Raw genomic sequence first — 288358 nt, forward strand, 5'->3', positions numbered from 1 at the left:
AGCTCTCAAAGAAATAGGGCTGGATTCTCTGAATATGTTTTTCACAACAGATCCCTCTGGCAGTTTTATGATTTTGCACAGCTTGTAGAGAGAGACTGGACTAGCTGGATATTTCCTGGTTTCATTAGCATAGCCCAGCCCACTTCCAACACACGCCCAGAACTACCTCATTAACCATTGGGATTGCAGCCAAAAACATAAGACTACAGTGAATATAAGGGGAATTACTGGCGAGAGAGCTGTAGACCAACTTAACACTGAACCCATTACTATTTCAAGACCAGAAAAAAATATTACATGAACAGGAACTACTTCTCCTTCAGATAAGAATTCAAGGTTTTAATCTACAGTTTTTAAATCTAGAATAATTAGCTGTATCATAAAAAGACAGCTGCATATATTGAAGTGCTTCTGTTAATCTCTCTCTCTCTTTTTCATTTACTTATTTTCTGGGCAGCTTTGACATTGTAAACCACAGACGAATTGGAGCTTGGCATTGAAAGGAGGTGTTCTGCAATGATTTTTTTTCTTGTTTAGAGAAGTTTACTTCTACAAGAAGAAATCTGAAAAATGACAGGAGCAAAGAGGAAAAAGAAAAGCATGCTTTGGAGCAAGATGCATACCCCCCAGTGTGAAGACATTATACAGTGGTGTAGAAGGCGACTGCCCATTTTGGATTGGGCACCACATTACAATCTGAAAGAAAACTTGCTTCCAGACACTGTGTCTGGGATAATGTTGGCAGTTCAACAGGTGACCCAAGGTAATGTATTGCATTTGAGTTTCCTGTATTATGCAGAGTAGATGTCACTTTGCTTCCTTGGAATGATAGTATGACCTAGAATAAACAATTTAGCTAAATAAATGGATATTAGCTGTGGGGAAACAAGCATATTGGATATCTTTGGAGAAGAGTTTTCCTAATTGTCTTTTTTCCTCTGTATTTTGATAACTATTAAGCATTGAATAAACTTTTGAATGACATTACATTTTTTCACTGTTAAAATTCACACTGTTTTAGAGTGAAAGATTAGTAATTATGGGAGAATGAGTTTTTATAACATGATCTTATTGATATGGTTTCCTACTTTCACTGAATCAAGCTATAAAATACTCCTGGCTTGAACACAATCGTTTTGGAACCTAATTAGCAGCACACAATTACCTGTTGTAGCCTTGAGAGTTGCTATAAACAAGGAACAAAGCTTTCTGTACATAAAGGAGGCTCTTTGCCAAGACTGGTATTTGCAAAGAGAATCCTGTGTGTCCTGAGAGCTTATGTTTTACTGTGTATGCTGATTTACTTCTGTATTACATTACCTACTACATCTATTTCTCAGTAAGAAATTTAAACTGGTGAGAAGTCTGATTTTAACTTTCCCCAAAACAGACTAAATGATATTCTGGATTTAGATAGGTGTTTCTACTGGTGAAAGCTACCGACCTAGTGTGCATGCGTGTGTATTTGTTTGCCTTACAGATATATCCATTGCAGTTCTTGGCTAATTCAAATAATTTCTACCTGTAGCAAGGAAAGGAACTAATTTCTGAACCTTGAGAATTTAGAGCAGTTTCCTTGGCATAGACACTGCAGGCTTATATTTCCTTGCAGTTTCACTACCTCCTTGGCTTTAACTATTATTTACACTGTTAAATTATAAGCACTCTTTTAATTAAATTATTCTGTAGCTGGAACAAACTGGTTTGTGTATTTGTGTTTTTAGTATGATTAGGAACATCTGCACTAGTGACTTTAAGATCCATAATACTGTCATACTTTATGGGATTCCATTTTACTGAATAGTCTTATATTTTTAATGACCATTTTGCCAATAGAAATGCATAGTAATCTTTCAGAAAAATGCAAAGTAAATAACAGCTTTGGGCATTTTTGGACTTGCTTTTATTCAGTTTTAAATTCCAAATGAAACACTACCAATGTACTTTGAAAACTTAGGTGATGATTTTTTTTTAACCAGATAGTTTCAGCATGTTATAAATTTATTTTGCTTTAATTTAATGTAAAATGGAAGAGAATTATGTTTTTAATAATAATTTCACCTTTTTGCCTTTGGAAAATATCGAGTTAATAAGGCAATGTGAGGATAAGATAAAGTTATCTATGGTGTATCATTAGCGATATTATTTATGTATAAGTTTCAGTAGTTAATTATATGGCTTTTATTTGGGTGTAGATTTTGAGGGATTTTGTTTTCTGAGTCATGTATTTCACTGGTTATGAAGGGACACATTGGCCAGCCCCAAGACTGATGAGAAGCACAACACATACTCAGCCCTTGTGTCTTGGGAAGTTATGAATCTGGCTGCTGATTCTCTTGGAAGGCTACCAGTGAATGGATAAGGCTACACTACAAAAACTTAAATGTTTTTGTTTGTGAAATTTAAGACTAATTATTTTTAAAATGCCTATTCTTTTAAAAACAATTTTCTCAAACTTTTTCATGCTCATCTACTATGTACAGAGAGTTAAAAAGTGAAATGCCATAAGCTACTATTTGTTGTAAGAGGCAATGCCCTAAACCCTTACATATATTATCTCCCCCTATCCTAACAGAATCCCAAGACACAGCAGTCTCCTCTCCATTTTCCACAGGAGAAAATGGAGGGTTAGAAGAGTTAGAAATTTTCCCTGGATGTCATACCTGATAAGTAGTGGAGTCAGGACTTGATTCCAAAGCCAACACTCTTAACATTTTCACTTTATAGTCTACACTGCCAAAATAACAAGACTAAATAATAAGACTTTTCATAACACCAATGTTATTAGTAATAGAAGACATTTCCTAGGAAAGGTGTGACTATCCTTCCCTTCAAGTTACTTTTGCATTCAGGTTTCATCCCTGCAGTTTTTAGGTTCAAAGGCAAAGTGACAAGAAAAATAACTAGAGTGGGATACAGAGTAAGGAAGGCATTTAGATATCATTACCTCTTGTTTGTCTGAATACAATATTGGCAATTATTATCGGCTCGATTTTCTAAGGAAAATTAGAAGAAATAGGAATAATTTTTGTTCTTGCATCATAACGCAAACAATAGGATCAAGCACCTTTTTTTAGCTTTACCCATTTTTGAAGCAGCTTTTCAGTTACTCAGCATAGCTGAATTATATAAAATTGTCCAATTTAATGTTTCTTGACCTACAAAGATAGAATGTTTATGTTTCAATCTAGTAGTTGTTTTTTGTTCTTCTTTCTCAAGGAGTACATTTAAATTAAGGATAATGGAAATTCATTTGAGTGTTTTCTATATGTCAAATACCAAGAAGCTGTTTTAAATTATTTTAATAAAGTAAATCTTTACTTTATTAAAGATTTCCTAATTGTTAAATATAGATGCTTTTCTATTATCAGTAGCATTTTCTGTGTTGACTACAGTCTTTCTGAAATCCCTTATTCTCTTGGTTTTTAGACACCACTCTTGTTTTTCTCCTGCTACCTGTCTGTCCTTCTCTTCTTATGATTCTCTGCAGATTTTTTGCCTCCCACCAAACATTGGTGTCCTGGAGATTCAAACCCTGGCCTTCTCTAAAAGCATAAAAGATGCTAATCACCCCCTCCATGCTAATGAAACTTTCTTCTCAACTTGAGATCTACATATTTATTTATTAATTTTTAAAAACCAGCCAGATTATCATTAAAATGTGATGTATACACTGCAAGACTACCTTTTCCAGCTTTCTTTGAGGTTAGGTGTTGTCCTGTGATTATATTTTGGCCAAGGGAAAATGAGCAGAAGTATACTTCTTCCAGTCCTAGCCCGTAAAAGTCACTTATGATCCTCACGTCCCCTATATGCTGGCAGGTATTAGTGCCCAAGGCAAATTTGGAAGCTATGTATTGGAGGTAACATTGACTCTATCAGCAGCCTTGGTTCCTGAGTGACCTTGGAGATCCACATATTTAAGTATGCTAACCTAGAATGTTCTAAATGTACTTCAAACGCTGTGTCTTCTAAAACAAACTGAATGAAACCTCCTTTTGAACCAGAACTATAATAATAACAACAGTAATTTTTAGGCACAGATGCAAGCAGTATTGTAAGAACACTTGACATATGTGCAAAACTGAAGCTGGGAGAGGACAAACAACTTGCCTAAAGTCACACAGCAAATGAGTGGAAGAGGTAGGATTTGAACTCAGGTAATCTGGCTCCTGAGACTATGCCCTCACCTTTATACTAGATTTCTTCTCTTAGAAAGTCCTGCACATCATTCTCAACTCTTTCCTCTCTTTTGCCACCCTGCCCACTAGCATACGATCAGCTGCCAGGTTCTTTTGTTTCTATCCCCTATCATTTTAACCAAGTAGTCTTGTTTCATGGGCCCTGCAGCCACTGTAATTCTGTCTGAACTATTGAAGTCATCATTTTGTGGGTCTTCATTCCTTACTCTGTCTCCGCCTGTAGGCCATATTCCATACTGCATCCAGAATAATCACAAAAATCTGAATGCATCGATCCTGTTCAGAATTGTTTAATGAACCTATATTTTCTCTAGAGTAAAAGTCCATTTCTTCAGCATGTCCTATTAGATCCTTAATAATCTGGGCCTCTTGATACAAAGCTCTACTCAAAGAGATTTCTCCTCTAAGAATCCCTCCCAATCTCCTGGGAAGATGTTTTTTTCCCTCTTACTCCCTTTGTACTTTTTACATATCTCTTTGATAGGCCTTAACATATTGTATTATAATATCTTGCTACAACTCTTTCCACACTAGTCTGTAAGCTCTGGAAACAAGACAATGTCTTAATCTATATATTCTTACCAGCTTGTGTATTGCTTGGCACATAAATGTTTGTTGGAAGAATTAAAACATTCTAGAAGTCACCAATTGTTCCATTGCAGCATGCTATCACTCTAGAGAGGAAACTGAATTTAAACTAATTCTTATGTTTTATTATATAAATAAATGTAATAAAGATACTGATAGTAAAAAAAATACATTAAAATACAAGTAATTGATTTTTCCCAACTTCTCTTACTTTCTTGAAGTTACAAATTTGCAGGCCTCCTGACAAATCTGGTAAAAGATATATTTTCTTTGTCCCAATGTTAATTTTTTCTTCAGCCAACAGTAACAAATATGAATAGTTTATATAAAAGTCCAGATGCCCAGCTTCTCTTGAAAAATCTAGGGAGACATTGTCATGCAGGGCCCACATCTCCATGCGGCAAAATCTGCAGGCCCTTAAGAGAGGCTCCTCGCTTTTGCCACAACCCCCACAATTCACAGGTTCACTGCCACCCTTCCTGCTGGCATGCCCATTACCTACCTAGCTCTATGAATGGCTAAATTTGTTTCCCCTGCCAAGACACTTTCTAACATATTTTGTTGAAATGCCTCAAATTTGCCCTTGAATAAAACCTTTATAGGGAGATGACATAATATTAGCTTCTTCACCTAGAACCACAGAATCTTCAGGTCTGTGAACCTAGACTCATACGTTTCAATATACTTCACTTCTTTATAATCATATGCATTGTCTGTTACTGATTTTTACAATGTGTTCTGGGAAAGAGTCCAGCAGCTTTACTAGACTGCCAAAGGGGTGGTTACCCCTCTTCAGAGTAAATAGATATAATACAGACATGTATAAAATAACATGTAGATGTATTAATTTCAAAGAAAGAAAGATAAAAGAAACTTCAGATCCTTCTTTTACTAAGTTCAAATATTTCCTAGAAACCACTTGTATTTTTTAAAAATATTTTTAACATTTGGCAGTTCTCATTAGTAACATCAGGTAAGAGCCTTTATATTTAGTATCTGCTATGATGTTCTTTAACTGATATCTTGAAGACCTTCACTGTCAAATATGTTTTATAGATAAGCAAACATTTGTAGAGAATGTCATTGACTTAAAACATGTCACCAACATGGATGGCAAGCTAAGCAGTATAAGACTCTGGTTTCTAAAGCATTTAGTGCACATTACAGCCTGAATGACCCTTTGGGGGAAAGAGTTTCTCTGTTTCCAAAATGAAAACTCAAGCATTGAGACAGAGTGGAGACCTGAAATGCATGATTTGCCATATAAGAACCTAATCCACTGGGGTGGAATATGAGAATGTTTGGCCTTGCATTCAAAGGGCTCACCTAGACTTTTTCTTCCCAAACCACGCAACTTTTAGCTGCCATAGGGTTGCCTGATGTTCAAACCACAAGGCTTTGGGCTGCAAACAAAAGATGGATGTTCCTTATAATTATGCAGAATGTGTGGCATTACTGGCACCAAAACTTGTGTGTGGAAGCTGAGCTTCATTGCACTCCTGAGGGCAGCTTAGTGACATGCAGAACAATAAGTGAAAATTCCTGAGGCATACTGCATTGCACAGATTAAAGACTTGTCTGGGAATGTTTCCCTGCATGGTCTCAGCTTTGGCGATACAGAATCCTAGCATTAGCCACATACCTCTAACTTAGCTCCCTTAACCACTGTTATCTTCCTGCTAGTAACTTTTCTCCAGGAGCAACGGCATCCAAATATTCCTAAATGAGTCTAAAGTATATTTTTCTTACCCCATGAAAATATAGAAGAGCTGTGACACATTCCTGTCTTTTTCTTCTTTATTTCCCCTCATCCAATGACCCAGTCCCTCACTATAGCTCCAAGCTTCATTCGGTACTTTTGACTCCCTTTTTATTTTTCTTTAATGCAAAACAATGATGGTTTAGATATTAAAGGACCCTGTATTTATTTATGCACTTAGTATAATGCTCCCTATAACATTTAGAGCTGTCCATATGGAAGAACCATGACCTTTAATTTTAGAGTGTTGAAAACATGGCAAGGTTTGCAACAAAATACATTGGCAGTGAGTGTCAGGATGAGATATGTGGTCTATCGTCTGTTTTTACCTGCTGTGAACCATCCCTGCTCTTTTCAGTAACTGTATCTCAGATTAGTTTGGGCGAACAACCCCTGTTCCATATATAGTACAAATGATTTAGGTGAGGTTCTATTCCTGGCACAGCGGATGGTGTGATCAGGCTGATCAGGGGACTGAATGCCTCTAGACCAGGATTCTCAAACTGGAGGCCTATTGGAACCACCTTGGGGATTAAAAGAATGCTAATACAAGGGTTCCATATCTAGCAATGAAACCAGATTTTCTGGAAATTGTGCGCAGGCATTGAGGCATTGTCTTTCTTCTATTCTTTTAAAAAAAAGTTGCAGTTTCTAATGTGAAACAGGTGAGAGCAGGATCTAGCCACAGTTATTGGACCAGGTGAAGGTTTGTGGGCCAAGATGTGATAATTAGCACAGTTCCATACACCTGGCCAGTGACTGATTCAAGAATAAGGTCTGACCTCTAGGCATAAGGATATGAGTTTACTATACAAGGGACCAGCTATTTATTATTAAAATGGTAATGGCAATCTAAATGACCTGAGTGGTCAGTCTGGGTCTCAGTACATGTATGAGACCTTTTAGGAAGCCAAAACTTCCTTCGTGCTGAAACTGATGACAGTACAGATAATGTGCCTCTACAGTTTCCCAGGACCTCCACAGCCTGAAAATGAAGCCAATCCAGCAAAATGCATAGCAGAGAGAAACCGAGTCCTGATGACAACTACTATAGCCCTGACTCTTCATTTGCATGTGCAAACACTTTTTTGCTTTGTTTATGTAGATTTAAGTTGGGTATCTTCTAGTCACCTTAATGACACATTTGAGTGCTATTATAGTGTAAATGTGTTACATAAATTATTTTGAATATTATGAAACCCAGAAAGATTGATATTATTCTACTGAAGAGCATCTCATGAAAATATGAGCTCTGAACATTAGGTGAATTGGCCCACTTCTAGGACTGCTAAGATGGATTAAAACCTAAAACTGCCCTGCTCCATTCCTCCTTCTTCACTGGTATCTGTTGCCCAGCTTGCTTCTAGCATGACAGACATAGCCTGGGTGGGACCGGGGCTGACTCTGAGCCTCTCTTCACATCTACCCCTCAGGCTGCCCCTTCCCATGATGACATATCACCTGCCTTGATAAAATAAAACCCTGGATTTCCCACCAGAAGAGAGCTTTGCTGGTGAGAAGCAATACAATGAGCTATTGCTCTTTCCCCTGAGGTTCTCCCACTGCCCTCTGCTACATAGAGTGGCTTAGGAGAGAGGGAGGGGAGACATGCTTTAATACTGGCCTGAGCATCCATGAATAATAGATTTTACCATGTAGCAGAGGCGACATATAGATGAAACATTTGAATGAAATTTTACTAAAGGCTAGAGAGCAATGAAAAGGGAAAATAACCAGGCTTACTGCTGTCCACTTGGTTTGATCCCTCTTGTCTCAGCTCTGTTTCCTCTATCAGGACAGATGCCATCTCTAACACTTACCACCCCCCAGCTCAGAGCACTACTGTGGACATTTAACCTCTCCCATTCTGAGTCCAAGAGGAAGGACTGCTTTGGGCTCTCCTAACAATTTTAACATTGGAGATATCTGCACAAAGGCAAGACTTGACTCCTATTCATAGCCATGAGCCTCAGACAGCATAGTTTCTTCTCATTTAACACCATTTCTCAAAATAAAAAAATTTAAAAAATACATTTTTTCCCCTTCATTCTTTGTGCTTGACTGTCTTTTCCTTCTGTAGTTTGTTTTTCATGAGCTAATCCATTTTATTTTTTATTTTAGGTTTGGAGGTACATGTGAAGTTTTGTTCCATAGATAAACACGTGTCATGGGGGTTTGTTGTACATATTACATCACCCAGTGTATTAGTCCATTCTCATGCTGCTATGAAGAAATACCTGAGACTGGGTAATTTATTTAGAAAAGAGGTTTGACTCAACAGTTCCACATGGCTGGGAGGCCTCAGGAAACTTACAATCATGGCGGAAGGTGCCTCTTCACAGGGTGGCAAGAGAGAGAACGAGTGCAAGCAGGGGAAATTCCAGACACCTATAAAACCATAAGATCTCATGAGACTCATTCATTATCATGAGAACAGCATGGGGGAAACTGCCCCCATGATTCAATTACCTCCACTTGGTCCCCACTCCACGTGGGGATTATGGGCATTACAATTAAGGTGAGATTTTGGGGGGTCACAAAGCCAAGCTATATCACCCAGGTATTAAGCTAATCCATTTTCATGGCTTTACTTGCCACTGTTCTATTGGTTAATTGTAGGAATATATTTCCATCTTAACTCTTCCTTCCTAGCTCTAGATATAAATCACCAGCTGCCTATTGGGCACAATCTCAATGTCTCCCAGGGACAAATTTTATAACTGAACACATCATTTTTCCTACCAAAAGTAGTCCTTATCCTCCATTCTTTCTTATAATGCAAGTCACCCCCCCATCTACACAGTTGTTCATGCCAGAAACCTGGGAGTGATCCTTCTTCCCCTGTCCCCTCAGCAACTATATTCAATTAACCAAGTTCTGTAAATTCTTCCCTCTTAATGTCTGTCTAATACACCTGATGCCCATTGTCCTCATGGCCACTTCCCTGATAATAGTAGATATAACCAACAATTGCTAAATGTTTAAAGTGTGCCATAAACTGTGCTAAGGGTTCATTGTCTATTATATCAATTAATCTTCATAACAACCCTAAGAGTTTGATACTGTTGTCTGTATTTAACAGATGAAGGAAAGTAGATTAATTTACTAAGGTAATCTAGTTAGCATTAAGGCAGATCTTTCTGACTCCTGAGCCTGTGCTTCTACCTTAAGAGCCACCAAAATTTATCCTGCTAGTTAGGATGTCTCTCACATACAGTGTTGTCCCTCTGTTCTCTATCTTAAACTGCAACAAAACTAAATTTTGAGTTAGGTAGTGGAAACCTTGTTCTTAAAATTCCTTCAGCAACACTGCAAATACCTTTTTACCTGCTCGTTCACTCTGTGTTGTTCCCTTGCTTCACATGATCTCCTTGGCCTCTCTCACTTTCCTTACTGTCTTTTTTCTCATCCCTTTCTATTTCTAGCTCCTTCCTGAAACTCCAAATACTACCCCTGGGACTGAAACCACAGGTGTGCATTGATTGGCTTCTACAGCATTGGGAATCAATGTTTAAATACCAGAAGACTTAATTTTAAAATGGAAGGCTTTCCCTCCTTTCATTTAAATATAGTCATCTAACCACACAGGTTCCATATTCCCAAATGGCAACAATAGGCTGAAGTTGACTTTTGCCTGCACCCTTTATATGGACATGGACTTTCTAATTTGCCATACCCTTCCACACTCCCGTTCTTTCGTACACCATCACTACTTAACACCTGCTGTTTTATTCTGCTCAGCTCTAGAACAGATGTTCTCAAACTCAGCTCAAGGACAACATGACTGGCCAAAGTCATCAAAGCATTTAGAATAACAAGGTATTTAATATAAAAGTAAACAACACCTAGAAGGCAGTTATGGCTATAAATTGCCAACTTGCCTCTCATTGTACAGGATTAGACTTCTGAAAATGCTTTTCAAGGCCCTTCAATATCTGAATCTCACCTTTCCAGCCACACCTTTTTTATGTTCCCTTCAGCATCATATGCTCTGCCTATATTGGACTGCACTTAGTATTCTAAAGGATCATGCTTCTTTGCCTCAGGACATTTGCACATGGTATTTCCTCTAAAATGAATAATATTCCCCTGCCTTGTCCCTTTCACCTGATTATAAGCTACCATATTTCAGGAATGGGTTTAGTTCAGTAATTCTCAACCATGGCTACATATTAGAGTCTCTTGTGGCACTGAAAAGAATACTCATGTCCAATCTCCACCCTAGATTAATTAAATCAGAATCTCTGGATAATTTAGGGCAAATAATTTTATGTTCTGTGCCTTGGCTTACTCAACTAATGAAAAAATAAATAAAAATGAGCAGCCAGGGTTGAGAACTATAGGCTTTCAGAAAGCACTGTTGATACCTCTATTTTGTTTTTCCATGGTACTTATATCCTTAACTAACTTTATAGCATTTATTTTTGATTCATATTTGATTGAGCACTGTATTAGTCCATTTTAACACTGCTGTAAAGAAATACCTGAGACTGGGTAATTTATAAAGGAAAGAGGTTTAATTGACTCACAGTTCCATATGGCTGGGGAGGCCTCAGAAAACTTATAGTCATGGCAGAAGGTAAAACAAGCACCTTCTTCACAAGGCAGCAGGAAAGAGAAGAGAGCAGGGGAAACTGCTATTTATAAAACCATCATATCTTGTGAGAACTCACTCACTATCACGAGAACATCATGGGACAAACCACCACCGTGATCTAATCACCTCCCACCATATCCCTCCCTTGACACATGGCGATTATGGAGATTACAATTCGAGATGAGATTTAGGTAGGGACACAGAGCTAAACCATATCAATTGCCTAAGCCATACATTCCTTGAGGGCAGAGATTATTTACAGTCTAGGAAGACCAATCACCTTGGCTTTAGCACTGAAAGTTCTGAGTTGCAGGAAACCCTTTCAGCTCCTATCCCCAGTATTTGGCACAGTGTAAGTACTGAAATATTTGTTGACAGTGAACAATCATAATTGAGATAGATGGATGGGGTTTTCCTAGGCCCATGCTCCTTCTGGTGTCTCTTCTCTTCATTGGAACTTTGTCTCTTTCTGTTTCTATTATTTAAGCTCTTAGGTCTGTTGGACTTGGGGTTTCTTGATCATAGGGATTCTTTGTGTTCATGCTTGTGAGACCTCACCTGTGTAGCAAGTCACAGGAGGAAGGTATGATGTGATTGGCCTCAACCTCTCTAATGATTAGAAATACTGACCTTGGAGTAATAATGGTTGTCTGTGGACCAAAAGAATGTGTTTTTATAGAAATTTGTTTTCACACAATTATAGTTGTTGAATATATGTAAATTTACCCCGGAAGATTCACTTGTAATAACACTTAACCCTAATCCCGCTGATATTATAAACTAGACAGCTGGTTATACTGTGGTTTGCTAATAACTATTCTAAGACCACCACAAACCAGCTACCACAGGGAAATAACTTTCATCATTGCCCACACAATTTGGGTTGGATTTTTTATGTGTAATTCTTGGAAGTGCTTACCCCCACCTAATTATTTTGTTTTTAAGAATACTAATCCATCTTGCTAGGATTCTTTATTCATTTCTATTCAAAAAATATTTGAAAGAATACAGCCTTTTGCTATGTTCTTGGAAAGCGATAGAGGAGTATAAGACAACAATCCAGCCCACAAGGGGCTTATTATTTTTTCCGTCTTCAGAAATGCGTACAAAATTATATGAGAATATGATTTTGTTATTTTAACCTTGAATATATCATTCTGGTGTGGGTATTTACGGGTGGGAACATTTTCTTAATGAAAGTTTGTAGAGTATTGGTTTCAGCCACTTTTTGCCTTGAGTAGATTGTATGACCCAGGGAGTTGCCAAAGAATTCTGTGTTTTTATTTTGGAACATGAAGATTAGTACAATCCCATCTATATAACATAACATGAAATGACGATTTGGTGGTAAAAACTGGATCAACAAACTGGCAGTCTTAAAAAGCTATCAAGGTTTGATTCACTACAGATCTATATTATATGATGTAGAATTTTAAGAAATCAGGTTCTGCTAATCACTCCTTCCCTGGAAAGGATCTCAAGGGAACTGTACACACAGGTAACATCTAGAGAAGGGCAACCATTGTCCCACTTAATCAGCTGAGTTAGTGTGCAAAGCATAGCTCTAGCAAAACTGGAGTGGAACAAAGCAGTTTCGACCTGATATCCAAGAGGAGTTTCTTTCTTTCTTTTAAAGCTAAGGTTTGGATGCACTTGTGGGGAAAAGAAAGAGAAACTTAGAGCTTACCTTGAGGCAGACCCCAGTCCTTTTATTAGCCAGTAGCGTGGATTAGGAAATAGTAGAAGAGAGTAAAACATACCATTGGACATGAACTCCTCCTACCAGGAAATGTATCCTCTTCAGAGTGTTCAACTTTGACCCTTCCACTTAGCAGCACTCCTCTTGGAGGAGGTGGTAGACAGAAGATGTATGAGAATTTCTGCTCTACAGCTTGAGCTGAGGTTGTGGCACTGTGCCTGGAGATGGCTGGATAGAATCAAGACATTGCCAAAGGTAGGATTTAGGTCCGGTTTGGGGATTTTAGCTAAGACATATAAACTCAGCCTGGTGAGGGTAAAGTTTAGCACTTGAATGTCAACCAGTAGGACTGGTTGACACAAAAAGTAAAACTGGGGAATCAAGTATCTGACGCTTAGGCAAAATGGAGAAACTAGTCAAGATTAGAACCTGGGGCCAAAGTTCTGGGTAGAAAGGAGTCTGAATTACAGTCTAGGAAGCCAACAGCAATGATAGATCTGTGTTTTCTAATTTTCTACCCAGCGTCTGAGCAGTCTTCAGATTTTGGTGGGTAAACCTGAGCCCATGGAAGACAGTGAGAAGATGCACCTGGCTGACAAGAGAAGTAAGGGAAGGAGGCATCAGCCAGTATGATGGAAGGTCATGTGCTGGTGTCCCCCGTCCTCGCATTAGAATATCAGGTTGGCCTCTTGGCCTCTTGTGGACTACTGTAGGCCCACAAGAATAGGAGTTATTTGACTTTTTTTTTTTCTCCTGAATATGGAGGGTCAAGTGATTACCACAATCTCAGCTTTTTGTGCTCTTTAGTTTTGAAGAGGGAGTTTTATTGATATTGACTTTAAGAATTACTTCATTATTAAAAATTTATGGACTATAAAATGTTTAATATTTTGATAATGCACTCATAAATCTTGAAGGTTGTGGAATAAAGTGCTTAATTTCATAAATATTTTAACAATTGTTAATATAAAACCAATATTTCAGCATTTAATAAGTAAACAAACCATTATTTAGGATAATTCTAAATAATTGTTAATAATGTAACCATGTACCACTATGCATAAATCTTACCTTGTGTGCTGTGAATCTCTTTAACTTACAAACATTATCTGTATTAAAACCAATTCTATCTCAAGTTTTTTCAATTGCAACAAAGTGATCGATAGTAATTTTAGGACTACAATTTTACAGAAGGGAAATTGGCTCTGAAAGGTAATTCTCTGGTCCCAATTAGATTCATAATATATGCATCTCAGCTAAAAGTTATTTCAGTTCTGCAAGTCTCTGAAGTAAAAACTGAACTATAAAGGGACAACCATCAGGCAGATATGGATGATATTGGAAGGCATATATTGCCTTCCAATATGTTATTTTACTTGGTCTTGCAGCGCGAAGCCCAATGCATCTGGCACTAACTAGCTGTCCTCTGGACCAGCCCTAGAGGTAGTAACATTTAGGAAAGCAGAGCAACATGGATTTGGATCTCAATTTCATCTCTTTTTGGCTGAGACCTTATACAAGTTATTTAACCTCTCTGAGCTTCAGTCTTCTACTGTTAAAAAAAATGGAATGATAATCCCTATCAATATGATTCTTTTATTCAACTAATATTTATTGAACAACTTCTTTGTGCTAATCACTTAACCAGTTACAAGAAATCAAGTGATAAATGATAAATCTGTTATAATGGTTTTTTTTTGTACTCATCATTTTTGCTGCTATTTATGACCATGCTGCCTTGACTTCATAGCCTTGGTTCTTTATATTAATCATAGATACAAGCACTTGCAACATTGTATCATTTAATTTAAAAAACTGAATAGAGGATTTCAGTTTACCTCTTATTTTAAAAGAAAATCCTTCTTGACTGAAAGCAACTATAAGTGCAAATTTCTCCCTTTACTATGGCATTTAAATCTTGAGGATGCCATCTTAAGAGGATGATAATTATATCCAAACCTATACAAATGCTGACATTTATTTAACACTTTCTTTGTGCCTTCCCTGTGTTGGGCCATAAGCTCCCTTTCTTCTGAGCTTTGCCTGGAGTATTCTTTTAGTTCCCTTCTTTCCTTCCTATCACCTTTGCAAGGTTCCTCCTCTAAGACTTAAACAACACTACCCTAATCCTTCTGAAATGGGTGAAGTCTCTTATGTGATCCTGTAACTTCCAATACTTCTTTCTTTCTAAAAACTTCACATGTAAATATTTATTTACTCTGGGTTTTTCCTGTTAAACTCTGAGATCTGTAGGTGCAGGGATAATATCGCGTCTACTTCATTTATCACTTAATTTCTTGTAACTGGTTAAGTGATTAGCACAAAGGAGTTGTTCAATAAATATTAGTTGAATAAAAGAATCATATTGATAGGGATTATCATTCCATTTTTTTTTAACAGTAGAAGACTGAAGTTCAGAGAGGTTAAATAACTTGTATAAGGTCTCAGCCAAAAAGAGATGAAATTGAGATCCAAATCCATGTTGCTCTGCTTTCCTAAATGTTACTACCTCTAGGGCTGGTCCAGAGGACAGCTAGTTAGTGCCAGATGCATTGGGCTTTGCGCTGCAAGACCAAGTAAAATAATGTATGGGAATCCACCTATCACAGGAAAAGTTCCTGCCTGCTGAGACTCATGCATCTACAGCTTTCCCTGGAATTGAAACACATGTCTCCAACAAGCTCAAGCAAACTAATTCTAACATTGTCCCCCGGAAACACTGGGAGAAAAATCAGAATCATTTAATTGAAGCACTCCTAAGTGCTGCATACAAGGAGGGAGGCTATGGTGTCAGCACAGATGTATCCCTGGATAGACGATGGCCCTGCCAGACTGACACTTCAAAACAAAATAGGAACTTCATGGGAACCTGCAGAATAGAAGCTAGGGAAAAAGAATAAACCCAGAAAATCAAAATGCTACTCAACCCACTCCTTATACCTGAGCCTCCTGGAAGGTCACCACACTAGATTTGCCTCCAATGTCTCCCCAGTCCTCCCCATGATGTTGTTTCTATTGTTGATAGCTCTGTATTACAGGTCACTTAACCTCCCAGACTAGCCCACTCTTGGATTCAGACACTTCCAAATTGCTTCTTTAAGAGTGTTTACTTTCATGGTTTCCCAAACCTCATTAAGTACTGTATATCTGTTCAGGAGGTTACTTGCCCAAAATTTTTTTTTTGTTTATAATTGACACATAATTGTACATGTTTATGCAGTATAGTGTGATGTTTTAATATATATAAACATTGAATAATGATCAAATCAAGGTAGTTATCATGTCTATCACTTCAGATCTTCATCATTTCTTTGTGATAATAACTTTCAGAATCTTCTTTTCTAGCTAACTTGAAATATACAATACATTTTATTAACTGCATGCTACTATGTAATTGAACACCAAAATTTATTCTCCTATCTAACTGTAACTTTGTGCCCACTGACTAATTTCTCCCCACTCCCTCTCTCCCATCCCCTTCACAGCCTCTACTAACCACTATTTTACTCTCTACTTCTATGAGATAAACCTTTTTAGATTCCGCATGTAAGTGAGATTATGTGGTATTTGTCTTTCTGTGTCTGGCTTATTTTACTTAATGTAATGTCCTCCAGGTTCATCCATGTTTGTACAAATGACAGGATTTTATTATATTTTTATAGCTGAATAGAATTCCATGGTTTATACTGCAGTTTCTTTATTTATTTGTCTGTTGATAGATACTTAGATTGATTTCATCTCTTGGCTATTGTGGATAGTGCTACAATAAACATGGGAATGCAGATCTCTCTTCAACATACTGCTTTCAATTCCTTTGGATATATACCCAGTAGTGGAATTGGTGGATCATATGGTAGTTCTATTTTTAATTTTCTGAGGAAGCTCCATACAGTTTTCCATAATGGCTATGCTAATTTACTTTCCCACCAACAGTATATAAGAATTTCCCTCTTTCTGCATCCCCACTAGCATTTGTTATTGATTTATTTTCTGTCATTTTGATGATAGACATTCTAATTCAGGTGAGGTGCATCATTATGGTTTTGATTTACATTTCCCTGAAAATCGTTGAGTTGAGCATTTTGTCATATAGCTGCTGGCCATTTGTATGTCTTTGAAAAAATGTTTATTTAGGCTTTTTGCCTATTTCTTGATTGGATTATTTGGATTTTCTTTGTGGGGTGTGTGTGTGAGTGCCTTTCTAGTTTTTTTGGTTTTTGCTATTGAGTTGTTTGAGTTCCTTTTATATTCCGAATATTAACTTCTAGTTAGATGCATACTTTGCAAATTCTCCCATTCTGTAGGTTGTCTCTTCACTCTGTTGGTTGTTTCCTTTGCTATGCAGAAGCTTTTTAGTTTGATATAATCCCATTAATCTATTTTTGCTTTTGTTGCCTGTGCTTTTGAGATCCTATCCAAAAAATCCTTGCTCAGACCAATGTCCTGAAGCATTTTATTTATGATTTTTTTTAGTGGTTACATAATTTTGGGTATTTTATTTAAGTCATTAATTCATTTTGAGTTGATTTTTGTATATCATGTTGTTTTGGTTAGTATGGCTCTGTAGTATATTTTGAAGTTAGGTAGTGTGATGCCTCCAGCTTTGTTCTTTTTGCTCAAGATTGCTTTGGCTATTCAAGGTCTTTTATTATTCCATACACATTTTAGGCTTTTTTTTCTATTTATGTGAAGAATGTCATTGATATTTTGATAGGGATTGCATTTAATCTGTAGATTTCTTTGGATAGTGTGGACATTTTAATGATATTAATTATTCCAATTTACGAACATGGGATGCCTTTTATTTTGGTCTTCTTCAATTTATTTAATCTATGTTCAATAGTTTTTATTGTAGAGATCTTTCCTATCCTTGGTTATATTTATTCCTAGCTATTTTATTTTATTTTTGTAGCCATTGTAAATGAGATTGCTTTCTTGAATTCTTTTTTGTATAATTCATTTGTAGCATATAAAATGCTTTTGATTTTTTTGATTGATGTATATTGATTTTGTATCCTGAAACTTCCCTGAATTTATTTATTAGTTCTAATAATTTTGTGGTGGAGACTTTAGGATTTTCTAGATATATGATCATGTCACGTGCAAATAGGGGCAATTTGACTCCCTCCTTTCCAATTTGAATGCCCTTTATTTCTTTCTCTTGCCTCATTGCTCTAGCTAGGACTATCAGTACTGTGTTGAATAAAAGTGAAAATGGGCATCCTTGTCTTGTTCCAGATTTTTGAGGAAAAGTTTTCAACTTTTGCCCATTCAGTATGATGTTAGTTGTGGGCCTGTGATATATGGCCTTTATTGTGTTGAGGTATATTTCTTCCATACCTAAATTGTTGAGAGTTTTTATCATGAAGCGATATTGAATTTTATCAAATACTTTTTCTGCATCTATTGAAATGATCATATGGATATTTTTCTTGATTCTCTTAATGTGATGTATTATGTCTACTGGTTGGTGTATCCTCAACCTTCCTTGCATCCCTGGGATGAATCCTAACTGATCATGGTGAATGATTTTTCTTTTTTTAGTGTGTTGTTGAATTCAGTTTACTAATATTTTGTTGAGGATTTTTCGTACTTAACTCTGTTAGGCATATTGGCATTCCCCCCACCTCTTTTTGTTGTTGTTGTGTCTTTATCTTATTTTGGTCTCAGGGTAATGCTAGCCTCATAGAATGAGTTTGGCAGTATTCTCTCCTCTTCAACTGTTTTGGAAGACTTTGAGAAGAATTGACATTAATTTTTCTTTAAATGTTTGATAGAATTCAGCAGTGAAGCCATCAGATTCTTGGCTTTTCTTTGATGAGAAGAGTCTTTATTATTGCTTTAATTCCATTATTAATTATTGGTCTGTTCAGGTTTTCTATTTCTTCATGATTCAATCTTGGTAGGTCCTATGTGTTCGAACATTTATCCATTTCTTCCAGATTTCCCAATTCATTGGTCAATAGTTGTTCACAACAGTCTTTTATGACCTTTTGTATTTCTGTGGTATCAACTGTAATATCTCGTTTTTAATATCTGATTTTATTTGAGTTGTTTCTCTTTTCTGCTTGGTTAGTCTAGCTAAAGGTTTGTTAATTTTGTCTGTCTTTAAGAAATGCCCAACACTTTGTTTTCTTGATCTTTCACATTTAAAAAAATCTATTTTTTAAAAACATTTCTGTTCTGATCTTTGTTATTTCCTTTTACTAATTAGTGGGTTAGCTGTTTTTCTAGTTTGTTGAGGTATAGCATTAGGCTGTTTACTAGAGATCTTTTTACTTCCTGAATGTAGGGATTTATTGCTATAAACTTCTCTCTTAGAACAGCTTTTGCTGTATCCTACAGGTTTTGGTATGTTGTGCTTCCATTTTCGTTTGTGTCAAGGAATTTTTAATTACCTTTTAAATTTCTTCATTGATGCATTATTATTCAGGAGAATGTTGTTTAATTTCCATTTATTTCTACAGTTTCCAATATTCCTTCTGACACTGACTTCTATTTTTATTTCATTTAGGTCAGAAAAGATACTTGATATGATTTCATTTTTAAAATTTTATGAAGACTTGTTTTCTGAACTAATATATGGTCTTTCCTGGAGAATGTTCCATTTTCTGTTGAGAAGATCTGTCCATTGCTAAAAGTGAGGTGTTAAAGTCCCCTACTATTACTGTATTGCAACTGATCTCTCCGTTTAGATATATTAATATTTGATTTATATATTTGGGTGCTCCAGTATTGGGTGTATATATATTTGAAACGGTTATATCCTCTTGGTATATTGACCCATTTATCATTGTATAATGTCCTTATTTGTCTTTTTTAAACCATTCTTGACATAATGCCCATTTTATTTAAAATAAGTATAGCTGCTCCTTCTTGGTTTTGGTTTCCATTTGTATAGAATCTTTTTCTATCTCTTCACTTTCAGTCTATGTGTGCCTTTAGAGATGAAGTGGGTTTTTTGTAGGCAGGATATAGTTGGACCTTATTTTATTTTAATTCATTCAGCCATATTCAAAGTGTCACTGATAGTGACACACTGTCTGTGTGTCTTTTCATTGAATAATTTAATCCATTTGCATTTAATGTTATTATTGATAGGTAAGGATTTACTACTGTCATTTTGTTTCTTGTTTCTGGTTGTTTTGTAGTTTCTTTTTTCCCTTTTTCCTCTCTTACTGTCTTCATTTGTGGTTAAGTGACTTTCTCTAGTAATATGTTCTGCTTCTGTGCTATTTATTTTTAGTGTATCCATTATAGATTTTTTTTGTGGTTATTATGAGGCTTACAAAAATTTTTATAGTTGTAACAGGCTATTTTAAACTGATACCAACTTAATCTTGATCACAAAACAAACAAAAAAACTAACAAAAACAAACTTTGTACTTTTATACCAATTCCTCCCATTTTGACTTTTTGATGTTTCAACTTACATATTTTATGTTGCCCATTTCTTAACCCATTGTTGTAGTCATTATTGTCTTTAATAGTTTTGTTTTTTAGTTTTCATACTAAAGATATAAGTGGTTTATACACCACAATTACAGTATTAGAGTATTCTAAAATTTTTTGTATGCTCAGTTTTACCAGTGAGTTTTATACTTTTTGATTTTTTTTGTTACATGTCAGCATACTTTTCTTGTAGCTTAAAGAACTTTCTTTAGCATTTTATGCAAGGCAGGTTTGGTACTGATGAATTTCCTCAGATCTTGTTTATGTGGTAGTCTTGATCTCTCCTTCACATTTGAAGGTTACCTTCGCTTAGTACATATATTGGTGTGGTATTCTTGGACATAGTATTCTTGGATAACAGTTTTTTTTGTTTTGTTTTGTTTTCCCTTAGAACTTTGAATATACCATTCTACTGTCTCCTGACTTGTAGGGTTTCTGCTAATAAATCTTTTGAAAGCCAGATTGAGACTCTGTTCAATGTGATATATTTCTTTTGCTGCTGCTTTGAATATTCTTTATTTGTCTTTGGTTTTTGCTAATTTGACCATAATTCGTCTTGGGAATTTTCTCTTTGGGTTGAATTTTATTGGTTACTTCCAAGGTTCATGTTCCTGGATGCTGCCATCTTTCTCCTGATTTGAGAAATTTTCAGCCATTAATTTCTTAAATATGCCTTCCAGTCCTTTTTCTCTCTTTTTTAAGTGTTCCTAGTAAGTGGAGATTAGTTCACTCAATGGTGTCCCATTTTTCTTTTTCTCTTTTGATTGGGTAATTTCATATGTTCTGTGTTTGAGCTCACTTAGTCTTTCCTCTGTTTCATCAAATCTACTGTGGAAGCTTTGTACTGAGATTTTCAGCTTAGTTATTGTATGTTTTATTTCAAGGATTTCTCTTTTTTTAATTGTTTATATTTATTTGCCAAATTTCTCATTTTCTTCCTGGATTGTTTTCTAAATTTAATTTTTTATACTTTTTTTGTGATTTTCTAATTTTCAAAAAAGTATTATTCTGAATTCTTTGTCAGCCATTTCATAGATTGTCAATTCTTCTTGGTCCATTATTGGAGCTCTGTTGGTTTCTTTTTGTGGTCTCATATTTCCATGAGTTTTCGCAATCCTTGTGTCTTTACATTGATTCCTGCACTTTTGAGAAGATAACCACTTCTTCCAGCTTTTGGAGGTACTCTTTGGTGGTACTAGACCTTTACTACTTAATATTGGAACTTAATCTCAGGCCTGATATTCCTTTCCATTCTGGGGAGAACTTGTAGTAAGCACCAGAACTTAAATGCTGCACCCAAACTAAATCACTGCTTGCTATTGTTTCCTGGTCTGGGGAAAATTTACTGTGATCATTGGAACTTAAACACTGCACTAGAACCAAAACACAGAGCTGCAGTGCTTTCCAGGCCTGGTAAAGACTTAAAGGAGCACCAGCACTTAATTGCCAAGGTTTTAGTTGTTTCCAGGAGAGGGGACAGCTCCACTGGAGCACCAGAGATTTGTGATAAATCCAGCCAGGGTTTCAGGCCTCAGGTGGTTATTTTTTAAAGCTCTCAATGAACACATACTCTTGCCACCCACCAATCTCTGGCAGCCATTGACCGTATGAAATAGGTAAACTGAATACTTCAGATGTCTCTCTAAGGGATATCTCTTACAGAGGAAGTTACTAGGAACATTCTGAGAAATTCAAATTTCTATGAATTGAGTTCTTTTCCTTGGTCAAATAAATTGTTCTTTTCGCTAGTTTTTAGGACTTTTACCCTTAAGATCCCCCTGAATTTGCCAGCATCATCTTAACTTGGTAGTACATTAAAGTAGGACTGTATTACTGGTTATCCAAGAGGTTTCTAAAGTACCAAGGATCTTGGTAAGGTTTCTGCTAACCAGCACCACTGTCTGTAAGTGCCATCAAGAAGAAAATCTGATAATGGCTCTTCTCTGTCAAGATCTGAACCACTCAATTCTGCTGTAGTCATAAGGACTGGTTCCCCGGTCCACTATAACTAAGGTATTATAATTTATCTTGCTTTATACTACTAGCTTTACCTGTTCTTGCATGTGTACTTCTCGTCTTTAAGATAATGCCCAAATATTATTTTCTCACTGCAGCCTAGCCCAACCATTCCATTTCACATTTCCTCCCTTCCATGCTCTCCAAACTTTCCTTATGTCTTTTATTCTGCTCTGATTTTTCTTTTTTATGGCACTAAATAATTTATATATTTTATGTCAATTATTTATTGTTGTATGCTGCATATTCTCTTGTATACACCATGAAAGCAGGGATTGTAGCCTATTTTTTAAAAAAGATTTATCCTAAGTGGCTAGAGCAGTGCTGGAAAATAGTAGATAATTCTACTAATGCTTGTTAAATGAAGAAATATTATTTTAGCTGCTTCTTACTAAGCTCAGACAACTTGGAGACCACCATTTTCTTACATACTTTCTTCATCTGAACGCAAAGTTAGAGATAAAGAACCAAAGTATGTGGGGAGGAAAATTCTTGTCCTCTGCTGCTTCCAGGCTCGGGGGTGGTCTAGAGAAATCTTTTTTTTCTTGAGACGGAGTCTCGCTCTGTCGCCCAGGCTGGAGTGCAGTGGTGCGATCTCGGCTCACTGGAAGCTCCGCCTCTCGGGTTCACCCCGTTCTCCTTCCTCAGCCTCCCGAGTAGCTGGGACTACAGGCGCACGCCGCCACGCCCGGCTAATTTTTTGTATTTTTAGTAGAGACGGGGTTTCACTGTGTTAGCCAGGATGGTCTCGATCTCCTGACCTTGTGATCCGCCTGCCTCGGCCTCTCAAAGTGTTGGGATTACAGGCGTGAGCCGCAGCGCCCGGCCGAGAAATCTTACAGAAAGTTAGTCCTTCACAAAAACACTGAAACATGCCAGGGGATAATTCCTGTTTACCTTTACCTAGTTATGGGTGTTCATGGGGAAAGAGTGTCAGGATCTACAAGAAGTTTTTGTGCTTAGTACTTCCTAAAAAACTAGCCTTTAACACTGTTGTGTTGTTACTGGCCTCTGTAATGAATTTCTTAGTTTCATTCTATGTCTCGGGTTGTTCACAGTTCTCTTGATGATGACTGCTTGGCGTTGCTTACCCTTTCATCTACCTGATAGTCAGGACCCTCCTTTTGTCTTTGATCCTTTGCTTCTCTCCTCATATTATCTGTTACTTTAGGTGAATATATAATTTTCAGAATCCTTTCTGTGTTCACCTGGGCTTCATGGAAGAGACCCTGGTACTTTGCTTGATATACAATAGTTTACTGATAAATGGAAGTAATTCTTAGTATAATATTCCTTAATAATAGATGTTTGCAATCTAAATGGACCCCTGGACACAAAAGCAACCAATTAAAATCATTTTGGTAGATACTGCAAATGAAGAACATATAGCATGAACTAACATCATTAAAAGCATGATCAACTCTTCCTGGAATGGGGATGAAGTCGTTAGTCAGCAAAAGTTTTAAGAGAAAATTATGTTTTTACCTAATCTTGAAGGCTACATAAAAGTTTACTAGATACCACTGATGAAGGGCACTATAGACAAAGGAAAAACGTATGCAATGACAAGAAGAATGAAAGTTTGTTTAAATACTTTCTAATAATATAATTTGGTGAGAATTGAAACTGGAGAATTTAACATAGTCTAGGTCATAAAAGGCTTGTATGACACAGAAAAAGAGTTTGGGTTGATTTTAGAAGGCGATGGAGAGCCATTGGTGGATCTTATGGAGGGCTATGGAGGGACATATGTTTTACAATAATTTCTGTGGCAGCAGCTTACATTACATGCTTGGAAGAGGCAAGAGGCTACTTAGGAGAGACTAGATAGGAGAAATTATCTCTGGAAAATAAAGCATTGCTATCTGAACAGACAAAGGCAGAAATAGTGGCAGTAGGAATAGAAAAGAGGGAAAAATTCCATCCATATTAAGTGGAATAGATAAGTTTAGATCAGTGTTTTGTGTCATATAAGGGTAAAAAAAAAGAGACTATTTTGATGACTTCCAGGTTTCTTAATTGGGTGACTGGATGGGTGGTGATGCCATTTTCTGAGATAGAGCATAAATAAACAAAACAACCAGTGTTTGTTTTTGTTTTGTTTCTAATGTATTGTTTTGTTGTTATGGAGGGGTTGGTGGTGAGAGGGACCAAAATAAACAATTTCCATCTTGTATTTGTTATGTAAGTGCCTACAGGACCTCTTGTTATCCATTTGGGTCTAGGCCTTAGAAAGGATATCATAAAGATGTATATATTGTGGTCATGGTATGGGATTGGATCAGATAATTAATGGATAGTTTGTAGAATAGAAAGAGAAATGAGGATGGAAGCAACCTTGGGAATGCTGACATTTAAGAGTGGTGAGAGCTAGAAGAGCGAGGTGAGAAGATATGGTCTATGAATATCAGGGTGCTCTGGGAGCCAAGTGCTGAAATAGTTTAAACAAAGGCATTGACAGGGCCAAATGTAGCAAACTTAAAATGTATATATGAGACATACAGTTCTCAGGACAGAAAAAATTAATGATTAGAAACTCAGAGTGAAATTTAATAAGAATATAACACTGAAAAATATGCTTAGTGACAAAATCAGATACAACCAAATAACTTTGTGACTTTTCAGGAAGGTAGGCAACTTGGAAAGGCCATTCATTTGTGAAAGTTTGTTCATCCTTCAACCCCCACTTCAAGTCTTATCTTCCGATAACACTTTTTTTGTGATTATGTTTCTCATAATTTTTCTACTTTCTCTGAATTTTGGTTACATTAATTATCATATAAATTGCACATATAATTGTTGAATGTTGGATGAAACTTTGTGTTAGTTGAGGACCTTGTAATTCATATCTTATGTCCCTTTGTATCTCTCATGGAATTTAATATGGATTTGGAGACACCATAAGAGCTTTATAAATAATTAAGAACTGTCAGGAAGACCTCAGTTTTGAACTTTGGATGTATCACTTGAACAAGTTGTTCAGCTGCTCTAAGATTTAGTATTCCAGTATGTAAAATAGGGACAATAATACCTAGTACACAGAGTTGCTTTGAAAAACAAATGAGAGAATATAAGGTGCTCAGGGCAGAATCTAGTATAAAGGAAATATTCAATAAATGCTATTATTGTAACCTTATTATTATCATCTATTCTCCACTAGAACATAAACTAGGATTTTATAAATATCAACTCCACAAAGACAAAGATTTTTATCTGGATTTGTCTTAGTCTATTTTGTGCTGCTATAATAAAATGCTGAGACTGGATAAATTGTAATGGACAGAAATTTATTGGCTCATAGTTCTGAAGGCTGGGAAGTCCAAGTCTGAACAGCTGTCATCTGGCAAGGGCCTTCTTTCTGTCTTATAACATAGTGGTAGACAGAGAGAGAGAGAGAAGCAGAGAGAAAGAGAATGAGAAAGAGAGAGAGGAAGAAAGAGAGATAGAGAGCACCAAGGAATGCAAGAATGTGTGCAAGAGAGGGTGACCTCACTCCCTCAATAATGGCATTAGTCCATTCACAAGAGTGGAGCCCTCATAACTTAATTCTTAAAGGTCTCACCTCTTAATACTCTTATACTGACAACTAAATTTCAACATGAATTTGGAAGAAGCAAACATTCAAACCATAGCAGAGTTGTTAATTGATATATCTCCAGTGCCTGGCACATAGATAGGTGAATTAAGCATACAAAGTGCTTAATTCTAGACACTTCTAGAATTTTTTATATTTCTAGATTTTAGCTTTGCTACCTGAAGGTAAGAAGATAAGGAGGTGGAAAACATTAGCTTTGCAAGAAATCTTTCAAAAACAATTAGGTTAGACAAATTCTAGACATCTTTTTTAAGGGCAGTCTCTTACCTCAAATTTTCCAAGGATGGGTACTTTGAAATTTACTTCCATATATCACTGATATCAATTATTGGATAGATACCATTTAACATCCGCAGGTACTCTATGCATAAATGCGCATATATTCTGTCTCTCTTCCACTTCTCTTATCTCCCTCACCCTCATCTATCTGGTTAAAAAACAGAAACAGAAAAAGAAAACAAACAAATCCAAAACAGCATAGGAAAAGATACCATATAGCTTAATTAACATTTTAGACTCACTCTCTATATGTAGAATATATATAGAATATATAATTGTAATATGTAACAACATAGAATATAGAATTTTGGGCCTCTGGGCATGTAGCCAGCACTTACACAATAACTGGGTAAAAGATTATTTATTTATTTTTTTGAGACAGTGTCTTGCTTCGTTGCCCAGGTTGGAGTGCAGAGGCATGTTCACAGTTCACTGCAGCCTTGACCTCCCAGTCTCAAATGATCCTCCCACTTCCGTCTTCTGAGTAGCTGGGACTACAGGCATACATCTTTCACAGATTTTTTTCTTTTAAAGTTTTTGTGGAGACAGGGTCTCATTGTATGGCTCAGGCTGGTCTTGAAACCGTGGGCTCAAGTGATCCACCCTCCTTGGTCTCTCAAGAGCTGGGACTATGGTTATGAGCCACCATGCCTGGCCTAAAAGAATATTTTAATGACATTTTGTATCCTTACATGATACATGTGGATCCATGATCATTCTCTTTTAGCTTATTGTGCATAAACTTTGGGGGAATTGCTGGGGAATGGCACTGTGCAAAGAGAAACATCATTACTGCTTTGGTATGATATTGGATGTCCAAGCCACTTCCTCCTCTAAGGGTAAATTGTGTGAGAAAGGAGTGCTGGCCTGGACCATGACTGTATGCACTGGTCTGACCAGACAACGCCTCTCAGTCTTGCTTAGAGTCAGGGATTAGTGTTGTGTGCCTTTTCCCTTGCTTGGTATTTCCACATTTTCATGTGGGCCTTAATGTTTGCTATTGCACACTTATCCTCTTGAAGCCAGTGAGCTAACTAATCCTCTCTGAAAATAACTGGATTATCTTTAAGTAGTAAATTAACCCTTTCAGAGCATGATGGCTGTATATAATCAATTTTTGAATTAATTAAACAATCACAATCTGAAAAGTGATATCATCCCACATGCATGGTGTGATGTTTACTTACATAATTCTGTCACTTTATGGCCAAGGGATTACTTCTTTTTTTTCCTAAAATTTTGAATATAGCTAAGTAACATCTCTTCTACTAAAATATCAAAAGATAGAAATCATAAAAAGAAAGACATGCCATTTATTAGTGATCTTGAAAAAATAATTCATAGAATTTCAAAATCTAGTTTAAGAAAACAAATTCACTACTAACTTGCATTTGTATATTATTTTATTATTACTATTATCTTGCATTCATTTGACTTTTTTTACTTTTCAAAGAAGTCATTGATTTTTAGTGTGGTGCTATGAGCCTCATTTTTGTTTATAAATCCTGGATTCCATTAAATATAACTACAATGAAAATTTTAGCAGATACTAGGAGTAGGAGATGTTGTTCATCAAAATTCTTCTCCAAATCAAGCCCCCTTGTAGCCAAGATTATTTTTTCCTTCTGTGCTGAACTGGACCTGAACCGACCATTCTCATTTCCTTCCTCTAGTAATTGGGCTTTATGGGGGTTAGAAACTATGCAGGATTCACACTTGACTGTCCCTCTTTCTACTTGGGTTAAAATTTGCTGAAGTAGAAAAAATTCTTTGGCCAACAATCTCGGACAAAGCCGTAAGTTGCTGATTTTTTTAAATGCACTTCATCTTATCATCTGCTTCCTTCCATATCACAGAAACTTTTGGTTTTATTCCATTTAACATTGAGACCCAGAAAACCAGAAACCACTGTTGCTGTCACTTTCTCTTCCTAACCTGGGGGTCTCAGAGTCTGAAGTAAAAATGTTAAGAAGAAACAAAGAAATGGTATATTTCATGTATATTTGCGTTTCAACACACATGCATGCCTCTGGTTCCTGTCATCCTTAGAATTCTTGACATGGCATCAAGTCCTTTCTCAATGAGCCCTCTTTTCCCTTGCTTTCCTTCGAATACTGAGATGTGTGTCCTTCTCCCTGGCTTGAACTTCCAGTGATTTCTTCATTGCCAGCCTTTACTAATGCATCCTCAGGAACCCCTCTTTCTTTGGGAATAAACTGCATACTTTCAAAATGTTCACAAAATATTCTCTCTACCTGTTTGCCTTTCTTAAAACCTGGCTCTCTCATACAAAGGCATTATCTCCTGAACATCTCTCTCAAGTGGAGGCTAATCATTCTCCCACTGCCTTTGGTAATTCGTGCATAAAACTGCTATTTGCATGCTCATTATCTGCCCTGTTCAATACTGCATCCCCATTTGCACATGCTCCTTTCAAAGTCAATATTTTTTCATGCTCATATATTTTTGTAAAATTTTAAAAGTAAGATATTTTAACATAAATTGAGAACAACGTCTCTTCCCAACTCAACCTCATTTGGGTCACACATCTTATGTCCAGTGGCATCAAAGTGGATGCAATATGTTTACAATCTGGCTAAGAAAAAGTTGCCACAAAATACTGACATTGATGGACATAAAATAGAACTCATAATATGGCCCTATAACCAGAACATTGTCAATAACCTTGTTAATGTCTGCAATTCAAATATTTATGTTTCTGTATAAGAAAACTTAAAATTCCCTAAAACTTTACAGCTATCAAGAATTTTAATGGAGGCTTTTTCAATTTTATAGTTTAAACTTCACATATTATTAACTTGGTACAAAGCTAAAATAAAATATTTTAATGTATCAATATTAAAAAACAAACTTAAACAAACAATGCTATCTTAGGCTTATTCCCCCCCAAATTAGTGACTGAGTCAGGATTTATGTGCTACTACCATATATCATTAGGGAATGTAAACCAAGAGGGCAGGAGCTAGAGACTAGGAGGTAGAGATGAGAGGATGCTTGTTACAGAGCGGACTACCTTCAAGAGTGGCTGACTGCCATATCATTGGGACCATGCCCCCTGCAAAGCTATCAATGTCACTTCTAGACCATCTTTCAGTGGCAGGGGGAGGGGGGAAGTGGAAATATTTATTCTCTAGCTCACTCTCTTATTGGTCAAAGTTTTATTCCTTGGGTGCTCCTCTGAGTTGGCATGTATGAGTCTGGGCATTAACAGAATCCCAGAGCAGGTGTCAACAGGGAAGCCCCACGGCTCTAGAAAAAAAAAAGGACCTGTCAAATTGCATCACAGGAAGTCAGACAGAGCTCTTGCAGAGCGACAAGAGACAGGTGAGGCCAAGAACATCTGAATTGATACATAAGAGATATCTGACATACAAGAGGAAAGCCAAAATTATCTTTCTATTCTCTGTATAGAAAATATTATACAAATCATTGTCATATGTAGTAGTGTTCAAAGACTATACAGCCTAAAATCATAATATATAGAAGTATATACTATATATGTATACAGAGGTATCATAGAGTAAAAGTATTATAGAAGTATATCATGAAATTAATGCAAAGACGTTATTTTTTTCTGGATCATGGAATTTGTCAGCTTCTTACAATTTATAATTTGGTGTGATTTCCCATTCTAAATAAATATTTGCCTTTTTTTAATTAACAAAAATTATATATGCTTATGAAGTACAACATGATGTTTTGATATATGTATGCATTATGAAATGGCTAAATCAAGCTAATTAACATATGCATTACCTCACACTTTTTTTGTTGTAAGAACACTTAAAATCTATTTTAGCTATTTTCAAGTGTGCAATATATTGTTATTAACTATAGTCATCATAGTGTAAAATAGGTCTTTTGAACTTATTTGTCCTAACTGAAATTTTTTGCCTTTTGACCAACATATCTCCAATTCTCCTCCAAATCCCAACCCCCCTCAGCTTCTGGTAACTATCATTTCACTCTTTCTATTAGTTAAGCTTCTTTAGATTCCCTACGCAAGTAAGATTAGGTAGTAATTGTCTTTCTGTGCCTAGCTTATTTCATTTAATATGTCCTTCAAATTCATCTACAGTGTCACAAATGATAGGATCCCCTTATTTTAAGACTGAACAGTATTTCATTGTGTGTGTGTATATATATATATATATATATATATATATCTCACATTTTAAAAAATCCATTTATCCTTTGATGGACACTTAGGTTGATTCCCTATCTCAGCTATTGTGAATAGTGCTGCAATGAATGTGGGAGTGCAGGTATCTTTTTGATATACTGATTTCATTTTCTTTGGATATATGCCCAGTAGTGGAATTGCTGAATCATATAGAAGTTCTATTTTTAATTTTTTGAGGAACCTCCGTACTGTTTTCCATAATGACTATACTAATTTACATGACCACCAACGGTATACGTGGCTTTCCTTTTCTTCATATCCTCATCAACACTTATCTTTTGTCTTTTTCGTAATAGTCATTCTAACTGAGGTGAGGCTATATCACATTGTGGTTTTAATTTGTATTTCCCTAATGATTAGTGTTGTTGTGTATTTTATTTTATTTTATTTTTTTTGAGACGGAGTCTTGCTGTTGCCCAGGCTGGACTGCAGTGGCATGGTCTCGGCTCACTGCAAGCTCTGCCTCCCGGGTTCACACCATTCTCCTGCCTCAGCCTCCCTAGTAGCTGGGACTACAGGCGTCTACCACTACGCCCGGCTATTTTTTTGTATTTTTGGTAGAGACAGAGTTTCACCGTGTTAGCCAGGATGGTCTCCATCTCCTGACCTTGTGTCCGCCCACCTCGGCCTCCCAAAGTGCTGGAATTACAGGCGTGAGCCACTGCGCCTGGCCGTGTGTTTTTTATTTTAATATACCTATTGGTCCTTTGTATGTCTTCTCCTGAGAAACTTCTATTCATGTCCTTTGCCAATTTAAAAAAATCAGATTACTTATTTTCTTGCTCTTGAGTTGTTTGAGTTCCTTACATATTTTGGATATTAACTTCTCATTGGATGTATGGTTGGCAAATATTTTATCCCCATTCTGTAGGTTGTCTCTTCACTCTTTTCCTTTGCTGTGCAGAAGCTTTTTAGTTTGATGTAATCTCATTAGTCTATTTTTTCTTTTGTTGCCTATGATTTTTGGCATCATATAAAAAATAAATTAGTGCCCAGACCAATGTCATGGAGCTTTTCTACAATATTTTCTTCCAGTTGTTTTATAGTTTCACCTTTTATGTGGAAGGTAACTAATTCTATGTGCAATTTTATCTTTCCTGTGGGAAGCCTCCCAACATATGTAAGATTTAGGACTTGCAAAACCTGCATCTGCCCCTTGGCTCAAGTTTCCCGTATCTCAAAACTTGTAAGAAAACAAACTCAACTTTTCTTGATCTCATGTCCCCATTTAGCACCAAGCCTTTCTCTCCTCTTCTGAATGGTACTTTTCAAAGATGAATTCATATTGTCTGCCTCTTCTCCTTCCACCAAGATCCATTTGCTCCTCCTTGTTCCCCACATCCTCTATCCCCCAGGAAGCACTCTTTCCAAGGCCACCAGTGGTCTCTCTCTTGTCAAAGTCAAAAGGACATTTCTATTATTTGCCAGGAGTGCCATTTCAGTGGAATTACCACAGATTCTTGGCCATGGCTTCCTTTATGCTCTTTCCCCCTACTTTTTTTTCTCTGCATCTGGCAATTCTCATTGGTTTATTTTTCCTTCTTTTCATCTGATCAGTCTCTTCACATGACTAATTCAGTACTTTGGATCCAGTCAGCCACCTTTGGCCCTGTGGTGTATTCCAAAAGAAAGTGTTCTGTGCTCAAACCTCAGGCAGTGAAACTGATTAGTTTTTAAAATATGTATGTGTAACACCTGTTTATATATGATGAGCTATATTTCTTTGGGAAATTCTGTCCCTTTCTTCACTGCCACAACCTGGATATCTGTGGTAGTTTCCTAACTGCTCTTTCTGTCAATCTTGTTTTTCTTCCGTGTAACTTCTGTAGTTATCACCTAAAAGTAAACCTCATCACAATTTCTCCCATTAGAAACAAATTTCCTAATGGCTTCCTTAAAATTCAGGATAATGTTCATATTGCTTTAAAAAGTCTTAATCAAAAATGTTTAAATTGCATAGGTTTTATGAACTCATTGTACAAAGTGATAAAGATTCAAAGATAGATTAAAAAAAACACCAGTAGCCCTCTCTTTGGATTTTTACATAAGAGTATCATACAAAACATAAGTCTGAGACTTGTTTTTCATGTGTAACCACGTAAAATGGACATGTCTCCCAGTTAATGGGTGTAGTTCTTAGTCTCTTAAAGAGCTGTATAATATTCCATAGTACAATTGTGCAGAAGTGTGTCTAATGATCTTTATATTGATACAGGCATTGAAATTACAGTCGGCCCTCCATATCCATAAGCATCAAAGCCCCGGAATATGGAGGGCTGGCTATACTATGCCATTTTCTACAAATGACTTGAAAATCTGCAGATTTTGGTATCCCGGTGTGTCCTGGAACCAATTGCCAGCAAATACAAAAGTCTGCCTGTATTTTCATGTTCAACCAGTACATAAAGTATTTTAAATTCACAATATTAGGTATGTATTCTTATAGGACGTGAAACAGTTTCCCAAGCCACTGGATCAAGGTATATATGTATGTGGAGGTGTTTCTTACCCACATCTTTTCTTTCTTCTTCTGGTACCTTGGAGAATCATCTCCCTCCCACTCTCGGGCCATTGGTTCCTATAAGCCAACATTATCTGCCATGAGGGATAGGAAGTGACTCTGGCCTAAATAGAGACTGCATCTCTCTGGCCACAATGATAGTAGTATTTTGCTTTTCAGAATATTAAGCATACCTTTTCAGCTGTTTATTGATGTTTTACATTGGAAAGTTGTACATCTTTTGTTGGTATTCGCTAGCTGATATCTCTTTGGGAGTTCTTATTTTTTTAGTCACACTTATTGAGGTAAAACTTGCACATGATTACTTTTTTTAGCTTCTCAGCTATCTGAGGCCATCATTTTTCATTCAGGTGTACTCACTGTTAGATTCAGTTTGATCTCCTCCCTTTGGTTATTTTGAGAACCAAAATAGAACTAACTACTTAAGTTAGTTCTAATCAGGGTATGTGTTCTCTCAGCACCTACATCAACCTGGCAATTAGGCTCTCTCAAGCAGGAATGAATGAGAAGCTGTTCAAGGGAAGGCAGATTCTGTCTTTGTGGGCAGGGGCCAATCAGCTGAGGTTTGAGAAGACATTTCTAGGATTGAGTAGAAGGCTTCTCTGACTACGGAATTTCTACGTGTTGCTGCAGTTCTTCTCTAGAGCCACAGGATGGAACGACCCCTCCCAGGCGACAGCAAGCCGATGAGACAGCAGTTCTCTGAGGAAACTTCTATGCTTCTGCTGGCCAAAATCCTCCTCCTTTCTCCCTAATCAATGGCAAAATCCTAGTTTTTGCTCAGCTTGAGGAGGTGCAAGCTCTTTCCTCTGTCATTAGGTCTGTTGGATTTCCTCTGGCACCAAAGAGAATGCAGCTAAGCACTTGTGATTGTGGCATCAACTTTGACTTCAGATGCTCCTTTCTGGCCCTGCCAACTCTAACCTGACTGTTATATTACAACACAGAGGAAGTTGAGGGAAACAGAAGGTCTTGTAGGTTCCAGATCCTGTCACCCTGAATCTCAGGTAAGTTTTTATGACTTAATACTGAAGACTCTTTACCATCTAATTTCATCACCTGGCACTTTGTCACATGCGTCCCTTTTGCTGAGCATACCAAATGGCTTTATATCCCAGGTGAGCTGAGCAAACATTTTCAGAACGCTGTGCCTTTGAACACATTTCTTCTACCTAAATTTGTCTCCTCCTCAGGCATCTACTCTTCATGCTTTTTTGTTCATCTGTTACTCCTCATTCAGCACTCAGCATAAGCATTGCTCCTTTTTGTAAGACTAATTGGGATCCAGTCATTCATTCCCCTTTTATTGTTTAGTTATTTTTAGTAGCAAAAAATTTAAAAAAATCATTCATGTTTCCATGAAACCATATAAATGTGAGCTAAAAACATTCTAGAACTTTTGTGTAAGGAAAACTCAACTTTTAGAAGAAGGATATCTGACTCAAGATTTTTATCTTTCCACTCTCCTAGTGTTAAGGGATTCAAGATATTTCCACCACCTTTTTCAGAGTCAGAGAATATATGAGATAAACTTAAAAATACAGAAAGAGAAGGGGAGAAGTCCAGGAGGGGAGAGAGGGAGGAAGCGAAAGATGGGGAAGGGATAGAGGGATAGGGAGAAGGAGAACAGAATTTGTACGACACCTTCACGTTTCCTGAGGTAGCTATTCCTATTTTCTAATTGTTACCGAGAAAAGTGCCTCAGGTTCACTTTCTTTCCCATTCGTCTTGTTCATAAAAGATGCCCTTTCATTTTCATTGAAAAGGCTACTCATCAGGACTTTAACTGGATCAAAGAATGTAGCACAGGATTGAATCTTTCATTTCTTTTCTTTCGGTCTTCTTGTTGATATTTTCTCCAAATTCATAACTCTTACTCTTTCTCTTATGGAAATTATTGGTACTTAGCCTTTATTCTTCGGGATGAGAACTTTAAAGTGCTTCTCTCCTTAGCCATTCTAGGCTTCAGTTTTTAAATGCAAGCAAAAATAACCCTGAAGTTCAATATTCACGACATCACTCTGCCATCTCCATTCCCATCTCTCAGGTATTTATAAGAAATACTTAAGCTTTTGTCATTGGCTGGCTTTTATTCATATGAAATATCTTTACTGAGGGGGTGTTATTTGGATAATACTATAAATTATCGAGTGGTAAGACTTATTAGGACAATAATTTTGGCTTTGCTTTTAAAATAAATTTCTCAAATCCTAGAGTTCCTTTTCTACCATTGCCAAATGCAGTAATCCAACTGTGAGCCCAATATTTAGAACTAACTGAAAAGCATTGCTTGGTTTGGGTTTGGCAACTTAAAAAAAATGAATACAGTACTTTAACATGATTTTGAGAAATATATGTATATATGTATATAGATAGATACATATAGATAGAAACTAGCCAAACTAAAAGTTTTCCATTTTTGTAGAAGATATTTAGTTTTCTATTTTTGTAGAAGATAGCGGAAATTTATAATTGTTTTTCTGAGTGATAGTTTCTCTTTCATTGGTCACAAATAAGGTGGGTTAGATCATCTGGGAAGAGGCACTGTGTTCTTATTCCCCAAAAATGTGGTGAATACCCTAACAGCAACTCTGGTTAGAAGCAGGCTGGGAGTAGAGGCCAGGAGCCTTTAGGGTTTTACTTGCTAGTCAGCCTAGTCAGTCATCTTGATATTTTGCAAATATTTTCTTTCTTGTGCACCAGAAATTGGAGAGACTAATGAGACAATCAAATTGTGTTTCTTTTTGTGGAAACTTAATTCTACAAAGCTTTAAAAGACTAACCACGGTTCCAAATATGATTGGCCTATCTTTATTCACATTTGTTTTTAGACATTAAACAGACTTCATCTCCTTAAAGTTATAGATATTGAGTCCTGAGAATATTGCCTTGAGAATCCTGTGAACACAATTTCTAGTGTTGGTACCACGTATAGCAGAGATCGGATGCAACTTTAACTCTTACATCTGAGTATTAAGCAAGCAGTTCCTTAAAAGACTATCTTTACATTCAGCAACATAACCTCATAACCTTCTTTGGAAACTAAATTTCATTGGTGCTACTTTTATGATTCCTAATACAAAATTTAAATGATATTATAGAGATTCAGAGATTATGAATTAGAAGTACAAAGATTGTAATATTATTTAATATTTGTTAAGCACAAGTGATTTGATCCTGTGCAGAAAGTGAGGTTGAACTCTCCAGCATCAAATGACCTCTTACTTTCTGTCTCCCTCTAAAAATTGTCACCTGAATTAGCTGTGTAGGGTGACCATAATAAAGTACCACAAACAGGGTGGCTTACACCACAGGAACTTATTCTTGAGGCTAGAAGCCCAAAATTAAGGTGACAGGTTGGTTTCTTCCAAAGGCCATGAGGGGAGAATCTGTTCCATACTTCTTCTCTAGCTTCTGGTGGTTTGCTGGCAAGCTTTGACATTCTTTTGCATCTGTGAAAAGCACCTCAATCTTCACATGATGTTCACACGCCTTCATTTTCACATGGTGTTCACACGACTTCCTTGTCACGTGGTGTTCACAAGCCTTCATCATCATGTGGCATTCACACGCTTTCATCTTCACATGGCATTCACATGACTTCATTGTCACATGGTGTTCACATGCCTTCATCGTCATGTGGCATTCACATGCCTTCATCTTCATGTGGCATTCACATGCCTTCATCATCACATGTGTTTTCACATGCCTTCATCTTCACATGGCGTTCACATGCCTTCATTGTCACGTGATGTTCTTCCTGTGTGCTTCCATGTCTCTTCACATGGTCTTCTCTTATAAGGACACCAGTCATGTTGCATTAGGGTCCTACCCTATTCCACGATCAGCTCATCTTAACTACTTATGTAAGATATGACCTTTTTCTAAATAAGATCACATTCTGAGGTACTGAGGGTTAGAAGTTCAACATATAAATTTTAGGGGAACACAATTCAACCCATAACAGCACTCAGAGGTGCTTTATGAAGATGACAGACATTTCTGGGGCAGTAAATTCTACTGTAATAGCTGCTCCTTTGAGTTGTGTTAGCTGTAGTTTTCTGGGTCATATTTGAAGTTCCATAACGAACGGCTATAGTCTATAAAATATTGTTGGTCTTGTATTCATATCTGAGGGGAACAAAACTAGTGCTTCTAAGTCCTAGCTGTCTGATCTTACAATAAAAAGGTAAGGCTGCTAGGCCAACAAAACATAGAGTATCTAACAGAGGGGTTTTCTATGTGTAATTGTAGCACCAATTTCTAACTTCGGATACATTACTCAATTTCTAAACTCCATATGTGTTTCTTTGGTTTTCTGAATACTTGCTATAATGTCATGTAAATCTAAATAAACTAATTGGAAACTGAAATAAAAATCTGAATCTTAATATATAAATCTTCTCTGTGATAAATAGTTCACTTTCTCATCACTAGTGATTGAGTCACTTTCTAGTGATCTCAGCCAAAAGATTATAAGAGGAGCAGGCCAGAGATTGAGCTACTTACCTGCTTTCATGGCCCTTCTTGGTCTGGGGTCAGGCACTGTGCCTAGGGAAGCCGACTGGCACAGCGTGGGTTGGAGGGACAAGGCATACTGGTGGCAAATGTTCAGTTTCACACTAAGGGCTTCTCGAAAGGTTGGTAGCGTTCACAAACCCTGATACTACTGGTGATTTTGATATGGGAATCTAGAATCTCTTCTCGTATAACCATTATCATACTTACAAAGCATGTTTTCTTAAAAATTACATGTTTCAAAGTCTTCTCGTGACCATTCTTTTGTGGCTGTATCAGCCTTACATTACCATTAAATAATTGTCCTTCTAAAAATAATCAGCCATCTAAAGATTTCATCCATCCTCTCAGCCATCCTCTTTTGAGACCCATTAGCCGAACACTGTGTCTATTCCTTGATACTTTTGTTTTTGTTGCTTTTGCTCTTATCTAAATTAGATTAAGTTACATAAGTATCTGTCAGCATTTGCAATATTTTTTCCCCAAAATAATAGCATTAGAGAGTTGTAATTTTGCCCTTATTTGAATTGAAAGCCATGTTTTATTACAGAGAAAGTAGAGATAATTCTGCTAATTTGTTAGCGACTTATTAAGATATTCACTATTTTGGGGGAACTTAACATATTTTAGCTTGTGTGAATGTGTGTGTATGTGTGTGCACATGTGCATGTATGAGAGAGACTATGTAACCAGTTTATATTATGAACCAGAATAATAAATGAATCAGAAAAAGGAAACTTTATCCAGCTGTCTCTCCTTTTATTGAGGTACGTGTGTGGGGGCTGGTCTTGGGCCTTGTAGTTCTTATTTGTGGAAAGGATACTTGATGTTTTACAGTACTGCATATCTGAATTAGTTCATTCCTCCTGTGTTTTGGCCATTTTTCATTGCCACATTAACAGAGAAATGGCTTTCCATTGAGGGCGAATGATATTGTTGTTTAAAGTAAAAGTTCAATATCAGTGTAATATGAGATAAAGGAAATGTCTACATGATTTCTGGTCTTGGAGGTTGTTCTAGTAGAATCTCCTGACATGATATTTTGTATTTAATTTACAAGTCTAGAGACCGTTGAAAAATTAAATATATTTTACTTGATTATTCCCACTTTAATTTGATAGGAACATGAGATCTGGGAAAATCCAGTTTTTAAACTAGGTTTGTTATAGATTTTATTTGGGATAAACACAGAGAGAGATGACTGTTATTGTAATAAGGCAGACAGATAAGCAGAAGGTAGCTATTCACGCTATTCACATGGTAAGATAAGAGGATCCAGCTGCTTCCAGCTTTATGTTACATTTGCCTGTTGCAAGCAGAGCAGCCAAATGGGTCTACCTCTGAACAATTTTGATCCTGTCAGTATTGACCACATTTATCAGAATGTTGTGTCCATATGATTAATCCAGGAGCTTTTGCTAAATATGCCTTTCTTCCCCACCACTAATTTAGTCAATCTGTGTGATCTTACAAAGTGTGGGCTACATTTTTTTCTTACTCAGGGACACTCCGCATTTCTGTCTCTTAATAGTTAACGTTTATCAGGTAACTTATTCTGAAAAGTGGATGAGAAAAAGTTGTTTTCTAGCTTTTCACATGGCTGATGTAAACAGTATATTTTACAAAGTTGCTTACACTAAAAATGCCAAAAGGCACTTCTTGGTAGAGGTGGGGAAATATTTAGCCTGCCAATACTAACAAAGCTTCAAGACCTGCCCCTTAACACCATTCTTTCTACCTCTCACCATGCCTTTATGAAATTCTAGAACAGCCTCTGCCACTGACTCTTCTATAATCACTTTTATAGTATTTTCACCAGACTGTAGGGATACATTACCAGCAAACAAGCAACCCAGATGGTTTTTAAAAAGAAGAAAGGAGTGGTCATTGGTTAACTTTTCATGTATTTTAAATGCAGCAAAAGTGGCTTCTACTGCTTGAAAAATATCTGAAAGAAAACTACAGAGCTTATTAAGAAGGGAATTTCATTTAATTTAAAAATGGTAAAAGCTCAACAGTAAAAATTATTGATATTAGAATCAGACAGCCAGGCTTTATAGTGTGAATAATTACCCGGCCTCATATTCAGAGACTCCAGAATCTAATGCCTCCTCCATTCTCAGGTCTCTTTGTAACATGTAAAGTCCTTTATGCCCAATTTAATTGAAACATTTGAATGAATTTGTCATTCCAAGGACCATCCACAATCAAGATAATTTTATGAACCCTTACTCGTAGATATTTTGGTCATGTTTAAACCACCAGTGGTCATTTAGACATGTCTAAGAAAATTTTCTATGTGCATGTATCATACCAACTATGTAGGCAGTAGTCTTTACAAGGAATAAAAATTAACAGTTACAAATTATTTCTTACTCCTTGAATAAGAAAAGTTGATTTCTTTTTCCACTCTAAGACACTGTACCTGAAATATAAGCCAAGGTCCAGTTAGTTGGGAAGCACATGGGTTTATTCATCAGCCCTACCACTGTGACACACAGTCTTAGGCTGGCTGTGCAGCTGGTCAACCAGCCAGTGTTGAGTATGCGTCCTTTTCGTCCAGCCCTAGTTCCCATTCCATTTCAGGCTTCTCATCTGTCAGGGGTAAAGCTTCTAGTCTCACCTATCTTACAGATGCTATTGTGCACATAAACTTATACATGTGAAATGCTTCTAAAATTTTAGTGTGCCTGGAGATATTTTACAATGTTACTGTCCAACCTACCATTCAACAGGAAGACTCTCTGAACCACTGTTTTTTTGTAGACATCTCTGCAATCAAAGGAAAAAGCATTAGTCCAAAAATAATGGTTTTTGGAATTATAAAAATGAACTAAAGAGTGAATTTTCTTTTATTTAGGGCAATAATGCTAGACTCTTGTTGAGCAAGTAGAATAAAGTATGATTCGTTTTGTCTATAAGTAAACCAATACTATTCTATTGTGTAACAGACTGTGTCTTGGGGTTATAAGGTGGTTTTAATTACCCTAGTCTTCTTCACAGGATTGGCCTTTGCTGTTCTCTCATCTGTGCACCCAGTGTTTGGTTTATATGGGTCTCTGTTTCCTGCCATAATTTACGCCATATTTGGAATGGGACGTCATGTTGCCACAGGTAATAATTCCTATGTTTATGCTTCTAATGTTACTCGCAAAAGAGACTTAGTGATTATTACTGATTACATCTCCTTAGCAGTGTTAATGTCACTGCTGAAAATCACAGCAAATATTAGAGGAAGATATTTACTCTCCATGCATCAGATAGTCAATATACACTGTGGTTTATTGCTATATTACTGTATAGCCAAGGTAATTGCTAAGGATTCTTTGCATTTTTGAGTTGCAAAGATTCTACGAAAGAAGGGAAATGGGGCGTGGTAGTACACGCCTGTAGTCCCAGCTACTCGGGAGACTGAGGCAGGAGAATCGCTTGAACCCGGGAGGTGGAGGTTGCAATAAGCTGAGATTGCGCCACTGCACTCCAGCCTGAGTGACAGAGCGAGACTCTGTCTCAAGAAAAAAAAAAAAAAAAAAAAAAGAATGGAAATGTTCTGAATTTACAATGAAATGAGAGAAAGCACGAAAGCACTTGGGAGATAAGACTACATAAAATATAGCTACTCAAAAAACAGTGAAAAATATTTTACATGTATTTGATATGTGGACTAAATGATAATCTTTTAGGTTTATTCTAGGCTAGTTTATACAATGCTTTTTACTTGGTGTAACTCTTACCTTACCTACTTCTATATTACCAAAGAAAATATGAGGGGTGATTTGGTATTAGATAAACCTGGGTACCTACCTTATTTGTTGTTTGCTATTTACATGGTCTTAGGCAAAATTTTAAGCTCCATTGCTGCTTTCTTGATAGCAAAATTATCTTCCAAATTCTGATGATTATAGTGAGAACTAGAAAATTGATATACAGTGCCTAATGTAGTACTTGCTACATAGTAAGATTTAATAAAGTTAGCTATTATTATTACAAAAATGGTATCTTAGTCTTAACTATTAAGGAAATAATAAAATAATTTTAACTAAAAATATCTATAGAGACATTTCTATTTATTTGGGGATTATATGATCTCAGCCTCTAAGTAATAATATTTTGTGACTATTTCTTCAATGGTCACTTTGCATTATTGATTGTATCAGTTTTCTGTTGCTGCTGTAACAAATTACCATAAGTTTGGTGCTTAAAACAAGATAAAGGTATTATTCTACAGTTCTGGAGCTCAGAAGTCTGAAATGATATTCACAGGGCTAAAACTAAGGTGTCAGCAGGGCTGTGTTTCTTTCTTGGGGGCTCTAGGGGCAATCCATTTTCTTGACTTTTCTAGTCTCTAGAGGCTTCCTGCATTCTTTGACTCATGGGTCTTTCAACCATGCGATATGTAAACATGCAGTATTGCATCTTCAAATTCTCTTTGACTCTGATCTTTTGCCTCCATTTTGCATGTTTAAAGAACACTTGTGATTACATTGGGCACACCTGGCTAATCTAGGCTGCTCGTCTTATTTTAAGATCAGCTGCTTAGCAACTTTAATTTCATCTGCAATGTTAATTCTCTCTTACTATATAGCATAACATACTCACAGGTTCTGGGGATTAGGATGTGAACATATTTGAGAGGTCATAATTCTGCCTACCACATTGACACATATATTTTCTGTTAACATAACATTTTATTTATGTAGATTTAGCTTTTTAAATCAATTAATTTTGTTATGCGGGAAGAACAACACTTATCAATCACTTACAACGTTTCTGCCTAAAGTGTGGCTCATGAACCAGCAGGTTCAGCATTATGTAGGAGCTTGTTAAAAGTGCAAAGCCTTTATTTCTATCTCAGGCCTACTGAATTAGAGTCAGCATTTTCATAAGATCTCTGTTTTTATTTAATCTGTAGGTAATATAGTATATATATGTATTTATATGTTTATGCATATTTGTGTATGTATATATATTTAAGTTTGAGAACCATGGATGTTCTATTTATTAGGTACTTTATTAAGAGCTTTACATATGTCATTTTATTTTGTTCTAGCATAAGACTTTTAAATAGACATTATTACCTTTACATCGCAGGTGAAAAGAAAACACTAAAATTCAGAAAGTTTCTGTGAGAGCACAGATTAAAAGTCACAGGTGCATGGATTGCAACCCAGGTGCAACCAAATCTAAAGCACAAGCTTCTAACTTTACAACTCACTGTTCAAGAATAAGCTTTTCTTTTGTATTGATGCAAAAAAGAGAAAAGCACAATAATTAATTATAAATTAGTAAAGCCTATTTTTTCAATTATCTTGCTTCCTAATTTCCTAACGATTTCTTTTCATTTTTCAAAACATTTAAATATATCCTTAGCAATAAAAAAGTTGTTTTAATACTAACCTCTAAAAGCATTTTCTCTGTTAAACCCAAGATAAAAGAAAAAGGCAAAACAAGTTTGTCCAATACACCGTAATTGCTTTAAGAAAACAAAAATACACAATTTGAACATACTTAAATACATACTTACACAAAATGTTTGATGTCCTAAGGAATCACTGTAAATATTTTACGGATATTTAACTGAATTACTTTAAAATTACCATTTACATAAGACTCTATATTTAACAAATTATTAACAGCTATCAGAATCTTATAGTCTACTTGATAAATAATATGCATTTCAAAATACACATAATTTACAGCCTTAACTGTAGTCATTCAACATTAAAGCCGGAGACTAATTCTGATTTCCCTTCTGTTAAGTCGAATGGGCTACCACACAATTAATGCTAGAGACATTTTATTTCTGCATTTGTACTTCACCAAAGACAGTCAGCTGGGCCTTCCTATTTGTTTTTTATCCCAGTATTTAGGATTCTTTGGGTCAGTAAAAAATAAATGATAGGCTGGGCTCGGTGGCTCACACCTGTAATCCCAGCACTTTGGGAGGCTGAGGCGGGCAGATCACAAGGTCAGGAAATCAAGACCATCCTGGCTAACATGGTGAAACCCCGTCTCTAGTAAAAATACAAAAAATTAGCTGGACGTGGTGGTGGGCACCTGTAGTCCCAGCTACTCGGGAGGCTGAGGCAGGGAGAATGGCGTCCAGGAGGCAGAGCTTGCAGTGAGCTGAGATGGCGCCACTGCACTCCAGCCTGGGTGAGAGTGTGAGACTCTGTCTCAAAAAAAAAAAAAAAAAAAAAAAGATAATTTTCTCTTATTTTCCAACATATATATGTCAGGGAAAATAGACTAATTATGTTTTGACCTTCCTTTAATCTTGGACATAGGGACTGAGTGTCACCAATAAGTTCCTGCAATTAATATACAGAACATACTTCTCTTTTAAATAATTTAATTTTGATGCCTATGCATCCCACTTCCACAGTATTATTAAGATATTGATGTTACTTTCATGAAGAAAAATTACTTTATTTGGGATTTTGCCTTCAATTTAGGTGGCTGGAATGCAATGCTGACTTACTAAATACAATAATAAATTATGTTAGAGGCATCTTTAAAAGTAAACAATTCATAAAATCAGAGTATAAAGACATGAAACATGCTGTTTTGCTCAACAATGTGAACTTTCTTATTTTAATTTAAAATAGTTTTTTTTTTTTTTAAAAGGAATAAATCAGTTGATTACTTTTTGTGGCTTGCAAAGAACATATATTGGAATAAATACACAACAGTAAAAAACCTGGGTATTAATCCAATGGAAACAGCATTGTTGTAGAGAACCAATATGAGACAATTTGTAGGATAATCTTAATTTTTCTCTAAATTAGGGACATTTATTTAAAGAGCAAAGTTTAACAATTTAGACAGGATATTGTGAAGACTAAGGCACTTTTCAGAAGAAAAATAAACAATTATTTACTGATGGATTACAATGTGATAGGACTTGAGAAAGTGTTTTTTTAAAATATGAAATCTCATTTATTCTCTATCAAAATTTTGTAATAGATATTTTATCATCATTTTACAAATAAGGAAACTGAGAGAGGTTAGGTAACTTGACCAAGATCAGAGGTTCATATTAAATAGAACTGGGATTTGAACTTGGGTCTATTTAACTCTAGGGCTCATATTCACTTCCTATGAGACCCTGTGACCCACAGTACTGTTGAGTTATCAGGTAGAAGTAGTGGTATATAAGGGTACCACTAATAGGCTGAAAGCCTAACCAGGGTAAAACGTTGAGCAAATGAGGCAAAGATAGAGAATTCATAGGGAGGAGACAAAGACAAAAAAGAGACCTATAAATAGATAATATAGAATGTCATCCACAACAGCCACACATATTCACTGCAGTCCCACTTCTCTTGATTGGCCTTCACTATCTCAGAAACAGCAAAGCATTATCCTTGCTAAAGAGGCAGTACTCCCATGTCCACAGTGGCGTGGTGGATATGCCTGTACCCACAGCTGGCAAGTCCTCTCTCTGGAGGTGTTCTTGAAATATGACTCACACGCAGGTGAAGCTTCCTTTTGTTCCCCTAACAAAGCCTTTTAGATGGCTTTCTCTTTTACTGTTCGATTCCCTCCCATCTTCCTCCAAATCCCAGGAAAAACAGGCCTAAAATAAAAAATTAACTCATCTATATGTTTTTAAAAAATTCTGTAGTCAATTTGTTCAGTGGCTTTTGTACAAAACATTTTGCTCTGTGCTCTAGGAGATTTAAACACCAAAACACAAACTCCTTTACTCTCAGAAGTATCTGATTTGATCTCCCAAGCATCCTGTTGTAATATACCCTCGGAAATATGTCCTATCAAGACCAGATTCTATGGTGAATATTCTCTACTTGGTATTTCCCATCCTGGGTGCTAGAATCTCATTTCTAATAATCAGTTATATTACATTAGTTTCTTGATGTACTCTTAATTTAGTACTTTATGATAAGGACAGTGGTCACGATTTATTGATGATTTATTGAGAATGACTTATCTCACTAAAAGAATGTTATTCAATCTGCTGTCTGTATTTATGTACCACCAATTCTATGGAACAGAGAAAAACATACAATGATAGACCATAACAGAGCATTCTGACTTTAGTCTTATTAATAATTATATGAATAGCTACCGTTTATCAGGTGTTAACTACATGTCATCTTCTATGATATGTGCTATATTACATTATTGAAGCCTCATAACAATCCCGTTGGGTGAGGAATGCTGTTTATAGACAAAAATATTGAGGTGACAGTTCTGGGATTTTAGGCCAGGTTTTTTGGAGGCTATAATCATCATGTTTTTCTGAATCCATAGCATGTACTGCCTTTCTTATCTAGTAAGACCAAGGATTGGCTGTGTTGAATTTCCATTGAGACCTGTTTCTGTTTGACTCATGTCTCTCTTGCCTTATGCTGCTTAGTGCATGGTTTGTGTTGGGTTGTCTCATGTTGAAAAGGCCCTTTTCATGAAGTCTCACTTATGACCAGAAGCAAAGTAAGATCTTCAAGTAATTCGAGTAAATGTTTGCACAATGCTGCAGTTTGTTTCTATAACCCACATTTGCCAACCCCTCTTTGAGAGAATCAGCATTTCCATGTTCACCAGGCTGCATTCTCAGGCATGCAGTGCCAAGATGAGAGGCTTCAGAACTCTTGACAGGAAGAGGGAGACACACTGAAAATGGTCCCACAAATGTGCAAGGCCATGGCAATTCTTGGAAAATAACACCAAGCCTTATCTAACAACAGTAGACAGAAATGGTATGTTTAATTATTTTATGGGCCACAATATGTTGTTATACAATAATAAAAATATACTCTGCTATGAGACCACAGAGGGTGGAAAGATTAAGCCTAGTCAGGAGGATCTGGGATGGATCCTTATTAGATATGGGATTTGAGCCAGACCTTGAAAAACAAATAGGATTTGCACAGGTAGTATGAAGAAGCAAGCATTTCCGGGAAATAGCTGAATTTACTGAGGTCTTCATACCTATCATCTCATTTATACTCGCCTTAAAACCTGAAATGTAGGCATTATTACTCCCATTTTATGGATGAGACCATTTATATCCAGTGTAATGTGCTTTAGGTCACATTATTGGTAAATTGAGTGGTTGAATTTAAATCCAGGCCGTAATCTTATTTCCTGTACCAGGACATTCTTTATGCCAGTCTGCAGAGGGGTGGGAAAATGTCTGATCCAGGAGGGAATAGCAAATAGATGAGTGGCTGTACGTTGAATGAATAAGCATATATGGAGGTAAGTTTCCATTTCATCCATGGAGCGAGGTGAAGAGTGGAGGAGCAAGGGCACAGAGGAGGGGACAGTGTTTCTAACAGATCTGTTTGGTTTCACGATGTAGCTTCGACAGAATCCCAAATTTTTATTGAGCCTTTAAATCGAATTACTAATAGAAGATTCCCCACACCACTTGGTTTCAGGCACCTTTGCCTTGACATCCTTAATATCAGCCAACGCCGTGGAACGGATTGTCCCTCAGAACATGCAGAATCTCACCACACAGAGTAACACAAGCGTGCTGGGCTTATCCGACTTTGAAATGCAGAGGATCCGTGTTGCTGCAGCAGTTTCCTTCTTGGGAGGTGTGATTCAGGTAAGTGATACTGACACTTGAGCAGAAAGAAAGGGACACAGCGGCATAGGGAAGGCAGCTGGTGTTTTATTTTTATTCTTCTTCATGAATTTGTCTTTACAGGTGGATAAAGGCCTGATGTGTTTGATCATTATGGAAATGCTGTTTAGAGTCATTACTCTATAAATACTGGTTGAATGAATGAACTAGAATCAATAAATTGAAGTTACACAGAAACAGTTTTTGGTCTTTTAAGAAAGAACCTTCTAAAAAATGTTTCAGAAAATGGAATGAGCTTCCTTGTAAGGCAATGAGGCAATCCCTGTGTCCACACAGTGACTAGGTCGTCACTGTAAGGGAATGTTATAGGAAAAATTCCTGCAATAGGAAGGAGATGTGACCAGATCTCTAGTGTCCTTCCCAGTTTTCAGATTGTATGATGTTATTTTTTACATCAGTAACAAATGGTGCTTAGTTTATGCCATAGGTTTGCTGATCTGAGGTCACTGGACTCAGATCTGTACCACCAGCATCGTGTTGCTGCCAAGATTGCTACAGTCTTTTTCTTCAAAATATCAGAATATGTAATTTGATGTTTCTAATCAGTCGTCAAAATTAGAAAGCTCAGAGGTGACTATAAAATAAATGTAGACAGGCACTGAATATTACACATGGAATTGCCTGTTTGGTAGCCATTTTTGCTTACTCTCTCATGGTCAACTGACTTATGTGTGCATAAACTTCTTGGGTGGCTGTGTTTTGGGTTGGGAGGCTCTATTTTACACTGTAACATTATTTACAAGGTCAAAGATCTTGTAAACACCAAGAAGGGCGAAAAATAGTTGATGATTTGCTGGAATTAGATGGTAAGAGAAAACATGTGACCTAAAAGAAAAGAAGCATTAAAATTGTTAGAGTTACATTGCCTTCTAGCTATGTGAAAAGGCCGAAAGAATTAAGGATGTAAAATGAAATGAGAATAAGAACTCATGTCTTCATAGTGCTTGAAAGAAATAGACCATTTGAGGGGCAGCTCATTTGCTTAGGAGACTGACCAGACAGGTGGACCAATCAGTATTTTCTATGGCTTGTATCTGAGCTATGATAAAATAAAAATTAGTTGCCTGGGTACCCTATAACTTTCGGTTTATTTTTCCAACCATGGATGATGTCAGCCTATTCTGAGGCTTGCACAGATAGGCTTAGTGGCTTTTCCTCCTTGCCTGGCCTGTATGAGGCTCTCTGAGATCTGTCATATATCTCCATCTCAGAAATAATCAGCCCTGTGAACTGGTAGATCAAACATGGATATATTGCCTTGGATTTGGCATAGGTTTTCCTTAATTTCTATTCATTTAAAATAAAAAATCTTTGTATTAACATTGCAAAGATAATATTGTGTCTGTTTTCTGTCCCATTGTTTTTCATTCATATTTCTTTTTGAATTCATGTTTTTTACTGTAGTTGGATATTCTCTTACTCTACAAAGCATGAAACAAGTAGTTTTAGGTTATTTAATAGTATAGTATTAGTTTTAGGTATGTATTAGTATAGTAAAAATCTAAGAGTATACATAGTTAGTGGTAAAACCTGGCAACCTTCTGCTTAGTCTCATTTTACCATCTTCTGAAAGTTTGAAACAATCATCAGGTATTCTGTTATTATCTAGTATATTTGGATTATGACTTAAAATGATAACATATAAAAGTCAAAGCCAGGATTCTACCAACGTATAAAATATATGTCTCATTTCCCCGAACGAAACTCCCTAGAATTATAAGAGCAAAGCAGAATATTATTAAAGATAATAAAAATAATTTTGTTTTCATGGCCTTTTATTACATGTAAAATCTGATTCAGAGAGTTGCATATTTTCTCTTATAACTTCATCAAACATCTGCTTTTCTTCCTCTTTAGCTCTGATCTTGGATATGTGACTTACGTTTTAGCCAATTTTTAAGCAGATGGCTGGACTTTATTTGACCTCCAAATTCTTCTTTCCATTGTCAACTAGAAACTTCAAGAGTTCTGCATCTTTAGGATTTAGCTGCTCAGTCATTTTTCCTTTTATTCCTTCAGATTTGAAATCCACTGAATCCAAGTATCCGGTTTCTACAAACATATGAAGTGTGTGTTTGTCTAGTTTTATTTATTTATTTGTGTATTGTTTTGCTCTTGCTTGCATATTATTTAGTTTCGGGTTGATTTTTTTCCCTCTGAAGATCCAGCTGACAGAATTATTTAGGTTAATAAGATTGTATTGTTAAAGTCTCTGAAACAATCATGTCTGATCTGATTCACAGTTAGAAATGCTCTCACCTGCAAGGAACAGAGAACCCTCCTATCGGAGGCTTACACCATAAAGATATTTATTCCTTCTTGTATTACAGGAAGTCATAGAAGTAAGTTCTGGAGGGGCTTTGGTGTCTGGCAACACATTCAATTGATGAACTAATCAGCTTTCTGTTATTACACAATAAGGGCTCCATGACTTATTAGGTGTGTTTTCTTTTTGCCTTCTCTTCTTGTAACTGATAAGTAAGTTTCTCCCACTAAAGTGTAGCTTGTATTTGTCTAAATGTTCCCTACACACAACTCTTTCTCCACTTCACTTGACTTATATTTTCTAACGTTATTTTAATGATTCTAGTATGTCTATCTCTTCAAATTTAACTTATGCATTTTTTAGAAGAAAGTATAGCATAGAACAATAAATTTCTGATTTTAGTTTGCTCTTTGCCTTTTTTTGCTTTTCCTCCAATGTTTTGTATGTCTATAATATTTTAGTTTGTTTTCTATGTAAGACATCACTTAGAGAACAAAGTTCTTGAGGGTATTAATACGATCTTAAAGCATGTTAAAGTCATCATTGTACCTAGCATAGAACTCTACATGGTAGATTCTCAGAAAACTTGTTGAATTAAAAAATGAATTATCTATTCAGGAATTTGAAAACCAAGAAGCATAATGCTAGGTAATAATGATTTTAAAATATAAACTGAGTCTGATGTTTGTTAATTTTAATTATTATTATAGCAAGATGGGACTGTAAAAAAAAGGCACACTCAGAACTGTCACTTCCCTTCCCTAATGCTGCTATGTATGTATATATCTGGATTTTCATTTTGTTAGGAACATCTCTTCAAGATGAATTCCTAGAATGAGATTACTGGGTCAAAAGGTAAATTCAAAACAAAAACAAATGTAGTTTTGTTAGACATTGTTAAATTCCCTTCTGAAGGGGTTGTGTCAGTTTACATTCCCACAGCAGTGTATGAGAGTGCCTCAGCCTTACCAACAGAATGTGTTCTCAGCCTTTTGAACTTTAGCCAAGCAGGTGAAAAGTAGTATTCAAGGTAATTTCAGTTTCTTTAATTACGAGTGATGTTCAACATCTTTTCATATGTTTAAGATCATTTTGTGCTAATTTTGTGAATTGTCTATTTATATTTATCTCATTTTTCCATCAGAGTTTTAGATTTTTTTCTCTTCAAATTTTAAGAGTTCTTTATATATTATGGATATTAGCCCTTTTTCTGTGATAGATGTTGCAAGTATTTCCTTCCAATTTTGCAGTTGTACTTTGACTTTATTTTACTATGCAAATTAAAAAAATTATGTTGTCAAATTTATCAGTCATTTATTTTACTGCCCATTATTTTGAGTCAGTGTTAGCTTTTTTCAACACTGAGTTTATGGAGGAAATCACCCATATTTTTTTTCTTTTTTTTTATTTTAAAATGACTATATTTATCAATAGTAGAAATGTTTTTTCCACACAAAAATATGTAATATGTGATGATTATATTTTTAGATGAATGATATAATTGAATATACTTTTTCAAACTCCTGATTTTATGTTTTGTGATTTAGTCATTTGAAAGTTGGCTTCTAGGTTTTCTTTATTTTGATTTATTTATTTATTTATTTATTTATTTATATTATTGTTATTATACTTTAGGTTTTATAGTACATGTGTGCAATGTGCAGGTAAGTTACATATGTATACATGTGCCATGCTGGTGTGCTGCACCCACTAACTCGTCATCTCGCATTAGGTATATCTCCCAATGCTATCCCTCCCCCCTCCCCCCACCCCACAACAGTCCCCGAAGTGTGATGTTCCCCTTCCTGTGTCCATGTGTTCTCATTGTTCAATTCCCACCTATGAGTGAGAATATGCGGTGTTTGGTTTTTTGTTCTTGCGATAGTTTACTGAGAATGATGATTTCCAATTTCATCCATGTCCCTACAAAGGACATGAACTCATCATTTTTTGTGGCTGCATAGTATTCCATGGTGTATATGTGCCACATTTTCTTAATCCAGTCTATCATTGTTGGACATTTGGGTTGGTTCCAAGTCTTTGCTATTGTGAATAATGCCACAATAAACATACGTGTGCATGTGTCTTTATAGCAGCATGATTTATAGTCCTTTGGGTATATACCCAGTAATGGGATGGCTGGGTCGAATGGAATTTCTAGTTCTAGATCCCTGAGGAATCGCCACACTGACTTCCACAAGGGTTGAACCAGTTTACAGTCCCACCAACTGTGTAAAAGTGTTCCTATTTCTCCACATCCTCTCCAGCACCTGTTGTTTCCTGAGTTTTTAATGATTGCCATTGTAACTGGTGTGAGATGGTATCTCATTGTGGTTTTGATCTGCATTTCTCTGATGGCCAGTGATGGTGAGCATTTTTTCATGTGTTTTTTGGCTGCATAAATGCCTTCTTTTGAGAAGTGTCTGTTCATGTCCTTCGCCCACTTTTTGATGGGGTTGTTTGTTTTTTTCTTGTAAATTTGTTTGAGTTCATTGTAGATTCTGGATATTAGCCCTTTGTCAGATTAGTAGATTGCAAAAACTTTCTCCCATTTTGTAGGTTGCCTGTTCACTCTGATGGTAGTTTCTTTTGCTGTGCAGAAGCTCTTTAGTTTAGTTAGATCCCATTTGTCAATTTTGGCTTTTGTTGCCATTGCTTTTGGTGTTTTAGACATGAAGTCCTTGCCCATGCCTATGTCCTGAATGGTAATGCCTAGGTTTTCTTCTAGGGTTTTTATGGTTTTAGGTCTAACATTTAAGTCTTTAATCCATCTTGAATTGATTTTTGTATAAGGTGTAAGGAAGGGATCCAGTTTCAGCTTTCTCCATATGGCTAGCCAGTTTTCCCAGCACCATTTATTAAATAGGGAATCCTTTCCCCATTGCTTGTTTTTCTCAGGTTTGTCAAAGATCAGATAGTTGTAGATATGTGGCATTATTTTTGACGGCTCTGTTCTGTTCCATTGATCTATGTCTCTGTTTTGGTACCAGTACCATGCTGTTTTGGTTACTGTAGCCTTGTAGTATAGTTTGAAGTCAGGTAGTGTGATGCCTCCAGCTTTGTTCTTTTGGCTTAGGATTGACTTGGCGATGCAGGCTCTTTCTTGGTTCCATATGAACTTTAAAGTAGTTTTTTCCAATTCTGTGAAGAAAGTCATTGGTAGCTTGATGGGAATGGCATTGAATCTGTAAATTACCTTGGGAAGGATGGCCATTTTCATGATATTGATTCTTCCTACCCATGAGCATGGAATGTTCTTCCATTTGTTTGTATCCTCTTTTATTTCCTTGAGCAGTGGTTTGTAGTTCTCCTTGAAGAGGTCCTTCACATCCCTTGTAAGTTGGATTCCTAGGTATTTTATTCTCTTTGAAGCTATTGTGAATGGGAGTTCACTCATGATTTGGCTCTCTGTTTGTCTGTTATTGATGTATAAGAATGCTTGTGATTTTTGTACATTGATTTTGTATCCTGAGACTTTGCTGAAGTTGCTTATCAGCTTAAGGAGATTTTGGGCTGAGACAATGGGGTTTTCTAGATATACTATCATGTCATCTGCAAACAGGGACAATTTAACTTCCTCTTTTCCTAATTGAATACCCTTTATTTCCTTCTCCTGCCTAATTGCGCTGGCCAGAACTTCCAACACTATGTTGAATAGAAGTGGTGAGAGAGGGCCTCCCTGTCTTATGCCAGTTTTCAAAGGGAATGCTTCCAGTTTTTGCCCATTCAGTATGATATTGGCTGTGGGTTTGTCATAGATAGTTCTTATTATTTTGAGATACATCCCATCAATACCTAATTTATTGAGAGTTTTTAGCATGAAGGGTTGTTGAATTTTGTCAAAGGCCTTTTCTGCATCTATTGAGATAATCATGTGGTTTTTGTCTTTGGTTCTGTTTATATGCTGGATTAGATTTATTGATTTGTGTATATTGAACCAGACTTGCATCCCAGGGATGAAGCCCACTTGATCATGGTGGATAAGCTTTTTGATGTGCTGCTGGATTCTGTTTGCCAGTATTTTATTGAGCATTTTTGCATCAATGTTCATCAAGGATATTGGTCTAAAATTCTCTTTTTTTGTTGTGTCTCTGCCCATCTTTGGTATCAGGATGATGCTGGCCTCATAAAATGAGTTAGGGAGGATTACCTCTTTTTCTATTGATTGGGATAGTTTCAGAAGGAATGGTACCGGTTCCTCCTTGTACCTCTGGTAGAATTCGGCTGTGAACCCATCTGGTCCTGGACTTTTTTTGGTTAGTAAGCTATTGATTATTGCCACAATTTCAGCTCCTGTTATTGGTCTATTCAGAGGTTCAACTTCTTCCTGGTTTAGTCTTGGGAGGGTGTATGTGTTGAGGAATTTATCCATTTCTTCTAGATTTTCTAGTTTATTTGCGTAGAGGTGTTTCTAGTATTCTCTGATGGTAGTTTGTATTTCTGTGGGATCGGTGGTGATATCCCCTTTATCATTTTTTATTGCATCTATTTGATTCTTCTCTCTTTTTTTCTTTATTAATCTTGCTAGCGGTCTATCAATTTTGTTGATCCTTTCAAAAAACCAGCTCCTGGATTCATTAATTTTTTGAAGGGTTTTTTGTGTCTCTATTTCCTTCAGTTCTGCTCTGATTTTAGTTATTTCTTGCCTTCTGCTAGCTTTTGAATGTGTTTGCTCTTGCTTTTCTAGTTCTTTTAATTGTGATGTTAGGGTGTCAATTTTGGATCTTTCCTGCTTTCTCTTGTGGGCATTTAGTGCTATAAATTTCCCTCTACACACTGCTTTGAATGCATCCCAGAGATTCTGGTATGTTGTGTCTTGGTTCTCGTTGGTTTCAAAGAACATCTTTATTTCTGCCTTCATTTCGTTATGTACCCAGTAGTCATTCAGGAGCAGGTTGTTCAGTTTCCATGTAGTTGAGCGGTTTTGAGTGAGATTCTTAATCCTGAGTTCTAGCTTGATTGCACTGTGATCTGAGAGAGAGTTTGTTATAATTTCTGTTCTTTTACATTTATTGAGGAGAGCTTTACTTCCAAGTATGTGGTCAATTTTGGAATAGGTGTGGTGTGGTGCTGAAAAAAATGTATATTGTGTTGATTTGGGGTGGAGAGTTCTGTAGATGTCTATTAGGTCCGCTTGGTGCAGAGCTGAGTTCAATTCCTGGGTATCCTTGTTGACTTTCTGTCTCGTTGATCTGTCTAATGTTGACAGTGGGGTGTTAAAGTCTCCCATTATTAATGTGTGGGAGTCTAAGTCTCTTTGTAGGTCACTCAGGACTTGCTTTATGAATCTGGGTGCTCCTGTATTGGGTGCATATATATTTAGGATAGTTAGCTCTTCTTGTTGAATTAATCCCTTTACCATTATGTAATGGCCTTCTTTGTCTCTTTTGATCTTTGTTGGTTTAAAGTCTGTTTTATCAGAGACTAGGATTGCAACCCCTGCCTTTTTTTGTTTTCCATTTGCTTGGTAGATCTTCCTCCATCCTTTTATTTTGAGCCTATGTGTGTCTCTGCACGTGAGATGGGTTTCCTGAATACAGCACACTGATGGGTCTTGAGTCTTTATCCAATTTGCCAGTCTGTGTCTTTTAATTGGAGCATTTAGTCCTGTTATGTGTGAATTTGATCCTGTCATTATGATGTTAGCTGGTTATTTTGCTCATTAGTTGATGCAGTTTCTTCCTAGTCTCGATGGTCTTTAGATTTTGGCATGATTTTGCAGTGGCTGGTACCGGTTGTGCCGTTCCATGTTTAGTGCTTCCTTCAGGAGCTCTTTTAGGGCAGGCCTGGTGGTGACAAAATCTCTCAGCATTTGCTTGTCTGTAAAGTATTTTATTTCTCCTTCACTTATGAAGCTTAGTTTGGCTGGATATGAAATTCTGGGTTGAAAATTCTTTTCTTTAAGAATGTTGAATATTGGCCCCCACTCTCTTCTGGCTTGTAGGGTTTCTGCCGAGAGATCCGCTGTTAGTCTGAAGGGCTTCCCTTTGAGGGTAACCCGACCTTTCTCTCTGGCTGCCCTTAACATTTTTTCCTTCATTTCAACTTTGGTGAATCTGACAATTATGTGTTTTGGAGTTGCTCTTCTCGAGGAGTATCTTTGTGGCATTCTCTGTATTTCCTGAATCTGAATGCTGGCCTGCCTTGCTAGATTGGGGAAGTTCTCCTGGATAATATCCTGCAGAGTGTTTTCCAACTTGTTTCCATTCTTCCCATCACTTTCAGGTACACCAATCAGACGTAGATTTGGTCTTTTCACATAGTCCCACATTTCTTGGAGGCTTTGCTCGTTTCTTTTTATTCTTTTTTCTCTAAACTTCCCTTCTCGCTTCATTTCATTCATTTCATCTTCCAGGGCTGATACCCTTTCTTCCATTTGATCGCATCGGCTCCTGAGGCTTCTGCATTCTTCACAGAGTTCTCGAGCCTTGGTTTTCAGCTCCATCAGCTCCTTTAAGCACTTCTCTGTATTGGTTATTCTAGTTATACATTCTTCTAAATTTTTTTCAAAGTTTTCAACTTCTTTGCCTTTGGTTTGAATATCCTCCCGTAGCTCGGAGTAATTTGATCGTCTGAAGCCTTCTTCTCTCAGCTCGTCAAAGTCATTCTCCGTCCAGCTTTGTTCCGTTGCTGGTGAGGAACTGCGTTCCTTTGGAGGAGGAGAGGTGCTCTGCTTTTTAGAGTTTCCAGTTTTTCTGCTCTGTTTTTTCCCCATCTTTGTGGTTTTATCTACTTTTGGTCTTTGATGATGGTGATGTACAGATGCGTTTTTGGTGTGGATGTCCTTTCTGTTAGTTTTCCTTCTAACAGACAGGACCCTCAGCTGCAGGTCTGTTGGAGTACCTGGCCGGCCGTGTGAGGTGTCAGTCTGCCCCTGCTGGGGGGTGCCTCCCAGTTAGGCTGCTTGGGGGTCAGGGGTCAGGGACCCACTTGAGGAGGCAGTCTGCCCATTCTCAGATCTCCAGCTGCGTGCTGGGAGAACCACTGCTCTCCTCAAAGCTGTCAGACAGGGACATTTAAGTCTGCAGAGGTTACTGCTGTCTTTTTGTTTGTCTGTGCCCTGCCCCCAGAGGTGGAGCCTACAGAGGCAGGCAGGCCTCCTTGAGCTGTGGTGGGCTCCACCCAGTTCAAGCTTCCCGGCTGCTTTGTTTACCTAAGCGAGCCTGGGCAATGGCGGGCGCCCCTCCCCCAGCCTGGCTGCCGTCTTGCTGTTTGATCTCAGACTGCTGTGCTAGCAATCAGCGAAACTCCGTGGACGTAGGACCCTCTGAGCCAGGTGCGGGCTATAATCTCCTGGGGCACCGTTTCCTAAGCCCGTCGGAAAAGCACAGTATTCGGGTGGGAGTGGCCCGATTTTCCAGGTGCCGTCTGTCACCCCTGGAAAGGGAACTCCCTGACCCCTTGCGCTTCCCGAGTGAGGCAATGCCTCGCCCCTGCTTCGGCTGGCGCACGGTGCACTCACCCACTGACCTGCGCCCACTGTCTGGCACTCCCTAGTGAGATGAACACGGTACCTCAGATGGAAATGCAGAAATCACCCATCTTCTGCGTCGCTCATGCTGGGAGCTGTAGACCGGAGCTGTTCCTATTTGGCCATCTTGGCTCCTCCACCCATATTTTTTTTCTAGACTTCCATGATTTAAGTTCTTTTTTTTCTTATTATATATAGATTCCTGATCATTGTGGAGTTTATGCTTGTGAATGGTGTGTGATACGGATGTAATTTTATTTTTTTCTAAGTTGCTGCCTACTTGTGCCAACAACATTAAAAAGCCCATCTTTACCTCTATAACTTAAAATGCCACCATTATCATTTCCATATGTACTTATATCAATTTTGGGACTTTCTTTGCTATTCTACTGCCTTTAACTCTATTCTTGTGAAAGTAGCACCCTGTTTTACGGAGACTTTATAGAATGGTTTAATGTAGGGTAGGACTAGTCAACCTTTGTATTTTTAATTTTTGTGTGTCTTCTTGGCTATTCTTGCATGTTTGTTTTCCTTATGAATTTCAGCACCAACTTGCATTGGAGGAAAAGCAAAAAAAGGCAAAGAGCAAACTAAAATCAGAAATTTATTGTTCTATGCTATACTTTCTTCTAAAAAATGCGTAAGTTAAAATTAAAGAGATAGACATGCTAGAATCATTAAAATAATGTTAAAAAATATAAGTCAAGTAAAGAAGTGGAGAAAGAGTTGTGTGTGGGGAACATTAGACAAATACAAGCTACACTTCAGGGGGAGAAACTTACTTGTATAAAAAGAAACTTGCTGATACTTTTATTGGGATTGTGTTAAACTGACATCTTTATGATGTTGATTTGTCCTGTCCAAGAACAGAGGATGCCTTTCATTTTGTACAAATCTAATTTTGTGTTTTTCAGAGTGTTTTAAAATTTTCCTCCTACAGGTTTTGCACATTTTTGTCAAGTTTATTCCCAAGGATTTAATCTTCTTTGTTGCTATTATAAGTGGAGTTTTCTTTACCATTATGTCCTCTGGCTGGCTATTGTTCGTGTCTTTGAAAGCTATTGATTTTTGTATCTTAATTTTGTATCTTGATATCTTACTGAATTCTTTTAGTATTTGAATTAGTTTTATTGTTCATTAATTTGCTAGAATTTTTAAGAGATATTTTTACTTCTTTACAAAATCATATGACTGGTGATTTCTCTAATCCAATTGCTTTGGGTTTTGCAACCTCTATTATAACATTAGGTAATTGTGAAAATAGTGGGCATTCTTGCCCTTTCATGAGCTTACTTATAATGCCATTAACATCTCCACAAATTATAATGCAGTCCTCACGAATAAAGTTTATATGTTTTGTCATGTTAAGAAATTATAAATTGTGTCCTATTTTTGTGTTTTTAATAGAAACTAGAAAAAATGTTGAATATTGCTGAAGCTTTTTCAGCATCTATAGAAATAATCTTACTTTTATTCTCTCAAAACTATCATTTATTATGTTATTAGATTCCCTAATATTGAACCAACTTTAAATTGCAAGAATAAATTCCAGTTGGTCACGGTCTATTTTGTTCTTAATGTGGTGCTGGATTCTGTTGATTAATTTTCTTCTTTAGTATTTTGCATCATTTTTCTTTAGTTGTACTGGATTGTAGTTTTCTTTCTTGTGCTGTCTTTATCAGGTCTAAGTCTCAATGTTTTACTTTCTTCTTAATGTCCTTTCTCAATGCTTTTCAGCATGTACAGCACTTTTGGAGCATCTAGTACTGGAGGTTTTGTAGAATTCCTCTTTAAAATAATGTTGCCTGGTGCTCTTTTGTAAGATAATTTCTTGATGATCCTCTCCAGTTTCTTCTACAAAAATTGGTCAATTTAAGCAGCCTAGCTCTAAAACAACCAGAATTGGAAATCTTTATCTTCTTGTAAAATTATATTTTTATCTATATTTTCAAATTATTTACATGTAGGTCTTTAGTCTGTTGTCATTAAAAAAATTTATTGTTTCAATGTTTTACCCTTTGATATTTTCTATTTTTATATTTGTGCTTTTTCCTTTGTTCTTGATCCAGGCAGCTAGTGGTTTTTCTATTTTTGTTACTTTTTTAAGAAAACCAGGATTTTGAAATAGTAGGTCTACTTTTTTCCTATTTCTATCTCTGCTTTTATCTTTATTATTTCCTTCAATTTACCATTATTTTATTGTTTGGTTGTTCCTCTTCTTCTATTTTTTCCATCTAGGAATTCAATTTACTTGGTATTTTTTTTTCATTTTTATTGATAAAAGTACTTAGTGCTATGAATTTTCCTACGCTAATTGTTTGAAATGTATTCTGTTGATTTTTATATATACTGTGTTTTGCTTCGATATTTTTTAGGAATAAAAATTCTGTGATTTCAGTTTGTATTTCCTCCTTTACCCAAAAATTAAGAGAAGAGTTTTTAATTTTAGGTGGGTGAGTCTTTTTGCTTTTCAGTTTTGTCAATAATTTCTAGTGTTATTTCATTGCAGTCAGGGAGTATTGTTTATAATAGTTTATGTTACCTAATTTACTAATATTTTCCTTCTAACCTAATGTATAATCATTTTTTTGTGAATGTTTCATGAACACTTGAGAAAAAATATATAGCCCTGATTATCAGAGTGTAAAGATCAGTATATAGCTATTAGGTTCTTCCCTGTTGATTATGATTATACACTTTTTTGCCTTTTTGATTTTTCTTGCACTGACTGAGAAAGGTGTGTTCATTACTGTAGCCTGCCTTAACTAGAATAATGGTATTGTAGTGGTTTAATTATCTTTTAGGTAAGCTATATATGTTTGTGTCATAAACATAAGACCATCCAATGTCTCTCACTCATTGGCCTTCAGACAAAATAAATAATTTCTGTCTCTCTTCTCTGTTACCATTTGATTTATATTGCTAGTATAAACAAAGTGCACTTATACAACCATAATAATGTAATGTGATAGTTTCTGTGTTGTACATTAGAATACGGGCCTTTTAAAAACAGCATTATTGAGATATAATTGCCATGCAATAAATTCTACATATTTAGAATGTACAATTTGATCTTTTGACAGATGTATATATTCATGAACCCATCATCAAGACAATAAAAATATCTGTAATTTCACAAAATTTTTTCTTGACCGTTGTAATCCCACTCTGTTAGCTACCCTCCTCACCCACTGATCTGCTTTTTGTCACTATGAGTTAGTTTGCATTTTCTAGAATTTTATAAAAATGAATGTGCTGTCCCATCCCCTTCTCTCTCTGTTTTTTTTTTTTTTGGTCTGGTTTCTTTCACTCAGCAAAACTTTATTGCTGTTTATATTATAGATTTATTGCCGTGGTTTTATAACAGTAGGAACTCTTGTGATTAGAACTCACGCAATTTCTGACAGTTGATAATGCAGTGACTGAATTGACTGGTGTGATAATCTTATTGTTTCCAGTTCTACCATCTATTTCTAAGGCACATTGTCTCATAAGAAAGTCTTTTAGTGGAATTGATGCAGTTTTGTACTATTAGTATTACTTTACACAAGGAAAAGAAAATTTTTCTAGCTAAAAACAGTAAAAACAGTAGCATCCAAGAAAGGAATTGCTTGCACACTCACAGTAATGAAATGTTAATTTCAAGGCAAGGTGGAAACTTTTAAAATGCCAGTATCAATAAGCATTTCTACTGGGGACACAAACACATAATAAAAGCCAATGCACTTTAAAAACCATTGTTATCTTCTCCCTGTAGCTTTTATTATTCCCTGTGATGGGCAATTTGCATATTTGTTTTTCCAAGAGCTGAGAGGGGTCTGGGATTGTCCCTTGCCCATTCACCTCAGGAATTTTCCCAAGCTCTACTTTTCTGAAGAAGCCATAGGACAAGATTTCTGCCATGGGGAAATCTAGTTTATCTTTTCGATCTTTCTTGCACTGAGAAAGGTGTGTTCATTACTGTAGGCTGCCTTCACTAGAATAATGCCATCGTAGTGGTTTGAGTATCTTTTAGTTAAGTTATATATGTTTGTGTCATAAACATATATTCAACAATTATAAAAGTGTGGGGTGACACAAAGTGTGGTGTTTAGTGACAAAGCCTTGTATTATGATACTAGTGCATTCGGAGACACATGGTCTTATGTCTTCAAGGATGATAAAGAGACAACTGTAACCTAAATAGGAGATTCTTCAATTACTTTTGGTGTTGTGCTAAACATTTTCTTGCATGTTTTAAATAAGAGGATCAGGAGTATAGAAGGGACACAAGATATAAAACTAGTTTATACTGCCTATTCAACACATCATACTTACTCTTCTCAGAAACATCATCAACTTCATTCTTTTGTAATGCAGGAGGAGGACAATCTGAAATCTCTTTTGATAATGGTTCACTGTTTTACAACCATTACAGCAGAAAGTCATTACTCTGTTTAATCTAAATCTTTCCATCTCTGTTTGTACCTGGCGAAGCTAAGAAGTAATAAACTTAATCAAGTTAGAATTATAACATTCTTAAAATTATAAAAAACTTTCCTTATGTACAAAAATAATTATATTTATTAGCCTAGTATTTGACAAGCTCTGTTCTAAGCTTACTACATGTATTCATATATTCAATCCTCATTGACATTTTAGGAAAAATTATTTAGGAATAATTCCCTATTATGCAGATAAAGATACTGAAGATAAACTGACTGATATAGTTTGGCTCTGTGTTGCCACCCAAATCTCATGTTGGATTATTATAATCCCCAATATTAGGAGAGGAAACTGGTGGGAAGTGATTGGATCATGGGGGTGGATTATTCCCTTGTTGTTCCTGTGATAGTGAGTTCCCATGAGATTTGGTTGTTTAAAAGTGTGTGGCACTTCCTCCTTCTTTCTCTCTCTCTCCTGCCACCATGTGAAGACATGCTTGCTTCCCCTTTGCCCTTTTGCCATGATTGTCAGTTTCCTGAGGCATCCTCAGCCATACTACCTATACAGCCTGTGGAACTGTGAATCAACTAAACTTCTTTTCTTTATAATTACCCAGTCTCAGGTAGTTCTTTATAGCAATGTGAGAACAGATTAATAGAGTGACTTATTTAGAATCTTGTAATTAGGAATTAACACAGTAGGAGTCAGACTCCAGTATACACTTTCTTAACTGCTGCTATGCAGCTTTCTAAACTAGTGTTGACAAAGGAAGCAAGGAAACTTAATCCATCTACTTCTAGGGCCAGGCATTGTTCTAGCTCTTTCCCATATTTTACCTCATTAATAATAGTGGCAGCCTGTGTACCGGGCATGTGTCATGTGGCAGGACAATGTTCTTGGCTCCACAACAGTGTGCCTGTCATTCTCTAGGCATGCCAGGCCCCTTCTCATGCCGCTTGTATGACTCCTCTGTGTCTTTCAAGGTTCAGCTCAAACATAATCATCTGAGAGAAGCCTTCCCTGGATCTCTGGACATGCTTATATGTGATTCCTCTTAGTGTTCCTGTAAGACATTGCTCATGTCCTACCTCATAGGGCTTCTCAATCTACCAGGAAATATTTTTTACACATTTCCCTCCTTTTCTAGACTGTGAGTCTCTATAGAACAGAGACTATTTGTCTCTATAATTCCAACAGCTGGTACTTAATAAATGTGAGTTGATTAAATTGAAGAGGAAAAAGGTCAGTTAAATGTTAGTGGCATCACTATGTTAAATAACCAAAATTAAATTGATTTTTTTTTCATCCTTCACCAGAAGATAGGCAATGTGTCTGTATCTGTTTAAATTGTAAAACAGTTCTGGATAAACAAATAGTAATGAATTTATACTTCTCTAATTTGCTCATGGTTATTTTGTTAGATCCATCTAGCTCAAGTGTGGAGACCTAGTCAATAAAATCTCCCACTTTTCTTATGAATACTCCCACACCTGATGAAAAACAAAAACACAACTACTCTACAACTCCTTACACTTGTGTCTTTTAATAATATCATGCTTCTAATCATCCGACTTTATGACTATTGTTTTATTGAGCTCATATTTCTTAGACAAATATGAAATCAGAGGAGTCAAACTGTCCATCCCTAGCAGTTCTGACTTTCATAATATCTAGCATCAGAGGCTAGTTTTTTCTTGAAGTGTCTGAGAACTGAAAAGATTATGGTGCCCCCTTCAACCATGTAATTCCAAATAAAGATGATTCTAAATTCCAGTGAATTTCTGATATATTACACAAAATTTAGATAGACATTTCCTGAACATATGATTAGTTTGTCTGTGGAGTAACGTGTACTTGGCTCATCTCTCTGCTCTCCATTCCTGCTCTGTCTAGTTTAGGTGACTCTTTCCTTTTTCCTTTACTATTCCTGTTATACCAACACTTTAAATGGCCATTCTATCATGAGACCAATCCTACCAAAGCACAGCCCTTATGTTTGAGCCAGTGTGCAGCATAGCTCTTGGCAAGATCAGATGTTTAATGAATGTATGGAAAAGTGATGTCACTCACTCCTGCAAAACTCCCTTTTCACTACTTTTACAGTGGACTATATTCTGACTTCAAAATGTCTTGCTTTATTTTCTGTTACTCACTTTTGGCTAGTTTTGTTACTTCCAGACTTGCTCTGAACATATCCCATGCTGTCCTGTTTGATCCTCATACTCTTCCCTCTTTTTTGAATGCTTTCTAATGGTTTTCCTCCTTAAGTGTCAAGTTAACAATTTTAACCCTATCCAGCAATACTCCCTTCTCCCTGTGAAATCCAGTGGCACAAATTCTATTTCTCTCTTTTATATGTGTGGTTTATATCTTTGTCTTGGTGTGGTTATTTGCACACATGCCATACTTCTAAAACCCAGCTGTTTGGTGCTTTTCTTAGAGTCCTTCTTTTTCCCTGTGCTGATGTATGCAGGATTCGGGAACTCTTCATGAATACCACACACTTTGGCGAGAAATTTAGATTTACCTGAAGATTCTGTGGAGCAGGTGGAGGGGATTTTCTTTTCTTTTTTTCATTTTTAATAACTTTCACTTTAGGATGATTTTAGATTTGCAGAAAAGCACAAAAATAGTACCCAGAGTTGACATATACCCCACACAGTTTCCCCTGTTACTAGCATCTTACATTAGGATGGTATATTTGTCACAATTAATGAACCAGATTGATATTTTGTTATTAACTAAAGTCTATATGTTGTATCCAGATTTCCTTACTTTTTTTTTTGAGACAGAGTCTCACTCTGTTGCTCAGGCTGGAGTACAGTGATACAATCATAACTCACAGTAACCTGGAACTCCAGGGCTCAAGTTATCCTTTCACTTCAGTCTCATGGGCAGCTAAGACTATAGGCACCTGCCACGCTAATTTTTAAAACGCTAGGCCAATTTTTAAATTTTGTTTTTGTAGAAATGGGGTCTCACTATGTTGCCTAGGCTGTTCTCAAACTCCTGGCCTCAAGCCATCCTTTCATCTTGGCCTTCCAAAGCACTGGGATTATGAGCCACCATGCCTGGCTGTTAATTATTACCTAATGTCCTTTTTTTGTGTTCCAGGATCCCATCCAGGATACCACATTACATTTAGTTGTCCTGTCTTTCTTCAGTTTCCTTATTACTGAACATTGCTGAGACTTTTTAAATTTTTAATTATCTTGACACTTTTGAGGAGTACTGGTCAGGTAGTCTACAGAATGCCCCTCAATCGGGATATGTTTGATATTTTTACCATGATTAGATTGGCATTATATGTTTTTAGGAGGAAGAAGTGTGTGTGTGTGTGTGTGTGTGTGTGTGTCTACATATAATTGTGATAAAATACACATAACATAAAATTTACCATCTTAACCATTTTTCAGTGTGTAGTTCAGTAGCATTGAATACATTCATAATGCTGAGCAGCCATCACCATCATCCGTCTATGCAACTCTTTTCATCTTGTAAAACTGAAACTCTATACTCATTAAACAAGTGACAGTCTCACCACATCATAAACTATAACAACACTTATCATTGTTGATGTTAACTTGATCACCTGGCTGAGGTAGTACTTGTCAGTTACTCTATTTTCTCCCTTTCCATGCTGTATTCTGTGGAAATAAGTCATTATGAATAGCCCACACTTAAGGAGTGGAGGTTATGTCAAGTGGCGAGTTAATGAGTGGATATTGTCTGCATAAATTACTGGCATTCTGAACACATTTGCCTATTCTCCCCTATTTATTTATTTAGTCAATCATTTATATTAGTATGGACTCTAGGATATTTGTTCTATTCTTTGGTTATAATCCAATACTACTTTATTTATTTTGCTCTTCAAATTGTCCTGGCTTTGGACATTGGGAGCTCTTTCAGTTGGCTCTGTGTCTGTCTTTGACACCCTTATTTGTTTATTTACTTGTTTAACACTTCCTTCCTTTCTGGCACTACAAGATAATCCAGGTTCATATTTTATATGCCCTGCTCAGTCCTAGAATCAGCCATTTCTCTAAGGATCTCTGGTTTGTTTTATTAGAGAAAGTTGTTAGACTTTAAGATTTAGACGGCAGGTATGCTTATTGCTACTGGGGTGTTGTTGCTTGTAAGGCTTTTTATCTGACAGAGCAAGGGAATATTTTTATGTATGTTAAACATTATATAATTATGTTTAATTATACAGCAAATCTTATAAGGCAAGTCTGTGCAGAATTCCAGTAATTTTGCCTCTTAATACACATGCTTGAGCCCACTGCCCAACTCTTGAGATCATACTAAAATATACGTTATGTATATTAATTATATTATGTATAATTTATATGTATGTAATCATATCTATATATATTTATATATCCATCTATGCCTATATTAAGTTAAACATGAGCATATACTTAGGTCTTCAACCCTAATGCATTACCACAATTATCATTCTAGCTTTCTGGCCTTGTTTGTCTGAAACCTCCCCCTCCAGCAGTGAGAACCTGGCTCCTACCACTCACCATCCATTTGTTTAAGTTAGCAATTCCAGTATATATAATATATAATAATGTATTGCAATATAATACATATTGCAATTCCTGTATATTTGCCAGCAGTGGATCTGTGTGGGTACAGGTCTGCAGCAACCTCAATTCTTGCCTTTTCAGAAGAAAGAATTCAACTGAGGTGCATAAGGCAAAAGGAGAGACCAAGGCAAGTTTTAGAGCATGAACGAAAAGAAAATAAAGTACACTTGGGAGGGGGTCAAGCGGGCCAATTGAGAGACCAAGTGCACTATTTGACCTTTTGACTTGGGGTTTTATATGCTGGCATGCTTCTGGGGTCTTGCATTCCCTCTCCCCTGATTCTTCCCTTGAGGTGGGCTGTCTGCATGTACGGTGGCCTGCTAGCACTTGGTTAGGAGGGGAGCATGTGCAGTGTGTTTACTGGAGTCATATGCATGCTCACTTGAGGTGTTTTTCCCTACCCACTCGAATGTCCCTGGGAGGTCATAAGCCAGTTAAACTCTGCCATTTTGCCTCTGAATATGCATGGTTGGGCCCACTTGCTCAACTCTTAAGATATTAGCGAGAAGCTGCTGATCACCAGTGTCAGGTGCTTCTATCTGTTGGGAGACTTCCTTTCCCTGGTTCTGGCTGGGACCAATTATTATTTTAGAGAAACAGTTTAACAACTGCCTGACCATCACTTGATGGTCGCTTGACATTCTAGGTTGGGGCAGAAGAGGGCCCTCTACTGCCCTGCTCATGTCTGACTAGCTACCTACTATAACATTTCCCCCAACAAGTGTCAAAGACCCCAATTTTTTTGGAGAAAACGGAGAAAAGTCCAGTGGCTCTGTGGGTCTTGGCCTTTTGCTAGCTGTCAAGGCAGGTTGGCTCCGTTGGTTGGTAAAAGTGGTATCCTGCCAAGTCCAAGGGGGACAGGGACAGGACTTTTCCTCTCTTGTGTCCCACTGATGGGCAGTTTATGGATCCCCTGTAGAAGGATGATTTGGCAGGATGGTATCCCTCACTGAGGATCTGGAGCTTGATGGCCTGAAAGCAAGAGGAGACAAATCGGGTTACTAGATTTAGAAGGATGTTAAAACGAAATAAGGGGGTGAGGACAGCCTCCCAATAAGATCTCAAGAGTTGAGTGAGTGGGCTCAAGAACGCGTATTAAGGGGCAAAATGGCAGAGTTTAACTTGTATATGACTTTCCAGGAAAATTCAACTGGGAAGGGAAGAATGCCTCAAGTGAGGTTGCATATGACTCCAGTAAACACACCACACATGTTCCCCTCCCAAGTGCTAGCAGGCCAGAGTGCATGCAGACAGCCCACTCCAAGGGAGGAATCACGGGAGAGGGAACACAAGACCCCAGAAGCATGCCGACATATAAAACCCCAAGTCAAAAAGTCAAACAGTGCACTTGGTCTCTCAAGTTGCCTGCTTGGCCCCTTCTAAGTGTAATTTACTTTTTTTTTTCCATTCCTGCTCTAAAGCTTTCTAATAAACTTTCAATCCTGCTGTAAAACTTGTCTCAGTCTCTCCTTCTGTCTTATGCCCCTCAGTTGAATTCTTTCTTCTGAGGAGGCAAGAGTTGAGGTTGCTGCAGAGCTATACCCATGTGGATTTGCTGCAACAGTGGTTTCAGAATTATTAACCCCTATCCCCATGGGAAACAACTTCAGCAGTTATAGTGTTTCTTTTTGCCTTTAGTCTTCCAGACTCTAGTCATTTTCAAAATTATTTATGTTAGCACATTCTTTTGCCACCCACTTCAGTGAGGTTGTTGCATCCATTTAGCTCGTCTGAAAAGACTACATATTATATGATTCCATTTAAATAAACTTCTGTAAAAGGCAGAACTTATAAAGTCTATAGAGACAGTAAAAAGCACAATCATTGTCAATTAGATTCTTTATCATGTTCTACATTCCATTCTGAGAACTCCTGACCTCCTAAATGATTAGTTATATATATAGTTATATATATACACACACACACACACATATACATATATATAATGTGGAAAAATATACAAGCACACAATTTACCATCTTAGCCATTTTTAAGTATATAATTCAGCAGTATTAAATACATTTACAATGTTATGTAACCACCAACCACCTCCACCATTTGTAAACCAAGTAGTATCTGAGACAGTTCTCAATCAATTTATAAGTTTATTTTGCCAAGGTTAAGGACATGCCCAGCAGAAACGAACATGGCATCACAAAAAAATGGTCTATGGTCTGTGCTTTTCTCCAAAGGATTCTGTGGGCTTCAATATTTAAAGGGGAAAAGCAGGCTGGAGGAGGAAGAGGGAGGATGTGGTAATCCACATGTAGCAAGGGAATAGGAGCAGGTAGGGGAATTATTAACTATGTATTCCTCTTGCCCTCAGTATATCAGCACTTTACATAAGATAAGGTAAACATAGAGTGGCTACCTGTGGAGATATTTCACCTTTATCTGTAGCTATCTGCTTAGGAACAAAAGGAAAGGCAGTTTCTTGCATGACTCAGTTTTCAGCTTATTTCTTTTCCTTTTGGCTTATTGTATTGAGGTCCCAAGTTTTTATTTTTCTTTCACACATATGTCTCCATAACTTTTTTCAGCTTGTAAAACTGAAACTCTATACTCATTAGATAATAACTCCCATTCCTCACTTCCTCTAGCCCTTGGAAATGATCATTCTACTTTATGTCTCTGTGATTTTGACTACTCTAACTATTTCATGTCAGTGGAATCATACAGTATTTGCCATTTTGAGACTGGCTTATTTCATTTAGCATAATGTCCTCAAGGTTCATCCATGTTGTTACATTTTTGGAATTTCCTTCCTTTATAAGGTTCAATAATATTTTATTGTATTTATATGCTACATTTTGTTTATCCATTCATCCATTGATGGACACTTGGGTATCCATTGTAGCTACTCTGAATAATAATGCTATAAATATCAGTGTCAACGTATGTCTTTGAGATCTTGCTTTCAACGTTTATTTGCATGTATACCCCAAAATGGAATTGTTGGACCATATGGTAATTCTGTTTTTAATATTTTGAGGAAACACCATACTGCTTTTTGTAGTGGCTATACCATTTTACATTCCCAGCAACAGAGCACAAGTGTTGCAATTCCTACATATGCTTGCCAAAACTTATTTTCTGTGTGTGTGTGTGTGTATGTATGTGTGTCTGTGTGTGTGTGTGTGTGTGTGATAGTAGTCATCCTAACGGATGTGAGGTGCTCTCTCACTGGAGTTTTGATTTGCATTTTCTTAATGATAAGTGATGTTGAACATCTTTTCATGTGTTTGTTGGACATTTGTATACCTTCTTTGGAGAGATGTCTATACACATCCTTTGCCCGTTTTTGAATCTGATATTTGTTTTTGTTGAGTTTTAGGAGTTCTCTATATATTCTGGATATTAACATGTATCAGATATATGATTTGCAAATGTTTTCTCCCATTTTGTGGGTTTCTTTTTTATTCTATTGATAGTGTCTTTAGATGCACAGATTTTTAAAGTTTTCATGAAGCCCAATTTGTTTAGTTTTTGGTGCCCATGCTTTTCATGTCATATTAAAAATAGCACTGCCTAATCTGATGTTATGATGCTTTTGCTCCATGTTTTCTTCTAAGAGTTTTATAGTTTCAGGTCTCATATTTAGATCTTTGAACCATTTTGATTAATTTTTGTGTATGGTGTTAGGTAAGGGTCCAACTTCATTCATTTGCATGTGGATATACAATTTTCCCTGCACCATTTGTTGAAAAGACTGTCCTTTCGTTCATTGAATGGTATTGTACACTTGCCAAAAATCATGTGACCATGTATGCATGGGTTTATTTCTGGGCTATTTTATCTATTGGTCTATATATCTTTTTATGCCAGTACCACACTGCTTTGATTACTATAGCTTTTTAATAAGTTTTGAAATCAGGAAGTATGAATCCTTCAGCTTTGTTCTTCTCAAGACCTCTGGTCACATAGAGGTTTTTTTCTCCCCTATCTCTGAACAGCACTAAATTGTTTTCCTAATGTTATTAGCAATTTAACTCTTTCCCCCAAATCTGAATACATTACTCAGCATACAACACAGGGCTCTTTTACATTTTAGGCCCCACCCAAACAGCTTTTCGAACTTGACCATCCAGTCACCTATATCATTCTTCTTCATGGTCTTGGTTAACAGTCCCCTTTCCCAACGTCATCATTTCACATCCCTTTACACAATCTTTTAGGGTGTGAACTGTATCTTTAGCTTTGTAATCTGCAACAGTGCTGTGCCTAACTCTTAGTAGATATTCAATAAATACTAATTGAGTGGACCAATAAGTGGTTTGGTATAATGTAAAAGCCAGATAGCAGACTAACCAACATAAGCTAAAATACGTTCTATATTCTATCCACTTGGCTAATATAACTGTTTCCTATGTACTCTTTGTTATTTTTAAATATTTGAAGGCTACTTGCAAAAAAAAGTCCTGAAATCTGAGATACATTCAATTAATGTGGAACACATGGTGTTTATAGAAGCATTATAAAATAGTATCATGCTAGTGAGTCTTGATCATGTATGTCAGAGGATTTCAGTATTAGCCCAGAACATCAGCATTACTACAAACAGCTGAACTATATTGTATGAAATTAATTTCCTCATGAAATATTGCATGGCCAGGATTTTGGGAGTTGGCTAGCTAGATTAGAAATGTTATCATCCATATTATTGGTAAAAGGAGATGATGTGGCTGTTTATTAAGTAATTAGCTTTAAAAATCCTTGACATTGATATCAAATTTAAATACTGGGTCTCCAAGCACAATATTCTAGGAGAGCCCCATTTCACATACTTCAGTTTGAAGATAAACATGGTTCAATCTGTGGGCCCCTCTTCCAAAGCCTGTGTTGCTTGTGTACTTGCTACCTTTGAGCTGTGTACACCAGCATCTGTATGCCAGATTCCTAATGTCAGTGTGAATTAGCTGCTAAAATTTGAGTGGTGGGAAAAGAGGGAGTTCTTAAATCTCCCCTCCCCATCCTCCGCTAGTTCCCCTTCCTTTCCTACTTCTCTTCTTCCTCTTCCCTCTTAACACGTCTGCCATTGTCTTGGGTTTTGAAGAAGTTTGTCATTCAGAAGACAGAAATTTCTCCTCAGTTAAACATCATATGCTTTTAATCATCCTTCATATGCCCAGTGGTTTGTATCAGAAATTAGGTCTTTAAGGAACTTGACCTTTCAGAGTCAAGAACTCTCCATGTTAAAGATTCATCTTTTGGTAGGAGGATTTTTTTTGAAAGTATAATAATGTATACAAGTAGAATGTTACAATAATATTTTGAGTCTTTAGATATTTTAAAAGAGGATAATTCATCTTTTCTCATTTGTGTTGCAAGGTAGCTTCCCATGTTTTTTAATACTTGAAATGGTTGAATTCTTTTTATATCTTGAACTTCTTCTGGACTCTTTTGTTTGTAACTTTTAAATTGTGGAAATGACAAAGAAGCTGCTACTAGAAGATGGTGGTTTAGCTTGAAGTGGTATGGTAGGTGATCACTTAAGGTTAGGTAACCTTTTTTTCCCAGGCAGGGCACATCATTTAACCCTCTCAGTAGGCACTGAAATTTAGGAAACAAGTGGAAAACAGAAGGTAAAATGATGATGGTCTATACAAGGCCTCAAGATTACTTGGCATACTGATGCAAACTTTCCAACATTCCAAGGATGCATAAATTCCATGTATGCACACTGGTTTTGCCACTTCAGAGATTTGGATTACTTGTATTCTACATTTAGCCGAAATGAAAATTCAACTCTGGTTTTCATCGTACCTCAATAATATGCTAATTTGATCCTCATGGCCTGTAAGAGTTAATGTCATAAGTTGGAACTAACTTACTAGTAGAGAAATACATGGGAATAATTGGTTCAATGTTTTTCATAGCTGATTGTGTTTTCAGGATGAAAACCAACTGGCTGTCACAAATCAAGAGCTGCCAAAAAAAAAAAAATCACCATGTTCCACTTGTGCCCACACAATTGATTGCTTGGGTATTTCCTTCAGAACATCTCTCTTTGACAAATACAGTCACTAAAAAAATGTTAGTAGCAGAAGCTGCTGCTTTGGCATCCTGAGTTGGCTGTAACAGATTGCCTGATTTCCACATTGGCACCCCATATTCTTTTCTTTATTATGTATTGACTAAAAGGTGGCTGCTAAACTGCAAACAATTTAAATACATTTCCTTCTTCATTACATTCTTTTAAGTTTTACAGAGTTAGAAAATGTAGTGTGACCCCTTCTACATTTTCGAAACTGGTGACTGGTTTTCCATACTAGGTAAATATGTATGATACCCCCTGTTGTTCCTGCTACATCATAGGTTAAACATTTTACAGGTTTCGAAGCCCTTGCAAACTCACCTTACACAACTCTACAAAATAAGGCAAATATCACTCTAATAATTTATAGATGATAATGAGGCTTGGAGAATTTCAGTAGGTTTTCTATCATTACAAACCTAGAACCTGGGTCAGAATATAGGTTCAAATTTTCAGATTTGAGCCCATGAAAATCCACTGTAATTCAGGCTCAGAGCATTATTGCTTTTGGCCAAGGGGTTATTGTATTATGATCGGAGTAAAGAAATAATATGTTTTGCAATTTATGCTCTAGTGGTACCAGATATCACCTTATATTTCTCATTTTCATCACTGTGACCTCTTGATAAAGGAGATCTCATTGTTATCCTTCCCTCCAATTTCTTTAAGAGTTAATCTCATTTTCCAACAATAATTTTTTTTTATTTGTATTTTTTGAGACAGGGTCTCACTCTGTTGCCCAGGCTGGCATGCAGTAGTGTGAGTACAGCTTACTGCAACCTCTACCTCCTGGGCTCAGGCCATCCTTCCACCTCAGCCTCCTGAGTAACTGGGACTACAGGAACTTGCTGCCACACTCAACACTAAGTTTTTTTTTTTTTTTTTTAGGAGACATGGTTTCACATGTTGCCCAGGCTTCTCTCAAATTCCTGGACTCAAGTGATCCTCCTGACTCGACCTCCCAAAGTGCTGGGATTACAGAAATGAGCCACTGCACTGGGCTTGCCAACAAGAATTTTAAGACTTGGCCTAAATATGATAATGAACACATTAAGAAGTTATATCAGCATGACGTCTTTTGTTTCCATTTTCTAGTGCTTATACTTGTGAATGTAATTCAGCATTACTTTCAAAATAGTAAATTTTACTTTTTGCAGTTTCTGTGACTGGGTTTACACAGTTGCATTATGCCAAAGTGTGGGCCATCTTCTGAAAGCTCTCTGGCAAAGGAAGAACACTGGTCATTGAAGTATCAGGAGTTAGAAGAGGCCAGGTGTGGTGGCTCACACCTGTAATCCCAGCACTTTGGGAGGCCAGAGCAGGAGGATTGTTTGAGCCCAAGATTTTGAAACTAGCTTGGGCAACACAGTGAGACCCTGTCTCTAAAAAAAAAAAAAAAAAAAAGCCAGGCATTTGTCTGTATTCACAGCTATTCAGGAGGCTAAAATGGGAGGATCACTTGAGCCTGGTGGGTGGAGGTTGCAGTGAGACATGGTCATGCCACTGTACTCCAGCCTGGGTGACAGAGTGAGACCTTATCTAAAAAAAAAGAAAAAAACGAAAAAGGAAAAAAGAGAAGAGTTTTGCTGCTTCCTGTCATTCCTGTCACCGTTTGCCCAGCAGAGTTCAATGCACAGCTTCTACATAGAGGTGATGATTCTGCCTGGTCATGAAATGGTTTTGAGATGGAGGATGATGCTATGAAAAGTAAGGAATGTTGAAGGACAATGATTTTTATACTGATTTATGGGCTTCTCAAGACATATGTCTTTACCCTATCTGTCTTTTGTGGTGCCACATATACAAATAAGTCCTAATGTATTCTTATTAAATATTAGCCCTTAATAATTATGCCTAGTGTTCCACTATTGGAATGCTAAGCTTGTGGGAATTATTTATATCCTACTGCTCAAGGTCATCGCCAAGGTCTGATTTTTCACAAAATAAATTTACAACCTCTGGCATAAACGGGTTACTACTTGACCGAGTATCTGGTCAAAGAGTATGTTCCCATTTCTCAGAACCTGGGAGAATCTTGAGGAATGGCTTTCTTTCTTCAATGGTTTTGAAGTTTTATGCCTACTGGGTAAAAGGTACTGAATCATGTCTTTTCCTTTTTAAAATTTTAAATTACAGATATAGCAATGCAAATTCAATTTTTCATCCATGTAGACCCATATATTAAACTGATTTGAGTGTATTTCCCTTTTTTGAAACATGTAGGATTAGGAAAAAAGTCTAAATTCAGAAAAAATATTGTGTTAATTTCAATTGAGATACTCACATTGTACCTAATAACGTTTTCTAGAACTTAAAGTATAATAAAAAATATATATATAAAATAAAAATAAAAATAAACAAAATAAAAAAATAAAATTAAATTAAAAAAAAGAGAAACCTTTGAAACCTCTTAGAACCTAACAATGTACTCAGGGAAACCCAAGATACTCTATATATACAATGTAAGAAACTTGTTACATGTCAGTTCTCTATGATTCTATCAAATGAAAATGAGAATATGTCAAATATTAACGCCTCTGGGAACTTTGGGGAGTTTCATCTGAAGTTCATCTCACTTCTCCCTTCTCCTCTTAGGTGGCCATGTTTGTGCTGCAACTGGGCAGTGCCACATTTGTGGTCACAGAGCCTGTGATCAGCGCAATGACAACTGGGGCTGCCACCCATGTGGTGACTTCACAAGTCAAATATCTCTTGGGAATGAAAATGCCATATATATCCGGACCACTTGGATTCTTTTATGTGAGTTTTTCATATGTTTTCATACATATCTTTTGAATATGCAGGTTTCACAAATCAGAATTTGATTAATCACAGTACTGAGATTTTTCTGTATTAAAGCAACTTGGGTTTAAATAAAATCTTATAGGATATTTTGAGTGTGACTTAAGGTATGAAACTAATTTAGTGAGTAATTTCTACTAATTTTGGAAATGATTCCTTGTAATGAACAATGGAATATGAGCTAATTTGGGGGCATAATTAGAAAAAAAAAACCTGAATTTTTTGTGAGCCAGGTATTGTTGCCAGCTTCTAATGGAAGTCATCCACTGGGATTATGGCCCAGTTTAACAATAGTGCACTCCCCCACATTCCTTCAGTATTACAAATCCCGGTATGGATTAAATCAGAGGCCTGGTCGAAATTGGTGGCTGAAGCCTCAGTAGCAGACAATCAGCTATTCAAAACCACCTGAACCCGAGAAAGAGCGTAGCACCTGGCCATTTGCAACATATTTTTCTAACAACACTCCTTTGTTCTTGGGTTTGTTTTTGAAGTGGACCTAAAATCTGTAACCACTCAAGAACTCACATCCTATTAGAGGTTTATTTTTTAAAAACTCTTGTTAATGAATTTGCTGACAACCAAACTTTGTTTTGTTTAACTTTATGCATTGCTGTATACTAAATAACATTAATTTTTTGTTTCATAATGAGAGTATTGTCATTCTTAATTTTCTTAAATATTAATGGCTGGAAGTAGCTCAATGAATGGAGTATGGTAGTTTATCTATCTGTTATTGAGGTGGTTTCTGGCATTTCTGTATTATACATGGCCCCGTGAGGATCCTCTTTATTTGCATATTATTCTCTGCACCAAACAAACATTGATTGTTTCAGTAGGATAAGTTCCTATGATAGAATTATTAGATCAAAGGGGTATAAATTTCAATCTGAAAAGATGTATCCATTAATATTTTACTCTGACCTTATCATTGTCAACTCTAGTTATGGCTATTTTTTAAGTGACCATTTGATATGTGAAAAAAATGGTATCACTTGTCTAAGTGTGTTTCTCTGATTAGTTGGTAAAGTAGTTAATAAAAAGCAATTGGCAACACGGAGCTGGAAGCTGGATCTGAATTTCCATTTCTTAGATAATTTCCTGCTCAATGATTCATTCATTGTAAGAATGATTAACACTAAAACAAGAACACTGGAACTGGGCCTGGAAGCAACATAATTCCAAGCTCCAGCTCAAACAAAAGCAGACCAAAGTAGCTGTAAGCTGTCAGGTGACTGGTTGAAAGTTTAAGACTTTCAGTGACAGCAGGTCTAGACGACAGAACCAAAGCAGTGATAGTTTCTGTCTTGACCTCTCACCTGGAAATGGCCTGGCCTGCTTGTCGGCACATGTGCAGTTTAAGGAAATGACTGTCCATCACCACTCGGCCTCTTGAATCATATCTGCATACACAAACGATCATCTTTCTTTTTTCTAGTTGTGTTAAAGAAGCAGGGCAGCCTGCTGTGAGAATGACATTGGTCTTTCAGCTTGTTTCTCTAGTGGCAATGTGTATAAACTTCTATTAAACACTTCTGTTAAAGGGTTTTGTGTGTGATTTTGTTTTTCATTTTGTTTTTTTGAGGGAAACTGCAAGCTACTTTACCCTAGTCTTGTAGATCAACACTGTGGGACTTTTTGGAGGTGTTTCTTTTTTTTCTTGAGACAAGTCTCACTTGTCACCAGGCTGGAGTGCAGTGGCACGATCTTGGCTCACTGCAACCTCCGCCTCCTGGGTTCAAGTGATTCTCCTGCCTCAGCCTCCTGAGTAGCTGGGACTACCGGTGCGTGCCACCATGCCCAGCTAATTTTTGTATTTTTAGTAGAGACAGAGTTTCACCATGTTGGCCAGGTGGAGGTCTTTCTTACAAACTTTACAGTGAAACGGAAACAGATTTGGGAATGTTTTTAGACTGCTGGCTTTAAATTCACATTACTCAGTTGATGGAAATTGCTATGCTTTGTGTTGACGGAAAATGAAAAAAAATAGTTGCTCTTTCTTTTCAATTATCACAGAGTCCTGTACTGTGAGGCTGTTAGGTGGGAATGGTGCTTTGGTTCTTTGCCATGGTTTCAAATGGATGTTGATACTGCAATGCCAAAAATTCTGGTGATCTGAGTGTTAGATTAAGAAATAAATCTTACATCATTCACAGGTTGCAGTGGGATGTTGGGAAGTGTGCTTTCGGGTACTTAGGCTGAGAGAATCTGATGATGGCTACACTTGCCACTGGATCATTTAAGTGTTATATAAAGAAGCAGAGCTGAACTCAGCAAGGATGTAGAGCAGAAGACATCATACAGTCCTTGGCTAGCATGTCAAAGAACCCACAGCAGAATGAATTGACACATTTGCGGGACTTTTCACTCTTTGACGTGTATCCTGCCTCTGAGTTTTCACAATTGTTATATCCTTTTAGAAAGCAATTCAGGCTGATGAGAGATAAAGCACATGTTACTGATATTCTTGGAACATAAATTGGATATCTAGAATATTTAAGACTCTTGCACAATGAGCCAGTCATGATTCCTAATAGTCTCAGGTGGGCTACTCATTTTTGTCAAAAGAATCCAGTTTTAGCCAATCAAAATGTCCACTGATTAATTAATTATTCTTAGGATGAGTTCTGTAGATTGGGGTCTATTTATTCTGCCACTGTGTGGTTTCTACAGTGCCTTCCTCGCAGGGGATGTCTGATTCTGTGCTATTCAGAGAATCTCATTCCCTAGTTGAGTTGGATGATTATGAACAGCTAATATTTCCATCTCTTTGGTTGCTCTGGGGTGGCATGTGTCCTTGCCACAATGAAATATTTTTAGGGAGCAATTTGAATCAGATACATGTAGGGGTTTCTGCTCAGTTCTTCCCTCTTAGATGATAGATAACAGACTTCTCATAGGCTTGAGGGATAGACATGGCATAATGCCTTCCCCTTTTCTACTTCTGGCATGAGGAAAACACGCCCCGACTCCAGCGAAGCTCAGGTGGTTGGGCCACTGTTTCTCTTCTAGCTGAAAGTTGTTAAAGAGTTTCCTCAGGGGAAGAGTTCTTCCCGAGTGTGAAACATTACTAAGGCTTTCCCCTAGAACTTTGAATGCCCTTTGAGAATTTCTAGGGTCCACATATTCAAAGGGAGCCTCCAGAATAACTGTCATGACCCTACTATATCGCTAAGAAGAGTGGGTATAATTAGGCCTAACTTATCCTTTTATTTAGCCTTCCTAAATTCCTTCACAGATAACTCTTTACTTTTTAAATTTGTTCTTAGAGTTCTATCTCGATTCATATACTTCTGATTAAACTATCTTTCTTTTAGTATTATGGCTAGTTCTTAGTAAACTTTAAAGATTACATCAATTTTCAGGTATATATTGGGAAAAAATTATTTTTTTTTCTCTGAGGTAACTTTTAGCTCTTGTTAGTTACTGTAACTTGAGCTAATGACTGAGTGTCTTTGATTTCCAGTTGTCTTGTCTGTTTTGTGCACTGATGATAATCATACTTCTTGGAATTCATTTCCAAAATGAAAAGCATGGAACATAGGTGTTCATTAAGTGGAAGCCATTATCTTTCTTACTAGTAGTGAATAGTTCAATGTAACAAATTATGCATTTTTTTAAGCATCACTTAAGTAATAGATACTAATGCTTTTCCTCTATAGAGGACTCTTAATCAGATTTTTAAAAAGACTAAATAACAAAACAAACTTATGTGTATTTAATGACTTAAAAATGGCTTGAAAATTTATAAAACCTTTAGAAACAAATATATCTTCTGTTAGTGCGGGTTGATCATTACAATTAAAAAAGCTATGTTTTTTAGTTTATTTTTATTTATAAATGTTTTCAACAGTTCAGCTCAAATCTCCCTCGGCAGTTATAAACCCATTTAATAAATTATAAACAGTGTTGCAATATGTTTTAAAATAAGCAGAAGCAATAATGTTATAAGGGTCACTTCTGTCTTGGGATCCTGGCTCAGAAGTTAAATTGTTCTATTCTTGGTTTCCTTTAAATTCAAATATTTGACCAGTAAGTTGGTTCCTCACACAGATAAGAAGAAAAAGTTTAATTCTTATTTACAAAAAATTTTTTAAATTGAGGAATGATGAAGTATCTTTTTATCAGAAAGGATGTTTTCCCTCAAAAGGCACAATAAAAATTACAAAAAAAAAAAAAAATTCCTAGTTCTTATTAGCACATGTGGGTTTCTTTGAGATGGTGCCAGTGTCTCAGCCTGCAGCAGCCTATGATAAATTTGGCAAGGATACTTTCATTGGCATGGCTTAATATGAGCACTGCTTTAAATAATTATGTATGGTTATATATATTAAACCCAAAAGCAAAAGGCGAGCTTGGCAATATATTCAGCCATCTTTCTTGGAAGTTTTTATTTTCTGCCCTAAAAATGGGTAGTTTCAGAACTGGAAAACCGTTTAATTCCCACCCCCCATCCCTGAAGTACAAGCAAAGTACTTTTCTAGTTTGGACTGCAAAGACTGCACAGGGGAACCAAGAATGTTAGTAAAATGGGATAGAAATGTCAGAAGGAAGTCAGAGCCAATGAAACATTTTCTTTTATAGGGAATGAGATCACAATTAAATATGTATAAGTGGGGTTTATACGTGGAGAACAAATCTACTTTGTACACCTAGGCCCTGTGGGATTTCTGAATCAAGAACATGCTTTGATGGTTTATGAAAGCTCACAGTTTCTCTGCAGATATTGTGACATCTCTATTGTGAATTGCAGGAATGTTCAGTATACCCTGAAAAATGGACAGAATAAATTAAAGGGGAGAGAAAAAGAATGTTCATCTGTAACTTGATTCAATCAGTGATGCAGGGGATAGAAGATGTGGCAGGTTTAATTTGGATATGAAACAAGTATATGGAAATTTGTAGCCAAGGTTACTTTAGGATTCTAAATCAGAGAGCAAATATTTTTGCAACTCAACCATCATAGGCCAAACTCTCTCCATCCCTCACAATTCACTGAAAAATGCATCAACACAAAATCCAGCGCTCAAGTAATTCAAATTAAACTAATTTACCAAACAAGAGATGGCTGGATGCCACCTGGACCTTGGAATGCTTGGTTGTATGTTTGGTCCAAGTGACTTTTGTATACTTATGATGTCTTTAGCTATTTAACATACCATACTTCCCTTAGACCGCATTTGTTCTGAGACTTATTTTATCCCTTGAAGTAATAGCAAATGGATTTATTCCAAGTGTATCATATAGTTATTGATTAGAAATTGGGGTATAATGATGTAAAAAACTACCAGAATATTGGTTTTCCCTCTTTCTTTTGGGATTTTTTTGTACTGATGAAAATACAGCCTGTGGTTAATATCCAACTTAATCTTTCTCTTTCTCTTCTTTCTTATCTTTTTTTTTTTTTTGAGACATAGTCTCACTCTGCCACTGAGGCTGGAGTGCAGTGGTGCCATCTCGGCTCACTGCAACCTCCATCTCCCGGGTTCAAGGGTTCAAGCAATTCTCTTGCCTCAGCCTCTGGAGTAGTTGGGATTGCAGATGTGCATAACCACACCTGGGTAATTTTTGTATTTTTAGTAGAGCTGGTGTTTTGCCTTATCAGCCAGGCTGGTCTTGAACTCCTGTCATCATGTGATCTGCCCACCTTGGCCTCCCAAAGTGCTGGGATTACAGGCATGAGCCACTGCACTCAGCCTATATTTTTCTTGTTTTTGTATTTATGTTCACTGCTGTAGAGGCAGGTGGGATTTGAGGGGATTGCTCTTATCAATACCTATTCTAAAATGTTTAATGATGTATAATGATATAGGCAAGTTGACAAGAGACATCAAATTCTTATGAATAGAGAGAACTTGTGCTAACATCAAGTTCTAAAGGATCAGAGTTGGCTTTAGGTGTCCCTGAGCAGGAATTTAGATCTGCTTGGAGGTAGGATTCAAATGCAATGAGCTTGAAAGCAAGTTGGGGTGGGGAGAGGGCATGCCTGGGCAATCATGACTCATGTTTAAAAGTTCCAAGGATGTGAAAGCTGCCTTAATTGTCCAACAGAATAATCAGAATAATCTGGGGGGATTTTACAAGCTACACATGAGTAGGAAGAGATCAACATGCATCCTTGATTAAAGAACCACTAGAACAGATTTACTCAACAAATTGACCACCTCACAGGCATTAAGGGTACAGTTGAACAATAACATTTTTGTTGCCATGGAATTTAATTGAAACACTGAGGAGGGATGCAAAGTATGGAGAGAGGAGACAAACAAATTGGCAAATAAAGTAATCTCAGATAGTGTTAATGAAGGAAACAAGCTGGTGTGATTGAAGGTGGGTAATGTGGTCAAGTGACAGGGGTGGGTCTGCTTAGATAAGATGGCCTGGGAAACCTTTTCTGAGGACATGGCTTTTGAATGGAGGCTAGAAAGATGAGAGAGACCCAGCCATAGAATGATTTGAGTTAAGAGTATTCTATGAAGAAAGAGCAGCAAATGCTAATTCCCTAAGGTAGATATAAGCTTGGCATGTTGGAAAGACAGAATGGGTTTGCTTCTAAGATTCTTTCCAGTGGAATTTCAGAAATTTTGTGATTCTATTTCATTAACTCCTGAGGTTTGGCTACAAGACCAGACCCTACTCTTGTTTTATATGTGTAGCTGGCAGAATATAGGTTTAATAGTGAGACAAGACGAAGAACTACATGCCAGCTCCATTGTTCAATTTCTGTGTGGCCTTCAGCAATTTAGCTAACCTCTCCAAGTCTTATCTTCCTCATGTGTTAAATGGAAATAATAATGGTCACCTTGAATTAATTAAGACATTAAATGAATCACTGTGTATAAGGTGGCCAGCATAGAGCCTGAAAGTGTTAATTCCCCTACTCTTCTAGGAAGTGACTAAGTTTAAACAGTTTCCCCATTCTTTCTTCCTGAGTCCCCCCTGCACCACCCCCATATGCCTATGATAGGGAAAATATGAAAATTCCTCTCCCTTCAGGAACGGAGTGTGAAGGCACTGTATAGATACTGGTAGGCTTTCACCAAATATGCTTATGTTAAGAAAAGGCCATGATCTGTGTACTAACAGCTTTCAGAATCAAGTTGGAAGGCATATTGCTTCCCTTGTACTAACATGACTCTGCTGCTGATGTTGAAGGCACAAGACTGGAGGGTGAGAAGAGCTTGTATGCCTGAGAAGCAGCCAGGTGCCATTGAATACCACCACTAAAACCCCAAATCTAAGACTTCATGCTCCATAATAGTCTCTTCAAAGAGGTAGCATCTTCCCTCCATAACCCAAGGGAAAAGGAACCAGCAGGGAGATTTGGAAAAATTCTTTGCTGGACTGAAAAAATCATGAGAGAGTCATTGGTAAAATGTGCATGTGTTTGTCTAGGGTTGAGGGGACCTGTGTCAAAATCCTGATTTTCTCATTCACAAGCCAAGTCACCTGGGGCAGGACACTAATCTTTGGAGCCTTGGTTTCTATTTCTACAGAGCAAGTGTGTGGAACTGGTTGATTTCTGAGGTTTTTTTCTGGTGCTGACAAGTGTCTTCTGAACATTTCCTTTGATAGGCATTTTAGTTGTAATCCTCACTGCAGATATCAACTATGCCTGATTGATCTTTGGTAGATGCTCATTCAGTTGGCCATCTCTCTTGATGGTACTGATTACTTGGTAATTACTATTGAAAAGGTTCTGTTTTGTTTCTTTTTGTGTTTTAGAATACTTCTATCTCAGCTAACATGAAAAGAGGGGAATTTGCTAGGGTCTATCTGTGATTCTAAGAACAAAAGCTTGGCATCCCCTCTGCCCTCTCTATTAGCTTCCTAGGGCTGCCACAATAAACTATCATAGACGAGGTGGCTTAAACAACATAAATTTAATTTCTCCCAGTTCTGGAGGCTGGAGATTCACAATCCCTGTGCTGACAGGACTGGTTTCTTTTGAGGCCTCCCCGCTTGGCTTGCATACGGCCTCCCTCTTGCTGCTTCCTCACATGGTGGAACCCCTGTGCATGCACAGCCCCTGTGTCTCTGTGTCCTGATTCTTAGGAGGACGCCAATCATATTGGATTAGGGCCCACCCTAATGGCTTCCTTTTAACTTAATTACTTCTTTAGAGACCCTGTCTCCAAATACAGTCACATTCTGAAGTACTGGGGGTTAGGATTTGAACATATGAATATTGAGGGAACACAAGTCAGCCCGTAATACTTTCTTTGAGTTGTCTCAGAAGTGAGCAGCATTAGATTTGGTGCTGGTGTCTTATGGCTACTATAACCTGTTACCACAAATCTGGTGATTTAACAAAACAAATTTATTCCCACATTTCTGGAAGACACTTCAAAATCAAGGTCTCTTCTGGTCCATGCTCCCTCTGCAGGTTCTAGGGGAGAAACCATCCTTGCCTTTTCAGCTTCTGCTGGCTGCTAGCATTCCTTGGCTTGTGGCTGCATCACGCCAACTTCTGCCTCTGTCTTCACATGGCCTTCCCTGCTGTTTGTTCTTCTCTCCTGTCTCTTACAAGAATACTGATCATGGGATTTAGGGCCCACCCAGGTAATTTTAGGTGATCTCATCTTGTGATCGATCCTTTACTTAATTACATCTGCAAAGACCTTATTTTTCCATATAACGTCACAGTCACAGGCACTGGAGTTTAGAATGTAGACTTTTTTTTGGTTGGGGGGGGCGATAGGGGACTACAATTCATTCACTACAGTAACCCAACCATGTATGGTGAGGAGGTTTTATGTTTTTGCTTGTTTTTTTTTGTTTGTTTGTTTTAAAATTAGAATGTGACTGAAGTTATCCATGTGATGCAATCAGTAAATATAATTAATATAATTTCAAAGCTATTTCAGGGCGGTGACTACCAATGAGTGCTCTGTGTTTTGAGATGAGGCTTCTGATAGAAGTACCATCTAAATGGATAGATTATTAATAAATTTTATTCAACATAGGACTTTAAAGTAGATACAATGAGTAAAATAGTTTATTCGGTGGTGCTACTGTTGTCTTATTTTAATATATACTCTTTGAGACATAGAAAACAGTCTATATTTTTAGACACCTATCTATATACTGATTATGCCAAATGCACTTTCAAACCAAAGTTTGCACATGTGGTAGCTGGCATATATGGATGTTACCATTGTTTCTGGAGATAGTTCTGGTTTTGTGGTTGATGACTGACTCAAAATAATATATTGGGAATTAAGAATTGTAGATTGCAGATTAGTAGTTTATACCTACTATTAAAGTAGTGTGCTGATAGATTTATTACAGTGTGCTAATTTTACTAATGCTCTGTTGTTTCTCTAGTCAAACACTAACTTATTTATCACTGATCTTTAGTTCCAAGATAGTGCAGGAATGATAAAAAATGCTACTAAAGGGTTATGTGTTGTTTTTAGCATAGAAATATTTATTCAAATAATATTCGTGGTCCCTTTATGGATAATTCAAAAATGTATTCATCATTACTAGTGAAGAATTATTATCAATAATATCATTATGTTCTAAAAATGTTTAAATCATTTTTTCTCATGTATATTTTACTACAGCAAAACCTAAACCACCAGAATTCAGAGGAAAGTAATGTTTTGATTAATAAAATTTTCTGGTTAATAAAGTATTGAGCAGAAAGTTTATTTAATTTTTAATACTTGTTAATATTTTCTAAACATGTAAGATCTTTCTATTTGTATTATGAAATTTAACAGAGTGGATAAACTTTGGATTTTTCTTCCTGCATAGGTATTTCTTTACAGTGCCTTGTTTAGAAATTCATGACAGTTGTGCAATTAGAATTCAATAGCTATGGTCCCAGAGTGACCTTTATTTATCTTTTCTTAACTAAATATAAACATTTTCATCCTTGATGTTGCTTCATTTTTATAAAATTAAAATTTGACTATATCAAAGATGGATTACTTAAAATTACTGCAATGGTAGCTTTAATATTTGGCTCAATACCTTGCACATAATATAACCTCAATAAACAAGTTGAATAAATGAATACTTGATAACTGCAAATCCCCGTAATATGATATAGCCCAAGTATTGGTAGTGAGAAGAGTCTGGATCCTTTCTCTTCTTGTTATTCTACTTATTCAAGGTAAAATCTATGCCTACTTACAGACTTATTGTTACTATTACTATGCTAGACCCAAGTATTCATTCATTCAACAAAATTTATTGAGTATCTACTTTTTTCCCAGACACCATTCTAGAAGTTGAGAATCCATCAGTGAAAATAAAAGCTTATAAAGAAAGGCAAATTAGGCAAAAACACATTATATAAATATATTGTATATGTGTGTGTATGTGTGTGTGTAAATGTCTATGAAGTACTTTAAAAAAAAGCCTCACCTCTAAAGGAAATAATGAGAAGCAATACATGTGCTGTGGATAGGTGATTTACCTCAAGATGGATTGTTTATGCATATTGATATTTTTCATTTTATATCTTTATAATAAATGGTAAATTTAAACAACCAATATTACAGTCTCAAAGTGAGCTGAACTCTCAGTACGTAATGAACTAATATTACAGTTTTATTAAATTGACTAGGCAGTTCTGGTTAGATAGCTTACTTATTTATCCATACAGATATAAATATTATCTTTGCTTCTCTGAGATCTGGGGAGAAAATGCTGATCCTCAATAGGAATTTTTATCTACTGGAGCTTAGTGCATGATAGTGTATTCAGATGACTGGATTTATACCAGAAATTAGAAATTTAATGTGTGCTTAGGATGTCTGGAACTCTATCAAATGAACATATGTAAATATGTGTGTGTGCATGTGTGCATGTCTATCCTTAGCCCCATTCCTATCTCTTTTTCCATATGCCACCCATCTATCATGAGCCTGTTTTAGCTTGTGAGTCTCTCTGTGGGTCCACATGACAGTCATTAGAATGACACTCCTCACCAGCCTCCTTTCCTATTGTGTTCTTCATGCTGGTTGTAATGAGCTATCCACCCCCGTGTTCTTCTGGAGCATCTTGTGAGATATGCCTTGCTTGATGAGCTGTAGTTTAATCCAGACAGACAATAAAAACCCTGGGGGGTTTTCTCATTCCATTCATTCTGGGGTGGTCATTTTTATTACTGCAAACACATGTTCTCAAAATGCACACTACAGCAAATTTGGTATGGCTTGGAAGTTTTGCATATTTCTACTCTTTCTTATACAGACATTGTCATGGCATACTTTTAATACCATATAGAACAGCAGAAAAGATATTCTCTAAATGCTTTAAAATACTTGGATATTTGTCTTCTTCCTGACAAATCATCTAAATAATATTCTCAATTTTATCCTCAGATCATGAAAAATCATCAGAAAGCATTTGGACAATTTGTTATTTTACATCGTCTCTATCCCCATTCCCTGTAGAATATTTCTCACTGAGTAGCATTTTGGATTTTTATCCTGGGATTGATTGAGTAGTGGGTAACTTTAAGAAATGAAACCTGTTCCTTCTATAGAAATCCTGTGAACAGTTATCATCCACAACATAGAGACAGAGAGGAAAAATGTCATCTGCGTCTAACATAATGATGACATTGTAGCACCTACTTTTCTTTTCAAGTAGCATGGAATAAAATAGAATTATGTGAAAAAGATAATAAGTAAAGCAACCTAACCCCTAATATGTTTATTAATGTATCTGATTACATAACTAGTGGGTTTTTTGTTATTGTCATTTTAACTGTATGGATAAAAGGGGGTCTGGATAGCCTGCATTATGCTAATTCTTTTCACCCAGTGAGGCTCCACTTAATTGAGTACAATTTCTTTGCTCAAAAGATTTAACATGTTAATGATAAAATTCAATATGCAGAATTCAGGCTCAACCTGATGCACTGCCTTTATACCAGGTGCATTTGATCCTTGGGCCAGATGGGCTGAGTCCTTTGATAAGGAAATCTACTAAGCAGAATTTTATGATATTCTAAGAAATACAGTCCATATAAATTCTTTTGATCCATTGTCTATATAATGTTTTGACTCAATATTTTGAGTTGTGGTCAAATTATATTTAAGATGCTAAATAGAAAGGACAAAGAACACAAAAAGTTAGGCTACTATAAGAATAGCCTGTGTGCCAGAATAAAACTAATCTTTATTACCTGAAACTAGACTTGAGCAATCCGCTGTGGACAAATAGAAATGAAGTTATAAAAACTGGATTCAGCATGTTCAAGAGAAGGAGAAGTTAAAAGACATTTTGGAAATAAACATATAAGGACAATTCAAAACCCTAAAGTTATCAAAGTGATATATTTTCATAAGAGACAACATGGAAGATACAAATAAGCTCTTATGCAGAGCTGTTAACATTCCAGTTACATTCATACATATATAGAAGCGTGAAACTTTATTTCATCCAAAGTAATATCTATATTAGCTTTCTAGGGCTTTCAAAACAAATATCACAGACTGGGTGGTTTAAACAACAGAACTTTATTTCTGACAGTCCTGGAGACTGTAATCAAGAAGTCTAGATCAAGGTGATGGCAGTTTTGGTCTCTTCTTAAGGCCTCTTTCCTTGGCTTGCAGATGGTGGCCTTCTCCTTGTGTCCTAACATGGTATTTCTTCTGTACAAGGTGCATGTCTGTGTTCTAACCTCTTCTCAGTCATTTTGGATTAGGGCCCACCCATATGACCTCATTTTACCTTAATCACCTCTTTAAAGGCCCTATCTCCAGTATAGTCACATTCTGAGGCACTGGGGGTTAGGACTTCAACATATGAACTCGGAGGGGGGCCACATAACTGAGCCCATAACAATGTCAAACCATACGCATTTATTTGAAACTTTTCTTTTCCGACTTAGCATTATAACAGGAAGGTCTTTCCATGTCAATAAATATACATATTTATTGTCTACAATAATGAATTTAATGGATGTAGACTATTATATGTATACATGTAACCTGGAGAATTCAACCAGTTCTCTTTTATTTTACTCTTTAAATGGATTCCATTTTCAATGCTGTTTTAAACAATGTTCCAGTGAATATCTTTGTAACAAGGACTTTTCACATGAGCTTAATTATGTTCCTAGCTTAATGTTTTGAAGTAGAATTGCTAAGGCAAACAATAGAGCAGTTCAAAAGTGTTTATTTTTTCAACTTTATTGAGATATAATTGCCACATAAAAATTGTATATATTCAAAATGTACAATGTGATGTTTTGATATATATATACATTGTGAAATGATTCCCAAACTCAAGCTAATTAACATATCTATTGCCTTCAAAGGTTTTCCATACATTTTATCAGATCACCAAAGGATTGCAACAATTTATACTCACAAGGGCATGTAAAAGAGTTCCCATTACTTCCCCCAGATTACATTATTTAAATTATTTTTTAAGCATCATTAATAATTTGATAAAAGAAAGAATGCTTTCTTATAGTTTGAATTTACATCTTTTTGATTACTAGTGTGATTGAGCTCTTTGTTCATATGTTTATTGACCATTTGTATTTCTTTTGTTATCTGTTTATGTCCTCTGCTAATTTTAAAATATTTATTTTCTATGACTTCAGGTTTTATATTTAACCTCTTTTAATCTAGAATTTATTTTGTTCTGCTTAGTTTTTGTTCAAACATGATATATTGGATAATCTTTAATATTGGATAATGCAACTGTTATATTTCTGGGTTTTTACTCTTTTAAAATTTTTCATATATATACACACACACACATATATATATCTAAAATATGTTTTTAAGTTAGAGACCCTATCTCTCTCTATATATTCAATATATATTTAATTAATATCTAATTATATATATTATATATTATATATATTTATATATAAATTATATATATAAATTATAATATATATAAATTATATATATAAATTATAATATATATAATTTATATAATTATATAATTATATATTTATATAATTATATAATTATATATAATTTATATATTATATATTATATATAATTATATAATTATATAATTATATATAATTTATATATTATATATTATATAATATATAAATTTATAATGATATATAAAATTAATTATGTAATAAATTAAAAATATATTATATTTAATTATTCAATATATATTCAATAAAATATATATTTAATTAAATATATATTCAATATATATTTAATTAATATATAATATATATTCAATATATATTTAATTAATATATAATATATATTCAATATATATTTAATTGATATATAATATATATTCAATATACATTTAATTAATATATAATATATATTCAATATATATTTAATTAATATATAATATAGAGTCAATATATATTTAATTAATGTATAATATATATTCAATATATATTAAATATATATTGAATGTATATTTAATTAATATATTCAATATATATATATGTTTAATACACACACACGCACACACACATATTTAAGCTAGAGACAGGATCTCCTTCTGTTGCCCAGGCTGGAGTGTAGTGGTGCAATCATAGCTCACTGTAACCTAGAACTCCTGGGCTTAAGGGATTTCCCCCTGCCAGCAGTCTCTTGGGTAGCTAGGACTGCAGGTGCATGCCACCATACCCAGCTAATTTTTTAAATTTTTCATAGGGAAAGAGTCTTGCTATATGGCCCAGGCTGGTTTCAAACTGCTGGCTTCAAGCGATCCTTCTGCCTCAGCTTCCCACAGTTCTGGGTGGTGAGCCACTGCACTCAGCTTTTTCTTATATATTTTATTATTAGTATCATGTTTTGACTTATTATAAATATACTTTTATGTTTGTTAGTATAAACCCGTAAATATTTTCTTCCAACATTTTCTAATATATTCTGTGCATTTAATATTCTGTATGAATTTGAGAACCACTATGTTAAATTTCCAGACAACAAAATGCCAGGTGAGTTTCCTTATATCAAACATTCATGTAGAGGATGGATTGCATTTGGCTGGTTATTATATTTCAGCACCTAATTTAGGGTTCTTTAAAATCTCACGCTATCTTTTTTGTGCTAGTAGACTTAGATGCTTACATAACTATCAACAACATTCTAAGTTGTTGAACAAAGTGTTATTGGCACTTAATTGAAACATAGCCTTTGATTTTAAAAAGGGCTTTGATGTTGTTCTTTTGGTTGACTTTACTCTTACATTGATCCTACCTTTTCTGCCACATCAGATTATCCCAAATTACCAAGATTGAGTGTTTGATATTAATGTATTATACTTTCTTCCTAGTTTCAGGCAAATTCTTTGATGTAGGTATAACTTCAAGCAGGGCTGCACACTTTTAAAGACAAATAGTTGTACTGATTTCTTGACCATACTTTTCAGGAAGTCATGCACCCCTCCCCTCACATTTTATGCTCTAAGTTTTACAAATATGCCTTTTAGGCAGAATATTTTCCATCAGGTTTCTTCCTCTTAACCCCTCTATCATCTATAACCTGGCCAATTCCCATTTATCTTCTTTGAGAAGGACCCACCCCACCACCACTCAAAACTCTAAGTCATATACTTCAGGTACCCTTTCCATGTCCATAGCACTGTTTGCATTAATTTATTGTTTTACTTAGCAATTCCTACACTAGACCATGAGCTCTGTGAATACTGAAGCAACGTCTAAGTTTTTTACTATGTAGACCTCGCAATGGACATGGTGCTTGGTATAAAGTAAGTGACAATAAACAAGTAAGTTAATGCCGAATGACTGAGAACATGTTAATATTTTACATGAAGTCAAATATCTGATGTCAGTTAAATGCCAGCTCTTAACTCTTTTGTGTGTGATCTATCTGTGTTCTTGTTTGCTTCTGGGGCTTGAGGAGGGCCCCAAAGTTGGGGAACCCATGGTCCCCTGACTGCTGTTAATGACAAATCTGCATATAAATAATGAGTTAACCATCTCTGCCCATCAGAGTGTCAGGGACGAAGCCAGAAGGGTCATTCTCTTTAGCAGTGTTCTTATGTAGGAAGGTGCAAACCCTGAGTTTGATGAAAGAATCAAGGGTACAGAAATTTTGTAGATGTAAATAAATATATAGCATTAGCACTGACTACCCTCTTACCTATATTTTTCTTCTCCCTAGCCATTAAGATAGTTTTATAAAACATCATTGAGTTTATTGGGGCCATATTTTCATGTTGGTATATTATAGGTGACCCTGAATTTTGTTTGTATTTTTTCTCATTACTGTAGATTTATGCATATGTTTTTGAAAACATCAAGTCTGTGCGACTGGAAGCATTGCTTTTATCCTTGCTGAGCATTGTGGTCCTTGTTCTTGTTAAAGAGCTGAATGAACAGTTTAAAAGGAAAATTAAAGTTGTTCTTCCTGTAGATTTAGTTTTGGTAAGTATAAAATCAACATTTAGCTTTTTGCCATGCAAAGCTTTCCAGTTCTTGGGGAGATCTGCAGATGCTTACTATATTGTCTATAGTAACCCTCAGCTACTCCTGTCTCTCATTAAAGCAGGGCTAATTTGTGTGGCTATACATTAATGTAAGAACAGGAAACATTTTGAGTCAATAATTTAAAAAAGAAGACACACATGTTTTCAATTTATACAACGTTTCTCATATGCTTATAATTCTTTATATAAATAAGAGAACATATAGCTTAAGATCTTAAATAAGAGGAGGTACTTTTAAGGGTGAGACTCAAAATGTCTCTGGCATGATCTTCTGTAAATTAATAAAATATGGTATCATTTCCTATTTATATGGCACCTATAAGATATGTATAGAAATATTATCAATTGATAAATGTTCATTCATGATTGAAAGGTTCTGTTACTTACCTAATTTTGCTTCATTGAAAGGATGCTTATGATTTTCATTGGCCAAAGTTGGTTCTCTAAAATATTTTTTTGTTGTACCTGAAAAAGCAATACATTACATTTTGCTCCTAAGGCTTGTGGCATTAGAAAATATGTTTTGAAATTTCAAGAACCTCTAATGGGAACTCTTAACTATACAAAGCATTAAGTTGAAAATAAAATCTTAACATATAACCACAGTCTACTAATTTACTATCAATTGGCTTTAGTCTTTCAATGATCTTTGAGTTATACATGTATATGATAAATGTTGTCTAAATAACTTCATCTATTAAAATATTCCTTCTAATTGTTGAAATTATGTAGGTTTATGTACAATTATAAGGCTAGCACATTGGAAATTGACTATGAAGGCTATGACTCATTTCTATACAAATAATAAGAAAGGCTTCTTTCCATAACTAGGCCATGTATGATCCTATACTCTTGATAATTTGAGATCTATATAACATATGTGATTTATATAATATGTATGTGTGTATATTTCAAATAAGCCATAAAAATACAGAGTACTATGATTATTAGTTTTCACAGCAACAACTGTGAAACATACCATCTTATCTCGAAGTCCTGTAGATATCAAGAAATGCTTATTATATCTTGGGAAGCTATATTGCATGTTTCATAAAACCAAAAATTGAAAATAGCCTTAGGGATGAAGGCTGTTGAGCTGGTAGTAAACCGGTTGCTTATTCTCTGCAAAACCAGTTACGATTATTCTTACAATAAGATTAAAGGTATTCTTTTTACGTGTTATCCCTAACATTTCTAAGACCCAAGGAAAAAGTACCAATGCAAGCCCAAATACTTATAAGTTATAGATCAAAATGTTAAATATAACAGATTCTGTTTTCTTACGTTGACAAATATCCCTTAGTGATGACTTTGAAAGCCGAGTTAGAACAGAGAATTTTCCTAGTCGTTTATGTTCTGCCAGTATGTGGCAGCGTGGGGAGACCCAGCCTCTTGCTCTGCTCCCTCTCTTCACTTTCCAGCTCTATCCCACCTGCCAGGGGATTCATATGTATATGTGTGGACACCTCTGTCCTCACGTCCAGGCTCCAAACACATTGCCACTCCATCACCACTACGACTGTCTCTTTGCCAACTTTCTTGAGCCACCCTGGGAGGCTGGACTTCCAGAAGGTGCCCTGCAAGCAGGCAGAAGGACATTTGGGCAGGAAATGTTAGATTCTTAAGTATCCAGAGTGTGGTTCATAAAGAAGGGTACAGGTTTGAGTTGGGCACAAACCCCCTACTCTCACAGAGCTCCCTTCTTGTGGGGAAGTCTACAGTTGGAAGAAGCCAGATTAGAACCCTCTGAAGCAGGGGTCCTCAACCTCTGGGCCATGGACTGGTACCAGTTCATGGTCTGTTAGGAACCTGGCCACACAGCAGAAGGTGAGCGTTATTGCCTGAGCTCTGCCTCCTGTCAGATCAGTGGCAGCATTAGATTCTCATAGGAACACGAACCCTCTTGTGAACTGCACATGCGAGAAATCTAGGTTGCGTGCTTCTTATGATAATCTAGTGCCTGATAGTCTGAGGTGGAACAGCTTCATCATCCCCAAACCATCTCCCCACTCCTCCCCCAACCCTGTTCGTGAAAAAATTGTCTTCCACAAAACTGATCCCCGGTGCCAAAAAGATTTGAGACTGCTGCTCTAAAGCACTAGTCACACCTGGGGTGCAATCCCCTCTTGCCCAGGTCTAAGGGCAGTACTGGCCTTATACACGCATATTGAATTAATATTGAAGAAGGACCAATTACTCAACTGATAAGGAAAGTTTAATTTTGGTAAAGAAATACAGCAAGGAGGTAAAACACTGAAAGGCTAATTCAGTGAGTTAGAGCACTTAATTTTAATATTAACTGTGAATCAAATACCCTGTATACTTCCATTTTCAATAAGAATCCAGTCTCTAGTAGCTATGGCATATTTTCTTTATAGCTCTCAATATTTTCTGACCTAGTATAGATGTTTCATGATGATTATGAACAATTATAATTTATTAATTGGCGTAGGAATTTTTAAGTATGTTAATATGTCTGATGCTAACTTAATAGCCTGAATCTTAGAAAATGCTACTATCGTATTACAATATTTATAAATTTTAACAATATCACCTTTATGGTTTTGTTCCTTTTTATCTTTTTCTTTAAGTCTTCAGGTGTTTTGCTTTTTAAGCCTATTTGATGTTTTATAAAACCTCTGCAAATTCCGCTAAATATCATCACAGAGAACAGAACAACAGGAATAGGGGAAAAAAACCTATAAAATTATATTATTGTGCATTGATTATTAGATATTCCTTATTTTGCCAGTTTGAATTTGTTATACTTTTTTTCTGGCCATGTATATTTTAAATTTGTACTTTAAGTGGATAATTGATGTGTCTCTTTTACAAGATGAATTACTCCAAACTGATACCATAATCATGTGAAATTTTTAATATCTATTAAAATTATCAGAAAAATGAAAATCGATGGAAAACAGAATGCAGTGGCTGGTGAACTGGGCTCTGATATGTATGTTAAAGATGATTATGGGTATAGGCAGGGAACATGTAACCTTGCTTAGCATATGTCAGTAACAGAAGGATAGGGTATCTGAAACTCCATAGGGGTCATTTTAAAAGCATTGAGCCCAGCAGGCTGTGAAGCAGCATGTTTCACTACAAGAAATAGTAAAAACTAAAAATTTAAAAATATTCAAGGAGACTGTAAATCATCATTGATTACTAACATGGATTAGGAATGTCGATGCAATATCTCAAACTCTTGAAAGGCTGCTGTCATGGAGAGAAAATATGCTGTCTTACGAAGCATCCCTTCGTATCACGGGAGGCAAGCATTTAGGTTGGATTGTGCTGTCTTCATGCACACACACACTCCTGTATCCTGTAGTTTTTCCCCTTCAAAATTGGACATAATTGGGTTGACAACGGTAGGATATTAGAAAAGCCATGTGATTGGGATGTCATCTAATTTGGAGACTGTCAGTGCTCTCAAAACTGAGTGACTTTTTGACTTTTAATATTTTATTTATTTTTGAAAGTCTGTGCAACTGCTAGATTATTCTTGATGTTTATGGGACATGAGAACAATGTTTACTTTTAAAAATTGTTTTAAGGGGTTTGAGAGGTCAGTAATGTATATATTTTTTCTTTTTTCAAATGGAACCACACAGATTATTGCTGCATCATTTGCTTGTTATTGCACCAATATGGAAAACACATATGGATTAGAAGTAGTTGGTCATATTCCACAAGGGTAATGTAGTCCTTTTTAAAAAAATATTATTTGTTTGTTTGTTTATTTTTGATGGAGAAAGGGACACGGAGTGAGTGGGTTTGGATATTTCATTTCTTAATTCTAATTAATTTCTATTACAAAATGATATAAATACACACTTCATGTGTAGAGAAAGAGTAACTTCCTAGACTTCACCTCTTACTAAGGATGTTGATAATTGCTTTATAGAGCATTGCTTCAGGTAAAAGGTTTGGGAAATATTTGCAGATATATTATTAACAAAATAGAGGGCATTGACTTTGCAAATGAGAGTTATGATCTGGGATTTAGCCCTATCTCTTCCCCACCACACATATTCTATGACTATTTTCATTTCACTTAAATCATAGTAGAAGTAGACAAGCATAATCTGAAATAGCAAACCCTAGGCATGGGTATTATATTATAATGAGAGAGTGGAAGTGGAGAAGAAGGCATTGTTCCCTAGCTGGCCTATAGCCTTCCTCTGGCCACTAAGAAGGAGTTTAACAAAAGAGATGTTCACCCTAAAATGAGCAAAAGGTCATACCACATATAGGCTGAAAGAAAATAAAAATATATGAGGGAAGGAGGACAGTGTCTTATGGGTTATTCACTTTGAATGGGCTGCATTACATGTACACTGATAATTATAAATTTGGGGCAAAGTTACAATTGTTGAATCCTATAAATTTTTATCTTCCAATCCCAAATTTTTGTTTCTAATTACATGAAAATGGAGAAACAGTAGAAAAATTCTCAGGAGTTAAAAAGGGAATGTTAAAAATCCTATCTCTAGCACATAGATATAGGCTAATGCTGATTATATGAATCAGATTGAATTTTCTCAAGGATTTCTGCTTCTCTACATTTGAAAGTCAGTTTATTATTCCTTTTATGCCAATTTGTTGTTATTAGTAATTAGGCTCACTCAGTCTTCATGAAACAAAGTTCTTTTACTTTGAAATGGTTTTGTATAGCATAATAACCTGTAATGATACAAATCAATTTGTCTTAATGGTAAACTTAAGTAAGTGGGTTAAAAAAAAAAGTCACGCCTCTCCTCTATCACCTCTAATTCTCATTTGTTTTGAGTGACCTTTCCATACCCATCCACTAAAGGAATTATAACAAGAACATGGCTTTGAACAGAAATGGAGCTGAGATTGCATTCCAGCTCTGCCATTCACCTTGTGATGTTAGATAAATTACCTAACCTTTCTCAAAATGTTTTCTCCTCCATACAGTGGGTATAATGACGCTTGGTTTGGAGGTTGTTGGGAGAATTAAATAAAATAGCTATTATGAAAGGGCCAAGCATTCTACTTACATACTGGGTTTTAAAAATCAACATGAATTCTCTTCCTGTTTTCTTCTACTGCCTGAGGGATTTATTTATTTATTTATTTATTTGTTTGTTTGTTTATTTACTTTTTGGGTAGGTCTCCCAAAGAATCATCAGGGATAAATAAATAATGACACTTTGGCTCAAGTGGTTTTCAAAAGACAATTAAACAAGGGCTGGGTATTATTTGAGAGAAATATTTTGAACAGTTCTTTGAAATGGAAAAACAACTATGGTCCTATATTTTGAAGCAGAGGGTTAGTTAGATGGAGCCTTTATACATATTTTTCTTAATGGATGTAAGGCACAGTTAAGTGTACTGTGAAAGGATTGAGTTAAAAACATAATGAAGATAATGAACTCAATGGCAAATTTAGGGATTAACTCAAGAATTGTAGCTCACAGTAAACCAGTGTTTTCATACAGCACTGTTGTATTCAGAGGAGGAAATACAGTCTTCAACACCAGCCAAATAAATATTTGGAAAGGTTCGAATGAAAGAATGCTCCAGATTTGCTTTTGTTCTGATACAGGAAATTTCTGTCAAGTCAGAGTTTCTGTGGTGTAATCTGAATTCCCTGGGCGTAAATGCCAGTTAAATGCATGGAGCTGTCCCTGTGGTGTTCCTTGTAATTTTGCTTTTCTGCTAAATAATGTTGAAAACGAAGGGCTTCTAAGGGCAAGGCTGCTTGGTTTTCTCATGGGCATTTCACTTAGTCTATGTAAACTTCAGAGTCATTGCCACAGTTAAATTCATTGCAAGTTGTTACAGAAATTACATGAAGTTTGATGACTTCAATATGGTCCTTCTTTCCACAGAATTCCCTCACCTAGAGCTCCCCCGATGAACATCCTCTCTGCGGTGATCACTGAAGCTTTCGGAGTGGCACTTGTAGGCTATGTGGCCTCACTGGCTCTTGCTCAAGGATCTGCCAAAAAATTCAAATATTCAATTGATGACAACCAGGTGGAGTGTGCCCCCAGTCCCTCTCCACTCCAGTTGTATCATTGCACTGTGCACTCCTAGATCCTAAAAATGTTGAACTTATGAAAAATAAAACTTTCCTAACTGTATAGCAAGAGTGGGTTGAACAAAACAAAAGAAAAATATCGAAATCATTCATAGGAAGCTAAAAACCTGACATTTATGGTTCATAATACCTTTTATTTTGGTTAAAATAAAAGGCATCATGATGTTCTTTTTGATTTGTTTTTAGGACAGAATCCAAACAGATTTATTATTGCATGCTAATGTTTAATAATTATGGATTTCTAAGTACAAATAACATTAGTATTACTCTTAGTAAAAAAACTAAAGAATGTGAGGGTCTATTCTTAGAATACCAAGGGATGTAGATTATACTGATCATATTTCTGAAAATACTCTTGCATATGTCCTGTTTCAAGTCCTGTCATGGTCCTACAGAGCTGTGCTGGTCTGCAGAGAAGTTGCAGTGTGGTGGTTTATGAATATCGAACTACCTGTGTGCAAATCTCATTCTCACACTATGTGACCTTAATCTTCTCTGTGCACCAATTTTCTCATCTTCACAAAAGTAGATTTATTCATTCCACAGATATATGTTGAACCCTAATACATAGCAGGCACTGGTCTAGGTACAAGGGATACAGTGGTGAGCAATGCAGACCATGTCTTTCTTTTACTTGAAACTTCCCAGTTGCTTCTGGTCACACTCAGAATAAGAGCCTCTCTCATGGCTTACAAGGCTCTACATAACCTGCTAATACCCTTTTCCTCTTTGGTCTCATACCCTTTTATACTCTGTGCTAACACCACCACCTTGCTTCTTCTTGAACTCATTAGTCATGCTTCTGGCTACGGATATTTGCACTTGCTGTTCCCTTTTCTGGGAATTCTTTTCTCTCCAATACCTGCTTAGCGCCTCCATTTATTTATTTATTTATTTTAATTTTTGTTTTCTAGAGACAAGGCTCACTCTGTTGACGAGGCTGGAGTGAGTGGCATGATCATGGCTCACTGTGGCCTCAACCTCCTGGGCTCAAGCCATCCTCCCGCCTTAGCCTCCCCAGTAGCTGAGACTTCAGGCATGCACCACCATGCCTGGCTACTTTTTTTTTCATTTTTTAAACATGGGGGTCTTGCTGTGTTGCTCAGGCTGGTCTCAAACTCCTGGCTTCAAGAGGTCCCCTGCCTCTGCCTCCCAAAGTGCTAGGATTACAGACATGAGCCACCGTGCTCAGCCAGCTTCTTTATTCAAATGCTCCTTTCTCAGGGAGGCCTTCTTAGGTAATCTAAAATCTTAGACTCGAGATTTGCCCATGCTTTCCTCTATTTTGCTTTCTGTATTTATCTTGTTTATTGCCAGCATTTGCTTTCCACCACCACAGCTCTATAAGGGCAGGGATATTTGTTGTGCTTACTAGCAACAGCAGACGCAAAAATACCGTTAAGGGGAATTTGCAATAATCGAAGTGAGATTTGATGACTTGGACCATGATGTACTGATGGATGAGATGGAGGTATATGGATTCTGGATTGGATATGGGTGCCATTTGGGAAAAGAAGGAGCAGAAAAATCAAGAATAACCCTAAAGCTTTCAATCTAAGCAATTGGAACTTCAAATAGGGAAGAACATGGAAGAACCAGGTTGGGTGGTAGAAAGCTGTAGCCCAATTTAGGAAGTTGGAGATATCTGTTAGCCATCCAAAAGGAGATGCTGAGTAGCAGATTGGGTGTACAGTCTGACATTCAGAAGAATGGTCCAAGTTGCAGATAAAAATTTTAGAGTTGTCAATGTGTATTTGAGTAGCTTATATGTAGATAGAGAAGAGAAGCAGTCCTCCAGTATTTGCAGTTGGTTAGATGGGAAAGAACCACAAAAGGCATTAAAATGTGATGGCCAAGGAGGTAGGAGGAAATCAGGGACATCCTAGAAGCCAAGTGAAGGAGACTTTAGGGAGGAAGAAATGAGCAACTATGCCAAATGCCTCTTTTAGGCAAGGGAAGCCAAGAATGAATCATTGGTTTAGCATTGTGAAGGTCATTTGTGCAATGATGAGAAGAAAAACCTGACTGAGGTGACTTAAAGATGGAGGAGAAATTGATGACAGAGAGCATTAAAAAAAAAAATAGTATTTCCCTATAAGGTTGTTCTGAGGATTAAATGAGTAAAGTGCTTGAGAACAATTTCTTGCTCATTGTAAGTGCTTAATAAATGTTAGCTATTTGTATTGTAATTTTTAAATCCCAACTGGTGGGGAAAACAAAATCTGAATACAAATAAGCCTCATTATGTGACAAATTGTACTTGCGGTCTCTAAAAGTCGATTGTGATTAAGATATTATATATTCTCTCATTATGAATCTTGCAGGAATTTTTGGCCCATGGCCTCAGCAATATAGTTTCTTCATTTTTCTTCTGCATACCAAGTGCTGCTGCCATGGGAAGGACGGCCGGCCTGTACAGCACAGGAGCGAAGACACAGGTAATGAATTGTTCCTCAGGGACAAAGCACTGCTGGGCCTTCACTCCCGTTCTAGGAGAGTGGGAAGAGCTAGCTTTTCTTTAAAGCCCTGAAACTATTTTCACTTATTTAATTTTTTTTCTAAATTGTTTCAAGAAAGTCCTTCTCTCTCTCATCTCTTTCCTATAAATGACACTTACGAAAGCTAAGGATTCAACAAGGAAACTAAAAAATTCTGTACAAATTGAAGCTTTATGGTTAGCAACCTTTGAGGCCAAAGCTCCCTCTAGTGGTGCCTCTCTCTTTCTTTCTAATCTAAATGGTCAACATGATGTTTTCCCATTTTTGTTAACTTCCTTTAAATAAATAAAATCGATTACATGAAAAAGAAATCAATCTTTGACACTGAAATTTCTATCTATAGATATGTACAAGTATATAAATGTATAATAAGATATCTGCACATATTTTAGGTTAAACAATTATATTTTTTAGGAACTCAAATCAATTTGACATGTATTGAGGGCCTGTGATATACCAGGCATTCTGCTGGGTACTGGTAAGATGATGATGATGATGATGATGATGTTGATGTGACAATCATAGTGATGAAGATGTTGCTATTGATGATGATGGTGGTGGTGGTGGAAAAGATATTGAGTTGTGTGCCAGGCATTGGCTGTCATACTTTTGTTATAAATGAACTTGTTTAATCTTATGAAAAATTAAACCTTTGATGGTCTAGGCAACCTTAAGAAGGAGGTGTAATTATTATCCTCAGTTTCTACATGAGAAAGTTGAGGGAAAGAAGGTTAAAGTAACTTACCCAGGTCAGAGAGGTAGTAAATGGCAGAGCCGGGATTGGAACCCAGATAGATTTACTTCAAAACTTGGATACACAAGAAAAATCATGTGTATCTTAGTATAAAAAATTAACATTAACAGCTAACCATTATTAAAACAATTTATGTTTAAGATAGGAATCAAATGAGAACTTTTAAAACACTATTTGTGCTAATTCAAACATTCATTGAGAGTCTTCCTTATTAAATACTATTTTAGGTTGTAGAATAATTGAGTTTGAAAAGTATGTGGTTCTTGACCTTGTGGGCAAGTGATCAACAGATATTAAAATTTAACATAAAACTAACTAGTCAAATTCATATCAATGTATCATAGAGTACATGAAAGGAAGCAGTAACCAATTCTGAATGTATTGTAATTTGACAAATAATTGCCATAGCTCATAAGCTAAGAAGTAAAATCCTCCTCCAGCCTTGGTTTATATGGCACAAGTAATCTGATGGATTTTTACACAGCTTGGATTTTCAAGTGTAGGGTCATCTTCTGTAGTGGCGTAAACATTTTTGCAAACTGTACTCTCAAATCTTTGTGATCTAAATTTGAAGGTTTAATGTACAGTGAACTTAAATATTATTCCCTACTCTGATGACTCTTCTATCTGTAAAATCCTAGGATCCTATAGCAGTTTTTTTTTTTTTTTTTTTTTTTTGGCAGAGTCTTGCTCTGTTGCCCAGGCTGGAGTGCAGTGGCACCACTACAGCTCACTGTAGCCTCAAACTTGTGGGCTGAAGTATCCTTTCACCTCAGTATCCAGAGTAGCTGGAATAACAGACATGTACCACCACACCTTGCTATTTTTTTTTTCAAATTTTAGTACAGATAAGGGTCTTGCTTTGTTGATCAGGCTTATTTTGAACTCCTGGCTTTGAGAAATCCTGCAGCCTCTGACTCCCAGTGTTGGGATTACAGGTGTGAGCTATTGTGCCAGCTGGATTCTATAGTAGTTTCTTCCTGGTTTCTTACCAGAATGAATGTATTAGGTTTCTCTCTTCATTGTCAGGCTCAATAAACATAGTGAGTGGTTCGGCGTTGGGCTCCAGAGCCTGGGCTTGTACCCTGGCTTCACCACTAGTGAAGTGACTTTGCACAAGTAACTTGACCTCTCTGGCATAAGTAGACTTGCCTATTAAAGTAGAATTATTACAACAACTAAAGGAGTTAATAATGCTTATTTAGCACAATGCTTGAGCACTAAATGTCCTTAAAATGTTAACAATGATCATTGATTTTATTATTACTATTGTTATTTAGAAAATAATTAAATATGTTTAGAATCTTTTTTTAACATTTAATGTTAAAACATCCTGGTATGGTCAAGATGCAATGAGACAGTTTTCTAGTCCAAGTTGCCCACTGTGCGGCAGGATCTTGAGCAAGTTAACATACTCATTTATCACATGGGCAGAAAAGGTTGAAATAGAATCTTCGAAGTGTTTCCACTTTCAATGTGTTCCATAACTGGGGTTTCCTTAGGCATTTCCCTGCTTTTCTAATTACTATTTTAGTAATAATCAGTCTATCTGATTCATCTTTGTAACCTTTAATATCGAGTGTCTGAAAGAGAATAATTGAGAAAGCTTATACTTATTTTAAATTTGGGATTTTTTTTTTCACTTGAGTTGGGTGTACAGATGTTTGATTAATATGGTTGGGATAAAGCAGCGCCCCTTCCCTTCTCTGTTCTGGAGGCCACACATTTGAATGACTAGAACAACAGAACGTTTCTAAGGACTTTTTATTTAATAGGAATTTTTTTTTCTGCATGGTATTCTATTCATCAGCCTTCAAAAGAAATGAAAGAAATCTGTCAAAACACCATTCCAGGAAAACAAAGCTCAGTGGCAGAATATTTTCATGCTCCTCTGCTTATTGAGATGGTCACTAATCTTTTCAACAACTCCCATTAAATTGCACAGGGGAAGAATCTGATTTAATGTGCATACTCAAATTGAGGATGCTTTCCCATGGTAGTCATTTCAGACCTTTAACGTTGCAAGTGTTAAGTTTATTTGGGTAAAACTGATAATTGACATGGTTCCGAGAAAGCACTATGTAAACCAAGCCTTAAAAGTTTTGTTCTAAATAGGCTATTTATGAAAGCAACTTTCTATGTGACATGACTTCACAAAATAACCCCTTAAATGGCTCTGATTCTCTTAGGGACTAGATTTATACCCCATAAATTGATGTAGATGACAAACAATCTTCATTTTTTAGGCTAATGACAACCAATCAAAGAATCAGTGGTAATCATCTTACACTTGTTAATGAATTTACCAACTGACTTTTATTCAGAAACATTTCTGGTATTTCTGCAGAAATGGTATTTCTGTGGAAAGTTATCTTTACAAAATGCAAATGTGGTCATGTTATTTTTGCTTAAAGTCCTTAAAAGGCTTTGCATGGGTCTTAGAATTCAGACATTTCTGCTGTCTACCAGGCGCTGAGTGCCTCCTGGCACAGCCTCCTCTTGGCCTGTTCTCCACCTCATTCTCAGACCTAGTCCTCCAGCCCTTGTGGGTTCCAGTGTCTGTTCCCTTTGTCTTTGAGGCTGCCTTTGCCTTCCTGTCTATGTGAATTCCTCCCATCCTTCGTATCTCACTGCCACTTCTGGGTCTGTCATTTTCCTCTTTGTCAGTGTCCTTAGTGCTATTTGACATTAAATGTTCATTAGTGTGATTATATGATTGATGTCACCCTTCTATCCTTGACTTAAAGCTACTGGAGAACACAAAACCTTGTCTGGTTTGGTTCAGTGTATCCTCAGTGGCTAGCCCAGGACCTGGCATGTGGTAGGTGTTAGGTAACTACTACAGAAAAGAATGAATGAGAAATGAGAGCTTCCAATAACTATAAAAGAAAATGACCAGTTTTGCTGACATTAGAAGAGACTGGTCAGGCTGGACAGTTTTTTTAAATTACTGCTTAATATCACACATTTACAGAAAATCCCATTTAAAACCAGGCTTAGGATCATGCACTTCAGAGAAGCACTATTGAACAGAAACATAATATGAGCTACACAGATAATTTAAATTTTCTAGTAGCCACATTTTTAGAAGTAGAATAAATTGACAATTTTAATTTTATATTTTAATTTGCCTAATGGAGTCAAAATATTATAATTTTAACGTTAATATTTCAAAGTTAATAATCTAAAAGTTATTAATGATATTTTAACATTATTTTCTTCTTGGTACAAGGCTTCAAAATCTGGTATTCTAGATTTCAGCATACCTTAATATGAACTAGTCACATTTCAAGTCCTCAAAAGCCATATGTGGCTGTTTTGACAGTGAATTTGGGACAATTTTATGTAGAAGTGAGTTGATGGTAAAGACTTTCAGTGCTTTAGAAAATGAAACCAAATGTTTGGATTGGAACAACAAGAGTTACTGATCATTTAACACCAAGTGCCACGGTCATCAGACACATTTCTATCTTCCATATGAAGAAACCCTTTTTACAGCGACCCCCTTTAGATGTGACACCCAAAGCATGCATATCTAAGAAAGGCCTTTAGGGGAATAAGAAATTTGTGGCACAACTTAGACAAATAGCACAAAAAAATTACATTTCTTCCTTTTCTCCTTCCCTGTAAAGAACAGTAAATATGGGAGGGAGCTCAGTGTCCCTTGGCTTTCTTCTCTGCATGCTTCTCTTCACTTTCAACAGAGGAGATCTCCTGGTGCTCTGCAGGGAGCTCGGGAGGTATAACCAGGAGGGATGAGAGACTGCGTCTGCTGCACAGGCAGCTCAGCCACAACTGAAAACAACAGCTGGCATGTTTTTCTGCAACACTGAGATTGTCTCTGCGTTCTAATTTGCCAAACTGTATTCCTTTATTCTTTCAAAATTTGGCTAATTGCTTTCATCTCCTTTAAAACCTTTTTAATCTAGCTTTAGTTATCTAATGTCATCTCTCTCTTTTTTTCTTTATGCCCTTTCCCATCTCTTTTGCCATTTCACTACTTTCCACAAGACTGCACATGCAGTGAGTTCAAGAACTACTTATGCCTTCTTTGACAACTACTTAGGAAGTAAATAACTGGTTTCTCCCTCTACTCCCAACCAAATATATAGGTATGGATAATAAAAATGCATGCATGGTCATCTTTGTAACTAACATAGAGTATATAAAATAATTGTTTGAGAACATAACAAGAATAAAATATAGATTATTTCATTATCTTTTATGCAGAATTAACTCTTAAATATCAGTAGTTATGATTTTGAAGCAAAAATATATTTGGACATTTAGTTTGTATGATATGGAAAGAAGGAGTTAAAGAGTAAAATCCTAGCCAGTGTTTGCCCAGTGGGTAATTGTGTGAACGCTTTACTAATTGCAATAGAAGCCAGCCTGAAACTTATTAAGAAGGAGCTAGTTTTGTTTTGTTTTCTGAGATTAAAAAAGGAACAAGCTCATCTCTTTTGTTCTGGTTTTAACTTGTTTTTCAAATTTTTCTCAAGGTAGGTCAGAGAAAGGCAAGAAAATATTACCTCAAATGCAAAATAAAATATACGAAGAAAGTAAATGATACTTAAAATATAGCTTAAATGGGTTGTTATAGAATCCTGAAATTAGAGAATTCTATTTTATACACTGCAAATATTTGATCTTAATTTGAGCTCTTTTTGAATTTACTGAGTTGGCCAATTATGGAATGATGGCTTTCATTGCATAATCTCAAAGATTTTTTACAAATCCAAATTTCAGTGTCCTGGCTTCTTCTTTATGAAGAGAATGAATACCAGTATTTTGAGAGCTTTGAGGGCAGATACTATAATATTATTAATTTCCATGACTGGGGAGTATATACACTGGACAGAGCTGCTAAGAGTTTCTTGTCTGATTAGATGAACTTATCTTTTGACCAAGGGCATCAACAATGATAAGGCAAGTGCATTAAGGGAGCTAACATAACCCATTTGCTTATGGTCTATTTCATTGCATGACTTACCATTTAAGATAAACAAATAGTCTTTTTCACCCATAGTTTGTCACCCTTTACCAAATAAGATCCATTTAACTCTTGACTTATTTTGACTACAAGATTGAAATTGTAGTTCAATTGTTGTTGATGAACATACAAAGCACCATGTAAATAAAATATAAATTAAATATTATTTAGAGTAAAGCCCAAATGTAGTTGTGATTTACTGTTTTTAAATAGAATTATTTAGTTAGGTTGTAATTTCTATAACAGCTTTAGTGTACTATAATAAATTTGGGAACCTTAAAATATATTTGGCGTTTTTGGATCCCAATTCAGGACATATTTTATATTACCTTCGTGCTTTCTAACTCCCTAGCTCTATGACCTTGGCATAGTCACTTTGCCTCTCTGTGTCTCAGATCCTTCCAAGTAATTGCAACTGCATGTGTCCAAAGTTCATTCCAGCTCCTAAGATTTAGGGTTTTGGTTTCAGGTACATTGTAAAGATATGAGTGAAGAGTCCCACAAAAAGGGTACATGCCATTGTCTTTTGTCTTAAAATAAACCTTAGCTGTTGGTATTTTTTTCTTTTCATGTAAACATGGATTTACTGAATCACTGACTGAGCTCTCTGACTGGATCCTGTGAGCTGCACTCTGACACCTACCTTGTTGCAGTCTAGTAGAATGTCAGGCGTCATATTTTATTGTTTAAAAATTCTTATGTAAAATCACCAATTACTCCTAGATGATCAGGGTAGTGACAATTTGGTGTACTATAACTTTTTTTATGGGCAATCATTAGTTCCCCTACTGATTTAATTCCCAAGTAAGAATTGTTTTTCCCCTTTGTATGCTGACGAGTGTTTGTGATGAGTTACACAAACTATGGAAGGGAGAACACACTCCCTCAGCCTCTACCAACAGGGAAAGGCCTTAAATGACTGCTTGCTTAGCAGAATAATTATAGCTAATGCCACTCCACTCTCCCTCTTCCCATATACACACCTTTTAATAGTACCAGGTTAGGACAAGTGTTGTTGCTGGACTTACCCTGGGTGTGGACATATGCATGTAAGCAATTGTTAGAGATCTCTTCCCAGGTTTCTTTTTTTTAATTTTATTAAAAATAAGGTTTATGGAGGTATAATTTAGATATAGTAAAATTTATTCTTTTAAGGTATACGGTTCACTTTTTTTGAAAAAAAAATTGTTGTATAACAAGTAAAATCAAGATATATAATATTTCTATCACCCTAAAAAGTTTTCTCATACTCTTTTGTAGTCAATTCTTTGCCTCCACCTCCAGCCTCTAGCATCCTATAATTTATCTTTTTTTCGGAAAGTCATATATATGAAATCTTATAGTATGTGGCCTTTTGTGTTTAGGTTCTTTCATTAGTTTAATGATTTTGAATTTCATCCATTTTTTTAAATTTCTGAGTTGTATTTTATTGTATGGATGTACCACAATTTATTCACCAATTGGTTGATATTTTAGTTATTTATGAGTTTGGCATTTATGAATAAAGTTTCTATAAATACATATTTAGGTTTCATGTGGACATATGTTTCATTTCTCTTAGCCAGTCCTGAGTCATAAGGTAAGTGTATGTGTAACTTTATAAGACACTGCCAAACTGTTTCAGAGTAGCTCTACCATATTGCATTCCCACCAGCAATGCCTGAGAATTCCAGTTGCTCTGAGTTTTTGCCAACCTTTGATATTGATTGTTTGTTTATATATTTATTTTTAATTTAAGCCATTCTACTAGGTCCAAATTCCCTTTGATATCTCCATAATGATGTTCTAGGCATCTTCATGGCCCTGTGAAAGACTTCTTTTCTCTTGTTAGGAAGGCAGTTTGGCCAAATGTTTTATTAGGTCCTGAACATTTGCTTCTGTGAAATCAAGTTCTCCATCAAGTGGAACATGGCTATAGGAGTCAGGTGAATAGAACTGCCTTTTGTCAGCAGGCTGGTTGGTTAGAACATGATACTAATGGCTTTTCAGGTTTAGTAAAATTAAGTCTGTTCCACTGCCAGAGATCACTCCCATATCCCATATAACTACTTCACAACTTGAGCCTTTACTAACAAAGAAATCCAAAGAAGAAGGTAAAAGCTTCAGTGGAAATTATCAGCACAGAAAAATCTTAAGCCACATATTCAGTTATTGCCCAAACAACCTCCTACAAAATAAGGAGGGGAGTCAGGCTAAACAACAACAGGCTAAAGAACTTTTAATTGAAATGTCACTTTCACTATTAAACAAAAAAGCCATCACTGTGATGTGTGATAAAAGTTGACGGTGTCCTATTTCTTTGTGTGAAATTGCTTTTCTCTCATCACTGACTTAATTTGATTGCACCAGTTTGTCAGCTGTCACATTTGGCTTCCCTCAGTTGCAAAATATAGATAATGACAGTCTAAGCAATTTAACAGTTATGTGTCAACATTTTGTTTCTTCTAATCAAGATAAACTAAGAATTATCCCCTCACCCCATAACTTTGACATAATAAAAAAGTTCAAGGCTTTCTTTTTCCTTTTTGTCTGTCTTGTATTTTGCAGGTGGCTTGTCTAATATCTTGCATTTTCATCCTTATAGTCATCTATGCAATAGGACCTTTGCTTTACTGGCTGCCCATGGTACGGTAGTGCTTTTTCACTATCTACTTTTTAATTTAACTTTTCATGAGAATCATTGTATATAAAACTTCTTGGAAGTATAACCTCAACAATCCTAAATCTAGAAACCATGTTACAGAAGTAAAGTTTGAATGGGGGAGGTGTGGAAAGCTACCACATTTGAGGCAGGCGTGGGAGGGGGTACCGTGGCTGTTTGTTTTACGTTTTTGGCTCTCACATAAGAATGGCATTGTGGAACTAGATTCATTCTGTGCTCATCAGGAGGGTGAAAGTAGGCATATTCTGTTACAAGAAGTATAAATTTTACTAAAACTTTGACTGTTAGAAAAACATATGTGCTGGGGCAAGGAAATAGGAAACAAAATACAGCTTCCTGCTGTTGATATATCTGTTATACAAAGTGATTCAGAACATTAGTGCCAGTGCTTCACCTTCTTCTTCATAAGCCTGAGGCACCAAAGGAATGCAAAACACTGGGCTTATGAGAGCCAGTCTCCATCCTTTGTTATTCTAATTTTTCATGTGTGTGGTGAGAATAAACCATTTCCATGGTAGGATCTTCCAATAATCAAGTTCGCTTTTCAAGAGAGTTATAAATATCTTCAGGTGAAATCAGATAATTGACATTTAAGGCAATTATAAGAAAATATATGATATACATATTTAATTTCATGCAACAAAGACATTTCAAACAAATGACCATGAATACGTATAGTTAAGAGGGCATTTAGCTTCATGATGTTCACCCTTACCATTTACTTATTTTCTTTTTGCTCTTGTTGTTTAGAATTGTACAAATATTACCTTATGAATTTCTAGAATATATATTATATTCCTAAAGTATAATAATAGGTTAGTTTTAAACAAAATAAATATTGCTTTTGTCTTCTAATTGGTGATTGCTTTTCTCTATTAAGTATTTTAAAAACAAAACAATAAAAATATGTTAGCCCTTTTAAATTTAAGTTAAAATTTTTATGTTGCTTCTTCCTCAACTTACATTTTATTTCTAGTGTGTCCTTGCAAGCATTATTGTTGTGGGACTGAAGGGAATGCTAATACAGTTCCGAGATTTAAAAAAATATTGGAATGTGCATAAAATCGATTGGGTAAGTAGAAATTTGACCTAAAACAATCCCTTTTTAGCTTAAGCTTATGTTACCAAATATGCACTAATACTTTTATTTGCAGAAAATAGATATAGTCATTTGAGACTTGTACACTTTACAAACTACCATTTATTTTTTCCAAAATCTTAATAAAAGCATTAAAATATAAATTGTCTTCATATGAAACAGAAATAGAGTTTGGTCAAATTTTGATGAATGTGTAGTTTGAGAACTTTTAAAGAAATGCTAATAATTTCAGTGGATTTGGGATGCCCAATTTACAATATGAATTAATTTTGGAAGTAAGACTTACCAGGGAAATAGACAGTAATAGAAATATGACAATTTATAACCTTTATGAAAAACTATCATTAATCACTAAGAATGCATGCTGCGTGCATATAGGGTGAACCTCTTAATGGTGACCACTGTCATTCTAAATACAAAAGGTCTCATGAATTGCCTTTTAAATGGGTTACATTAAGAGGACCATGCTTGAAACAGATTAAAATATACTGAACCATGATAAAGTGTGATTTCTACTAACATAAATAGCACACTGATTCTAGAGAAACCTATCTATGCAAGAGCAATCCAGAATTCTCTCCCTCTCCAATATGGGAGAAGTACTTCATGAGTACCCTCTGTTTAGTTCTATTATGACAGTCACCATATTGGAATATAATTATTAATATGAAATACACATTTTCTCTTCTTCAGATCATTTTCTCTGAGAGGTTTTGGGATATTATTTATGCTGGTGCCTACTTTTGTAATATTCCTCCTGGGGCTCAATATTACTGAGCTCCTACCAAAGTATAATGCTGGGCACCACGAGGAATGTGCAGATGAAAAAAAACAGTCTCTCCAGTCTCTCCAGACAGTTATTTGTGGAGGAAGTGGACATAGAAACACTAAATTATTATGCAAGACAGGATACAACATGACCTGGAAGGAAAAGTAAGAGCTTAGTTTTGGGGAAAATAGAGGCAGAAGCATTTAATTTGGACTGATTAACATGAAAGACTCTCACAGAAGAGCTGAAATATGAACTGAGACTTGAAGGAACAGTATTGTGTAGGCAGAACAAAAGGCCAAAATTAACCATGACCTTTTAAAGGTGATATATGTTAGGTGGCTCATGAAAACAAAGAAATGAGAAGATGCAAACTTACTCAACAAGCTACTTGATAACCCTATGGTTAAGTTATTTCTAAGGAACTCATTGAGCATATAGGAGGCAGCATGTTACCATATTGGAAAGGGTAGAGAAGGTGTCAAGTAAGGTTTCTACTAGGAAGTGATTTCTAAGTTGAGAATTGAAGAATGAATAGGCATTGCCTAGAGAAGAAAGAAAGAGAACCTCATATGCAAAGATACAGAGATGAGTGTGAACATGTCTGTCTCTGAAAAAATCAAGGTATTTGGCATGGGTAGAACATATAACGTGAGGATGGGAGTAATGACAGATGATGTTGGAAAAGTTAATGGGTTGGATTGGGCAAGGCAACTCATGTTTTACAAAGATGATTTGATTTAATTATGAAGGCAGTGAAACATCACTCAAAGGTGAAATAAGAATAAAATGTAGGTATTAGAAAGGTCACTTGAGTAGTTTGAGGAAGATGGATCAAACTGGTGAAGTATACAGCAAGTGGAGCACTGCTTTAGCCCTTCAGGCATATAAATGAGGAAGGCCTAGACCAAGGCTGAGATCATGAAGTACAAGAAAGAATCAGATGAAAAATATTAAAGAGATTGTATTTGTTAGTCCTCACCACCAGTTCATTATATAATGTGGATCAGTTGGAATGACTTCTGAGTTTCTATTTGGGAGCATCAGTGGAGGAAGATTATATCATTCATTGAGTTATAGGATATAGAAAATTCTATTGTTTAGATGCATTTAGTGGTTACCTTTAGTCTTTTTGAAAAAAAAAAAAGGATTCTCATACCCAAGTTATTTATTTCATCTCTTTGTTTTCTGTACATCACCAAGTAGTTTTCCAAGAACTCATGTGTTTTATATTCCTTGAGATATTTCATGGTGACAATATCTGCTCGTTTTCATACTAGAAGGAAGTTTTTGACTGAGTGTAAAATGCTTTCTCTCAGGTCTTTTAAAACCTAACATTATCTTTAGGCATTGAGGGATAAAGTAGAGAAATCACAGGTCAACATAATTTTTTTTGTTGTTATTTTAAGTAAGCTTGTTTTTCTAAAGGGATGCTCAATGAAGTTTCTTCTTACTCATGAAGTCTGGTACTATTATCAGAATATCACTGTGGTTGAGCACTCAGTCTCAAATTTCTGAGCATGACATAATCTTTTGATCTCATAATCAGGAATTATTTACAAATTTTTTCTTCTAATGTATCTTTGAATATTTTTTCAAATCTGTGTTCTGCTCTCTTCTTAGTGAATTTTCTGTTTGTTTTTACTTTGTTTTTCTTCATATCTATACATTTTCCCATGATTATTTTGTTTTTCTGTGTAAGTGATTTCTTTGGACTAGACACATATCTCTGATTATGTATTTCTATTTGTGATTATCTTACTTTTTAATTTTAAACATGGCTTTTATTTTCATTCATTTTCTTTCCTGAATTATTCTAGCCTGCTTGCTTTTTATTTCCTTCTGTTTTTCATTGATCAGTCCTTCTTTGAATTTTTATATTTAAGGTTTTTTTTTTCCTGAGATTATATTGCCTATTATGTATCCAAATCTATCTTTTGCCTCTTATTCATTATTTTCTTTCTTTATTTTCCTCATTTCCATGAATAGTGCCCTTGATGATTTATTTAGAATTGTAATGCATTTTTTAGGGGACCTATTTGCTGGAAAATAGGGAGAGCAGGAGGTTGGAAATGAGGTAGAGCAGCCCGCAGTTCTTATTTAGATCATGGAAGCAAAGCCTCAGAAATCACAGGTTCACTGGTGATCTCATGCTGTTGTCATCTCTCTATTCTTCATCTTGTTTTACTTCCTGCAGTTACCTTTACTTAGGAAGTCACATTGTAAGTGATACAAATGGCCTTTCACTCTGCGGTCCTCTGGTATCAAATAAATCTCTATGAGTACATTTCCTTTTTCTCTGGTAGCCCATCTTTGACCTTAGAACTTAGAAGCTGTTGCCCCTAAAAGCTCTTACCAGATTATTGTATAGAATTTTCAGGATTCTGGCATTTATGCAAAAATCTATACTTGATTGAGCTCTGAGGATAAGTTTGTTGGCTTCTAGTGTCCTCCTTGATTATCATCCAAATTTCACAGTATTTGGCAAGTCTGTATCATATTTTGTAGTTAGAAGTTTTGACCATGTTCTGGCTTCATTGATGCTGATTTTTTCCCTTCTATGTTCACATTTTATATTGTTTTGGGCAGATTTTAATAGAGAAGGGTTGAGTAAAAATGCCTTTAATATGATCTCTAAATCTGATATCCAAATCTATACTTAGAACATTAATTCTACTATTTAACAAATGGTGCTGGGAAAACTGGCTAGCCATAGGTAGAAAGCTGAAACTGGATCCCTTCCTTACACCATACACAAAAATTAATTCAAGATGGATTAAAGACTTAAATGTTAGACCTAAAACCATAAAAACCCTAGAAGAAAACCTAGGCAATACCATTCAGGACATAGGCATGGGCAAGTACTTCACGTCTAAAACACCAAAAGCAATGGCAACAAAAGCCAAAATTGACAAATGGGATCTAACTAAACTAAAGAGCTTCTGCACAGCAAAAGAAACTAACATCAGAGTGAACAGGCAACCTACAGAATGGGAGAAAACTTTTGCAATCTGCTCATCTGACAAAGGGCTAATATCCAGAATCTACAATGAACTCAAAGAAATTTACAAGAAAAAAACAAACAACCCCATCAAAAAGTGGGCAAGGATATGAACAGACACTTCTCAAAAGAAGACATTTATGCAGCCAACAGACACATGAAAAAATGTTCATCATCACTGGCCATCAGAGAAATACAAATCAAAACCACAATGAGATATAATCTCACACCAGTTAGAATGGTGATCATTAAAAAGTCAGGAAACAACAGGTGCTGGAGAGGATGTGGAGAAATAGGAACACTTTTACACTGTTGGTGGGACTGTAAACTAGTTCAACCCTTGTGGAAGACAGTGTGGCGATTCCTCAGGGATCTAGAACTAGAAATACCATTTGACCCAGCCATCCCATTACTGGGTATATACCCAAAGGAATATAAACCATGCTGCTATAAAGACACATGCACACGTATGTTTTTTTCTTTTTTTTTTTTTTTGAGGCATAGTCTCACTCTGTCCCCCAGGCTGGAGTGCACTGGCGCGATCTCGGCTTACTGCAAGCTCTGCCTCCCGGATTCATGCCATTCTCCTGCCTCAGCCTCCAGAGTAGCTGGGACTACAGGTGCCCGCCACCACGCCTGGCTAATTTTTTTTTGTATTTTTAGTAGAGACGGGGTTTCACAGTGTTAGCCAGGATGGTATCGATCTCCTGACGTCGTGATCCACCCGTCTCGGCGTCCCAAAGTGCTGGAATTACAGGCGTGAGCCACCGCACCTGGCCGCACACGTATGTTTATTGCTGCACTACTCACAATAGCAAAGACTTGGAACCAACCCAAATGTCCAACAATGATAGACTGGATTAAGAAAATGTGGCACATACACACCATGGAATACTATGCAGCCATAAAAAAATGATGAGTTCATGTCCTTCGTAGGGACATGGATGAAGCTGGAAACCATCATTCTCAGCAAACTATCACAAGGACAAAAAAACAAACACCACGTGTTCTCACTCATAGGTGGGCATTGAACAATGAGAACACTTGGACACAGGAAGGGGAACATCAACACCGGGGCCTGTTGTGGGGTGGGGGGAGGGGGGAGGGATAGTATTAGGAGATATACCTAATGTAAATAATGAGTTAATGGGTGCAGCACACCAACATGGCACATGTTTACATATGTAACAAACCTGCACGTTGTGCACATGTACCCTAGAACTTAAAGTATAATAAAAAAAAGTATATAAAAAAAGAACATTAATTCTAGCAGCAGTATGGCAAACGGTTTACAATGCAGATAACAAAAGCAGACAGTTAAGTAGGACACTGTCAAAAGAGTTGAGGAAAGGAACAGTGTGAACTAAGATATCATTAATAATTTGAGAAAAGGATATGGCTTGAGATTTTTTTCTTAACAATTTATAGAACTTGTGAAATGATTGGACAAGTAGATTAAAGAGGACAGAAAGTAAAATATGATTCCATAGCTTCTGATTATAGTGTATTGAAGGATATTAGTGTTATAACTGAAGGAGAACATTGGAGGAAGGACAGATTCTGGGGTGAAGTTAATGAGTTTGCATTTGGTCATGTTAAGTTTGAAGGTGTTTGATAGCTGAAAAATTGCTTAAGAGCTTAGAATTTGTAGTCTCCTACTTAGACGTGATAGTTGAATACTTGGAGTAAGTAGGCAATATGGTGTGTGCAAAGATATGGTGTGAGAAAGGTGACACGGGTATAGCAGGTGCATGATGATTCAGTTGGACACTGGGTTTAGCTTGAAAATAGCCTTCCGTGGTTGGAGTGGATAGATATCTTTTAGCTGCTAAGGGATTCAACAGTGAAAAGCCATGGATTATTGGGTTATTGGACACAGCATTCAAAGGATTATTGGACTATTGGGCACAGCATTAAAAGTATGAATACTGCACAGACTTTTGTGGATATAGGCTATATACCCAATACATATAATGTCTAGATTACTAAATAGATGGACTGTGCCTAGAATATCATGGAAATAAAATTATCCAAGATATGTGTGTTTGTGTGCGTATGTGTGTGTGCGTGTGTGTGTGTAAACTAATTTGAAGGTTTAAAGTTTAAAATATCATGTACATAGTCATCACATGGAAAATTAGAAACTGTTGCACCTCTTTACATCTATTAACAGTTTAATATTGATTCTATTTTGAGTTGTTGGTCAAAACCCTCTTTGAAGTAATGAGAAAATAGGGGTCCAAATGGAGGCTCAACTCATTGGCTTAGAACTGAGTTTGAATAGCTGAACATTGGATACAGATTTCAGATCTATAAAAATTTAATAATAGGGATCTGCCACAAAAACAGATAGTACAACAGATAGGCTAGGGGGAAATGAGGTATTTAGTAGCTGTTAAACTGTGCTTTATGCTGATGTATTTTCTACAAGGACAAAGGATTGTGTCCCTTACTTAAAGTTAACACTGGGGTTAGGTTGTGTTTGGAGTATGTGAGTGCCAAATAGGGAAGAGAGCAAGTAGGAACACATAACAAAAAATAAAAAATAGGGGCCCAAGAGCCAACTAATTCTTGATAACTGTGACAACTAGCATTTGGGTCTTTAACAGGAATTATTACAGAATGCTGTTGGGATTTATTCTAACCAATGGAATTATTTACTGGTCTATGTTATTAATTTCCATTTGATATTTTTTCAAAGCTGTAAATGTAGCCCCAGGAAATAAGTAAGCATTTGGAAAGCCCAACTTATAATAGATGATGTTGTGGGAGAGTAAATATGCTTTAAAAATAGAACCAGATAGTACCAAAATTTCTGGTTGCTCTGATGAATTCTGGCCTCCAGGGTCTATGGTTTTTTAAGTGGCAGGGACCAGGATCCTTAGTTCCCTATGCCATATTGAATCATGGAGGATGGCCCAGAGGAATTAGACTTATAAAGCTTTTGGTGAGGTATTATTCTGCCACACTCGGGCAGATTCAGTTAGGATTTGAGAATGAGTGAGACTCAGAGTCATCATGGGAAGCTAAAATAATAGTCAAAAACTTGCAGCCTTGTTTTGTATATGATTAAGTATAGCATAATACACCAGGAAGAAAAAAAACACACACTATATAAACAGAAGACTCAAATGACTGACTGTGTGTTCACCTGAATAAAGAAAAACCATCTCAGCTGGGAATGATCTCATAATAAGTAATAACCTAGCATTACATTTGTAGATGATGGATCTTAACATGAGATTCATTTAAATTGTATTCTCTCTTTTACTCCAGAATGTGTTTGTCCTACATCAAAAGGAATTTTAAGGATAAAATTCCCTCCATTTGCTTCCAAGGGCTCAGCTTTTCCAAACAGTCTGTTAAGAATCACTCAAACTCAGTGTAGATAAATAATCCAGACAAAGGAGAAGTATTTAAAAAAAAAAACAACAACGAAAAAAGAGCCCTTTAGAAATATTTATTTCAGAATTGTCTGAAAAACAGTTGCACTCCTTCCCTCCCCAAGATTCTATGCTATTTTTAGAATACAGAAACGTTTCTAACTTTCTCATTTGTGTATGGAATTGAAATATGTTTTCAAAGATGTTTTAAAGTGATAATATAGCTATTAGGACAGAAATAAATAAATGTAGAATTGCAGTCAGAGGCAAAGTGCTGCAAGTTTTGGGAGGACACGAGAGAGGTTAAAAATGTTGTTAGTTTACTGTTTGATAAATGCAGGATTTAGTGTTAAGAAAATATAACCAGGATTTCACAAATTATTTTGCTTTTAAAGACATTTTTTCAGCACTAAGCTTAGAAATGCCAACTATAATACTGTATCTTGTTGCAAATTATAATTTTAAGTGGTGAACAAAACTGCAATAACTTTCGTATTCCAACTAAAAGAGAATTAGAATTTCATGTAATCTTTTGAAATGTTCCCAAAAACTAAGTTGGCCCTGATATTTTAGCTTTCATAATGAATGGCCCCTTACAAATAAAATTATAATGATCTTCATAGTGATTGATCTAAAAGTGGCATTGGCAGTGTTGTTTGACTCAGTCATTTTAAAATGAGGCTTTCTGAGGCTTATGTATTAATTAACAACCTTAGTTATTTTTACAGCAATCCTAGAAGACAGAATATTGTTGGGAATGACCAAAAATCTGTACACAATTGCTTGTAATAATATTACATTAAATGAGAAGGCAGTGGGAAATCATGGCATGCTTTTGAACCATACACATCAACCAACTATTTACAGATCTTAAATACAGTGTTTGTTGGGGATTGAACTAAGGGTTGGCAGTGTCTGGAAATAAAAGAAGAAAGTTTTCCCCACCTTTGCTGCTGAGAGTCTGATGGAGCAGGATTTGTTTCTGTATTTTTGAGCTTCTGTTTACCACTTGTTAAATAATATTTTCTTGCTGAGAGATTTGGTCACAAGAGTGTTAAGAATACGATTGTGAGGAACTTAGCAATAATGAGAAGAAGTGAATTCCAAAGGATTCACAACTTCTGTTTCTTGTTTCTCTTTCAGGGTATATGGGTCAGTACATATGTATTTACAATATGCTTTGCTGCCAATGTGGGACTGCTGTTTGGTGTTGTTTGTACCATAGCTGTAGTGATAGGACGCTTCCCAAGGTAGGATCCTATCTAAATGCTCTGTTTATTCTGACACAGCAGCAAAATATATGATTACTTGCCATATGGTACTTGCTAGTTACTTTTATTTCTCTGTAACATATAGTACTACAATCTCATGTTTTTCTTGCTGTCAGAGAACTAGGGACAAACAGATGAAATGTTTTATCTGCATATGATATTTAACGATGTTGATCTTAATGAAGATAGCTTATCAACATTATAAAATAGAATATATAAACTCTTTTAAAATAAGTAAACCTCTTAGCCTTATACTGCATCATAGAGAGATTTCTTTAAATTAAGTGAAGAGAGTTAGTAGCTAATGATCACAAACCATTTCACAATATAATTATTTAGAAAATTAAATAACTTCAGAAAATTTTATTTTTCAGAAGTCAGATTAATCTATTTTCTAGATAATTTATTGAGAAACACACTGTCTCTTTTTGTCATTTTACTGAAAATTTATAAATTGTTTCCCTAGTCTGACCAATTCTTTTTCTGCTTTACAAAGTATTCTTGTGGGAATAATGTTTCTATTTACTTCACATCCGTCTTTCCCTTAAAGCTATTTGTGAAATAATGTATTCTAAAAAATGTTGTTTTATCTATATAGAGTCTTTCTTTATAGAATTTGTATATTCGAATTCAATACTATCCAGTCCTACCTTGCCATTGATTCTTTCTTTTCTTGCTTTTCATTAAAACAATATTTTATCAATACTGCATAATCTCTTGCCTTCTCTCTTTTAAAATTCTTCTTTACTAATCCACATCTAGTAGCTTGGAGAGATGGAGTTCTATTTATATGCCTCTGTTGTTAGCCTCTATCCCCGAATATCCCAGAGATATATAAATTTACTAATGTCCTCTTGTGAACAAATGAGTTATAGGATATAAATCATTTCAGTCACATTCTAGTTATTAAATGACTACTTTTGGTTTCTTCATTGTTTATATAACGATTAGGAAATGACTTCTTTTATTTTCTATCTGCCTTAATTTTAGAACAATGACTGTAAGTATAAAAAACATGAAAGAAATGGAATTTAAAGTGAAGACAGAAATGGACAGTGTAAGTTTAGTTTTATTTTTCCTTTATGCAATTGTTAATCATTTTGTGGGTGAGATAATTTTAAGATATCACAAAAATTAGATAAATTATGATAGTTAAAAATATAACTTTTTAATTAGTATAAACTTCCAGTGGTACATATGTGATCACAATATATGTGGCAAACGACATGCAACAAATCAATAGAACAAAAGAAAATCTCTTTGGATTCAGCATTCAGACAAAAGCATAGCATGGTACGTAGAACTACAGTTCACTGTAGAATCACGGCATTTGAACACCTCTTTTCCATTACTGAGTTGCATAAAGTAATCAAACTAAACTGATAGTCTATTCTGAATTAAATCATGGAGGAAGATAGGAAATAGGAAAGGGAATGAAGCAAATTTGGTTCATGGTATTGTTTTTTTTTTTTTTTTTTCCTAACTCAGTCAATGAGACTGTATGTTAGCAGAGGGTAATTCAGTCCAATGGCTATAGAATGCCAATAGAATTGGTTTCTTACACAGTGGGTACCTTTTTAAGGACACAACTTGTATAAACAGTCTTGCTCTGTTCATGCTTAGGAAAGCCAATTGATTATGTCTGAATTGTAGTTTGTTGTTCTAAGGGATGACTATAACAGTTTAAAGTGAGGGGAAAAATGTTGACTTGAAATATTTTTGCCAATTAAAGAAAATTGCCCTCATTTTGAACCTGCTTTGTAAATGTTTGGCTAACCTTTTTCCGTTTATTTTCCACATACACTTGTTTCAGTATCTCATAATTCCCCTAAGGACAGAGTAAACTGGCCTCCCACCAGAAGGACCAGAGTCAGGGTATCTCCAAATAGACTGGAAGTAGGAAGTAGCATCAGGAACCCTCTGCGGCACCCAAGGGAATGGCTTATGTTTTTAGTACTATGGAAAGATTTGTTTCACAGAATGCTATTTGGGTTCAGAGCCTTCCAGGGTGTTCTAGGCTCAAGTTTTCCACCAATTTTGCCTTTCTTTTCTTTCCTTATTTTTTCCATGGGAATTTAGTGCTTGTGCAAAGCCCCAGACTGACTTTTGGGCCCCGGAAGTCCCCTGTGTATCCACACCACAAGTACACATGTATTAGCCCTGACCTCCTTAGCTTTGAGACTGAATTTGGCTTTGGATTTGACTATTTTCAGCTTAAAAATCACTGTTTAATAAATTCTGTCTAATCCTTAACTTCTTCTTGGGCTAAACATGTAGAGAAGTGAATGAGAGGATTTGCAGGAAGATGAAAATGCTAGAAATTTCTCCACATCTTTAAGTCTTGATTGGTTTCTGTCTATTCACTGACCTGAATAATAACTGTTTCACATGGAGATTTTAATTTTACTGTAATATTACATCTCTCTAATTATTCAATGTTTTGTATAAAAAATAAGAGGGAAAAAACTAAGATAAAGCAAGATTTGAATATAAGTTCTTAGGTGGAATTTTCAGCTAAATTAAAATAATCGGTCATTTATCTTTTCCATTTATGCACTCTTCCACCTCTTCTTCATGTGAAATGACCCTTCCTGATTTGAGAGATCTCTTCCCACTCAGTGAATTCAATCCCACTGATAATTTCTTTTCCAGAACAATTTGAATCTCTGTTCTTTAACAAATACATTTTTTTTTCATATTAACTTAAAACAACACATTGGCACAATTATGTGGTGCAGGGTTGTCCAATCTTTTGGCTTCCCTGGGCCACACTGGAAGAAGAATTGTCTTGGACCACACATAAAATACCCTAACACTAATGATAGTTGATAAGCTAAACAAAAATTGCAAAAAAGTCTCATAATGTTTTAAGAAAGTTTATGAATTTGTGTTGGGCTGCATTCAAAGCCATCCTAGGTGGCATGTGGCTCACAGGCCATGGGTTGGACAAGTTTGACCTAGTGTGATTAGAGGGTCAGGCTAAGCTTTGGTGCTTTGGGATGACTAATATGACAGGCTTAAGAGTTCATTATTATTTTTTGTTTCTAAGAGGTTTACTCTTGTCCGAACATTAGTTTGGCAACTTAAGGTTTGTTTGTTCTTTTATTTGTTGCAAATCTCCTCACTTTGCAAAGTTCAATCAGTTTTGTAACTATAGGAACTTTTTGAGATTTTCTAGTTTAAACATTTATCTCATTTTTGGAAATGAGGGATCTGAGAGAAGTTAAATGAATTCTCCAAATTAGCATACTTAATATTTTCTTTCTTTCATACTTCTGTCCTCTGTCTGTATGCATCGCTATTCTTTGCATCTCCTCTTCTATGGAAGTAAAGCCTGAAAGAATATTGCTTTACTTAGTTGGTAAGGAGTTGTCATTTTGTAGAATTTACCCTCCTCTCTATTTCTAGGTCAGCCACTTGCCCCAAAGGTCATAGAGAAGACTGTTTTAGTTGCACATCACAAAGTGATGGGAAAATGGCCAAAGCAACATGTTTTGTGTCAAAAGTTTTCCTTCTTCCTTTCTACATCGCTCACTACATTCTGGCAATCCAGTTCCTAGGCCTGCCCAAAGTGAAATTATATTCCTAATACTACCTCTAGGTCTCTGTCTTCAAATTAGGACTGTTAATCACTTGTAAAGTTATATTTCAGCTGAAGGAAAGCTATGTCATTATGAGGTAAATGACTCATGGTTGACCCTTTAAAACACATTTTCATTAAAAAAAATACTGATGGTTAAGTAAATTAATTTTTAATTGATAGATTGATTGAAAGATATACTTTCGAAAGGATAGGACTTCCTGGAAATCTTGGGATAGTCTAGGCTGCTGCCTTCTGAAAAACCAGCTAGGAGGAATAAGGGCCACTTTCTGAAAAGCTGCCAACCTTTCTTGCCATTATTAGTGTTTTTTAGTAAGCAGGAAGTATCTATTTCCCCTAAGGAAGTGCGATAGTACATTAAGGCCTCTAAATACATTTTAGTAATAAAAATGTTAATTGAGAGATTGCTCATAAAATTGAGTGACATTTAGATCTGATTGTTTATTGGCTATAATTCTCTATTATTTAATTCAGAGTTCTGAATCTGTTTCTTTTTCTCCTCCAAAAGGAAACCCTGCAGCAGGTGAAAATTATCTCAATAAACAACCCGCTTGTTTTCCTGAATGCAAAAAAATTTTATACTGATTTAATGAACATAATCCAAAAGGAAAATGCCTGTAATCAGCCACTTGATGATATCAGCAAGGTAGGATCAATGGTTTGATTAGAATGTCATACTACATGTAGCCTTATATCATGACAATAAAACATGTATCAAGTAAATAATAATACATTACACAAGTATTTTGAGACCTCTCCCTTCAGCAAAACCTATGATTATTTGATTCTTTTAGTTAATTTTTAGGTAATCACTCTCTTGTTCATTCTTCATTTATTCAGCATATATTTAATGGACATGTGTCGCAGCTACTATAGCACTAAAAAGAATAAATAAGACAAATGATCTAATTTAATGGATCTCTTAACCAACCTCTAAAGGATTTTTTTTTTTTTTTTTTTTGAGATGGAGTCTCACTCTGTCACCCAGGCTGGAGTGCAGTGGTGCCATCTCGGCTCACTGCAAGATCCGCCTTCCGGGTTCACGCCATTCTTCTGCCTCAGCCTCCTGAGTAGCTGGGACCACAGGTACTCGCCACCACGCTCGGCTAATTTTTTTGTATTTTTAGTGGAGACGGGGTTTCACGGTGTTAGCCAGGATGGTCTCAACCTCCTGACCTCGTGATCCACCCACCTCGGCCTTCCAAAGTGCTGGGATTACAGGCGTGAGCCACTGCACCCGGCTGAAAGGAACTTTTTTTTTAAACCGAAAAAAGGCATTAGATCTAACTCTAAACGTGATAGAATATGATAAATGACTTTAGAGACGCATAAACTGTTGCAATCATTTTAATACTGTTATTATAACATTCCAGAATTCTTTATCTCCACTTATACTGTCAATTAACAGTGATATTGAATCAAATGTGCATCAATATGAGTTAATATAAATAAGCTATCTGTTATCATTTGAATCCTTAAGCCCTCTATAATGTTAGGAGTGTGGACTTTGAGGCCAAGCTGCCTGGGTATGCCACTAACTAGCTATGGAATTTTGAGTTGTTGAATCTTTGTTCTTCAGTTTTCTCACATGTAATTGAGATGATTAAATGAGTTAATAAAGGCAAAGCACTTAGAATAGTGTTTGGCCTACTCAACACTATAACATCTTAGTTAGCATTATTAGTTTGGTTGACTACTGTCTCCATGAAGCTTTCCTTGACTCCTCTAGATCACAAGGATCTCTTCTTTTTCTTGTGTCCTCGAGCTACTTATCCCCCAGTCATTTAGGTACATAGAAGATCTTGACCCTCCCATTTCTGATGTCTTAGGAGCTGCCCTGAAACACATTCCTGTCCCTTACGGCTTCACACTTCTGCCTTTGGGCCTTACCCTAATTTGTACCATAGAAGCCTTATATACAGGATCAGATACGTAATTTACAGGGGCCCAGTGCAAAATGAAAATGTGAGGTCTCCTGTTCAACAATTATTAAGGATTTCAAGATGGTGACAGAATATCGTTAAACCAGATGGGAGACCCTTCTAAGAGTGGGCCCCTTTTGTGAGGAAAACTATAGAGGTAAAGTGCCCTTCTCATCACACTGTATCAAGGGTACCTACAATCAACATGATTTATCAACATGTTTACTCTACCTTGATCACCTGGATAAGGGAGTGTTTGCCAGGTTTCTACACTGTATAGTGATTCCCTTCTCTCTATTCTGTGCTCTCCGGAAGAAAGTCACTGTGTGCAGCCCACACTTAAGAAGCGTGGAATTATGATCCACCACCTTAAGGGTCGAATATCTACATAAATTATTTTGAAATTCTTTTGCAAGGGAGATTTCAGATGAGGTTTTTTTTTTGTTTTTTTCTGTTTTTTTTTTTGAGACGGAATCTCGTACTGTGGCCTAGGCTGGAGTGCAGTGGCCCGATCTTGGCTCACTGCAAGCTCCGCCTCCCGGGTTCACGCCATTCTCCTGCCTCAACCTCCTGAGTAGCTGGGACTACAGGCACCCGCCACCAGGCCTGGCTAATTGTTTTTTGTGTTTTTAGTAGAGACGGTGTTTCACCGTGTTAGCCAGGATGGTCTCTATCTCTTGACCTCGTGATCCGCCCTCCTCGGCCTCCCAAAGTGCTGGGATTATAGGCGTAAGCCACCGCGCCCAGCCCAGATGAAGTATTTTTAAGAGGAGGGAAAGGAAACTCAAGTTCACTGAATAGCTCTCAGGGGCCAGTCCCTTTAATCAGGCTAACTTAATCATCACCAGCCCTGAGATGTAAGTGGCATTACCTGAATGTTACATAAAAAGGGAGGTAGAAATAGAGAGAGATAACATAACCAGATGGAAATTGTATAGCTGATAACTGTAAGAGTCAGCCTTAAAATACATAAGCTGTACCACTGGCTATAAAGAAGAGAAAACACAGGTTCTCTAGTCAGCCTTTAAGATAAAAACTGATCTCGTGAGAGAAGCAGTGTAATGTAGTGGTTGGGAACAAGAGGCTTGGAATTGGAAGGGCATGAACTTTGGTTTTAACCCATGCTCTTACTAGTTTTGTGACTTTGGTGAAGTTATTTAACCTTTGTAATCTTTGACTCTCTCATATAAAAAATACAATTTGTAACTTCATATGCTTGTTCTGAGGATTAAATGGTTAGTGTGAAGTCTTTGGCATACAGTGAGGAGTGAAGAAATATCAACTGCTCTTATCATGATTAACAAAAATAGCAATAATACATTATTTGAGAAGTAGATAGCAGATGATCTCCTTAGAGGCATCAATTATTGTCAGACAAGATTAACTGTAGGATACAGAGCTGTTTTTTTTTAATCCAGCATTTTCATGTAGTGGTAGTATATATGATCAGTGGTTCTCCCTCTTAAAATGCAATGTTAATAAAGATGATTTCTGATTGAATATGCTACTTAAAAAATGTGCAAATGTTTAATTTCTAATCTGAAATCAAAGCAAACTTAGTCTTGCAGGAAATATTCTAAAGAAGACAGTCTGACTGATAACATAAATTATTTAATGAATTGCTATATACTTAGAATTAGTTATTATTTCATAGTTTGTTTTATACATTATTCTGAAAAGAATGCTAGTGAAAAACAATTTTGGAGATGAGTTTTTTTGTTATTCTTTATAAGGAAAAGAATTATGTGATTTTTTCAGACAGAAGTAAAATTTTATAACATTTTTCTTCTTTACGTTTGTTTTTATTTTAGTGTGAACAAAACACGTTGCTCAATTCCCTATCCAATGGCAACTGCAATGGTGAGTTAGCTTTCAGGAAAAAGAAAATCTGAGTGTTCACCTTGAATATAGACCAGAGAATAAAATCTTCTTCCCCTTTTCCTCCTCATCTGCCTTCCTCTTCTGTTCTTCCTTTTTTTCTCTTAATTTTCCTCTTCCCTCTACTCTCCTCCTCCCTTCTACTGGCTTTAGCTTAAGCTTATGTTACCAAATAAGCACTAATTCTTTTATCTGCAGAAAATAGATTTAACCATTTGGCTCCTTCTCCCTTCTCTTTCTTTCTCCTACCTCCTCTCCCTTTCTCCCACCTCCTCTCCTGTCTTCTCCCTCTCTCCTTCACTTCTAGTCTTCTTTCTCTTCCTCCTCTCTCTTCTTCTTTCCTCCTTTTTTTCTATTTTCTCCTTCTCCTTTCTCTCTTCTTTTCTTCCTTTTTCTCTTTACTTCTTCCTCCTCCTTGTTCTTTCTTCAATCTCCTCCTCCCATTTTCTTTCTTTTCTTCTTCCCTCCTCTCTCCTTTTCCCTCTCCTTCTTCTTCCTCCTCTCCCACCTCTTTTCCTTTTCTCTCCACTTTCCTCTCCTTCTTCTTTTCATTTACTTAAACATTTGAACCACAAATTGAAATTCATGACATGAGTGTAGTTTTAATATGGATGAGGATTTATCATGAAATATATCTTTGAATACATTTTGGATCTCCACCCAAAACAAACCAGCGATTTAAAGCTATTACATGTTCAGATTTACCTGAAAAATCAGGTGACAATAACAAATATTTTGATGGTGGATGCTTGTTAAATTACCAGGTCAATGTTCTCTAGAAGTTTAATTATCTTTCTTTGCAAACTCATCAATTGATGTGACCATTGTCTCAGTATAGAGAAAATTAAAAGATATACAAGAAAATATGAATGAGAAGTGTTGTGATATTATAACTAAATGATAACAAAAGTGTTGAAACAAATTTGTATATTTATCTTTTAATTTGATATTTACTAAGATTAAAGCATCAGTGTAGTTAAATTATTCATAATTGTGACTTTTGTTTAATATGAAAGGTTATACAAAAATCTCTTATTTTTTGTGTCATGTAATATTTGCTTAGCCAATTTCTTCTAAGTAGATGGAGATAAAAGTGATTTTTATTGGAAATCTTTGACAGATATCTAGTTGTATTACTTTTTATTTTGAATTTTTGGAAATAATTTTAGTTACAAATGTGTTAGATTTTAAAAAATGTTACTAATGGAATGACATCTATTACTTTAAACATATGCTTCAAAATAACTATGTTCTTTTTAGCATGGAGCTAAAGAAATAATATGATTTTTAAAATAATGAAATAGCATTATACATTTTTCTGTTATTAGATCACAAGTTTGAAGAAATAGATCGATGCTGAAAATTCAGGGTGAAAACTGGATTTTTTAACTTCTCTTTTTCTTATTAATAAGGGGAAGTCAATTATGGATGTATTTTTTAAATTTACTTTAAATAATTTTTATTTTATTATAGATTCAGGGGAGACGTGCAGGTTGATTACATTGGTATATTTAAAATAGTACCCAATAGGTAGTTTTTCAACTTTCTCCTCATCTCCTACCCTCCCTACTTTTGGAGTTCCCAGTGTCTATTATTTCCATTTATATGTCCATGTGTACTTATTGCTTAGCTCCCACTTATAAGTGAGAACGTGGTATTTGGTTTTCTATTTCTGAATTAATTCACTTAAAATAATGACCTCCAGCTCCATCCATGTTGCTGCAAAAGACATAATTTCATTCTTTTCTATGGCTGTGTAATATTCCATATTCCACATATGGAATATGTGGAATTCCAAAATATGGAATATGTGGAATTCCAAAATATAGTACATTTTCTTTATCCAGTCCACTTAGGTTGATTCTATGACTTTTCTATTGTGAATACTACTGTGATAAACATAAGACTGCAGGAGTTTCTTTGATGAAATGATTTATTTTCCTTTGGGTAGATACCCAGTAGTGGGATTGCTAGGTTGAATGGTAGTTCTATTTTTAGTTCTTTGAGAAATCTCCATACTGTTTTCCATGGTGGAGGGCAAGGTTTGAACTAATTTACATTCCCACCCACAGTGTGTAAGCATTTCCTTTTCTCCATATACTTACCAACATCTGTTAGTTTTTGACTTTCTAATAATAGCCTTTCTGACTGGTGTGAGATGGTATCTCATTTGATTTTGATTTGCATTTCTCTGATGATTAATGATGTTGAGCATTTTTCATGTTTGTTGGTCGCATGTATGTCTTCTTTTGAGAAGTGTCTGTTCATGTCCTTTGCTCACTTTTTAGTGGGGTTATTTTCTTTTTCTCATTGGAGTTCAAATTCCTTATAGATTCTAAATATTAGTCCTTTGTTGGATGCATGGTTTGTACATATCTTTTCCCATTCTCTAGGCTGTCTGCTTAATCTGTTGGTTGTTTCTTTTGCTGTGTAGAAGGCCTCTAGTTTAACTAAGCCCCATTTGTCTACTTTTGTTTTTGTTGCATTTGCTTTGAGATCATAGTCATAAATCTTTTGCTTACACCAATGTCCAGAAGAGTTTTTCCCAGGTTTTCTTCTAGAATTTTTATAGTTTCAGGTCTTATATTTAAGTCGTTAATCCATCTTGAGTTAATTTTTGTATATGATGGAAGTAAGGGTGTAGTTTCATTTGCCTGCATGTGGCTAGCCAGTTTTCCCAGCACCATTTTTGAATAAGAAATCCTTTCTTCATTTTTAATATTTGTTAATATCATTGAGGATCAATTGGTTATAGGTATGTGGATTTATTTCTGGATTCTCTATTCTGTTCCATTGATCTAGTATCTGTTTTTGTACCAGTACCATGCTTTTTTGGTTACTATAGCCTTGTAGTATAGTTTGAAGTTGGATAATGTGAAGCTTCCAGCTTTATTCTTTTTCCTTTAGGATTGCTTTGCCTATTTTAGCTCTATTTTGGTTCCATATGAAGTTTTGAATTATTTTTTCTATTTCTGTGAAAAATGATATAATGTGTTAGGAATTGTATTGGATCTGTAGATTGTTTTGAGTGGTAGTAATTTTAATGACATGGATTCTTCATTTCCATGACCATGGGATGTTTTTCCATTTGTTTGTGTCATCTGCAATTTCTTTCATCAGTGTTTTGTAGTTCTACTCGTAGAGGCCTTTCACATCCTTGTGTAAATGTATTCCTAGGTAATTTACTTTTTTGTGGCTGTTGTAAATAGGATTGAGTTCTTGATTTGGTCTTTCAGCTTCAGCTTTGTTGGTGTACATAAATGCAACAGATTTTGTGCATTAATTTTGTATCCTGAAACTTTACTGAGTCATTCATTAGTTCCAGAAACCTTTTGGTAGAGTCTTCAGAGTTTTCTAGGTATAGAATTGTATCATTTGTGAAGACAGATAGTTTGACTTCTTCTCTTCCTATTTGGATATTTTTTCTTTCTTTCTCCTGCCTGATTTCTCTGGCTGGCACTTCCAGTACTATGTTGAATAGGAGTGGTGAGAGTGGGCATCCTTGTCTTGTTCCAGTTCTTAAGGAGAATACTATCAGTCTTTGCCATTCAATATGATTTTGGAGATGGTTTGTTGTAGATTGCTTTTATTATTTTGATGTATGTTCCTTTGATACCTAATTTGTTGAGGGTTTGTGTCGTGCAGGGATGTTGGATTTTATTGAATACTTTTTCTGAATTTATTAAGACAATCACATGGCTTTTGTTTTTAATTCTGTTTACGTGGTGAACCACATTTATTGATTTACAAATGTTGAACCATCCTTGTGTCCCTGGAATAAAACCCACTTGATCATAATAAATTTTTGTTTTTGATGTGCTGCTGCATTCACTTTGCTAGTATTTTGTTGAAAATTTTTGTGTCTTTGTTTATCAGGGATATTGGCCTTTAGTACTACTTTTTTATTGTGTCCTTACCAGATTTTGGCATCAGGATGACACTGGTTTCAAAGAATGAGTTAGAGAGGACTCTCTCTTCCTCAGTTTTTTGGAATAGTTTCAATGAGCTTGGCACCAGCTCTTCATTGTATGTCTGGTAGAATTCGCCTGTGAATCCATCTGGTCGGGGACTTCTTTTTGGTTGGTAGATTTTTTTTATTACTGAATAAATCTCATAATTCTTTATTGGTCTGATTAGGATTTCAATGTCTTCCTGGTTCAATCTTGGGAGGTTGTATGTTTCCAGGAATTTATCCATTTCCTCTTTGTTTTCTAGTTTGTGTGCATAGAGATGGTCACAGTAGTCTCTGAAGATCTTCTGGACTTCTGTGCTATCAGTTGTGATGTCACCTTTACCTTTTCTCATTGTGCTTATTTGAACCTTCTCTCTTTTTTTTCTGTTGGTTTATCTAGCTAATAGTCTATTAATTTTGTTTAGCCTTTCAAAGAACAATTGTTTCATTTCTCCTTGGTATTTTTTTGTCTCAATTTCCTTTAGTTGTACTCTCATTTTTGTTATTTCTTTTCATCTCTTAGCTTTGGGTTTGATTTGTTCTTATTTGTCTAGTTCCTTTGGGTATGATGTCAGGTTGTTAACTTGAGATCTTCCTGTCTTTCTGATGTAGATACTTAATGCTATAAACTTACCTCTTAACACTGTTTTTTTTTGCTGTATCTTTGAGGTTTGTTATGTTGTATCTCTATACTGATTTGTTTCAAAAATACTTTTGATTTCTACCTCAATTTCATTGTTTACTCAAAAGCCATTCAGGAGCAAGTTGCTTAATTTCCATGTAATTGTGTGATTTTGAGAGTTCCTCTTAGTATTGATTTGATTTACACTTTTATCCCACTGTATTCCAAAAAGATGCTTGATACGATTTGATTTTTTTTTTGGAATTTATTTAGATTTGCTTTATGATCAAGCATGCGGTCAGTTTTACAGAATGTTCCATTTGCAGATGAGAAAAATGTATATTCTGTGCTTGTTATGTGAAATGTTCTGTAGCTGTCTATTAGGTCTATCCAGTCAAGAATCCAATTTAAATCCAGAGTTCCTGTGTTAGTTTTCTGCCTCAGTGATCTTTCTAGTGCTGCCAGTGTGATATTGAAGTCCCCCAGTATTATCGTTTGGCCACTGTCCCTTTTCTTATGTCTAGTGGTATTCATTTTATAAATCTGGGTGCTTCAGTGTTTGATGCATATATATTTAGGGGTGGTTAAATCTTGTTGAATTGAAACCTTTATCATTATATAAGGCCCTTCTTTGTCTGTCTTTTTTTTTTTTGCCATTGTTGGTTTAAAGTCTGTTTTATTTGATACAAGAATAGAAACTCCTGTTCTTTTATGTCTTTCAGTTGTGAGATAGATCTTTCTCCACCCCCTTACTTTGAGCCTGTGAGTGTTATTACACAAAAAATGAGGCTATGGAGGCAGCAGATGGTTGGGTCTTTAAAAAAAAAATCCATTTTGCCAAGCCATATCTTTTAAGTGGAGCATTTATGCCTTTTAAATTCAAGGTTAATATTGATATGTGAGGTTTTGTTCCTGTCATAGTGTTGTTACCTAGTTGCTTTGTAGTCTCAAATGTGTAATTGCTTTATAAAATCTGTGAACTTTGTACACAATATGCTTTCATGGTAGCAAGTATTGTCCTTTCATTTTCATGTTTAGAACTCTTTCGAACATTTCTTGTAGGGCTGCTCTGGTTGTCCTTAGCATTTCCTTGTCTGAGAAAGACTATTTCTCCTTCTTTTATGAAGCTTAGTTTGACAGAATATAAAATTCTTGGCTGGTGGTTTTTTTTTTTTCTTCAAGAAGGCTAAAAGCAGACCCCCAAACTCTTCTAGCTTGTAATATTTTTGCTGAGAAGTCTACTGTTAGTGTAATGGGATTTCCTTTATAGGTAATTTAGCCCTTTTCTCTAGCTGCCTTTAAGTTTGTTTTTTTTTTTTTCTTCATGTTGGCCTTGGGTAGTCTGATGACTTTGCTTCAGTGATGTCTTCTTCTACAGTATCTCACATGTGTTTTCTTAATTTCTTGTATCTGGATAATTACCTCACCTGCAAGATAAAAGACATTTCTCTGAATTATTTGCTAAAATATGTTTTTCAAATTGCTTACTTTTTCTTCTTCTCTCTCAGATATGCCTATAAGTTATAGATTTAGTTGTATTACATAATTTCAAATTTCTTAAAGGCTTTTTTTGATTTTTAAAATATCTTTTTCTTTATTTTTCTGTCTGGGTTAATTTGAAAGACTAGTCTTCAAGGTCTAAAATTATTCTTTTTTTCTAGTATATTATTAAAGCTTTCAAATGTGTTTTGAAATTCCTTTAGCGAGTTGTTTAATTCTAGGTGTTCTATTTGGCTTTTATAAAAATATAGCTATCTTTCAAATCCTGAATTGTTTTCTGGTTTCTTTGTGCGGGTTTTCAACTTTCTTCTGGATCTCACTGAGTTTCTTTGGAATCCACATTTTGAATTCCTTATCTGCCATTTCCGACTTTTCCTTTTGGTTAGAATCAATTGCTAGAAAGTTAGTTTGATCCTTTGGAGGTGTCAAGACACTCTGTCTTTTTGTACTGCAGTAGTTCTTTCACTGATTCCTTCTCATCTGAAGGAGCTCTTGCTTATTTTTGAATTTTATATAATTTGGATGGGACTTTTACATTTTTCACTCTTTTTTCCCTTGAGGGTATACTGCAGTGTATGTTATTTACAATTCTTTGGCTTCATTTCTGGGTGCTTTCAGGGCAAGGTTCTGCATGAGTTCCTTGGTAGTGGACAGCTTCTGTGCACTGGCTTTCTCAGATGCTGCCTGTTGTAGTGATATATCGAATGTAAGAGCCAAAACAGTATCTTCTGCAGGGCTGAGGGTGCAGAGATCTCAGGTAGCTTTTCTCCTGCACTATCACTACGTCCTTCTGGCAGCAAGTTTTTATTTTGTGGGGCAGTTCAGGGTCCAGTCCAGTAGGTGGTATTTAAGAGTAAGAGCTGGCTCACCACCCAGGAGGCTGATGAGTGGAAGCACTCAGTCTCACGGGAGGATGGCAAGGGGAGATCATGTTGGGCTGTGAGTAGGTCTCCAGGGAAGGGGCAGTGGGGTGAGCACCAGATTCTCAAGCTGAGCTGGCAGGAATGCAGTTTACCTCCCTATCGCACCCCTGCCTCAGGACTCATGACCTTCAGTTTATATAGACTTTGTCCTTTGGCTTATGGCTGCAAAGTGGCTGCAGACTGTGGATGAAGCCCTCTGTCCACTCCCACTAAAACAACTCAGGGCAGAGCCACCTTCCCCAGTCCAGAGCAGACAACTCTGTAGCTTATGTCCTCCATTGCAGGGCTGCTGCTCTTCTGTATAGGAAGGAGAAGTTGGTCCCTGCTCATTGTGCAATCCAAGCAGGGAGGGTTCACTTTCAATGGTGGTGGAGCTGCCATGAAAAGCACTTTCTCCAAGTGCTTTGCTTCACACATACCAGCCCCCAGCAGGGAGAACCTCTTCTGAGTCTGCAATAGCAGATGAGGGGAGTGGGACGTGATCACCTCTCCATGTCTATTCCTGGCTGCTGGTGCTGCTCCCTTTCAGTGATTGGTACCATATCTATGTTTCCTTTGTCCCAAGGGGGGCTTTGGTGAGCTGAGTGCCCACCCATAGAAGTGGCTGAAAGTTAGATCTCCAGAGGTCTGAAAGCTCCCCTGGGACCCATTGGTCCTCTGCACCTGCCAGAGTCAGAGCGGGTTGTAGGAGATGTTTGCAGGCAATCTGGTGGTGCAGTGACTCAAGGACAGAGAATCTTCTGGCAGGGCAGAAGTCCACAATAGGTGCAGAATTAGTATGGTGCCATCTTAGCTTAGATCTGAGGAGAGTGAGGGCACACATGTGTGAGCTGGTCACCTGGTTCTTTGACCCTGAGAAGTTCTCAAGTTGCTACCAACAGCATTGCACAGTCACAAGAGCAGAGGGACTCCCTAAGAGTTTGGTGGTCTGCAGATTGTCACAGGGGTGAGGGGAACAGAAAAGCACCCCCACCTATGTTTTCCGTGAACTCTGAGTTCCTCGGCTGCCAGTCTCTCAGACTTTGCTGCTTTTTTTGTGTGTGCAACCCTGCTTCTTCCATTAGGATTTCCGACAGGTCCTGGCTCTCTTCCCTCAGTATTCCATTTAGGACATGCCCGTTCACCAACAACTTTGACCTAGTTTTTGAAGAGAACTGGTATCTGATGTCTCCCTAGTCAGCTATCTTGAAAAAAACGAATTACAAATATTTTTAGAAAGCAGGAATGGCATGGTTACTGCCTTATTTCTCAAGTCTTCACTATTTTTCTTTTCCCATTGACTGTCTCTTTCATTTAACATTATTTCCCAAAGAATTTGGTATTTGTTACTATTATGGCTTTATCACTAGGCACAAAAACTTAATAGATGGTCAATTAATGAATAAATGGAAAAAAGGGAGCAAACAAGGGAGGGAGAGCAGGAAAAATGAAGGCAGAAACACTGAGGTCCAAATCATTACCTAAACACTTGTTAGGATTATATAGGGTCATATGGTATATAAGATTAACATCACTCCTTGGTAAGAGAGAAAAAGAAACAAGAAAGAAATGAAATATATAATTATATTATAATGTATAATTTTATATTTATATAAATAACATATATTATATATAATATAAAGTATATATAAATATATAATTATATAATTTTATATGTATTTATATATTAAATTGATATATTTATTAGGTGTATATATATGTTGTAATAAATGTGAGAATGATTCAGAAGCATTTTGCTAAAGGTCTGGGAAAAGGGGAAACTATTCTGAAGAACTTAATTAGGACTATCATCTTTGGCTGAAGATCTGGTTGGACACTAAACTTGGGCTGTTGTGTTCTCTCTTAGATACCAGCTAGGAGAGCCCCAAGTTTCACTGTCTGTCTCATGACCATACACTGGGTCATTATACAAGTTTCAACACATTTCAAATAATGAAAATTATACTGGCAGGTTTCTGTCCAAAATTCAGTTAAGTTGGAAATATTTAACAGAAAGAAATTTACAACAAAAATATAACCCCAAAACTACCATATATTTGGAAATATGTAACAATTAAAAGGAAAAGAGGAAAACTTGTATCATTCACACATGAAATAATTGTATATTTAAAATATAAAAATAATACGCTATATTTGAATTAAGTTAAAAGTTTCCTGTAATTCATAATCAATATAAAATCAATTGGTTTCAATATACTAGCATCAAAGAGAAAATACATAAAAGCTACCATTTACAGTATCTTTAAAAAAATATCAAATCTTAGAAGTGAATTTAAATAAAAATGTATAGACCTACACAGGATGAAGGTGTACAACTTTATTATGAGACATTAAAAATACCCGTAGCAAGTAAATATTTATAAATAAATGGAGGGAAACACAATGCCTGTTGATTAGAATACTTGATATCAAAAAGCATAATTTCTAAAACTGATTTATAGATTTATATTTAATATCAAGTAAAGTTACAATAGAATATTTTAATGGCTTTTACAAGCTTATTTAAATTTTTAAATAAAAATGCAAATGGCCAAGAATAGTCGACACTTGAAAAATATGAACAAATGAAGGGTATGTCCTCTTAGCATCAAGATGTATTATAAAGCTCTAATAATCACTGCAGTGTAGTATTGGATCAGAAATAAATAGGTCAATATGACAGAGTAGAGAGCTCAGAGGGGGAAAACCCTCACATGTATTGCAGTTTTATTTATGACAAAAATGGCACTATAGAGCAATGGGAAAGGACAGTCTTGATGATAAATATTGCAGAGACAATTATGTATCTATATGAATGAAATTAGGCCCCTAATCCACACCGTACCACACATATGTATGAGGTAGATCAATCTTAATATAGTAGACAAAATGTAAACTTAGAAGAGAATATAGGAAAATATCTTAAAAGACCTTGGAATAAGTAAATTTCCTTAAAACAAGAAATATAAAGCATTAAGCATAAAGAAAATGATTATTAAACTTCACTATATTATTTTTAAGAACTTTTGTTTACCAGAAGGCACTATATAAAACATGAAAAAATAAGTCAGAGTGGAAGAAGATAGATGTAACTTATAAAATGCAGAAAGGACTGCTTTCTACTACAAATGAACGAGTAAAAAAAGGCAGACAACTCAATAGAAAAATAAGCAAAAAACATGAACAGGCATTTCACATAAAGGGACATTTTCTAAGTTACCAAAATATATACATATAGGAATATGCTTGACTTCACTATTATTATTCACAGCTATTATTGGGGAAATGCAAATTAAATAACTCTATATATATTGGTCAAAATGGAAAAATCTGACAATACCAAGGATTGGTGAGGATACAGGGCAACAAGAAGTCTCCTACAATGTTGGTGGTAGTATAAACTCTTACAAGTTGAGTATCACTCATCTGAAATGTTTATGACTGGAAGAGTTTTATATTTTGAATTTCTTTGGATTTTGGAATATTTATTTATGCATTATAAGGTATCTTGGGAATGGGACCCAACTCTGAACACGAAATTAATTTATGTTTTATATACACCCTATACACATAGTCTGAAGGTAATTTTATACAATATTTTAAATAATTTTGGGCATAAAACAAAGTTTGTGTGCATTTAACCATCAGAAAGCAAATGATGTGGACAATCATCTCTGGTTGTTTGTCATTACAATCACTCCTGACTGAATTTATATGCTACTAATAAGCAATCATTTTCTTACATTTATCCACATGTAAGTACTGAACAGTAAAAATTATGACATACCATTAAGATAGTAAAATGGTGTGTTCAAGGTAACTTATGATGTCATGTTGACATTCAGAAAGTTTTGGATTTTGGAGCATTTCGGATTTTGCATTTTCCGATTACCGTCTGTGCATCCACCTTGGAAAACGGTTTGGCAATGTATTATAAAATTGAAGATACACATATCCTGTGATCAGCAATTCTGCTCTTAGTTGTACACCCTGAAGAAATGATAATTTATGTGCAGCAAAGTACACAAACAAGAATATTCACAACAATATTGTTTGTAACTGTCCAAACCTGGAAATAGGTGTTCAACTAAAGCAGCAGGTACGTATAAATTGTGACATATTTATACAACTGAGTTTTTACTTAATATATTTGTTATATGTTATACTCACATAATAATGAAAATTATATACATCTTATAAACAATGTTGGGGAAAAAAGCAAGACAAATGGAAACATGTAGTAGGGTTCTAATTTCATTCATATAAACTTAGATGAATAAAAAAGCTGAATTATATTAATTTTTGCACTTCTAAGACTATTAAAAAAAGAATCTGTTAATATTTGTATCTGGAGGAGTTACAAGATTTTTCATAAAATTGTTTATTAATCCCCCAAAACTGGAAATAAGCAAAACACCCATTAGCAGTACAATGGACAAATAATATGTAGAATGTTTTTGTAAGAGGATAAAATACATATTATAATATCAATTGAATTACAGCATATAATATGTTATAAATCAATATACAACATAATAAAATAGAGTATAAATATATGAATGAACTGCATGGACCCACATTAACATGGATGCATCTCAGATGTCAGCTTTTCTGGTCTTTTCTAGTTTATTGTGGCAAATTTACTTTTACCTACGTTGTGCTCTCAGAGAACACTTATGTAATACTAGAATAATACTTATTTAACTTCTTGAGTGCCTTGCTCTCTTTCTGAACTGAAAAATTTTTAAGGGAGTTTCTTATTTCTGCATCCTGACCAGGCCCACTTTGCACAGAACAGTAGCTGATGGGCATGATCACCTTTGCTGGGTCCTCGTGAAACTCTTTGGTACCCAGTGGCCCTTCGATACTTGTCAGACATAGTTTATCAGAATACTTCTGACATCCTCCTTCTCTCCCCTCCAAAGGTTCCTCGGTCCTCTTATCTGTCTCTCTTGTTGAAGTAATGCCCTGCTGTACTCTCCTATGCTTTAAATGCTGAGATTATGTGCACTGTGCTTATTTTTTATTTCACATCTTAATTTAATCCCTAAAACCTCCAACTTTGTTTCATTACCTTTACATTTTTACTTCTGTGACTCTGATTCTGTCCTTAATTATGTTAGAAATGAATTAGTATTATCTTCATATTGTTTTTTATCTTATGCTATGAGATAGCCTTTGTTGTATTCTATAGATAGAAAATACCCAGTGTGTATGTGCATACCAGACACAGTAATAGATCAGGGCATTTTTTTCCTATGAGCCAAAGTAGCCTCAGAATCCTCTCAACATGTTGTTGTAAGAAGCTACTACAAATGGAGTTGACTTGCAGCTGAGATCTAATTGCCATTCCAGCTTTATTTCATTCTGTGACATAATGACAGATTAATGTTAAATCACTTCTACTTTAAAAAATCCCTCCTGTTCTTAATAAATTATAATGGTTTCCTTCTGAGGATCAAGTACTACTCCCTAGCGTGGCACCTAAAAGGCTTCCTTATCCTTTCAAATTGCTTTGCTTCTTACCACACATTATACAAGCTCTCCATCCCAGCCAGACAAATCCATTTATGGCTCCAACATCTAACTTAATCATCTCTGGGTCTAAGCCTCTATTTGGATTCTCATAACTAGAACCATCTCCCTTTTCTTCCAATCCAAATTTTATACTTTTTCTGAGGTTTAATAGAGAAGTAAAATATATTGAAGGGACACACTTCTTTTCAATCTTGTTAGGGAGAAAAAAGTCAACTAGATCTATATAGAAGAATTCTCAGTCAAGTAAAGACTGGGATTCAGTATCTTCACCTATAAAGTGGAATTCATAGTAATAGTGAAACAGAGAAATTACCACATGCTTTAATCAATCACATATTGCCTATATGGTTATAGAGTCATTTTATTTATGCATATTTTCATCCTAACTAGATTTTAAGGTAAATAATGCATTTTTAATTTCCATTGTATTATCCTTCATTGTCCAATGAACAAAATATTTGTATAGCAATTCACAGGGCATTATTCTCAATAACTAAAATAGGTAATAGGCAAACGCTCTACTCTTCATTTTAAAATAATTAAAATAATTACCAGAACACTATTCATTTTACTGATGAAGTTGAGGCCCATATGGGAGACTTAACTTGCTCTGGATCATGCAGCTAGTTAGGGGTAGTAGAGGCAGGACTTAAGTCCCTGTTGAAAGTAGGCTGTATACATGAAAGGGGATACTTAAAATTGAGATTCAAGAGGATTGGTCTAAATGCAGCCTGCATGGAAGGAAGCAAGAATGATAGGGCGATAATAATCTAGAGAAGAGGGGTGAAGGGGTGAAGGTTCTATCTTCCTCTTCTTTGGTCACCAGGTTATGAAAATGGAGACGAAGGACTCAAAAGAGATTTCAGCAGTGTAATGAACACCAGCTGGAACTGTTTGGAAGTTGGAGTAAGGGAGAGAAGGATACAAGTGATGATTCTGAAACTTTGAAACTCTCAAACTGGGAATAATAGGGAAGCCAGAAAAACAGCTAAAAGGAAAAGTGAGTTTAGGTAGGACAATGGTAAAATTAAGCTAAATGAAGTCATCCAGGAGACATCAAGTGGGTTTTGGGGACTACAGAATAGATCTAGAAGTGATTAAAGGAAGAAAAGACATAAACTGAGTAAGGGAATGGGCAAGAAGGAAGGATTTAAAAATAGCCCTCTCCCCTAAAAATCGTTTCAGAAGGAAAAGATTTGTAGTTGAGCACATGATAGAATAATCAAAATATATGAAGCAGGGTTACATCAATTATGAAATGGAAATCATGCTATTTCTCTTAGTAAAAATAAAAATTTCTCAATTTTTAGAGACATCTTCCATTACCACTTTTAGTAGTTTGAGTCTCCAAAACACTTCAGTCAGTTTATGTCAATATGAAGAGGCACTCTATTGAGGTCTTTCTTAGCATTATGACTTGCTGGGTCTACCTCCACTGCCTAGTCATCTACTTAACTTCCAATCATTATCAAGTCTCAGCTCACACATCACATTCTTCCATTCACTCCTGCATTAATTCATGCTCTTGTTCACTCAGTTAATCTTTCTTGTACATATTGAACATCTAATAAATCCTGGGCACAACAATGAATGCTGGATATTCAAGGATGAAGAAAGTAGACATGAATTCTGCCATCATAGACCTTGAAACCTAAACAAGTTCCCACCCTTATTACTCATTTCCCAAATAAACAATGCAGGTGTATTAGTTTCCTATTGCTGCTGTAATAAATTGCCACGAGTTTAGTGGCTGAAAACAGCACAGATTTGTTATTTTACAGTTCTAGATGACAGAAGTCACTGAAATTAGTCTGGAGATAAAATCAAGTTTTGGCAGGGCTGCATTCCTTCTAGAGGGTCTAGAGGAGAACTCATTTCCTTGTCCTTTCCAACTTTCAGAGGCCATCTGTATTCCTTGGGTCATGGCCCTGTCCTCCATTTGCAAGCTGCCAGTGTGACATTGTCAAATCTCTCCTCTCATCTTCGAATCTCAGAAGAGATGTGGTCTGTTCCATCACCACATCTTCTCTGACCTCGAACCTCCTGTCTCCTTGTATAACACTGGGCCTACCTGAAAAATCTAGGATAACCTGCCCATCTCAACATCCTTAAATTAATCAAATCTAGAAAGTCCCTTTTGCCATGTAAGCAACATATTCGCAGTTTCTGGAGATTAAAATGTGTACATCTTTAAGAGGCATTATTCTGTCCATCACACAAGGTATCCTTCATCTCCATAGCATTTCCTGCACATCACCAGCCCTCATCACACTTTAATTTACTAGATCAACTGACTAGTTTCCCTACCTGATTGTGAGTCTGTTGAGGGCAGTGATCACTGTCTTCCTTGTTCATCATTGTACTTACATTTTCTAGGACAGTGCTTACAGTAGGCACTCAATACATCTATATTAGCTGACTGCTGGGAGGAAGGAAGGAAAGAAGGAAGGAAGGAAGGAAAGAAGGAAAGAAATGTTCAATAATATGTGCACATGTTTTCCAAAGGCAATGTTGTGGTTTGTCTTAAATATTTATCTTCTTATTTTCTTGAGAAATTGGAGATATAAATCTGCTTTTCAATAGTTAATTGATATCAACAGAAAATACTTTCTTTTAAAAAATTATGAGTTACTCACAGACTGTCAAGAATCTTTGAAGTATATAAAAAGCACTCTTAAATTATGCAACTATGAATATTTTTTAATTAAAGAAGTTAAGGAATATTCCAGAGGAGAGAGCTGGCTTCCACAGTCTGGAGTTAATTGCCCACCCACACCTGATGGTTAATTTCTTTCTGAAATGTTGTTTTTGTGTAGATAAAACCCATCATTTACCACATTCCACATGGGTATAGATTAGTTGTCTCCTTTGCACATGCTCCAAGCTTACCTCATTTTGCTTAAGGCAGGATATTAGCTGTGCATTCACTTTACTCTTTTCTAGGATTATGTGATTTTTATTGCTCTGGTTGATTTACTTAGGAGTTTAGAACACAAGGTTATAGCCATAAAATTAGTGCAATGGCAGAACTGAAAGGATACTGTGTAAAAGAAAACTTCACTTATTTTTGGAAAAATGTTAGAAATGTCCATTGTATTTAAATTTTCATTTGGGTGAATTGGTAACTTTATCATTAAGACTGTGTTTTTTCATTTAGAAGAAAATCATGAATTGCCTCTCTTAAAATAGCTTACTTAAATTATTATCCACAACTACAAGGCATGAGCCTGTTGTTTTGCTTACTTTATTTTTATTTTTGGATGGCCTGAAAATATACAAATATTTCAGTTAAAGGGATAGCACAGAGGAAGTTGGATAAAAAAATAAAGACGAAGCAAACATGGCATGAACACACTCTCAGACAATGGAAGGGACATTTTAAAATCACTGTTGATAAAGCCCCAAACACTTTCAGAGTTAATAATCTACCATCATGTACATTATGAGATAATTACAAGAAAATAAAGGAAATTGCAAGTACAATTTAGAAGTGAAATATGGTAGGATAGAAAAGGAACAAAAACTTGTTTAAGAATTTTCAATACCTTTTAATCACCATTTTCTAGTCAATTAAATGCAGTTATCAATCTCTCTAAGTAACATATACACAGATTGTTTTTCACTGTAATATTTTTTGAAGTTCAGAATGACAAATAAGTTTTTGATCAGCTAGTAGTGGCTTCCTGAAGCACTGAATTGATGGAAATTGTAAGGTCTTATTTGACCTCAGTGGAAAAAATATCAAAATTCATTAGCCATGTTTGTCGTGGCTGTGGATGGGGATGATTGAACTCATGTCAGACAGTTATAGATAATAATTTATGGAGCATCTTCCAGGAAAAGCAACGCATTGAAATATTTTCCAAATAAAACAACTGCTAATATTCTTTCAGATTACAGTTTCTTTCTAGCAAGCCTGTCTTATAGACATTACTATTATGTTTGGTAGTAAATAAATAATAAGGCTTAAATATCTTAGAAAAATTCATAATCTATTAATTCTTAATATTTAAGTTAAATATGAATGCTAATTTTTTCTATGGAAATTTTTGAACAAATAATTTTAGATTGCAGATTATTTTGAAATATGTACTATTTTATAAAGGAGGTATCATTTGATAAGAACAAGGCTGTATAAGTGGATAAAAAAGGACAAAATTTGACATCAATTTGTGTCATCATTATTTTAAGAAGTATTGTCAAATATGTCAGTGGTTTAAGTCTTTCATTTAATCAAAGCCATTGGATTTTTAAAACTTACTGATGATTTTCTTTATATTTAATAAGAGCACCCACCTTTAAGCAGTGATATGCTGGTGAATAACAAATGATTCTTAGAGTGGGGATATAAGGTCGGATTGTGGAGAAGTTCTGATCTGTAGCATTTGCCAATTTCCATGGTGTAAATATTTCTACTATCACTGATTTTAAGCTACAACATGCTGTCATTAAGCATGGAAGATATATACACGACTGACTTTCAAGAACTGTCATCATCTGGCCCCAAATCATTACTGACTTTAAAGAAAATAAAATATAAATTTTATTTTCTAAAAAAGTTTGAAAAAGTCAGCATAAGAAATCTTCAAATATTAAGCTCCAATATACATTGTAAACATGATTAGTCTTACTAATTTTTAAATCTTACTTTGTAAGAAAACATCTAACTCCATTATATATATTTTACCTATGTATATTATATAAATTTTTTGTTTTCTTAGAAAGTTTACCTAATATTTAATTGTTAGAGATTTTTATACTGTGAAAATTTAATAGAACGTTTCCAAAAATGTATTTATGACCAGTCAACGTTCCACTGTTGATTAGAACAAGTACTCTCTGCTTAGAGTATTTTTCTATTTCCTGCAATCTTAATACTTTCCTATCTCTGATAATAAGCCAGGGCATATTATACCTGAAAATATAAATAAAAGCTTCTGCATTAGTAGAGATAAATCTTATGTTTAATCAGGCAAATAATGAATGATAATGATTACAGTTGAGTGGTCAGAAGATGAGCTATGTTGTGGCTATTTTCAATTTTGCTTGAGGTTCTAGTTTACCATTTCAGGCCTATGGAAACATAGCCTGAATGTCCACTAACCACTTAGCCCCCCTTGCCCTGGGAGAAACAGCAGAACAGAAGGCACTACTGGAGTACCTGGCATATAGTTGGTCCTCATTAAATGGTTGGATGGGAGCAGAGGGAGTTTGAGATCTTAAGCTGTCATTAGTGTTTGATTAAGGCTGTCCACGTGGTTAGCATACACGTCTACATTACTTCTCCTTTTTGGAATCTGATATATCCTGCAAGGCTGCTTTTTGCATTAAGGCTTCCCTGATTACTCCAAAGAGACTACTCTGTTTTGTAAATTCACATTTGTATTCATTTTATCATTTTAATCATGTCATTTATATACCATTGCTATCCTTGACACTCAGAAGTATTATAAGCTCCTAAAGAAAGGAATAAGACCTCACTCATATTTGTTATCACCCACTCCTTAAAAAAATTACTCCTTAAAAGTTACTGATTATTTAGTGTTATTATCCACTCCTTCTTGAACATAGTACAAACATAACATAGTTATTATTCAGTTAATAGCATTTATTTATATTTATTGGATTAATTATTTATATTAATATATTTATATTTTAATTGTAATTGTAATTTATAATTACAATTACAAATGTAATTAATTAATGTATATACTAATTATTTAATTAAATATAATTTAATTTATAATTGGATTATAAATAATCCAAAAAATTATTTATATTTATTGGATTAATAAATATAAATATAGATCTAAAGATGAAACTGAAAACCAAGTCTTATACCTGACTACCACTTTTCAAATACATAGAAATTACTTTGTAGCATTTCTCCTTTTCCTAACAGTTACTGTCATATATAAATTTTCAGTGTTCATTTTTTATTTTACTGCTTTTTTTTAATCTGTAAGCAGGATTTTTTTTTTGAGACGGAGTCTCGCTCTGTTGCCCAGGCTGGAGTGCAGTGGCGCGATCTCGGCTCACTGAAAGCTCCGCCTCCCGGGTTCACGCCATTCTCCTGCCTCAGCCTCCCAAGAGGGATTTTTTTTTTAGTTGCACTATTTCCCTCATATTTTCTCCCAACTTGAGAAACAACCACAGTCCCACTTTTATGTAGCCACTATACAGAAAAACCTTGAACATTTAAATTAAGAATTTATTTTTTCAGAGAATTTCATAATAATTAACGAATTTGAATTTAAGTGATAGACTTTGCCTACAGTGGTGGGGGAATCAACATATGTGATCTGCTCTGAGAGCCACATTACTCCTCGGAGGGACCCCAAATGTGGCCTGTCACTGTTAAGAAATAGGTCATATCATGTGAGGAAATCATGGCCCTAAGAATATCAATCAAAAAGAGGTCATGAACTCCTAAGTAAAATCTTGTTGTTTTCATCACGTAGATTCAGAGGCCGATTTACTATGAACCGAATGAAGCTTAATTTTCAGGGCCTGTCATACAGATCCCTTCCAAGGCTGTGGGACAAGCCCTAGCAATGGAGTTTTTTTTTTAGTGTGATTCCAAAATTGTATACGCTTCAGGCACCACAAAACGGGGCTCTACTCTGGGCATGCCTATTAAGGAAACATTGTGATATTGTGGAAAAGGTACTATTCAGAATGTCTAGAGACTTTGCTTCTGTCTGTGTTTAGCACTAACTTGCCAGATATCCTTTAAAAATTATTTAAACTTTTAAACTGAACCTCAGTTTGTCCATGTATGAAATGATACTGGTAATTAACCTATTTTGTCTTCTTCTTTGAGTCATGTCATAATCACCTGAAATTGCATTCCAGTAATACAAAATCAGAGAGTTCAGGAATAATTAATAATTTACTGGAAAATGTAAAAATTAGAAGTGTTTAGAATTACTGTTGTTAAACATGAGGCCACTGTTACCCTCCCACCAATCAACAAAGCCAGCAGCAGAAACCTCTTAAAATTCTCCCTAACTCAAGTCTCTGTTTCTCCTACAGAAGAAACTTCACAGTCCTGCCCTAATGAGAAGTGTTCTTTAATCCTGGATTGCAGTGGATTTACCTTTTTTGACTATTCTGGAGTCTCCATGCTTGTTGAGGTATTTATGGAACTTGTGTTTAGAACTGTTTCTTCCCTTTTGTTCAGTAACAGGGGTTTTCACCACCTTCTCTCCATAGTCTTGAGCCTGCTTGTTGCAATACTCATCTCACCCCATTATTTACAAAGGACGTAGAACTTTGCCTACCATCACTGTAGATTTGTTTTCAGGAGATCCTATTCAGCTTCTAGTTGTATGTATGTGTGAGGGTCAGGGATAAGAATATTTGCATGGGGTAGTCAGAGAGAACAGTACATAGACTTGAGATACAGTGGGCATAGGATCTCCTAGGCAGTCAGTTTACAAGGATTCTAGGAAGGAGAAAAGCCCATTCTAAAGCACAGGCTGCATAAGCAAGTGCCTTGATGATGGCAGGAGGTTTTCTCCTACATCACGGTTGGGTAGAGTTTGGCCTAATACCATTTCTGGTCTCACAAGTAGTGCCCAATGCAGGGGCTTTTCTCTGTTCTCTCAGGCAATGGTGCCTCTTTCTCTACCCTATGATCTCCATGTGGTTTCCATGATCCGGGTATGCAAAAAACTAACACTCCACTTATGGCTTTAAAACTGACATAGCTTCCAAACCTCATTTCCACAGATGGAAGAACACCTAATTTTGCCAATTCACAGAAAACTCAGACACTTCTAAGATTTTTTTACCTCCCCCCCTTTTTTTTTTTTTTTTGAGACGCAGTCTGGCTCTGTTGCCCAGGGTGGAGTGCAGTGGCGCGATCTCGGCTCACTGCAGACTCTGCCTCCCGGGTTCACGCCATTCTCCTGCCTCAGCCTCCCGAGTAGCTGGGACTACAGGCGCCTGCCACCACGCCTGGCTACTTTTTTTGTATTTTTAGTAGAGAAGGGGTTTCACCGTGCTATCCAGGATGGTCTCCATCTCCTGACCTCGTGATCCGCCCACTTTGGCCTCCCAAAGTGCTGGGATTACAGGCGTGAACCTCCTTCTTTTTTTGGTAAATACCAAGTCAACAGGGAATTCACCTTCTTTCTTATTTCTTTTTGTTCTTTCCCTCAATACCCTGAATTGGTGGTGGTGGGACGTCTTGAGGGTGGGGCAGCATCTGTTCCTTGGTTTCCCCAGTCCTCTGCCAGCTTCTGAGCCTGTGAATCGGCTCACTTCATCTTCACGTGTTTACTTCCCAGAGGTTTTCTTACTCAGACCACCTAGAGCCTCCCTGGGTGGCTTGACATTAAACCAAATACTTAATTTAAATCTTATGGAAATTTCTGGAGTTCTTTCCTCACCCTTTGATCTCTCCCTGAGCTCTGGTTGTGTCTGTGCAGCTCAGGGAAGCTGCCACATTTTTATTAGTTCCCCCTCATCATACCAGGGCCCAGAAACTGCTTTGCGGCAGAAAGCTGCCATGGTCGGAGGGCTCACCCCATTTGTCCACCTTTCTCAGGAAACTCAGCCACCCTGTGCTGCCCTGCCTGGTGCCGATTGTCTAAACACCGTTGTTGTATATTTTTGTCCAGTTGTGTACTTCTTTGTGGAGGAGGGGATAGTCTTGTATTAGTTACACAGCATGGTCAGAAAGTGGAAACCAGACATTGACTTTTAAAGGGTTCAGATCAGTATCCTTGAAAAGGTCTCATGTTGTGGACTGGGATTGTTTTCTTGTGGTGTAGCATACCTTGTGTCTCTATTCATTTATATCTTAAATTTACTTTGAAATGTCCAGCCTTTCAAACTCAGGATAGTACAAAGGTCAACATTAGTGTTGCTTTCCTATGAAGATATGGGTGGGAGTGTGTGGAGGGGAATTGCTTAGTATGTGGAAGTCACAGCATAGTCCCAGCTGCATCACACTAGCTAAGGTGCGGGGGACATCATCTCACTTCTCTGGATCTCAGTTTATTCATTTTGTAAAAATAAGGCGGCGATTTTGTTTCAGAATTGGCAGATATTTCGAAAATAAATTGTTTAAAACAATTGAAGTTTAAGTATCAGAGGCCTGAAATCTAGTGGCTACTTTTAGCAAGTCGCCCTTTCTCCCCACGTAATATGTTTTTATTTTCTTGTGGTTCACTATAAAACCTTTGCACAGTTGGACTTAGGATTCAACCTGAATACTTCATGTTTTCTTCTAGCTGAACCTAAATTGTAAACACATGGTTCCTCTTCACAGGAGGGCCTCTTGTATTCGGCATTTTTATTTACTCTATGTTCCTAAAGTCTACGAGAGTCTCTTATAATTGTGTGTTTAAGGCTCTTCTGGGGTGCTCATTGAAAATGCAGTCTTCTGCGTTCTGGTTCTGATCTAGGAGCTTCATTTTAAACACCCATAGGTGATTCTGATGCAGGGGGCTTAAGGATCCTATTTTGAGAAACACTAGGATTTTTTTTTTTTTTTTTAACTGGGAAAGGCCAATATGGTTTTTTTTTTTTTTTGTTCAATTCCATTTTAAATTGGTTTCTGAAATTATTAGCTTCCTTCTCTAGATATTACAAACAGGACTTAGGGTTAATAAAGAAAGAAGGAGAAATGGTTACCTACTCCCACTGAGTTTAGGATCCACGGCTGACAATTCAGAGAAATTCAAACAATTTTGGCACTGGGCATGTTGAAAAAAGACTTATTTTTCGTCGTTCATCTTAGTGGTTTTAAAGATCTGTACACTGGAATGACAGGATCTATCAACTGATGCAATTTATTTTTAAATTGGCATAAAATGACATTCCCTCAGCCAGGTGTGTTTTATCTATATATACAAAACCAGCAGTTTTGTGTCAGTTTGCCCTTTTAAATTTCCTTATTATTCCTATTTTCTTTATTTCATTATGGTTACAGTAACAGCGTGATCTATGTTAAGAACATAGACTTTAAAGATAGACTAAGCCTGGTTCAAAATATCATCCATGTACTAGTTCTGTGATCTGGACTTAAGTGTTTACTTGCTTTTCTGTAAACTGGAAGTGGAAATACCCACTTCATCAAGTTGTTGTGAGGCTTAAAAATGATGTATTGCATATAAATCACCTAAGAAAGTGTCTAGCAGTTAGGAAGAACTCAATAATGCTAGTTTCTGTTATTTTTTCTCATTTTAAAAATATCATTTCTTAAAGTGTAAATAATATCATTGCATATTATTTCTTAGTTCCAGCCACCCTGGAAGAAGGTTCAGAGTAAACAGCCACAAGGACTCTTCAGCCCTGCATGGCTTCATGCTTTCTAACAACACTCCTTACATTGTTTTCTTAGTTGCTTTAGCATAAGAAACGTTCTCTTGGGAGTTGTAGGTTGAAGGAAGTAGGCTGATTTCTCTTTATTCTTTTACTTGGGACATTGAGGAAGTCAGTGAACTGGAGATTATATTTATCAGCATCAACAAACCACCCATAGCAATGTGTTTATGTTTCACTGAGCTTAAGAAAAAGTCAAACACTGGGAGGTCACCTTGAAGTAATCATTTTAACTTGCAAAAATGGGAGCCATTTATTCAATGGCAAAGATGCAGTCCATGTTTTTTTGCTGTTTTCTCATTTATGCTTAATAATATGTCTCCCATTATTTCACAATTCTTCTCACATAGAAAGAACTTCTTACTGCTGGAAGAATATGAATGAAATTTTGAATGTACAATGCACACTATTAGAATATATTGTAAATGCACCTTTCTATATATTTTATGTGTAAGATACATCACAATTATATAACAAAATCCATCGTCTGGTAACTAAAACGCCTAAATTTACTTTTACAGAAGTCCATAGACTGACTTTGATTTGGGTGAATTTAAGATCAGAGCCTTTAATAAGTTGTTTCTGCTTGAGATTTTCTAGGACTTAAAAGAGGCAAAACTCTTAAAAGAGGCCAAACAAATGAGTTAGGATCTCTCATCTTGCATTCCTTTTAAAATGGAAGTTGGGTAATCAAACTTGGCTTGGATTATAGTGAGGTTCTCAATTTAACATTCATGCACCGGGTCTGTAGAGCCCGTGAATATGTCCAAATTACTGTAAAATATTAAAGCAAGCAGTAGGTCAGCAGCTTTCTTCACTTTCACAAATGGGTCCTTGTCTTCTATTAAAAGAGGTTGAGAACAATTTTATATCATTCTTATAGGGCAGCAAAGGCACTGTTTTTACTTTTATTAAATGATGTGGAAAAGGTAAGCAGTCAAATTTAGTTTCAGTAAAGGTAGATGCCCTGCTGTATTAATCTTAGTCTTTTAGACGTTTGCCAGATTATGCCTGACTGTGTAACAATGCCTCCCTCTGGTGGTTTGACTTCATAAACATCGGCTTTAAAGAAAGTTTGATTTCTTCTGAAGCCCATCTTATTTTCACCTGCTGGCTATTCTGAATTAATTGTGGGTATCCTATTTTAATTCTTCCAGGTTTACATGGACTGTAAAGGCAGAAGCGTGGATGTATTGTTAGCCCATTGTACAGGTAAGAGAATGTCCCTGACTAACGTTGAATGTGATTTTTCTGTACTTCCACATGTATTCTTATATCACTTGTGCTTTCTTGTAGCTTCCTTGATAAAAGCAATGACATATTATGGAAACCTAGACTCAGAGAAACCAATTTTTTTTGAATCAGTATCTGCTGCAATAAGTCATATCCATTCAAATAAGGTGAGTTGATTAAGTTGGCCTGAAGGAGTTATAAGAATATTCAGAATATAGAATCGAAGCTTTGCATCTTTTATATTAGCTTATTACTCCATTGGCATCTAAAATGTGTTAGCACCTCCACCCCACCCTACCTCAGACTTTCTATTACAGGTAAAAGAATGTTTCCATTCTTTTTTTAGGCCAGTTATAAACTTTTGTTTGATAACTTGGATCTTCCAACAATGCCACTGCTCTGAGGATTGGGTGGTTGCCTATCAATTGCAAACTGCTTACTTGTACAACAAATGCTTCTTCCAGGATCTACTGTCCTGGGGATTTGAATCCACTTTTCTCAAATATAAAAACTCTAAATATGGCCTTATAAGTTTTTTCTGCTCTGATATCTTGCCTCTAAGCTTATATTGCCATCTTTGGAAATACTATTTGCAGAGTCTAGTGCTCACATGATCTGAAGTGTCAAAGTTATCTTACAAATGCTGGGCTTATGGTTTAGTTTTACAATTGTTCTTAGAGCTTTTATTTCCTGCAATTTTTCCTTGAGTTTTGAATTGTTTTGCCTTTCCTCATCCCTAGAATAACATTTGGTGCCTCGCAGAGTCATCCCTATTGTATACAATCAGAACAGTTTGTATTTACAAAATAATAATAACACTATTATTATTATACCTAACATATATTGAGTGCTCTCATTATATTCCAGGAATATTCTAAAAGCTTTACTATGTTGTTTAACTGAATTTTCCATGACCTTATGAGGTAGGTATGATAATTTAACCCATTTTTAGAAACAAGGAAACTGATCAGGGAAATTACACCATCTGTAAGTGGTAGAGCTGGTTGCAGAGTCAGCAGTTTGACTTTGGACCTGGAGCTTTGAACTGCTCTACTCTGATGCCTCAGAAAAGGTTCATTTTCTTTGGCTTAGCTGGACAGCTTGCTTCAGTTACTACTGTTCTTTTACTTTGGTACCAATTTAAGAGTCGAGTAAATAGCACATACTTATTTCTTTCTCTTGTATTTCAGAATTTGAGCAAACTCAGCGACCACAGTGAAGTCTGAGACCCTTTTGTCGCAGTACAGCTCTTGTCTTTACCAACTGCCTGAAGAGGCCATATGCTGGTATTTTGCACAACTTTTTGGTTGTTTAGATCCTACAGATGACCTCTGCTACAATAAGTACGATGTGACTTAGTAACTGCATAGCAGTCGGAAACAACTGCCAACTTTTTTTTCTCATTTTTGTTAGTAAGAAGATTCACTTAGTTATTTTATGTAAAAATCAGTATGTGTTTAGTTTTAGTGTACTGAAGGGTAAACATGGTTTTATTTTATTTTACCATATTATTTTGTGTTGTTTTATTTCTATTGTGCTGTAAGTTGATGTTTAAAATTGAGAAATACTTTTGTCATAGGCAATTTGGAACATTTATAAGCCATTTGTAAAATTTTAAGATAATCTGTAACTAATACATAAAAACAACTTAGCAAATGTGCCATTTTCACACAACTTCTCTCTGTATAGGCCTCTGAAATATCAATAAGGCTAAATATTACTTTACACAGTAAGATGTGAAATTCACAAAAAGTAAACCAAACAAAACAAATGAAAAACTGGAAATAATTCGTTTCCATATCTTTCCATACATCCATTCCTGAAGTATTCAGGAATGTTTTCATAATCGAAAGAAACGGGTATCCCAATAAAACCAAGTTCTTGACATAGGTCTGTTTTGCTGTGAATATTGGAAATGCTTAGGATCTTCAGACCCAATAGCTCTAATTTTAACATTTCTACCCAATAAGAGGCTCTGTTTTCCACTGAAGTTTTGTTGAAGAAAGAGAATAGGAAAATTACACATTTTATAATTTTTAGATGAGAAAATACCACTAGCAGAATAGCTTTGTGCTATTCCAGTATAAGATGAACTGTAATAATTTTTGACTTCCCTATTTCAGAGATAGTCAATATAATATGTTTATCTATATCCATATGGATGGATAGGTAGGTAGATCTTCATAGATTTTTTTTTTCTTTTGTTAGAGGAGAGCTTGATGTGATTATCTGCAAACCCACCAAACCAACAGGATAATTAACAAATAAACGCCATAGGCTAGGCTGAATTGTATGTTATTGTTTTCATGCTTATACATATATTTTCAATCACATACAAGTACATAGAATTTCACCTTTTAATTTAGCAAATTGATTTACCTAGGAAAAAATTATCACCTTCAAAGATAGGCATAGACACATAATTATGCTTAAGCTTTTAACAGCATTTTAACCGCTCTAAAAATTACCAGAGTAAGTAAAAGCTAGGTACTTTAAAGTGAGTTTGAGAAACAAGTTGAAACTAAAATTAAAATACCAGCCATTTAGGTGCTTTCTCTGGCATCTATAAAAGTAAATTCTAGTGCCTGCCAAGTGATGGATTATAATGGTCTCTAGCAAATGTGTGGTAAACATTCATATGGCCGTTAATTTTAACATTAAATCGTAGGTAGGGCAATGTAGTAAAATGAAAGAGAATTAAGAAAGGTTTCAAATTCTTATAACATATCCAGCCATTTCAATTTTGATTGAAATGAACTATAAAGAATAGTGTTTATCCCTATGGTAGCCTTAGTCTCTGTATCACTAACTTGGATTGAAATGAGTGAGGCCAACTCACATTCCCATCAAACACTCTTCCATGGAAAAGCAGAAGTAATAATTGGAGGTAAAGTTTCCTTAGAGAAAATAATTTTATTCTGCTTTGTCCAATTAAATTATTCCAATGGTGGATGGTAATATTCACCATCTCTAATTCATTGGTCACTGGCAGATAAGCATGAATTAAGGAAAGTCAAAAAAGAAAATATATTTTGCTGTGTATAAATTGATATTTTGCTATGCAACTCCAATAATTGAATTTGTATAATGCAGGCACTTTCTAATTTATTAGAGATTATGGATCAGTTCTGACATTAAAATCATAGTTAATTGATGGATGGTTTTTATAGTTTGTTGATAAAGTGGACACAGTATTGTCTGAGCAGTTATATTTTAATGGATTTCAGTGTTTATAGTAGAAGTTTAGTGGATAAAACTTTAAGTCCAATAACTTGGGGGTCAAATGCTAATGTTGTATTCAGTGTAAAGGAAGATCAAACCATGTACCTTATGAAGACCTTTGTTTTAAGACTTCCACACACCAAGGCTACAATGACTGTTAATCTGGAGGAAGTCTCTGGTATTGAGTTCTGAGAGCTTAATAACTAAACATGAGTTTAGACACACAAGATTCTAAAATGCAAATGTTTACTTCGAAGCAGGCATTGACAACACAAAAACTGTGCAGTGGTCTTGATGCTGGATTGTTTCTAGAGTCACGATGAATTATTTTTATGAGATTACCTTATTTTTATATATGACAAACTACTTCTATAATACTTATTATGGTAAAATAAAATTGGAAAAAATTAAAACTGACCTATAAGAGTGTTAAGGACCTAATAGAGTGACATATATAAATTAAGCATAAAATATGTAACCAGGAAAAGACTGTTAACATTACATTTATGCAAATTAAATGCCCTTAAATTTCACCATTTGTCTTTCATTTTAAAGGTTATTTGCTCCCGATTATGATTCAAGTGTTATAAGATTTAGCTTAAACTACTTTGCAGTAATTTATTTGACAGATCTCTATTCTATAAATGTGTAATGTAATGAAGAAAGAGATCTTTCTTTTTTAATGAAAACATTAATGTGTTAATACCCTGTATGGATAATGCTTGACATTTAATGGTTGCCAAAATATATTAGTATATTGTTGAATATACATTATGCCTTAGAAATGCACATTCTGTATTTTGTGGGATGATAATCTAATTCAATATAGAATATGCTATTTGGCAATGAGTTTGTGGCCAGATTTCAAATAGGGAGTTAAGTGGTACTTTCACAATCCAAAGATTTTTAGTTAAAAATCATGTAGTCTAATATGCTGCAGTTATTTTTTATATTTTTCAACGCATTTAATTATCTTTTTTATAATTCTTTGTACTAACTCAGCATGTAACAACCAATTTACATGGAAATAAATCGAAATATGATAACTATTATGCTTAAATGGATTTGCGTCTATTATTTCATAGTATTTACTCTCCTGCAAAGCAAATAATACATACTGTTTCTTGGAATGACCACAGAGTATTATGTGTTGAATATTCCTGGAAGTATCCATTATTCTTGGTAATTTGTTCTTACAAAATCTCAACCTAGGACCGTAAGATAATGTGCCTTAATTTATGGTCTGCTATAAGAATACTTTTTGCTACAAAACTACATTTAGACATACTCTTTTACCAGATTTACATCCTTTGCATTCCAATTTTAATTAATATATACATTTTAATTTTTTATTTGCTTTGGCTCTTCATTATATACTGTTGTTTGTCTTTCCTGACTTCCTAGGCTGAATTCAATGTTCTTCAGTCTATTAAAGGCTACTTTTCCAAAGACAAGAAGCAAAGGAAGTCTTCTAGGTGTTAGAGATATGGCAGATAATAAAACAGAAAAAGAATAAAAGCCCTCACAAACTTTGTTCTGACAAGGGAAGACAAAATAGAATACATTTAAAATGCATTTATTGTAAGTTAGATGATAATATGTGCCAAAATGAAAATACATTAAGGAAAGATGACAGGAAGTATGGCAGAGGATAAAGTGTTGCCTTCCTACATAGGGTGGCAGTAAGGTGATAAATGGTAGTGTCTTAGTTCTGGCTGCTATAACAGAATACCAGACTACAGCGCTTAAACAGTCAAAAGTTACTTCTCAGTTCTGGAGTCTGAGGAGTCCAAGTTGAAGGTTCTAGTCAATTTGGTTTCTGGTGGGGGCTCTCTTCTTGGGTTGTAGATGGCCACCTTCAAACTATGTCCTCATATGGATGAGAGAGAAAGAGTGAGAGAGAGAGAGCACTCTTTTTATAAGGACACTAATCTTATTGGATCAGAACCCATCCTTATGATGTTGTTTAACCTTAATTACCTTCTTATAGGTCCTGTGTTCAAATACAGTCACTTTGAGGGTGAGGGATTAAATTTTGGGGAAACACAATTCAGTCCACAACATTCTAGCCTTCACCAAATTCATGTCCTTATCATATGCAAAATACTTTCATTACATCTTAAGAGCCCCAAAGGTCCTGACTCATTCCAGCATCCACCCACAAGTCTAAAGTTCAAAGTTTCATAAAATATCATCTAAATCATACATTGATGAGAATAGAAACAAGATTAACTCTTATGCAAAATTCCTCTCCAATTGCGAACCTATGAAGCCAGACAAGCTATAGGCTTCCAAAATACAATGGTGTCATTGTCATAGAAATGATATACCCATTCCAAACAGGAGAAATAAGAAAGAAGGAAGTAGTGACAGATCTCAAGCAAGTCCAAAACCTACCAAGGAAAATTCCATCAGACTCAGAAACAAAAACAATTCCTTTTGCTTTGATCCCCTACCTCTTTGACCCTCTGGGGTAGCAGTCCTGCCTCCAGAGTTCCGCAGGGTGGTTCCACCCGATCGCTTTGCAGGGTCTTCCCACCCCTAGAACTTCAATTTGAGGCTGTCTGCCCTATTAAAATTGAGGCAATGTTCCCACCCTTTGAAACCAAGGAGGCAGCATGGATGATCTCTGAGTTGCTTGTGGTGTCGTTCTTTCTTTTCTTGAAGAACAGCACATGTTACAGCTGATTAGCTCTGTGGTGTTGTGCTGTAGAACCTAAAAAATCTGATTGCTCTCCTTCATTTTGTTCCATCTCTGTCCCTTCTGTTCAAACTGGCAGTGGTTTGCTGACATAATTTTATCTCTACTTCTGGCTCCTGCTGAGGTGGCTAATCAGATTCATGGTTCATAACCACACTAATCTACTTATTAAATGGTTGTTTAGCTACACCCTTAGTGTTCTCTTCAGAACAAGAGTTCTCATTTTATGCAATATGAACAGACTGATAATTTACCACATCTTCAACTTCTTGTTACTTTCTGCTTAACAACTCCTTGTTCAATTCCCCTTTCCCCTCATATTTTACTAAAAGCAATCAGGAACAACCAAGTCACTCCTTCAATGTTTTGCCTAGAAATATCCTCAGCTAAACATCCAGTTTTATCACTTGTGTTCTTACATTCCAAAAAAACACTAGAACATGGTTCAGCCAAGTTCTTGACCACTTTACAAGGGTCGCCTTTCCTCCAGTTTCCAATAACATGTTCCTCATTTCTATCTGAGACCTCAGCAGAATGGCCTGTTATGACCATATTTCTACTAACCCTCCACTTAGGATTACTTATTTATTCTCCAAGAAGATGGAGGCTTTCTCTTTCCTTTTCTTTTTGAGTCCTCACTACAATCGCTTTTAAGTTCATGACAGTCCTTTCACAGCAATCCAGGCTTTTTCTAGCATGCCCCTCAAAACGCTTCTTCCACATTTTTAGGTATTTGTTACAGTAGTACCTCACTTCTCAGTACCAAAATCTGTATTAGTCTATTTGGGCTGTTACAACAAAATACCATAGACTGGAGGCTTAAACAACAGGAGTGTACTTCTCTCAGTTTCAGAGGCTAGAAATCCAAGACCAAGGTGCTGGCCAATTTGGTTTCTAATGAAGGCTCTCTTCCTGGCTAGTAGAAGGATGCCTTCTCTCTGGGTCCTCAGGGAGGAGAGAGAAAGAAAGAGCAAGCTCTCTGCTGTCTCTTTTTATACAAACACTAATTTTATGAGATTGGAGCCTGACACTTATGGCCTTATTTAACTTTGATTACCTCCTTATAAGTCCCATCTCCAAATATAGTGACATTGGAGATTAGGGCTTCAATATATGAATTGTGCAGGGACACAATTCAGGCAAAAGCAGGGAGTTATGTATTTCCTAGACTTTTAACAATTTTCTCTTTTTTTTCAATCTGAAAACCAGCCTTACTAGAATTGTATTTTCATTTACTGTATGTCATGCTTTTGTATTAAAAACATAATAATTGATCATGGTCTGGTTAAAACATTCTGCTGCTAGAGACAATAGGTTAGCATAGACATAACTAGCAATACCTGGCTCCTCAGATGAGGCTGTGGCCATGAAACAGTGATGTGTTCAGGAATGGGTTTGCAACATGCCAATGGTGATTCAGAAGCTGAGGCATATGATATTCTGATGATGGTTCCCAATGATTAGCTATCTCATTAAAGAAGATAGAATTGAATTAGCTAGGCTAGTTTTCTCTAAGTTATCATACTGTTTTAACAAAAATAACAGCATAGACTTGCTTAATTTCACCAGTTGTCTCAGAAATAGGCACAGAGCACAGTCTTACTGATAACTTTGCGCTTTGAGTTTTTGCTTTCTTTTGTTTTGCTTTTTTTTTTTGAAGAAGAAGAATGCTGAGTTACTCCAAGTTGATTAAGTTGTTGGAAACAATCTCTTTTAAAGTACTTACTATTCAAAAATCCTTACTTTTTTTTTTTTTAATTGATTCAGCAACAGGATTTTTTTTTTTCTAGACAGGGTTTCTTTCTGTTACCCAGGGTGGAGTGCATGCAGTAGTGTGATCTCAGCTCACTACAACCTCCACCTCCTGAGTTCAAGCAATTCTTCCACCTCAGCCTCCCATGTAGCTGGGACTACAGGCGTGTGCCACCACACTTGGCAAATTTTTGTATTTTTTAGTAGAGATGAGGTTTACCCATGTTGGCCAGGCTGGTCTTGAGCTCCTGACATCAGGTGATAAGCCTGCCTTGACCTCTCAGTGTCCTGGGATTACAGATGTGAGCTACTGCACCTGGTCAGAAATTGATTTTGATCAAACTTAATGCCTTTCTCTTCTATATAATAAAGACTATTCCCTATAGTAAGTGTAGGAAGTTTTTCAGAATTTTTTTTTATTTGGAGCCTCTTGTTTGAAAGAGTCATTTAGAAATTGGCTCATTAATAAGTCCTATTAGTATCCATAAATTACAAGAACTGTTGTTACATTAAAAAATAAAATACTTTGATAATGAAGTAAATAAAAATAAAACTAGAAATCTATCTTTATTTCCTTTACTGCTAGAGCTACTTTTTAAAATCTTCTTGGTTTTGAAGCAATTTATGGACTCATAAGGCTAGAAAAGTGAGGAAATACAGAACCTCTTTTGGACTAGCATGTGTCTTCCAGATCAACTTTCATATTTAACGCCTCTCTTTCTATACTTCCTTTCACCTTGATTTATATCTTACAGGCTTCTCAAGCTTCCATGCTCCCTATTTTCTTAAATTTGTAGTTAGGGACCTATTGTTTAAATAGGGGTGCCTTTATTTATGCTAACAAAGCCTGAGAGAGAGGAGGAAAGGGAGAGAAGTGAACACAATTTCTGGGCACTGAATGGATTTTGTGGGGAGAAATAAAGACTGAAGATAAGGCCAGGTTTACAAAAGATATTTCAGGAGAAAGTTGGTGGGCATGATTGACGCTGTGGTGGTATGATTTCAGGAGTATCTAAATGTCACCTAAGTCCAAATATCTACTTCACAGTCTTCCAAGAGGCTTGAAGTTCTCATCATTAGTCATTCACTTGGGCTGGAGTAAATAGTATATGAAAGGAAAAACACATGGAAGCCATTGTAACACATTGTGTTAGCCTTATGAAGAACTAGTTCATCTAAAAAGCTTATAAGACATTGTCCCCAAAGACCTGAAATGAAAAAGCATACAATAAATTTTGATGAAGAAGGATGGTGAAGAATATTTTGGGTGCTGCAGAGGACAGGGTTTGGGGTGGTAGCATGATGCTGGAAGGCAAGATGGATGGTGAGGGAGAATGGGTGGGGGAGGGGAGGCAGGCTGAGTGACAGGCCTCAGGCATTTTTGGATGACCGGTTCTTCCCTTGTCCCCAACCCCCGGTGACACAGACATGGCAGAACTGGGTTTCATAAGGCCAAACACAATTCTTCCCACACTGCAACTCTTTCTGGGGCTTGGATCTATGCCTTTTGCTTTGGCTCGGGAATTCAAATTTGAGAATAACAGTGTGATTGCCCCAAATGAGATTGACATCTAATTTCTGTCTCATGGAAACCTTTTGTTTTTCCAATTGTCTCTCTTCACCTAGCCAGTGAAAACATTGAAGTAGTAAGAGTCTAGCTTAAGAGAGTAGAGGTTTAATCAATTAAAATCAATCAAATGATATTGCTAGAGTCCTCCTGAATCTTGTTTGAAATGTGAACCTTATAATATCTACACCAGAACTGTCATGAGTGTTTGTTTGCTAAATGCAAACAGATTCCAACGGCCTACACAAGACCTAGTGAATCAGGATTTATTTGAGGTGGGCTTGGGAATATGTATCTTAAAATGATAATCCCTTTAGTTTTTGACCCTAAAGTTTAGGATCACAGTCACAAAGACTTTCTTTAGTCTGGTATTTAAAAGAAGCCCTGTACTATAATTCTTAGGTACTTATGTTTTCATCACTTCATCTGTTTCAGCTTGTGCATCAGTCATAATGTATTGTGGCTGTATAGTATCCCTATAGTGTTATTCTTAGGTAACAAAAACTGGGTACATAGTTATGTCACATTGCAAAGGACAAAGTCAAATTGACCAAAGCCTTTGCTCAATATGATTATGTCAGGCCAGAAAGTGTCTGAAACATATTATCCCTATTCATATATTCTTGGGTGACTTATAATAGTTTTCCTAAGACTGGAAGTTGGGATGTAATATCCCTTATCATGCAAAATTTAAATCTTCTCCTTGTTTCACAAATTTATACTTTTCCAACACATATTGATGTAGTCATATAAGAAAATGCTCCCATCCTCCAAGTTGCCTCTCATACACATCCACTAAAAATACATCGTAAAAGAAAAGGAGATATTTCCCTTCCAGCCTAAGGCTATATGGGTAATTATTTTCTTTCAACACCTTCATTGAAATTCCCTGTGTAATGCTACCAGAGTGAATTATAGTTAAAACTTTTATTCTGCACATATGGAGCTGGAATAAAGAGGTGGTGCCAGCAATATTACTCAGCTACTTTCAGTTTGGGGATTGAGGCTGATGTAAACTATCATAACTAGAGAGAAAATGATATTCAATTATGAATCACTGCCAGATGTGTGAATGTATGTCTTCAAGTTTCATTTTCTGGAATATGCTTACTGTAGTTTATTTCTTATCCACTTTTAAAGTGATTCTCATTCCATGGATAATAGATTTAGTGGCATTAAATGTTCATAACATCCAAAAATTAATAAAATATATATTTGGACTCCATCTCACAATCCAAAACAGAAATCAGAAACTGATCTAAAGTGTATGTTAGGTAACAATGTTCTGTAGCCCGAGTTGCAGAGGAGCTGTGTGGGGCACTTCACTGTGCATCTCATACCACACTTGCCCAGAGCACCAGCAATGTGAAGGAAACAGAGAGAATAAAGGAAAATAGGACACAACAATTGTTAGAAAAATTACTAGCAGCCTGAGTAAAAATGGGGGAGAATTTGATATTTCTCTTCTTGAGACTCAGGATTCCAACTCTTGTGGTATATACAGACTCAATTGTTTGGTATCCAGATGAGGTGGCTGGAAGGTAATCCCATTTCTGCAGTTTGGTGTTCCTGAAAACTCCTTCTCTCTATCCTAGAGTGAACCTTTAGTGCTGTCAATGCTTTCACTTCTATGTGCTTAGTAACTTTACCATTTCCACTTTCCAGTATTCCAAGCTGCAACTACATCTGTAATCTCCCTTCTAAATCCTGTTCCTAAGGGCCTTCCACAGATTACCTTGCCTCTATCTTCAGGAAGCCATTATGCATTTTCTTCCTCAACTTTCTGTTCATTGCCTGGTAACCTAAAGATATATACATCAAAATCCATATGTACTTGTATTTTTTGAAACAATTGGTGGAGCTGTCCTTTTTCTCTAATCAAGGTCAAATCTGCTACTCTGAGTTTCTCTTAACCTTGTTTGTTAATTTAGTTTCACTTGTGTTAAAAAAAAAAACAACCAAAAACTTCCACTGTGTTTTCCCAAGCACATCTCTATCAGTTAATTTTCCAAGTGTCTTTGATCTCTTTTACTAGACTGGATGTAACTATAGTATATTTAAAAAATAAGTTATTTCTCCTCTCTCTTAAAACAAAAATCTTCATTTGGCCATGCTTCCTTTTCTGCCCTTTATCTCTGATTTTCTTCAGTCACCCGGGAATAATTTCAATTCCAATGTGCTGAAAGAGTAGACATTTGCTGTCTCTACTTGCTCATCTCTGGCTTTTGCAGTCTAAACTTTGCCTCTACTACACTTTTAAAGGGTTCTGCACAGATAGTCATTCACTTCAAATTTCCAAAGTCAGTGGCTCCTCTTTTCAGTCCTCTTCTTATTAATTTTGTTTGCTTTTATACTCTTGACCACTCTTTTTCATAAAATAATACTCCTTTGGCTTCTAGAAATCAGTTATGTATCAAAAAAAAACTGAACATCTATTATGAGCCAGGCACCATGCTGGTTGATACAGGCACAAGATTGAATAATTATTTGCCCTTAAGGATTTTAGATACCTGTGGGCAAAACAGGAAAAAAGAAAAAAAAAGAACTATAATCCCACATATTATGTGCTCACAGTTTAAGATGCCATTCAAGCTACTGTCTGTGATCACCTATTTTGTGGTCACTTTTTAGAGATGAGACAGGTACCTCCACCCAAAGTTTGGTTTGAGACTGATGATGCCATAAAGGCACGAAGAGGGTATGGAAATGTTCATTAACTTACATAATTTGGCCTTCTGATAAGAGCAGGGCAGGCTGCTTAAGCTAGTCTAAAAGTTACTTGAAAAACAAACAAAAGAGACTAGCTTAAACTTCTTATGGTGGTTAAGGGATGAAGCTTGAAGGAAAGTCCCTGAAGTGTTTTGAACTTCCTTGCACCAAAGGAAAAAGCTTTCTTATCAGCTTGCTCAAATGTGGGGCAGAAAGGAAAGAGAGAGGTGTGAAGCTTAAATGTTGTCAGGAGTAGTCAAACTTCAAAAAATGGAGTCATATTCTTTATTGAAATTGACTCAGTTAATGTTAGATGCACACATATGTTTTGCTAACATATTATTCTTTCTTCTAATGTTATATATTCACCATATTTTATCATAATTATTCACTTATATACTTCTAAACGTACTGGCAATCTAGTAATCATTGGTGTGTTCCTGGCCCTTTAAATGTTACGTTTATTATGTATTTGTTGAAGGGATGAATGAAATGATCAATTAATCAAAATAAAAAATATTTAACGATATCAAAAACCTAGAAATCAACTAAAGAAAAGAGGTTAGCATTTTTAAGAGACCTAGAAGGTGAGTGTGATTGGAACAGCAGGGAACAGTCAAGGCTTGAGGCAAATCTGAAGAGTTAAATAGAACTTGACTATGAAAAAGCTACTGCCCCTATTGATCGCTTCAAACCGCCAGTTTTAAGTCACAATTACACTGCAGTTACCTAACTTGACTCCTAGAGAACTAATCTCTGCTTTCAGATAAAGTAAGCAGGCATTTCTAAGATGCCATCTGAAGGGTCATGAGAAGCTTCGATTCTCCAAATCTGTTGTCAATTTGTGACAGCTCTCAAAATTTCTACTGATAAAACTCTCTTTCATAGTTAAAGCATTAATTCAATATGTCATCAGTAAGGACAGTATAATATGATAAAGGAAAATAAAGCTATTAACTCATCATCGCAATTTACCATACGTTATTGCTTATCAAGAACCCAGACTTGGGTAAATGGGACTTATGGAAAAGTAGACTTGGATTAACAGAACAGTGGCTTTTATTACAGTCAATTAATATACTGTGTTAATTATCCATTTCTTCTTAACAAACTACTCTAAAACTTATTCATCATTTCTCATGATTTTGAGGTTTACTGGATTCTGCTGGTCTTCCTGGGCTCATGTTGCTGCACTCAGCTGCTGAGTTAGCTGGGATCTGGGCTCATCTGGGACAGCAGAGATGATTGAGTCCCCTTTGTCTATGTGGTCTTTTTTGGGGGGGACTTCCTCAAAAGCCTGGAAGCCACAGAATTGTGAGAGAATGAAGGTGAAGTTGCAAGGCCTCTTGGGGCCTAAGCTCAAAAACTTAAGGATGTCACTTTCACCACATTTCTTCCACCACAGGCCAGCCCAGTTTCAAGGGGGTAGAGAATTAGATTCCACCTTTGTGTGGGAGAAGCAGCAAAGCCACTTTGCAAAGGCACAGACATAAGCTTCCATTAAACGACCTTCTAGAGTTCTCTACCTTTGGTTACACAAATTATTAACATTCCTTCAATATGTAAAGTATGCTTATCCCATCCAGGACCTTCAAAGTTTCATCCCAATTACAGCACCAGGTTTTAAGTCTAGGACCTCATGATCAGCATCTGGTTGGGTATGGATGAGGCTCCTCAGATGTAGCTTCTCTTGATGATGAGATATGTGAACTGGAAACATGTATTAGTTAATTCTCCCATTGTTGTAAAGAACTACCTGAACCACCTGTTGAACTACCGTCAACATACCTTCGTGAGACAAGGACAGAATCACCACAGTAGACACTCCCTTTAAAATATTAAGAATAGAGCAATGAGCACACCCAGCTCCTGGATTTTGGTTTCTAACACTATTACCCAAGAGAAGGAAGCAGGACTCCTTGGAGAAAAAGATGATTCTAGGGCTGGAGCAGTCTAACCATAAAAAAAAAAAAAAAAAAATCAAGAAAACCCAGGTTGAGAGATAAATACCTTTAATGTGTCCCAAATGCCTGGCAGATACACCTCAAAACCATCAAGGTTATCAAATGCAAACAAAATTAAAAAAGACTAAAATATTGTCACAGACTGGAGGAGGCTAAGAGACATGATGACTAAAGGTATTGTGGTATTCTACAGGGTATCCTGAAACAGAAAAAAAAATTAGAGAAAATGTAGTGAAATTGAAATAAACTGTAGGGTTTCGTTTTTTGTAAGATATCAATGTTAGTTCTTTAGTCGTGACAAATGCTTCATGATTATGTAAAATGTTAATAGAGAAACTAGATGAAGAGTCTATGTAAGGGAACTCTCTGTATTATCTTTGCAGCTTTTCTGTAAATATAAAACTACCCTAAAATAATAATAAATTAAAAAAAAGAATAAAAAGAGAAGCAGTCTCAATTTTGTAGCAATTCTGAAAAACAGTAGGGCACATGTCACCCATTGCCCCTTTTCTGTGGGCAAGAGAAGTTATTTGGTTAAAGCCCAGTTCTACAACCTGGGAGTGATTCTTGAATCCATTGTTACTGGATCTTGTAACAAATAACAGATCTTGGATCTGGCTACACTGTCTGGTCTTTTGGTTCTGTTCTCTAAAGACGTCTTCACTTTTTGATCAGAAATAGCTGGTTTTTGCAGCTGTGCCTCAGCCTGCTTCTTTTCATAGAAAGTTCAGACTCAGAGGCCTTTTTTCCCCATTTCTCTTTCTTTGACCCAAAGATGCAGTGCCTGTCAGAACCATTCTCTGAAAATTGTTGCAAATTTTACTGAAGTTGATGCCATGCCCCAAAGTGGCATCCATAATTCTTTTTAGGACTGTTCTGTGTCTACTTTGGGCATATAAAACTGCTGTTAGCCAACACACTTTTGATTCTTAGAAGTTCTTTTGACTCTAAGAGTGGTGAGATCAAAAGCCTACTAGCCAGACACCACTTTTAAGTCTTTCTCAGATTTTAAAGGGTTTTATAACAACATAGTTAAATAGCTACTTATGATAAATGATCTTTCCTAAGATCATTTCTTACACTGGGAATATTCTACAGGATGGACATGTGAATGAATTTTATCTTTCAGCACAGCAATTTCTAGCTCTTCTATATTTCTTCTAAATCCTGCTTTCAAACTGAACAGTTCTCTCTTCAGCTCATCTCTCTCCTCTCAACTTAGCAGATGCAGCTTCAAAAGCACTTTCAACACGGCCTGGCACTCTCCTTACAGATCCACACATTCATTTTCCGTATTTCAAATTGCTGCAGGCTATATTTTCTCTGTTGTTCTGCCACCATATAACTGAGTTTCTTTTCTTTTCTTTTCTATTTTGTTTTTTTTTCTTGAGATGGAGTCTCACTCTGTCTCCCAGGCTGGAGTGTCGCGATCTCGGCTCACTGCAAGCTCCACCTCCCGGGTTCACTCCTTTCTCCTGCCTCAGCCTCTCGAGTAGCTGGGACTACAGGCGCCCACCACCACGCCCGGCTAATTTTTTGTATTTTTTTAGTAGAGACGGGGTTTCATCGTGTTAGCCAGAATAGTCTCGATCTCCTGACCTGGTGATCCGCCTGCCTCGGCCTCCCAAAGTGCTGGGATTACAGGCGTAAGCCACTGTGCCCGGCTATAACTGAGTTGCTTTTCTAGTTGTCTCCAATAGCACTTCTTCACTGCTCTTCCAGCCTCTGCTTGCCGCCCAATAGCAAAACTAATGCCACATTGTTTCTAGTTTTTATGTCAGCTCCCCACACCAATACCAGTTTCTGTATCACTTATCTATGGCTATGTAATAAATCACCCCAAAACTTAGTAGCTTTAAAATTGGCAATGTATTATCTTTCAGAATTCTGTAGTTTGGCTGACTTGATCTTCCGTAATCTCACTCGTGCACATGCTTGTAGCTACATGCAGCTGAAGGATTGGCTAGAGATGGGCTCATCTGTGATGGTGAAGGTTGCTGGAAGTTTCTTTCCATGTGACCTTTTATCTTAGGTTTTTCACCATAAGAGAGAAATGGAGAAGCTGGAAAGCATTTTGAGGCCCACTCTCTGGCACTGATGAATGCCATTTCTGCCACATTCTGTTGATCAAACCGAGTTACACACCAGCCCAATTATTTAAGGGGACACAGGGATGGACTTCTCTGGATGGGAAGAATTGCAAAGTTGCAGTTAAAGGAACATGCTTATTAGAATGGGAGGAGTTTGTGGCTATTAACCTATTACAGAGGATATAGGTTTCCACGGTTAGGAGGAAAAATTCTTTTAGTTTGGAGCAGGTTTAGCTCTAAGTAAAAGTCCCTCTCTTTACTGCCCCAGAAAAAAAACGACTTAAACAAGATGGGTCTTTATTTCTCCTTCATGAAAGTATCTGGTCCAGAGCAGCAGCTCTTCCCTGAGAAAGTCACATGGCTTGCTCCCAAACTTCAGTTAAATTTCTTCTGTCACTCAGCTAGAGAACACTTAATAGACAATCTTATATCCAGAATCATATCCAGACTCTCTATCCATTTTCCTGATGCTTTCTTAATGGTTATTCAATGTGATATTATTAATGACATAATCATTCTATATATCTCTATCTAATCTATCTACCTACCTCTCCATTCATTATCTATCTATCACCTCTGTATATCATTTATCTTTCCTATCAAAATGCAAATTCTATGAAGGCAGATCCGCTATGTGCAATGCTTTATTGTCAGTTCCTAAAATAGCCATTCCTGGAACATAGCAGTTTGTCCTTCATGCCTCTTGAATGGATGAAAGCTATAAATATAGATAAAGTCTTCATATACAGCTATATCTCAGCAACCCAAACATCAACTTCTTATTTCAGCCATTTGCAGCCCCTGACTTCAATTCAGAGTTGAGTGAAGCAGGTGCTGACACAAAACTGGAGGGAGGGAAGTGTAAGTGAAGGAGCTTGCTCACTGCCCGGAAGTGTCTTTTTCTGCCTTCTTTCTCTACCTGATAACTTCCACTTCCCAATCTATGACCTAAACAATTAGTTGTCTCTGCCCTATCTCACAGATTTCTTAGCAAAATTATTTGTCCAGGATATCTATACTGCATCCCACTCCTTTTATGATACTTAATTAAAAGATATATTAAGGAAAAACAATTTAAAAAAGGGAAACAGCTTATTCAAGGCATTGTTAAATTAGCAATTTAATTTGACCAGAGACAATTCTCTCCTTCACCTTAACCAACTCCAAGAGAAGGCAAAATAAATAGTGAAAGTCATAAGTAATTGAAAATATAACAAAATGAACATATTTCTAGGTTATTAGGTATGTGATTGATACATTTTATGCAAAATATGTAAAATATTTAAAAGTAAAATATAATAAATTATCATTCTTGGTTATTTACTGTGTGTCAGCACTATTTTAAGTGCTTTACAAGTTGTATAATTTTATGCTTAAAGCCACTAAATAGGTAGAAAGTATAACTCTTAGTTTGTCTTAAACATTGCTTAAGATGTCCAAGCATCTAGGCACACTTTTTTTTAACATTGCAGGAAAATCCACATTTTCTTTTCTATACGTATCTCTATATATACCTACCTATTCTATAGGCAAAATAGTTGAATGTATAAACAATTTTACTAAAGCAAAATAGTGTGTGCTTTTTCCCATCCATATAACTAGTTTATATCTGAGGCCAATTACTAAAAGTCATGATTTGTAAGGCTAGAAATAATTGGTTTTCAAAGCACAATGGCAAATATAGAGAGAAAAATCTTGAATCATCAGAGGAGACAATAATCTGTTTAAGAATTTCTTCTTCACACTTTTCCCATAGCAATGAAATTAGAACCGGGTGAGATTTTTATTCCCTAAGCTTGTGTACAGTGAGAGCTCTATATCTACGGGGAGGGCTTTGCCTTTTCTTTTCTTAATCTACTTGGCTGTAAATTGCAGAGCTGCTAAACTGAAGGTAGCTGATAGATGCTTGAGAAAAGTAGTACTGAAGCTGCACAAAAGGATGTGCATTGGCCAAGATCATGATAGATTCCTTAAAAACTAGTCCCAAGAAGTCTATATCAAACTGATATTAAGAATCTATTAAGGGCCAGGCACGGTGGCTCATGCATGTAATCCCAGCACTTTGGGAGGGTGAGGCTGGCAGAGCCCTTGAGGTCTGGAGTTTGAGACCAGCCTGGCCAACATGGTGAAACCTCGTCTCTACTAAAAATATAAAAATTAGCCAGGAGTGATGGCACAGGCCTGTAGTCCCAGCTACTCAGGAGACTTAGGCAGAAGAATCACTTTAACCAAGGAGGCAGAGGTTGCAGTGAGCTGGTATTGAGCCATTGCACTCCAGCCTGGGCAACAGAGTGAGACTCTGTCTCAAAAAAAATTAAATAAATAAATAAATAAATATCGGATCTGTAAAGTGGCAGTATAATGGTTATAATCACAGCTCTGAAGTCCTACTAAATTGGTTTTGGATCTTACCTTAGGCATTTCCTACCTGTATGGCTAAGAGCCCACTGACCTCAGAAAACTCATGAGAGGGTTATTTGTTAAATAAGAGAATTGACGCAAGGCACTTAGCGCATTCTTTTGTTTAATACATATTTATTGAGTACCTACTACTTTTCTATGTGCTTAGTATAGATAACTGAATGAAAAGGAACTGGAAACTGACATTTGATGTTTTAATATAGAGATGGAGAGACAAAACAAGGTAAATAGACATGCAAATAAATGCTTACAAATTGAGAAAGTGCCCTGAAGAAATAAGCAAGGTACCACCATGGTAGAGAATAACATAGCCAATAGGAGGGTACAGGAGGGATTGGGTGAGACAGTTGGAAACTTACTCTGGGTAAGCTGCTCAGGAAGGCTTCTTGGAGCAGGAAGTTTAAAAGTGAGACACTATGGATAAGAGGAAGACACCCAAACAAAAAAGCCATGTTAGGGTAGAGGAAGCAGGCATGAGAGGACTCCAAGAGAGGAAATTTCATGCACAAAATTTCAGAAGCAGGAAAGATCTCAGGTGTTCAAATGCTGAAAGGACCACAGCATGGCTTGGGGACAGTGAGTACTACAGGGGGACAGAAGGGTGAGAACAGGGCTTGGTACAGAGGAAACATTTACAAAAGGCAGCGGCTTTTGTTCTTGTTATTTATATGAGGAAGAAATGAGATGAGGTAGTATGTAAAAAATTTAATATAGTGCTTGAAACATAGTAGATGCCAACCAATAGTATTTCCTATTATTTTTATTGTTATTTTAGCAGTACTAGTGGCACTGCTATTTTTTGAAAAGCAGATCACACTTCAGGTGCCTCCTGTTAGTGCTCTGTTCCATCTTTGTTTCTGTCACAGTCTTCATGACTCTCCCTGTTGCTTTTATTCTTACTTTCAGAGCACAAATATTCAGCTGTTGTATTCTCTAGATATTCCACCCATGACTAGTGGTTCATCTGGAATACTTGTATCTTGAATATACTTACTTCATTTACTTCAAAGCTTTTTGATCCTTTTGTTTATTAAAACATTTTTTAAAAGAGAAATGTTTAAACAAAATAATTTAAAAATTGGGTCAGTTCACTAAAATACTCCACATTTGGTATCAAGAGCAATAATTTTTACTGCAATTATCTAGAAAAACATCAGAGTCTTGCCCTAGTGAGTGGGGTCTGGGAACCACCACCACAAATGTGTCTGCCCCTCTCCAGCCACTGGGAGGCGTTACTCTCCCCAAATGATCATGAATGATTGATTTGAGATTCTGGACTCTTCAGAGCTTCTTCAGAAGTGAACAAAAGACAGTCATGCTCTGAGCCTTGGTGGCATTTAGTCAGCTCTTTAATGTGATTCTAATGATTTGTGTGTGAGAGAGAATTAACAGTAAATTCATTATGAAAACCCATTTACCACAGGGTTGACACCAGCAAAACCCTGAGGCAGCTCAGGGAATTCTGGGACACAACATCTGTTTCAGTGAACATAACTCAGACATTCCAAATTGGTGCTCACTCATTGGTGTTTAATAGCTTCTTGCACAGTTCCTTTTCTCCTCGGGACATACACATTCAGACACAGAAAACCATAAAGGCCAAATGTCTTCTTTAATCCTCCCAGGCTTAGCTAGCTAAAAGGAAACTGTCAAAAGCCATAGCAACTGCCTATGTGAAAAGAAAGCAGAAATAATAATAATAATAAGAGCGGGAACGAATAGAAATAAAGCTAATTTGCTGATTTAATTCATTCAAGAGTCTCTTTTTCTCTCTTTTACTGCTTTTGTGTGAGATTTTCATGTATATTTCAAGTAGTATGTATAATTCTAACATACCTACTTTGTTATGATTTACTGTTAATAACTTAGCTGAAGTGCAAATGGCCTCACATGCTAATTGGGTGTGCTTCCTGTGACATATGCAAACTGACTTAGAAAGTAACATATGCTGTTATTACTCATAATAGATCAGCTTTGTCTGAAATATTTGTGCCCGAAATTACCATTTGGCATCTCTTCAAATTCAAATCCACCTTCTGCCCTGAGATGGAATTCAAGGATTTGTTTTCTGTTTTATATATTTTGGAGAGGCTGCTTTCACTGCTACAATAAGGAGTGTTCAGTGTTTACATTAAAATGACTATTTATGGGGGTTTAATATGTTGCTTGTTGCAAATCACATCCGACGGAAACTTGGCAAAGTGGCACAGAGATGTGGGACCACATTCAAGTATATTTAACATCGTATCAAGCAGTTAATCTTTTGAAAATCTATGGTGTTAAATGGTATTTAGCATAATCCTACAAACTCTTTTTAATTTTTTGCTTTGTAGAAGTTTAAAATGATGTTATCTTGTACCTTTGCAGAAACAAACAAACAAACAAAACTATATATTCTGGTTGTCAACAACTTACTAAGTCTCAGGTGATGGGAGAACTGAAAATCAACCTACTCATTTTAGAACTGCTAATACTTTGTAGGTTGTTACTAGATTTTTGTATTTTTGTGTTATCTCTTAGCATGTCCTCCTGTGGCTAAGTAGAAGATGGAGGCGGGAATATCTGGAAAAAAATATATGTAGATGCTAAAGAGTAACATGACACCTCAAAGGAAATGCTTGGTTTGTATCATATAATTTTATTCCAGTTTGAAATATTGCACTAAATTGTAAAAGCTTATTAGCTAGGTAATTCTGGATAGGTGGGAAGGGAAGAAGTAGTTTCTTCACCATTTTGGAAACTTCAATTTGTAAAGTGGAATGTTGTAGATTTTGGAGAGAATTCAGGTCATTGACTCAGAATCAGAATCAGAGTATGTGAATAACAGCATCTTCAGTTACTGTTTAACTTCAAAGGAAGATTATTTTTCTTCATTGACATTAACCTTGTTAGGGGAAGCAGCTGGACATGGGCCCTGAGCATCCCTACATGTTCTTGCCATGTGTGTAAACTGCAAGCTGTATTCATCTCCTGATAGTGTGCAATCTTCATAGTCACAAAGACCCCTAAGCAAGTCAGGGTTACCACAGCGTCACTGCAATGTAACTGCTCACTGCCTAGTGAAGAGGGACTGGTTTGTTTGCTGTTAATTCACTAACTACTGGACCCCTGGCTCAGGGTTCCTCAGCTGCAGTACAACCCACTCTATATGTGGCATCCATCTGGGCCCATGGGATTTGGAGACAGGAATCTGGACCACTGTGCTGATGTCCCTGCTGTTGGCTGCACTATGAGTAATAAACTGTCTTGTCTACTTTGGGCATTTATACAACGGTTGTAACTTATTTCTTCTCTTCCTCTATGAGGTTGAAGTTGTTCCCTGACAAATATATTTGGAAAGATCCTCCAAAAAGTTAACTTTTATCCTAATTATTTAAAAACTGTATATTGGCAAACAAAATATAATACACAATAGAAGGTATTTTACATAGATAACAGTATAGACACTACCTTTATTTGTAAAAAATCATTGTCTAAATCTTATTTGAGCAAGTTAAAAATATCTTCCAGTTACTGGCAAGTATTAAACACATTTTTTTCATTTATTGTCTCAATAGCCTTATGAGGTCAGTATTATCATGCCATTTTTACACATGAAGAAAGTTACATTGAGCTGGTTCAATAATCTGCCCACGTCAGATGACTTTTGAACCAAGGTCTGTCTGATTCCCAGTCCAGTGCTTTCAATGTCTAAATTCAGCCACCTTAAGACCAATGACTGCTTTAAATATCTTATGAATGACTTTATTTCCTGATATAAATTTTGTGTACTAAAACATTTATTCTTGGAAGTATAGTCTTCTCTCCTGAGGTATGACTCCTTTACCCTTTTCATTCCACCACATTATCTTTCTGAAGTCATCAGTCATACATTTGGGATAAAAATCAGGATTTTAAGTCATAACTTGAACATAGCTTGAATGTTATGAGACTTGTGCTCTATCTAATAAATAAGATGCTTCAAGTAAACTTGATTGTTCCTACCAGTGAATAACCAGATAACTCCAGAAAAGGTTGAAATTATTTCAAATAAACTGATTCATGGTGTCTTTGATTGCTTCACTTTTTAATACAATAGAATGTAGTTTGTCACAATCCCTGACGCTGTAGATAAATGAGTAGAATCTAGGCTAAATGAAGAACCAGATGGCCTGAGATGGATGAAATGCAGTAGTCCTGTTGAGCCTATTTGATATGTTATGTTTAGAGTTTTTGAGTTCTAATGCTGCTGGCTGGCTTGACAACAATAAAATCACTACAGTAAATAAAGAAAACCAGGTGGTTCTACAAAATCATTCTGATTAAATTCATGAAACTTTACTTACCACCAAATCTTCTAAATATATGCAAATGACGAATATGTGATTGAACATCTATTGGGGCTCTGTTATATTTAGGTTACAAATTTACAGAAAAAAAACCCAGATACTAAAATGTACTGTGGGAAAAAGCAGTGGTGGATTCCTCTGAACCAATAAGGATATTTTCAGATTGGTTTTGGAGAATCTCTAATTTCTGTGCTGAAAACAGGAAAGTTCTGAGCATTTCAATTACAAGTTACTGCCTAAAATAGGAAGTAGGAGTTTTAATGATATGAGATAAATTCTGACTGTGCACACAATGGTACCCCAGGCCAGCCTGGTTGATTGAATTTACTGAGCTCAGTAAGTGAATACTTTCCCTTACAATTTGAGTAAGGGAAAAGCAGGTCTAGGCTCTTTGAGACCCGGAGCTTAGACTATTGAGAACACCCTCTTTAAGTCAGAAAGAGATTATGAAATTATGTAGCAAAATAAATATTTAGAATGAAGAAAAAAGTTAAATAAATTATATTTCAAAAAGCTGACAAGTATCACAAATGCCCCCAAATTGAGAAAAATAATTATTTTTAATTAATTAACTTCTGGATTCACTTCCATACTATTTTTAGAACATGTTTTTTTTTTCCCTGCATACTCTTTGTTCACTTCTTCATATAACAACTATATAACATTTGTTAAAAGGAAAATTAAAAAAAAACAATTTCCTTTAGCATGGCTGTATAAATTTGTATTTTTTATTGGTAATTTTGAAAATCTTTTAGATTCCTAATTTGGCATTTGTAATATCATATGAACACTTAAGATGCTTGTCAAAATTGTGAAAACCTCCATTAAAATTTCTTCCATGTATTAGCTTGGCTATTTCAGAGCATTTCAAGTTTTCCTGTGCAATGACTGCTCTTCAACAGTCTTTGAATTGACAAATGGTATTAACCAGTTTGTCAATGTCTTTGGTGTAGTAATTGAGTATTTTATCATCATTGTCTCTATTCATGTTTGTCAAATTAACAGGTAATTTAAATCTTTTTTTCCAGTATTTTAATGTGACTTGCTCTTTTTCATAAATGGGATTCTCAAACAAACCAAATACCTACTCATGATTTCCATTTCGAAATAATCTTTTTGTATAAGGAATTACTGCTTTTGATAGTATGTAAGTTTTTGTTTTGCTACAATTTATTTCTCATTGCAGAATAATTTCTTCTTGATTTCCTTGCCTATATTTTTGACTCCATTAACTTTTATCTGTTTTAAAAATTTGATTAATATATAAATCTTGAAAGAGATGAAATATAAAGCCAAATAAGCTATGTATAATTTCTATTTGTTTTATTGAAACTTTCCAAAACACCCTTCCAAATTTTACATAATTTGGCACATTTTCAACTTAGCCTCCTTCGCCAGATCCCAAAAGATAGCCAGACCTTTGCTAAAGCCAAGCACTGAAGATGAAGCATGATGGAAGAGTAGTAGGTCTAGAAAGAGACACCAGTCTTAATTGACTGAGGTTAAAATGTCTTACTTTTATAAATCTTAAAAAAAGAAATGTTCTGTCATGTGAACACATTGTTGAAATCTTTCTCTGGGACTTTGAAAAGACTCAGGTAGGTGAGGGACTCTGAAGCTTAAGCTTTCATTGTTTTCTGGAAAAAGCTCTGCTGCCAACCAGATGACACATTGATCCTTGAGCACCACCAGGAGCAGGTGAGCTCTGAAGCTGTAGATGGCATCCATGGCAAAGCATTCCAGAAACGTTTCCTTGCAGGGTGCAAAACAGGGGGCTAGGAAAGGTAAGGTGGGCCATTTCATCATGAACTGATTCAGATGTGAAGGCTGACAAGAGTGACAACTAGCACTCCTCTGAATATTGCATTCTCTTCTGTTCATTACTGAAGAAACAAATCAACAGTGCAAAGAAATAAAAAAGGAAGTAAATGGATGTTGCTTCCCAATACGTCTCTATTTTCTTACTGAGGCAGCCTAAAGTTCATTTCTGAAAGTAGTCTCAAAATTGTACAACTCTTGAGACTGGAGGGCTATAAGCCTCTAATCTTTCCTGGGTTACACCAGGGAGGGCCATTGCTACACTGGGACTGCTCCACTTCTGGCCATGTTGTACCACAAAGAGAGAAGGGGCCAGAGATAAGGCTTCTGACATGGAAAAGAGTGGCCAACACTCCTGGTTTTTGTGAGAATAAGAGGTTTCCCAGGATGCATGTCTCAGTTAAAAACTGTCAGATACCCAGGAGAACTGGGTTGATAGTTTACCCTAAATCAGACAGGCCAATTTCCTAAATGGAGACCTATATCACAATATTTCCTATAGGTGAGAATATAGACTTTGGGTAAGCTAAACTGAGTTTCTAGTCATAGACCATGAGCAAATGGCTTAATCTTTCTGAGTCTCATTTTTCTCATTTGTAAACTAGAGATGACAATGCTCATATCATATAATTTCTGTAAGGAATAAATTACCTGCTAAATTTAAAGATCCAAGTATGTAGTCTGATATGTAACAGGAGTTCAAAACTGATGGATCTCATCAATATTATTCACATCATCATCCTTCAAGGAGTTAGAGCTGTTGGGTGGAGTCAGCTGTGGTTTCCAGGTGATAGTGATATTTTCAGCCAGGTAAACTACAGCAACAGGGCTCATAGAGTCTGTCCTAATAAAAGTAGGGTCTTTGAGAATGTCTTGGAATATTGTGGAACAGTATTCAGTCTTGAACTAGGGAACTGGTAAGAACCAGGAAGATTAGACAAGAACCAGGCAGATTAGGCAAGTCCCAGCCAAATGAGTTGGTTTCAGGGTAGCAGATCTGGCCCATTAGGGAATTAGAGCCACAATCAGAAAGCTGAAGCAGGTTGGAATCTTAGGTTCATTTCCTTGGGCAACGAAAGCTTTTCTATACCTGTCCTGTAGATAAATTTGTTTACGGAAATTAGTACTAATGTTGAATTCTTAGCACTGAGCCTGGCTCCTGGTAGACACTGAATAAGTAAGTATTTCACAATTGCTTTTGGTAGAAGGGTGATACAGATGACCTACCCTCAGCCTAGTGTGCCACTTCTAAAACCCCTGACAAGTGAATCAATAACCCAAGTGTCTTAATATGAGACCTGCAGGGATCACAGTCAGCCAGTTGCACGAGTTCATCTATTCTCTATTGCCAATCTGACTGCTAAAATTTCTGAGTTCAGATATGTCCCTAAAGTAGAAACCTGGGATGAAGAGTCTAAATTCCAGTAATCAGTTGAACTATAAGACCCTAGTGGGAGTGGCAGCTAGAGCATTCATAAGCTCTAGACCTCAGTATGTGAGAGGGCATAAAGCAAGAACAGTGGTAGGTGACACTGCAGGGACAGCTCAGCTATAAGCCGCTCTAGGAGAGAAGTGATGGTTCCTGTTTCTATATCCCATCAGTGACAATTCCATCACAAGTGGCCAATAGCTGTTTGCTGCTGCTGCTGCTGTTGCTATAAGCTGAAAGGTTAGCAATAATCTTTAAGAAGCTGGGGACTGAACAGGACCTAACTTCTTTTGGATCGTTGGCTTCATGTAATAGTTGGGGATAGTAAATACTCAGGGCTCCACAAGATTTATTTAGAGAAGGGGTAAAGTCTTTGTTTCAATTGTGGAAACTATTCTGGGATCTGGAAGAGCATCATGTGCCATAGTGGTTTGCTGCACCTATCAACCCATCACCTAGGTATTAAGTCCCACATGGATTAGCTATTTATCCTCCCTTCCCCTGCCCCCTAACAGGCCCCAGTGTGTGTTGTTCCCCTCCCTGTGTCTATGTCTTCTCATTGTTAACCTGTTAATTTATAAGCTTCAAGAGGATAGGAACAATTTCGGGCTTGTTTTCTGTATCCATAGCCCTACCTCAAATATCTAGCTAGCACAGTGACTAGCTTGAAGAAGAGGTCAATAAATTTTAGTTCAATGGTTGAACAAATAAATTAATGAACAAGTGAGAACCCTGGGCTTCACATGCCCTAGGAGATCTTAGGTATTGTATCTCCATCCCGGAATCTGCTAAATAACTGGAATATCAGAAAATTGAGTAAAATTGAGTAAAAACACCAAATTTTAGAAATTAGAAGGATATCAATCACATCCTAGTTCAAGAGGCAGACAGTATTTCTTATTTGCCACACTTAATTATTTGATCCAATGAAACATATTGTCTAAAGCTACTGCACAGATTTGGAGCTAAGGAGTGCCTTCACTTGAAATTCTTTTGTCTGATCCTATGAAGCCCTGTGTTCCTTGCAAGAAAAAAGAAATAACTGGTGTTTTGATGTATGTAAGAGAGCAGGATAGGTCCTATATTGTGCTTTTAGTGGTTTAAGTTTAAAATATAACAAACTCACCCACTGTCTTGCAACTTTTTTCCAAAATGGTTACATTCTTAAATTTTTCTTTTCTTTTCTTTTTTTTTTTTTTTTTTTTGAGACGGTTTCTCACTCTGTCACCCAGGCTGGAGTGCAGTGGCTCAATCTCGGCTCACTGCAAGCTCCGCCTCCCGGGTTCACGCCATTCTCCTGCCTCAGCCTCCCGAGTAGCTGGAACTACAGGCGCCCTCCACTACGCCCGGCTGATTTTTTTTTTTTTTTGTATTTTTAGTAGAGAGGGGGTTTCACCGTGGTCTCGATCTCCTGACCTCGTGATCCGCCCGCCTCGGCCTCCCAAAGTGCTGGGATTACAGGCGTGAGCCACCGCGCCCGGCCTAAATGTTAAGAGTGAATAAGAGCTCTATACAACTTTGCTGTCTTTTATGAAGGCTTCTAAAGGAATATAACAGTTATCCCGTAGAGAAACACACAAACGTTGTATATTAATTTAAGCTTTATGCTTTATTGTGGACCACCTTTGGCACATTATGTAGCAAATCTCTTGCCAAAAATTCTCATGGAGAGAATGAGTACAATCCACAAAATTCTTTTGGAGGAAACAAACAAGCAAACAAACAAACAAAAAACCCCAAAACGAAACAATCAGTAAAGAAACATCCTAAGGCATAACATGCAAAAGCACTTTTCACTAATCAAAGAATCATTGCAGAGTTGGCTGACAATGCTGTAATAAATGACCTTCATTGCTGCTCAGAAACAATATGCTATGTGAATACAGCACATTCTACATTATCTAAAACTCAGAATTGAGGATTGAGGCTGTTTTTAGTTCAGCAAGGGAATGAAGGATGACTTTTCACTTAATTCCCATGCCCTGGAACATGCCCCTAGCGAAATTGTTGACTTTTCTCTGTTTACATTCATAAAACAGAAACTCTAGCCTGTTTAATAAGGATGCAAAAAGAATTAGCTTGAACTTGTGATTAATTCAGCTGCACCAACTTAGTTTGCATACACTAACTAAAACAGAGAAATTTAGATAGTCTAATATATATACTTCATTCAACCAAGTTGACCAAGGTCTCTAAAATATGTGTGCATTTGAAATTTTTTTCTAAAGAGTTGGAAAATGCATTCATAATCCTAGTTAACACTAGTTTTGTATTAAAAATGTAAAAATTGAGTATATTAAATAGATTTTATCACCATAAAGCCACTGTTTTCTATTGTTACTTTTAAAAGTTAAATTAAAAATTCTCTTGCCTATGGTCATGATACCTAAGGAAGCTCACTCAATAAGTGGGTTATTATTTTAGCTACTCAAAAATGTAACTTGATATTACTCTGAAATATATTGAAAATTCAAGGTAGTATTTGGGAGGACATATTTTGAACAAACAATTAGTAATCAATATTATTTGTGATGGAGGAAAATGATAAGAGTGAGCTATTTTATTGTCTGGAAATCAGTCAATCCCCACAATATTCAATCTTAGGTAAACATCTTTTCCTCATATGCCTAATCCATCAATTCATCACTCTCTCCAACAACCTATGGGGGATTAGAGTCAATAGCACTTCAAGAGGGTGTCATCATAGCCTACAATAATAGCTATAACCATCTTCTGCTCCAGTGCGTTCCCTCTCAGAGGAATGTAGCAAGGCAACAGTATCTATATTAGTCTATTCTTATGCTGCTATGAAGAAATACCAGAGACTGGGTAACACATAAAGGAAAGAGGTTTCATTGACTCACAGTAGTGCACGGCTAGTGAAGTCTCAGGAAACTAACAATTTTGGCGGAAGACACCTCTTTACAGGGCGGCAGGACAAAGAATGAAAATCCAGGTAAGGGGGAAGCCCTTTATAAAACCATCAGATCTCATGAGAACTTACTCACTATCACGAAAACAGTATGGGGGGAACTGCCCCCGTGATTCAATTACCTTCCACCGGGTTCCTCCCATGGAGATTATGGGAACCACAATTCAAGATGAGATTGGGTGGGGACACAGCCAAATCGTACCAATATCAAAGCCTAAGTTATTGTGAGAATTGTCTTCATAGAGTAAGCAAGATGCTAGGAGAATGTTTCAAGACAATAAAAAGATTAATAATTATTTATACCTCAGTTCATTATACTCTTTCGGTTCAAATAATTCCTCCTTCAAAGAAGTTCCAAATCTTCCAAATATAATTCATGTTGTCTAATTGGACTATAGGATGATCATTTAAAGGTGATGACTGACCACTCATTCACTCATTCGTCCATTTCATAAACATTGACTGAGAGGTAACTAAGTTAGCTAAAGGAAAGACAGACACTCTTAAGGAGCTCACAGGTCACTGCAAAGAGAGAGTTTCCCAAAGCAGTAAATTGATAGGGAAACTATTGTCTGGATTTTGGGTTTGTAAATCTAGGAGTTCCATTTGTCAGTGTATCCCAAGATAGTGTGATGCAGGAAGACAAACTCATGAGATAATACATTAACCAGAATGCTAATATGGGGGGGGCACAGTTACTCATGCTTGTAATCTCAGCAGTTTGGGAGGCCGAGGCTGGTGGATCACCTGAGGTTGGGAGTTGGAGAGTAGCCTGGCCCACATGATGAAACCCTGGCTCTACTAAAAATACAAAATTAGCAAGGCATGGTGGCAGGCACCTGTAATCCCAGCTATTCAGGAGGCTGAGGCAGGAAAATCGCTTGAACCTGGGAGGTGGAGGTTGCAGTGAGCTGAGATCGTGCCACTGCACTCCAGCCTGGGCGACAGAGTGAGACTCTGTCTCAAAAAAAAGAAAATGCTAACATACTGTATTAGTTAATTTATAATGAGAAAGCTAACAAACAGGGAGATTAGGAGTTTCACCTTTTGGTTAGTGCATTCTCTTTTATAATAGCATAACCTATATGTAATGTCAAATTATATTCAGAATGGTGCACAGGGAGCAAAGAATCTGAAAAAGTGGAAGCCAATATTTTTGAGGACTGTTTTGACCTTTTTGTCTTACACTATAAAATTCTATACAGAGACCTATAATTTTTAGTCTCATAAAAGCAGGTCTCATTCTCCTGGACAATGTTAGGAGACTACAAAGTTCTTGTTCTGTCACTATCATTTCTATAGGTTATGTTATTGTACTACAATGATACAATCAAAACAGTGTGGTACTGGCATAAAGTCAGATATATAGACCAATGAAATAAAATAAATAGTCCAGAAATAAACCCTTGTATATATGGTGAAATGATTGTTGAAAAAAGATTGTAAGGCTACACAATGGGGAAAAAATGATCTCATCCATCAACGGTGTTGGGCAAACTAGATAGCCCCATGCAAAAGAATGGATTCAAATCCCTATCTACCCCATATACAAAAATTAACTGAAAATGAATTAAATACCTAAATACAGGACTTGAAACTATACAACTCCTAGAAAAATACATAAAGGAAATACTTTTATGATATTGCTCTAGGAAATAATTTCTTAGAGATGACACCAAAAGCATAGAGGATAAAGTAAAAAATAGATAAACTGAACTATATCAAATTTTAAAACTTCTGCACAGCAAAGGAAATAATCAACACAGTAAAATGGCAACCTATGAAATGAGAGAAAATATTTGCAAACCATATATCTGATAAGGGATTAACAACCGGAATATATAAAGAACTCCCACAAGTCAACAATAAACAGACAGTCTGATTGAAAAATGGACAAATGGCTGGGCGTGGTGGCTCCTGCCTGTAATCCCAGCATTTTGGTTGGCCGAGGTGGGCCGATCACCTGAGGTCAGGAGTTCGAGACCAGCTTGGTCAACATGGTGAAACCCTGTCTCTACTTAAAATACAAAAAATTATCTGGGCGTGGTGGTATGCACCTGTAATCCCAGCTACTAGGGAGGCTGAGGCAGGAGAATCACTTGAACACAGGAGGTGGAGGTTGCAGTGAGCCGAGATCGTGCCATTGCACTCCAGCCTCTGGTCAAGAGTGAGACTTAATCTCAAAAAAAAAAGTAAAGAAAAATGGACAAATGACAAATGGACTTGAATAGACATTTCTTAAAAGAAGATATATAAAAGGCCAAAAAGCATATGAAAATATGACCAGCATCTCTAATCATTAGGGAAGTGCAAATCAAGTCCACAATAAGATATCAACTAATAGTTGTTACGATAGACGCTATTTAAAAAAAAAAACAAAAATGAAAAATAATAAGTGTTAGTGAAGATGTAGAGAAAATTGAATCCTTGTGTACTATTGGTGGAAATGTGTAATAAAATGGTGAAGTTGCTGTGGAAAACAGTGTGGTGATTGCTGAAAAATTAAAAACAGAATTACTATATGATCCAGAAATTCCACTTTTGAGAATATATCCAAAATAATCAAAAACAGGATCTCATACAGATATTTGTACACCCGTGTTCATGGCAGCATTATTCACAGTAGCCAAGAAGCAACCTAGATGGTAGCAACCTAAATGTTCATCAACAGGTAAAGGATAAAAAAATGTGATATATATATCATGTTATGTATGTCACATATGTATCTCACATTTATAACATATATCACATACATATATCACAACACCCCATGTAATACTATTCAGCTTTAAAAAAGAAGGAAATCCTGGCCAGGCCCGGTGGCTCACACCTGTAATCCCAGCACTTTGGGAGGCCGAGGTGGGCGGATCACAAGGTCAGGAGATCGAGACTGTCCTGGCTAACATGGTGAAACCCTGTCTGTACTAAAAATACAAAACGTAGCCGGGCGTGGTGGTGGGTGCCTGTAGTCCCAGCTACTTGGAAGGCTGAGACAGGAGAATGGCGTGAAGCAGGAGGCGGAGCTTGCAGTGAACCGAGATCACACCACTGTACTCTAGCCTGAGCGACAGAGCAAGACTCCGTCTCAAAAAAAAAAAAAAAAAAAGAAGGAAATCCTTTATATTGCTACAACTTGGATAAACCTTGAAGACATTATGCTAAGTGCAATAAGCCAATAACAAAAAGACAAATACTACATAATTCCACTTATATGAGGGACTGCAACCCAAGTCCATTCTTGTTTCCTCTGACCTTGATGATAAAGGTATTATGCAGAAGCTGGAGTCCTTCTTTATGGAGGAAAATATCCATGCCTGGTCCAAAAGTCAGGATTTAACACTATTTTACCATACTTGAAAATGATAAATATACGTGTATAAGTCTAGCCAACTAGATTGGGATCAAATAATTGTAAATTGTGCATTTTAATCCCAATAACAATATTCTTGTATTTTTAGCACATCTGAAGATATTTTTTGGCATAATAATACAATACAGTGCTAAATTTAATGGAAGTATAATAGAAGATCTTCTTCATTGACTGCAGGGAAACTGGAACTCAAACAGCACTTGATCTCATCAGTAGTCCCACCACATCGCTTCTCTAATCTTTTCAGGTTTTCAACCAAGAAAAAGGGCTAAGTCCATCTGATTTTAATCCTATAGGCAAAGATGTTTATCTGAGTCATTGAACTCTGATTCTTTCCTATATGAAAGCTGAAAATCTTTGGGGGAAATCCTTTACAAAACATAATGTTGAATGGAGATGTTTTGATTTTCCTTATCTCCAACTGCAATTTCTCAAAGAAGAGCTGTAACAGAGCTGACTCTTTTAAACTAGACACCACAGCTCAGAGGAGGTAGCCTTTTTCTTTCTCTCTTATTGCCTTTCCCTCTTCCTCTTCCCTCTTCTGATGTATGTAAAATGCTACTAAGCTAAAAAGAGTTAACTGAGCACAACTTCTTCCTAACTTGATATTCTTGCCTTTGGCCAACCATTTCTATTTTTCACTTTCAGTAAGCTCAAAAGGGGTAGATGAGGAATAGTGAGACAAATTTAAGAACATTTCTGGAGAAACTTAGAACAGATTTCTTTTTGTCTTTAATATTTTTCAGCAGTGATAGAACCAAATAAGAAAGAAAGAGATAGCAGTAGTAATTTGGTTTTGGTGCTGGTTATGGGGCACTGGAGGGAACAAAAAACCCTCTCAAAATATTACACTTGCAAGTTACACAAATTGGATTTAAGTTTTATGAGAGAAAAAAAAGTTCCAAAGAATTTGTAAACAAAAAAAGAAGTCTTATTTTGGTATTAACCCTTCTAAAGCTATTGTTTGATGCACTAACTTTTCCTCAGAGGTGCTTACTGAGATTTGCACATTGCAGGCATTCAATAATTATGGGTTAAATTATTTTTGATTCAGGACAGGAATTGCATCAATTTTATATGAACAAATCATTTTTAATTGAATGTTAATCACAAAACAATAAGTGATGCAGCAATAATTATTTTATGATTATCTACTGAGCACCTTCAATTTGCCTGCCATTGAAATATACATATATTACTAGGTATTTCTCTGAGATAAGAGAACTTTCCAGACGGCTCAATTAATTTCTTAGAAACCAAATAAATCAGCTATTTGATCAGCAGACACCTGTTATCAATACTCTAAAATTTGATAAAAAAAGATGTTTATTGGTGGTAGTATTTATCTTTGTAAAATATACACATACAAAATAAGATAAACACATGAAAAGGTTCTAAAATTTTCACTAAAATCTTCACTGTTTAGACAGAAATATTTTGTTTGCTGCAGTAGTGAGAAGGAAATTAGACAATGTAGTATTTTCTATATTATGTTTCTTCCTATAAGTAAATTCAGAAACTTTGCTTTCTTAATATAAATTATTAACCTCAACTGGCAAATCCTCTTTTTTAGGATATTATAATGATGGATAAGATCTATATGAGTTTAGGGTTTTAAAATATTTAAAATGAACTGAGCCAGATGCAGTGACTCACACCTGTAATCCCAGTACCTTGGGAGGCCGAGGGTGAATGGATCACCTGAGTTCAGGAGTTCAAGACCAACCTGGCCAACAGGGTGAAACCCCGTCTACTAAAAATACAAAAATAAAAAATACATGGTGGCACACACCTGTAGTCTCGGGAGGGTGAGGCCAATCACTTGAACCCAGGAGGTGAAGGTTGCAGTGAACCGAGATCATGCCATTACACTCCAGGCTGGGTAACAAAGTGAGACTCTGTCTCAAAAAATAAATAAATAAAAAGTAAAATAAAATAAAATGAACTGAAAAAACTGGACAGATCCTAAGTGACAAGAGCAAGTCAGTTTCTATTAATTTCAGATCTAGGTGGTTCAGATGAGGCACAACATGACCAGTAAGCTAGCAACCTACCACTTTTTGAAAGTTGGACAATTTAATACTGGCAAAGACTCAAAAAATGCTTGAAGTATGTAGTCTATGCGTTTGAAGAAGCTTTTGTTTTGTCTATCTAATCAAATCTTCTTAAACTTTAATTAAGAGAGAATATGAGAGGGATAGAATGTGGATCACACATCATGTTGTTACATTGTAAGTTGGAATCATAGGAGCAGCCAAGACATTTATTGAAATTTAGTTTCAAAGCAGTCTACATTGATGTTCTATTATAACAATTTCGTTTCTAATGTATCAAATGATGGATGAAGATGAAGTTATCTGGTCTGATGGATGTGATACTAGGCAAAGGTGTAGTGCTCTGTGCTTCCTTATTTAATAATTGAGCTTACACTTTTCCCCCAGAGAACAACTATATACTACATTTTCAAATAATTTACTATCTTTAAAATTTCCATTCAGTTCGCAAGACAATCATTACTCCTTTAGTATCAAATAAGAATATCATAAGATTGATCATAAAAGAATTGTTAGAATTTGGTCAGCAATTTGCCTTTGATGATAGTGCTGTGGAGTGTTCTTAAAAGTACATAGGGATCTGTTATAGACCGAGTTGTATTCTTCTGCCCAAATTCATGTGCTGAAGCCCTAACTCTCAATGTATTTGGAGATAGGGCCTTTAAGGAGGTAAGGTTAAATGAGGGTATAAGGCAAGGATGCTATTCAATAGGACAGACATCTCTATAAGAAGAGGAGCAATACCAGGAGTGTGCACGCATAGAGGACAGGTCATGTAAGCAAACAACACAAAGGCAGCCCTCTGCAAGCCATAAGAAAGTCCTCACCAGAAACCAAGTCTCCTGACATCTTGATCTTGGACTTCCAGCCTCCAGAACAATGAGAAAATACATTTCTGTTGTTGAAGGTTCCCAGTATGTGGTATTCTGTTATGGTAGCCTTAATAGACGAATACAGGATCTTGTAGGATATCAACTTCAGAGTGTTACCTAAATCTTCAACACTTCTTAGTCCCACTAAGTGACTAGTTATGGACCTATCACAAGCTTGTTTATCAAGATGCTTCTTGAACTTGGGTTTTACATATTTAAAAAAATGGATAGTTTAAATATTTTCAGTGCTGTCTTTGAGTTAGCAAGTTCTATGCTTGTTACCTACTTTAAAATGTGTGTATGTTTTTTTTGGAGACGGAATCTCACTCTGTTGCCCAGGCTGGAGTGCAGTGGTGCAATCTCGGCTCACTGCAAGCTCTGCCTCCCGGGTTCACGCCATTCTCCTGTCTCAGCCTCCCAAGAAGCTGGGACCACAGGTGCCCGCCACCATGCCTGGCTAATTTTTTGTATTTTTAGTAGAGATGGGGTTTCACCATGTTAGCCAGCATGGTCTCGATCTCCTGACCTCGTGATCCGCCTGCTAAAGTGCTGGTATTACAGGCGTGAGCCACCGCACCCAGTCTAAAATGTGTTTTATTGTAATAAAATATACATAACATAAAATTTACAATTTTAATCATTTTTAAGTGTACAGTTCTGTGGTATTAAATACATTGACAATATTGTGCAACTATCACCACCAGACATCTCCAGAATGTTTTCATTTTCCTTAAGTGAAACTCTATACCCATTAAATAACTCCTCATTCTCTGTTCACTCAAACACTGGTGACCACCTGATATGGTCTGGCTCTACGTCTCCATCCAAATCTCATGTTGAATTGTAATCTTCAGTATTAGAGAGGGGACTGGTGAGAGATGATTAAATCATGGGGGCAGACTTCCCCCTTGCTGTTCTTGTGGTAGAGTTTTCATGAGATCTTGTTGTTTGAAAGCATGTAGCACCTCTCTCTTTGCTCCCTGTCTCTCCTACTGGCCATGTGAATATGTGCCTGCTTCCCTTAATGCCTTCTGCCATGATTGTAAGTTTCCTGAGGCCTCTCTAGCCATGCCTCCTGCACAGCCTAAAGAATTGTGAGTCAATTACACCTCTTTTCTTCATAAATCACTCAGTCTTAGGTAGTTCTTTATAGCATTACAAGAATGGACTAATACATCACACTTCTGTGTTCTGTCTCTATGAATTTGACTACTGTAGATACTGATACAAGTGGAATTATACAATATTTATCCTTTTGTGACTGGCTTATTTCACTTAGCTTAATGTCTTCTGGTTCCATCTATCAGGGGCTATATTTAGAATACTTACAATTGACATTATGTGGACACCATGTTTTGAACCCTATAGTTACTTTATACGGAGGTCTAGGGTAGGGGTTTCAAGGTAAGTTCTAGGTCCACAAGACAAGAAGGCACTAAGAGGCTAGAGGAAAAGGCTATTTACCAGGTACTTAGGTACTTATAGACAATTTTATTATTTTTAAAACTAATATGGTCATACTAGTGATACCACATAAATATCAATTCCCTTCTTGTGCATCATGACTTTTTCAACAGTCACACAAAATTTTATGTGTGCCTGTTTTAAATATATTTACCTATAGGAAAAAACTAATGAATTTTTGAATGGAGTGAATTTCTCTTCGTTTACCATGAAAGGCTGGTCATGTTTAATGAATATAATAGTAATATTTTTAAATTGCTTGCTAGAATGACCATCAAATTTCAGCTAGATTTGCAATCACTTGCCATGACAGCTTATTTGGTCACATGATATTTTCTCTTTTGAAAAGCAGTTATCTATCCTTAAAAGTTAATAACCTCTAGACTGGATATGCATCACAATTTTATTTATTTATTTATTTGAGAAGTAGTTTCGCTCTTGTTGCCCTAATCTTATTTGTCATATGTCTCTAGCCAATGGTTTTCTCTTGATGATGTACTTTGTTCTCATGAATTCACCAATTTGTAATATTAGTCTACATGTGATCATTATATATTTTAATAATAGCTTTATTGAGATAAAATTCATATGCCATAAAATTGCCTTTTTAAAGTATACAATACAGAGGTCTTTGATATATTCATAGTTATGCAATCATCATCACTGTTTAATTTTAGTTGGTTTTATCACCCCCAATACCCAATAGCAATCACTCTCTATTGCCTAGTGCCTAGAGTCACTATCCTACTTTCTGTCAGTATGGATTCACCTATTCTAGACATTTTATATAGATGGAAACATATAGTATGTCTTTTCAAACTAGCTTCTTCACTTATCTGAAACTTTTTATGGTTCATTTATATTGTTGCACGTATTAAGACTTCATTATGTTTTATTGCCAAGTAATATTCTATTGTATGAACATACTATATTTCATTTATTCTTTCCTGTTGATATACAGTTGGATTATTTCCACTTTTGGGCTATTAAGCACAATGCTGCTATGGACATGCATATGCAATTTTGTGTGGACATACGTTTTTATTTCTTTTAGGTACATGGCTAGAAGTGAAATTGTTGGGTTATGGGAAGGATTTTTTTATTTCTTCAAATTTACCCAACTTTGTGTATGATTAATATAAATGTCAGTTATTTTCAGAGTGTATACATGTGCCTTTACACTTATATATGTATAGATACATAATCTATGAGTGTGTATTTATATATACAATTTCACATTTTTATGAAAGTGAATACTTAAATTACTGAAATAAATATTTAGACATCCCCTGTACCCACAACAATGTCATCTATGGATTATGCTAGAATCTTGGATCCTGAAACACTAACTTGAACATCTATGGATTCAACCTACTTTTATGCTTTATCATGGTAACTTCATGAGCCTATTGGCTACCGTAGTTAAAGTCATCATCTCTAAAGGGCTGTTAATAGGCTGGAGTCAATTAAATAAATACTGAATGTAAAGAATCCAGGATGTGCCTAGGAAACCTTAAGCTTTGAATACATGGCATATACCCTTATTCTTCAGTATATTTCAGCCTAATTCCTGAGTTTCTTCCTTTGCTATGAAATTTTGTATAAATTGGAAAACCAGCAGTTGGTATTCAGTTTAAATGGAATAATCATCAAAGGCATTTTGTTGAATTAGCTTTTAAAGCACTTATTTCTAATTCATATTATGCCCGATGTGTAAAGAGGCAATAAAGACAAAAAATAACTTTACGTCGGTTGTAAACTTTATTCCAAAGATAAATTGCTATCATTATCACTAATAACATCTCTCTATATAAATTTGATTCCTTAAATTTTGAGAATATCAGAATGTCCTTCTGTGTGCATAAATTATACCACCCCTCAAAATGCAGCTCTAATAGTACTCTTCAAAATTGAAACAATCTTTTAAAATGTATTTTAGAGCAAAGCTAAAAAGCACCTATCCTTCTTAAAAATATCTAAATCCTATCTGACTTTTAAATCATTCTCAAAATACACATTAAAAACCTCTCTTCCTTGCAATGAGTTATTCCTGTTACTGTTCCTCTTCAGAGAATCATGGTAAAACAAACAAAAACTTTTAAATATTCATCTAACCTTTCCAGTGGTTCCTGTGCAGTTTAATCAAATACCACTATTTTGTAGTTAGTGTGTCTCTCCCCGTCCATGCTCAGATGGGTGTTCTGAAGTAGTTTAAGTAACTTCCAAATATACCATGATTCACACTTGATATTCTTTTGGGTCTTACAAGTAAAGCCAACAAACAGTGCAAATGAAATGTCAAATAGCAGGATGGGGTCACTGGTCAACACTTGTAACTCCTACAGTATAGGGAGATAAACTTTATGAAAACACAGAAAGTACCTGTAGAATGCTAAAAAAAAGTCAATGCCATGAGCTAAGGCTTGGAGAAGCTGAGCTCGACCAGAAAGTTATTTTGTCTACATTTATCCTGTAACTTCTTTTGTTAATTTCCCAGTGGCATTGCCATGAAAGAAAAGGCTGTACTCTGAAAGCCATTGGAGGATGCAACTTCTGAGAATGAGCATGGGGGTTCTGGTATTGCAGAAATCAGTGGGAGATGTTAAATTCTTCTGCAGAAGACTCTATCCTTAAAACTTAAAAATTGTGAAAAATTTCAGGTATATACTGAAATGCATCCCTAGTTTCTGCCGATACAACAAATAATGGAGGGTGGCAAAAGAGGGAGGAGGACTTGGAATAGAGTTTACTCAAGAGTTATTCAGTGATTAGTACAGAATTTGATGAATTCAGAAGGAGACCAAGGCAAGCTCAGGATAGATGAATTCTATCAGCCACTCCTACTGGAGGGTTTCATCACTGCCAGAGTGAGTTGGGACTAGGATTCTGGCACTAAATCCAGAACCACTCTGTTAGATTTGTACGTGATTTTAAAGCAGTGGAGTTCACATTATGTCTCTACTACAATAGCAAAGTATAAGCTACTAAGTTTCATGGTGCCTTAGCATTCTTTACATTTTGTGTAAAATGGAGCTGATGACATTGCTTCATCCGAAAAGTTATGTCATCAAGGTATTTGATTCCATCAGTTTCTACACATATCCCTGCAATGCTAGAATTCTTACAATCATCCTTGATAATTGCTTGCTCCAACTATTGCAAATGACAGGGCATAGTATTTTCTCTCTGAGCAGCATCATTGAGGGGTTAGGAAAAGAAATTATACAGGATATCCTGGCACTTAGTTGAAAGAAAACAAGACAAGAATAACACTTCATGGTGTCAGAATTACCTTAGACTTTATGTAAAGCACATAGAACCATATTGACACAAAATAAGAATTTACTAAATGTTAGTGATCATATTTACCCCTTCCTGTTTTTTAAGTTTTATTTTTAATTAAAACATAATTGTGTATCTTTGTGGATACAGTGTAATATTTTGATAAATGTATACATTGTGTAATGATCAAATCAGAATATTCAGCAGATTATATTTGTTCACGTCTAATTTTAATTACTATTTAAGAAACAACATAAATTTACTAAATGATATGTTCATTCTTAACAAATGCAAATCGTGCTGTCTTTGTGAAGTTCTGATACCAAAGTCCACTTCAGGTATTATCAGGGAGCATTATTTCAGTTGCTGGCTTCAAGCAGATGATTGTCCTTGATATTATTGTGCTTCCAGCGCTGGCCAGGTAAGCAGTGTCCCTTACAGATCATAGCAGCGTTAAACACATTCTCTTCCTGGTTGAGTTGCACTTTATGTCAGCAAAGCCACTGGGATTGGGATTCGAGTCCATTGCCTTGGCATGGCGGTTTTGCCATGCATGTTTCTCTTTATGGCGCTCAATTTAACTTTCAATCTCCATATAACATTCGTGTTGAAAAATTCTTTTTATGACTTCTAGAATATTGTAAGATTACGGGCTTTGCATTCTCCAGCAAGCAACATTTCACTCACGCATACTAGGCTTTCATTTCTTCTAGGATTGACTATTTTAATTTGTTCCTGGTGGCATTCCAGATTGTTTGCTAAACTGGCTGCAGATGGTTTTGAATGTGGCTGCTGCCAGCATTGTTACTAAGACGTGGTCTATAGATCATATTTCTCCTATCTTACAGTCTTTATGTTGGCTGCCTCTTGGACAGCATAGGGCTTTTAAGAATCCTTTTAATGACCTATAGAACTATCAATGGCCCTAATTCTGTTTACTTTTCTGATTTTTAAACATTTTTAAACTTTAACACAGACTCTTCACTTATCCAATATGATGTTGTCATGTAGAGCATAACTGGTAGAGTGGGTTGGTAACTGAGTTATCATTCAGACTGGTTTCAGCCTGTCCCAGGCTTCAAAAACCAGAATAATTTGAAGAGTGCACAGACAGCAGAAGTTTTGTGGTGAATAATTTTAGATATATTTAAGGATTAATAATTTTACTTAATTATCACCTTACCTTCTTGAGATGCCTTTGGTTATTTTTAAAGTGTTTTTTTTTCTTATCTTCTTTCCAAAAAATGTAAAAATAAAAAAAGAATGCAATGGCCCCTCAAATGTGTATTTAACTTGTGAGGTTTAGAGCAATCACTGAATAAAAGTGCTAGAAGGAGATACAGCTCTGTGTAATGACCTTGGTTGTTTTGAGAAATTTTTTAAAAAGTAACCTGCTTATCTTGAGGACATACAAACTGTAAAGCCACAAAGCGCAGTGAGTCATTTTTGGTGCACTATATGACTCTGTAGTTGGGATCATCAATTTTTTTTTCTAGGTATGAGAGGAAGAAGAGGATGTAACTAGTCCTCTGTCCCACCTAAATTATCACAGCTAGGAGGCAGGATTTGTTTGTGTTTTCTTGCATTGTTTCTTTCCTATCTCTTCATAATTTCTCATATAAAATTAGCTGGAAATTAAATGGAAAAAATTTTTTTACATATATATAGTTGTGTTTTTCTTTTGGGGGGTAGGGTTTGGTAAATAAATATTTTCTTCCAAGTTTGGGAAGCAGTTGAGAAATAAGATGTAGGAAATAGAGAGCTAGAGGTCAAGTACAAGCTTTATTTAGAAAAATGTGATTGAAGAACATGGCTATAGATCTGCAATCAAATAAACCTGATAATGCTTTCTCTCTCTCTAAACCTAGACTTTGGAACAGCCCATATAAAGGAGGGTTTTGTCTTCAGAGCAGTCACACCTAGAATACTGCTTCACATTGGATCAAAGCCAAGAAGAAAGAAAACAATCCTTTCATCCTCTATGATTTCAGCTTTTTAGAAAATTAGTTTGAAAGAGTTTTTGTAGGAATGGTGTGTTAGATTATTTGGCTTACTGCCTCTTGCTAAAAATGGTAAGATATAGTGGAATGAGCACATATATATGGGAGACTGCCATAACAAATATTAAATATTTTGGAAAAGTTAAAACCTAAAGAAATAAGCAGAATAAACAGACTATCAGAGCACTAAAATTGTTTTTTTGTTAGTTTATTTCATGCTGAGGGTAAACGTGACACACTCTTGGACCTCTTGGAACAAGAAAAACAGAAGTTAAAACCCAAGATTTTGTGTTTCATAAAAGATTTTCTTGGCCGGGCGCGGTGGCTCATGCCTGTAATCCCAGCACTTTGGGAGATCAAGGCGGGCAGATCACGAGGTCAGGAGATCAAGACCATCCTGGCCAACATGGTGAAACCCCGTCTCTACTAAAAATACAAACAAATTAGCTGGGCGTGGTGGTGTGCACCTGTAGTCCCAGCTACTCAGGAGGCTGAGGCAGGAGAATTGCTTGAATCCGGGAGGTGAAGGTTGCAGTCAGCCAAGATCATGCCACTGCACTCCAGCCTGTCAACAGAACAAGACTCTGTCAAAAAAAAAAAAAATTGTCTATAATTTAAAGACTTCCTCTCACATTCAAGTAGGACCTAAAAACTCTCACTCTGAGGGGGTGAGGGTAACCTATAACTAAAGCTATTGTTGTTTATCTCACCAAACATGAAAAATATACCTTGGGGGGCAGTGAAGTAGGAAAATAGAAAGAAAAAAGAGAAAATATCTAAAAAAGTGTGACAGGAGACCAATATTTCCCTTTAGTTTTGTCCCCAGGTTTGAGATGTTTCCCAGCTGGTAGTGGCATCAGATGCCTCTGGTATGGGGCATATTTGTCCTGGGCTTTAGGAAGTTTCTATGCAATAAAAAAAAAAAAATGCCTACCATTCTGCCAAATGTAAAAATGCATAAACAAGGCACTATGAGTGAGAAGCAGAAGAGGTAATAGCTGCAGAAACAGATTTCACATATTAGAATTATTTAAATATTATAAAATATCTGTGACTTCTATATTGAAAGAAAAGAAGATGTCTGCTTCTGATTATGAAAGGTTAACCTCTACAGGAATTCCCCTACCTTTGTAAATAACTAGAAAACTAGAAAAAAGTAAAAAATAACTTTTCTTAGATGTTGAAAAACATCAGTGCCAGCTGATGTGCTCTGAGTGAATGGAAACAAAGATAGTAAGCCATGCGATCACAACAGCTGTATGTCTCGTGGCAGTTTTCGAATTGCTACAGAGTTTGGAAGCCCAAACAGAGCTCAGAAATTTTATCAACATGAAGAGTTAAATAATTTTCAAGAAAATTCTGCAACAGAACTTCTGCATGGAAGAAAGAGCTATGCAAGAAAGAGCTGTGGAAATCTACATAATGATTTCCTTGAAGCTTTGTCTTAATATCCATCTTTACAAGCATAGGGTAAAACCCAAAGACTGCGCAAATAACAATGATCATAAAAAGAACAATTACTAGGGAAGAGTAAATTGACCAATATTAAGAGTTCACAAAGGCTGGAAATCATTTGCGTTGCCAGTAGATGGAAGAGACCATGTTGAGTATATTAAGTGGAGACTGTGAAAGGGTCACATGTTAGTAGCAGGACTAAACTTAGGTTAGAGTAAAAGCCAATCTACTCAGGCCCTACAAAATCCTAAAACAAGCCCTGTAAAAGATCAAGCTTATTCACAAGTGCTCTAATTGCCTGCCAGAATAGCTCACAACTCTAAAGTAATACAGTAAAATCCAGTTTCAATTATGTAAAATTTATGCTGTTTAGAATGTAATAAAAGTTACCAAACATGCAAGGAAGCAGAAAATAATACTCCTACTAACTAGGAGAAAAAGCAGTTAATAGAAACAGACCCTGAAATGACAGAAGTGATGAAATTAGCAGACAAGGATTTTAAAAGAGCTCTTATAAATATGCTCAATGTGCTCCAGAATTTGAAGGAAAGTAGTAAGAAGGTACCAAAGCCAAATATATTTACAAGACAATTGGAAATCTAATTCTGAATAGTTGGTGATAGTAGTTTTATAATTTAATTCATGATAATATTATTGTAATTATTTTTGAAGAAATTATTTATTTCAGAAAATTACATTAAAATATTTATAGATAAAATGATACATAATAGGAATTGCTTCTACTTTTATGGGTATGGGAGAAGTTAGATGAGATATAAATGAAGCAAGATTGGCTATGAGGAGATAATTATTTAAGCTGTGTGAGTTTTGAGTGTATTCAATTACTGTATCTGCTTGTGTGTAAGCAGTTAAAGAAAACTCAATGGAAATGTTTTTCAGCAGAAAGGATGAAGAAACTGAGAATGAATAAACTGGTAAATTGGCCATAATTTAAACAACACCTGGAGAGACAAGTAGATGAAAAACAGAGTGAGAAAGGTGAGAGGACACTATAGGACTTTAGCAATATTTGAATAGAGCCCCAGTAGGAGGGGCAGAGGTAATATTCAAAAACATAATGGCCAAGAAACTTCCAGAAGTGAGAAATTCTTCAATTTGCAGAATCAAGTTACCCAGAAGATTCCAACTATAATAAAATTTAAAAATCCATACCTAGCCATAACATAACAAAATTATGGCAAACCAAAAAGAGGAAATACCTTTAAAAACTTGAAGAGACCAAACCCAAATTCTGCTTGAAGTGCTGAAAACTGTAAGTTTTACTCAACTGTAAAAGTGGGAGAAGTTTCTGTAAGTAGAATGATATTTTTAATTTTCCAGGAAGAAATTGTCCACTTAGAATTTCACACCCATCAAAAATATTTTTCAAAGCTAAGAGTAAAATAAAGATATTTTCAAAGCAATAAATCTGAAAAAAATTATTAGTTGAAGTCTCTCACTGAAGGATATTTTAAAGGTGCTTAAGAAGAATGATAGTGATCCCAGTTGGAAGTCGTGAAATGCAAAAGGGAATTAAGGGGGAAAAAGGGTAATAGTGTGAGCAAATATAAATAAACATTGATTATATAAGATACTTATAATAATATCTAATAGAGTCAAAAATTATTGAATCGAAATATATGAAAAAATATCAAAAATATCAATCAAGAAGGATAAATATTCTCAGGCCCTTGTGTTATCTGAGAGGACAGTAAATGTTTTGATTAATTTAGTTTTATATGAATGTTGTAAGTGCTAGGATAACCACTAAAAGAACACAGCCAGATGGAACAGAGGAAAATCCTAAAAATATCAAGCAATACAAAAGTAAGCAATAAAGAAGAGAAACAATATTGGCCGAGCAGTACAAATGGACGATAGATTTAAACCTGAACATAACAGTATTTATACAAATAATAATAACATAAAGTTTAAATTAAAATATAAATATTTTCTGAATTAATTTTAAAAATTCCAATCACACTATTTAAAAGAGAAACATCTAAAACCTAAGGATATGGAAAAGTTGAAAAAGTGGAAATAGGAAATATATAGTAGGAAATTATTAACCAACTGAAATATTTTGTAGGTATAACAATAGACAAATTAGATTTTAGGCAGTGACATTAAGGGAGGTAAAAAGGATTACTTTATATGAATAAGGAAAATATACCAATTTAAATCTTAAATTGCACTTAACATTGCTTTGAATATATAAAACAAAAATTGCCCATTCACTGAACCATAAAAGCTCAAAAATTTTAAAGAATTGCCATCATACAGGGACTATTATCTGATAAAAGGCAAATAAAAGCTAAAAGTCAGTATAAAAAGCAGAACTAGAAAATTGTTAAGTATTTGGACATTAACTGTTGTGAGTTAAAAAGAAATGAAAATGAAAGTAACATTTTTGACTGAATGAGAGCAAAATATTACATATAGAAAATGCATGATGGAACTACAGTTGTACTTACAGAGCAGTTTATAGACTTAAATACCTATATTAGAAAATAAGAAAGGTTAAAAATAACAAAATAAACATCTATCTTAGCAGTTAGAAAAGGACAACAAAAGAAATCCAAGCAAAGTAGAAGAAAGAATGCAGTATTCATATTTATATCACCAGAGATTAGTGATATAAAAATGTACAATGGTACAATGGTACAATGGTAAAGATTAACAAAACCAAGAGTTGGTTCTTTGTAAAAAAATTACACAAATTATGAATATCTGGCCATTCTAAAACACTTATAAGTCAGTATTCCATCAGGGGACAGAAGCTATATTTCTAATTTTAAGAGATTATTAGCTAGTAGCAGGGAATAGTCTACCAAGGGAGGTAAACTGTAACCAACCTGGAAATAGCAGATATAGGGGCAGCTTTGAGCTGAGAGAAAGTACCCAAAGAAGGAAGAACCTTGGAAGAGGGACCCTGGCAAGGATGAGCTTCACGTCTCATGGAGAGGGCGTGACTGTGGCCTGCTGCCTGCGAAGAGAATTTGCTAAATGCCACAGGCTAGACCTGGGGAACAGGAAATCAACTTCTGGGGGTGCCACCAAAACTCACTAGGAAGCTGCCTGCTGGGTGCATTGAAACACCCTGGAAAACCATCCACTGAGGTGCTGCTGAAATCACTGAAGGGTGTGTCACTGGGAGTTTCTGATGCTGCTGGCTGCTGTGAACCACAGGAGTGAGAAGAAAACTCACTGGAACCAGAAAGAAAAGCCCCTTCTTACAGCTTTCTTCTAGTGCTCTCTACTGACCTAGTTTAACATTGTGCTAGTTGACAAAGGAGAAATATGTACAAGGTCTAGCTCCAGTACTATAGAGGTAGGGTGATGAAGGATAAAAGATCAGTAACTGGCACACATGAAATAGTATATGATAATATAAGTATACAAATTGTAGGTGCCAGTAATATCTTTCAAATATAATGTTAACTTAAAGGAGAAAAATCACAGAAGAATGATTATACTATGACTCTGTTTTATACCAAGTTGAAAAAAATGGCAGTGAATTTATAAAGTATAGTAAGAACATAATTGCCATAAAGTCACTGTCATATTCCAGAGAGGGAGGAAAAACACTGTGAGCAGTTAAAGACACTTGGTGTGTTTCAGGTGGGGCCTGATTGTGCCACCTGAAATTCTCTTTCTTGGTCTGTGTAGTGGGTATAATATGTGTACTTTATCACAATGTGCTAAATTTTACTTGTATGTTTAATAATTTTATTAATATAGATACACCAGTTTCCTGTGTTTGTCTGGAATATCTTTTTCTAGTTTTTACTTTCAACCATCTAGAGTATTTAGATGTGTCATATCTCTGTCTAGAGAGCTCAGGGGATTTACCAAAGTGGTGACTGAAGAAAGAATAGTTTTCGAGGCTGGAGAATGGCGTGAACCCAGGAGGCGGAGCTTGCAGTGAGCCGAGATCGCGCCACTGCACTCTAGCCTGGGTGACAGAGCGAGACTCCGTCTCAAAAAAAAAAAAAGAATAGTTTTCACATGATATGGTGGTTTGGCTGTGTCCCCACCCAAATCTCATCTTGAATTGTAGTTTCCATAATCCCCATGTGTGGTGGAAAGGACCCGGTGGGGGGTAACTGAATCATGAGGGCTGTTTCCCCCATGCTATTCTCGTGATAGTGAGTGAGTTCTCACAAGATCTGATGGTTTTATAAGGGGCTTCTCTCTTTGCTCGGCACCCATTCTTCTCTTTCCTGCTGCCATGTGAAGAAGGATGTGTTTGCTTTTCCTTCCGCCTTGAATGTAAGTTTCCTGAGGCCTCCTTTGCCCTGCAGAACTGTGAGTCAATTAAACCTCTTTTCGTTACAAGTTGTCCAGTCTCAGGCAGTTCTTCATAGCAGCATGATAATGGACTAATATACCAGAGAAAACACTAACTCCTTATTCTGAAATGTTATATTTTGAACATATGAATCTTTGACTGTTAGTGCTACAGCCTGTGAAGTTTAAATTTCTTGTTGTATCAATAAATAAAATGGAACTCAGAGAGGTAAATTATTAGATCAAAGTTACATGACTACCTGTGGCTAAAGGCTGGACTTCTACAAGGTCTTCTGGCTTTCAGTTCAGTGCTATTTCCATTACCCTGTGATCCCTGTGATGTTTTACCTATTGCATACCTTCAAAGAGTGCATCACAACATCAAATGGAGTCTAAATGGGGTAAACATGTTGACCTTATATAGTCCTATATATAATTTATGTCCTAAAGAGGCCCATTTTAACATGCTACAGAGAAGCAGGCTACTTTAATCACTTTTGAAGATTGTAGTCGAGCAACAAGAAACATGCATATATTAATTTCATCTAACTAAGCTAACTTAGTGAAGCGAAGGTTACTTTCTACTCATTTGATCCTTCCCTCTTTAGTAACTAATGTGATATAGTATCTGTAGGAGTTTCCTTACTTCATGTCTATAGAGAAGCATGGATGTAGTGTGTAAGACCTAATGAGTACATTTCTACAAGGCCTTTCATTTTCTTCAACCTGAGAATTGGTTCCACTCTTTAGATAAGTAGTTTTGTTCAAAATGATACTATATATTCTTTCACCAACCCCCTGAACCACATTTTACTCAATGTAGTTCTGACTTGGCTTAAGATTTTATATCTCCTTTATCTCTATGGAACACTTTATAGCTGCCTATTCTAATGGGTTCTTTTGCTTGAGAGTATCAAAAAAAATCACAGCCAATTTGAACTAAATATTAATTATTGTCTCATGAAACTTAGAACTCCAGGAAGGAAGCCAACTTCAGGTGTAGCTCATCCTGGAAATCAGACATTATTATTAGGGTACTCGCTCACTGTTCTACTTGTCCCTATTTGACCTCATTCTGCAGGTGAACTCTCATGATGTGCCAGTCAAGATGGCTTCTCTCAGCCCAGACACATATTTTTTGGAGTCCCTGTTAGCTCCCATGAAAAGCTTTAGAAAATACTCTAATTGGCTTTAGCAGAATCATGTGACCATATTGGAAATGGCCGGCATTGGGTAATATTCTCTATCTCTTGTGTGTAGAGGAAGGTATGGTAGTTTGAATGAAAGCCTGTTGGGATTATAAGGAATCAGAGACCTTATTCTCCAAAGGAAAAACAGGGTGCTTTAAAGGCAAAGAAGAGGAATCAAGGAACATATTGCTATGACTAAAATCATAGCTTTCATAGTCCATTTATAAGGTCAAAATTACTGTTCTGGAAATCATTTGTTTATTGTAGTGCAGCTCATATATCATATATTCTATACATGCACAAAGAATAATGTTAAAAATGTCATTTGGAAGGAAGCATGCTTAGAAAACCTATATATCCTTTGACTTACAAGATGTTTTAGTATTTCATTTAAATATTAAAAAACTTGGTCTCCAAAGGTGTTCTTAAACATTTCTGATGAAAATATAAATTGATATAACATTTCTAGAAAATATTTTTCCATTGTGTAACCAAAAGACTTAAAAGCCTTCTTGAGATTTGACCTAAGTATTTAACTGCTTCAAGGTAATTATCCTAAAGAAATAATAAGGAACGAAGATAAAGATCATGTAGAAGAATGTAAGTTATAGGGGTATTCAAACTAATGAAAGTTAGAGGCAGGGCACAGTGGCTCATGCCTGTAATCCCAGCACTTTGGGAGGCCGAGGCAGGTGGATCACCTGAAGTCAGGAGTTTGAGACCAGCCTGGACAACATGGAAACCCAGTCTCTACTAAAAATACAAAAATTAGCCACGCTTGGTGGCATGCTCCTGTAGTCCCAGCTGCTCAGGAGGCTGAGGCAGCAGAATTGCTTGAACCTGGGAGGTGGAGGTTGCAGTGAGCTGAGATGGTGCCACTGCACTCCAGCCTGGGTGACAGAGCGAGACTCCGTCTCAAAAAAAAAAAAAAAAAAAAAAAAACAGAAAAGAAAATTAGGAACAGATTAAATGTCCTAATCTAGAAGAATGGTTAAAAAAATGATGGCATGTCCAAATAATGGTATCTTATACAACAATATAAAATGGTTTTGAATCTAGTTTCTTTTTTCTCAGAAAAAAAAAACTGGATTCAAAAGCATATACTTATAATAGTTCATATTTCACGTTTGTAAATGGTTATATTTATACAGTTACACAAAAGTATGATGTTTTTCTGGGGAAAGAGATTATATGTAGTTCTGCATTATGTTTATATTGCTCTAATCTAAATTGATGATCTACTGTTATACAATTTTTAGAAAAGTCTTAGTCTACTGAAAAGTATGTCCTAGTTAACTTTAGTGATTGTATTCGTCATGATCAATTAAGAGTTCTAGGTGCCTTGCCAATAGCTGTGTTGCTGTGACAATATAATTCCTTCCCATAGAGCTCAGTCCAAAGTAGAGCTGCTTAGAAAAGCTCCATCACCTCTGAGTACTTAAGTGTGTTTGTCAACAAGCACGGTGTAAGCTGCTTTGATACCTGGAAGGACAGGGTAGAATCAAAGTGACTAAAAAAGGAGTCTGCCTTTATTATTCCCAAAGGGTACTAAAAGATATAAGCTTCTTGAGGGCAGGGTTGGTGTCTGCTGTGCCCATCAGATTGTCTGTTGCATAGGGGATGTTCACTAAGTAGGCATCAAATGCATCATTTTCTCACTCACAGAAAGTAACAACTCAAGTAACAATACCAGATAGCTGTGAAAACATCTCCTCACTCACTACTTCTATCTTTGAAATATTTAAATGTTGGCACCTCTGAAGAGATGCTTGTCAGTTGGCATTTATGGAGACAAGTGTCATGCAATATGAGGTCTACAGCTTCTCCAGGTGACTCTCACCCTTTCTGACAGGATATGCTATGAGAAGATTGTCATTCAAACAGCCCAGAAACAAGAACTGAACCAAACTCCGCATATTCTCACTCATAGGTGGGAATTGAACAATGAGAACACATGGACACAGGAAGGGGAACATCACACTCTGGGGACTGTTGTGGGGTGGGGGGAGGGGGGAGGGATAGCACTGGGAGATATACCTAATGCTAGATGATGAGTTAGTGGGTGCAGCGCACCAGCATGGCACATGTATACATGTGTAACTAACCTGCACATTGCGCACGTGTACCCTAAAACCTAAAGTATAATAATAATAAATTAAAAAAAAAAAGAACTAAACAGCACTAACATCAAACAAAAGCAGCCCCTGGATTTTCTGACAAACCAGAAATAATTTTCCAGATGCAGGCAGCATACTCAAGTTGGCATTTGTAAGTTCTGACATTTAGCAATAAATATTGGGAGGGAACCATGTCTGTAGTCTTGGGGGTGGCTGAACCTTAGTTATTTGATTTATAGTGTTCCAAATCAGAACAGAAATCCCTTCCTTGTTTCAAGTACATGCTGGATTCTTGGCAATATGTATAGACCAAATGGAGCTTACCTAAACCTGCTTTCCATTGACTTCTACCCTCATATTTTCTTCTACGAAGCAATTGAAAATGACGAAAGACAGCAAATAAAACCTGTGGCCAGGAGATAGCTCTGCAGTTGTTTGGCAAAGGTTAGGCACACTGAGTGAATAACAAAAGGAAAACAACCTAGGAATCCACAGATCGAAAAGATTTAAATACATTTGTTACAGCAAGTACCCAAATACCTACTAAAAAATTACCGTGCAGGAGTGCATGCCGTAGGGATATTTTGTGTATATGACAAATAAGGAAAATGTCCCTAAATCCTTCTTGGACTAAAGCCCAATACCCATTCTCTGTATTTAACAGATTCTCAGAAGGCATGGCAGAGTTGAGCTGTCTCAGCCATTGTGTGCCAGGGAAGCATCACCTAGAGGTTTGGAAGAAAATTGAGAGTGGGATCATTTGAAATCAACAGGGTACAAAGTAAGCAGAGTAGCATAGCTCCCAGCAGCACACTACTCGTTGCATGACCCACATTTAAACAGCAGCTCCCTGCTGAAGTCGGGCCATAAAGTGATGCCTGGAGGAATCCTGAACAGGATGGGGAGGAAAGGTGGGAAAGAGATTAATACGCAGTGTCTGGAGTTAATAAACTTCATTTCCTCCTAAGGCTCATGGCCATGGGGTAGAGAGAAGAAGGCTGAAGGCAAAGGCAGGTGTTCCTGGGCAGGTAAGAATCATGGGTGAGGGAGAATGCATCATGCTTCTCCTGTAGGAATGCTGATTCCTGAAGGGAACTCCTGAGGACATCTGATGGACACTGGAGTCCTTGTGGCATTGTTCATGCAGGGGATGCTAACACGATGACAGACAAGCAGGCAGAATGGGGAAAAGTGAGCAAGTAACTATGCTCACCAGTGTTAACGAGTTGTTTTTGCTTTGCTTTGAAACTCAATCATCTTTGAAAGGTTCCCACCTTCAAAAAGCTGAGTAGTTTCTTTACAGCAGTGGTTCTCAAACTTATCTGTCCATTACAATCACCTGGAAGGCTTAGTAAAGCACAAACTTCCAGGGCTCTGTATTTAAAGTTTCTGATTAAATATTTCTGGGGTAGGACTTGAAAATTTGCATTTCTATTAGGTTCAAAGGTGATGCTGATGGTCCTGGTTTGGGCAATGAAACTGAAAGCCACTGCTTCTAGCACACAGGGACCTGGGAAGTGTTTATAAATAACTTTGATTCAGTAAAGATCTTTCTGTCTCAGCTTCCTAAAGTATCAATTTCATTAAAATACTAATAGAAAAAAATAAGTAGACAGTAAGCATATTAATGTTTAGTAATTCCTTGGAGTATGACAACTGGCAGCTTTGCCTGTCACATATTTTGTTCTTTGGTTTCATTTGCCCATGGGGAATATGAACTTAGATATTCTGCTTGTCTCCCCTTTCTATTGTAACCATCTCCCTACTGCTAACTGAAATAGCAGCACCAGGTTTTAGAAGCCTATGGCTGTTATGTCAAGACCCTAACCCTCCCTGTAGCACCACTGCTATGCCACTGGGGCAGCAAGGCAAATTCAAAGCCAACGACTGGCAAAGATGATACATTTCTCTGGAGACTCTAATGCATTTTTTGCACAACCAGCTTAATTAAGAATCCGTGGCAATATATTAAGCACAAGTTTATGGATCTCAATATGCCAATCAAACGTAATGAGATAAATGCAAATGTCAAAGCACAGACTCTTTGCCTAGGAATATCAGAAGGCTTAAAGCTGTACCCTCGTTCAGTTGTCAGAAAGCAATGGGAATGGCTGGGCCTGAGGAGGGCAGGGTTTGCCCACTGCAATTTAAAAATCCATGGCATGACCTCCAGGACTGAGCTCTCACATATCCAGGGTTGAAAATAAGACTAAAGGCCAGGTGCTGTGGCTCATGCCTATGACTCAGCACTTTGGCAGGCTGAGGTGGGCAGATCGCCAGAGGTCAGGAGTTCTAGACCAGCCTGGCCAACATGGTGAAACCTTGTCTCCACTAAAAATACAAAAATTAGCTGGGCATGGTGGCGGGTGCCTGTAATCCCAGCTACTTGGGAGGCTGAGGCAGGAGAATCGCTTGAACCCAGAAGGTGGAGGTTGCAGTGAGCAGAGATCGTGCCATTGGACTTCAGCCTGGGCGACAAGAGTGACTCTGTCTCAAAAAAAAAAAAAAAAAAAGAAAGAAAGGGAAAAAACGCTAAAAATGGTTAGTTTACAGCCTCACATTAAGATGATGATGATGATAAATCTCAAGACGCTGAACTACTTCTGAAGAATGAAGAATAGGGCTAGAAGTCAGCAACCAACATCCACATTTGCATCCCAGGTCTGTCACTATAAGACAAGCAAAATGACATCCTTTTGGATATCTAGTGAAGTAGGAAGGCTGATAACTGCTTGTTTTATAATAATGCATATCAGTAAAGAAAGTAATGGATTTAATTATATTATTTTATCTTCTGAATGACTAGGTTAAAAAATGGTTAAAATAGAGGACTGTCATCTGTTTGGTGTATCTGGCTCAGGGCCAGATTTGATGAACTTATAACGGTTGAACAACCTGCAACATAAAGCTGGCTAACAGATGGTTGTTAACTTGAAACGTGTGTTCTGGTGGCTGAAGGGATCGGCCTTGCTAGGATTGGTGTTGTTCGCTATTTTTATTCAATAACAAATTGAAAGCATAGTTATCAAATTTATGAGTGACACAAATTTGGAGGAGACAGCTAATATCTTCTGTGAATAAATTAACAGTGAAATATATTTTCTTTTCAACTTGGTAATAAAGTGACTTTAATAAAACATACTTTAACAGAGAAAAATGTAAGGTCCTTCACCAAGACAAAAAATGACCCAGGAAGCAAATCCTACCAATAGGATAGGTGACTTAAACGTTATATGCATGGAAAAGACTTGCTTTTAATATTAAGCGTTTATGAGATTTAGCTTCTAAGAAAGTCAACGTGATTTTTTGTTGCCTTTAATGAATTATACAGAGTGATTGAAGTGATAGTTTGCTGTAAATTAGCCAGATTATATCCTGAGCGTCATCCTCATTTCTGGACAACACTCTTTTGAGTACAGAGAAAAGCAACCAGGTGGGGGAAGGGAAAGATTCCACATGAAGCATGGTTGAATGAACTGAAAGACTTTAGCCCTTATACATGAAAACTAAAAGGACAATTAGAGCTCTGATTTAAATTACTTAAAACTATAGTCATGGTGAAGAGAAACTATTATTTATTTTTGTATGTAGAACCCTGGAGAATATAATTAGGACCAGAACTTAGGGAGGCAAATTTTAGGTCAGCATAAGAAAGAAATTCTTTCTTTTAAAAAATGCTTACCAAAATGATACATTGGTTACAGAGGCAAAAAATGCTGCCAAACATGTAATTAAAAACTACAGTTATCTTCTCCCTCTCCACCCTAATCCTTGCTCCCTGAAGGCAACCTCTAGGGAGTTATTTTACGTACTTTCCTGGTACTCCCTCTATTTTCCAAATGTCGTGCATATTCTACTTTAAAAAATTAAATCTAACGACTTCTATAGAAAATGAGATTTTGGTTCTCTACTATTCTCCCTTCTCCTTCTCCATTCTCTCAATTTAGTTAAATAACTGTTTCTGCTTAAATCAATAACCAGGATGTACTTTATGTAAATAGTTTATGATTGAGACATATAAAGTATTATGAGTATATTTTCTTTCTTTTTTTTTTTTTGAGATGGAGTCTCGCTCTGTCACCCAGGCTGGAGTGCAGTGGCACGATCTCGGCTCACTGCAAGCTCCGTTTCACGGGTTCACGCCATTCTCCTGCCTCAGCCTCCCGAGTAGCTGGGACTACAGGCACCTGCCACCACGCCCGGCTAATTTTTAAAATATTTTTAGTAGAGATGGGGTTTCACCATGTTAGCCAAGATGGTCTCAATCTCCTGACCTCGTGATCCACCTGCCTTGGCCTCCCAAAGTGCTAGGATTACAGGCGTGAGCCACCGCGCCCGGCCAACTATATTTTCTTATAGAATGATTTGTCTTCCTTAGACTTAATAACAGTTTTTTGTTTGTTTTTTTCCTTACATAATTTGTGTTATTTCATCCGCAAACTCTCTAGGAGAGCTGCATAACTCAAATCAATACAATAAAATGCACTGGTCCATCTCTTAGCACTATTTTTTCCCAGCAAAATTCTCTCTGAAGTCCTCAGCTCAGTGGCTTCCATCTTGATGTAGCTGTGGTCCGTCTGATTCCCTTTACTTCTTTTTTGACTTTTACAGTATCCTTTTTCTTGTTTTATTCCTCTATTTGGTGGAACATTTTTTCTGCAGTAGTTTCTTCAGAATAAATGTATGAGAACTAAATTTGTCAAATGGGCATCTATTCTTCTTTAAGTTTGATTGATAATATCCCTGGGCTTGGAATTCTAGATTTGAAATTACATTACTTCTAAATTTTGAAGACATTGATTTATGCTATTGTTTTCCAACTTTCAGGATCTTTGTTAAGAAGCCTAAGCCCTTACATTCATGCTGCTTTTCTCCCCCCTTCTGAGAAGATTTCAGTAACTTCTCTTTTTTTCTTGTTAGTCTGAAATTTCTCAATGATTTTCACTGGTGTAGAACTTTTTCGTTCATTTTGCAAGGCACTTGGGAAACTCTTGGTTTTCAGTTCTTAGAAAGTCTTTCATCTTCTTTTTTTTTTTTTTTTTTTTTTTGAGATGGAGTCTCACACTGTTGCCTGGGCTGGAGTGCAATGGCGTGATCTCGGCTCACTGCAAGCTCCGCCTCCCGGATTCAAGTGATTCTCCTGCCTCAGCCTCCCAAGTAGCTGGGATTACAGGTGCACAATACCACACCTCGCTAATTTTTTGTATTTTTAGTAGACGGGGTTTCACTATGTTGGCCAGGGTGGTATCGAATTCCTAACCTCGTGATCCACCCACCTAGGCCTCCCAAAGTGCTGGGATTACAGGCGTGAGCCACCATGCCCGGCCCTTTCATCTTCTTTATTAGTTTTTTGAAAGCAAATTTTGCCCTTCTGTTTTGTTTTTTGTTCTCTTTCTAGAATTCCTATTAGTCAAATGTTGTACCTTCTCAATCTTCTAATTTTCTCATATTGTCTTTCATATTCTCTTTCTTTTTATTTTGTTCTATGTTTTGGAGAGTGCCACAAATGTGTCTTTTAATCAGTCTATCAGAGTTTTCATTTTCATTACTGCAGTTTGAATTCCAAGGGCCTCTTTTTTGTTTTCTGAAAGTTCTGTTCTTATAACATCCTGCTCTTTATTTTATGAATACAGAATTTTTACTCCTTTAAATAATTAATGTTAATATTCTCTACACTATGTGTCCCTTTCAAGTTCCTTTTATTCTCCATGCATTGATTTGGACTGTCTTTCATATTAGAGAGTTTCTTACAAAAAATGCTGGAATATCCTTTCATATTCTCGAGTGAGTGTGTTAGATTTGGTTTTCTGGGAAATAGAGTTTGTGCAGCAAGTTTACTGGGAATTCCCTTGAAATCAACACCTAAGGGGGAAAGTGTTGAGAAACTGAATGGGAATATGGTTGCAACCAGTTCACAGACAATCACGTGGAAAGCACTGGGGTTTGGATGTCTCCTCACAGATGTACAAATTAAGCAAATGGGCTAGACTTATATATCCCATACCTGTAAGTCATTAGATTTTGGCTATTTCCAGGGAAGGGGTGTGATCTTATGAGAGCCATCTCTCTTCACCTGCGAGCAATTCTCTAAGACGGAATCAGCTATAATCCATAAGCCACTAACACTCACACAGTTGACAATAACACCTCAGTCCTGAAGAGGACTCAGGGTGATACACTACATACAGTATCTTCTATAGCAAGGCACTAAAATGCTGTCATGCAGATGAGGTTAGGCAAATGGTAGATCTCACTACAAAGTTATTTCAGGAGAGGGAATATTATGAGACAGCCTCAAATGTCAGTATCAGAGGTATTTCTCTTGGGCTGGTAAATTTCCACAGATGAAATTGGGGAAGGAGGTAGATAGTGGCCAGTGTACTAGAAGGCCATTCAAGGAGCTCAGTATTCACTGTACAGACCTTGGCTTAGTCCCCTTGTTTTCCAAAGGTGCTTCACCTCCACCATCCACTGTGTCTTGTGTCTGAGTGTCCACAATCTTCAAGACTTAATATCTTTAGAAAGTAAACCAATGCACTTCTGCCTGGGTGGGAAGAACAGCTTCCTGGCTTCGTGGGGTGAGGCAGGGAATCTGTGTGTCAGACTCTTCTTATATATCCCTTAATAAATTCTCCCACATTCAGACTGACATTACAGATGTACCTGAGCTTTTCCATGGTTAGTCTTTCCCCCAGCAGGCTTAAATTTCAAGTTTCTCTATTCCTCCAAATCAGCTTCCAAAGTTTCATTGACATTCTTGGTAGATGTTTAGCAATTTTTACTCATTTTACCTGGATTTTGGAAATGAAGAGAGGAGATAAATGAATTGTTCAATCTTCCATGTTTGACTTTAAATTCCAGTAATTACCTTCTAAAAAGCAAAATGTGCTGTCTGCGCTATCTCAAGAGGTGATGAATTCTCAATTACTGGAGGTGTTTGAGCAGAGAACAAACGATCACTCAAGGGATATGTTGACAAGATTCCTGTGTCACATTGGAATTAGGAGCTAATTTTATCCAATCTTGAGTGTCAATGGTTCCATATTTTGTAGGAGAAAGGGCTTTATGTCCATGAGAGAAAAATGTTCCATGGAAGTCAGAACAGAAGTCCATCTAGTACAAATTCCTCATTTTGTAGATGGGCTTAATACTCAAGGCCTTTTTTGAATTAGCTTCCATTTACTACTTTCGTTGCAAACTCATGACATTACCCCAACACACCCTTGGATTCAGCTATACAGAATTTCTGGCAGTTTCCCAAATGTGTGATGGTATTTCATGCCTCCTTGTGTTTCCACATGCTGCTCACACCTAGAGAGCTCTTTTCCTTTTTTTGTCAAAACAGCTCCTACTCGTCCTTCAAAAACTTAACCCAAGCATATCATCCTACACAAAAACTTCCCTCAGTGCCTGCTCCATGTCTTATTTAGTTGCTTCATTTCCATGTGTTCTCCACTACAATGTAAGTGCCTTGAATAGAGGAAATATTCATATTCACTTCTAGGGCTAGCGCAGAACTTAGTGAATAATAACAGCTCAATAAATCATGGTTGAATGAATGCATGAGTGATGAATGAATAAGAAAACTGAGTCTGAGAAATTTTAAGTGATTTAACCAACAATACAGAGTTGATCATTGACAGAGTTAGGTGGAAACATAAGAAGGGCTTTCAAATTTCCTCTAACTTGTTCCTTTAACCACAAAATCTCACATAATTTTCATTTTCTTTTTTTTTAAATTATACTTTAAGCTCTGGGATACATGCACAGAACGTGCAGTTTTGCTACATAGGTATACATGTGACATGGTGGTTTGCTGCACCCATCAACCCGTCATCTACATTAGGTATTTCTCCTAATGTTATCCCTCTCCTAGGCTCCCAGCCCCTGACAGGCCCCAGTGTGTGATGTTTCCCTCCCTATATCCATGTATTTTCATTGTTCAACTCCCACTTCTGAGAGAGAACATGTGATGTTTGGCTTTCTGTTCTTGTGATAGTTTGCTGAGAATGATGGTTTCCAGCTTCATCCATGTCCCTGCAAAGGACATGAACTAATCCTTTTTTATGGCTGCATAGTATTCCATGGTGTATATGTGCCACATTTTCTTTATCCAGTCTATTACTGATGGACATTTGGGTTGGTTCCAAGTCTTTGCTATTGTGAATAGTGCCTCAATAAACATACATGTGCATGTTTCTTTATAGTAGAATGATTTATAATCCTTTGGGTATATACCTGGTAATGGGATTGCTGGGTCAAATGGTATTTCTAGTTCTAGATCCTTGAGGAATCGCCACACAGTCTTCCACAATGGTGGAACTAATTTACACTCCCACCAACAGCGTAAAAGCGTTCCTATTTCTCCACATCCTCTCCAGCATCTGTTGTTTCCTGACTTTTTAATGATCTTCATTCTAACTGGCGTGAGATGGTATCTCATTGTGGTTTTGATTTGCACATCTTTAATGACCAGTGATGATGAGCATTTTTTCATATTTCTGTTGGCTGCATAAATATCTTCTTCTGAGAAATACCTGTTCATATCCTTTGCTCACTTTTTGATGGGGTTGTTTTTTTCTTGTACATTTGTTTAAGTTCTTTGTAGATTCTGGATATTAGCCCTTTGTCAGGTGGATAGATTGCAAACATTTTCTCCCATTCTGTAAAAACCTCACATAATTTTCTACCCACATATTCAGGTATGAGATGACCTGTCTCTTTTCTTCCTCCTTTTCCTTTTTTTCTCTGTTTTAATCTACTTCATTCAAAATGTATTAAGTATCCTCTTTTTGGTAAGTTTGGAAATACAAACACAAATTTCATTTCTCTGGCTCTAACTCCATTTCTCTGTTACAGATCTCTAGTCTTTCTCAAAGCTATATCTATTATTTCTAGAGTGTCTCACATTTACTCAAGATTAAGTCCTTTTCATTACTACTTTTTATCTCCCATTTATGTCATCTCACCTCTTCCCTCCTTCAGGAAGACCCCATGCTTGGGCCTCTCTTGCCTTTAAAGCCATTCTGTCACTTGTTACTATCCTGATAAGGGTTTGCATGAGAATCTTGATGTCTGTGACAAACCTGTTGTTCCTTATTGTTTCTCCTTGGTTTTTGTTATATATCATCGTATTAGTTCTAAAATAAAGATTTCTTTGAACCCCATTATCTTGTGGAGTTTTAAAATATGACTGATCATGCACCCTCATTCTCAGAATTCACATAAGTCATATAAGTCTATACGATTTGAACTAGGGGCAAACTCAAGTGGCAGAGACCTACCCGCCTCAGGCTTTGTTACTGGGCAAATTTGTCAGTGAAATTTTCTTTTTCTCTTAGGATGGGTTATTTCCTAAGAAACTTTTCAATCCCTTACACAAATAAGCTCAAGCTGGGCCTGTTCTTCCAGTCGGCTAGAAATACCCAACCATGTCTGAATCCCAGCAGTGAACATAATTTAGACTCAAGCTGTGATCATATCTATATAAGAAGAAAAAATGAATTACATATTCCAGTTGAGTATATGTATTCATAAATGGATAAGCAAGACAAATTGATCAGGGGCCATTGAATAAGCAAATGCTCTGATAATCTGTTCTGAGTTATTCATAATTTAGGAGTCAAACTTAGATCAACTTTCCCACCTATACCCCTTAAGAGTATTTGGATGACTAGGTCAAAAGTGCTGTTTGTTTTTATGTTATTTTATTATAAATAACACAATACTAAGAGCTAACATTTATATGATTTTGCCTTGCACCAGACAGTGCTCTAAGGGCCTTACATGCATTGACACATTTAATCCTCATAATAAAATCACATGAGGTAAGAGAAAATTTTGGCACCATTTTATAAATGATGAAACTGACTTACAGAGAAATTAAATCACTTGCCCAAGATCAGTTAGTGAGTGACTGAGTCAGGATTTGAACCACATTTTGAATTGACTCTAGACCCCAAGCTCTCAACTGCTGTGTGGTTCTGACCTTTCTTACTAATATAAAACAATGCCCTCCAAGAAACTGTGACACAGCAATAAAGTTCACAATATGTGACACAGAGAGGAAGTAACACAACCATATCTAAAACAAATAAGTGATATTTTTTAGTCACTCTGCTAAAATGCTTTACTTATGTTTTTCAATTAATACAACAACTCTATTTCAATTCTGTCCCTGAGATGAAACTAAGTCACTTGTCCTGTTTTACCCAGCTGGGGAAACCAGGAGTCTAGCTCAGATCTGTGAGAATGCAAACCTAAGATCAGAACTGCTTCTCAAGACTGCCTTCCATGTAATCTAGGAGAGACCCTTGGCTTTATTTGATTTAGCATTTGCAGTTCACATTAATTTCGCATAATCCACATTCCAGGATATATAGTACAATTAGTAATCTTAGAACATTAATACTGGCTGCTGTGCAGGCTCCAGGCCAGCCCACCATTCAGCACTGTACTTTATGGCCACTTTGTGAGTCACTATTCATATTTGTATATAATTTAACTTAAAAAATAATATGCTATACAGGTATTTGAAAATTTGAAATTCATGAGGATCTGAGGCAAATCTTGAACATTATAAAATGAAGTTGTACTTTCCTCCATGATGTCTGACCCCACAGGTTTATATACATCTATGTATAAACATATCTATGTTTACTTCTGTGTATAGCATATGGCTTGCTACATTCAGGTTGCATTGTTTAAATGGCTAGAATGGTAAAAAGACTGAAATCCTGTAATCAGTTTTTGCTTCATTTTGTTTTGCTTTTTTCTAGATTTAATGCTCTGGACATTCACTGAAAAATCTCAATTAAATATTTTTTTAATAGATTTAGGGGGTAAAAGTGCAGTTTTGGTACATGGATATATTGTGTAGTGCAGAAATCTGGGCTTTTAGTGTAACCATCACCCAAATAGTGTACATTGTACTCATGAGGTAATTTCTCATCCATCACTCATTAGTCTAAAAAGGGAAAAAATATTAGTATTAGTACCATAAAGTAACATCGTGATATATAACATATGCTAGTTTTACAAAAGTTCATTTGTTCTCTAAGGAGAAAATATGTATTTCACTTATTTTGAGGAATAAAAATGTTAATGACTAGACTTTAGGATAAAATTAGATGATTCCACAAGATGTCACTATTTCCCTTTCAGTGGAAATGGTTTGCCATCAAATTGTATCTAAGATATTTTAAATAGATAGAAATAAAGTAAATAATTTCGTTTTGTATGGGTCAGTCAACCAGAATAACATATTATCTACAAAGAGACATTCTAATATACAACCCAACCCTACATGTCAATTTAGATACTGGTGCAGTGTAGCCATCTTAGCAAAAAGCCTGACATGTACGGTATTGATACATACTTTAAAGAGCAGGATCCAAGTACAGTTCAATGGTATGCTTAGCTCCAAAGAAAAATGTGGGTAAAAGTAATTTTCCTATTAAAAAGTAAGGGTTTCAATTATAGTCTGCAAAGCCTCACAACTACCTTATCACTTGCTTCTTTATTCCTAGAATCATTGAACCTTCACAGCTTTATTGACCCAAGTATAGAAGATTAAGTTCTGAAAACACCGGAGAATGGATTTAGAGGAATTTACTGTTCCCCGTCCATTTCAATAACTAGATCAAATATGGAAGGATCAATTTGATTTTGCATAGAATAAGTATGAGGGCTAATTTTACCTCAAACCACTTTCATTCTCATGTCGTGTTCTATTTTCCTGTCTTAATCTATTCAGGCTGTATACAAGGTCCCACAGCCTGGGTGGCTTAAACAACAGAAATTTATTTCTCACAGTTCTGGAGGCTGGGAAGTCCAAGATCAGGGTGCTGGCAGATTTGACATCTGGTGGGAGCCCCCTTTTGGCTTGCAGGTGGCCGTGTTCTCAGTGTATGGCAGGGAGCAGACAGAGAGAGAGAGAGATCCTATTCAGAGGCTCCACCTTCAAGATCTCTCAAAGGCCCCATCTCCAAACACTATCATATTAGGAATCAGGCTTCAACATATAAAGTTTGTAGGGGCACAAATATTCAGTCCACAGCGCTGTCTAGACTACCTTAGCCATAAATCCTTGAGAGAAAATAAACGGAATGGTATAATAAAACACAAAATAGAACATTTAGAATAACTTTACATTTTTCAGAAGCCCATATTCTTTCTACCAGACATGTTTGAAGACTTCTGTTAACTCAATAAAAATGCAATTTGGTAACCTGATGTGAAAGGATGACATAGATTAATTCATCCAGCAAAAACTTGTTGAGCTTTGTTATAATTCCATTGTTTTGATAGGGAGTGAAGACATGAACACATGAAAGATAAGGTACCAGTCCTCAAGGAGCTTCCAGTCTAATGAGGGAGAAAGACAAACAAGGAAGTGTAATATACTCTCAGGGCAATGGCAGATGTATTCATAGGCTGTAAGTGCAATAGGCTCACAGTGAAAGTGAGGGTCTGCAGCTCATGTTCAAGAAGCCCTAGTTGCTCATGAGTTACTAGTTTTACTCATGACAGTTCACCTAACATTAGAATAAACCACCTAATGAAGGGCATACTTTAAATAGATAGACTATAAGGCACATACATATATGTTTGCACATCTAAGATATTTATTTCAAAATAATGTTTTATTCAAGCAGAAATGAGGATATCATTCTTTTTAGAGGTTTTTCTAATAAATTCTTAGGCTTAAACCTTCCATCTCAGATTGAGATTGGAAACACAGGACTTTATGTTCTCTACCCTAAGTAATCTATTTATTTCAATAACATAAATCTGAATGTTTCATTAGAGAAACAAATTGTGAGCAAAGACAGTATGTTGAGGCTTCTTGTCCTTTGTAGATGCCTAATAGGTCTTAATATAGAGTGTTTTATAAAACAGAATTATTGGTCATCTCACTGAACTTGCATCTCTACTGGATAATTGCATAGACTGATTAACATTTTAATCAAAAGAAATGACAATTTTTCTCTTCAGAAAGTAAAAAGTGTTTTAATTTTTGGCTAAGGAGAGGACCTTGTTGTTGTTGTTGTTGTTTTTGACACAGAGTCTCGCTCTGTCCCTCAGGCTGGAGTACAGTGGTGTGAGCTCAGCTCACTGCAACCTCCGCCTCCCAGGTTCAAATGATTCTCTTGCTTCAGCCTCCCAAGTAGCTGGGGCCACAGGCATGCGCCACCATGCCCAGCTAGTTTTGTATTTTTAGTAGAGATGGGGTTTCACCACATTGGTCAGGCTTGTCTGGAACTGCTGACCTCGTGATCCACCTGCCTCGGCCTCTCAAAGTGCTGGGATTACACAGAGAGGACGGTTTTTATTTTAAAGTTTGGCATAGTTGATATACACAGATTAGAGTTCTCCTTTAAATCTTTGATAGTTTCAAAACTGATAGAAAATATCAGAAGTCTTCTGGCTTAGTTATAAAAAGAATAAATAAAGAGGAGCAGGAAGCAAGAGGAAGCCAAATTTTCAACTCTAGATACTGGTAATATTAATTATGGGATGTACATAGAACGGAGTAGTATGCTATTGTTAAAAATTATTTTGTGTAATATTAGTTAATAAAATAAGTATATGTATGGTATGCTTTACATGAAAAATCACACTATAAAGCTAATTATTATATGATTCAAATTTGTGTTTTAGAAACCCTATGTACTGTTTTGCTAATCTGTACTTCTTTAATTTTGTAGAAGTAATTTATCATATATTTGAAATAAGAAAAAAGTAGTAGAACTGGTGTTTGTGTGTCTTCTCTTTTTTCTTTTTAAGATATAACTACTCTTTAGTCTGCTTTATTTTTCATTCTGTCATTATTTCAAAGGGAGACACTCTATCCTAGAGCCTTTGTATATAGTTATCTCGTGAATACCGTAAAAGTATTTAGTAGTCATTTTATTTCAGTGATAACAATTGTTAATTACGTTTCTAAGGGAAGGAAAAATGCCTGAGGCCTCAATTCACTGAATTATCAAGTACTTACATTTTCGAGGAATAAATGCCGAGATTGCATGCACGTTTTATTTTTCATACTAATGTTTGTCCCAAAACCTCCAGCACAGTAAAAATCCATTCCCTGTAGGTGCTTCTCAAAAGCTTCTAATGCTACTTAAACCCTAAACTGCCTCCTCCTGGCCTTCTTTTCTCTACATCTCTGTCACTTATTCTTACTAAAAGCTACACTCTCTCTGACTGTGACTTTGATATTAATTGAAGTCCATTGTGTCTCCTTCTGGAGGGTATAGGACCTCCTGTAAAGTGTTTGAGCCTACCTTGTCAACAGTGGTGGCTGTCACACTTCTCTGATAAGCTTAATCTCACATCTCACGATTATAGAAGAGTAGCAGAGTACAAAGGCAGCCAAAATATATGGTACATGATTAATAAGAAAAATATTACCAGCAATGCAACTTCCATGTGAAAAACTCACATGCTCACACACCACTCAACTAAGAAACACAGTTCATTTGATGCAATACTGGTGAAGATTGGACAATGTCCAAAATTAATCCATATTTTTTTTCCTGGCTCTCATTCTTCAAATTTCAGAAGGCAGTTATAATTTTCTTTGAACGATTTTTAAGATTTTATTATTTTGACTGTAACTTAAATTCTCTGCCCTAGTATAGTGAACCTCACTTTGGGTCTCTATGTATTGGCCCAGCCATTGTTTTATGAACTGTGATTGTGAAGGGGCCATCTATTTTCTGACATGACCCCAGTATACACTCTCTCCACTGAATATCACTTGAAGCCACAGCCCTGGGTACCCTGTGGGTCACCAATGCTACCATGATTGGTTTCAAATATGAATATACAACAGTCATGACTTTTATAATACAAAATTAATTTATAAAAGCTCCAAATTTGATTTCAGTCTTCCAAATCTATAGCTAATTTTTATCATGTTTGAACACAATGGAAATTGTCCTTACTCAGTGTGATCATATTTGCTTTCCACCATTTTTCTTGCTTTGTGGATTTCTACGTACATTCTTGTTTCTCTGTTCATGTGTTTTTGTTCTGTTTTCTTATTTTGTTTTATATTGGAACATCTAAATATTTGGGCATGGATTCAGAACTATTTCACATGGAATGAATACTTCAGGTTTGGAACGTCCGTTCCTCCAGCAAAGATTTTCTGAATTGCTCTTCTCCTTTTCGGTGTGTTTTTCACACATGAATTGAGATCTTTCCCAACCTAATCACACAGAACTTTTTATCAGTTTCTGGAATGTGATATGGTCTCCTCATTTCTTGCCAACCTGTTCCCTCAGCCTGAAAATTTTTCCCTACTTCTCACTTGGCCTAACTCCTACTCTTAAGTTTTAATGTTGGTTCCTTTGTTAAAGCTGTCTCTCCCCATTCCTCTCTCTCTCCAAGTCCCTCCAAAAATACACAACATAGACTTAGAAACTTCCAGAAAGAGTTTCTGTATATCTGGGCCAGTTTGGCTGATCCTGTTTAGGAACCTAGACTCCTTCTCCTCTGGCTGGTGGGGCTGGAGGTGACCTCCCAAAGGTGGAGATGGGTGCAGGAAGGAGGTCTTTCCAGCATCCTTCCTCCTCCTCCGTGCAGTACCCACAAGGAGGCCCCTTCTCAGCCAGAAAAAAAGGTGATTGCAAGAAAGATACTTTGAAGGTGGCCTAGTCAGAAAATCAGAGTAAAATGAAGGATATTTGTAAAGAAACAAAAGTAAAAGGAGATATTTTAAGCCAATGGCTTGGAGAAAGAAAAGAAGGGGTGTTTCAGAAAGAGGAATGAATGATATGATGAGTGCACTGGGGAAGGAATCCAAAAGTAATTTTGAAACAGCTGTAATTGCCAGTTAAGAGACGTTCTTGTTGTATTTCTTTTTTTTTTTTTTTTTTGAGACGGAGTCTCGCTCTGTCGCCCAGGCTGGAGTGCAGTGGCGTGAGCTCGGCTCACTGCAAGTTCCGCCTCCCGGGTTCACGCCATTCTCCTGCCTCAGCCTCCTGAGTAGCTGAGATTACAGGCATGCAACACCACAGCTAATTTGTTTCTTTACAAATATGCCTTCATTTTAAAATATTCTAATGAATTACTGTTCTCCTTAGTGAACTTCCTCCCGAAGCTCTTTGTTATCCTTGTTCCAAGTCCTGGTGTTCCCCAGGCCTGTGGCACGGACATCCCTGCAAAAATTCTGTTCCAAGAATGCCCTGTTGGTGGTCTCAGTTGTTGCAGTTATTACTTCCTTAATCCTGTGCCTTCCTCTCTCTGGGTTTAATCATTAGCAACAAAACGTTGTTGCAGTTCACCCTCAAGTAGCTTCCTAAGAAAGAATACATAGGTAAAATATCTATGCTTGTCTGTAAATGCTTTTCGTGTGTGTGTGTGTGTGTGTGTGTGTGTGTGTGTTTGTGTGTGTGTGAGTGTGTGTGTGTGTGACAGAGAGAGAGAGAGTCTCACTCTGTCGCCCAGGCTGGAGTACAGTGCCACAATCTCGGCTCACTGCTACCTTTGGCTTCTGGGTTTAAGCAATTATCCTGCCTCAGCCTCCCAAGTAGCTGGAATTACAGGCATGCACCACCACAGCCAGCTAATTTTTTTTTTTTTTTTGTAGTTTTAGTAGAGACAGGGTTTCTCCATGTTGGCCAGGCTGGTCTTGAACTCCTGACCTCAGGTGATCTGCCTCAGCTTCCCAAAGTGCTGGAATTACAGGCGTGAGCCACTGCACCCTGTTCGTAAATGTTTTTAGTCCTGCTGTCTGCTGATTAATGGTCTGGCTAGGCATATAATTCTAGGTTAAAATTTACTTCCTCTCCAAAATTTGAGAATATTCTTTATGAGCTTCTAGCATTGAAACTTGCTGTTAAAATGCGATATGTCATATGCCTCTCCATTCCTTTGTAAGGTGATGTTTATTTTCTCTGAAATTTTAGTTACTCCTCCTTACCCCTCTTGTGAAATTTCACAAAAAAATATGCCTTGGCGAGATTCCCTTTCCATGGGTTGCACTGGGCACTTGATGAGCCATTTCAATCAGTAGCATAATGTACATGCACTCTGGGAAATGTTCTTGTATGAGTGCTTTTATGGTGAATTACATTTAATATTTAAGAGTGAGGGTTCTAGAGTTCTGAAGCATTTACATTAGGTAGTTTAAAAATCTTTTTCTGCTACTCAAGTTCTTATCTAAAAATTAGTATAATAATATAACCTACTTCATAGAGGTTCTCTGGATTAAATAAAAGAGGATGTGTAAAGCCCTTAGAATAATGATAGTCATCCATTTTTTATTTTAGACTTGAGTTTGAACATAGCGGATTGGGTTTTGTATGGAAGATATTATAGTTCACCAAAGAGAGATTAAGCATGACAAATCAAAGAGAAATATAATACATAATAGGGAATTTGGCTAAGGAAATGAGGAAAATGTTGCAGTTTTTAATTTCCCGGGCTTTGTTTCAAAGCACAATGGATGAGTTAACCAATATTCACTGAGTGGAGGAAGCCTAGACTTCCAAATCCAGGCTCTTTTAGCAAACAATTTTATATGGACTAGTAAGGAAAAAAGAGGTTTCATGTACTTCTGTTTATATGAAGTCACATTTATCTAGCTGCCATTTACCGCCTTGCCTTTCATGCTCATTGCAGCTGGATAGGAACATTTCCAGGTAGTCTCATGAAACTTTTCTATGAAAGTCTCTTTTGATGCTTGGCCAAAGGGGAACCCTCACTTTACATAAGGATTTCACACATCTTTTAGCAATGCCTAAGGAAGAGAACATAAAATCCATCACTCAGGGACATCATTTGGATTTGTGACTCTCTCTGGAGGCCAGTGTGCCCATAAAACAATGAATGGATCTAATCCATTCAAACGTGGAGTTTTTCATTTATGACAGATGTAATATTGATAATATCCTTCATTTAATAAGTCATCCAAGTATAATTCAATGCAAGTTCCTAGTATAAATTACCAGCCATATTCATCTTGCTTGACTGTTTTATAACACCAAAGAGGAGCGAGCACAATTGCATAAAAATTCCATGTTGAAATTCGAAAGGAGAGCTGCTTCTGCAGCAGGCCCAGTTATTCCCCCTTTGAGAAGGGGCACAAATCTGGACTCTGCCAGAAAGCCAGCTCATGTAAGCTCAGTTCAGTCTGACTGTGAGTGATTTGTGGCCAGACAGGTAACAGTGAGGAAAGGAAGGAATTCCTTTGAAAAAACTCTATTGACTCTGTCCTCTTTCCTTTATCGCTACACAGCTCTTTCCCACTGTTTTCCCTGGTAATGGATTTCTGCCTAAGTCACTGTGATTTAGAACATAGACAGCAATGTCTGGCCTTTTTAGAGCATGCAGATGCCTGTGGACTAACATGACCTAAGAATAGCAAGCAGAACCTCGCAAGAAATCAAATGCTAAATGAAGTGAATATTTTGATGAGAGTGTCAAATGTAGCCATACATGTTGTATGCAGTTATTAGATGATATAGAAGTAGGTAGAAAAAATCCACGTGAAATGCAGGGTTAGACCCAGTGTCCTTGTTTCCATTTCTCTTTAGCCATCACAAACTGGCTCCATGTTACTAGTAGAACTGCCTCCTCCATAGTCACCACGGCATAGTAATGACCAAATTATTTTTTTCACCATTCTAGCTTGATCTTTCTGTTGCATTTGACCTGAGTCATCAAATCCATCTTCTTTAAATTTGTGTTTCTAAGATACAGTATATTTTAAAACCTGCTACGTCTGAATCCTCTATTTCTGAGTGTCCTGGTTCTGCCTGATTAGCCCCTTTTGTCTGTGTAGAATCTAATTATGGATATGGGTGCTCAGGGCCTTGTTTTTGCCTCATACTCTTTTCCACCACATTGTTGCAACATGAGACATGATCAATGTCTTTTTCAAACCATCCATGATCATTTCTGTATGAGTGATTTAAAAATTCATATGTCTACCCCTACTTTGGAAGTATTTGACTCTTCTGCTTTCTTTAGGCCTCATATGAAGTTACCCGCTGAATCATGTTTGTTATGCCTCCAAAATATCTTCAGGAAGGCAGAATGATGGGAGACATCATTGTTGAGAGAATGAGCTTGGTAGTTACCTGAACCTTGGCTTTACTCCCAGACCTGGCCCTTGGTAGTTGTGTCTTAAGGCAAAGCTGCCAAACCAGCCTGTTAAGCCCTCCAAGGGCTGTTGTGAGGATTAAATTTGATATCTGTAAATCACTTATTATAATTCTTAGCCCAGAATATATCATCTATAACTTGTTCTCCTGGGTGATATACAATATGAAAGTTATCCTGTGTGATATGCTATATTCAGAAACTCAACATACTCTAAATGTATACATCTAAAATAGAATGTATGATATTTCCCTAGAACTGGCACCCTCACTCAAGTCTCCGTTTTAGTTAGTGGTATCACCTCCCTCCATTTCCTCACCTGAAATCTCAGTGCATGTGGCTTTCCCTCACGTCAGTACTCCATATGGAATGCTTTTCATAGCCACCTCCTTTTCTTCAGGGCTGCTTTCCAAGCCCACTCTGACATCACCTGAATTATTCCTTTTTGTTTTTTTTCATGTCAGATAGGTAATGTGCCGATGTCGTAACAAGGTTTGAGGAAGGCACAACTCATACATGTGCGTGACAACCCATTCATCACACTTATTAACTGGAAAAAAGATCACTACTCCATTTTTTGCTTTTTCATTTTCCCACAAGGGTGCCAGGTTACCCTCCAGCTACCCAATGTTGACCTCTGAACTTGGAATTAATTTTCCAGAGAATAAAGGTGTTTAACAAAATGAACTCTTTTTTAATTTCATTTTTAAAAAATTTTAATTTCCATAGGTTTTGGGGGAACAGGTGGTAGTCGGTTACATGAGTAGGTTTTTGAGTGGTGATTTGTAACATCTTGGTGTACCCATCACCCAAGCAGTATACAATGAACCCCATTTGTAGCCTTTTATCCCTCATCCCCTTCCCACCATTTCTGCCCTCCGAGTCTTCAAAGTCCATTGTATCATTCTTATGCCTTTGCATCCTTTTAGCTTAGCTCCAACCTGTGAGTGAGAACATATGATATTTGGTTGTCCATTCCTGAGTTACTTCACTTAGAATAATAGTCTCTAATCCCATCCAGGTTGCCGTGAATGCTGTTAATTCATCCCTTTTTATGGCTGAGTAGTATTTCATTATATATATATATAATTATACATACATACATATGTGTGTGTGTGTATATATATATATATGCACACCACAACTATATAGCTACATATATATCACAGTTTCTTTATCCACTCATTGATTGATGGACATTTGGGTGATAAAATGATCTCTATGTGACATTTTAACTCAAAAGTTTTATGATTCTTATTTCTTTTAGGCGTTCACATTACTACTTTTGCCAAAAATCTTAAAGTCCAGCTTTAAAGACATTTCCTAATTTAACTACATTTTTTTGAGCAATTGTGCCTTCCCTCCCTTGGTCCTCACTGTCACCCAGCCATGCCAATGTCTTCTGCCACATGCTTGCTCCATTGTTCATACACTTTCCTCATTGTTAATTAGCTCCTTTCTCTTCTTGCTGCCCATTCTTTAGGAATCTGACAGGGGAAATTATAAGTAAGAATGAGTGTGATACACAAAGATGAGAAAATAAAATAAGGTAACATTGGGCTAGGTCAATGTGTGATAGATGAAGGTGAGAAAATAAAATAAAGTAACATTGAGCTAGGTCTTTTCCTGTGGTCTCTGAGGCTTCCTTTCTAACGAATGAGGCCTTCTTGTTCTTATGAAAGGCATTATGACTGCTGGCAGCCCTCTGTTTACATCCTTCAAGGTGTTAAACCCCATGGAGAACCCTAACTGACTCCAATTGGTTCATGAGACTTATTGTTGCTGTTGGAAGAATTGTCCAGTCCACTTTGAATGACTAGGCCTAGTCAATGTGTTTTCCAGTTGGTGGTAGGCAGTGGGTTTTGTGGCTATAACCAAAGTGAAAACAGTGTGTTACCAGAAGTGGGAAGGGCTGTTGCACTAACCAAAACAATTGATATTCACTATAGTCTCTATAGGTTCAGTTGACATAATATGTCCCCCCAGTATGTTAACATTTACATAAATATACTCATTCATTGATTCAATGACTATAATATGGTCTTGTCTACCTGAGGCAAATGTCCAGCTACTCAGGATTGCAGCAGACACAGGTGGATGTCTAGTAAATATCTACACCCCCACCCACCTTTTATAAAGCAGAGTATCTGCTAAGATGCTGCTGCTCAGACACTGCAATTCCCACCATGAGATTAGCTCCTGTAAATGGAATATTAATAGAGGTGTTCCACTCCCAAGCCAAGTTGATTAAGAAGCAGATGTGCCTTCTCTATTTTTGCTTTTCCTTTCCCTCGGTTGGAAGCAAAAGTCATGGAACCTTTAGGTGCTGGCAGCGCTACACCCTGAGTCATCATGTGGAATGTTATGTGGCAAACATTCTCACTGAATTGTTGTGTAAAGAAAAAATTATGCTTTATTATTAAGTCACCAGTGTTTGGGTATTCATCTGCTGACAGCAGCTAGTGTTAACCTAATGAAACTGGAAAAATCCACATAACGGATATCACTCAGAGAAAAGAAAAAAGTGATTGTATTAAATTGACAATAGCAATGATCTTCTTCCTCAATGCACAATAGAAACTTCCTGAAGGCAGAGACTTTCCCTGTTCTTTTCAATGTTGTATCCCAAATATCAGAACAGCTACTGGCACATAGTAGGTGCTCAGTAAATATTTGTTGATTATTGATGTAGTAGTTTTTTTAAACTGCTGCATGACAAATTACTACAATCATAGTGGCTTAAGCAACACACATTAATTATTTCACAGTTTCCGTGGGTCAGGAGTCTGAGAATGGCTGCTATAGCTTGGTCCTTTGCTCAGGATCTCACAAAGCTGTAATCAAGGTATCAGCTGCAGCTGGTGTCTCATCTGAGGCTCAATGACCTCTGCCAAACTCATGTTGGCAGTATTAATTTTCTCAGAGCAGTAGAATCTGTGGTAGCTTACTTTTTCAAAGCCTGTGGGAAAGAGAGTTCCTTACCTCTAGACCCTCTTTTCTATGGGATTTTTACTAGATGAGCTGGTTTAGGTTAGGCTCACCAAGTAAACATCTTTTTAATTAACTTACAGAAAACTGATTATGGAGCTTAATTATGTCTGAAAAGCCATTGTATTCTTGTCATAAAATGTAAGCTAATCAAAGTAGTGACTATTCTAACACCTTTTCCATGTTTTTAGAATATGGAACTTAGAAGCAAGTTCTAGGTTCTGCCCATATTTAAAGGAGGTTATTATACAAGGGTTTTACTAATTGTGAGTTATTTTAGAATTCTGCCTACCTCAAAGGACAAAATATTTTGAATATATGCTTATACTTTAAAATATGGATATAGAACGTTATTTTATTTTATTTATTTATTTTTGAGACAGAATCTTGCTCTGTTACCCAGGCTGGAGTGACATTATCTCGGCTCATTGCAAACTCTGCCTCCTGGGTTCAAGGGATTCTCCTGCCTCAGCCTCCTGAGTAGCTGGGATTACAGGCATGCAACACCACAGCTAATTTCTTGTATTTTTAGTAGAGATGGAGTTTCACCATGTTGGCCAGGCTGGTCTTGAAATCCTGACCTCAAGTTGATTCACTTGCTGTAGCCTCCGAAAGTGCTGAGATTACAGGTGTGAGCCACTGCACCCAGCCTAGAACATTATTATAAAATAGAGATGATGACTACTTGTAAGCTTGGTATAATAAAAATCCAATATTTTTAAAGGTTTAAATTTAGCAAATGATTTTAAGAAATTAGTAAAATTATGAACAAGTGATAAATATTCTACTATCTTACATTTTTATGAACCTAGAGTAAACATTATAACATATTTACATAGAAACATATTCATACTACTGTAAGAATATTCTAATAAGATACATTTTTACTAAATTATAATTAAAAATTCATGTTCAGAGATAGTCTTCTATAGATACCAGTATCCCAAGTATTTCTAATAGTAGTAGTAGTAATAATAAAAAGAATAATGGAAACAAAGTATTCTATTGATGTTTGATATTAATATAGCAGATATAGTAATTATTATATTTGCTGTGTTGCTGTTAAAACTGGAGAATCTGCCATTTAAAAATTTACTGGAACTTCATTTCTGATTTCTAGGGTGGAATTTTCTCTTCTCCTCTTTGTAGTGATCCCCCACTATACTCTGAGAATGTCTGCGTTTGTGGGCTTTTATTCAGACTTAGAGAAAAGCACCAACATTTTCTTCTTGAGAAAGTGTTAAACTCCAGAAAGTAACCCACGTGCAGACACTTGAGATGGAGATAATAAATGCTGTCCTTGGTCATTTCGTTTTGATTAAGATTGCCTTTGTTAGCATTATTGTTTCTTCATTTGTGCTTAGGGAATGTCTATGTTTGTGAGTTTTTCCATGCAAGCATGTATTCATAAAATTCTGAAAACAGAAATGAAGCTTTGTTGCCTATCTTGGTTCCTCAACAACATGGAAGCTTTCCAATGCTTAACATGCTACACTATGGGAAAAACACAGGTAATTTTGTATTTTGGGATCGTCCTGAAAGGAGCCTAGGGTGAGACCAATGCCTGTGGGTAGGGGGTGGAGTTCTCCCTAAGAAGAATTCATGATCCCCATGAAGCAAGCTGGGGAGAGGTCAATTAAGGGCAGAAACTTGATTGGAAATCAGTCAAGAGATTGGGGACTCCTGGGGGAGTCAGGAGGAAGGAAAAGCTGTTTCTTTTCTTTCTGACCTCAGGGAGTTGTCTAGACTGCAGGAGAAGATGTATACTGTACTTAGGAAGCTCTCCTTGCCTCTTTGCCAGAAGGTAAGCTGGACTCTATAAAATGGAGGAGACAAGGAATGGCAGGAAGGTTGATTTTCACCACAGTGAGGCAGGTCAAGATCTAAACATGAAAAGGTGTCAGGAGATGACTGACATGTGGCTTGGGACTTTGGATTCTAAACGCCACCACAACCAATTTCAAGTTTTCTGTGTGATACAGTTCCCGTCCCTGGTTTCTTTTAGTGAAGTCTTATTAAGCATTACACAGTGCAGTTGTGCTTTAGAGAGTTGAGGGATGAGCTTACCATTACACTTGCAGTAAAGCTTTTATAGGGGAGAACCACCCGCACCCTGAGACATACATGAAATGAAGCTCAACTCACAACTGGGGGGCATGGTCCAGCAACAGATGTGGGGTATTCCAAGTGACCGGTGAGTTCCAAAATATAACTTGAGAGCATGTAACAAATGGTATCAGGATTCCCAGAGGTACTGGGATAAGGAAACCTCATAAAAGAGTGCCTGTACAAAAGTACATTTGTAACAAAAAAAGTAAAAAGGAAGTGCTACTTTATTTCAAAGTCTTCTGAGGCCTGGAGCATATGCATTAAAACAGTTTTCCTTTGTTCAGCTTTTCTTGTTCTTTATCCAGTTCCTGACAAAGCAAATGTGTTAAATTTCCTACCTGTAGATAGAAACATTTACAGTTTTATCTTTCCAGTAAAGGCCTTGATTACACTTGAGTAAAAGGCAATAGAACAAGAGGAAGAACAGTGATGTTACAGCCTACAAAGAATAATAATCACTTAAAATTGGAAATACTTATTTTTATAAATTAATTTCTCAACATATGTTAATACATTATGTGTGTTAATTTAATGTATGAAACAAATCCAGCTGTACTTACGAATACCTATCAGAATCCTAAACAGTTTGAAAATACCTAATATAGTAAAACTATCACAATATCAACTAAAAATTTCTATTTAATTAAAAATTATTATGAAGATACACATATGTTCACAAGCATAAATTTATTTGATTTGGGATTGTGTACATCTACCTTAGATTGAGATAACTTTTGAAAATATTTAATATGAGAAAAGTAATCTAAATAGCAGGCAGAAGAGGTTTATTTCATACCATCCATTCCTTTCTTCCTTCCCTAAAAGATTCTTTGATATCTCCTCCAAGAAAAAAATCAGAAGGAACCTAGAAAAACTTGTCATGCAGTTTAAAGAATGGCTGTGAGGCCAGCCAAAACAAAGAGTGGAGAAGAAAATGCTTGAATGTAGGGATGTAATGAAAATGATCTGGCTGGTCATAGAAATTGCAGGAGGGATTCTCTCATGAGATGGGAGGTGAAGGATTTCATTTCTAAGCTTCTTTTCAGCACTTAAGATTCTATGAATTTGACACTCTTGTCCACCATTACTTGCTGAATTACACTGGAGTAGGTTTGTTTGTTTAGTTATTAATGTGACTGCCATCTTTGCTTAGCACCCTTCATTCCTTGTGCATTTTTAAACCTTTCTTTTACTTGACCAAACGCAAATACATGTACTTAGATTCTGCCTACACATCAGTAACATTCAAAAGAAAATAAATACTTAATCATGCAGGTGCTTTATCCAACATGACACTAAACATTTGCAAAAAGGTGGGATTCCAAACATTCATATTTTAGGGGACACTGAGTTGTAGTTATACTGAATATGTGAAAGCACATGGCAGCCCTGTGATTCATTTAATCTTTGAGGATATGAATAACAACAACAAAGAAGTCGGTAATCTGGGCTGCCAACTTCTTGTTTAGTTTTTACTTTCTATGGCTTACAAAAATATTTCTTTTATTTCATTTGACCTCATCATAGAAGGATAAAATTGGTATTAATAATCTCATTTTATAGACAGGAGAATTGAGGCTTAGGTGATTAAAGCAGCTAGCCCAAGGTGACCTAAGTAGTTAATGATGAAGGAGAATTGGTTAATGAGGAAGCAGAGACTTGAATTCAAGTCTTCTGACTTCAGAATTTATTTTCCTTTAGCATCAGATACTGGCTTTACTTTTCTGGAAAATAGGTTTTAGAGTTTATACCTTAATTATTTTATTTTATATTTTATTTTATTATTTTATTTTATTTTATTTTATCTTGAGATGTAGTCTCACTCTGTTGCCAAGCTGGAGTTCAGTGGCACGATCTCGGCTCACTGCAACCTCTGACCACCTGGTTCAAGCGATTCTCCTGCCTCAGCCTCCTGAGTAGCTGGGATTACAGGCACGTGGCACAACATCCAGCTAATTTTTGTATTTTTAGTAGAGACGGGGTTTCACCATGTTGACCAGCATGGTCTCTATCTCCTGACCTCGTGATCCGCCCACCTTGGCCTTCTAAAGTGCTGGGATTACAGGCGTGAGCCACTGAGCCCAGCCTATGCCTTAATGTTTTTACACCTCATTGGAAACGGTTCGAATCAGAATTATCAAATGCAAGGAAAACAGTTATGGTATAACTAGAATATAGCAGAATATAATATATGATTGCTTAGTTTTATATTATTTCTGTAGCTTTAAATAAAGGAAAAATGCTTAATGGTGTCCTTTTCTGATTAAAAAAAAAGTTTTCTGTTTCCTTCTCTGAATCAATTTACCATGCTTTCAGTATCACAACAGTTTTCAGTTGAGCTTTTATTTGTAAAGGTAGAAGCTTCTTGAGACAATTTCTTTTTGTGGTCGATAAAGCATTTTCCCCTCCTCCTCAACAGACTACCACTGGACCTGACAGTGGTAAAAACTGTCTCCCTGTGCCAGAGAGTCCTCTGTAGCTTCTATGAAGAGGCAAGGTGCCTTTTGGCAGAGACGAAGTATATGTCATCTTCCTCCCCATCTTTTGTTAGGCTAAATTTGAGGGACTAGTATATAGATGTTTTCCAAAATATTGATTAATATGGTTTTCTATGTTAAAAAATAAATTGAATCAGTTGTTTAGCATCAAGTGTACAAAAGAAATTATGTTAATTTTTTTCCCCACATGTCAATTGGCTGTCATCGTAAATATGTCGGCACCGTATAGACATTAACATCGTCCACATGATGCCAAAGTGATGTGTTGACAAAAGGAAAATGCAAAAAAACTACTTATATAATGTTTTATGGGTACAACTGTATTTTTCCTGATGTTATGTATTTTTTTCTAAAGCAGTATAATTATATGATGTTTTATAATTTCTTATGGATATAAAATTTGGGATATTTTTCTTGATTTTAGAAGGAGTCAGAATTATTAAGAGTCTATTTACTCATTTAGGTAGCTAATCTAAAAATTGACTTCATATTAAAGACTGACTTAAAATACAAATTTTCTATAAAATTATGCTGGCCATAGTAAATTAAATAAAAATTAAGACAATAAGTAAAATATACATATATAAAACATCTATGATCATAGAATGATAGAATGAATTAACAGTAGAATTTTGGCTCAGACTATTTTTATTCATGAATAAAATAAGAAATATAGTTAAATAATAGGGAAAACAATATAATTAGATATTTCTTTAGGAGTCACTAGAATATATAAACACAAAGATGAATCACTTAGCATATACTTAGTGCAGTTATAGGGGCTGTGAGGGACACCCTGCTTTGGTTGAGGAAAATGTAATATTAATTAAAGAATGTTGAAAATATACAACAGAATTCAAGTGCTAAAATACATTCTATAATTGCTTTAGGGGTACCAAGGAATAAAAGATTGATGAAGGCTGTGTTAAAGAAGTGGTGTTCCAGCTGAGCCTGAAAGCGAAGGTCAAGTTTGAATTGATAGAGGTGAGAAAGGAAGACATTCCAGATGAGAAGAGCAACATGAGGAAAATCCTAAGGGTGAAAGTAAGCAGGGTGAGCATTTCCACATGGTATGTGAAAATATAATACTGAGTGCCTTTATTTTAGACATGGTTCTAGAAAATATCTTGAATTTTCCATCTCCTTTCTGATTTTGCAGACCTTGGCTTTATTGAAGTGTTGGAACAGTACTAGTAATAATGTTTATTAGACAATAATGCAAAGAAGAATGATATCTCAGTAATCCCCCAGTCATATTATTTGTGTAATCTGCACTTACAGTCCTCACTGGCAACATATATTAATAAACAACCAGCCTTAAATGCTGTTCTCCAAATCCATTACTTAAATAGTGCTTTACAAGTAATATGTTGAAGAGACTATCGTCTTGAGATTCAAAATAATGATGTAATTCAGCTAGATTTTGAGGCAGAGGTGGAGAAAGAAGGGCTGTGCAAAATAGCATGATGAACGCTGGTCTTCCTATTGGGCACTTTTAAGCTTTTCTCTAGGTTTCTTGAGACAAAGCCTTTTTTTTTTTTACAACTAATGGGCAACTCCAAACCCCTGTATATTTATGAAACAACTAATGAGCAACCCCAAACCCCTATATGTTAATGCTGTATGTGTGGGTATGACAAGAGACATTTTATCTGCATGCTGATAAAATGATATGGTTAGGCTTTGCAGCCCCCACCTAAATCTCATCTTGAATTGTAATCCCCAGGTGTTGAGGGAGAGACTTGGTGGGAAATGATAGGATCATGGCGGCAGCTTTCCCGTTACTGTTCTCATGATAGTGAGTTCTCACGAGATCTGATGGTTTTATAAGCATCTGGCATTCCCCCTGCTTGCACGTCTCTCTTGCCTGCTGCCATGTTAATACGTACCTGCTTCCCTTTCCGCCGTGACTGTAAGTTTCGTGAGGCCTCCCCAGCTATGTGGAACTGTGAGTCAATTGTATCCCTTTCCTTTATAAATTACCCAGCCTCGGGCAGTTCTTTATAGCAGTGTGAAAACAAATACATAACATTACAGGCATTCAGAGCTTTATAATCAAAGGAAAAAAGTAGGGAAGAAGTAGAAATAACTAAATAGAGAATGATTTATCAGGAGAATAGAGTGAGATCTGCTGGAAAATTCCTTCAAAAACAGGACAATAGGTGAGAATATTTTTTGGTAGTTCACAAAGCAACCTTTCACTTTTAATAGTTATATGTTGAATATACATTAGTATACTACAAAGTGAGTGGTGTGTGTGTGTGTGTGTGTAATAAGCACAAGAAAACCACAAAATAGTGTAGTTTTTACAATGTGGTTCCCAAACAGTAACAGTATCACCTGGAAGCTTAGAAATGCAAATCGTCAAGCACCACCGCAGATAGACCGAATCAGAAACTTTGCAGGTGAAGCCCAGCAATCCTTCCAGGTGATTCTAATGTGTACTAAAGTTTGAGAACCACTAATTTGATGAATATATAATTGCTTAGGGTAAGGCTAAATTTAAAATCTATTTAAATTTAATTTAAAAATAAATTTTGGTATATGTCGTAGTTTAAAAAGATAAATATAATGAAAGTAGTATTTGAGTTACTGAAGTTAAAAATAGTGCTCTCCTTTGTAGTACCGTAAAAACTGGCTTGGCAGAAATTACAGTGAAGAACAAATAAGAAAATGACGAAAAATAATGAAAGAAAGAAGGAAGGAAATAGGGTATAATGTCAACTAACATGTATCAGTAAGAAGCATGTGGGAGATCCTTTATCAAAATATTCAGTAAGTCGTTTGTTGGGACTATCTTGTCTAATGTTGAATATCTGAACCTCATTATTACAAATAGTCCAGTTAAAGATAGCAGGGCAGAAAAATCCTTGACTTTATGTCCCAAGCACAGAAGCACTTCCCAGATGTCCTGAATTAATGGACATTTTGTTTGTTAAAACACCAAATGTCTAAAAGCAAATTAGAGTCATTTGGGTAAAAAAAATAAAAACTCCATCCTTAATTTTCTTTCTATTTGGCAGTAATCCAGTTTGAATTTTTCTCGTGCCACTATCTATAATCAAGGAATTTGTGTAAACTTCAGGGGATTATATTATCTTTCACAGAGAATGCCCAAGATAGGTTATTTCAGCCTCCAGTGTGAAGCAAATGTGAAATTCTGAGTTTTTTTCTAGACTTAGATTTAATAATCTAATACCTGAATTGATTTTATCATGCAAGTGCCTATTGGTAAATTTAATAAATCATAATCTTTAATGATGTAATTTCTGGACATAGAGCATATTAACTCTAAAGAAATAAATGTCTATCAGGCATTGAAAAAGAATCTTAGTTTAGGCTTTGTCTCTAGTTTATACTAGTTCTGGATTTAATTATATATTTTAAATATTCAGCATCTACTTTAAATTCCAGTAGCTAATCATATTATTCAGTGGCTATAAAATCCACTTTTGTTGGATCTTTATTATTCAAGTATTCTACTACATGCAATAAGAAATAAACAATATACATACTAGAAATATCAGAAGAGAGTAGCAAGCATTAGCAATCCTTCACTTGGGAAGAGGCAAGAGTTCAGAAAGAGACTTTATGTCATGAGTAGGGCTTGAGAAAAGCTGAAGGTGGAGCAGGAACATCAAGTCACCAAATAAAACCTTCAGTACTCCACATGTCACACTAAGCACAAGGAAACTGTGGTCCATCATTGGAGAAATTTGAGGTTGGTAGTGCACTGAAATAACTACAGCAACTACAAAACTCTCATCCATTTCAATTATTGGTGAGACTGACTCAACTACTAACACTAACAGTCTTAGATAAGAAAAGATATATCAATTTCAGGGTACAAATAATAGTATCTCAGTCTTTACTGTTTCTTGACACACAATGTTTGATGTTTATTCATATCTACTTGCATTCCTGTTTTTGTTTTTTCCTGGTGTTTATGTCAGACAAAAAAAAAAATGACCCATTGGCAAGAAAACAAAGTAGTCAGTAGAAATGGAAATAGAGATATCCCAGACGTTGAAAATTTTCAGCAGTCTTTGAAATAACTATGATTAATATTTTTAAAATCCAGCAAAAATGTAGACAAAATATTAACAGAATTTCAGTAGAAGGCTGGGAAGTATAAAAAAGTAGTAAATTGAAAATGCTTAACAGAAACAATTCCTTTGATGCACTTATCTGTAAACTAGACAGAGAAGAGGAAAGAATCAATGAACTTGAAGATAAGTCATTTGAAATAATTCAACTCGAAACGCAAGTAGGAAAAAGGAGAAGAAAACAGAATTAAATATCCAGGAATGTGGGACACTATCAAACTCTACAAAACACCTAGACTTGGCATCCCAGAATGAGAACAGGGAATAGTGAGAACCCAACAATTCATGTAGAGTTACAGGCCAAGAATTCACCAAAATTTACTGAAGTCAACAAGCAACAGTTCCAAAAATCTCAAAGAACCCCTAGCAGGCTAAATATACCTAGGCACATCATAATCAAACTGCTTAGAAACAAAAATAAAGAAAAAAATCTTGAAAATACCCAAAGAAAAAAGAAAAATATAGAGAAGAACAAAGTTAATAATGGCAGTAGACTTTTCATCAGAAAGCTAGTAAGAAAAACAAGAAAAGAGAAAAACAATGAAGTGACATGTCAACTAGGTAAAGAAATGAAACAAAACAGCTTGTCAACCAATAATTCTATACCCAACTAAGTCCCTTTTAAAAATAAGTAAAAAATATGTATCTTTTCACATTAAAAACAAAATAGAGAATTTATCACCAGCTTACCTGCACCACAAGCTATGTTATTTAAGTCTTATAGACAGAAATATTATGAGGTCAATTGGAAATCTGTGTCTTCGGAAAGGAATGGATATGCCCCAGAAATGGTAAAAATGTAGATAAATATATAAAAGATTATTTTCCCTTACTTTTGACCTTTTTAAAAGATAAATGACACTTTATAACAAAAAGAATAGTAAAATATTGTGAGGTTAATAACCTATGTAAAAGCAAAATATATGACAGTAGTACAAATAATAGGAAGGAAGAAATAGAAGTATACTGTTGTAAGGGTCTTGTGTTGTGTAAAAAGTGGTATGCTATTATGTGAAGGTAAGCTATGATAAGTTAACAAAGCATATTGTAAAATGCAGAGCAACAATTGAAAAAAATAAAGATATGTAGCTAATAAGCTGATAGTGGAGATAAAATGAAATTATTAAAGTGCTCAATTCAAAATATGGCAGAAAAAGAGCAAGAATGAAACGAAGAACAGATGGAATACTAGATAAGAAATGGCAAGATTTAATCCCAACCATATTATGGATTTAAGCCCAACCCTATCAAAAAGTATATTTGATATAAATGGTCTAAATACTACAATTTACATGTAGAAATGGCCAAATTGGATTAAAAAAGGCTCAAATATATACTATTTATAAGAAAATTATTTTAATATAATGAAATAGGCCAAAAGTAAAAGGATGGAAAATATATACCATGAAACACTAATCCAAAGAAAAATGGATATTAACAGAGATAAAGAAAGAAATTGCATGGTGAAAAAAGGTCCATTAATCGGGAAAGCATAACAATTCTAACAATCCTAAAGGTAAAATTTGAATCACCTAATAATGGTACTTCAAAATACATAGAGCAGAAAAATGATAGAACTGCAAGGACAAATGGACAAATGCACAATTATAGTTTGAGATTTTCAACACTCTTCTCTCAATAATAGAATAAATAGGCAAAAAATATTTAAATCTACAGTTAATATTGTACTTTTACTTAATAGTAAAAACCTATATGACCATATCTAGTCAACATTGTTAGAGGTCATAGTCACTTCAGTAAGTCAAGAGAATGCATACTGATTGTATAGAAATACTGTGAGCTCTTCACTTACTGATGATATGATTGTTAATATAAAAAAACCCAAATGGAAATTTATAAAAACCTAACACTAATAAGTGTAAGCTACCAAGGCCATAAAATTTAAAGTTAATATTTTAATACTCAATTGATTTATTTATATACTAGTGATAAATAATTTAAAATGGAAATTTAAAAAGAATACTTTATCCAACAGCATCAAAAAATATGAAATTCTTCTCATCACTTCAATGAAATATATGCAAGAGATGCGCTTTGAAAATTATTAAACATTTCTGAAATTAATATCTAAAGTAACAGAACTATATAATGTATTTATTGATTGACTCAATATTGTTAAAATATTACTTCCCAGATTGATCTGCAGATCTAATGCATTTTCATTCAAATTCAAATCAGGACTACTTTGGGGAATTGACAAGTTTATTCTTAAATTCGTATGAAAACATCAAGAATTTAGAATAGCCTATACAATTTAGAAAAAGAGAAAAAATATCTGGGCACTTACACTGCCTGAGTTATCAGTGAGTTAGCAGTTAGCTTTACTTGGTACAAATCTACGTTAATAAAGACAATGTGGTATTGACATAAGAACAATCATATAGATCAATGGAACAGAATAGACTACAGAAATAGACTCACATGTGTTAATTACGTTCAAATTAACTTGATAAAATAATTCAATGGGAAAAGAATAGTCTATTCAACAAACAGTGTTGGCATAATTTGATATCTATATAAAATATAAACTTTCACAATTAAAAAAATTAACGTTATGAATGATAGATCTAAACATAAGAACCAAAGCTGTAAAACTTCTAGGGGAAGACAAGAGAAGCTCTTTGTGACTCTGCTAGCCAGTGATTTCTTGGTATCAAGGACCATTTGTCACATCTTTGTAGGATAGAACCCTGTAGAGTGACTGATACATAGTAATATTGAAGAGAAACATACTCAGTATATAAACACATTTTCAGAAAGTTTTGAAAGCTGATTCGAGTAGTATGAACCCTCAATTATGCTGGCCTCTTGCCTAGAACCTTCATAAACTTTTGCATGTTGGAAGCATAGGCCCCTAATTTGATTTTGGAAATTCAGAATTTCTATATTCATTTGACAATTGGGACACTCTCTAACAAAATATTACTCTATTTGAATGACATGTATTTCTATGGCTTCTTGAGCTCTCCAAATTTCCAGGAATGTTTTTCTAAGTCATCCTTGACTTCATAATGGAAAATACTGGCATATCACCTAGGTCATGTTTTGGATGTGGACATGGACTTGTGTATGAGAGTCATTAGGTGGGTTCCAGGCCTTCTGTGGGAATCATGTGATTTACAGATCCTGCTCTTGCTCCTTTTTCTTTCTTTTATTTCTCCCATTCATTTACTTGCTTCTACCTTGTTTTGATCACCTTCCTATTTTATAAGGATAAGAAGAAAGACAAGGTGTGAAATATGAGAAGGGAAATGAAAGAGAAGAGAATAATTAAATGCAAGATAATAAAACATGTAGATACATAGAATTCTGGAAACAGAATGATAAATCTTTCAAGGAAGAGCGAAATCCAAATAAAATTGTTAAAAGCTCCATCTGTGAACATACAAGCTAGCCAGAGGGTGGGGTTGAAGTTGGAAGTATTTGGGTTTTTAAAGTCTTCCTATCCATGAAATAATGTACAAAGTAAACTAAAATATTTTATTAGACATTGTTAAATGTCATTGAAAGTCATTTTCTAGGAAAATGTTTTTTCCTCCAAACAACTTTGTAGGTAATAAAATTTCAATCTAAAATCTAGAAAAGACTTCACAAGTTCTAAAGATTTTCATAGAACCTCAGCCATCTTTAGTTCTCCCTATTGAGGATGTTGCACATTTTTGGAATTGATTCAGAGAACAGTTAAGCACCATCTGTGTGCCATTTACAGTAGGAAAAAAAGTATCTTTAAACTATTTATATTCTGAGACTTTTTTATTCTTGTTGGACAAAGTAGAATCAGTTCTGGTTTCAGGAAGCAACTTGGCATAACTCAACTTAAAAGAATGAAAAACTGATATAAAAGCCTTGCTGAAGATGATATCATAATAAACACATGTGCTTATTATAAGAAATTAATGCATAAAATTGCAGGTTATCTGGCAAAGTTGTAGGAATCTTATTAATAGGCTTGGAGTGATCATTAACCTATGGGTGATCAACAGAAACTAATTCATAGGCTTCTTCTATATGACATGAAATACTTGTTTTCAAATGGTTATAATGATTCAAAGACATGACATGTCAGGCAGTAATCACATAATCACATAATCCATTAAGCAAAATAGTTCAAAGTTGGCATACAGTCTCAACTATAAATTATAGTTATTCAAATATTTTATAGTTACATTTTAATGTGAGAGGTACTTTTTAAAATTAAAAATATTAGAAGCAACTTACTTTTTTTTTTCCTTTTTTTTTGAGAAAGAGTCTCACTCTGTTGTCCAGGCTGGAGTGCAGTGGCACGATCTCAACTTACTGCAACCTCCACCTCCCGGGTTAAGCGAGTCTCCTGACTCAGCCTCCCGAGTAGCTGGGATTACAGGCTCCCGCTACCATGCCTGGCTAATTTTTGTATTCTTAGTAGAGACAGGGTTTCGCCATGTTGGACAGGCTGGTCTCGAACTCCTGACCTCAGGTGATCCGCCCTCCTTGGCCTCCCAGAGTGCTGGGATTACAGGCATGAGCCACTGCGCCCGGCCTAGAAACAACTTACTTTTTAAATAAGACACAAACTATGATAACTATACACAGACATAGATGGACTGTTTAATCAAGAAACGTGTATAAAAAGAAAATATGATATATTTAATATCTATAACATTATTCAGTAGTAAATAGAAATATAGCAATTCAATTACTTGTTTCAATTATTTTTATTTATACACAGCTCATGTAAAACCTAAAATTTTCCCTTTCAGTTTTCTAGTTCTCCAGTGACTTGCATTTAATGGATGGCTTGCATTTCATGAATGGATACATAAGTGGCTATATTTTTTCTGTTTTAGCATTTATTTATCCTCACTATTAGATTACCGTCATCCTTGACAATTCAAGAATATATGCAGTGCATAATACCATACACTTTCATTGAATCCCAGAGCCTTGTCAATGGTTAGGATTCTATAACACAAACACTGTGTCTGCCACTTTGTGCTGAGTGTTGGATGCACAATCTAAACCTTAGAAGAAGCTCAAGCTTTTTTCATTCCTTGAAGCAATGTGCTGACTGGGTCATGGCTAAGGAGACCTAGGATCTAGACCCAGACCTAGTTCTGGAGTTGCATCTTTACGTGGTAAGAACAAGAAGAAGCCTTTGTCTCCATATGAAATGGAATTTTGGTACTCTTAACTCCTTGATTTTATTTTTATATTTGGAGTATTTTATCTTTAATATATCTGATGTGGCATAATGGGCTTTAGTAAAAAACAGAAAAAAAAACCAAGGGGAAGAAGAAATTGTCCTGGGCAGGGTACATTTTTCTTGTTTGGAAAAAATATGTCCTTATATATCATATAAAGTCCTGCCTACTTTCTAATGGCCAAGTATTCCATATATAAGTTTGCAATACAATGTATTAATAGTAGTGATAAATATATGCCATTTTCTGAGACTTCTCCTTTGTACCCATCTGTTCAGGACCTAGTTTGTGTGACTGGTCAAGTATTCAGGTTGTCAGGACTTTGAATCTTACTCTACCTTGAAGACATATCTGATCCTGAGATTTCTTTTGGTCTCCTCATATGGTTCCTTTCACTAGGACTGCAAATTCCTTGAACACTTTCATGTTTCTTGTAGGTTATGTGTAGTAGGTGCTAGAACACTTAAGACAGCAGAAACTGATCCCAAATCTGTGCATTATGTGTCTAAGATAATGACTGACTTCGTGGTCATCTTTATCATATCAATAAATCCAATTTCACCAGTTGTGTTAAAGTGAAGATACAACATTAAGAAAAAAAAGAAGAGGATCTTAAATCCTGTTATCTCAATGCTTTAAAGTAGACTTGAGAGCAAGCAAAGGTTAGGTAAAAGGAAGAGAATAGAGAAGGGAAGGGAAAGACAGGCATTTAAGAGCAGTCCTGAGATATCTTAAATGTAATAAAAATGATTTTCCTTAATGGTATTCTTAGGATATAATATTTTTCTGGAGCAGGGAGAAATACCTGTACCTTTTCTTTCTTCTCATCTAATAGAAATCCTACTCTATGATTGTAGTTTCCTCCAGTTAGAAATTCTTCACTCGTTCTTATTGATTTTTTTTTAATTCTTAAAGATCATAATCTAGGGCTGATATGATACATTCAAACAAATTTTCCCTTATCTTCCTTTGGACATTTAAAGTATTTGTTTATAATTATTATTAATTATAAAATTGTTTTGTATTCTCATGGTTCATGTTCATGAATTAATCTATATTCTTTTTTACAGTTTGGAAATGATCTTATTTATATTCCCAACTTGCTTAGTGTCTAGGACTAGTAAGTGCTCAATAAAGTCTGATTACTGGATTTATGAATAAATGGAGAAATGAATGACTGAATGAATCTCAACAGATACTTTGGTGTAAATAAGTTCATATCAAAGTGTAAATGACACTTGATCACTTTGTGTTATGTCTTGAAAGTTGTAGTTTGGGAGGGTAGATAGAAAACAAGCCATTGGAGTATCTGAAGATGAAAGAGGATGAATCTAAGCATAAAAACATACCCTAAAAGGGAGTCTTTAAGCAAATGTATAGGAAGCTGCTGAAGATGGCATATGTTAATCCTTGCTTTAGAGTCAAGAACTGATTCTTATTTATCTTATTATTTCCAGTATTTAACACAGTGCCTTGCATAGATAATTAAAGAATGTTTGTTGATTAATTACAGCTGATACGTATTGAGTATATGCCCAAATCTGTGCCAAGTGCTTTATACAGTCTCTGCTTTATACCTTACATTGATAATATAAGGTTTTATTATGAATATTGATATTATTAATATTCATAATAAAATAATATTGTATTTATTTTATGAATGTGGAAACAGAGACTTAGAGAGTTTATAATATTATTAATATTCATAATAAAATGACATCATTGTCTTTATTTTATGAATGAGGAATCAGAGGCTTAGAAAATTTTGGAAATTATGCTGAGGCCACACAGCAAGTTTTGAGACCAAAATTTAAATCCAGAGGTCTTATCTATCCTAAGAATCTAAACTCATAACTTTGAGGATTTCATAATGTGTCTTTCAGTTTATCTTTATTTAAGTAAGTAAAATCTCCAAATATAAAACAGTACTTAGATCCTACAGAGTCATATTATATTATCCTAGTCTATAAGTGGGCAATAGGTGATGAAAACATGCTTAAATGTGTTAGAGAAGACATGCTTAAATGTTTTAGAGAAATCAGAAGTCATTCATTAGGACAGAAAGCACATTTTGTTCAATTACAGTCATGCTATTCTATCTACATAACCTGTTTATCTCAGGAGGATGAAGATTTAGGACACATTGGAAATTTGCTTTTTAAATGGCTTCTGAGAGCTTTCTATATCAAATACAAATATATATGTATGTCCATTCTCTATAGCAATTCTCTAAGTGTTGTCCAGAGACAGAGAGGGTCCCTGAAATTATTTATTTAAATCCAAAGTAAAAATAGTAATATTGGAATGCCAAGAGAATTCCAATGGGGAAATTTTTTTTTAACAAATGGTGCTGGGACAACTGGATATTCACATGCTAAATAAGGAAAGTATACCTCTACCTCATGCTATATACAAAGTTAATGCAAAATGGATTAAATACCTAAATTTATTTATTTTAGCTGAAAGCTAAAACTCTATACTTCTTAGATAAAGCCTGGTATAAATTTTTATAACCTGTAATTAGGTAATGGTTTTTTAGATATGACACTAAAGTGATAAAAAATAAATAGGTAAGTTCGACATCATCATAGTTAAAACCTTCTGGGCTTCAAAAGACATCATAAAGAAAGTGAAAAGATAATCCACGGTATGGGAGAAAATTTTTTACAAGTCTTATATCTGAAAGGGGACTTGTATCTAGAATATACAGTTGACCCTTGAACAACACAGATTTAAACTGTGCGGGCCTACTTATGTGTGGATTTTTTCAATAAACGTTACACTGAGTGTGCCTGCCTCCTCTGCCACTCCTGAAACAGCCAGACCAACCCATCCTTTTCCCCCTCCTCAGCCTACTCAATGTGAAGATGACAAGGATGAAGACCTGTATGATAATCCACTTTCACCTAATGAATAGTAAGTATATTTTATTTTTCTTATTTTTAAATATTTTTGCTTCTCTAGTTTATATTAAGCTGTATATATACAATATATAATACATTTAACATACAAAATGTGTGTTAACTGTTTATGTAATTAGTAAGGCCTCCAGTCAATAATAGGCTATTAGTAGTTAAGTTTTTGAAGAGTTAAAAGCTATATGAGAATTTTTGACTGTGCAGGGAGTCGGCACCACAACCTCTGTTCTTCAGGGGTCAACTATATAAAGAACTAATAAAACTCAATAATAAAATTATAAATAATGCATTTAACAAATGGGCAAATGATCCGAATAGATAGTTCTCCAAAGATACACAAATAACCAGTAAGTACATAAAAAGATGTTCATCATTAAACATCAGGAAAATACAAGTCAAAATCACAATGAGTTGTAATTTCACATCTACTAGGATAGCTATGATTAAAAAAAACCAATAATAACAAGTGTTGTCAAAGTTGTGGAGAAGTCAGTACTTTCATACACTGCTCGTTGGAATGTAAAATGGTGTCACTGCTGTGGAAAATAGTGTGGTAACTTCTAAAGTAGTTATATGACCCAGAAATGCCACTCTTAGGTATGTGCCCAAGAGAAAAACATATGTCCACACAAAATTTATGTAAGAATGTTTATATTAACATTATTTATGGAAAGAAAATGTGGAAACAGTCCAGATGTCCTTCAAATGATGAATAGGTAAATAAAATATGGCATAGCCATACAATGGAATATGAGTCATCAAAAGAAATGAATGACTGATATATGCCACGCCTGGCCAACATAGCTGTTTTTCAAGAAAACGCATTATTCAAACTGACAAGGGAGTGGTTTATTATTGTAGAGTATGGGTGAATAAAAGCTATATCAACAATGAGCTACATACAAAATTGGTATGCATATGTTGGGCAAAGTCTGTGGTTGAATTCTACACTGGTGTCAATGAGGTTGGGCAAAAAACAACTAGTAGTAAAAGAAGAACTATGTAGAATGTAAATTTAAAAACAATCAGATATTACAGTGGGTTGGGAGACATTCACAATTTGATGATCTGAAATAGACCTCCTTGAGTAATTGGGACATGCAGGAGAGACCTCAGAAAGCCACACCTTAGGAGTAGAACGGAACTAAATCTAGAATAAAAGTTACTGTAAACCTGCCCTAGCAATCCTCAGAATGATCATTTAAAAAACTTTCTTCTAGAATAAAGCGTTCTTTTATAAAAGACAACAAAATTTATACAACCAACAATACCATATTACAATTCTCATCATCCAATCAAAAGTTACATGTAAAGAAGTAGGGCAGGCAGGCATGGTGGCTCACGCCTGTAATCCCAGTACTTTGGGAGGCCGAGGTGGGCGGATCACAAGGTCAGGAGATCAAGACCATCCTGGCTAACATGGTGAAACTCCGTCTCTACTAAAAATATAAAAAATTAGCCAGGCGTGGTGGCATGTACCTGTAGTCCCAGCTACTCGGGAGGGTGAGGCAGGAGAATCTCTTGAACCCGGGAGGTAGAGGTTGCAGTGAGCCAAGCTTGTGCCACTGCACTCCAGCCTGGGCAACAAAGCAAGACTGTCTCAAAAAGAAGAAAAAAAAAGTAGGGCAATAAACTTATAGTCAGTAGATACATTGGTCAGCAGAATTGAACTCAGAAATGGTATAAATTAAGGGCCAACAATATTTTGTTATATAAAAGGCCATAATGTAAATATTTTAGGCTTTGAAGGTTGCCTGTGGTTTTTGTCATATGTTTTTCTCTGTTTTGTTTTGCTGTGTATTTGTATGTGTGTGTGCATTTAACACTACTTTAAAATATGCAAACCATTCTTAACTCATGGATTGTACCAAAAAAGTTCCATGGACGGTAGTTTCTGAGCTGTTACATACTGATAGAATGAAAAGGAATTTAAATTAATATAAATATGTTTAAGAATTTAAAAGACAATATGAATATAATTAGAAGAAAAAAATAAAACCTATTTATAAAAGAAGCAAATGGAACTTCTTGAGATGAAAAATAGAATATCTGAAACAAAAAAGTCACTAAATGAGTTTTAAGTGCGTGATAGATACCATAGAAGAAAATGTTTCGTGACAATGAATCAGAGCACTAGAACCTAAAAAAAAAGTGATTTAAAAAATGAACAGAGATTCAGTGACTTGTTGGACATTAATAAACTCTCTAGCACACATGTAATTGAAGTCCTTAATGGTGAGGAAGGTAGGGCATAACATAATAGTGAATAAATGAGGTTGAAAATTTCTTAAATTTGGTGATATACATACATCTACAGGTTCAAAAAGCTCAGTGAAACCTAAACTGAATATAAATAAATGAAACCACATCTAGATGTATCATAGTCTAACTACTAAAACCCAGTAATGAAGTGAAAGTCTTCAGAGGAAAATGATATATTACATACAAGGTAACAAATTTAATTGACTTCTCATTATGTATAATGCAAACCAAAAGGCGATGGGATGATATTCTTAGAGTTGAGAAAAAAGTTAATCTAGAATCTATATCTAGCAAAAGTATCCTTCAAAAATGAAAGTTAAATGAGACCTTTTTAGAATAACAAAAGCTGAGAGAATTTGTCACTGGGAACTTGCACTGAAAGATATGTTCAAGAAAGTTCTTCAGGCTTAAGGAAAAGGATGTTGGATAGAAATATTTGCACAAGGGAAAGAAGAGTTTCTTTAATAGTAAATTTGTGAATAAATATAAAAACTTATTTCTCATTAAAATTGTATTGAACTATATTTGATGAAAGAAAAAATAGTAACAATGTATAATGGGGTATATAATATGTGGAAGTAAAATTACTATTTATTTTTTCAGTGGAATTAAGTAATCTAGGTTTTAAAGAGAATATACGCTTTCTTCTTCTACTTTTATTTTAGGTTCCAGGGATACACGTGCAGGTTTCTTACATGGGATACATTGCGTGTCGCTGAGGGTTGGTGTACAATGATCCCATCACCCAGGTAATGAGCATGATACCTAATAGGTATCTTCCGACCTACACCCCCTTTCAAGCAGTCTCCAGTGTCTATTGTTCCCATCTTTGTGTCCATGTGTATTCAGTGTTTAGCTCCCATGTATAAGTGAGAACAGGCAGTATTTGGTTTACTATTCCTCTGTTACTTCACTTAGGATAATGTCCCCCCAGCTGCATCCATGTTGCTGCAAAAGACATAATTTCATTTTTAATGGCTGTGTAGTGTTCCATGGTGTATATGTACCACATTTTCTTTATCCAGTCCTCCACTGATGGACATTGAGGTTGATTCCATGTATTTGCTATTGTGAATAGTGCTACAGTGAACATACAAGTGCATGTGCCTTTTTGATGAAATGATTTGTTTTCCTTTGGGTGTATACCCAATAGTGGGATTGCAGAGTCAAATGGTAGTTCTGTTTTAAGTTCTTTGAGAAATTTCCACACTGTCCTTCACAGCAGCTGAACTAATATAAATTCCCACCAGCAGTGCATAAGTCTTCCCTTTTCACTGCAACCTTGCCAGCATCTGTTGTTTTACTTTTTAATAATAGTCATTCTGACTGGAGTTAGATTATATTTCATTGTGGTTTTGATTTGCATTTCTCTAATGATTAATGATGATGAGCATTTTTCATATATTTGTTGGATGCATGTATGTAGAAGTAAAATTATTGACAAGAATAGCACAAAGGACAGGAAGGCAGAAATTGAAGTATAATGTTTTGATGTTTGTACGTTGTACATAAATCTGTGGCATGCCAAAGAAATGATTCCAGAAAAGGGTATCTAAATAAAAATATCTAAAGGATATTATTATTTGGAAGTATTCTATATGAAGATTTTCTTAGTTCCTCTATTGTCAGAAGTAGGTACTGTAAAAAAATCTGGATCATGTGCCACTCACTATTTGCCAAAGATGAATTAAGTTTGATTCTGAAATATATATATGGGGGAAAAACCCAAGTGTATTGTTATTCTTGTGATGGATAACACTAAGCAGATACACTGTGTTTGATTAAAACATACCTGGGGAATAATTGGTGCTAAATATGGATACTTGACAAACAGTAATATAATATTTGAATCCTGAAAACGAAGTCAAAGTTTGCTTTTTCCCACACGAAAGAAAAGAGAATAAAATTTTATCAAGGGGATGAATGCCAGGAAGGTGTCATCAACAAGTGAGAAGAGTATCTGTAACAAAGAATATCCAGGGGCAGGAGACTTCTAGGAGAGTTTCCTTGAATTTCTGCACCAGAAAATCCCAAATATGTTATGGAATCTTTTTTTCCGTGTGTGTAATAATATAGGATTCTTCACGTACTTTTATCCCTTTGACCTTCTGGATGGATTTGGGAAATTCTTGCAAGCAAGTCAAAGTGGGATTTCACAGAATGCGTATTCCGCAAGGACATGTCTGTGTATTTGCCTTATTCACTTGTAATAAGTGATACAATTTGCCTTAAGTGAAGTGCACAAGGGGATGTTGAAACTTTTAATTCAAGAACCATAACACTGGATGAGAATCAATGTCTGTTCAGTCTTAATTAATGCTCACACAAATAAGACATTTCTTAAAAATTACAGGAGCAAGATATTTATGTAATATATAGAAGTCTGAAGCTTAAATAGTGCTACTAAATAATCTGGCTAGTTAATGAAGATTTAAGAGTTATTATAATATTATTCAAAAGCAAGTAGTAATATGTATATATGGCTATATTCGTAGACCAGAAAATTAAACAGATTTTCTGAGAGGCATTCTGTGAGAATAATTTTACCAGCAAAGGAGTTAATAGTTTGAAGAAATGAAATTCAGCACCAGCAAATAAATGGCAAGAGACTCCATGGTTGTCTCTTTGCCAAAGTAGCAGGCTTGTTTTTAAGCTTATATAACCATTTATATTTTAAGCAGGTTTCTGAGAAATTGAAAGACAGCTTGGAAAGCTGGTGCTTTTTTGTTCAAAACAGACAAACTTTTAAAATTACTTTTTAACATGAAGCCAGTAGAACAGATTCCCTAGTTGAAGTATAACAAATTCATTGACTCTTAAATGTTGTTAAAGGACCTAGTATTTACTGCCCTAGTAATTGAAGATTCTCAGAGAATACAAGTCTCTGTTGCCAAGGGGAATACATGATGGTGGCTGGAGAGAGACAATAAACAAAAAAGGCTCTGTCATGTTAGTGCTCTGAAGTACTAATAGGTGAAATAATCACAGTAAAGAGATATGGACAGAGAATGGATGGGGTGAGCTATTTAGTTAGAGTGGTCAAGGGAGGTCTCTCTTTTAAGGTTGTATTTGAACATAAACTTGAATGAAGCGATGCAGAGATCCAGTGATATTTATCTTATAGATGCATAGATACATCGATTTAGGTATAGATAATTCTCCAGGTAGAAGATATAGCAATTGCAAAGGCCTTAGAGTGGAAGAGTACCTGGTGCTTTCAAAAAACAGCAAGAAAGACAACACAGCAATGCCCCAGGGCAGGGTGTAATCGGGTGGTAGGAGATAGGTCCAGAGAAAGGAAAAGGGGCCAGAACATGTAGGCAGCTGTAAGCACTAACAAAAACTTTGGAATTTATTCTGAGTAAGATGGAATGATCTGGGAAATGTTTGAGCTGCAAAGTGATAATCTGAGCTTTGTTGTGGGAAATAGACGGTAGTAAGGTAAGCAAGAAGGATAATTGCAGATAACTTCAATATCCAGGCAAAAACCAATTTCAGCTTGGACTAGGGGCTGATATTGGTGAAAAATGGTTAGATTCTCAAAGTATTTTGAAGTAAAAACCAATGTGATTTGTTAATAGATCAAATCTGGGGTGTGAAAGAAGGGGAGGTAACAAGGAAGACTTAAAGACTTTTGGCTTAAACTGTTGGAAGAATGGAATTCTATTTATTGATACAGGGCAAATAAGGGAAAAACAAGAATAAAGGGAGAAGAATCAAGAGTTTAGTTTTTCAAAGTTAATTTTGACATGTCTTTTAGGCATTCAAGAATTGGTGTCAAAAACAGAATTGGATATGAGTAGACAGTGGATATATTTCAAGGAGAAGTAACAGTGGATTTTGAACCTGAAAGTTATTAGCATAAAGATGACATTTAAAACCATGGGAAGACTTTGTTGGTATATAGAGAAAAGAAATGATCTCATAACTGGGTTCTAAAATGTCCTGTTGTTTACAGATTGGAAATCTGAGATGGAGATAGGAAAGAATGCTGCGAATAAGTGAGAAAAGGATGAGAACCTAGAGTTATGATCAAGAGAAAGTTGTGGTTGAAGCAGAATGGAGTGATAAGCTATGCCAAATGCTACCGATTATTAACTACTCATTGGCAGATGGTTACTCAGATACAGTCGCTATTCATTGCCTCTTTTCTTTGCTGATTCATCATGAGAGCCTCTTGCTATGTATCAGGACTTCCCTCCTGGGTGGCAATACCAATTGGTCAAAAGAGTCAGTTATCCAACATTTAAAGGTCCCAGGAGGTGAAATCTGATTTACATAATGAGTTCTACTTCTATACACAAAACAGTGTATTTTGTGATACTTCCTCCTTTTTTATAACAAACTCCTATCCTCTCAAAGAATGAGTCATTATAGAAGAAAAAAGGAACATTGTGGAAAATTAAAGTATCCAAAAATATGTTAAAAATTCCACTTGGGAAGACCTTGCTGCTTTATCATTAGTCCAATGCTCTTCAAAAATTAACCCAGAGGGGAGTTCAGTTACTCTACTCATGAACTTGAACATAACATTCAGACATTCTACTCATGAACTTGAACTTAGATTTTAGGGAAGTAAGTGTTATTGAATTAAAAGTGTGCCTTTAAATATATAGACTCTCCTTGTCTACGATGTGTATCTATTTTTTCCGCTAATAATCAAGAAATTATTGTGTATTTGAGTAAACATAATCCATGTTTGACCTAGTCTGGTCATCATTTTAACCTTTTGTGTTCATAAATATAATAGATAAATGCTGTCTTTTAAAATAACATCAAACTTATGTACTTCAGTATAATGTATTTGAACATTATAACACGATCATTAAAACATGGCTTTCTATAATGACATAGAACCTGTTTTAACACACTGTAGTTAAATTTCTGTATCATTGGTATAAAGCTTACAAAATAACATAAAAAGTTTTGATGACAGAAAATATCTAATATTAAACTAAACCCAAGTGCTGTCAGCTCTCTGTATCTTTGGGTGCCACATCTGTAGATTCCATCAACCTCAGATAAAAATATTTAGACAAAAAATTGCATCTGTACTGAACATGTGCAACTTTTTTCTTGACATTATTCCCTAAACAATACAGTATAACTATTTACATAGCATTTACATTGTATTAGTTATTATAAGTAATTTAGAGATGATTTAAAGTATGCAGAAAGATATGTGTCAATTATATGCAAATACTATGCCACTTTAGCTCAGAGACTTGATATCTGTGGATTTTGGTATACTTGGAGAGTCCTGGAACTAATCCCTATGGATAGTGAGGGACAACTGTAATTGAGATTCTTTATAAGCTTAAAATAAAACTTACAATGAAAAATCAAGAAAGAGAGCTCAGATAAAAAGAATGTCTTTGCTCACAGAGAAACTACAAAGCAAGAAAGGCTGTTTCCATTGAGTCTTCTTTTCTCCAGAAAGTATACAGACGGTAACTGGTATATAAGTTGGATTTGGGGCTGCAATAGCATACATGAGACTCAGCCAGGGACAGCCCTTTTAAAACCTCAGGCAAAGAAAAATTACAGGCTACTGTTTTCCTAAGGCAAAGAAAAATTATAGGCTAGTGTGACTCTGGGTCCCACTAATGGATTCTCTACGGGGTCTTAGCAAAGTGTGTATGGGAAGGCAGAGCATGAACTGGTTTCCCACAGTAATTTGATGCCACAAGCAATTCTGTTCTAATGGAGTTATAATAGACTCTTTACTTCAAACAAACATTGATGTTAGTGGACATTAATTTTCATGGTGTTTTCCTCTGAGAAAGGAGTGATTTTGTTCAGGACAATAAGACACTGTTTCAATTTGTGAGATGAAAATTTTCAAAGAGAGAGAAAAAGAAGAGTCTATGCTTTTATGCTTTATCTGAGATTTGTCTCAACTCTTTTCTGCTTTGTCCTCTGGCCATATCAATATTATGATTTATTGCAGAGTAATTGATGGCTTTGCCAAATGGTGGTACACTGTAGTCTTTACAATGCATTGTGGTCTTTATGATGTTTGCAATGAGATTAAAAAGAATGCAAACCTCTATTTTTTAGTATATCTCCTGAAATTCCATATCCCTTCAAAAGTGTACTATGTAAAGTACAAATCAGTCTGTACTTTGCTGTCCTTTAAAAATCTTTAGTAGCTTTCCTTTATCAACATAGTAGGATCCAAACCCTTTAGTATGGCAGACAAGTCCTTTCTTCATCTGGCCTTTCTATGTGAAACGTCTCGCAGTTTAACTGATCTCTGTGTTATTTCTTGCCTGTGTGTTTTTGTTAATTCTGTATCCTGTGCCTAGAATTACTTTCCCTTTTTCTCTTCCTCCAGTTGCCTGTCTTACCTATAGAAACAGCCTTTACTCCTCTAGGAAGCCTTCCTGCCATCATCCACGTTATGCAATGTGTGTCTCCTGTGTTCTCACTATGGCATATATCTGTTAGTGTACTTGCTACATTAAATTATCACTAATTCTATTTTTTCTCTGTCCCCTAAAATACTGTGGTCTCCTTAAAAGCAGGAAATGTTAACCATTAATTCTTTGTCAAGAGCAATGGCTAGCTAAAAAGTGAGCAATCACAAAATAAATGTTTGTCAGGTGAATGAATGAATGAACCAATGGTTAGTATTAGACACTACCAGTTCTAATAGGTTTAATGCTCTTTTCTTTTTTCATCCAGCCTCTCCCAAACACCTTAAAACAAATACATCTTGAAGGATGTACCATGCATTCCGTTATGATTTAGTTTGGAAGGAGTTTGGTGTACTATAACAACTGAAGGTATTAGTGTGCCTGGAGAGAAAGCATATTTGAAGCAGAGTTGTAATTATAACAAAGGAAGAGTCCTAGCTCATGATTTATTGCCTGAAAATTTCCAGTGTGAGTACAATTAGTGCACTCTTAGAATGGCTCCAAATGATGAAGGATTTAATTACATGAGGAGCTCTACCTCCAGTGCTAGAGATATAGACATAAATTTGTGTTTCTATTTAATTTACTTGAAAGAGTTTTGATTTTAGACACAAATTTAAATTTAAATGAATATAACTGGAAGCTATAGTTAAAGTCCATTATTCCTGAGAATTCAATGATTTGAGATAAAAATGTTTACATTTGTTGAATTCAGAGGAATAGCCTAGTTCTCATACTAAACAGCAAACCCACTTTTTCTTTCTCTTCAGGCAGCTGTCTCAGAGGGATTTTCATACAACCTTCCAATCCATTTCTTTACTTTTAATGAGTAAAATATCCTAGGTGTTGTAAAATCGGGAAGAATTGTATTTATATTATTTGTTTTACTTATAGAAATTTGTGTACATTCATTATTTATTATAATTTAATATGTTTTAATTCTGACAAATAAGAACTTGTAAATATTCAGATAGTTTCTTTATTAGTTTAAATTTTTGTTGAGAAAAATTCATATAAATTTACCATTTTAATCATTTTAAATATACAATTCAGTGATTTTTTTGTATATTTGCAATGTTGTGCAATCAACACCACTATCTAATTTCAGAACATTTTCATCACCCCAGAAGACACCTCATATTCACTGAGCAGTTATACTCCAGTCTCCTTTCTTTCAGGGCCCTGGCAACAAGCTACTATTTGTCTCAATGAATTTGAGTATTATGGCATTTTATATAAAAGGTATCATATAATTTTTGACTTTTTCACTCTGTGACTGGCTTCTTTCACTTAGTGTAATTGGCTATTATGAATAATTGTGATAAGACCATTCATCTACATGATTTTATATGGCCATACCTTTTATTTCTCCTTGATATATACCTAGAAGAAAAATCACATAGGAACTCATTGTTTCACTTTTAAGTAACTACCAAATGTTTTTCTACAGTGGCTTCAACATTTTACATTCCTACCAGTAATGTATGAGGCTTCCAGTTTCTTGATATCCTTGCCAACACCTGTTATTTTCTGATTTAAAAAAAATTATAGCCATCCTAGTGGGTAAGAAGTGGTATCCCATTATGTTTATAATTTCGATTTTTCTGACTAATGTTCTTGACTAGTGTTGTCGAGCATCTTTTTTTATTATTATAATTTAAGTTCTGGGATACATGTGTAGAATGTACAGGTTACATAGCTATACATGTGCCATGGTGGTTTGCTGCACCCATCAACCCATCATATAGGTTTTTAGCCCCACATGCGTTAGGTATTTGTCCTAATGATCTCCCTCCTCTTGCTCCCAAAACCCGGTGGGCCAGTGTGTGATGTTCCCCTCCCTGTGTCCATGTGTTCTCATTGTTCAACTCCCACTTATGAGTGAGAAGATGTGGTGTTTAGTTTTCTTTTCCTGTGTTAGTTTGCTGAGAATGATGGTTTCCAGCTTCATCCATGTCCCTGCAAAGGACATTAACTCATTCTTTTTATGGCTGTGTAGTATTCCATGGTGTATATGTGCCACATTTTCTTTATCCGGTCTATCTTTGATAGGCATTTGGGTTGGTTCCAAGTCTTTGCTATTGTAAATAGTGCTGCAATAAACATATGTGTGCATGTGTCTTCATAGGAGAATGATTTATAATCCTTTGGGTATGTCCCCAGTAATGGGATTGCTGAGTCAAATGGTATTTCTGGTTCTAGATCCTTGAGGAATAACAACACTGTCTTCCACAATGGTTGAACGAATATATACTCCCACCAACAGTGTAAAAGAGTTCCTATTTATCCACATCCTCTCAGGCATCTGTTGTTTCCTGACTTTTTTTTTTTTTTTTTTTTTGAGACAAGTCTCGCTCTGTCACCCAGGCTGGAGTGCAATGGTGTGATCTCGGCTCACTGCAAGTTCTGCCTCCTGGGTTCACACCATTCTCCTGCCTCAGCCTCCCGAGTAGCTGGGACTACAGGCACCTGCCACCATGCCAGGCTAATTTTTTGTATTTTTAGTAGAGATGGGGTTTCACTGTGTTAGCCAGGATGGTCTTGATCTCCTGACCTCGTGATCTACCCACCGCAGCCTCCCAAAGTGTTGGGATTACAGCCATGAGCCTCTGCGCCCAGCCATTTCCTGACTTTTTAATGATCGCCATTCTAATTGGCATGAGATGGTATCTCATTGTAGTTTTGATTTGCATTTCTCTACTGATCAGAGATGATGAGCTTTTTTTCATACTTTTGTTGGCCACATAAATGTCTTCTTTTGAGAAGTGTCTGTTCACATAATTCACCCACATTTTGATGGGGTTGTTTGGTTTTATCTTGTAAATTTGTTTAAGTACCTTGTAGATTCTGGATATTAGACCTTTCTCAGATAGATAGATTGCAAAAATTTTCTCCCATTCTGTAGGTTTCCTGTTCACTCTGATGATAGTTTCTTTTGCTGTGCAGAAGCTCTTTAGTTTAATTAGATCCCATTTGTCAATTTTGGCAAAATTGCTTTTGGTGTTTTAGTCATGAAGCCTTTGCCCATGCCTATGTCCTGAATGGTATTGCCTAGGTTTTCTCCTAGGGTTTTTAATAATTTTAGGTTTTACATTTAAGTTTTTAATCCATCTTGAGTTAATTTTTGCATAAGGTGTAACGAAGGGGTCCAGTTTCAGTTTTCTGCATATGGGAATCCAGTTTTACCAGCACCATTTATCAAATAGGGAATCCTTTCCCCATTGATTGTTTTTGTCAGGTTTGTCAAAGATCAGATGGCTGTGGATATGTGGTGTTATTTCTGAGGCTTCTGTTCTGTTCCATTGGTCTATGTATCTGTTTTGGTACCAGTACCATGCTGTTTTGGTTACTGTAGCCTTGTACTATAGTTTGAAGTCAGGTAGCGTGATGCCTCCAGCTTTGTTCTGTTTGCTTAGGATTGTCTTGGCTATACGGGCTCTTTTTTGGTTACATATGAAATTTAAAGTAGTTTTTTCAAATTCTCTGAAGAAAGTCAATGGTAGATTGATGGCAATAGCATTGAATCTATAAATTACTTTGGGCAGTATGGCCATTTTCATGATATTGATTCTTCCTATCCATGAACATGGAATGTTTTTCCATTTGTTGGTGTCCTCTTTTGTTTTGTTGAGTAGTGGTTTGTAGTTCTCCTTGAAGAGGTCCTTCACTTCCCTTGTAAGTTGCATTCCTAGCTATTTTATTCCTTTGTAGCAATTGTGAATAGGAGTTCACTCATTATTTGGCTCGCTGTTAGTCTGTTATTGGTGTATAAGAATGCTTGTGATTTTTGCACATTGATTTTGTATCCTGAGACTTTGCTGAAGGAATTTTGGGGCTGAGACGACGGGGTTTTCTAAATATACAATCATGTCATCTGCAAACAGGGACAATCTGACTTCCTCTGTTCCTATTTGAAAACCCTTTATTTCATTCTCTTGCATGATTTCGCTGGCCAGTACTTGCAATACTATGTTGAATAGGAGTGGTGAGAGAGTGCATCCTTGTCTTGTGCTGGTTTTCTAGCTTTTGCCCATTCAGTATGACATTGGCTATGAGTTTGTCATAAATAGAGCTCTTATTATTTTGAGATATAGTCCATCAATACCTAGTTTTTGAGTGTTTTTAGCATGAAGAGGTGTCGAATTTTATCGAAGGCCTTTTCTGCATCTATTGAGATAATCATTTTTTTTATTCATTCTGTTTATGTGATAGATTACCTTTATTGACTTTTGTATGTTGACCCAGCCTTGCATCCCAGGGATGAAGCCTAGTTGATTGTGGTGGATAAGCTTTTTGATGTGCTGCTGGATTCAGTTTGCCAGTATTTTATTAAGGATTTTTGCACCAGTGTTCATCAGGGATGTTGGTGTGAATTTTTTTTGTTGTTGTGTCTCTGCCAGGTTTTGGTATCAGGATGATGCTGACCTCATAAAATGAGTTAGGGAGGAGTCCCTCTTTTTCTATCATTTGGATTGGTTTCAGTAGGAATGGTACCAGCTCCTCTTTGTACCTCTGATAGAATTTGGCTGTGAATCCATCTGGTCCTGGGCTTTTTTTTGTTTGTTTGTTTGGTAGGCTATTAATTACTGCCTCAATTTCAGAACTTGTTATTCGTCTATTCAGGGATTTGACTTCTTCCTGGTTTAGGCTTGGGAGGGTGTATGTGTCCAGGAATTTATCCGTTTCTTCTAGACTTTCTAGTTTATTTGCTTAGAGGTGTTTACAGTATTATCTGATAGTAATTTGTATTTCTGTGGGATCAGTGGTGAGATCCTCTTTATCATTTTTTATTGTGTCTATTTGATTCTTCTGTCTTTTCTTCTTTATTAGTCTGGCTAGCAGTCTACCTATTTTGTTAATCTTTTAAAAAAACCAGCTCCTGGATTCATTGATTTTTTGAAGAGTTTTTTGTGTGTCTACCTCCTTTAGTTCTGCTCTGATCTTAGTTATTTCCTGTCTTCTGCTAGCTTTTGATTTTGTTTGCTCTTGCTTCTCTAGTTCTTTTAATTGTGATGTTAAGGTGTAGATTTTAGATCTTTCCCACTTTATGAAGTGGGCATTTAGTACTATAAATTTCCCTCTAAACACTGCTTTAGCTGTGTTTCAGAGTTTCTGGTATGTTGTTTCTTTGTTCTCGTTGGTTTCAAAGAACTTATTTATTTCTGCCTTAATTTCGTATTTACCCAGTAGTCATTCCGGAGCAGGTTGTTCAATTTCCATGTAGGTGTGTGGTGTTGAGTGAGTTTCTTAATCCTGAGATCTAATTTGATTGAACTGTGGTCTGAGAGACTGTTTGTTGTGATTATCTTTCTTTTGCATTTGCTGAGGAGTGTTTTACTTCCAATTATGTGGTTGATTTTAGATTAAGTGTTATGTGGTGCTGAGAAGAATGTATATTCTATTGATTTTGGGTGGGGAGTTCTGTACATGTGTATTAGGTCCTCTTGGTCTAGAGCTGAATTCAAGTCCTGAATATCCTTGTTAATTTTCTGTCTTGTTGATCTTTCTATTATTGACAGTGGGGTGTTAAAGTCTCCCACTATTATTGTGTGGGAGTCTAAGTCTCTTTGTAGGTCTCTAAGAACTTGCTTTATGAATCTAGGTGCTCCTGTATTGGGTGCATATATATTTAGGATAGTTAGCTCTTTTGTTGCATTGCCCCTTTACCATTATGTAATGCCCTTCTTTGTCTTTTTTTATCCTTGTTGATTTAAAGTCTGTTTTATCAGAGACTAGAATTGCAACTCCTGCTTTTCTTTGCTGTCCATTTGCTTGGTAAATATTCTTCCATCCCTTTATTTTGAGCCTATGTGTGTCTTTGCACATGAGATGGGTCTCCTGAATACAGCACACTGATGGGTCTTGACTCTATCCAATTTGCCAGTCTGTGTCTTTTAATTGGGGCATTTAGCCTATTTACATTTATATTGTTATGTGTGAATTTGATCCCGTCATCATGATGCTAGGTGGCTATTTTGCACATTAGTTAATGTAGTTTCTTCATAGTGTAGTTGGTCATTATATTTTGATATGTTTTTGCAGTGGCTGGTACCAGTTTTTCTTTTCCATAATTAGTGCATCTTCAGGAGTTCTTGTAAGACAGGCCTGGTGGTGACAAAATCCCTCAGCATTTGCTTGTCTGGAAAGGATTTTATTTCTCCTTCACTTATGAAGCTAACTTTGGTTGGATATGAAGTTCTGGGTTGAAAATTATTTTCTTTAAAAATGTTGAATATTGGCCCCTACACTCTTCTGGCTTGTAGGGTTTGTGCAGAGAGATCCACTGTTAGTCTGATTTGCTTTCCTTTGTAGGTGACCTGACCTTTCTCTCTGGCTGCCTTTAACATTTTTTCCTTCATTTCAACCTTGGAGAATCTGATGATTATGTATCTTTGAGTTGCTCTTCTCATGGAGTATCTGAGTGGTGTTCTCTGTATTTCCTGAGTTTGAATGTTGGCCTGTCTTGCTAGGTTGGGCAAGTTCTCCTGGATAATATCTTGAAGTGTGTTTTCCAGCTTGCTTCTGTTCTCCCCATCACTTTCAGGTACACCAATAAATCATAGGCTTGGTCTTTTCACATAGCCCCATATTTCTTGGAGGCTTTGTTTTTTCCTTTTCCTTCTTTTTTTTTTCCTAATCTTGTCTTCACACTTTATTTTATTAAGTTGATCTTCAATCTCTGATATCCTTTCTTCCACTTGATCAATTCTGCTGTTGATACCTGTGTATGCTTCATGAAGTTCTCTTGCTTTGTTTTTCAGCTCCATCAGGTCATTTTTGTTTTTCTCTAAACTGGTTATTCTAGTAACAGATCTTGTAACCTTTTATCAAGGTTTTTAGCTTCTTTGCATTGGGTTGCAACATGCTCCTTTAGCTCAGAGGAGTTTGTTATTACCCACTTTCTGAAGCCTACTTCTGTCAATTCATCAAAGTTATTCTAGATCCTGTTTTTTGCCCTTGCTGGAGAGGAGCAGCGATCATTTGGATGAGGAGAGGCATTCTGGTTTTTAGAATTTTCAGCATTTTTGTGCTGGTTTTTCCTCATCTTCGTGGATTTATCTACCTTTGATATTTGATGCTGATGACCTTTGGATGGGGTTTTTGTGTGGGCATCCTTTTTGTTCATGTTGGTGTTATTGCTTTCTGTTTGATAGTTTTCCTTCTAACAGTCAGGCTGCTCTTCTGCAGGTCTGCTGGGGTTTGCTAGAGGTCCACTCCAGACCCTGTTTGCCTGGGTGTCACTAGTGGAGGCTGAAAAATAGCAAAGATTCCTGACTGCTCTTTCCTCTGGAAGCTTTGTCCCAGAGGGGCACCCACCTGATGCCTGTTGGAGCTCTCCTGGATGAGGTGTCTGTCAACCCATGTTGGGAGGTGTCTCCCAGTCAAGAGGCATGGGGGTCAGGGACTCACTTGAGGAGGCAGTCTGTCCCTTAGCAGAGCTTGAGCACTGTGCTGGGAGATCTGCTAGTGTCTTCAGAGCTGGCAGGCTGGGACATTTAAGTCTATTGAAGTTGTGCCCACTACCATCCATGTCCCCAGGTGCTCTGTCCCAGGTGCAAAAACTGTGGGAAAAGCATAATTATCTGGGCCAGATAGCACAGTTCCTCACAGCTTCCCTTGGCTAGGGGAGGGAGGTCTCTGGCCTCTTGCACTTCCTGGGTGAGGCAAAACACTGCCCTGCTTCTGCTTGCCTTCCATGGGCTGCACCCACTCTAACCAGTCCTGATGAGATGAACAGGTTACCTCAGCTGGAAATACAGAAATCACCCACTTTCTGTGTTGATCTCATTTGGAGCTGCAGACTAGATCTGTTCCTATATGACCATCTTGCCAGATCCATTGAGCATCTTTTCATGTGCTTACTCACCATTTGTGTAGCTTCTTTGAAGAAATGGCTATTCAACTCTTGTCCATTTTGAAATGTATTCTTTATTGCTGCTCTTGTTGAGTTGTTAAAGTTATTTTTTCTGAACAGGTGTTGTAAAACTGAAAATAATTTTATTATATTATTCGTTTTATTATACAAATATTTTTATTAGATACATGACTGATAAAATTATCAGTTGGATAATTTGAGATATATGATTTGCAAATATTTTTTCCCATTTTGGTGGCTGTATTTTTATTTTTTTTTAAAGTAAAGTGAATGCAAGTTTATTTAGAAAGTAAATGAATAAAAAAATGCCTACTCCATAGACAGAGCAACTCCAGGGGCTGCTGGCTGTTCCTTTTTATGATTATTTCTTGATTATACACTAAACAAGGGGTGGATTATTCATGTCTCCCCTTTTTAGCCCACATAGGGTAACTTCCTGACATTGTCATGGCATTTGTAAACTGTCATGGCACTGGTGGAAGTGTAGTAGTGAGGACGACCAGAGGTTACTCTCATTGCCATCTTGGTTTTGGTGGGTTTTAGCTGGCTTCTATACTGCAACCTGTATTATCAGCAAGGTCTTTATGACCTTTATTTTTTGACTACCTTCTCTTTCTTCCTGTGACTTAGAATGCCTAACCATCTGGGAATGCAGCTGAGTAGGTCTCAGCCTTATTTTACCCAGCCTCTATTCGAGGTGGAGCTGCTCTGGTTCAGATGCTTCTGACAAATCCCCCCCTCCGTTTTATAAGGAATCCTTAATCTTACTGGTTATAGAGGGATGAAGATTCATCTTCTGTAACTTATTCATGTTGGATAAATGAGATTATATTCCTGCCTAACTATTAGGGTTTCTTGTATTCAGGGGAGAGAGGAGCTCAGTCAGAAAACGTCAGTACACTGAGAGCCATTCATAACTCCAAGTTCCACAAAAGGTGATACCTGGAAGATTAATAAGTGTTCAGTTTAAGAAAACATTTAGTAAGCTTATTCTGCATTCCTACACAAAGTACAACAGCAATATATTCCACAAGAGTAAAGCAAAATAAGTAAAATTATCCCAAGTAATCTAAATAAGAAGGCTTTCCATGAACTGGGTAACTGCTGGAACCAAGCCAATATGGGGTTGCTAGTTGGTTCCAGCTTGTGCCCAGAATTAGGATATTGACCCCAATTTTTACATTACCCATTCCTCTTGTTTCTTCTGAGCAGCAGTCAGAGATCGGTCGTTGGTTCACGGGAATAAAAAAGGTTAGCCTAAATGCAGAAAAAAACTTAAACACAGCTGATGAGACTAGCATCTAATAACAAGTATAGCATAGTTCTTGAAACATAATTTTTCTCTCTCCAGTTTCTCATTTTTACTAAAAACAAATCATGGTAGGACCAATTTGCTTTATTATATCTGGCCTAATTATTTGTCTAAAGTGCAGTAAGAATCATTATTTTTCACATAAGCTCTTTTCAAATTGGCTTTGATGGAACTCTGTTCCATAGAAAGAATCTCAGATAAGACTTTTTTTTAAAAAGCAAAGCCCAGCCATCAGTTTGTACCCTCAAATACCTATCAGTTGGGTAAATTCCTCTCATCTTGCGATCCCAAGATAGCTTGGGCTCCTGGGCCTGTCAGAATGTAACATTCTCTGTTTACTACAGATCAAGAACCCTGTACAAGAACTGTGTACACAAGGTACGAAGCCAGTTTTCCCGAAGGGCTTTTATTGGCTTTGTAAGTCAAATTTGATTCCTTAGGGGAAGGCATATCATTCTAGTCAAAGCCTTGGTAAAATAACCAGTTTCTCCAATTATGTCCTGTTGCAAAAGTAAACAGATTCTTTTTTTTCAGGGGAGGGGGTTGGAACAGAGTCTTACTCTGCCACCCAGGCTGGAGTGCAGTGGCATGATCTCGGCTCACCGCAACCTCCGCCACCTGGGTTCAAGTGATTCTTCTGCCTCAGCCTCCTGAGTAGCTGGGATTACAGGTGTGCACCACCACACCAGCTAATTTTTGTATTTTTCATGGAGATGGGGTTTCACCATTTGGTTGGCCTGGTATCAAACTGCTGACCTGGTGATCCACCTTCCTTGGCCTGCCAAAGTGCTAGGATTACAGGCGTGAGCCACCATATTGGCCAGAAAACAGATTCTAATTGCACTTATGCAAATAACTATATTGCCACAAGTTAAGACTCACAAACAGTTTCCAAATTCTGGAGAAACCTTTTAAAACCCTTTACAGTTTTTGTTAAAGAGTTTCATTCCAATTTTTTATTCCAGTGTTCAGTTTACAGAAAACTGAATAATGCCCCTTTTACTTTAACCAATATGTTCACAGACAGAATTTCTTTTACAATTAATTTTTCACAAACCTTCCACAACTTGCTTAAACCTTCAGCTTTTTTCAAACTTAAAACAATCCTTTAACTTTTGATCCAGGCAAAAAAAAAAAAAAAAAAAAAAACACATTTCCATGCCTTCTTATAATCTTTCACCAAAAACACATTTCACTGTCTTTATATACCTTGCATGTAAAATGATTTCTTCAGTAGTGTCAATTATATGTTACACTGTTAACTTTTAGTGACTTTTACTTTTGGTTAAAACCTTGGTAAGTAAGAGATTTTAATTATGTACTAGGTGTGGCTCCTAGGACCGAGACAGAAGTTCCAATAAAGTCTGATTCTTTCCAGTGTAGCTAGAGGTTATAGCTAACTCCAGGTGTCATAAGCCTTACCTAGCTGTAAAGCAAGGCAAGTTGTACAGTTAATTTATAGTGGCATTTTATGAAACATTTAGGAGGCCTATTAACTTTTACATTGTGCAACATTTCCTGCATAAATTTCCTTTCATGAATTCCTTAATGACTTTCGCAGACCATCTATGACACACTTGGACTTTCTGACTTGTCCTAAACATCCCTCTTTTTAAATAACCAGTTGTTTTACTTTAGGACAAGAATTTACCATATAGGATCTTTTCTTATATAAAATCTCTTTTCTTTATAACCTTCTTTGCATAGCTGGCGGCATGGCTAATTCCACATGTCCCCAGGCCTTATCTAGAATCTATTGCTAATAATTTTTAAAAGCCAAAGAAGCAGTTTATGATCTTAAAGTATTAAGCAAACCTATTAGCTGACCTGCATAATTTAGATGAAATGTTTATATTTTTGAAGATATTTTTATTTTACCAATAATTTTCAAAACTATTTTTATTTCCCAAAGTTTACTAAAGTCACATGAACTAAAAGGCATTATACTTTTTACTTTTCTGACAAAATATTTGATTTAAGCTCTTATTTTTTAAGCCAATTAGTTAGAGCACTTTTATGTTATACACACAACACATAAGTACATAGAAAGACAGATGATAAAGGACTTATTCCCTAAGCCAGGAATTGAACCCTAAATGTGAATCACCATTGTGATGGAAGAGGCCAAGAGAAAGTACTGCCATATGGTTACAAGGTCAAGCTCCGAAGGACATGAATGACCAGTTTGCTGGGCTATCCTGAACAGTGGGCTTATGGGGTCCTAGGCCCATGCTCAATCCTAAGATACCCCTCTTTATAAGAGAACATTACAGAAAGACACAAAACATAACAGATTCACTGCAATTTAAGGTTAGTCTCACAAGCCCTTTTTCCAATTAATCAAAACTTTATAGAGGAGATAAACAGTGATTTCTGCCATTTATTCAACCGATTTGCACAAAGAGGGAGAGAGCGAGAGGGGCCAGAAGTCTGAGTGGTAAGAAATTCTTAGCCTTTTGTGGGCATGCCAGGCTTCTGGGTTCCCTTTCCCTGAGCAGCTGTAGTGACCCAGCTGGCTGCACTACAGCCCTGGGGGCCAAGCCACAACACAAAGGAAAATTACCATTTTCTGTTTAGGCCAGAGCAAAACATGTGTGACAAAACCTAGACATTAGCCACTCTGCTTAGCAACCAATATCAAATTGGCAAGGCTCAAACTTGCCCCCAGTTGGGCCTCATCATTGTTAATCCAAACTCTGACCAGGAATTTCACCTTGTGGTTTCTGGGCAAGATGCTCACACTGAGTAACAGAAAAGGTAGAAAAAAGAAAAGGAGAAAAGTATTGCCTGTGGCAGGGTGGAGAAGGCAAGGAGCCTCAGGGAGGCCAGAGAAAGGCCTGCCCATCACAGTGACACTGAATCAAAAGTTCAGGTGGCTGCTTGCCAGTTGGGAAAGGATCTTTTCCAGCAGTCTCATTAGCTCTTAAGTGTTCTCTTTTGGGGAGGAAAAAGCTCCTCATGTCCCATGGTCCTCTACATACCTAATTCTGTCATCCATACCCATCAGCAAAGAGTGCAAGACAAATTAATCCAAAGAGAATAGCAGTTAACATTCCACAGTGCCAAAACCATTCTTAGCCAAGAGGGACTTTACTGAAAGATTTTACCCCTCTTACCCAGTCAGCCCAGTCAGTTAATTTTCCTTTGGGTTGGGGGTCTCTTTAGCATCATCCCTTCAGTGGTGTGCCAGAAAGATGTTACTGGACCCCACCACATACCCAAAATTAGACTTTGGGTTGGGGTTTTCCTCAGTATTGTTCCTTCTGTGGTCACCAGAAGGATGTTAGTATAGTACCTTGGTGGTTCAGCAGAAGGATGTTACCAGAAAGGGGTCTCAGTCTAGCCCCCAAGAGAGTGTTCTTGGCTCTCACACAAGAAAGAATCTGAGGTGAATCCATACAGTAAAGTGAAAGCAAGTTTATTAAGAAAGTAAAGAAATCAAAGAATAGGCTACTCCATAGACAAAGCAGCCATATTTTCCCTTTCTTAATAATGAACTTTGATGCACAAAAGTGTTTACTTTTGATGAAATTCAAGTTTGTCTATTTTTGGTTTCTTATGCTTTATAATCCTGTTTATGAAACCATTACTTAATCCAGCCTCAAAAATATGTATACTATGTTTTCTTCAAAGAGTTTTATGGTGTAAGCTCTTAAGTGTAGGTCTCTGATCCATATTAAATTAACTTTTATACATTGTATGAAGGAGGGATCCAAATTTATTCTTTTGAATGTGGGTTCGTTGTTGTCACAGCACCATTTGTTGAAGAGTCTATCCTTTTCCTCATTGAATGGTCTTGGAAATATTGTCAAAAATCAATTTACCATAGATATATGTATGGGTTTATTTCTAGACCCTGAATCCTATTCCACTGATCTATCCTTTTGCCAGTATCACATTGTTTTGATTACTATAGCTTTGTACTAAGTTTTGAAATTTCAGAGTCCTGCTTTTTCTCTTTCAAGGTTGTTTTGGTTACATGGGGTTTCTTGCATTCCAAACAAATTTTAGAATAGGATGTCCATTTCTTAAAGCAACAAAGGACCTGGAATTTTGATAGGAATCACATTAAATCTGTAGATTGCTTTGGGAGGTATTAATATCCTAATGTTAAGTATTGCAGTATACAAACGTAGGATGTCTTTACACTTATTTGTGTCTTCTTCAGTTTCTTTTAGCAATGTTTTGTAGTTTTCAATGTACAAGTCTTTTACCTCTTTTGTTAGGTTTATTTCTAGGTATTTTATTTTTTAGGATGCTATTGTAAATGGATTCTTCATTTTTTTAGATTGTTTATTGCAAGTGAATGGAGATACAATTGATTTTTGTATATTGATGTTGTATTCTGCAAATTTGCTGAACTCATTTATTAGCTCTCATGCTTTTTTATGAATTCTTTAGGGTTTTCTCTATATAAGTTCATGTTATCTGTGAGTATAGTTTTCTTCTTTATTCCCAATCCAAATTCATTTTGTTTATTTCTTCTGCCTAATTGCTCTGGCTAGAATTTTCAGTACAACGTTGAAAGGAAGTAGAAAGAGCAGACTTTTTCTTGATCTTAGGGAGGTAAGATTTTTAGTCTTTCACTAGTTAAGTGTTATTAATGTTGGGTTTTTCATAGGGGCCCTTTATCAGGTTGAGAAAATATCCTTCTATTCCTAGTTTGCTGAGGGCTTCTTATCATGAGAGAATGTTGGATATTTTTTCAAATGCATTTTCTGCATCTACTGAGATGATCATATCTTCTTTACATTTATTTATTATTAATATAATTTATTATGTATTAATAATAAATACCTTTATTTATTAATATGATTTATTGCGTTGATTGATTTTCATATGTTGAACCACACTTCATTCATGAGATAAATTCCACATATAGCATATAATTAATATGCTGCTGGATTCAGTTTGCTACTATTTTATTGAGGATATTTGAATCTGTATTCATAAAGAATATTGGTCTAGAGTTTTCTTCTCCATTTTTCTCCACATCTTCCTCCTCTTTCTCCCTCTTCTCTTCTTTCTCTCCCTGTTTCTTTTTGCCTTCTTCCTCCTCTTATCTTTTTTGTGATTTTTTTCTTTCCTGCTTTTGCTTTGGTTTGGTTTTGGTCCAGCTTTATAACCAGTGTAATACTAATCGTTATAGAATAAGTTAGGGGTATCCCCTCCTCCATCTTTCGAAAGAGTTTGAGAAGGATTTGTGTTAATCCTTCTTTATTTGTTTTGTAGAATTCACTGAGACTGGCTGATTCTCAGATTTTTGTTGGGAGGTTTCTTTTTTACCAGTTTAATCTGCTTACCTGTTATAGTTCTATTGATATTTTCAATTTCTTCATTAGTCAGTTTTGGTAGATTGTGCATTTATAGGAATTTGTCCATTTCATTGAGGTTATATAATTGTTGACATACCATTATCCATAGTATTCTCTTAGAAACCTTTTTATATCAGTAAGATCTGTGGTAATGTCACCACTTTATTCTTGGTTTTAGTAATTCAATTCCTCTATGTTTTTCATTTATTTATTTATTTTTGGCCAGTCTGCCCAGAAGTTTGTCAATTTTGTTGATCTTTTCAAAGAACATACTTTTGGTTTCCTTGATGTTCTCCATTGTTTTTCTATTAACTATTTTGTTTATCTTTTCACTAATCATTTCTACAGTTGAACCTTGAAAACCATTGGTTTGAACTAGGTAGGCCCACTTATATGTGGATTTTTCTTAACTAACATAGATTGAAAGTACAGCATTTGCAGGATTAAAAACACGTTTCCAAGGACTAACTTTTTGCATACGTGGGTTAAACAGGGCCAACTGCCAAACTTGAGTATGCGCAGACTTTTGTATATGCGGAAGTCTTGAAATGAATCCCTCATGTATCCTGAGGGACAATTATATTTTCCTCTTCTCCTTGTTTTGGGTTTCGCTTGCTCTTTTCCTACATTTTTTTAAAAGGTATTTAGGTTAGGCTATTAATTTGATATCTTTCTATAGCGATAAAATTTCTTCAAAGAACTGTTTTTTTTTTTTTGATGTCCCATAATTTTGGTATTTTTTTAATTTTTGTTTTCATTCACTTCAAAGTATTTTCTAATTTTTCTTAGGATTTCCTTGGCCTACTTTTATTTAGAAATGTAGTGTTTAATTCCCACATAGTTGGAAACTTTCCAAATTTCCATTTGTTATTGATTTCTAATTTCATTCCATTGTTGTCAGAGAACATATTTTGTATAATTTTAATCTTTTAAATAAATTGAGCCTTGTTGTTGTATAACAGATGGTCTGTCTTAGAAAATGTTCCATGTGAACTTGAGAAGAAAGTATATTTTGCTATCTGGAGGTGGAGTGTACTATATATATTTGTTAGGTCTAGTTGGCTTATAGTATTATTCAAGCCCAGTATTTCTGATATTCTTTCTAGTTGTCTATTTTTGAAAATGAGGTACTGAAATCTCTGACAATTATTGTTGAATCTTCTTTTCTTACTTTAGTAGTCTCTCTATTAGTATTTGCTTCATGTATTTTGGGCCTTGACTTTTAGGTCATATACATTTATAATTGTTATATCTTGGTGGATTGACCCTTTTGTCATTAAATAAAGCTTTCTTTATGTCTCATAATAATAATTGTCTTAAGATATCTTTTTTTTCTGATATTAGTTTCGCTATCTGGCTCTCTTGACTATTTGCATAAAATATTTTTTCCCAACCTTTTACTTTCAACCTATGTGTGTCTTTGAATCTACAGTGGGTCTCTTGTATACATCACATAGTTGGATCATATTTTTAATATCTATTTTGCCAATCTCTGCCTCTAATTTGGACAGTTTAATCTATTTATATTTAATATAATATAAAGAATTGCTTGCTTTTGCCATTTTGCTATTCTTTTCTATATGTCTTATCTTTTGTGTCCTGAAATTCATCTATTACTGCTTTCTTTTGTGTTAAAGAGATCTTTTTTACTGTACAATTTTAATTCTCTTGTTCTTCTTTTGCTATGTATTTTTTTAGTTATTTTCTTAATAATTGCCCTGGAGATGATACTTAACATCTTAATTTATAACATTCTAGTGTGAATGAATGCCAACTAAGTTTTAATAATATACAAAATCTTTGCCCCCATATAGTTCCATCCTCCCTTTTATATTTTTCACAAATCATGCCTCTAGTCATTGTGTGCCCATCAACTTAGCTTTATAATTATTGTTTTATAAAGTTTTATTTTAAATGAGATTTTTTAAAATTACAAGCAAAAAATAAATTAATACTGAATTTCATATTTACCTATATAGTTACTTTTACTAGTGTTCTTTTTTTCATATGGATTTGAGTTATCATCTAGTATACTTTCATTTCATCTGAAGAGCTCCATTTACCATTTCTTGCAGGAAAGATCTGGTAACAACAAACAACACAGTGTTTGCTTATCTGGGAAGGGCTTAATTTCTCCTTTATTTTTGAAGGATAGTTTTGTCAGATATGGAATTTTCTATTGATTTTTTTTTCCTTTCAGCACTTTGAGTACATCATTTTTCTGCTTTCTGGCCTCCTTGGTTTCTGATGAGAAATCAGCTATCATCATATAGAATATCTCTTTTAAGTGATAAGTTGCTTTTCTCTTACTACTTTCAAAGTATTGTCTTTGTCTATTTTTTTCTATGATTGGATTATAATGTATCTTGGTTTAGATCTCTTTTAGTTTATTAAGGTCTATGAATGTGTAGATTATTGCTGTTTTTCAAATTCAGGAACTTTTTGACCATTATTTTTTCAAATATTTTTCCACCCCTTTCTATCTTTCCTCTCCTTCTAGGAATCCCATTTTGCATATGTTAACACACTTGATAATATCACACAGGGTCTTGTAGGTTCTTTTAATTTTTAAAATTATTTTTCTGTTTCTCAGATTGAAAAATCTCAATTGACCCAAGTTATTGTCCACTGGTAGTTCTTTCTGCTTGAATTTGCTGTAGAGTCTCTCTAGTAAATTTTCAATTTTAGTTATCATGATTTTCAACTCCAGAATTTTAATGATTCCTTTTTATAATTTCTATCTATTTATTGACTATCTCTTTTTAAAGATACATTTTTCTTGTGGTTCCTTTAGTTATTTTGGCATGATTTTCTTTAGTTCCTTGAACATATTTAAAATATGTGATTTAAGGTCATTATCTAGTAAGTCCAGTGTATGGGCTCCTTCAGAGACAGTTTCTCCCTTTCTTTTTTTGTGTGTGACAATTTCCTCCTGCCCTATCTTTTTCTGTGTATGAGCCATACTTTTTAATTTATTTGCATGCTGATATGTCTTTTTTTTTTTTTGGAAACTGGACATTTTGAATATTATTGGGGGCAGCTTTGGAAAACAGATTTCTGACCCTTTTGGATTTGTTTTTGCTGCTTGTTGTAGTTGTTATTGAATGTTTACCGAATTTTCTGAAAAAACTTGGTGAGGTCTCTATTATGTGCTGTGAGGCGTGACTGAAATCTCTATTTGTTAGTTTAGTGGTTAGCTAGTAGTTGAACAGAGATTACCTTAAACATCTGGAAAAAACATTTTTCATATTCTTCAGTCTTTACAGATGGAGTGTGTGTGTGTGTGTGTGTGATTGTGTGTTGTGACACACCTTCCACATTCAGCTAGGTAGTTGACAATTCTGCCCTAGACTTCACTTTCTACATGAACAGAGCTTAGCGGTCAGCCAGAGGTGAGAGCTTAGGGCTTTCTTTTTTTCTTTTCTTTTCTTTTCTTTCTTTTTTTTTTTTCTGAGCATGCACACAACCCTGGGCATGCACATGGACTTCTAGATTCCCAGGAATATGTCAGATTGTTTCAGATCTTTATTTTCCAACATATCTAATTTCCCAAATTTTCAAGTTTCAGTTAGTCTATTCTTTGTCCCAACTATGATCTATAACTAAAAACCACAGTAACTGATACATCTGCCCATAAATAATTTTTTTGAAAAATGAGTTAGGTGAGATAAAGGAGATTCCTTTAAGCCGTTCCTCCATACAGCCACAAGACAGGTCAAACAATCACAATTCTTTATAAATGAGATCAATTCTGTTCCCTCTTGTACCAGTACCTGTACCACAAATGCAGGCTGTTTCTCTCATGGCCACCACTGAGCTGGAGAGTGGGGGCTGGGACCGTGGTAAGCTACAATGCCACAAATCTTGCTATTCTAAGAGTCAGCTGGCTTTGCCTGAGATACTTTCATCCTGGTTGCTGAAAGTTTTTACTTAGTTTTCATAGTTCTAAAAAAGTTGTTCCTGACATTTTTTTTGCCAGGCTTTTCATTGTTTTTATGAAGGGATGGACTTATAGATGTTCTTACTATATCATTTTTACTGATATAACTCTTTTATAACTTTTCATAATCTAATAGTGAAATGTGAAGTCAAAATTTCAAAGAAATTGTTTTCCTCTTGGGATAACTGTGCTTAAGAAAATCATCTCTTCTTAAACTATTTTTAGAGAAGAACTTAAAAGTAGTGAACCAGATTTTCTTTACAAATAGAAACAAAAGATATATAGAATTAAAAAGTAAAATTTGGCCATAATAAAAATGGATTTACTCCATCTTAAACATTTTAAACAATCTGATTTACAAATACAATAAAAATATAGAATAACAAGGCACTGTCCACCATTTTTCACTTCTCATTCAAGTAATGATTTAAAAATTAGTGAATAAAAAAATAAAGAACTCACTGTGAATTCACAATGTTCTTATACAAAAATCTTAAGCCATGCTGTTTTGAATGTGACTCGCAGATCCAAACTTAAAGACTATAGTCAGAGTGGAAACAATATAAAAGCAATGTGTATGATAAAATAATATGAGAAGAAAAGATGCTGTGATGCAGGCTGTTAAAAGCCATTTAGAAAACTTTCATCTTTTCCAATCCTCTCCCTCAATCCTTCAATCTAAAGTTCTTTTCTTCTTCCTCCACCAGTCATACTGATTTGATATCAGTCACTAATACTCTAGCAAGAGTGATTCCAGAGCACAGCCTGGTCTGGATGAGACTGTTGGTAGCTGTTTCCCAGGAATTACTAGATTCCACATAGCATCTTCAGCTTAAACAATGTACTATAGAGGTATAATTGTATTTTCCAACACCACTTTTCATCGTAGTAAATATTTTTTCTACATGGGTTAAAAGGGCCTCTGTGGATTACCCTGAGAATTCTTTTACATATGTCTATGTAGGCAGAGGGCTATAGAGATTTAGATAATTCACGTGAAGAATAAAACATTCATATGACAGACTCACAAATGAACATTTGGAACCTAACTTATTTATAAAACATGAAGCCACCACATTTCAGACACCTTTTATATGCCATCACAGATTCTTATAGAGCCAGAGGAGTAACCGGTTCTGCTGTGGCTTCAGCCAGATTCGTGCGGGTATATTCTGATAACACGTTGCCTCACGCCCTCCATGAAGGCCTCTGCTGACATGACTGCTGAAGTAGGGCAACCTTCTGAATGCTCACCCAAATACAGCTTAGAAGCACTCTAACGAACGGACCTTTGATGGATTGGACACAAAAGCTCTCATGGATAGATGCTTCCTTCCTTCCTACCCTATAAAGTCCTGAAATGTGCTTCATAAGTTTCTTCAAAATGTCTCATGGGATTTACCACGCAGTTGCACCATAGCAACAGCCAACTCAAGGAGTTATCTTTCTGTTGGTTTTTCCTTCTTTCTTGCCTCGCCCCACCCCCCCACCCCCATCTCTCTCCTTTATGCTTCCTGGATCACATTTTCCAAGAAAGCACATCCACTTAAGACTTTGTTTCAGGTTCTGATTTCTGGGGAATCCAATTTTAGGAACCCTGACTTTAAAATCATCCATGAATAATATACTAAAGAATTATATTGGTATAAATTAGAGGTTTAGAATAAGATGCAAATCAAAAAATAAACAAAAACATAGATACTACCCACATTTGTCTAGCTCGGTATGTATGAACAAATGTATTGTAGCATACATACACGTACATACAATCACCTCTTTATTTCATGTGAAAAGAAATTTTAATTCAAGAATGTGGTGTTGCTGTGTTTCTCAGGTCCAGTGCTTTTGACTGGACAATAGAAAGGAAATGTTCTCTATGGAAATTATAATATTAGCGGGGGGATTTCACAAGCTGAGATTTTTTTATCTTGAAGATAAGAACAAATGAGTCTTCAATCCTGGAGGTTCAGAGTACACTAACAAGTGTATGGTGCTTCCTTTAAGTCTTTCCTTATGGCATCTTTGGTTATAAAATTCCAGAACAAGCTATCATAAAACAATTGTGAACACAATCCTAACATTAGTAGGCCCAGAACTGAAAGCTTTGCTTAATGTGTCAAGTAAGAATATGATGTAGGCTCATTCTGATAGGCACTATCACATTTTATTCACACGGCACCACATGTTCACACTGACTTATCTAAAATCCATGCACTTTAACGCTTTGGCCAGCTCTCCCTGAAGATCACACATGCTTCATTCATAGACTGAATGCTCCATATGCGTCTTATAGGAGTCCAATGAAAGAACTAGCTAAACTGTCTCTTGTGCAATGAAAGCTCTGTCACTCCATATCATCATTGGTCCTACTTTGGCTAAGCTTAGACACTTTGTTTTTTGTTGCTGGAGGAGAATCCTGAGAAAGTTATTGAGTGACAGCTACGGTATCAGCAGATACCACTTGGCATCCTTAATTTGTCCAAATCATGCTCCAGTCTTGAATTTTAAATGTTGATTTCCTGTGGGGTGTTTTTTTTTTCTTCTTCTGGTTTAATGCTCTCTGAATGACAAACAGCAAACTTAAAGTACAAAGCGAACATTATCAGAAAGGTTATATGTCTCTGGTAATATAACCAGTACTGGTTAAATATGAAGGTAAAATAAATAACTGTCTTTATGTCTAATATTTCAAGAACTGTAAAAGCTTCCAAATAGCTTTCTTAGAACAGAATGGGCACCTAAAATTTCACCATTACTTATGTGTTTATCAATGAATTTAGAGTCAGAAAACATACTGTTTTAGTACTAGCAATGACCCTTGCTTACTGTGTCACTCTGGTAAGTGACATAATTTTTTACCCTTATTTCACCATCAATAAAATATAGATAATAACACCTTCATAACTACTTTACAAAGCTATTGCAAGGAGCAAATTAGAAAATAATAGCAAACTATAAAATATATACAAAGATAATGAGTTTCTCTTATTACCATTAGTAATTTCTCTTTATTACTAGTGGCATAAATTTATGTAATATCAGTAATTCACATCTTTATTTGAATTTGAAGATCTAAAAGTACATTTCAATAGGATATGCCCCAGGATTTCTGAGGCAAGTTGGTAGATATGAGTGTGCTAAATAAGAGTGGTAAAGATCCCAAAAGAGTAGTGTGAAGTTCTGAAGATAAATTTACCAAATCTTTAACAAAGCTAAGATTCAGTTTTGATAATAATTTTTCCTATCCCTCCTCAATCTGTAGGAATAACTGGTAGTATGCTAAGTGGGCTGACAAGGATGTTGCTATCAAAAGGCAGTGCAACTGGACCAGTAGGGAGAGGCTATCTAGCGCCACTCAGGTCCTACCCTCAGGGACCTGAGGAGACAAATACAGGCAGCTATGATTTTTGCACCTCATTCTTCTGTGGAGGAAAGGTAATTTCCTTACCTTATAAAACAAACCTGATTGTACCTGAGTACTTACGCATCTTGAAGGAATTTTGTTCACTATAGTCATGAAGGATGGTAGAGCTGATGATCTTAAATAAATAAATATAGAGACTTCCTGTGTCTGTCTACTCTGGTGATATGACTTTACTGGTTTTCAGAACCTGCATAGCACTTTGTATGTCTCTTGTGATATTAATCACATTCTGATGTCATTATTTTATTCAATTTTCCACCTCTTTCACACCATTTAAATTTCAAATTATTTTGTGGCTAGAAACAATGTCTTACTCCTGTTTATATTGTTTATAAGCAACTATAACACAGTGCCTTGAGAGAGTTGATGATTACTGAAGAAAAAAAAAGAATGAATGAAAAATACAGACAAAATCATTGGTGTAAATTATTCTGATATGGTAATACCTTTCTGCTAAGAAATTGAGGCCATGTGCATTAGTGATTTGAATAAAAATTTGAAAATGGGATTCTACCTTGTAGTCAAGCCAGCCTATTAAATGCTTTTATAAAATTATTTCCTTTCTATAATTTCAGGATAAAAATATTGACTTAGACTTGATTCCAAACATGAATAAGTCTAAATATAAAGCCATGTATAAATTAGGAAAACTATAGAATTCCTATTTTTTAATTAAAAAGATTTTAAAGGAATAAAAGAAGAAATTTTCATGTCAAAATAGAAAAAAATGATGTGGAATTCCCAACACATATAAGATGAACATACCTTAAGGCTTTTCCTACAAAGAAAGGACACTACTCCAATAGTGCAGGGTTTGTTTGTTGTTTTATCCATGTATTTCCCTGCAGAGCAAAGGACTGTGGCTTAGGTAAAGGGAAGAAGAAAAAGTCTAATAGTAAAAGTGTGGTATTTCCACATGAGGAAGAAACTCTGAAGTGAAACCATTAGTCTACAGATGAAATTTCTATGAGAAAGTTATTTTGCAGAAATGGAGAGGCCTCATGCTGTGTTCAGCACAATGGCACTACTAGTTGGGGAGCCTGTGGATGAATGTGAAGTACACAATGGCCTGCTGTGTAATTAAAGAGGACGTTAGAAAGATTGAGAAACCCCATACTGTGTCCACGAAGAATACAGATACTTTTAGGGAGATGTGATAGAGTTATACAACTAGTCACCAGGTTTTCAAAATAAATTAAAGGGTACCTGTTAATCTTTAGAGGTTGATGACACTTATTTCTCTTTTCAGACTAAAAGTGCTGATTGATTGATTGCTGCTTGATCTGTTTTTGATATTACCTTGTTTTCTTTTTTCTTTCCAAAAGCCACATAAGTTTGTGAAGAATAACAATTTTTGATGGAACAGCTATGGTTATAGTTTTGAAGAATAAAGTATCTTCAAAATGATTCAATCAAAACATATCATTCAATTTCAAAAGCCTGTGGGCAAAATACATGGCAAAAAGAAACTGTGAGGCATTAATCCAAGCTGTGGTCACCTTGAAAAATCAGTGTCCTTTGGTTGAGTTTCTTTTTCCTTCTCTAGTAAGGACAATGGAATTAATTTTATGAGCTTCCTGTATGCGCTGAAGAGAAGAAAGTGTAGACCATGTTAAGGTTTCCAGTGAATTTTAAAAGTTACTGAAGATGGGGTTTCTTTCCACCTTCATATGTTCTTTTATGACTGCTTTTAAACCCTCATCCTGCATGAAACTTAGCTGGCAAGCTTTTTAAAAACTGGTTGTTCACCTTCCATGCATCCCCCCCAACCCTGAGTTTCTAATTCAGTTGCTCTAAGAGGTACCAAAGAATCCTATTTTCAAACCCCTCCCCTGCACCTGCTACCACCAGTTGATTCTGACATATAACCCAATTTGAGACCCACTTCTTACGAGCCTGAGTTTTCTAAGCATTCAATGTATACCTATTAGTTATGATTTACCTAACTGATCTCCTGCATAAATAACTTGTAGAAAATGGATTTATTGCTCAGATTCATCAAAACTTATTTCCTGAAGTATAAGAGTAAATAGATATGAATGGAATTCTCCTTTTTTAACTAGTAAACTAGAATTACCAAAAGGATAATTCTTTGAAGAGCAAAAACCTATTCAAGGAAGCCTGGAACAGAGTCAGGGAGCACCATAAAGACCAAAGGTATAACGGAAATCTAAGAGTAAAACGATGAGACAGTCACATGTAAATAGCAGGCTCAAATGGCCAGAGATTGAATCAGGGTTGCAGGGAGGACGATATTAAGTCAAATAGAGAACATCCATGAAAGACCAGGATACAAATAAATGAAGAGATCCAGAGAAATTCCTAAATGGCCTTGGGCTATCCCTAGTCCCTTTTCATGGTCCATAGGTAGAAAGGGGTTGTGTGTTTTGGGTTTCCTTAAAAGACACAAGATGATAAGTTGCTTGTGATTTTGCTTTTTGCTCATATCCTTGGCACTGTACTTGGTATGAGTTGGCATTCAATAAATGTTTATTGAATGAATTAATCAATATAATGAAGGATAATTTTCAATGACTAGTAACTTAACTATCTCATCTCTATTTCATATTTCATACTTAAACATTTAGTTAACGACTTGTCTCAATTTTCCCTAAAATGCTGAACTTGACTTCCAGACTGGTAGAATTCAACCAGTGGTTCTTAAATTTGCCTATGCATTTAAATCACCTAGAAAGCTTTGGAATACACATTAGTGTTTGAGACTAACCTCCAGATATTCTAAATTGGTTTGAGTGGAGCCCAGGGATTGGAATATTTAAAAACCAAATGAAAACCAACCAACAAACAGCAACAACAATAATAACAAAACCTCACCTCTCTAGGTAAATCTAATGTGCATCAGGGAATTGAATTTTCATAGGTGTTCTTAAAATTCATCATTTATTTTTTGCTGCTTGTTTCATATTAATCTAAGCTAGAGTAGTTCAAGAATTCTTACAGTTCTGTTTTCTAAGTATATTGTGATGGATAAAAAAACAACTTAATGATTTGGGAGAAATAATAGCTACAATTTACACTGCTAAGAAATGTCAGGAGTATCAGTATATGCCCAAAGATGTGTTTACTTTGTTTTAAAAATTTTAGCCTCCCTGGCACACTCATCTTTTACCTCTACCTACATCCCTGTTAGTGTCAATTGCCTTGGGAACTTTCTTATTTATTCCCATTTTATTCATGATATGAGCCCCAGTTCTCCCAATATAAACTGCTGGTTCAGTGACAAAAAACTGAATTTTCTACTTTGACCCCTGTGTCTGCTAGCATTTGGACTTGGTGATGTTGAGGTTCCAATGTTGACACTTCCCAGTGGCTTTTGCCTATGACTGAATTTTAGCAACTCCTGTTGTCTACGGTAGAAATCCTCCATTCCAATGCCAGTCAATTATGACTGCAAACCCATGGTTAGTAACCCACTTCCCACCCCACCCTCATAAACCAGGAGATGATTAGAATACTGCATGCAAGAGATGGACCAGGCCAGTGTAAATAAAAAAACAGCATAAACTTACCTAGCCAGAAAGACCACCATGATCATGAAAACAGCATAGAATGATGAATAATTATTACCTACTAAGCTCAATGTAAAGCCTTAAAATTCAAGCTAGAGTCAAGTCTACTGATATATATTAATAAAATACAAACCAAACATAAATCTACATTCAGCTTTTAGAAACATTTTCTGTGTAGATGCTTTTCTTAAGCCCCCAAATTCTGCAGAAAATAAACATCCACAGTAAATATTTACTTCTGTGATTAAAAACAGAAGACACATGTAAATAGCACTGACACCTGCCTCGGAAAGTTGTGAGATGGGAGAAGATGGAATTTCTCCGGGTTTCACATTCTGATACTCCTGTCAACTGTAGTTAGGACAAAATGGGTTTTTTCTCTCTTTTTTTTTCCTCTCTTTTTTCCTTTTCTTATGGCTTACTTGTGATGAGTTGTGTGTTGCTGGACAAACTGATTTTTTTTTTTAATTGAGGCAAAATGTGTACTGCTCTTTCCAATACATCATATTGACTTGTGGAAACGCATGCATAGTGCATTTAGTATATCTAAAAGATTGCTGCTATCCAAATCTGTTACTTTCCTTACCATTTATGGTAGGCAGGTAATTCATCTATAGAAAATAGACTTTGTATTAACTTCTTTGGAAGCCTGTATTTTCTGTATGAGCCTTTCACCATTTAGTTATTTTTTTGCAAAAAGCAAAATGTAACAGACATTTTGGTGTAACTGCCCATGTATTTGTCAAATCACAGAGAAAGTGGGATGAATGGAAACTTGCAATCTTGCACTTGGGTCCAAATTTGGGAATGTTTAAGTAAGCCTTAGTAGACACTGTTGCTAAAAAGGATAAAGGCTGGATAACTGTAGGCATCAAAAGAAATGGAAAGCAGGTTAGAGAATCAAGAGGCACTAGACCAATAAGTAGTCACATTTTTAAAGATTCATGTATGAGATAAAAAATGTTCTGCTTAACAGCAGTGGTGCTATTCTTGCCATGAGAGTGTCACCAACTCCCTATGACCCTGCCTCAGGCAGGGATGGAAGATGGCTCATAAAAGGACAATGCATAAAAGCTAGAAGGGTTGAAAGGAATTAGTTCTCAGAAAAGTGGATTTCCATGCCTTTTCCATGCTTTTGTAGATATGCACATAATGTTTTATTAAAGAAACCCAGATTTTGTCTCTGCTATTTATTAATATTGTAGGGGAAAGTGAAATCCATAAAATGAGTAAATTTCCAAGATGTGTTTTTAACACAATAACATTCAGATGAATCATGAGTAATCTTTTTTAACTAATTCATGCCCCTTTTTAAAATAAGAATTGGCAACTCATTGCCACTGATTTGGAAAAGATTTAACATTTAAGTGGTACTTCAACCCATATTTCTAGCTTGTAGGATGCCAACCATCTCAGTGATACTCACAACAAATTGCAGCAACATTGCATGCATTTAACCAAGTGTAAATGAAAGTAATTCTCCATAGTGTCCAAGCTCAAATACCCACTTAATGGTTTGTAATTACAGTTTTGAGCACCAAATTTTTATTTAATTCTGCCTTTATTAAAAGTTTTGTTTTACCCTATTTTCACTGCAGTATGATCACTATATACCAAAACATAATAAAGACATGAAAACAGACTTTTACAGCTTCAAGTCTCTAGCCAATCCTTATTTTAATGCAGCAATTCGCAGTGTATTCTTTAATACGAAACATTAAACCTGGCATTTCGTTGGAGCTATAAAATTTAAAAACTCACCTATAAACGTTATTTACGAAAAGTAAGTGACATCTGAAATTCTTTCTCAATAAGAGTTTTGGGAGGCCTAGAGCCTCTCCTCTTTCTTCTTTCTCAGTTTCAGTTTTTTTTTTTTTTTAATCAACTTTCCCACTTATTCTCAAATCTTTATGCTCACACTTGCTGCTTTCTCTTCATACCACATGGCAGGGTTATGACAGTGCTAGCCAGGCCACAGGCTTAGCAGGCCAAGCTGTGTGCAAAGGCAGCACCATGTTTGATTCATGTCATTACTCCATGCCCCAGCACAGTGCCTGAAATGTAGAAGGAATTCAACCAGAGAAAGAACCTAAACTGTATTTGTTGAATTTCTTAACTCAATAAATTTTTTTGAAGAAATTTTTATTGTGCTCCAGAATAATGATTTCCAGTGTAGATTTTAAAATCAAATCGGATTATGCTTCATGACACTTTACTGTGATTTATGTATTCACATAGTTAAATTTGAAGGAAAGATATGATAAAGATAGCGTAAGTAAAAAAATGAGCCTTTTGTAGTTCTATGCTAGCATATTTGATTTTATAATATTATGTAGCAAAATATATACCTTATACAAATAGAAGTAAAATGAGTCTAGGCAATAAATTTAAATGTATGTTATTTCCTATTAAGTACTAATGGACCATACTTTTTTTCTTCCCCTGAGGGAAGGACTCTGATGTCCTACTGAGGTCAAACTCATTAAATCTCATCCATGTAGAATGTGGAATTTAAAATATTTAAATCCATGTAGAATTTAAAATATTTCAGAAACTCTGCTCATTCATTGTAAGACCCACCTTTTGTCAGTATTTTTTTTAGCTTACCGTATATTAATAATAATTAACTCTATTTTATCATTTCATGGACCACAGATATATTCTGGATAAAAGTAACTAAAGTGATCTGCAGGTATTTAAGCATGGTTAGCTCTTGAGGCTCTGTCTTCTGCCCTGAGATTATCTAATAATGCTAATGTTGACATTTTACCCCAGGTATTTATAAAGGAAAAATAAATTTACCACTCTTAAGACCCACATTTACTAGTTAAGAAAAATCAAAAGTAAATTTAAATTCACTATTTAATTAAATAGTATCTTACTTTCTTCATCTCAGCTAGAGAGTAACAAGTGTATGTAAAGTGTGTGTGTGTGGTTTTTTTTTTATTTTGAGATGGAGTCTTGCTCTGTCACCCAGGCTGGAGTGCAGTAGCGTGATCTCGGTTCACTGCAAGCTCCGCCTCCCAGGTTCAAGCCATTCTCCTGCCTCAGCCTCCCGAGTAGCTGGGACTACAGGCGCCCGCCACCACGCCCAGCTAATTTTTTGTATTTTTAGTAGAGACGGGGTTTCACCGTGTTAGCCAGGATGGTCTCGATCTCCTGACCTTGTGATCCGCCCGCCTCGGCCTCCCAAAGTGCTGGGATTACAGGCGTGAGCCACTGTGCCCAGCCTAAGTATATGTAAAGTGTTTTAAAATTTACTAAGTACTCTTTATTACATTATCCCATATGATTCTTACAATAGCTACTTGAAGTAAAAAGGACAGAGCTCTCTTTTGTAGACTGGTGAGTGATAGAATCCGAATTTACATGTAGGTCTACAGGCTCTATACCTGGTATTCTGAGTAGAGGTAGAAAAAGTACCTGTTGAAGGAAGAGTCTGCTAGGCTACCCTGCATATCTCCCTAGAGTCTCCCAGCCTAATTTGAGACTTCTCTCATGTCTTCCTTTGGATGTGATCTCTGGTAGGCTAGCATGGCTTTCATAGAGACTTAGGGTTTAAAACTTCATCGTGTTGCAAGGCACTGACTGTTTTGCTTGTTTGAGGACTGTCTCACATAATTGAATAGGTCCTTTCTCCACTGGCAGGGGAATAATTTGGAAACTCTTTAAGGTCCTTTACGTGTGTTAACTGTGTGGATGTGAATTGAGAGTAGCCTTTGCTCTCAAAGTTTAGGGATTAAACACAGAGAGAAAAGCTGCTCTTCTCTCTAATATTCTTGTGAACAGTCAGTTCTATCACTGCTTCTTTTTTTCCATATGGGGTTATCAGTCATCTATGTGCCCACCTTACTGTGAGTGTTTTAATAATAATGATTAGAACAAAGGTGTATGGAGTGCCTAATATGCACCAGACCCCACACAATAGCATTTTTACATGCATTATCTCATCAGTCCTTAGAACAAATGAGGTTGATATTTTTAAATACCCATTTATGGGTAAAGAACTTAAGTGTCAAATTAATTAAGTAAGTAGCCCAAGTTCACTGAGTTACTAAGTAGCCCAGCTGGGATTCAAATCTATCTCTTCTTGGCCACAAGGCTCTATTAGTTTCGTGTTGCCTTTGCATTTGACCTATTCGGCGATTAATTTTGCAGTTCTCCTATTGATCCCAAATTATTCCCATTTAGAGACCAAAAGTTGCTGCTATCAGTTATGCTTAGTCTGGAATATATAACTCTATTTTACAAGATGATACCAAATAATGTTTGTTTAAGTAAATGATCCTTGAAAGACTCATGCAGGCAGGAAGAATTGGGATGAATTAGGTCAAGAGAAAATATGTAAAATTGTTGGTGTTTTGCAGTCATTGTACAGCAGAGGGAAGGGGGAGAAAAATACAGGAAAAATATGATGAAATTTCTCTGGTTGATAAACACTCCATTTTAAGTGTTTATGCTCAGATGTAAACAACATGAATAACATTGTAACCTGTAGAGCAGCCATGGTGAATGGAAGATGGAGCTCTATTGTGCAATAGTTCTGAAGCCCCACACCCAGATTAAGGGACAAACTGCACTCTGCAAGTAGCTGGTTGTCTGCAAGAGCTTCTCATTGAAAAACTGCATCAATCAAAGCAAGCTTCCTGAGCCCAAAGTGCTGAAGATATCACAATCATTAAACAGTTATGCAAATGTAAAAGCAATATCTCACCTCATTAGTACTAAATATGTTGTTTATTCTTTCCCCAAGTAAAATGTTTAGAAGCCTGCATAATGAGCATCTCGTTGACAGAGGTGTGGAATTATGAAGCTGCTAAATCCAGTGTGAAGACAGAGTGATAAAATAGATTGGATTTTGCAATAGCTGTGCTTAGAGCAAACTTGGGTGGCTGGATTCCACATTAGCACATTGTTTTGACATCATGCACTCAGAGATTTGATTTCATGGATTAGGGGGAGGTGGTTATGACATTTGGGTGGAGAAAAGAGTGTGCAGGCTGAAGAAAAAAGCTATAGGCTATGGGCAGAGAAGAAAACTGGAAGAGTTTTTAAAGCAATATCCTATTTTCTAATGAGGGTACTTGCATGATAAACACCATGTAAATGGTCTAGAGACATAATTAAAGCTGATGGTGACAGAAGGAAACAAATTAAACTTGGAAATGTTTACCTGTCTAGAGTAGTCTTTGTACAAATGTGTGATAAAGATAAACGTCTGACCTTTGAACTCTATCCTCCAGTGTACACCAGCATCTAGAAGGCAGCTTAAGGTTTGTAGTGAAATGTGCTACTACACACTAGTGTGTGATTCTTAATATGTCAATGGGCTGGAATTTATTTTTCATGAGTTCATGAGTCTTCTGTGTCTTAGTTGGAATTGCCATGCTGCCATATATTTCATACAATTAGCTACCTTAGTTCATAATGCTGATCCCAGGTTGGAAGTGCTAGTCCAACCTCAACCATGGGAATGTCAATAAGAAAAAGAGCATAACAGACTATTAGACTGTAGGCTCCCTGAGTGCAGCAGCCTTGACTGATTCTTCCCTGACTTGGCACAAGGAATAACACCTAGCCTGTGCTCTACAAATAAGTGCTAAGTGTCTGAAAGAAAGGGGATTTTTTCAGTTCTTCTTCATGTCCACTAACCTTCTTCAAGATGCTGATTGGACTTATGGGCATTGCCTGAGAAGATTCCTTAGGAGGCTGTGTGAAAGCAAGCAAGGGTGGGAAGCACTTGTTCTGCTCAGCCGGGTTTCACCTTGTGACCTCTACCCTAGATTCTAAGGCCATCCACATAGTTGTGTGTGTCATACTCAAAGAAAGAAAAAGAAGGAAATGGTAGGTGCAATAACATCATTGATGATTTATGTTTCAAAATATAATTTTCATCTTTAAGTTACTGCTATGTTTTACTGTTGATCAGTTAAGGAGATGATTGAGGAAGAATTTGTCTTCATGGACTATTGGATTTTGAAAGTTTTTTTAACGGAAAATTCCCTTCGTCTGGGTGCTAACTTTCTAGTCGCTAGGGCGACGGATGGCCTTTTTGTCCAAATGCCTTTGGTGTGCCCTAGAGAACATGAGTACAAGGGACCTAACAAACATCTGGACAAGTGCGTCAAAGTGCATCCGTAAAGTTGTTATAGTAAAAAGTGGATCTGAAACAAAAAAAAAAAGGAAAGTGAGTTTAAAAAAAGCTGAACTTACTTTTCTTTGGATGGTGAAGAAGGTAACATGTTATACTGGGGGAAAGGGTTTGGAATGAGACAAAATTGTGTTCAAATTTTGGTTTACCATTTAATTGTTACGTAAAAAGTTTCATTAATCAAACTGAGTCTCAGTTTCTGCCTCTTTAAAATGATAATCCTTATGTTAGTCATCAGGTTGTTTTGAGAATTCAATGAACATCAAAATTCTTAGCAAAATAACAATGATTGCCATAATTTAGTTCATTGTTGTATCAGAGTTTTAACTGAACATTCAAACTGCTTCAGTATGCATATTTGGGTGTCTCATTTATTTACTTATTTTCCATTTTATTAGGTGCTTCCACTGTCAAGGCCTCTGAACATGTGTCCGTGGCAAGTACTATTCTAAAAATAGAAAAATTAGTAGGCTGTTTCATGCATTTTAATACACTGACATTCCATGCTTTTTGCCTAATGAAGCAAATATTCATAAATGGGTTTGGGAGAAGAGAGAGAGAAAGAGAGAGCAAGAGCACACTCTATTCTTCATGTATGTGTGTGTGTGCATGTATATATGTGTGTGTATAAATATGTGTGTATAAATACATAAATATATGTGGTCAATCTTGATTATATTACAAACACATTCCCTATTATTGTCAGTGATTCTTTTTCTCATAATATGCATTTCTTTGTGGTTGTTTCTCATTCTGTAGAAAAAGAATAATCTTAGGCAAGTGTTTTACCTTTGTGGGTCTCAGTTTCATTATCTGAGAAGTGCAGAGAGAGTGCATGAAGCAATCCCTTCCACTTCTGGAAGAAAAACATGTATCCCACTTTCATAAGGTCAATGATGTTTAAGTTCCTGTTAAACATGCAGATATTTGAATAATCCTTAGAACTGATATTAAATTAATTTCCTATTTCCAAAGTTAAAGGAAGACTTTAGTTGACATAACAAGCAGAACAATCCAATATGATGCTCAGTACTCCCTAATAAATATTTAACAGTACTCATTTCCTTATAAAGAATAATCTGGAAGTACAGGTACCCCTGGTTATAAAAAATTTTACAATTTAAACTAAAAAATTAAGTGACTGTTATTATTTAAACTGAATTTTTGCTATCTCAGCTGAACCCTTGTACTGAGTGATAGTAATCACATTTGTATTAGCCTAGCCCTACAAGTTGCCACAGCCAGGGTTCTCCGCATCTCTGCATATGATTTCAACCCCCTGTATCCATCATCAGAGCCTTTTCCTTTGCTTACTAAAAGTGTATAAAAGGTAATCTTTCCATAGATGTCTACAACTATCATGGATGACCTTCTATAACTCCAGAGATTTTGCCTAGAATTTGGATTAGGGATATAGATTTAGTTCAGCTCCTGGAAGCTGTGGGTTGGTTGCCAAATCACAAAAGAAAGGCATGCCTACCAAAAAAGCCATTGTTTAAGAACATGGGGAGTGGGTAGACAGTTTCTGCTCCCAAAATCATGGAATTAGGGGACATTTGATTATCCTTGGATATATACTTTATCACATAAATGTACAGTTGAGAACACAGATAAACACAGTCACCTTAAAAATTCAAATAAATTCCCATTATAAACATTGAAGATAATTTGATTGCAATGGTGAATAAATCTAAAGAAATCATGTGTTGGTCAGAAGTGCAGATCAAACAAAAAGACAAAGGAAGGTCACTGAGGCAGATATCAGCAAAGCTCATCAACCACTCTCTCAAGAAAAGTAAATATTGATTCTTAGACTTTTAGTGTAGTTCCATAGCAAGTCCCTCCTGATGCTCTATTAGAGGAAGTAAGAAGATATGATCTCCATTGAAGTTTATCTCCTCCTCTACTCAAACTACCATAACTACAAGATATCCTCCCTAACTTCCATTTGGCCTGAAGCATCCAGTTGCCTCAGAAGGATTATGGCAATGAGAATGCCAAGAAAAATTTTCTAGGCAATACTCAATTTTAAATTTCAAAGCATACTTTTGAAACACAAGACAAAGACTTTGATTTCCTGAGAGAACAGAGCTGGCCCTGTGCTAAACAATACCCATAGAAGAATAAATATCACCTGGGTATTTTTTAAAATACATTTAGACTAGATGAAGAATCCATGGGCTAAGGTTGGAGTATATGAGAGAAGAAGCAATACACCAGTATGTATACTAGGAAAGTGTTTGCTCTCCATTCCCAGACCCAGTTTGGGAGGGCCACAGAACTCTGTTTGTTAAGGTAATACTTGCTTCAGCAACCAAATTTGGAGACACAATACAATAGTATTTTACTTCTTATGCAATAGTCCAAGGAGGTGGGTCTGATTGGTGGGTAGCTTTTTTCTATGTGGTGACTCAGGTACTCAGGCTTCTTCTATTTTGTGTCTCTTCAGTTCCCTAGAGCTTTGGAATCCAGTAGCTAAAAGGGAAAACAGAAATTGAAAAATTCTTATCTGCTTCTTATAAATCCTGGCATAGAAATGAGATACATCATTTCCATTAATATTCAATTGGCAAGAATTAGTCACATACCCTCAACTAGATGAAAGGGGAACTTGGAAACTCAGCCCCTAGTTATATAGCCTCATCCCAACAATAATTCCAAACTATGGCAAGAAAAACATGATATTTTGGTGGGCAGCTGGCATCTCTACCACTAATGACCATGTAGGTTTGGGCCCTCAGACAAAGTCAACACTTACCCCATTTTCCATCTGTGGCTCTGGAAGGTGATATTTGGGGATATTCCCCATACTAAATGAGGTAGTAGCAGTCAAAAAGAAATGGCAATGTAGCTTATCTAGGGAGAGCAGTTCAAAGACATCCCCTGCCCGCCACCCTTCTCCAAAGTTTCCTGTGCCTTCAGAGTGACATGGAGAGCTTGCAAAAATTTTCCTGCGTACCTACCAACCTCCTCCAGAGAGGCACAAATGTAATGGAAAGAATGATGACAAGGTTCTGGATAAAAGATGAAAAGAAGCCAGGGAATGCTGCCAGTAGCCATTCAAAGGGAACAAGTGGGAATGGGGCCATTTCAGCAGATGCCAGCAATGTAGAAAATGATGACCAAGGACCAGATAAGTCAACTTCCTTAGGTTTAGAAATAAGCAAAAGGAAAAAGAAAAGGAGAATAATTTTGGATCATTCTGAGTCTACCTTCAATTGAGTATGTTTACTCTGAATTGTCAGAAATGGATTCTGCTACCAGGCATAATGAGACTCAAGCTAGAAATTAAGGACAATTAAATAAAGTTACTTTTTTGAGGAATATATTCAAGATTATAGTCTGAGATTTAGTCACTACTACATGTATAATCTATTTTCTTAGTGTGGTTGCATACTCCCCAAGAAATTTTTAGTTTTTAATATTCTTACCAAGCTTCACTGTCTACTCTGAATATATACAGTAGTCGGGATATACATAGTGTAATATTTACCATGTAAAGTTTCATGTAACACAAGTTATCATATTTATATATTTGCATATGTATAGTTATATTTCTCTGTGTAAAATAAATAACCACATTTTAAAAGATGTTGAAGTCAATTACTACCATATGTCCAGTGGTGTTCTAGATTCTGAAGATATAGCAATGAGTTACACAGACAAAAGCCTCTGCCATCAAGGAATTTACCCTCTATTAAATGAAAAGAATTTGCATTCTAATAAATAAGAAAGTTGACAAAGTAAGTAAAATATAAAGTTACATCATATAGTGATAAGGGCTATAGAAAAAATAAAAAGCAGAGAAGGTAAGAGGTAATGGGGTCAGGGTAGGGAGACATTGAATTTTATTTTTTATCTATGTAATTTTTATTTTATTATAAATTGACAAATTATAATTGTATAAATTTACGAGGTACAAAGTGATGTTATGATATATGAATATAAATGTGGATGATTAAATCAAACTAATTGATATATATTCATCACCTCAAATACTTTTTTTGTGGTGAGAATATTAGAAATTTACTCTCTTAGCAATTTTTAAATACACAATACATTATTATTAACTATAGTCACCATGCTGTGCAATAGATCTGAAAATACTCATTGTTCTTATCTGACTGAAACTTTGTCCCCTTTGACCCCATCTCCAGAACCCTAACCCCTGGCCTCTGGTAACCACCATTCTACTCTCTACTTTTGTGTTCAATTGTTTTGGATTTCACATACAAGTGAGATTGTGTGGTATTTGTCTTCCTGTGCCTGGCTTATTTCACTTAGCATAATGGCCTCCAGGTTAATCCATGTTGTCACAAATGACAAAATTTCCTCCCTCTTTTTTTAAAGTTGAATAATATTTTATTGTGTACGCATACCATATTTTTTAAACCGTGCATCTGTTGATAGACACAGGCTTATTCCATATTGATTATTGAGAATGCAGATATCTCTTCAACATATAGGTTTCAAATCCTTAGTTTTTAGAGGATCCTCTATACAGTTTTCCATAAATGGCTGTACTAATTTACATTCCACCAACAGTGCTCAAGAATTCCCTTGTCTTGATGGGATCTAATTAAATTAAAGAACTTCTGCACAGCAAAAGAAACTGTCATCAGAGTGAACAGGCAAACTACAGAATGGGAGAAATTTTTTGCAATCTACCCACCTGACAAAGGTCTAATATCCAGAATTTACAAGGAAATTAAATTTACAAGAAAAAAACCCATCAAAAAGTGGACAAAGGATATGAATAGACACTTCTTAAAAGAAGGCATTTATGTGGCCAAGAAACATTTTTAAAAAGCTCAACATCACTGATCATCAGAGAAATGCAAATCAATACCATAATGAGATACCATCTCAAATCAGTCAGAATGGTGATTATTAAAAAGTCAGGAAATAATAGATGCTGGTGAGGCCGTGGAGAAATAGGAATGCTTTTACACTGTTGGCAGGAATGTAAATTATTTCAACCATTGTGGAATTGTGTATGGCAATTCCTCAAGGATCTAGAAGCAGAAATACCATTTGACCCAGCAATCCCATTACTGGGGATACACCCAAAGGAATATAAATCATTCTACTACAAAGACACATGCCCATGTATGTTTATTGAAGCGCTATTTACAATAGCAAAGACGTGGAACCAACCCAAATGCCCATCAGTGATACACTGGATAAAGAAAATGTGGTACATATACACCATGGAATACTGTGCAGCCATTAAACAGGATTAAGATCATGTCCTTTGCAGGCACATAGATGAAGCTGGAAGCCATCATCCTCAGCACACCAACACAGGAGCAGAAAACCAAATACTGCACATTCTCACTCATAAGTGGGAGTTGAATAATGAGAACACATGGATACAGAGAGGGGAACAACACACACCAGGACCTGTTAGGGGATGGGGGGTGAGAGGAGGGAACTTAGAAGATGGGTCAATAGGTGCAGCAAACCACCACGGCACACGTATACCTATATAACAAACCTGCATGTTCTACACATGTATCCCATTTTTTTAAGAAGAAATAAAAAAGAATTCCTTTGTCTCCATGTCCTTACCAACACTTGTTACCTTTTGTCATTTTGATAACAGCCACTCTGACAAGTATAAGGTGATGGCTCATTGTGCTTATAATGTGCATTTCCCTAATTATTAGTGATGGTGAGCCTTTTTTCATATATCTGTTGGCCATTTGTATGTCTTCTTTCTGATAAATGTCTATTCAGGTTCTTTACCCAAATTTTAATTGGGTTATTTGTTTTCTTGTTATTGAGTTGTTTAAGTGCCTTATATATTTTGGACATTAATCATTCATCAGATATATGGCTTGCAAATATTTTCTACCATTCCTAGATTATCTCTTTACTCTATTAATTTTTTCCTTTGCTGTGCAGAAGCTTTTTTGTTTGATGTAATCACATTTGTTTATTTTTTCTTATTGTTGACTGAGCTTTTGGGGTCAAATCCCAAAAAAATCATTGCCCAGACCTATGTCATGTAACATTTTCTCTATGATTTTTTCTAGTAGTTTTACAGTTTCAGGTCTTATACTTATGTTTTTAATCAATTTTGAGTTAATTTTTGCATATTGTGTAAGATAAGGGTCTAATTTCACTCTTCTACAGGTTGATATCCAATTTTCCCAGCACCTTTTATTGAAGAGACTCTCCTTTTTCCATCTTGTGTTCTTGGCACTTTTGTCAAAAATCAATTGATTGTAAATGTGTTGGTTCATTTCTGGACTCTCTATTCTGTTCCATTATTCAATGTGTCTATTTGTATGCCCATATTATGCTGTTTTAATTATTATAGCTTTGTAATATAGTTTGAAATCAAGTAGAGTGATGCCTTCACGTTTGTATTTTTTTGTTCAAGATTGGCTTGTCTATTCAGGGATGTGTGTGTTTGTGTATATGTGTGTGTGTGTGTGATTCCATCTGAAATTTAAGATTCTTTTTTCTGCTTCTGAGAAAAATGACATTGAAATTTTGATAGGGATTGCATTGAACCTGTAGATTGCTTTGGGTGGTATGGACATTTTAACAATGATAATTATTCCAACTCATAAACATGGAATATCTTTCCATTTCTTGTGTCTTCTTTTATTTCTTTCATCAATGTTTTAGAGTTCTCAGTGGACCAGTCTTTCACCTCTGATGTGGTTTGGCTTTGTGTCCCACCCAAATCTCAGGTCAAGTTGTAATCCCTAGAATTGGGGGGGGGGGGCCTGGTGGGAGGTGACTGGATCGGGAGGTAGTTTCTAGTGGTTTAGCACCATCCCCCCAGTGCTGTTTGTTTAAAAGTGTGTGGCACCTCCCTCATCTCTCTTTTCCCCCTTCTGCTGGTCATGTGAAGACTTGCTTTGCTTCCCCTTTGCCTTCTACTGTGGTTGTAAGTTTCTTGAGGCCTCCCCAACTGTGCTCCCCGTACAGCCTGCAGAACTGTGAGTCAATTAAACCTTTCCTCTTCATAAATTGCCCAGTCTCAGTCTCAGGTAAACCTTTCTTCTTCATAAATTACCCAGTCTCAGTCTCAGGTAAACCTTTCTTCTTCATAAATTACCCAGGCAGCATGGGAACAAACTAATACAACCTCACTGGTTAAACTTATTCTAAGTATTTTTTCGGTAGCTATTGTAAATGGAATGGTTTTCTTGATTTCTGTTTCAAATAGTTTGTTGTTATGTATAAAAACACTACTAATTCTTGTCTGTTAGTTTTGTATCCTGCAAATTTACTGTATTCATTTATTCTAGCAGTTTTATGGTGGAATCTTTAGGATTATCTACATGTAAAATCATGTCATCAGAAAACAGAGAAAATTTCACTTCTTTCTTTTCTATTTGGATGTGTTTTATTTCTTTCTCTTGCCTGATTGTTCTGGCAAGGACTTCCACTACTGTGTTGAATAGAAGTGGCAAGAGTGGACATCCTTGTCATCAATGTTAAGTATGATGTTAGTTATGGGATGTCATATGTAGCTTTAAATGTGTTGAGGTACATTCCTTCTATATGTAATTTGTTGAGAGTTTTTATTATGAAAAAATATTGAATTTTTTCAAATGGTTTTTCTGTATCTAAATGAGATAATTATATCATTCTTGTCCTTCATTATGTTAATGTGATGTATCACAGTTATTGATTTTTATATGATGAGCTATCCTTGCCTCCCCAGTATAAATCCTGCTTGATCATGGTGAATGATCCTTTTAATGTAAGATTGAATTAAATTTACTAATATTTTGTTGAGTATTTTTGCATCTACATTCATCAGGGATATTGGCATGTAACTTTCTTTTCTTTTCATGTCCTTGTCTGGCTTTGATATCAAGGGAATGTGGCCTCATGTAATGAGTTTGGAAGTATTCTTTCCTCTTTTATGTTTTGAAATAATTTGAGAAGGATTGATACTAGTTCTGAAATATTTGGTAGAATTATTCAGTTAAGCTATTAAGTCCTAGGCTTTTCTTTGATGGAAGACTTTATTACATATTCAATCTCCCTGCTCATTGTTGGACTATTCAAATTTTCTATTTCTTTATAATTTAGTCTTCATAGGTTATTTCTAAAAAGCTTTCCACTTCTTCTAGGTTATCCAATTTGTTGATGTATAGTTGTTCATAGTGATCTTTTATGATCCTTTGTATTTCTCTGGTATCAATCTTCAGGGTCACAGGGTGTATTCCCCAGCTGAGCATTACTGCTATTTGCGTTTTTCAGTTGGGCAAGGCTGCAGGCTGTACTTGCAGAGGTTAAGCACTCTGAGGCTAGGCAGAGTCACTGCTCAAAACATGGGTCCAAAGGCTATGCTCTGTAGCAATGCATATTTGAAGCTTTCCTCCTTGCCTGAGTGGGGCTTTGAAATGGTCTCTGAGTCTGGGTCAGGCCACTGTTTGAACTCAGAGGTTGGGCAGGTCTAGCCCCTAAGCTCTGCAGAAATGCATGTAACAGAAATCTCCCTTCCTGGGTGGGGCCTTGGAATAGGGTTTGGAACTGGGCCAAGCTACTGCTTGGTCTAGGCAGGATGCATTCCTGTGCTCTATAGAAAGGCACTATAGAGGGTGTCTCCTAGCTTGGGTGGAGCTTTGGGGTGGGCTCTGAGTCTGGGCCAGGCTACTGATTGGACTCCCAGGCCAGGGACTAGCCCCTATGCTCTACAGAAATGTGTTGTGGCTGGTGTCTCCTTGCCTGGGTGGGGATCTGGTGTAGGCTCCAAGGCTGGGTATGGAGGCTGGCTGCCTAGGGCTCTAGCCAGCTTGAACGTCCTGCTATACTTCTGGGAGCCACCAGCTTGGCTTTGTGGGTGAGCTCTGCTGTTGGCTGGGATGCCATCACCGGCAGAAACACAGGGCTATCATCAAGATCCTTGAGCCTCCTTTTGGTGTTTCTATCTGATCCCAGGTGGTCTAGTCCCGTTGTTACACCTAGTGTTCCCTTTGAGGTGAGATGGGGGTGAGCTCCCTGAGAAGTATCTCTGAATACGGAGAAGTTGGATGACTACCTCCAGAGCTCTTTACTTACTATGGAAACTGTTGATTCAGGGGATCTTCTCTATGTGTTGTGTTGTCTTGAAGGAGGGAAATGATGATGTAGTCAAAGTGAAATCA

At 36.1% G+C, this 288358-nt stretch overlaps 1 protein-coding gene and 1 non-coding gene across 3 annotated transcripts; one reads left to right on the plus strand and one right to left on the minus strand.

The window, feature by feature from the left end:
• Positions 1-207: 207 nt before the first annotated feature.
• SLC26A7 (solute carrier family 26 member 7) lies at positions 208-153329 on the plus strand. Of its 2 annotated transcripts, XM_002819259.3 has the most exons (19): positions 208-336; positions 458-763; positions 40434-40544; positions 46835-47007; positions 74436-74600; positions 90844-90996; positions 94676-94758; positions 96923-97070; positions 99459-99572; positions 107927-108004; positions 109018-109113; positions 117437-117543; positions 118555-118621; positions 121674-121811; positions 124899-124947; positions 144515-144615; positions 148972-149026; positions 149111-149214; positions 150238-153329. In XM_002819259.3, exons 2-19 carry the CDS (start codon positions 571-573, stop codon positions 150271-150273), a joined length of 1971 nt encoding a protein of 656 aa, XP_002819305.3. In that variant the 5' UTR covers positions 208-336; positions 458-570; the 3' UTR covers positions 150274-153329. The 2 variants fall into 2 exon arrangements, with proteins under 2 accessions (XP_002819305.3, XP_054374634.1); XM_054518659.1 differs by having other exon boundaries at positions 277-763.
• Positions 153330-219648: 66319 nt separating this feature from the next.
• Positions 219649-219753, minus strand: LOC112134825 (small nucleolar RNA U13). The gene has a single exon (XR_002916175.1). It is a non-coding gene; the product is annotated as a small nucleolar RNA U13 (small nucleolar RNA).
• Between the last annotated feature and the right edge of the window lie 68605 nt (positions 219754-288358).

Source organism: Pongo abelii, chromosome 7 (genome assembly GCF_028885655.2).
Source record: "Pongo abelii isolate AG06213 chromosome 7, NHGRI_mPonAbe1-v2.0_pri, whole genome shotgun sequence".
Lineage (NCBI taxonomy): Eukaryota > Metazoa > Chordata > Mammalia > Primates > Hominidae > Pongo > Pongo abelii.

What these genes read in the sequence shown, in the direction of transcription:
- SLC26A7 (XM_002819259.3), top strand. Translation starts at nt 571, where the DNA reads ATGACAGGAGCAAAGAGGAAAAAGAAAAGCATGCTTTGGAGCAAGATG. An exon ending in TTCCTGTAGATTTAGTTTTG is followed by an intron (nt 90,997 to 94,675) that starts GTAAGTATAAAA and finishes GGAACCACACAG; the next exon opens with ATTATTGCTGCATCATTTGC. An exon ending in GTGATAGGACGCTTCCCAAG is followed by an intron (nt 117,544 to 118,554) that starts GTAGGATCCTAT and finishes CCTTAATTTTAG; the next exon opens with AACAATGACTGTAAGTATAA.